We start from the raw sequence: 288358 nt of genomic DNA, 5'->3' as shown, positions 1-288358 counted from the left end.
CACACAAGGCTCTATCCCCCCACATTACCAGATGAGGCTCCATCCCCACACATTATCACACGAGGCTCCGTCCCGACTCCCCACACATTAATACACGGGGCTCTGCTCCCCCACATTACCACACGCAGCACTTCCTTTCTATGTAATTCAGCCAAGGTAAACGTACATTTAATTGCATCCGCATTCTACCAAACAAAATGAGCCAAGAAGAGTCACCAGGTCCATCTCACAGGCCGCAGGAAAATTCGGACAACGATGCAGTAGCTGATCGACAACAACAATATCGACTAAATCGCAGGATTGGTTATTAGTATTATTCAGATTTTTAATATTGTTATTAACTTCATTTTAAGTTAATTTATCACCTGCGTAAGCGCTATTGAATGTTGTCATTATTTACTTTAGCTTAATCACCAGCAGCGTTAATTAGATAGCAATGAGCGTGCCGAACGTTAGGTGGCTGGAAACAGCTAGTATATACCTATTCTATGTGTTGACATTTATTCTACATATTCTATTCTATTCTGTCAGTGTGATGTTACTGTACACCGCACTGAATTACCGGCTTTTCTAGAGAACACCGGTGCGTATTTCTCACAAGTCACACACACGGTCCGTGTGTAATCCGTATTTTTCTCGCCCCCATAGACTTTCATTGGCGATTTTTTTGCGCAATACGGTGACAAACGCAGCATGCTGCAATTTTCTGCGGCCGTACAAGACCGTATAATACGGATCAGTAAAATACAGCAGATAGGAGCTGGGCCATAAAGAATCATTGTACCATATGCAATCCGTATTTTCTGCACCTCTCATACGTCCGCAAAACTCGCTAGTGTGACGCCGGCCAAAAGAGGGTCCATTCAGAGAAAGTTTTTAAAAAAAAAAATAACAAATATTTTATTTTCAATAATTCATCAATATTAAAAATTCAAGCAGGTATTACCAACAGTGACAAATTCAAGCAAAAAATATATAGAGAGAGACTGGCTCCATTTTTAACTCCAAAAAAGGGGATCTTCAAATTGGGCAAACTATTGCAATGTATATGGGTCTCATAATTAATCCCTATATAATGCATGTGCTAAGCAATAGAAGATTTATAATGCCGAGTAAAAACCTATTGGAGTAGAAAAGGACATTGCCGCTGAAGCTAAAACAGGCTAGAGTATTTAGAAGTGTACTTACGTAGAATGCCTCTAAGCTTACAATGCCAGAAAAGCTTGATCAAATGTCACCACCCCGACGACGCCGTTTCGCCATATGCTTCTTCAAAAAGGGGCGATACTAATGACAGGGCTGCCTTCATTTTATATACCGGCGATAGAGCTCATTGGTGCTCAGTGTTTATTCGGCGCATGTCCACTTTAAACTGCATCCGTTTGTAAAAAGGACTTCCGAGTCAAACTGCGCTGGGCCGCAGCGTGGAATGCAAGCGGACAAAAGTGCGCAGAACCGGAAGTCACCGGTGCAGTGAAACAGATATGCGCACCTCCTGAATACATACAACATACTACATACATACAACATACTACATACAACATGCAACATACATACAACATGCATCATACATACAACATGCAACATACATACAACATGTAACATAATACATACATGCAACATACTACATACATACAACATACTACATACATGCAACATACTACATACATACAACATGCAACATACAAACAACATACTACATACATACAACATACTACATAAATACTACATACAACATACAGCATATTACATACAACATACATACAACATATAGACATACAGTACATACAACATACATACATATAACATACAGTACATATAGACATAGAGTACATACTCACCATCACTTGTCACCTTGATCCCCGAAGCCAATGTCACCTGTAAAAAATATTAAAATAGTAAACAAACACTATACTCTCTGATCCGCAGAAATCCAATTAAAACGAGTGTCCCACGGCGATCTCCCATGGAGGGCAGCAGCATCGGCTGATGCCACCGCTCTCCAGGGGCTCCAGGAATACAATGACGGAATGTATCCTTCCGCACTGTATTCCTCCGCCACTGTAAAAAATAGTCCCTAGTCTCACTTGTGGCACTGCTGTGTGAGAAAGTTCCCACGCAGCAATGCCATAAAGTGAGACCCTGAACTAAGGTAACCTCTCAGTGATGCACTGCAGGAGCCATTGTCTCCTGTCAGTGTGTCACTGGAGGTCTATAGAGCAGTGACATCACCCGATGTCTCTGTTCTCTAGGGGAGATCGTCGTGGGACACTCGTTATTAATTGGACTGCGTCGGACAGGGAGTATACGGTTTATTATTTTAAATTTTTTACAGGCGATCGAGTATGTTAAGTATGGTTAAATTAAGAATATTAAAATACTTTTCTGGCTGTGTCTTTATTTTTTTTAACTCTTTCACTACTCTAGGATTAATATTGGATAGGCGTCTTATTCACGCCCCTCCATTATTAACCCGGCTTAATGTCACCTTACAATTGCAAGGTGATATTAACCCCCTATTACCCCATATCCCACCACTACTCGGGAGTGGGAAGAGAGGGGCTAAGTGCCGGAATTGGCGCATCTCACAGATGCGCCTTTTCTGGGGTGGCTGGAGGATGGTATTTGTAGCCAGGGGGGGGGGCATTATCCATGGCCCCTATCTAGGCTATGAATATCAGCCCGCAGCTCTCTGTGTAGCCTTTCTGGCTATAAAATATAGGGGGACCCCACGTCATTTTTTTTGGGGGGTCCCCCTATTTTAATAGCCAGCGAAGGCTATGCAGGCAGCTGCGGGCTGATATTCATAGACTGGAAGGGGCCATGGGTATTACCCCCTTCCCAGGCTGCAAATATTGACCCTCAGCCGTCGGCTTTCCCCCTCTGGCGCAGAAAATTGCACGGGAGACCACGCCATTTTTTTCCGTTTTTTTGTTGTTTTTTTTTAATTAAACGTTCAGTAAGAAACATAGGCCTTGCTATTCTATATCTATGGATATATGTATAGATATATTTATAGATGGATGACTATGGCTATATCGATCTATAGATATATTTATACATAGATAGATATATCTATCCATATATCTATCTGGCTACTTTCACACATCAGGTTTTTGCCGTAAGGTACAATCCGGCGAGTTTTGAAAAAATGGATCCGTGGTTTTTTCCGCCGGATCCGTTTTTTTTATCATAGAGTTGTATTAGCGCCGGATTATGCCTGATGGCCACACGTTTCATCCGTTTTTTGCCGGATCAGTCAGAAAAGCTGTTTCCAGCGGACGGAGAAAACGTACAGAAAAACGTTTTTTCTGTCCGGCGAAAAAACGCCCAGCGACGGATCTGGCAAAAAAGTATGAAACTGAGATGTGAAATGATGAATCCGGCCTCCGAATCCGGTTTTTCATGCATTTTTCCATTGATATCATGTACATTTTCCGTTCTCTCGTTCTCAAAAAAACCGATCAGTTGCATCAGTTTTTCACTATTTGCAACGGATCCGTTTTTTCAAAAATTCGCCGCATCCTTCCTGATGGATAGATGTAGATGGATATATGGATAGTTAGCCTACTTTCACACATCAGTTTGTTTCCGTCAGGTAGGATCGAGCGAATATTTTAAAAAATGGATCCGTTGCAAATAGTGAAAAACTGATGCAACTGATCCGTTTGTTTTTTTAGAGAGCGAGAGAGAGAACAGAAAATGTGCATGATTTCAATGGAAAAAATGCATGAAAAAATGGATTCAGAGGCCGGATTCATCATTTCACATCTCAGTTTCATACGTTTTTCGCTGGATCCGTCGCTGCGCGTTTTTTCGCCAGACAGAAAAAACTTTCCTCTGTACGTTTTCTCCGTCTGCCGGAAACAGTTTCTTTTGATGGATCCGGCAAAAAACGGATGAAACATGAGGCCATCAGGCGCAATCTGGCGCTAATACAACTCTATGAGAAAAAAAACGGATCCGGCAAAAAAAAAACAGATCCATTTTTTTCAAAACTCGCCAGATTATGCCTGACGGCAAAAACCTGATGTGTGAAAGTAGCTTAACTATCCATATATCTAGCTACATCTATCTATCTATCTCATTCCATCTATCTGTCTATGTGTGTAATGGAGTGTGGGTTGGACAAATGTAAAAGAGGAGGTTGGACAAGACATGACATCACAATTTTTTTTGTTCAATAATACATCTTTATTTAGCTTTCAAAAACGCATACAAAACCGCATCAAAAAACACATCTGCATTTTCTGCCAAGAGCTGCGGATTTAGTGCAGAAAAATCCGCAGTCAAATCTGCAACGTTTGCACATACCCCTACAGTTCTCCATAGAACTTCAGCACCAACTGCTATCTCCCATCGCAGTAATATGAAAGTTTTTCTTCACTGAATAATGATTTTACCTGTGAAAATGAGAATGTTGAGAATGAAAGATCAGTCCAGAAGGAGAAAGAAGCAGTGTTCTCTAATATATAATGTTGTTTATTTTCTTGTGTACTATTGATTGATGAAATAAAAATTAAAAGACGGTTACTCTTTAAATAGAACCCTTCACCAAATGTTTCATATTAAACTGGACACTGTAAGGGTATGTGCACACGTTGTGGATTTGGCTCGGATCCGCAGCAGATTTGACGCTGCGGATTTGCAGCAGTTTTCCATGCGTTGTACAGTACCATGTAAACCTATGGAAAACCAAATTCGCAGTGCACATGCTGAGGAAAATACCGCGCGGAAACGCTAGTTTATTTTCTGCAGCATGTCAATTCTTTGTGCGGATTCCGAAACGATTTACACCTGCTCCTCAATAGGAATCCACAGGTGTAAAAACGCAGGTGAAATCCGCACAAAAGCCACGGTAAAACGCAGGGCATTTTACCTGCGGATTTTTCAGAATCCACACACGAATCCGCAACGTGTGCACATACCCTAATGGTGGCTGCAGAGTGGAATGAACATTTTTTCTTTTTTTTTTGTTTAAATTTCACCATTCTGATGCAGAGATGTTAGCCAACAAAGTGTGATGCCCCAGGGTCCTGGTTGTCACAGTGGCATTGCTTTCCTCACGGGGAGATTGATGTCACGCTTGGAAGCAATGGAAGATTCCTCTTAACAGGTACCGTATATACTCGAGTATAAGCCGACCCCCCCTAATTTTGCAACAAAAAACTGGGAAAACTTATTGACTCGAGTATAAGCCTAGGGTGGAAAATGCAGCATCTACCGGTAAATGTCAAAAATAAAAATAGATACCAATAAAAGTAAAATTAATTGAGACATCAGTAGGTTGTGTTTTTGAATATCCATATTGAATCAGGAGCCCCATATACTGCTCCATACTGTTCATTATGGCCCCATAAGTTGCTCCATACAAAATAGGCCCCATATAATACTCCATACAGTTCATTATGGCCCAATAAGATGCTCCATATACAAATATGCCCCATATAATGCTCCATGCAGTTCTTTATGGTGCCATAAGATGCCCCATATAATGCTCCATTCAGTTCTTTAAGGCCCCATAGATGCCCCATATAATGCTCCATGCAGTTCTTTATGGCCCCATAAATGCCCCATATAATGCTCCATGCAGTTCTTTATGGGCCCATAGATGCCCCATATAATGCTCCATGCAGTTCTTTATGGCCCCATAAATGCCCCATATAATGCTCCATGCAGTTCTTTATGGCCCCATAGATGCCCCATATAATTCTCCATGCAGTTATGGCCCCATAGATGCCCCATATAATGCTCCATGCAGTTATGGCCCCATTGATGCTCCATATAATGCTCCATGCAGTTCTTTATGGCCCCATAGATGCTCCATATAGCATTGTGCCACATGTAATGCTGCTGCTGCACTTAAAAAAAATGACATACTCACCTCTCGTCGCTGCCCGCTGCTCCTCAGCGTCCCATCTCTCCGCTCTGACCTGAACAGTCACTGCAGAGGACGCAGAAGACGGGGCGACGGTGGATCGCGGAAAGGTGAATATGACATACTTACCTGCTCCCGGCGCTCCTGGCCCGGTCCCTGCATGTCCCACGTCTCCAGGAGCGGCAGCTTCTTCCTGTAGTGAGTGGTCACGTGGCACTGCTCATTACAGTTATGAATATGCGGCTCCACCCCTATGGGAGTGGAGTCCATATTTATAACTTTAATGAGCGGTACCAGTGACCACTGAACAGGGGAAGAAGCTGCCGTACCCGAAGACCGTGGGACATGTGGGGACCGCGCCAGGAGCGCTGGGAGCAGGCGACTATTTGACAGGTGTCGCTCCCCCCTCACCCACCGACCCCCCCCCGCCTTCCATGGCTCGAGTATAAGCCGAGAGGGGCACTTTCAGGTATAAGCCGAGAGGGGCACTTTCAGCCCATTTTTTTTGGCTGAAAATCTCGGCTTATACTCGAGTATATACAGTAATTAGCGCATACAACACTGTTCTGACTCCAGACCAGAATGGGATCTCTACACCCGACTTCAGGGGAGCTGCTCTCTCTGGTCGGAAGGAGGAGTTAGTTGCTTGGCAGTTGGGGAGATTTAGTCAGTTGGTGCCGGACAGCAGACGGGAGCAGTCTGAGGCAGAAGGACGGGTGAGGGGCCGTACAGCCTGAGGTGCTGTAGCTCCTAGATGGCAGGATACAGAAGTAAGAACAGTCTTTAGCTAACGTGCCGGAGAGCGAAGCACAGAAGAGTGTCACCAAGGGAGAATAGCTGGGACTGGGCTACATCCCTGATTCAACGCAGACACCGGTAGCCAGAAGACCGAGGCTTTTGTGGGACTCTAAGACGCATAGCAGAAACCGGCAGGACAGCTGGATTATACATCACCTGTTTGCCCTAACACCCAGGAGACACAGTGACATATAGAGCCCGGAATGTGATAGAGACCCTGTAAAAAGTCTAGAGTCACCTGTCATACGGGTTTGTGTCCCACTTCAACAAACGACAGAGAGAACTGAGAGGACCTTGCTACAAAGCCACAGGCAGTAAGGGACTATAACAACACAGTGCTAGAAGGAAGGCTTATAACTCCACCTGGTAAAGCTGAACTCTGAACTCGCTTCCAAGCCGGCCGGACCCTGCCTGTACCTGTGATCTGGTACCCTGGACTGTGGATACCTACTGCCATCAGTAAACCAGGTAAAAAGACTGCACAACTGTGTCCTTCGTTCTTTACTGCACCACTCACCATCCTCCATCTATTCACCGGGAGCCCTGGGGATATACTTCCCCTGTGGGAGTTATACCATCTGGCTGCCATAACATCACCCCAGAGGACCCCTTTAAGCAGCGTTGGTCATCCCTGACTGAATACCACAGGTGGCGTCACGAGCATTTATTATTTTACAAATCCCTTTAAAGACTATCCCTTTAACATGGGTGCCCAGAGCCACGGACTGGGACACCGCTGCCGTGACACATTCCTTTAAGTAATGGACCCGGTACCGAGTACCCCACTGCCCTGGTGGGCGACCCAAAATATTTAGCTGCTAATGAGTTAATTTTCATTAAGTCCCAGTGGATGTTATCAGATAGTTTTCACTGGGAGCGTGTACTTCTTGATGTGTAGAGTTGCCTAATATTAAAAGCCGGCAGCATCACAGTAGAAAAGAACACCCCTCCACCTTAGCTCAGTGCAGGGTTTTTGGCATCTGAGACATCTCTAATCTCCTGGTCTAACCTCCTGCATGATTAGGAAGTACTGGAAGAAGAGCACAGATCACTAACATCTTTCAGATAAAGTCCCAGTAGTCTGTGGGTGATATTTAAAAAAAAAAAAGTTTTATTCTGCTCTGCAGCAACTATTTTCATGTGTCCCATTCAACATAAAACATTTATTGAAAAGTCCTTAAAGGTCTTCTTTAAGACAAGTGTTTCCTTTTGAGCTTCTTTATTACCGGTAAGTAACTTTTCAGAATGTCCTGTTCACCAGTTTTCCCCTAACCATTCCTATTTCTTAAAGGGAACCTGTAAGGTTCTCTAAAGCCCCCATACTCCCACTAATATCATACCGAGCCTTATCACTGCCTTTTAATCAAATATCTGGTGTGAGAAAACTCTGCAGTTATAAGCGTCAATAACACTTTTGTTTCAACGCTCATGATATGCTAATTAGCCATGACAAGACCAGCAGGGCATTTATTCCCCTGGACTAGTCCCAGCCTTGAGTGTTGTAATCACGCCTACTTGACAAGATTGAGATCTTCACTATGGCTAGACATAGCTTTAGTTCAAGATGTTGTTTGCCTGTTCCTCTTTTTGTAGCACACACATAGAAACAGCGGCAGCATGGAGAACAGAAATCAAATTCCATCTATGAATGGGGCAACTCACCAATTTCCAGACAATTCTTACATGGACCAAAGTTGGCCATGTGAATAAGAAAAATGGGAACTGGGAAAATGGATATGGTTTTGTCTTTTATTCTATTTCTTTGAATTAAGCAATACTGATAATTTGCTGCACAACCCTCAATAAAGAAGCACCTGTCTGGAAACTACCTGGTCATCACAAGCTCAGAAACTGGTGCCTACCACAAGTTATTTATTATTATTATTATTTATTTATATAGCACCATTAATTCCATGGTGCTGTACATGAGAAAAGGGGTTATATACAGGGTTATAGATAACGTTTACAGTAAACATATTTACGATGACAGACTGGTACAGAGGGGAGAGGACCCTGTCCTTGCGGACTAAAGGTACCGTCACATTAAGCGACGCTGCAGCGATAGCGACAACGATGCCGATCGCTGCAGCGTCGCTGTTTGATCGCTGGAGAGCTGTCATACAGACCGCTCTCCAGCGACCAACGATGCCGAGGTCCCCGGGTAACCAGGGTAAACATCGGGTTGCTAAGCGCAGAGCCGCGCTTAGTAACCCGATGTTTACCCTGGTTACCAGCGTAAAAGTAAAAAAAAAAAACAGTACATACTTACATTCGCGTCCCCCAGCGTCTGCTTCCTGACACTGACTGAGCTCCGGCCCTAACAGCACAGCGGTGACGTCACCGCTGTGCTTTCACTTTCACTTTAGGGCCGGCGCTCAGTGTCAGGAAGCAGACGCTGGGGGAGGTATGACGCTGGGTGAGTATGTACTGTTTGTTTTTTTTACTTTTACGCTGGTAACCAGGGTAAACATCGGGTTACTAAGCGCGGCCCTGCGCTTGGTAACCCGATGTTTACCCTGGTTACCAGTGTAAAACATCGCTGGTATCGTTGCTTTTGGTGTCAAACACAACGATACACGGCGATCGGACGACCAAATAAAGTTCTGGACTTTATTCAGCGACCAGCGACATCACAGCAGGATCCTGATCGCTGCTGCGTGTCAAACTAAATGATATCGCTAGCCAGGACGCTTCAACGTCACGGATCGCTAGCGATGTCGTTTAGTGTGACGGTACCTTTACATTCTACGGGATAATGGGGAAGAGACAGAAGGTCGGGGGTGCGGCAGCTCTGGTGGTGGTGTGGTGGTGAGGCGACAGCTCGGGTGGTGACGTAGTTACATAGCAAACTGCACTAAAAGCCTGTTACCCTTGTGTAGTAGCGGCCAAACTCTGCTGTGCAACTGCAAAGGTCTGTGCCTCAATATTGGACTATTCTGCAGCCGGCAAAATTGTGCCCACATTGAGAGAATGTAACTCCGACACTAGTTGAGTCGCCAAGTTAAGGGTTATAGGTCACATGTCAAACTGATTTTCCTACACAAATACCCACTTTAAACATATGTAAGAGTTTTGGGATTGCATGGATTATTTGTTATACAAATCTAAATATCAGCAATAAGTCTTGCCAGTTACAGAACACAAATGTTTAACAGAAATTTCAATTTTGAAACAATTTGGCCTTCAAAATCTAAACGTGAAATATAAACCTAGGACAAAGACCAGATCAGAGTCTGCTGAATGTTGCAGATATTCTTCTAACAGTAGGACCATTGACTGCTTACAATGTTTCCACTGGTAGAAGGACCCCTATTGATCCATGTTCTCTTGGCCATCAAGGTTGAGAGATGAAACATTCTGCGCTATATTGTGCCTGTGCCACTTTCCTCATAGCCTTCAGTTATAATTACCACCAAAAAGGAGGTTGGCAGCCTTGGACAGACCACTTTCAAAAGATAGGTATAATAAATAGTAATCGCGGTAATATTCACAGGATGTTAAGGCAGCCAAACAACTTACACAAACTAGATATAAAGACACCAGCGCTCCCTAATATAAGTACTATCCTTAGCAGCTGGAATCGAACAGCCAGGTGCCAGGGTTGACACAAATGAAATAATAATGAAAAGGATTGATTTCGCGCTTCAGGATGGACCACTAAACAACAAACGTAGTGGAAGAGCGCAAGGAAACTGCCTGCTGCTAATTGTGAATTATAAATGTGCCCAATTAAATGTAGTGCGCGTGCAATATAGACATACAGTACACGCCAGCACGGCACTCAATGGTGTCCTGCACCAGTACCAATCTGACTCACCAGGTTCCCAGGGTGTAGTAGATACGCAGGGTTCCGGATGTATGGACGGCTGTCAGATTTCCTGGTGGAGGACACCATTGAGTGCCGTGCTGGCGTGTACTGTATGTCTATATTGCACGCGCACTACATTTAATTGGGCACATTTATAATTCACAACTTACACAAACTGTTAGGCTTTGCCCAAAAGCTTCAAGGGTTTTTTCTACTTCATAAAACTCATAATCCCGACTAGAGAATTCTGAGTTAATGGCAGGGTCATCTGTTTAGCAGAGTTTATCTCACTATGGGGGATCTATCCTCTTATTGATACACAGGCAACATGAGATCAAAATGGACACAGTGTAATGCTTTACTCACCCTGTGGTGGCGCTGCAGGGTAACGAAACATTTCGTACCAGGTGTCTTCACAGATTACAACTTGTCACTGGGGATCCCAACTGTGGGACATCTTGTGATCAGCTTATAGTCAAAAGACCCTTTTACCAGATGTGGATTTTCCAAAGTGGATAATCCCTTTAATGAGGATGGTAATTACATGCCAGAACTATTAGTTTGGTGGGGTCCTGTATTTTGTAGCCCTACCTTGTGATGAGCATAACCTGGCCCAGTGCGGAGCTGACCGTGCATGCAACACTCTTCTATATGAAAGTAAATGGAAGTTCTGGGAGCCTAGAATTTTTGGCTGTGTGATTCTTTCAATGGAGGAAATTTCCGCCTTCATGATTGATTTCCTTTTAATTAAAGGCTGAAAAGAGAGTGTCTCTTTCATCAATATTTATTAACCCCTTTGACTACATGGTGATTTTCTGTTTTTGGCCTTTCCTCCTCTTCTTCCAAGAGCCATAACTTTTTTTATTTTACATCCACATGCTGCAGCTGTATGAGGGCTTGATTTCTTTGCTGGGAAAGTTGTACTTTTGAATGTCATCATTCATTTTACCATTAAATGTGCTGGAAAATGGGAGAAAAATTGCAACTGCAGGGAGATTGTGTAATGAAAAACTATTATGCAACATGACTTTCTAGTTCAGTATGATTGCGGCGACACCAAACTGATAGATGAAAAAAAAATTATATGTCTAAGTGGCGGAAAAAATATGGAAAAAAAATTATTTGTGTCACCATGTACCGAGACCAGTAACATTTTAATTTTTCAGTCTATGGAGCTGTGTGAGGACTTGTATTTTACACCCTGAGCTGACATTAATATTAATACCACCTTAGGCCGGGGTCACACTCAGCGTAGGGAAATACGGTCCGTATTTTACATGCGTAATACGCAGAAATGATCGTAAAATAGTGATTCGTATGTCATCCGTAGGCAGGGTGTGGCTGCGTATTTTGCGCATGTAAACCTCCGTATGTAATCCGTATGGCATCCGTACTGCGATATTTTCTCGCTGGCTTGCAAAACGGACATACAATGAATCCATGGGCTCAAATATTCATGAAAACATATATACAGTATATATATATATATATATATATATATATATATATATTTCATACAGCGCTAGATAGCTTAATAGCCGGTATTTCAATTGCCGGCTTTTGCTACCTCCTTATAAATCCCTACAGGATATGAGACATGGTTTACATACAGTAAACCATTTCATATCCCTTTTTTTTTTTTTTTGCATATTCCTCACTACTAATGTTAGTAGTGTGTATGTGCAAACTTTGGGGGCTCTAGCTGTTAAAATAAAGGGTTCAATTGCGGAAAAAACTGGCTTGGGCTCCCGCGCAATTTTCTCCGCCAGAGTGGTAAAGCCAGTGACTGAGGGCAGATATTAATAGCCTAGAGAGGTACCATGGTTATAGGAACCCCCCTGACTAAAAACATCTGCCCCCAGCCACCCCAGAAAAGGCACATCTGGAAGATGCGCCTATTCTGGCACTTGGCCACTCTCTTCCCACTGCCCTGTAGCGGTGGGATATGGGGTAATAAAGGGTTAATGCCACCTTGCTATTGTAAGGTGACATTAAGCCTGGTTAATAATGGAAAATTATTGCAATTACATGTTTTGCTATACACATGCTTATTTTCTTTGTGTGCATTGGAGCAACACATAAAAACAGGGAAAAAGGCAAATTGTACGTAATTTCACACAAAACCTCAAAAATGGACCTGACAAAATTGTTGGCACCTTTCCAAAATTGTGCGTAAACAACTTTTTTCAAGCATGTGATGCTTGTTCAATTCAAACGCACTGTGGCAAGTAAGGGTATGTTTCCACAGTCAGTATTCGCTGCTGATCGGACACTGCATACAGCCGCAGCATCCAATCCGCAGTGGCCAGATGATACAGCACAGTGGAGGGGATTTTATGAAATCCCATCTCCATTATGCGTGCAGGGACGCCTCCAGCATCTCTGCGTAAATGCACATGCTGCGCATCATTCTAGACTGCAGCATCTCAGACGCTTAGTTTCCGCAAGATAAATATCACAGTCCTATGTATAGGATGCGGTGATGGTTCAATGAGCACATGCGGAATCACTGCGCGTATAAAAGCCGGCAGCGATTTGGATGGAGCTGCGTCCAAACCGCTGACAATACTGACCGTGGAAACATACCCTAACAGGTGTGGGCAATAATGAAAATGACATCTGAAACCAGATAAAAAGGGGAGAAGTTGACTCAATCTTTGCATTGCGTGTCTGTGTGTGCCACACTAGGCATGGAGAACAGGAAGAGGAGAAGAAAACTAGGAACTTGAGAACCAAAATGGTTGAAAAATATCAACAAATCTCAAGGTTACAACTCAAGTCCATCCCCAGAGATATTGGTGTTCCATTGGTCAAGCTGTGCAACATAATCAAGAAGTTTACAACTCATGGCAGTGTAGCTTTCTGGACTTGGATGGCAGAGAAAAATTGATTAAAGGTTGCAACACAGGATATCCCGATGGTGGATAAGCAGCCCCAATCAAGTTCCAAAGAAATTCAAGCTGTCCTGCAGGCTCAATGTGCATCAGTGTCAGTGCGAACTATACTTCGACATTTGAATGAAATTAAGTGCCATGGCGGGACACCCAGGAGGACCCCAATGCTGACACAGAGACTTAAACGACTGCAGCTTTCCAAAATGTACTTGTGTAAGCCAAAATCCTTCTGGGAAAGCATCTGGTTGACAGATGAGACCAGGATAGAGCTTGTTGGCAAAGCACATCATTCTACTTTTTAGTAAAAATAGAATAAGGCCTACAAAGAAAAGAACACAATACCTACCGTCAAATAAGGTGGGAGTTCGAAAATGTTTCAGGGTTGTTTTGCTGCCTCTGGCACTGGGTGCCTTGACTGCGTGCAAGGCATCATGAAATCTGAACATTACCAAAGGATTTTGGGTCGCAATGTAGTGCTCAGTGGCAGAAAGCTGAGTTTGCGTCCTAGGTCCAGCAGGACAATGACAACATACTTCACTAAGCAACCAGGAATGGATGGAAACAAAGCGCTGGAGAGTTCTGATTCTGAAGTGGTGAGCAATGTGTCCAGATATAAATCCAACTGAACACCTATGGAGCAGTTTTCAAAAGACGAGTGGTCCAAAATTCCAGTTGAGAAGTGTAAGAAGCTTGGTGATGGTTATAGGAAGCTATAGATTGCAGTTACTTATCCCAAAGGGTGTGCAACCAAATATTAAATTGAGGGTGCCAACAATTTTGTCCGGCCCATTTGGGGAGTTTCCTGTTTTTTTGTGTTGTTCCAATACACACAAAGGAAATAAACATGTATAACAAAAAGTGGAATTGCAATAATGTTCTGGAGCAATTTCATGGGTGCCAACACTTTCGGCCATGACTGTATTTCCTGTCAGTTTTATTGTGTTGTTACTGTGTTTCTATCCTTTAAATCAAGGTTTCCCAAACTCCAGTCCTCACAGCCCCCAACACATCATGTTTTCAGGATTTCCTTAGTATTGGAGAGGTGAGAGAACCTGTGGCAATTTCTGATACCTTGATGATTATTCTAGTACTAAGGAAATACTGAAATGATGATCTGTTGGGGGCTGTGAGGACTGCAGTTTGGGAGACTTTAAAGAGACTCTGTCCCCACAGGATGACTGGTCAAACCAAGCACAGGCGCTTGGTGCATCATGATGAGGCCAACCATTTATATACACCTTCCCACCTGCTTGTTTTCCCTCTACCTCCCCTCCTCTTTGATTGACTGCTGTGGTTTCATAGAGCCAGAGAAGGGAGGAGATAGATGGAAAACAAGCAGGTGGGAAGGTGCACGCAAATGTTTTTCCCCAGACTAGTCAGTCCTCTTTCCATGTTATCATGTCCCTGTGGGCGTGATAACATAATTTGCACAATCCAGCCTCATTGCCAGCTCATGCAAATCTAGCACATCCACACCGCTCATTTTGGCGGTGTCACTGCGTTTTTTAATCTGGGTGTACACTTCCCGGCTTCAGAGACGTACTGTACATGACCGAAAGCCATCTTCAGATGCGGAGGGCTTCAGAGATGCATTGACGCTGCTGCAATGAGTGGTGCGCATGCGCTAGATGTGCCTGAGCTGGCGATGACCCGCTAATGCAAATTATGTTTTCACACCCACGGGAGCGTGATAACATGGAAAGATAGCTGACTAGTCTGGAGAAACTAAAGGTACCTTCACACGAAGCGACGCTGCAGCGATAGCGACAACGATGCCGATCGCTGCAGCGTCGCTGTTTGATCGCTGGAGAGCTGTCACACAGACCGCTCTCCAGCGACCAACGATGCCGAGGCCCCCGGGTAACCAGGGTAAACATCGGGTTGCTAAGCGCAGGGCCGCGCTTAGTAACCCGATGTTTACCCTGGTTACCAACGCCCCATCAAGTACTCAAAGCCCTAATTAGCATAGGAAACAGGGACATTCTAAATGCGTGTTTAAAGCATTTATTTAACTGAATCATGTTATACACAGCTGTTTGGGAGGGAATTTAATCATATATAGGTGAATGCTGCTGGGTTAGAGAGCATAGAGGACCTGATAGGTTCCCTTTAACTGAAGCAAATCACGATGATGAGAAATATGCGTGTGGTTCCTGTCCTCTACCCTTTAACAGAACATCTTGCGGTAAGGTAACATTGCTTATAATTGGCATTATAAGGAACTTATGTACTAATATAATGAAATTATGTGCTGGTGAGTCACGGCAATCGCTAGTATTATTATATGTAACAGCAGGGGGATGGGACACACAGCTTTGTTTACTGAAAGGGACCCTGCCATGTCCAGAAACACTATTTATCTGCTGATGTAGGGTTAATCTGCAGGTAAAATATGTAAGGAGTAATAACAGCATTCATTTTATATTTTAATAGATCAGACTTTTACAAGGGTAGCAATACCACAAATCCGAATTTTTTTTATTTTTTACTGTATTTGTAACTCACCTTAGGGGACATGAACCTGTGATTGTCTGATCATTTGTGCTATACATCAATACCAAAGTCATTATAGCAAAGATTACAATCTTTCCAGTAATGACATGCACATCCCCCAAAACATGTGCTATAAATGCCGTTGCGATTGAATGACAGTGACATTGGACAAGTCAGAGTTAACACCTGTTAGAGGCAGATGATGGATGAATATTACAGCTATCATCTGCTGGCAAGGATGCAGATCAGGAGCCCGTACCATTATTATTATTAATATTTATTATTAGTATAGTGCCATTTACTCCATGGCGCTTTACATGTGAGGAGGGGTGTACATAATAAAAACAAGTACAGCAATCTTAAACAATACGAGTCACGACTGCTACAGGAGAGAGCACCCTGCCTGTGAGGGCTCATAGTTTACAAGGGATGGGTGAGAATACAGTAGATGAGGGTGGAGCTGGTCGTGCAGTGGTTTGGTGGATCGGTGGTTACTGCAGGTTGTAGGCTTGTCGGAAGAGGTGCGTCTTCAGGTTCCTTTTGATTGAAGGTTTCCATGGTAGGTGAGAGTCTGAAATGTTATATCATTATGTCATATGTTGGTAAAGGGTTAAAGAAAAACATCACCCACAATAAAAATAAGAGGAACAGAGAATGGGGCCATGACTTCGGCTAAATTCTCCAATCCATGTCTGTGTTTCCATCCAAGAGAAACAGACCAATTTTTTCTCTGGTGTCATCCTAGTTGATTCCGTTCTTGTTCTCATCGCTTTTTTATAGGTAGGCAGGTAAAATGTTTGAAATTTTATTTATTCATTGACCCTTAACAATATATTTGTTGCAAATAGATGAAATTAAGAAGCACAACTGAAGTACACAGTCTGTCTTCCTAGTTTCATCCATGTCTCCCAGATCCTCATAGATTTTAACCCCTTCCCAACATGCGCCGTATATGTACGTCACGTTGGGATCATGCTGATCACAGACGCAATCAAATGCGGATGTCAGCTCCATATGAGAGCTGACTCCCAGCAGCAATGCCCACGATTGGTGCTAGCACCGGTTACAGGCATTTAATCCATCTGATGCTACTGTCAATAGCAGCTCCCTACCTTTTCCCATTGGCACACCACAATTGCGATCAAAGAGTGGGATAAAATGTGATAAAAAAGTCGAATGTATATAAAAATGGTATAGCTGAAAACGTCATTTTGTTCTGCAAAAAATAAGCCACCGTTACAGTACCATAAACTAAAAAATAAAAAAGTTATTGCTCTCACAATAAAGCGATGCAAAAATAATTATATAAATGTGGTATCTGTAATCGCACTAACCTGAAGAATAAAGTTGTCATCACTTTTGCCATACTGTTTACGGCATAAAATTACAAAAAAAAAAAATCCCGAATTGCTGGTTTTTGTTCATTCTGCTTACCAAAAATTGGAATAGAAAGCAATAAAAAAATGTTATGTGACCAAAAATAGTGCCAATTAAAATGTCAACCCGTCCCTCAAACTACAATCACCAACATGACTTTGTTGGCAGAAATATAGAAAGATTACAGCTCTCAAAATATGGCAATGCAAAAACTTTGTTTTGCAAAAAAAACCAACACATCTTGTACTGTGGAACAACAGCCAAACATAAAAAATATATAAATCTGCTATTGCTATAATTGCACCGACCCGAAGAATAAAGTCATCTAATCACTTATAGTGCACGTGGAACAGCGTTATACAAACTAAAACCGATTGTTCAGCTGCTGTTGATTTGTTCATCCTGCCTCCCAAAGATCACAGTAAGGCCTCTTTCACACTAGCGTTGTGCACTGCACATCGCTATGCGTCGTTTGGTTGTAAAAACGCATCCTGCAAAAGTGCTTGCAGGATGCGTTTTTTCACCATTGATTTGCATTAGCGTCGCATTGCGACGCTTTGCCACACGTCGCAACCGTCGTGCGACGGTTGCGCCATGTTGTGGCGGACCGTTGGATGCAAAAAACGTTACATGTAACGTTTTTTGCGGCCGACGGACCGCCATTTTTGACCGCGCATGCGCGGCCGGTACTCCACCCCCACCTCCCGGCACCTCCCCGCACCTCACAATGGGGCAGCGGATGCGTGGAAAAACAGCATCCACTGCCCCCGTTGTGCGGCGCATTCACTGCTAGCGTCGGTACGCCGGCCCGACGCTCTGCGACGGGCCGAGTACGACGCTAGTGTGAAAGTAGCCTAAGGCTCGGCTCACATTTATCCTGTGCTCTACACTGAGCATTTACACCAGGGTTTCCATGTAAATCTCTGAACTACGTGATTCAGACAGAACCACTAGCAGAAGATTCCCTATAATGAAGCATATGGAGGCACTGTGGATGCTGTCTGGCCTATGATCCGGTGGTGTCCGTCTGTTCAGGCGTGCATAAGAATGCAGTCGACCACAGTTTTGTACAACTCTGAAAAGAAGGACACCACTGAACAAACGCCAGACACACATGAGTAACTCTGCTGCCTCATTGTAGTGAATGGCTCTCATTCAGAGATTTAGATGGAAACCCCGATACAAGAGCTCAGAGCTTATACCTTATAAAAATTAAAAAGTTGGGGCTAAAACAACATTTTAGTGGTAAAAATGTAATTATTCTTTCTTCACCACCCAATGGTATAAATTTATGTCAGGCGTTATGGGTGTCAACATGCTCACTGCACCCCTGTATGAACTCATTAAGAGGTGTAGTTTGTAAAATGATGTCACTTATTAGGGGTTTCTGCTGTTCTGGCACCGCAGGGTCTCTGCCAATGTGACATGGCACCCTTTAACCGTTCCAGCAAAATCTGAACTCTAATATGGCATTTTTTCTTTTCTGAGCTTTGCATGTGCCTCAAAAGTAGTTTTCGACCACACATGGGGTATCGGTGTACTCAGGACAAACTGCACAACAAATTGTATGCTGCAATTTCTCCTGTTCCCCGTGTTTCCAAAATTGAGTTACTTGTGGGGGGTTTCCACTGTTTATACACATCAGGGACTCTATAAATGTGACATGGCATCCACTCTTGACTCCAGCAAATTTTGTGTTCAGAAAGTCAAATGGCGCTCCTTCCCTTCTGAGCCCTGCTGTGCACCCAAACAGTAGTTTTCCTCCACATATTGGGTACCTGCGCACTTAGGAGAAATTGCACAACAAATTGTATGGAGCAATTTCTCCTTTTAGCCTTTTAACCCCTTCCCGACATTTGACGTACTATCCCGTCGAGGTGGGGTGGGCCCGTATGACCGCCGACGGGATAGTACGTCATAGCCGATCGGCCGCGCTCACGGGGGGAGCGCGGCCGATCGCGGCCGGGTGTCGGCTGCATATCGCAGCTGACATCCGGCACTATGTGCCAGGAGCGGTCACGGACCGCCCCCGGCACATTAACCCCCGGCACACCGCGATCAAACATGATCGCGATGTGCCGGCGATGCAGGGAAGCATCGCGCAGGGAGAGGGCTCCCTGCGGGCTTCCCTGAGCCCCCCGCAGCAACGCGATGTGATCGCGTTGCTGCGAGGGTCTTACCTCCCTCCCTGCCTGCTCCAGACCCGGATCCAAGATGGCCGCGGATCCGGGTCCTGCAGGGAGGGAGGTGGCTTCACAGAAGCCTGCTCAGAGCAGGCACTGTGAAGCAGCCTGCACTTCTCGCAGATCGGTGATCTGTCAGAGTGCTATGCAAACTGGCAGATCACCGATCTGTATTGTCCCCCCCTGGGGCAAAGTAAAAAAGTAAAAAAAAAAATTTCCAAATGTGTAAAAAAAAATAAAAAAAAATATTCCAAAATAATGAAAAAAAAAAAAAATATTATTCCCATAAATACATTTCTTTATCTAAATTAAAAAAAACAAACAATAAAAGTACACATATTTAGTATCGCCACGTCCGTAACGACCCAACCTATAAAACTGCCACACTAGTTAACCCCTTCAGTAAACACCGTAAGAAAAAAAAAAAAAAAACGAGGCAAAAAACAACGCTTTATTACCATACCGCCGAACAAAAAGTGGAATAACACGCGATCAAAAAGACTGATATAAATATCCATGGTACCGCTGAAAACGTCATCTTGTCCCGCAAAAAACAAGCCGCCATACAGCATCATCAGCAAAAAAATAAAAAAGTTATAGTCCTGAGAATAAAGCGATACCAAAATAATTATTTTTTCTATAAAATAGTTTTTATCGTATAAAAGCGCCAAAACATAAAAAAATGATATAAATGAGATATCGCTGTAATCATACTGACCCGACGAATAAAACTGCTTTATCAATTTTACCAAACCCGGAACGGTATAAACGCCTCTCCCAAAAGAAATTCATGAATAGCAGGTTTTTGGTCATTCTGCCTCACAAAAATCGGAATAAAAAGCGATCAAAAACGGTCACGTGTCCGAAAATTTTACCAATAAAAACGTCAACTCGTCCCGCAAAAAACAAGACCTCACATGACTCTGTGGAGCAAATGTGGAAAAATTATAGGTCTCAAAATGTGGAGACGCAAAAACTTTTTTGCTATAAAAAGCGTCGCTGGTTTCACACTTGCGTTTTTGTCTGCAGCGTTTTTTGCACAAAAAAACGCATGCGTTTTTTCCCTATATTTAACATTGAAAACGCATGCGGTTTTTTTGTACGCGTTTGGTCGCGTTTTCAAACGCATGCGGTTTTTTTCTGCATGCGTTCATTTTCAGAAATACAACCTGCAGTATTTTCTTGCGTTTTTAAGCACATGCGTTTGTTTGCGTTAAAAACGCATGCATTTTTATCGAAAAAAACAGAAAACACACTGAAAAGCCACCCACCACCATCAAGGTGATAGAGATCCAAACCCTAACCCTAACTCTACCCCTAACCTCACCCCTAACTGTTTAATGAACATTTTCTGACAGTCATAGTGCCACGTATTTCAGTGCCACGTATTTCAGTGCCACGTATTTCAGTGCCACGTATCACGTATTTCAGTGCCACGTGTTTCAGTGCCACGTATTTCAGTGCCACGTATCACGTATTTCAGTGCCACATATTTTAGTACCACGTATTTCAGTTGCACGTATTTCAGTGCCACGTATTTCAGTGCCACGTATTTCAGTGCCACGTATTTAAGTGCCACGTATCACGTATTTCAGTGCCACGTATTTCAGTGCCACGTATTTCAGTGCCACGTATTTCAGTGCCACGTATTTCAGTGCCACGTATTTCAGTGCCACGTATTTAAGTGCCACATATCACATATTTCAGTGCCACTTATTTCAGTGCCACGTATTTCAGTGCCACGTATTTCAGTGCCACGTATTTCAGTGCCACGTGTTTCAGTGCCACGTATTTAAGTGCCACGTATCACGTATTTCAGTGCCACGTATTTCAGTGCCACGTATTTCAGTGCCACGTATTTCAGTGCCACGTATTTAAGTGCCACATATCACATATTTCAGTGCCACTTATTTCAGTGCCACATATTTCAGTGCCACGTATTTCAGTGCCACGTGTTTCAGTGCCACGTATTTAAGTGCCACGTATCACGTATTTCAGTGCCACGTATTTCAGTGCCACGTATTTCAGTGCCACGTATTTCAGTGCCACGTATTTCAGTGCCACGTGTTTCAGTGCCACGTATTTAAGTGCCACGTATCACGTATTTCAGTGCCACGTATTTCAGTGCCACGTATTTCAGTGCCACGTATTTCAGTGCCACGTATTTCAGTCACGTTTAGGGTTAGGGTTAGGGGTAGGGTTAGGGTTAGGGCTAGGGTTGGAGGTAAAGTTAGGGTTGGGGCTAAAGTTAGGGTTGGGGCTAAAGTTAGGGTTAGGGTTTGGATTACATTTACGTTTGGATTAGGGTTGGGATTAGAATTATGGGTGTGTCAGGGCTAGGGGTGTGGTTAGGGTTACCGTTGGGATTAGGGTTAGGGGTGTGTTTGGGTTAGGGTTTCAGGTAGAATTGGGGGGTTTCCACTGTCCAGGCACATCAGGGGCTCTCCAAGCGCGACATGGCGTCCAATCTCAATTCCAGCCAATTCTGCGTTGAAAAAGTAAAACAGTGCTCCTTCCCTTCCGAGCTCTCCCGTGCGCCCAAAAAGGGGTTTACCCCAACATATGTGTTATCAGCGTACTCGGGACAAATTGAACAACAACTTCTGGGGTCCAAGTTCTCTTGTTATCCTTAGGAAAATAAAAATTTGGGGGGCTAAAAATCATTTTTGTGGGAAAAAAAAGATGTTTTATTTTCACGGCTCTGCATTATAAACTGTAGTGAAACACTTGGGGGTTCAAAGTTCTCACAACACATCTAGATAAGTTCCTTGGGAGGTCTAGATTCCAATATGGGGTCACTTGTGGGGGGTTTGTACTGTTTGGGTACATCAGGGGCTCTGCAAATGCAACGTGACGCCTGCAGGCCAATCCATTTAAGGCTGCATTCCAAATGGCGCTCCTTCCCTTCCGAGCTCTGTCATGCGCCCAAACAGTGGTTCCCCCCGACATATGGGGTATCAGCGTACTCAGGACAAATTGGACAACAACTTTTGGGGTCTAATTTATCCTGTTACCCTTGTGAAAATACAAAACTGGGGGCTAAAAAATCATTTTTGTGAAAAAAAAAAAAGAATTTTTATTTTCACGGCTTTGCGCTATAAACTTTAGTGAAACACTTGAGGGTTCAAAGTTCTCAAAACACATCTAGATAAGTTCCTTGGGAGGTCTAGTTTCCAATATGGGGTCACTTGTGGGGGGTTTGTACTGTTTGGGTACATCAGGGGCTCTGCAAATGCAACGTGACGGCTGCTGACCAATCCATTTAAGTCTGCATTCCAAATGGCGCTCCTTCCCTTCCGAGCTCTGTCATGCGCCCAAACAGTGGTTCCCCCCCACATATGGGGTATCAGCGTACTCAGGACAAATTGGAAAACAAATTTTGGGGTCCAATTTATTCTGTTACCCTTGTAAAAATACAAAGCTGGGGGCTAAAAAATCATTTTTGAGAAAAAAAAAAAATTATTTTCACGGCTCTGCGTTATAATCTGTAGTGAAACACTTGGGGGTTCAAAGCTCTCAAAACACATCTAGATAAGTTCCTTAGGGGGTCTACTTTCCAAAATGGTGTCACTTGTAGGGAGTTTCAATGTTTAGGCACATCAGGGGCTCTCCAAACGCAACATGGCGTCCCATCTCAATTCCAGTCAATTTTGCATTGAAAAGTCAAATGGCGCTCCTTCCCTTCCAAGCTCTGCCATGCGCCCAAACAATGGTTTACACCCACATATGGGGTATCAGCGTACTCAGGACAAATTGCACAACATTTTTTGGGGTCCAATTTCTTCTCTTACCCTTGGGAAAATAAAAAATTGGGGGCAAAAAGATCATTTTTGTGAAAAAATATGATTTTTTATTTTTACGGCTCTGCATTATAAACTTCTGTGAAGCACTTGGTGGGTCAAAGTGCTCACCACACATCTAGATAAGTTCCTTAGGGGGTCTACTTTCCAAAATGGTGTCACTTGTAGGGAGTTTCAATGTTTAGGCACATCAGGGGCTCTCCAAACGCAACATGGCGTCCCATCTCAATTCCAGTCAATTTTGCATTGAAAAGTCAAATGGCGCTCCTTCCCTTCCAAGCTCTGCCATGCGCCCAAACAATGGTTTACACCCACATATGGGGTATCAGCGTACTCAGGACAAATTGCACAACATTTTTTGGGGTCCAATTTCTTCTCTTACCCTTGGGAAAATAAAAAATTGGGGGCGAAAAGATCATTTTTGTGAAAAAATATGATTTTTTATTTTTACGGCTCTGCATTATAAACTTCTGTGAAGCACTTGGTGGGTCAAAGTGCTCACCACACATCTAGATAAGTTCCTTAGGGGGTCTACTTTCCAAAATGGTGTCACTTGTAGGGAGTTTCAATGTTTAGGCACATCAGGGGCTCTCCAAACGCAACATGGCGTCCCATCTCAATTCCAGTCAATTTTGCATTGAAAAGTCAAATGGCGCTCCTTCCCTTCCAAGCTCTGCCATGCGCCCAAACAATGGTTTACACCCACATATGGGGTATCAGCGTACTCAGGACAAATTGCACAACATTTTTTGGGGTCCAATTTCTTCTCTTACCCTTGGGAAAATAAAAAATTGGGGGCGAAAAGATCATTTTTGTGAAAAAATATGATTTTTTATTTTTACGGCTCTGCATTATAAACTTCTGTGAAGCACTTGGTGGGTCAAAGTGCTCACCACACATCTAGATAAGTTCCTTAGGGGGTCTACTTTCCAAAATAGTGTCACTTGTAGGGAGTTTCAATGTTTAGGCACATCAGGGGCTCTCCAAACGCAACATGGCGTCCCATCTCAATTCCAGTCAATTTTGCATTGAAAAGTCAAATGGCGCTCCTTCCCTTCCAAGCTCTGCCATGCGCCTAAACAATGGTTTACACCCACATATGGGGTATCATCGTACTCAGGACAAATTGTACAACAACTTTGGGGGTCCATTTTCTCCTGTTACCCTTGGTAAAATAAAACAAATTGGAGCTGAAATAAATTTTGTGTGAAAAAAAGTTAAATGTTCATTTTTATTTAAACATTCCAAAAATTCCTGTGAAACACCTGAAGGGTTAATAAACTTCTTGAATGTGGTTTTGAGCACCTTGAGGGGTGCAGTTTTTAGAATGGTGTCACACTTGAGTATTTTCTATCATATAGACCCCTCAAAATGACTTCAAATGAGATGTGGTCCCTAAAAAAAAATGGTGTTGTAAAAATGAGAAATTGCTGGTCAACTTTTAACCCTTATAACTCCGTCACAAAAAAAAATTTTGGTTCCAAAATTGTACTGATGTAAAGTAGACATGTGGGAAATGTTACTTATTAAGTATTTTGCGTGACATATGTCTGTGATTTAAGGGCACAAAAATTCAAAGTTGGAAAATTGCAAAATTTTCAAAATTTTCAAAATTTTCGCCAAATTTCCATTTTTTTCACAAATAAACGCAAGTTATATCGAATAAATTTTACCTTTAACATGAAGTACAATATGTCACGAGAAAACAATGTCAGAATCGCCAAGATCCGTCAAAGCGTTCCAGAGTTATAGCCTCATAAAGGGACAGTGGTCAGAATTGTAAAAATTGGCCCGGTCATTAACGTGCAAACCACCCTTGGGGGTGAAGGGGTTAAAAATGCAAAATTTTAAACTAAAAAAAAGATTTATCTGGGAATTTTTTTTTTTAATTTTCACGGTGTACTCAGGAGAAATTTCACAACAAATTGTGCATTTTCTCCTGTTACCCTTGTAAAAATGCAAATTTTGAGCCTAAAAGAAGAGTTTTGTGGGAAAAATTTGATTTTTTATTTCCACGGCTCTACGTCATAAACTTATGTGAAGCACCTTGAGGTTCAACGTGCTCACCACACACTTGATACATTCCTTGAGGGGTCTAAAACAGTTCTTCCCTTTCGAGCCCTGCAGTACACTCAAACAGTAGTTTTCCCCCACATATGGAGTATCGGCATGCTCACAAGAAATTACACAATAAAATTTGGGGTCCACTTCACTTTCTGCTGTTACCAATGTGAAAATAAAAAAACTTGTTACTTTTTTTCCTTTCGGCATGGTTTAGATCCTGTGAATCACCTGAAGGGTTAATACATTTCTTGAATGTGATTTTGGGCAACTTGTGGCGGTCCAGTATTTTGAATGGTGTAAATTTTTGGTATTTTCTGTTATATAAGTCACTTGCTATAAAAAAAAAATAATGTTTCAAAAATTGTTCTGATGTAAAGTAGACATGTGGGAAATGTGATTTAATAATCACTTTCTGTGTTATAACTATCTGTTTTAAGGGCATAAAAGTGAAAAGTTTGAAAATTGCTAAATTTTTGACAGTTCTACTCTCTATGCTTGATATAACATTTATGGTTAATGATGCTGAAGAAATGTTTTGGCATTAATATTTTTAAATTAGAAAGGACATGTCAGCAGATTCCTTGCTATTTTCATCTTTTTCTGAAAGTCACTGTACAAAAAAGTGTATTAAAGCCAATTAAAAACGTTAAGGCTGAGCTACACGGCAACAGCAATTCACAGATAATAATTTCTGCAATTTGTTTCTGACTTACTGTTGCTCGAAAATTTTAGGATTGTGAAGCAATAGCTAAATCGCAGTCTCCTTGAATTGAAGTCTATGGCAAGTAAGTCGCCTGTGACCAGTAACAGACAATCCAAAACATTTAGAAACAGTTGTGACTCCATATTGCAGTCACAGTAGGTAATAGATTGCAATGCAGTACCATAGGAAATCATTACATGTGATGTAATCAAATACGGCAATGACATGACACATGGCATGTAGCCCTGCCCTAAGGCTTACCATGGAGGAGTGTGACTAACCTACTATCTGGTTTTCTCTAGGGCCTATAGTGGTGAGGATAGGCTTAGTCACAGATAGTTACCATGTGTCACTCCAGGTCAGTTCCCTGGTCTGCAGCAGCTGACCCTCGGGTCAGAACAGGTATGCAAAGTATATAACGGCTAGACAGAAGTGTAGTCAAATGGTGCAAGGTCAGGGCATGCTGCACAGGGTCAGAATAAGTAGCCAGGGTCAGGAGCAGAGAGGTCAGATAGAATGGGTAAAGCAACCCGGGTCGGTAACAGGAGAGTCAAGTCAAACATGCACCAATATCGATACATAGAGACAGACTGTAACTAGGAACCTAAGCTCAGGCAAACGTGAGGAGGGAAGAGCTGCCTAATATATCCCTTGCCTGGCAAGGGATAGGGTGGGGAAGACAAACCCTGTAGGACACAGCATCGCTGAATTCCAGTAGGATCTGGCTGCTCCTCCATATAGCTAGGTGAAACCATGGACATGCAGGTAGAGTTTGGAAGTGCTGAATGAGGACTCAGTAGAGCAGCCTGACACATGGAAAAGCAGAGCGGAGAATGCAGTGAGCAGGGTGGCACTGAGAAGGCATAACATAGTTGCATGGTGAAAGGAGTATTGATCCCTTGCAGCTCTTGTTCCAGGCTGCCTATATTCCCTTTCGATCCTGCTGCTTTTTTTTTATTATATTTTACAGCCTTCTGATGGATGTATTTCATGTTTTTAATCGAATCGAAAGAACTCCATCAAGATCCCCCACAGAAAAAGAAAATAAAATTGCTCAAGTAAAATATTACCTCCTATTGTAACCACTGACATTATTATGAATCTAATATTCTGAGGACTGAAATGAGCATAAAACTTATGAAAAGTACTAACCCTGCCTACAAAGCAATATTCTTTATGTAGAGCCTGATCAATGCACGCTGGATCGCTACTGTAAGATTGAAGTGAGTGCCCAGCTCCAATGTGCTGAACTCTACCCCTAATAAAACTTACATTTTGTCTTGAATGCATGAGCTAATGAACTGAGAATAAGAATATGCTCTGGGTCCATTATGTGACCGGAAAACATGCATCAGACGAAACTGAAAACTGTGTCTGCTTCATAAATAATGCAGCACAAAAAGCATCTAAATGCTTATATGAACACATTTGAGTGGATCCGTCCCATGTGATCACATTACAAGAATTTATTTCAACTTAACTTTTGGCAGCAGCAAAGTAAAGCAATGACAAACGTCGCTGCAATATTCAATACAATACAATTGAAATTATTATTAAAGGTTTCTACCATGATTTTTCAAAAGCTGGAAAAGAGTAGGAAATGGTATATAACAAAGTAATTAGCATTTCTTATCCATTGAAATTCTAATAATGAAAAATTGCATTAGAGAACAGAAACTGATATCAGCTAAATAAAGAAAATGGGGTTACTGTAAGTGGATGCTTAACAGAGCAGTGAAAACAAAACCCTAAAACAGTCTTTGTAAGAACGTACAGTGATGAATTCAATCAGATTAAGAGCAATAATAACAAACATTTCCAATATGATGAGGAGAGGCTTCACTTTGTGAAAAACAGGATGGATGTAATTTTTCCATTAAAAAATCCCCGACCTTAGCGAGAATATTATCACCCATGGTTTTCAGAAATTAGATTTCATAAATGTGGAATAAACACATGTGCATTGTGCAAATATCTAAAACAAGTTTAAAAAGTATTTCAATAATATTATTAACTGCAGTAACGCACATTGGACTTGATTTATCAAAATGTTTTTGCAAGAAATTTGACGTAAAACATTTTGTTAAGTTGCAAAATTTTACGCAACATTGAGTTTTCATGGCAGTTTTGGGACAGGGGCGTAATACCAAAGTGCATCTAATTTATGGCGAGCTGTGGTGTGCTTTATACCAGAAATCTTACTCCAGTCACGGGCTGGAGTGAGAGTTGAGGCGAGGCGCACGCCAATTTTCAGACACACCTGATTCATTAATAGGTATATGCTTCTTAATGAATAACGTGCACGACTCGAAAATTGTGCCAAATTTTTAATGAATATATCAGGAATTTTGCTAATACTAATGTGGTTAACCCCTCCAATGTGTCTTGACACTTTTTTAACCCCTTCCCAACACGGCTAATTTTCGTTTTTTGTGTTGATGGTTAAATTCTTTACTTTCTTCAAAGAACCATAACTTTTTTTATTTTTCTATCCACATAGACATCTTAAGGTTTGTTTTTTGCCCGAGTTGTATTTTGAAACAATTCAATTTATCATATTGAGTACTGGAAAAAGAGAAAAAAAATTCTAAGCACAGTGAAATTAAGAAAAATGCAATTATGACATTGTTTTTGGTAACTGTTTTCACGCAGCCAATTGTGTAGTAAAAATGACCGGGCATCATTATTGTCCAGGACAGCCCGATTGCAGTGATATCAACAATGTCCATATTTTTATTATTCTAGTGGTGGAAAAAAAAATGTGTCCCTTTTTTTTCCCAGTAACATTTCATTTTTTTTGTCAAAGTTGTGTTTTTGTGAGGCGAGACGGCAATTTTATTGATACCATTTTGGGACCGATATAGTATTTTTTATTGCTTGTTACTGGATTTTGTTTACAGTATTGCAGCAACAAAAAAAAGGAATTTTTACATTTTGAATTTTTTTCTCTTTTGGGAATATTAATTTGCCCAGACAATGCTCTGCATAAATGAGTACACCCCAGAAGATTTGTCAGAAAATCTTTAATTTCATTTCAGAGTTTATTGGATAACATACTACAAAATACTCCCACAAATGAGGGCCATTCATTGCAAACAAGATTTGTTATTTTGCACAGACAAAAAAAATAATTACGGTAATTAATTCAAGACCTTGTTACATAAATGAGGACACCTCAATGAAAGTCTGAAGAACAAAGCTGAAGTTTAGACTAGAAAATTCTAATTAACTATTTATAATCACAGGCAAGTTTTATCCTTCAATAAGCACGTGTCCCGCTTATCAAAGAAAACTCCTTCACATTTCAGGCTGTTAACAATGGCACCACATGGAAGAGAAATGTCATAGTCCCTGAGATGGAAAATAATTTATTTACACAGCCTCTCCTCAAACCCATGCAGAAAAATGCCCACTTACTATTTGCCAGGGCCCATGCTGGAAAATTTGAAGACTACTGGGCCTCTATACTCTAGATCAAGGATTGGTAAATAAGTTTCCCGAGGGGCCACATGAGAGACCGTAGCTGTTGTGGAGGGACAAATCAATAGACTGAAATTAATTCTGCTCAATATTAATATTAGCATATTAATAGTAATTATTTTATATTAATATTAATTGTATAACAAAATTGAGTAGAATTAAATATGTAGACTCCCCCTATATACACTATATGAACCCACACACAACCCCTTATTAAGGCTGTGTTTGTTTGTTTTTTGCGGCATTTTTCAGTGCAGATTTGTCACAAAACCTGAAGCATTTCCTGATGCCAGCAAAGTAAATGAGAATCCTGAAGTCTCATGTACACGTTGCTTATTTGTGACTTGCAGATTTTGTGCAGATTCCACTCTGCAGCATGTCCGTTCTTTCAGCATTTTTAATACAGATTTTACCAATACTAATAAACGGGGGAAAATCTGAAACCAAAATGAGGCAACAATGCACATTTTTCCTGTTAAGAGATGCAGAAATGCTGCAGAAATTTCTGCACAAAATACTTAACATACAGTATGAGCCCATACACTTATCTCCCATATATACAGTATGATACCACACACAGCACCCCCTACAGTTGTGGCCAAAAGTATTGACACCCCTGCAATTCTGTCAGATAATACTCAGTTTCTTCCTGAAAATGATTGCAATCACAAATTCTTTGGTATTATTATCTTCATTTAATTTGTCTTAAATTAAAAACCACAAAAGAGAATGAAGCAAAAAGCAAAACATTGATCATTTCACACAAAACTCCAAAAATGGGCCAGACAAAAGTATTGGCACCCTCAGCCTAATACTTGGTTGCACAACCTTTAGCCAAAATAACTGCGACCAACGGCTTCCGGTAACCATCAATGAGTTTCTTACAATGCTCTGCTGGAATTTTAGACCATTCTTCTTTGGCAAACTGCTCCAGGTCCCTATTTGAAGGGTGCCTTCTCCAAACTGCCATTTTTAGATCTCTCCACAGGTGTTCTATGGGATTCATGTCTGGACTCATTTCTGGCCACCTTAGAAGTCTCCAGTGCTTTCTCTCAAACCATTTTCTAGTGCTTTTTGAAGTGTGTTTTGGTTTTGGGTCATTGTCCTGCTGGAAGACCCATGACCTCTTAGGGAGACCCAGCTTTCTCACACTGGGCCCTACATTATGCTGCAAAATTTGTTGGTAGTCTTCAGACTTCATTATGCCATGCACACGGTCAAGCAGTCCAGTGCCAGAGGCAGCAAAGCAACCCCAAAACATCAGGGAACCTCCACCATGTTTGACTGTAGGGACCGTGTTCTTTTCTTTGAATGCCTCTTTTTTTCTCCTGTAAACTCTATGTTGATGCATTTGCCCAAAAAGCTCTACTTTTGTCTCATCACCAGAGAACATTCTTCCAAAACGTTTTAGGCTTTTTCAGGTAAGTTTTGGCAAACTCCAGCCTGGCTTTTTTATGTCTCGGGGTAAGAAGTGGGGTCTTCCTGGGTCTCCTACCATAAAGTCCCTTTTCATTCAGATGCCGAGGGATAGTACGGGTTGACACTGTTGTACCCTCGGACTGCAGGGCAGCTTGAACTTGTTTGGATGTTAGTCGAGGTTCTTTATCCAACATCCGCACAATCTTGCGTTGAAATCTCTGGTCAATTTTTCTTTTCCGTCCACATCTAGGGAGGTTAGCCACAGTGCCATGGGCATTAAACTTCTTGATGACACTGCGCACGGTAGACACAGGAACATTTAGGTCTTTGGAGATGGACTTGTAGCCTTGAGATTGCTCATGCTTCCTCACAATTTGGTTTCTCAAGTCCTCAGATGGTTCTTTGGTCTTCTTTCTTTTCTCCATGCTCAATGTGGTACACACAAGGACACAGGACAGAGGTTGAGTCAACTTTAATCCATGTCAACTGGCTGCAAGTGTGATTTAGTAATTGTCAACACCTATTAGGTCCCACAAGTAAATTACAGGTGCTGTTAATTATGCAAATTAGAGAAGCATCACATGATTTTTCGAACAGTGCCAATACTTTTGTCCACCCCCTTTTTTATGTTTGGTGTGGAATTATATCCAATTTGGCTTTAGGACAATTCTTTTTGTGTTTTTTTCATTTAAGACAAATTAAATGAAGATAATAATAACAAAGAATTTGTGTTTGCAATCATTTTCAGGAAGAAACTGAGTATTAGCTGACAGAATTGCAGGGGTGTCAATAATTTTGTCCACAACTGTATATACAGTATGAGCCTTCCAATCAGCTTCCTTATATACAGTATGAGCCTCCTATATACTGCATGAGCGCTCACATAGCACTCCTATATACCCCTACATAGAGTAGGATCCCATAAACAGCACACCGGTATACAGTATAAGCCTTCACACAGCCCTCTTGTATATTTATTTATTTATTATTTATCTATTACGCTTACTTATACAGCGCCATCATATTCCTCAGCTCTTTGCATACATTATCATCACTGTCCACATTGGGGCTCACAATCTAAATTCCCTATCAGTATGTCTTTGGAATGTTGAAGGAAAACGGAGAACCTGGAGGAAACCCACGCAAACATGGGGAGAACATACAAACTCCATGCAGATGTTGTCCTTGGTGAGATTTGAACCAAGGACCCCAGCGCTGCAAAGCTACAGTGCTAACCACTGAGCCACCGTGCTGCCCACACACAGCACACACTATATACAGTGACCCCCCACACAACCCCTATAAGCAGTATAATCCCAAAATAGACCCCTATATACAGTGTGAGCCCCACACAGCCTCCTATATCCCACACACAAGCCCCATATACAGTTTCAGACCTCTGATATACAGTATGAGACTACATATAGACCCTATATACAGCATAAGTCCCCCTTATATATAGTATGAGCCAGCACACAGGTCTGCCTCCTTATATACAGTATGAGCCCACATGCATTTACATATATTAAAAAAGCAAAAACATATACTCACCTCAGTCCTGTTCCCCTGACATTCTGCTTCGGTCTTTTCTGTGAGAACTGACGTTCTGCACGGCAGACATGACTTAGTGATGTCATCATGTCTGTTGTATCAGTCACACATGCTGAATGTTGGAAAAATGAGCCAGTGGCTACCTCCTCTACTATTATATTCACTGCTATCTGCATCCTAAAGATGCAGATAGCATCGGGGGGGGGGGGGGGCGGCCACATGATGCGAACCATGGGCCATTGTTTTCAGCTCTCCGGCTGTATCAGTCCGTGGGCTGGACTGGAACTGCCAGAGGACCAGATGTAGCCTCAGATTTTCAAAGATGTTCAGATCAGGGGACTTTGAGGGCCATTGTAAAACCTTCAGCTTGCGCCTTTTAAGCTAGTCTATTGTGGAATTTGATGTGTGTTTAGGATCATTATTAATTTGTAGAAGCCATCTTCTTTTCAACTTCAGCTTTTTTCCAGATGGTGTTATATTTGCATCAAGAATTTGTTTAAATGTAATGGAATCCATTGTTCCTTCTACCCATGAAATGTTCCCGTGCCATTGGATGCAACACAACCCCAAAAAAAGATTGGTCCACCCCAATAGTTATTGGTTGGTGAGATGTTCTTTTCCTGAAATTCTGTGCCATTTTTTCTCCACACATACCTTTGATCATTGTGGCCAAAGAGTTCTATTTTAACCTCATCGGTCCACAGGACTTGATTCCAAAATGCATCAGGCTTGTTTAATTGTTCTCTTGCATACATCTGATGCTGAATTTTATGGAGAGAATGCAGGAGAGGTTTTCTTCTGATGACTCTTCCATGAAGGCCATATTTGTGCAGATGTCTCTGAACAGTAGAACAATGTACCACAACTGCAGAGTTCGCTAAATCTTACTGAAGGTCTTTTGCAGTCAAGCGGGGGTTCTGATTTGCCTCTCTAGCAATTATATGAGCATCTCTTATGGAAATTTTGGTTGGTTATCCAGACCTTATCTTGATTTCCACTGTTCCTGTTAACTGCCATTTTTTTATTACATTTCAAAATGAGGAAAGGGCAACTTCAAAATACTTTGCTATTTTCTTATAGCCTTCTCCTGCTTTGTGGGCCTCCACCATTTTCATTTTCATAGTGCTAGGCAGCTGCTTAGAAGAACCCATGGCTGCTGTTTTTTGGCACAAGGTTAGAGGAGGCTGGGTTTTTATACATCTGGGAAATTTGCATCACCTAGTCTTTCCTAACGATGATAGTGAATAAGCCATAACCCTAAGGGTGCGTGTCCACGGTCCGGATTGTCGGCGCTTTGGACGGAGCAGAAAACCCGCTTCGCCCAAAGCGCCGCCCCCTTCTGTAAGCGCAGTGATTCTGGATCTGTTCATTGCACACATCCGGAATCTCCACACCCCACACATAGGACCCTGTTATTTACCTTGCGGCGACGATGCGTCTAAAAAGACACGCCGCATGTCCGTAAACGCAGGGCCGCTGGATGCGTGTTCGCATGCATAGTGGAGACAGGATTTCCTAAAATCCCCTCCACTATGCTGTAACATCTGGACACTACGGGCTGAACGCTGTGGCTTGTGGCTGTACGCAGCACTCAATCCGCAGCTAATCCGGATGTAATCTGGCTCGTGGACACATACCCTAACAGGCTAATTAAGGTCTGAAACCTTGATCAAAGTTGAGCACACAATTCTCCAAAGGTGCACAAACTTTTTCAGTGGTCTGTTTTCCTTTTTGCAATTTTTAAAATATAAAAGATGAATATCTATCTATCTATCTATCTATCTATCTATTTGTTTTGCCTAAAATACAAGGAAATGTGTCATCTTTAACGCTAGGCCTTTTAGAGATCATTTCATCTTCAACTTGCTTAAAGGGAACCTGTCACCCCCAAAATCGAAGGTGAGCTAAGCCCACTGGCATCAGGGGTTTATCTACAGCATTCTGTAATGCTGTAGATAAGCCCCCGATGTATTCTGAAAGATGAGAAAAAGAGGTTAGATTATACTCACCCAGGGGCGGTCCCGCTGCGGTCCGGTCTGATGGGCGTCGCGGTCCGGGGCCTCCCATCTTCTTATGATGACGTCCTCTTCTTGTCTTCACGCTGCGGCTCCGGTGCAGGCATACTTTGTCTGCCCTGTTGAGGGCAGAGCAAAGTACTGCAGTGCGCAGGCGCCGGGCCTCTCTGACCTTTCCCGCCACCTGCGCACTGTAGTACTTTGCTCTGCCCTCAATAGGGCAGACAAAGTACGCCGGAGCCAGAGCCGCAGCGTGAAGACAAGAAGAGGACGTCATCCTATGAAGATGGGAAGCCCCGGACCGTGACGCCCATGGGATCGGACCGCCCGTCCAGGTGAGTATAATCTAACCTCTTTTTCTCATCTTCCAGGTTACATTGGGGGCTTATCTACAGCATTACAGAATGATGTAGATAAGCCCCTGATGCCGGTGGGCTTAGCTCACCTTCGATTTTGGAGGTGACAGGTTCCCTTTAAAGGCCCCGTCTCACATAGCGAGATCGCTAGCGAGATCGCTGCTGAGTCACAAGTTTTGTGACGCAACAGCGACCTCCATAGCGATCTCGCTATGTGTGACACGTACCAGCGATCAGGCCCCTGCTGTGAGATCGCTGGTCGTGTCGGAATGGCCTGGACCTTTTTTCGGTCGTTGAGGTCCCGCTGACATCGCTGAATCGGTGTGTGTGACACCGATCCAGCGATGTCTTCACTGGTAACCAGGGTAAACATCGGGTTACTAAGCGCAGGGCCGCGCTTAGTAACCCGATGTTTACCCTGGTTACCAGCGTAAATGTAAAAAAAAACAAACAGTACATACTCGCCTTCTGATGTCCGTCAGGTCCCTCGCCGTCTGCTTCCTGCTCTCACTGACTGAGCCGCCGTACAGTGAGAAGTGAGAGCACAGCAGTGACGTCACCGCTGCGCTCTGCTCTCACTGTACGGCGGCTCAGTCAGAGCAGGAAGCAGACGGCGAGGGACCTGACGGACATCAGATGGTGAGTATGTACTGTTTGTTTTTTTTTACATTTACGCTGGTAACCAGGGTAAACATCGGGTTACTAAGCGCGGCCCTGCGCTTAGTAACCCGATGTTTACCCTGGTTACCCGGGTGCTGCAGGGGGACTTCGGCATCGTTGAAGACAGTTTCAACGATGCCGAAGTCGTTCCCCTGATCGTTGGTCGCTGGAGAGAGCTGTCTGTGTGACAGCTCCCCAGCGACCACACAGCGACTTACCAACGATCACGGCCAGGTCATATCGCTGGTCGTGATCGTTGGTAAATCGCTTAGTGAGACGGGCCAGTAACTGTTTGTAATAACAGTAATTTTGACCAGGGATGCCCAAAGTTTTGCACACCACTGTATGGATTTGAATGAGCGCTGCTGGTGTCTGTGCGCTACATTTCATTCTGAACAGTTCCAAATTTCAGTCACATTTGCAATAAGACCTGTAAGCCTTTGCTAAAAAGCTAATGAGGAGTTTCACCTTTTAGCATGACAATGACCTCCAAATCAACAAAAGAATAGCTTTGCCAGAAGATCAAAGATTTGAAATGGCCAAGCCAGAGGCAAAAAGCTAACTGAAAATCTGTGGGATGACCTGAAGAGGTGTGTACACAATAGATACTATTGCAATTTGGAGAGTTAAGGTACCGTCACACTCAGTGACGCTGCGGCGATATAGACAACGAGCCGACCTAAACTAGATCGCTGGAGCGTCGCTGTTTAGGTCGCTGTAGAGACGTCAAGCAGCTCCAGAACGATGCAGGAGCGATCCAGTGACGTAACGGCGACTCACTTCTCGTTCTCGCTGGTTGTTAGCTCCATGTCAAACATTGCTGGCGTCGTTGCTTTTGATGTCAAACATGACGATACACGCCGACCTGGCGACAAAATAAAGTTCTGGACTTCTAGCTCCGACCAGCGATGGCACAGCGGGATCCAGATCGCTGCTGCGTGTCAAACACAACGAGATCGCTATCCAGGACGCTGCAACGTCACGGATTGTTGTCGTTCTCGTTGCAAAGTTGCTGAGTGTGACGGTACCTTTACTGCAAGATAGAGTAGATACAGATTGCCTATCCTAGATGTGCCATGCTGACAGACTTACCCAAGAAGACTGAACGCTGTCATAAATGTAAAGGGTGCAAAATATTAATTTAATGGTGTACATTAAGCACCCACATTATTTTACTTAATTTTTCTTTTGCCACAGAAAAAGATTTCAGGTTGTTTTTTTTTATTTCAATTGAATTGCACAAATGATGGGTGACATTAACCCCTTCACTATCTAAGCCAGTTTTCACCTTAATGACCAGGCCAAATTTTTCAATTATGACCAGTGACACTTTCTATGGCAATAACTCTGGAACAGATCCCAGTGATTCTGAGAATTGTTTTTGTGATATAGTGTACTTCATGCTAGTGGTAAAATTTGCTTGATACGACTTGCATTTATTTGTGAAAATATCGGAAATTTGGCAAAATTTAGAAAATGTTGTAATTTTTTAACTTTTAATTCTTATGCTCTTAAAGGGAACCTGTCACCTGAATTTGGCGGGACAGGTTTGCGGTCATATGGGCGGGGTTTTCGGGTGTTTGATTCACCCTTTCCTTACCTGCTGGCTGCATGCTGGCCGCAATATTTGATTGATGCTCATGCTGTGTCCTCCGTAGTTCACGCCTGTGCAAGGCAATCTTGCCTTGCGCACGCGCAGTATGCTTTGCCCAACTGCGGGCAAAGCCAAAAAGCATTAGTGCACATGCGCCGGCGCACTATGTCCCGGAACACAGCGAAATACTTCTGGGACATAGTGCGCCGGCTAATGCACACAAATGCTTTTCGGCTTTGCCCGCAGTTGGGCAAAGCATACTGTGCGTGCGCAAGCCAAGATTGCCTTGCGCAGGCGTGAACTACGGAAGATCAACATGTTAGGGCATGTTAGGTTAGGCTATGGGTTGAACTAGATGGACTTAAAGTCTTCCTTCGACCTTAATAACTATGTGACACAGCATGAACATCAATCAAATATTGCGGCCAGCATGCAGCCAGCGGGTAAGGAAAGGGTGAATCAAACATCCGAAAACCCCGCCCATATGACCGCAAACCTGTCCCGCCAAATTCAGGTGACAGGTTCCCTTTAAACCAGAGAGTTATAGCACACAAAATTGTTAATAAATAACATTTACCTCATATCTACCTTACATCTGCATCATTTCTTAAACATTTTTTTTTTTTTTTGCTAGGAAGTTTGAAAGGTTGAAAGTTGATCAGCACTAACTAATTTTTCCCCAAAAATTTAAAAAAACAATTTTTTTAGGGACCATATCACATTTGAAGTGAATTTGGGGGCTTATATGACAGAAAATACCCAAAAGTGACATAATTCTAAAAACTCTACCCCTTAAAGTCCTCAAAACCACATTCAAGAAGTTTATTATCCCTTCAGGTGTCACAGGAATTAAATCAGTGTGGAAGAAAAACATGAACATTTTACTTTTTTCACAAAAAAATAAATGTAGCCTCAAATGTTTTCTTTTCACAAAGTTAAATGGAGAAAAGAGACCTCAAGAATGTGTTGTGCCATTTTTCCTCAGTATACCGCTACCCCATATGTGGGGGGCAAACTACTGTTTGGGCGCACGGCAGGGTTTGGAAGGGAAGGAGCACCTTTTGAATGTAAAAATGGCTGAAATCAAGAGCAGATGCCATGTCGTGTTTGAAGCAAACAACAAAAGGACTTTATTCTTGCTGTGTCTTTACCATATAACTGTAGGATTAATAATGGATAGGTGCCTTATAGTCGCCTCTCCATTACTGGGCTTGATGTCACCTGACAATACAGGTGACATCAACTCCACAAATATTAGCCCCACTTGCCACCACTACAGGGCAAGTGGGAAGAGCCGGGCAAAGCACCAGAATTGCTGCAGCTAATAATGTGCCTTTTCTGGGTGGCCACGGGCTGCTATTTTTAGGCTGGGGGGCCAATATCCATGCCCCTTACCAGCTTGAGAATGCCAGCCCCCAGCTGTCTGCTTTAGCAAGGCTGGTTGTCAAAAATGAGGGGGACCCTATGCCGTTTTTTTAAATTATTTAATTAATTTAAAAATATGGCGTGGGGACTGGGAACCCCTCTATTCTTGATAACCAGCCTTGTTGAAGCTGACACCTGAGGGTTGCATCCCCCAGCTGTGAGTTTTGCCTGGCTGGTTATCAAAAATACAGGGGAAGCCATGCCGTTTTTTATTTTTTTTATTTTTTATTTACAGTGCAGGAGCTGGCTACTGAATACACCCACCAGCCGCTTCTGCTCTCGCTGTTATTAGCTGCAGCAGGTGTCAGATGATGGGAGCTGTAGTCCCATCCGCTGACACCAGTTACCGGAGATAAACTCAGATCACCTCCGATCACATGCTGAGCGATCACGTTGTTTTTGATAGCGTGGGAACTGCGGCTCTCTGACCAGCGGGTATGATTTCACTGCCGATCAGAAGCGGTGTTTGCCGCGTTGTCATGCACATGACAGCATAACAAACATCCGGTGTTCGGGCAGCTGGACACAAACAGTAACACGGACTTCCTGATGAAGTCCGTGTTTGGTGTCCATGCCCGAACAGTAGGTGTTCAGTACGGTCGCCAAACTTTGCTGTTTGGGTTCGCCCATATCGAGTCAGGTATAATCACACCCAGCTCTGCAGTGAGATCAGGAGAGCAGAGAGTGGCCATTACACATCACACTGGTAACACCATAGTCCTGAACAGCAAATTTACATATCTGAAAAACATGGATTTCTCTGGAATAAGACGTCGGATCACAGATATCAAGGTATCATTTTATTCAGTTTCCTATGACCTACATGCCCATATAGATGGCTTAGAAGGGTAGATCCTACTGACAGAGTGCCTTATATCCTTAAACAAGGGTAGGAGATTGCAGCTGGACCTTTTTAGAGAATCATATGGGATTTTAATTTTGGAAATTACTTACCCATGGTATCTAAACCATCACACGGATTTGATTTGAGAAATGTAATATTTCCTGTTTTGAATTTTATTGTAAACATGCCCAATCATTTGATTAGTCATGGGATTACGGGTGTGTTTTTACCAAAGGTGGCTTTCAGTTTCACTTTAGTTTGATGAAGTGCTAGGTTATGAATAAAAACTAGCCAGGTTGAAAACGCATCCACCTACTGGGACTTGTTCTATAGGACGAAGTGCGCACAAGAATGGATGGACTGTATATGCTTTTAATAGAAATGTAATACAACACAAACTTTTTAAGTGGAGAGTTTGAATGTTTTGGATCGTGTTCCACTAAAAGCATTTAAATGCTTATCTGAGCACCTTTGAGCTGATTCTTGCCATGTGATCACATTATGAGTAATTATTTCAGCTCTTCTTTTGACTAGAAACACGTAATTACCTGAAAAGCCTAAGTATATTACTACTATATTTTACAGGAAACCTTTCACCAATTTTAGCATGCTAAACTGGCCACATCATGGAATAATCAATGCAAAGCTGAATAAAATGTCTTTTTTTTTTTTTTCATCTCTCCTCTCCAGTACAATTCATGATAAACCAAATGGGTTGTTACCGGAGATCCTTCTCTAGGGGCGTGTACTTTTTCACCCGAATGACATTGACCAATCATACACAGGAAAGACCGTGCCCCCAGAAAACCTTAGAACAGGCTTACTCCTGTGAACTAGACAATATTTGCTAGAGCCATAGACAGAAGTAGGGAGTGACCATAGTCCATAGAGGGAGCTCCCAATATAATGTAGACAATAATAAAAATATCATCTGTTCATCTTTCTTCAACCCATCAAACCCTCGGAATTATTCCTCTTGCATGTTGGCCGGTATATATCCTCTGTTAGGTCATAATATATACTTTTTGTACATCATGTCTGTATTGTATTTCAAATGTATTCTTTGCATTTGTACAATCATGAGTATTTGTTGATCTAGTATAGAGGTTGCTTACCATCTACTATTTATAAACAAATATTATTGGCTGGATACGCTGGGTGCGCATGTGCACGGATGCTCCTATCCGCCCCCGTTGCTGAAGGCATCTGGATGGAGCGATGCGTGTCACTGACATCACCGGAAGTTTTCTTCCTGACACGCATCGCTTCCATGATTGGCCGGAAGTGACAAGGATAGAGGCAGAGGCTCCACCCCCATGCGCCCACTCAATGGAGCACTCAACTGTTACACCTGTGGAAACAGGTATTTCACGCATATATAAACCTCCCTATACACACATAACACATAGGCCGACGAGAAACGCGTGTTGGTGCTTGTCTGACGCACACAGGTGACTCTGCACTTTAAGGGTGAGCATTCACAAAAACATTTATTTGATTCATGATTCTGTCCAAGGTGCAGTGTGGCCTTTTTGGCAATATATATATATATATATATATATATATATATAATTTTTTTTTTACCACAGCTTGTGAGATATTTGGCGTCCATCTCTAAATGTAAACATATTTCTTACATGGGAGTTTCCATTTTTACCTGAGTGCACTCTATACTTGAACGCCATCTATTCCACATGTGGTAATTTTAAAGTGCTTTCAACAATACTTTTCCTTAGGATTGTGATTTAGATTAGGCTTGTGTGGCATATAACTACATACATGCAGTTTTTCTTGTACCATTGAGTGTTAATCGCGTTTGTTATGTCACACATCTTGTGCCTTCTCCATTTTCCTGAAACCATTTATCTATTTCTTTAATCATGATATATTGGCATTTATTTTTTTAATATGATTTAATAAATTGTATACATTTTATTTAATTAAATCTCTATACTTTTTTGTACAAAAATATTTTCGGGGCATACAGGCTCCATTTTTTTCTATATTTTCTAGTGTGAAATGTAATGATAGGCAGCCCTGCGCACAGCATTGATCTCTGCAGCTACTATGTAGAATACAACTGAGCTGAGTGTGATTACAAACACTTTCAGCCTTAACGTTGTGGAAGTCATTCTGGGGGGATAGGAGGATATAGCAGAGCTGAGTATGATTACACCTTCTGTTTTCATCTCAGTTCAGTCAGTGTGAAGGGGAGGAGGGAGAGGAGATGAGCTGACTGTCATTACAAACACTTCTGCAGCTGCAGCTCTCCTCTCACAACACTTCTCTCCTTCTCTGCAAAGAGAGACATGCTATTTTATATAAAGCACCGATTTATTTACAACCCTAAATAGGAAATATGACAAACGGTGAGCATTCAGAGGGTCAGTTGTCTAGTTTAACCCTACTAAAGGAACCCGTCCTGCAGAAAAAATAATCTAACCTGCCTGTATTATATAATACAATGATTTACCTATGGTTTTTGGTAAAGACTTATAATAGTCTACTAGATCCAACACCTAGTACTCACCATGCATGACATGACAATCCAACATGCTCTTATGACAGCACTCTAGCCCGACTCAGTAGTTTGATCACTTATACAACAGACCGTTTCCCAAAAGTGCTAACTAGTGAGAAACTCAGCTCTGCTACAGCTGCATCAACTGTGACAAACTCAGCTCTGAGTCAACCCTGCTTTTCCATGGCCTGCTCTGGATATGACACTGTGACAAACTCAGCTCTTTTATCACCAAGTCATATCTGATATACTTCTTGCAACTCTGCATGGAATTGTGTGACAAACCTACCTCTGTTATCACTGGGTCAACACTGCCATACCACTGCCAGTTCTGCAATGAACTCTGTGACAAACTTAGCCCTGAGTCATTTCTGTTGTACCTGCTAGCTCTGAAACAGACTTGCTGCCTTGTGGAAAACTCAGCTTTGTTATTTCTGAATCAACTGTGACTCATCTCTGCTATTGCTCGCTGAACCCTTCTATTTCTCTGCCAGTTCTGCATTTGACATTGTGACAAACTCAGCTCTGCTACCTCTCAGACAGTTTTGTTGTACTGCAGCCTGCTTTGCATTGGACATTGTGACAAACTTAGATCTGCTATCACTAAGTCAAGTTTGCTGTATCTTTAAAAGCTCTTCAAAGAACTCTGTGTCAAACTTAGCCCTGCTATCAGCCAGTTACCTCTTCCTTTCCACTTCCAGCTTTTTACAGGATAAACATATCTTTGTACTATGTTAGCCAGTAGATAGAAAAATATTGAAAACAGAGTCTTCAGTGGTTGATAACTGAAAGCTTGGTAAAAAATAGAAAGCTTTCAAGACTACTCAGGTCACTGCCAGCTCTACATCGGCTTCTGTTACAAACTTAGCTCTGCTATTTTGCAGACTCAAATCACCTTTGCACCACTAGTTTCCCATGGCTCAATTCCCTCCACTCCTGTTTGTTCCTCTTGTGTCCATTATGCCACTATAACTTTCATTATTTCATTTGGCTCTCCATACTGCACCACTGTCATCTGTCTGTGCTGCATAACAGCTGCCCATCTACACCAAGGGTTTCATGGATCCACCTCACCGGATGAGACATAACGATTTAGTATAACTTCTATTTTATTCTTTTAAAGCTATGCTCACTATAAGTTTAGGAGTTCATCATAAGAGAATTAGATGAACATTAATCTATATTCTGGATATTTTTGGTGACTTATAATTCCAACGTGGTGATGATCATTTTATAATTTAATATTGTATATGCAGCTAAACAGGATGGAGAGCTATATGTTCAGATTTACTGTCAGACAGGGTTTGCATGCTAGATAATAATAATTTCCACAACTTAATGTATTAAAAAATATCCCAGTGCTGAGATAATCTTATAAATGTGCCCCTGCTGTGTACTGTGTAATGACTGTGTCTGACCGTACAGGAACATGGTCTGATGACACCAAAGCTCCTGGGCAGGGGAGGATACAGACATTACAGCACGGGATTACAGATCATTCTGTGAGGTAAAACATTGCATAAAGACAGACAGGAAAATGTTTTACCTCACAAAAACAGCTGTGATCCCCCCGCGGTGATATGATCAGACCATGTTCCTGCATGGTCAGACACAGACATTACACAGTACACAGCAGGGGAACATACATAAGATTATCTCAGCACAGGAACATGTTTTTAACACATCAAATTGTGGAACTTATTATTATTCCAACATATATTAAATCAAATTAATTTTGTTAGTGGGAAAACCCCTCTAAAGAAATTAATCAATCATTCAGTCACTCCACCCACTCGATTCCTAATTCCGGAATGCATTCTCATCTCCCTCTCCTGTCAGCATCAGCCGCCTGCTACTGTGTGATCTTGTGTGCAGCAAGTGGCTGCTGCTTTAGGAAAGGTATGATTGACAACGCATCTGCCCACACTGACACTCTGTGTACGTACGACTCCTGCATTGTCAGTGCAGGGCTTGGGATTCAAGTCAGACAGCGACCTAAAGCAAGCGCTGTCATAAACCTAAGCTGCAGAGGATGGCAGCTGAGGGTGCAGAATGGTGCACTGAGGTCTTTGCCATGCCTGAGGGTACACCAAGGACCCCTCATTTACTTAAACAATAAAACAGTTTTTCTATAAAACTAAATAAGTAACACTTACACTACTGGTATGATTTTCATAGTGGCCAAATCCCTTATGTGAATGTATAAGTGGTTTCATTTGAGTTTTGGGCGTGGCAAACTCTCTTTGAATCTATATAACACAAATTATACTGAATTTTTGTCCAGATTTATATATCATTCTTATCAGCTCCTATTACTCTGTGATACAATCCCGGAAGACCATTTTAATGGTGACTGGTTCCATTCAAAGGGAACCTGACATGTACAGAAATGCTATTTACCCACAGATATCGGGTTAATCTGCAAGTAAATTGCGTTTAAGCCAGCTTACATAGAGAAAATGAAAATTTAATCTTCTTGTAACCGGCTCTGCCCAGGGTCAGTGCAGGGGAGATTACGTCACTGCTCACTGTACTGTGAGTGACGGCTGTAATTACTCCTCGGCACTGTGATTGACAGCCTGCACTACAGCAAGCGGTTACAGGAAGATGAAAACGTCATTTTCTCTCTGTAGCTGTTCTTCCAGTAAGCTGGCTACACAGGATTTACTTGCAGAGTAACCAAATATTGGCAAGTAAATAGCATTTCTGGACATGAACGGTTACTTTAAGAAGACTTTAACTTCCAAGTATATGAAATATATTCGTATGTCCTATAATTAATTCCATGATCTAGTGATTTGTTGCCATGCCTGGGATGGGACCTAATAAATTGGCCAGTGGCTGCTGCTCATCATCTATACTGTATCTGTTTTGTAACATGACAGATAAAGATAACCACATTTGCCTTTTCTGGCACAAAGTCAGGATCATGGTGGGTGTTTTTGTGGAACAGAAGATAATCAATGTTAACCACATGCAAAGCAATCAGGTAGAGAAACAATGAACATTCATTTACAGTTATTGCAATTTCCTGTTTAGCATTTTCTGGAAATCATGTAACATTAATTAGCTAAAAATAACATTGTTAATGCATTTCTGTCACACATAAGCATAAAACTATAATGTAGTCACAAATAACTATAGAGTGATAGAATGTAAGTCCGCAAGGACAGGGTCCTCTCCCCTCTGTACCAGTCTGTCACTGTAAACCTGTTTACTGTAAACGATATCTATAACCCTGTATGAAACCCCTTTCTCATGTACAGCACCATGGAATTAATGGTGCTATATAAATAAATAATAATAATAATAATAACTACATTATGCAGAAAAGCCTGATGTGAATACAAGTTCCTCCCTGTGATATATGTATATTAGTTACAGTATTGTTTTCATTTTTTTAATTAATTCCTTAGGTCGTGGTTTTTTCTAAAGCCCACATTATTATCTGTATAACTGTATAATCTCTTCCTGCGGCGTATATCCCACAGCTAATGCCCACTCTGTCCTGGTCTAAACTCTGACATTCTCATCTAGTCACGCAACATGATACATGACCAGTTCATGAAGACTTCAAGAAATCACCCACATACATTTAGTGTAAAAAATATGCTTTATGCAGAAGAACAATATGTAAGATATAAGCCCTACACATTGTCTGCTAGTAGTCTAGACTGATCGCCACCAGGTAGGAAATATAGAAATATAGGTGCACCAATGCTATCCAGTTTGTAGATTCATCTAACTCATTGATGATGAGCAACTTTGAAAATTTTAGGAAGCAATACTCCTTTTATATATTTTCACAATTAAATATTAGTCCAACTGAAATAATATGCTAAATTTGATTAATATATTTTATCTAAAGGCTTTTGTAATACAAGAAACAGCACTGTCATAAATAGTTGTAAGTAAAGAACAAAAATGTAAAGATCAATTCCCCCAAAGCAACACAGAAGAGGTTCATTATGTTTATAAAACCTATTTTCCAAGACCATAGCTGAGACTTCTCAGTTAATAGATGTGCATCCCCAGTTTAGGATTTTCATGCCTTGACCAAAGTATAGATTGGAGACACAGAACATCGGTCTCTCTCTGGAGGACTTGTCCTGTCTGCATTACACAGACAACTCATTGATTTGAATGAAGATTGTAAAATGAAAACTACATAAAGTGGCCACGCTTAAAAATGTTTGCCAATTTTATTGAATCGAAATACAGATAAAATTTACAACATACAAATACATGATACAATCATGATAAAAAGAAAGCAAGAGAAGTCACATAGAATGCATAGCGATTAGCGACATTAATAAATAGCTTGATGGAGCACCAACACAAGTGCTTCCCAGTAGCTAATCCCAAATACACAGTTATACATAAGGTTTCTCAATCCTAAGTTAAACACATTTGAGAAAGTGACAAAAGTGCAGACTGAATACTGAGATATTACATAGTCACAGTGACCACAATAACGTCCTGTAGATATTTACCTGAAACCCATAATGCGGGTTTCGCCCAAGCTTCTTCAATGGGGCTGTAGCAAACAGTGCAAATGGCAGGGTTTAAATAGGGTAAAGAGAGGTAACAAATGAGACCATGTGTGTCAAAGATGGAGAGAAACAGGAAGTCTGGCTTGATTAGAGGATAAGAAAGGAAGGGAAAATACATATACAAAAATGTAATTTAATGCACATATTACGCTAGACAGGAAAAACTCCAAAAGATGATAAAGAGAAATCCTGTAGAAAAGAGAAAAGAAGATTAATAAAATATTTAAATTCATAAAAAAAATGAAAAAAGAGGAATGCAAGAAAGAACAATAAAATGTTTATAAAATTGGAGCAAAACTGATGTTCTCATTCAGTCCATGTGGGACAATAGTATTTAATGCATAAATCCATCGGTATTCTTTTTGTGTGAGTGTCTTTTCCCATTTCCAACCTCTTGAACTTATCAAATTTTTGTCAATTCCACAAATCTTAAGGAGGGTCGCATCACAATGGTGGAAGAGCTTGAATTGATAGGCATTAGGTGTTAACTTTGATTGATCCTCTTCTTCACGTGCCGCTGTTATAGGAAGAACATGTTTCCTTGCTCTCCTACGGAAATTGCGGGAAGTGAGACCAACAAATCTAAGGTTACAGAGATATGAGGCTTGGTAGACCATACCTTAAGCCATACAGGTAATGGTATGAGTGATCAAATATTCCTTTATACCTGTAGAGTCAATGAAATGTTTTACATTTTCAATATTGGGATAGAAAACACAAATGCCACATTGTTTACACCCCCAGGGAGTATTTGGTGTTCCAAATGTATTTTTAGGTCTATTCCCATTATGATGACTGTATACTAACATGTCCTTGAGGTTTCCTGATCTACAGAATGTTATATTAGGAGTTTTTGGTAAGTAGTTACATAAAGTGTGATCAGTTAAAAGGACATCCCAATGCTTACGCAAAGCTTCACGTACCTCCTCAGATTGTGAGCTGAAAGTTGATATGAATCTGACCAAGTCCAATTATTCGATGTTGATGGGAGATATTAAAGAGTGCACATCTTTCAACCTGTTTCGCCCTTCAGTATCTTTTCTCAATACAATCATGGTGATAAGTTCTTCCTTTGAACCTTGCTTTTACATTTTGAGCTTGTTCTTCAAGCAAAGAGTCACTAGAGCAGATTCTTTAGGCCAGTAAGAATTGTCCTGTAGGGATGTTATTAATTATATGTCATGGGTCTGCTAACCGTGTATGTAGAATGGAATTTATGGATGTTTTCTTTCTGTAGACATCCGACTGTATAATTTCATTGTCATGAATTTGGAAAAGGACATTAAGGAAGTCAATGTTTTTATGACAAGTTTTGTAGGTGAGTTTGATGTTCATGTTGTTTTGAGTGATTTCATAAAACTATCCAGATCATCGAAGCTGCCCTGCCATACAAAAATGTCATCATCAATGTAATGGACCTACAAGTGAACCTTGTCAACCATGTGTGATCTGATAGGAAAATTTAATTTTCCCACAGCCCCAGGAGAAGTTTGGCATAGGAGGGCTCACATGTGGCACCCATTGCAGTTGAGAGCTGTAGGTGGAGAATGTCTTTAAAAAAGAAAAAGATATATGAGTCAATGGAAATTCTAAAAGTCTCAAAATGAACTTGATCAATTTCTTCCCTAAATTGAACTTGTGTAGAAAACCCACCTCTTGAAGTCTATCTGTATGATGTATAGACGTGTACAATGATTCTATATCAGCCAGAGCCGTGGCTAGTTGTGACTTTTTTTGTAGGTTTTCTATTTTATAAAATTGTAAAATGGTTAACGGGAATCTGTCAGTAGGATTAACCCTCCTAAGCCTTTTATATGCAGGTCATAGGAAATGGAATAAAACTTTACCTTGATACCTACGATCCAATGTCTTTTTCTAGAGAAATCCACATTTTTTATTAATATTTAAATGAGCTGTTAAGATCTACTGGCCGGATAGCGATCTGCATGAGAATCTGCCTCCGGAGCTCATTTTAAGTGAAAGGAGGCGTTACTAGTGTGAGACATGTAACGATGGACAGCCTGGTTTCCTGACTGACCTATACACACATCCGTTTTAAAAATGGGTCTATGTCTCCAGTCCATGAGTCTAAGAACATGTCCTAATCTCATTAGTTTTGCTGATCAGGCTTGGCCAATAAAGTCTATAGGGATCTAGATAAAATGGATGGAATGCAGAAGACGGACTTTGTACTTCAGTTTCCCATCCAAGTTTTATCCATATATGACTGATATATTGTGGATATAAAACGTTCAGACAGTCTACCTGCTTCAGGGAAAAATAAACAGATGAGAGAAAAACTGAAGGATCTAGGATGACAATTGAGGAAATCAATCATTGGTTTGTCTCACACAGTAATACACAGATGTATGAATGTAGCCTTATTGTTGTTGTCCACAAATGAAATCATACAGAAAAGTTAGTTTTATAGAAGCTGCCAAGATAGGTTTCGGTTCTCCTAAATAGTTTTCATTGCACATTAAAGAGGGCCTGCCACCATCTAATAAGCGTCCAATTTTAGCTCTTATTTTATTCCTTTTTGCGGTCCAGAATATTTCATTCTAATTTTTTTTTTTAAATCCGCCATACAGTTTAATTTGTATTTGGGCCTTTAAATTCATTGGTAATTTTTAAGCTATTGGGGGCATGTCTGTTGGCTGATTTGCATAATTATCCTGTGAGCCACACCCCTTAGTAAAAACTATAAAACGTAGCATTAAATGTAAAGGTCTATATATTTGGAACTGTATGGCGGATTTAAAAAAAACAAAAAAAAACAAAAACCTGAATACTCAGGGGAGCAATGGGAATAAAATGAAGGCAAAAAAATGGTCACTTCTGACCTTGTAACACTTTCTTTTTCACAAAGTAGCCTGAAATATGATGCTAGATTCACCAAAATATGTTACCTGCGGAATATTTAACCCTGTGCATATCAATGAGCCACATTAATAATAGTTTTTAACAGATAATTGTGAGCATTCCACTCTGCATGCATTTTTTCTGTAGCGTGTGAATGGAGTTTTAAGAAAACCTATTCACATTTACTGTACTTTGTCGTAGATTTTTAGTGTGGAGCCGATCTGCTCTATGTGCACAGGGCCCAGCAGTACCTAGAGCAATGTCAAGGCAGCATTCCCATGTTGCAGATGCAATGCATTTTTTATACGTGATTAAGGTAAAACCACGTTTTGGAAAATCACTGCAGAACGATAGATATGACCACAATGGGTGATCGCAGCCAAACTGTTCTAACTTCTTGGAATTTAAAATTGACCAGCTAACAAATAGTAGTAAATAAAGAATGATAATTTACATATTTCTGGTTGGTAATGAAAATACCCATGAACTGCTCCACTCCTCAGCTATGCGTCTGCAGTTCACAACTATATAAAGTTTTTTACAAGCTGTATGTAATTGCAGCCATTTTAAAATCGTATTATTCTGTCAAGTTAGAGGACTGACCTCATTTATCTATTGTGTGGCTATGAGCCAGGATGACTGCAAAGAAAGGCAGAGCCGGCTTGCATGAGCTTGCAAACTTGACCCAGGGGTTTATGGCAGCTGTTGCACTGTCAGGCTCCCCTATGTGTGTGCGGCTGCCAGAAACAGGATTACTCACAGGGTTTCAGTAGAACAAATGTTATCTCGCACACTGATACAATTTCCACTTTACTACAATTCCCACAAAGTAATGTAGAGCAATGCTAGATTTTAGCCTTTGGATTTCAGAGAGCTCTTCATCTCCACTGCGGTGACTACATTGAATCAGTTCTTACTATACTTATAAACAGGTGTAAGAAAAATAACTGGATTACAGTTACAAAGGTTGAAAAAAGACCCCGGTCCTTCAAGTTCAACCTTTCACCACTATACAATTTTGTCACTAAATTATCAATAACCTGCAATGTTATGTGTATGGAGGAAATCATCCAGCCCTTTTTTAAAACCGTTATAATGTCTGCCATTATTATCCCTTGTGGTCGGCATTCCACATTCTGACTGCTCTAACCGTAAAGAACCCTTTCCTATTTAGCTGCTGGAATCGCCTTTCTCCCACTCGTAATGAGTGCTGTTGTGAATTAGACTTTTTGGCTCCCTCTTGTGGTTACTTGTGATATTACTCTGGGATTGTTTTTCCTCAGTTTGGCACCCACCTGGGTCGTTAGTCCAGGGGTGTTGCTATATAAGCTTCCTGGATCCTTAGTCCAGTGCCTGGCATCGTTGTAATCAGATCCTTTCTGTTTGCTCCTGTCTGCTGGTCTTGGTTCGTGCTAAATTAAGCTAAGTCATGCTTCTTTGTTTTTTGGTTATTTGCTTTGCTCTTATTTTTGTCCAGCTTGTACTAAATGTGATTCCTGACTTTGCTGGAAGCTCTAGGGGGCTGGTGTTCTCCCCCCGGGCCGTTAGACGGTTCGGGGGTTCTTGAATATCCAGCGTGGATATTTTGATAGGGTTTTTGCTGACTATATAAGTCATCTTACTTATTCTGCTATTAGCTAGTGGGCCTCTCTTTGCTAAATACCTAGCTCATTCTTGCGTTTGTCTTTTCCTCTTACCTCACTGTTATTATTTGTTGGGGGCTTGTATCCAACTTTTGGGGTCTTTTCTCTGGAGGCAAGAAAGGTCTTTCTTTTCCCTTCTAGGGTTAGTTAGTTCTCCGGCTGGCGCGAGACGTCTAGAACCAACGTAGGCACGTTCCCCGGCTGCTGCTATTTGTGGTGCTAGGATTAGATATATGGTCAGCTCAGTTACCACTGCCCTATGAGCTGGTTTTTTGTGTTTGCAGACTTAGTAATTATTTCTGAGACCCTCTGCAATTTGGGTCATAACAGTATGCCAGGCCCAACATTGAATGTTTAATGCATTGCAGAATTGGGATAATAAGAAAGGAAATTCTGAGTTTGTTTTTTTTTTTTTCCCTCTCTTCCTCCCCTTTACCTCTGAGTGGCTTGTGCTTGCTGCAGACATGAATGTCCAGACCTTGATTACAAGTGTAGACCAGCTTGCTGCTCGTGTGCAGGGCATACAAGATTTTGTTACCAGTAGTCCAATGTCTGAACCTAAAATACCTATTCCTGAACTGTTTTCTGGAGACCGAATTAAGTTTAGGAATTTTAGGAATAATTGTAACTTGTTTCTATCTCTGAGACCCCGTTCATCTGGAGATTCAGCTCAGCAAGTTAAAATTGTTATCTCTTTTTTACGGGGCGACTCTCAGGATTGGGCTTTCTCGCTAGCGCCAGGAGATCCGGCATTGGCAAATATTGATGCGTTTTTTTCTGGCGCTCGGATTGCTTTACGAGGAACCCAATCTTGAAGTTCAGGCAGAAAAAGCCTTGCTGGCTATTTCTCAGGGCCAGGATGAAGCTGAAGTGTATTGCCAAAAATTTCGGAAATGGTCCGTGCTTACTCAGTGGAATGAGTGTGCTCTGGCCGCAAATTTCAGAAATGGCCTTTCGGAAGCCATTAAGAATGTGATGGTGGGTTTCCCCATTCCTACAAGTCTGAATGATTCCATGGCGCTGGCTATTCAAATTGACCGGCGTTTGCGGGAGCGCAAAACCGCTAATCCTCTGGTGGTGTTGTCTGAACAAACACCTGATTTAATGCAATGTGATAGAATTCAGACTAGAAATGAGCGGAAAAATCATAGACGTCAGAATGGGTTGTGTTTTTACTGTGGTGATTCTACACATGTTATATCAGCATGCTCTAAACGCCTAACAAGGGTTGTTAGTCCTGTCGCCATTGGTAATTTGCAACCTAAATTTATTTTGTCTGTGACTTTAATTTGCTCATTGTCTTCTTACCCTGTTATGGCGTTTGTGGATTCAGGTGCTGCCCTGAGTCTTATGGATCTGTCATTTGCCAAGCGCTGTGGTTTTGTTCTTGAACCGTTGGTAAATCCTATTCCTCTTAGAGGTATTGATGCTACGCCATTGGCGGAAAATAAACCGCAGTTTTGGACTCAGGTAACCATGTGCATGACTCCTGAACATCGGGAGGTGATTCGTTTTCTTGTTCTGCATAAAATGCATGATTTGGTCGTTTTGGGTCTGCCATGGTTACAGACCCACAATCCAGTCTTGGATTGGAAGGCAATGTCTGTGTCAAGTTGGGGCTGTCAGGGAATTCATGCTGATTCCCCGCCGGTGTCTATTGCTTCCTCTACTCCTTCAGAAGTTCCTGAGTATTTGTCTGATTATCAGGATGTATTCAGCGAGTCCAGGTCCAGTGCTCTGCCTCCTCATAGGGACTGTGACTGCGCCATAGATTTGATTCCAGGTAGTAAATTTCCTAAGGGAAGACTGTTTAATCTGTCTGTACCTGAGCATGCCGCAATGCAATCGTATATCAAGGAGTCTCTGGAGAAGGGGCATATCCGTCCATCCTCTTCCCCTCTTGGTGCGGGATTCTTTTTTGTGGCCAAGAAGGACGGATCTTTGAGACCTTGTATTGACTATCGGCTTCTGAATAAAATCACTGTTAAATTTCAGTATCCTTTGCCTCTGTTGTCGGACTTGTTTGCCCGGATTAAAGGTGCCAAGTGGTTCACCAAGATAGATCTTCGTGGTGCGTACAACCTTGTGCGCATTAAGCAAGGAGATGAATGGAAGACAGCATTTAATACGCCCGAAGATCATTTTGAGTACTTGGTGATGCCTTTTGGGCTCTCTAATGCTCCCTCAGTGTTTCAGTCCTTTATGCATGATATTTTCCGGAAGTATCTGGATAAATTTATGATTGTTTATCTGGATGATATTCTGGTTTTCTCTGAAGATTGGGACTCACATGTGGAGCAGGTCAGGATGGTGTTTCAGGTTTTGCGTGAGAATGCTTTGTTTGTTAAGGGCTCAAAGTGTCTCTTTGGAGTACAGAAGGTTCCCTTTTTGGGGTTTATTTTTTCCCCTTCTGCTGTGGAGATGGACCCAGTCAAGGTCCGAGCTATTCATGATTGGACTCAACCCACGTCAGTTAAGAGTCTTCAGAAGTTCTTGGGTTTTGCTAACTTCTACCGTCGTTTTATCACTAATTTTTCTAGCGTTGTTAAACCTTTGACGGATATGACCAAGAAAGGTTCTGATGTTGCTAACTGGGCTCCTGCAGCCGTGGAGGCGTTCCAAGAGTTGAAGCGCCGGTTTACTTCGGCGCCTGTTTTGTGCCAGCCTGATGTCTCACTTCCCTTTCAGGTCGAAGTGGATGCTTCTGAGATTGGGGCAGGGGCCGTTTTGTCGCAGAGAGGCCCTGGTTGCTCGGTAATGAGACCATGTGCTTTCTTCTCTAGGAAGTTTTCGCCTGCTGAGCGGAATTATGATGTTGGCAATCGGGAGTTGCTGGCCATGAAGTGGGCATTTGAGGAGTGGCGTCATTGGCTCGAGGGTGCTAAGCATCGTGTGGTGGTCTTGACTGATCACAAAAATTTGATGTATCTCGAGTCTGCTAAACGCCTGAATCCTAGACAGGCCCGCTGGTCATTGTTTTTCTCCCGTTTTGACTTTGTGGTCTCGTATTTACCAGGTTCAAAGAATGTGAAGGCTGATGCTCTTTCAAGGAGCTTTGTGCCTGACTCTCCTGGAGTCGCAGAACCAGTTGGTATTCTTAAAGAGGGAGTTATCTTGTCGGCCATTTCTCCTGATTTGCGACGTGTTTTGCAGAGATTTCAGGCTGGTAGACCTGACTCTTGTCCACCTGACAGACTGTTTGTTCCTGATAAGTGGACCAGCAGAGTCATTTCCGAGGTTCATTCCTCGGTGTTGGCAGGGCATCCGGGAATTTTTGGCACCAGAGATCTGGTGGCTAGGTCCTTTTGGTGGCCTTCCTTGTCATGGGATGTGCGGTCATTTGTGCAGTCCTGTGGGACTTGTGCTCGAGCTAAGCCTTGCTGTTCTCGTGCCAGCGGGTTGCTCTTGCCCTTGCCTGTCCCGAAGAGGCCTTGGACACACATTTCCATGGATTTCATTTCAGATCTCCCGGTGTCTCAGGGCATGTCTGTCATCTGGGTGGTATGTGATCGCTTTTCTAAAATGGTCCATTTGGTGCCTTTGCCTAAGCTGCCTTCCTCTTCCGATCTGGTTCCTGTGTTCTTTCAGAATGTGGTTCGTTTACACGGCATTCCTGAGAATATTGTGTCTGACAGAGGATCCCAGTTTGTTTCCAGGTTCTGGCGATTCTTTTGTGCTAGGATGGGCATTGATTTGTCGTTTTCGTCTGCCTTTCATCCTCAGACTAATGGACAAACGGAGCGAACTAATCAGACTCTGGAGGCTTATTTGAGGTGTTTTGTTTCGGCAGATCAGGATGATTGGGTGACCTTCTTGCCGTTGGCTGAGTTTGCCCTTAATAATCGGGCTAGTTCCGCTACTTTGGTTTCGCCATTTTTCTGCAACTCTGGTTTCCATCCTCGTTTTTCCTCGGGACATGTAGAGCCTTCTGACTGTCCTGGGGTAGATTCTGTGGTGGATAGGTTGCAGCAGATCTGGAATCATGTGGTGGACAACTTAAAGTTGTCACAGGAGAAGGCTCAGCGTTTTGCCAACCACCGCCGCGGTGTGGGTCCCCGACTTCGTGTTGGGGATTTGGTATGGCTGTCTTCTCGATTTGTTCCTATGAAGGTCTCCTCTCCTAAATTTAAGCCTCGCTTCATTGGTCCTTACAAGATATTGGAAATCCTTAATCCTGTGTCCTTTCGCTTGGATCTTCCGGTGTCGTTTGCCATTCACAACGTGTTCCATAGGTCTTTGTTGCGGCGGTACGTTGTACCGGTGGTTCCTTCTGTTGAGCCTCCTGCTCCGGTGTTGGTTGAGGGTGAGTTGGAGTACGTGGTGAAGAAGATCTTGGATTCTCGTCTCTCCAGACGGAGGCTTCAGTATCTGGTCAAGTGGAAGGGCTATGGTCAGGAGGATAATTCCTGGGTGGTTGCTTCTGATGTGCATGCGGCCGATTTAGTTCGTGCCTTTCACGCTGCTCATCCTGATCGCCCTGGTGGTCTTGGTGAGGGTTCGGTGACCCCTCCTTAAGGGGGGGGGGGGTACTGTTGTGAATTAGACTTTTTGGCTCCCTCTTGTGGTTACTTGTGATATTACTCTGGGATTGTCTTTCCTCAGTTTGGCACCCACCTGGGTCGTTAGTCCAGGGGTGTTGCTATATAAGCTTCCTGGATCCTTAGTCCAGTGCCTGGCATCGTTGTAATCAGATCCTTTCTGTTTGCTCCTGTCTGCTGGTCTTGGTTCGTGCTAAATTAAGCTAAGTCCTGCTTCTTTGTTTTTTGGTTATTTGCTTTGCTCTTATTTTTGTCCAGCTTGTACTAAATGTGATTCCTGACTTTGCTGGAAGCTCTAGGGGGCTGGTGTTCTCCCCCCGGGCCGTTAGACGGTTCGGGGGTTCTTGAATATCCAGCGTGGATATTTTGATAGGGTTTTTGCTGACCATATAAGTCATCTTACTTATTCTGCTATTAGCTAGTGGGCCTCTCTTTGCTAAATACCTAGCTCATTCTTACGTTTGTCTTTTCCTCTTACCTCACTTTTATTATTTGTTGGGGGCTTGTATCCAACTTTTGGGGTCTTTTCTCTGGAGGCAAGAAAGGTCTTTATTTTCCCTTCTAGGGTTAGTTAGTTCTCCGGCTGGCGCGAGACGTCTAGAACCAACGTAGGCACGTTCCCCGGCTGCTGCTATTTGTGGTGCTAGGATTAGATATATGGTGTTGAAGGATAAGACGTGCACTCTCGCTAGTGCTGGTGCAGACTGAACATGGAGGGATACTCCAAACTATAATCCTGTACAACAACAGTCGCACTCAATAAAGGAATTTTTAGAATTTCTCGTTAATCAAAAAAACGTGATTTCTTTATTGTGAATAAACACCAAAATCAGGCTATCACCGCAGTGTTTCAAGGTAGGTAGGTAACGTTTCGACCCACAGGGTCTTTCTCAAACCTTACTTTCAGAGGTAGATACCGAGAAGAGGGCATAGATCCCTGTAGAAATGCAGAAGTCCCGTTAGGGGCTGTAGTATGAGGAAATCCGGTGTCTGCGGTGGTGGTGTGTCACACCACCACCGCAGACACCGGATTTCCTCATACTACAGCCCCTAACGGGACTTCTGCATTTCTACAGGGATCTATGCCCTCTTCTCGGTATCTACCTCTGAAAGTAAGGTTTGAGAAAGACCCTGTGGGTCGAAACGTTACCTACCTACCTTGAAACACTGCGGTGATAGCCTGATTTTGGTGTTTATTCACAATAAAGAAATCACGTTTTTTTGATTAACGAGAAATTCTAAAAATTCCTTTATTGAGTGCGACTGTTGTTGTACAGGATTAGATATATGGTCAGCTCAGTTACCACTGCCCTATGAGCTGGTTTTTTGTGTTTGCAGACTTAGTAATTATTTCTGAGACCCTCTGCCATTGGGGTCATAACAGAGTGCCCCCTGGTCCTCAGTATGGTCTTTGTTAGGAACAAGTCATGTGCCAGTGTTTTGTACTGACTACACATATGTGTAAATGAGATCCCCTCTGAGGCATCATTTTTTCTAAGCTAAACAAGCTCAACTTTTCCTACCGTATATACTCGTGTATAAGCCGAGTTTTTCAGCACATTTTTTTGTGCTGAAAATGCCCCACTTGGCTTATACACAAGTCATTGTCCAGAAAGCCAGGCCACATCTAGAATATGGGATCCAGTTTTAAGACATCATACTCACCCTCTTCCATGCCGTCGCAGCATCTCATTGGTCCCAGCACCAGCAGCTCTTCCTGTGCTGAGCGATCACATAGTACCTCTCATTAAGGTAATGAATATGCATGGCGTGGAACGCATATTCAATACCTTAATGAGAGGTACTATGTGATCGCTGAGCACAGGATGAGCTGCTGGAAGTCAGAACGAGATGCTGCGATGGCGCTGAGGAGGAAGGTGAGTAGGACATTTTTTTTATAATAGGAAGCATGCATACCAGGACTGGGGCAGCCACGCATATGACGGGACGGAGGGAGCCATGCATACAACGATGTGACCGGGGGAGCCATGCATACAATGACGGGACCAGGGGAGCCATGCATACGACAGTACCGGGGGAGCCCTACATACAACGATGGGACCGGGGGAGCCAGTCATGCCAGGACAGAACGGGGGGAGCCATGCATGCCAGGACAGGACAGGGGAGCCACGCATAGCAGGACAGTGACGGGGAAGCCACGCATAGTAGGACAGCGATGTGGGAAGCCACGCATAGCAGGACAGCGACGGAGGGAGTTACACATGCCAGGACAGCGACGGGGAGAGCCACGCATAGCAGGACAGGGATGAGGGGACAATGCATACCCGGCTCATACTCGAGTCAATAAGCTTACCCAGTTTTCCGTGGCAAAATTAGGTGCCTCACCTTATACTCGAGTATATATGGTACCTCTCATCATATGAGAGGCCTTCCATCCCTTGTACTAATCTAGCTACCCGCCTTTGAACTGACTCTAACTTCCGAATACAGTTTTTAAAATGTGAAGCCCAAAACTGGATCCCATATTCTAGATGTGGCCTGACCAGTGATTTATAAAGGGGTAATAGTACATTGGAATTGCAGGATTTTATCTCCATTTTTATACACCCTAAAATCTTGTTTGCTTTTGCAGCTGCTGCTTGACATTGAGTACTGCTGCTCAGCTTACTTGTAACCAGAATACCCAAGTCCTTCTCTCCTGTAGTCCTGAGTATACGCCCATTTATTGTATATGCAGCAATAGGATTACTCCATCCTAGGTGCATTGCTCTATATTAAATCTCATTTCCAAGTGTTTGCCCATTCAGATATCTTATCTAGCTTAAACATTTTACTAACATCCGTATATACAGATTTGTGGGCAGCAGAATATAGCGTAATATTTTTGTGGGAAGATTCAGTATAACATATGACTTATTAATTGAAATCCCTGTTCTTTTTTACTTGGGCGTCCGGTGGGTGGTTTATTTAGTGATTGACATCTATCTGTGAAAGCATATGCATGAAGAAAACACTGGGAACTATTGGATCACTCCTCTCACTGGACTCCTAGGCCCAGAATTAGCAAGGATTTCAGTGAATAAATTAAAAATTATACTGAATCTTTTCCTGTAAAAACAGACTTGAACCCTGTGAATCATCTTCTACTTGCTGGCATATCAGGCTTTCTTCTCATTAATAGACTCATTAATTCTTCAATTAATATGGCCACTGGACCACGTTCTTGTGAATATTTTTGCTCAACTCTTACCCTATCCATCTTTATTAAGGATAGACAGCATGAAAACCTCTCCAAACATTTTCAATGTTATTGGATAAAGGGGTTTTCTAAAAATGAAATGATAGATGATCCAAGGTGCTCCTGCCAGCATCATGTCTCCTCGTTGTTAAGACAAGCAGAGCGCCATACACACACAGTCAAAAGTGTTGGCAACGTTGAAATTGTTCCAGAAAATGAAGTATTTCCTCCAGAAAATTATTTCAATTACACGTTTTGTTATATATTTCCTTCGTGTGTATTGGAACAAAACAAAAAAAAACCCCAGTAAGAATGTTTATAAAATGTTAATAGTTATTTTTATCAATTACCAAAATGCAAAGTGAAAGGACGACAGCGAAATCTAAATCCACATCAATATGACATGTGACCACCTCTGCCTTCAAAACAGCAATTCTCCTAGGTACACTTACACACAGTTTTTGAAGGTACTCGGCAGGAAGGTTGTTCCAAACATCTTGGAGAACTAACCAAAGATATTCTGTAGATGTAGGCCTGTGAAAACCCTTCTGTCTCTTCATGTAATCCCAGACAGACCTGATAACGTTGAGATCAGGTCTCTGTGGGAGCCATATCTTTTCCAGGACTCCTTGTTCTTTAAACTGAAGATAGTTATTTACATTGGCTAAATGTTTGGGGTCAGTGTCCTACTAAGGCCCCGTCTCACATAGCGATTTACCAACGATCACGACCAGCGATATGACCTGGCCGTGATCGTTGGTAAGTCGCTGTGTGGTCGCTGGGGAGCTGTCACACAGACAGCTCTCTCCAGCGACCAACGATCAGGGGAACGACTTCGGCATCGTTGAAACTGTCTTCAACGATGCCGAAGTCCCCCTGCAGCACCCGGGTAACCAGGGTAAACATCGGGTTACTAAGCGCAGGGCCGCGCTTAGTAACCCGATGTTTACCCTGGTTACCAAAAAAAACAAACACTACATACTCGCCTTTCGGTGTCCGTCAGGTCCCTTGCCGTCTGCTTCCTGCTCTGACTGAGATCCGGCCGTACAGTGAGAGCAGAGCGCAGCGGTGACGTCACTGCTGTGCTCTCACTTCTCACTGTACGGCCGGGAGTCAGTGAGAGCAGGAAGCAGACGGCAAGGGACCTGACGGACATCAGAAGGCGAGTATGTATTGTTTTTTTTTTTTTACATTTACGCTGGTAACCAGGGTAAACATCGGGTTACTAAGCGCGGCCCTGCGCTTAGTAACCCGATGTTTACCCTGGTTACCAGTGAAGACATCGCTGGATCGGTGTCACACACACCGATTCAGCAATGTCAGCGGGGCCTCAACGACCAAAAAAAGGTCCAGGCCATTCCGACACGACCAGCGATCTCGCAGCAGGGGCCTGATCGCTGGTACGTGTCACACATAGCGAGATCGCTATGGAGGTCGCTGTTGCGTCACAAAACTTGTGACTCAGCAGCGATCTCGCTAGCGATCTCGCTATGTGAGACGGGGCCTTTAGGAAGAAAAGCTAATCAGATGTTTCCACCTGTATTTCTCAGCACCGAGGATGCCAATAAATGGACAATGTTGAGAACTGTGAAAGCAGTGGCCAAACAAAGAATGTAAGTGCAGTAACTGTAAGACGCATCATGATTACTTCCCTTGAAATCAGTAGCTGTCCAGCAGTGCCATCAGCTCAGAACTCACAGCAATTAGGCTACGTTCACATTTGCGTTGTGCGCCGCAGCGTCGGCGCCGCAGCGCACAACGCAAACAAAAACGCAGCAAAACGCATGTACAACGCTGCGTTTTGCGCCGCATGCGTCGTTTTTTTCATTGAATTTGGATGCAGCAAAAATGCAACTTGCTGCGTCCTCTGCGCCCGGACGCGGGCGCCGCAGTGACGCATGCGGCGCAAAACGCAAGTGCGCCGCATGTCCATGCGCCCCCATGTTAAATATAGGGGCGCATGACGCATGCGGCGCCGCTGCGGCGCCCGACGCTGCGGCGAGGACCGCAAATGTGAACGTAGCCTTAGTGGCACCCAGCTACACCCATCTACTGTTTGGAGAAGTCTGTCTGTGATGGTCTTCATTGACCACTCCTGGACAGGTGTTTTACAGCTTTTCGGATTCACTTTCCTGAAAGTGCAAAACCCCTTTAATTAAGCTGAAGAAGTGATATGACAGCACCCAGGGAGAAATGGGGAAAGTTGCACGTGGTGCTAGTTGATGCTTCGCCCAGTTTCTGGTGCATTTTAAAGTGCTTCAATTTGAAAGAAGTTGGTTCAGCATGAACACTATGGGGCCGATTCATGCACATGCCAGTCTTTATGGCGGGCGCGCTGGAGTATGATGTGCCGAATTCATAAAACTTAATGAATTCAGGGCATCTTCTTCGTGGCGTGCGCCTCCGTACATTTCCAAAGAAATATTACTCCAGTCTAGTTAGGTACTGGATTAGCATTTGTGGCATAGAAAAACATGGCCACTTTTGTAAAATTTAAAGGGCGGGTGTAGACCCACCACAGCCCTCATTTTGGTGGAGCAGCTTTTAAGTGGCGTGAAAACAACATAAATCGCTAAATTAATGACAACCACTAGGTGTCCAAAAAATGGGGGAATCAACCCGATATATATTTCAGCATTTTCAGTATACTCATTAGAGTTACCACTATGAGGATATTGATGATCTATCCCAGGGATCGGTCAGCAGTAGTAGCAGTATTCAATCAGTAGGGATCCGACAATTGGCACCCCGTTGTTCAACTGTTACCTGTTGAAGGGAAGCCTGGATGTAAACATATTATTGAGAGGAGCAGCACAGATCCGTACACTTATGTAGTGGTAGCTCCCGAGTGCTACAGATCAGCTCCACTCCATTGAATAGTCGCCTGCAGTACCAGAGAGCGGCCACTAAACAGTGTGACGGCGCTGCGGTGTTCCAATCGCTACTCTACACCTGGTTGATGGAGGTGTAGGGTGTTGGACCGCCATCAACCTGGTAATGATGAACTCTCTTAACTATAGGTCACCACATCTTAGCAGTGGAAACCATTATAGATAAAACTAGCTAATATTTTCCCGACTATGGCTTGCATTGCACTGCAACTACATACTGTTATACTGATTTACGGTGCGACAGTATTGGAGAATGTGTCCTATTGTGGCAGTAGGCTATTCTAAAGAAGAGGCGATAGTAGTATGTGAGCCAACTGTATATACAGAATACAGCTTCTTGGTTCAGGAAACATTCCATCCAGAGCCCCCTGATTCACTGCTAGAAATAGAGATTAATTTTATTTTTGACTCATATTAAACTATATGACGTCCTCTTGAATTTCTCTACATCTACTGTTGTTATTATAATTTTGGGTAGTTTCCGTTGTTCTTTGGACTCATTATGACGGCACAGAATTCTCCGAGCTACACAATAGTAAAATGTTTTATTTTTCCATAGTGACATTTCTTTTGAAATCTTTGGAGAAATACACATACGGCATGAAAACCACACAAAAATGCCTAAGAAAATATTTACATTAGCAATCTTACCATATAGTATGTCTATCATTTACCAGTAATATGGCTCATATGGCATGTGTACTCTGGCTATAATACATTGCCACCGATTCATTCCTTTTCATTATTTATCAGTAATTGGCTTTCTGGGGACTTTCCAAGCCCACTCAGTCACATTTAATTCTCAGATCTCTCGTATTAGACTGACATAAATGTATAATGTTTGCATGTCGATCGTCAATGCCTAATGTAAAACATAAAATATTGATATAGCACTCGCATCCATCCTCTGTATACTACTAGAGAACCGGACAAGTTTGGGAAAAGCCACTATGCAAGTGACAGGGGGGTTACTAATAAGCCATGATGATCAAGCAGTTTGTGATCTGTTTCTATAACTCGAGATTTAGAAGCAATAATGTCCTGTTAGCCAACAAAAAGGATAAAATCTGGGAGCTAAGAGTTTCAGATTTAGGACGGAGTCACACACAACGTATAAAAATACGGTCCGTTTTTGATGGCCGAGATACGCAGAACATTTCCTGAACAGTGATCCGTATTCAATGCGAGGATGCGATTTTTTTCTCCAAAAATTATCCGTATCCGTATGTCATCCGTATGGCGAGATTTTCTCGCCAGCTTGCAAAATGGACATAGAATGGATCCATGGTCTCAAATATTCGTAAAAACATATATACAGTCTCTCTCTCTCTATATATATATATATCTATATATATGTCAGTGAGACGCATATATATATATATTTAACACAGAGCTATAGCCGGTAATTCCATTGCCGGCTTTTGCTATCTCTTTACCAAACCCGACAGGATATGAGACATGGTTTACATACAGTAAACCATCTCATATACCTTATATTTTTACATATTCCTCACTAGTAATGTTAGAAGTATATGTGTGCAAAATTTGGGGGCTCTAGCTGTTAAAATAAAGGGTTAAATCACGGAAAAAACTGGGGTGGGTTCCTGCGCAATTTTTTCCGCCAGAGTGGTAAAGCCAGTGACTGAGGACAGATATTAATAGCCTAGAGAGGGACGATGGTTATTGCCCCCCCTGGCTAAAAACATCTGCCCCCAGCCACCCCAGAAAAGGCACATCTGGAAGATACGCCTATTCTGGCACTTAGCCTCTCTCTTCCCACTCCCCTGTAGCAGTGGGATATGGGGTAATAAAGGGTTAATGTCACCTTGCTATTGTAAGGTGACATTAAGCCAGGTTAATAATGGAGAGGTGTCAATAAGCCTTTCAGGTTTTTACTGAGTTCTCTTGGTTTGCATTATGCAGATGACCCTTTTTATATACACTCACTGGCCACTTTATTAGGTACACCTGTCCAACTTCTTGTTAACACTTAATTTCTAATCAGCCAATCACATGGCGGCAACTCAGTGCATTTAGGCATGTAGACATGGTCAAGACAATCTCCTGCAGTTCAAACCGAGCATCAGTATGGGGAAGAAAGGTGATTTGAGTGCCTTTGAACGTGGCATGGTTGTTGGTGCCAGAAGGGCTGGTCTGAGTATTTCAGAAACTGCTGATCTACTGGGATTTTCACGCACAACCATCTCTAGGGTTTACAGAGAATGGTCCGAAAAAGAAAAAAAATTCAGTGAGCGGCAGTTCTGTCGGCGGAAATGCCTTGTTGAGGTCAGAGGAGAATGGGCAGACTGGTTCGAGCTGATAGAAAGGCAACAGTGACTCAAATCGCCACCCGTTACAACCAAGGTAGGCCTAAGAGCATCTCTGAACACACAGTGCGTCGAACTTTGAGGCGGATGGGCTACAGCAGCAGAAGACCACACCGGGTACCACTCCTTTCAGCTAAGAACAGGAAACTGAGGCTACAATTTGTACAAGCTCATCGAAATTGGACAGTAGAAGATTGGAAAAACGTTGCTTGGTCTGATGAGTCTCGATTTCTGCTGCGACATTCGGATGGTAGGGTCAGAATTTGGCGTAAACAACATGAAAGCATGGATCCATCCTGCCTTGTATGGAGCATCTTTGGGATGTGCAGCCGACAAATCTGCGGCAACTGTGTGATGCCATCATGTCAATATGGACCAAAATCTCTGAGGAATGCTTCCAGCACCTTGTTGAATCTATGCCACGAAGAATTGAGGCAGTTCTGAAGGCAAAAGGGGGTCCAACCCGTTACTAGCATGGTGTACCTAATAAAGTGGCCGGTGAGTGTATATTGTCTTTGGTCATCTTCTGTGGTCTTACCTATAGGGTCCTTCCCTACCTTGGGGGGCCCTTTTCCTTGATGGGCATATATTATTGTCCACGTTAGGTTTGCAGAGTTACACCATTGATTCTTGTCTGGTTTTAATTATGTTTTAATATTTTGTGTGGCGTACCAATAAAATATACTGTTAAATAATTTTCTATACAGGTGGTGTGCATTTATTAGCATGGTGCTTTCTCTTTTTTGGCCATTATTGTTTACCACTGAGCTTGCACCCCTAGTTTTCCTTTTCCTCTGGTATCTTTGTATATAGTGGTGCGCTTGGTTTCTCTATAATTGGGAAATGGAAGGTACTGCCGATAAAGAGTGGGAGGAATGAGACCCTCTGCCTCCACCTCCCCCCTACTGAGAATTATATCAGCAGTAGCTGCCATTTCCTATCTCAGTAGTGGGACTGTCTGTCTTCATTTAGTACAGATTTTACCTGTGAATTTCACAATGACTGATCAGTCCTGTGGGAGAAAGAAGCAGAATTCTCTGATAAGATATGTTAAAGTGCTGTTTATTTTCATCTGTACTATTGATTTATGAAATAAAAATTAAAATGATGTTTACTCTTTAATCTTTACAATAACTGAGAACAAGTTGAGTAGTTTGAAACGTGTGCGTTTTCTGGGACTTTTTAGCATATCTGCACAGATTATTTTAACCATATGCGAATGGTCTCTAGTGCCCCCTATAGGAAGTAGCAATCCTATTTCCTACTTCCTATAGGTGGCGCTAGAGTTCTAGTCCTCTTCCTCTCTGAAGAGACAATTTGCAGATTTCCCAGAGGAGCATTGCGGCTTTAAGTCTCATTTCGCCATGCTTAACATGTCACTGTCCGCAAGGAAAAACACTGCCCCTTGGATAACCATATGAAATAAAGTTTAGAAGAGTTAATCTTACTTTGAGAGCAGGAGGCTGCAGTAAAACATATTTTTGGACTTTTACTGCTGGGCACCAACAAAAGGATTTTTTTTCTGTGTACAAAGTGGATTAATGGTGTAAATCTGACATCTGGAGGTGAGGCGATGCATAGGTTCATTTTGTCTACCTTTATTTAAAACTCTGCAAGGTATGCCTTCACTGTTACCAAGCAGGACAAGAAAGTGCTGAATTCTGTTCACATTCATATAATAAATCATATTTTATCATGAATTAGGCCGTAAGGGGGTCGTGTTGGTCACAGGATATGCCGGTCGTGGGCCTGTAATGACTCTGGGAATGAATGTACTGATATCGGCGGGCACACCGGGTAACGTGCGCCAGGCAGAGCACTGCCGCGTGGCCGTCCGGGTGATGGCTGGCAGTCGCGCATGCCGAGCTAAGCCGTGCAGAGCAGCCATCCCGGTGCCGGCGGCTGCCCAGAGAGACACATGCCGAATTGAACTTTGCGGAGAGTGAATAGCCCTCCCAATCACCTTGGCCCAGACTGTAGGGCTCAAAGAAGCTATAGTTTCAGGACTTCCTTCCTCCTTCAGCATCACGGGGTCTCACTCCCTGACGGGGCCCGGTAGTAGGGCGAGATCCCATATCACTTCTGTCTCTGATTGAGGGGACTTCTCTCTGTGACTCTTGAGCCAGAACAGGATCTCTCCTGAGACTGGACCATTCCCTCCACATCTCTTGTATCTCTTTCCAGATCTCTCGGGTTCCGCTGTAGACGGGGTAGGTACTCCATTGCTACGGACCATCCCTGCTAGGGCCGTCACCCCCTGCTCCTGCTCTCTTACACGCACCTCCACCCCACCTCTAAGAAGGTCATACATGGGCTAGCGTGCAGGCGTTCTCACAGTGCCTGTCTCAGCAGTGCATCCCTAAGACCCGACACAAATTGATCCCTCAAAATTCTGTCAGAAGGGCCCACTCCTACATCTTCCCTTTTGGTAATGTGCGCATGCACCTCTCCAACATTAGTGAGGTCCCCATGCATCTCCTCCAAAACCTGCACCACCTTCTCCAACGAATACCGCTCATGTGAAGGGCGGAACATCACGGAACACTGAGCCTCATCGTCCAGGCGCATTTACCTTAATGAAAATTGGGCCAGAGGCGCACACAAACTGTGCACAGCTCAGCAGTGGGCTCGCCGGCATTGGGGACGGACGGGTGCTGATGTTGCCATTTAGTGCATTATTCTGGTCTGTTAAATGGATCATAGGACATATTCCGATTTTTTTCCATGCAGATTATCAGAGTGGAAAATCCGTCACGTGTGGCACACTGGCCACCATATCCACGCGGGGTGCACTCCGTGGCACAGACTGATTTCATGCTCACCTAAATGAGCCCCAAGTATCAGTGGATAATTAGCACACTGCACCCCTATAACCTGTGCCTGGGGGGTATACGGGCCACGGATTCCTCTACTGACATAGCACCAGTTAGTTTTGTACCCCAGATGCTGGTGTTGGGGACTTCAGAGAATGAGGAGTAATGTGGCCCCATTGTGGCTATAGGCACATACAGATACAGTGAGTGTATAGCCCCCTATGACCTCCGCAGGGTGGGTTTCCCGGGTCCGGATCTGTGCGGGGGTCGTACATTCCGTGCTATAGATGCAGCACGCGTGTGATGCCGGCAGCAGACGCGCGGGGGCGCCGGCGGGCAGCTGGCACACGTCAGGTTGGGTGACAGACAGCAGCGTTTGCAGATTTGCAGGAACATTAGGGCGCGGAGGTGTGAGGAGGAAGGAGCCGGCTGAGATGCAGGAGGATCATCCCAGTATGTCGGTAGCGGAGGACACCGTACGTGAGTGCTGACTCCCGGCCGGGCGGTGCCGGCGGCAGGTGGCTGTGAGCCGCAGCAGAAGTGATGAGAAGCTGCTGTGCCCGGACTGCGCTCGGATGCTGCTGTAGCGCTGCTGTAGCGGCGCAGCCAGGATAGCCGGCGGGCAGGAGGGGGCTCCGGTCCCTGCAGCATCCTATGGAGACTGGCAATCCCGAGCCCCGGCTGCTGCAGAGCCATGCGGAGAAGAAGCGGCTGCACAGGGCTCCATCCCCGGCCAGACCCTTCCTGAAAGACTCCCACCCCAGGGCGCCCCCTGCGAAACCCTCCGTGCTGCCCCCCAAGTCCCCCAGCCCTGGCATCAGACACCAGTCCCCCGGGCTCCTCGTCACCCACAACCGCCTGTCCAGGCGCAGCGTCCCGGCCAAAGACAAAGCAAACCCCGCCAAACCGGCCAGTGCCAAGGCGTCACTGAGCAGCAAGAGGGCACTGAGGCCGAGCCATGGCCCCGGGGAGCCGGGCAGCAGAGCGGGCGGCAGGAGGGAGACGCCGGGCGGTGCTTCCTCCCCTGTGCCGGCAGCAGGTGCGGGGCGCCGGCGGGGGCAGAGGCTGGAGCCCCCCTCTCCGAGACTGGCCAGGGTCAGCCACACCGACAGCAGCTCCGACCTGTCCGACTGCCCCTCTGAGCCCCTCTCCGATGAGCAGCGCCCCCTACCGGCCCACAGCAGTGACAACGAGTCCGGCTGCAGCGAGCGGGCAGTGGTGCCTCTGCCGGAGATCGTGCTGACTGCGGAGCCCAGAGATGGTGGCCCCAGGAGCGAGGAGCCGCGGGGAGCAGGGGGCCCCCCAAGGAAGAGCCCAGCACCCCCACATCCAGGGCAAGACGAGGAGCTGCTCAGGGAGCTGGAGGAGCTGCGCTCAGAGAATGACTATCTCAAGGTGAGTGCTGGGTGACTATGGTGGTCGTGTCCTGCAGGTCCTACACAGAAGAGAGCAACACTGTGTACAGCACTGGGGGACCTGCCCCCACATCCTGTGACTAGGGGTCCTGGGGTATGGGATGCCACATGGTGCCCCACCAGAGGCCATTCCTATGTGGTGCCGTCTCCTTCTATACAGACGCCATCGCCCTGGCACAAGCCGTGATCTCAGCATGTGGGCACAAATATATAAAATCCAGCTTACGATATAGAACTGTTTCCCAGAGCAGTGCCACCACCGGAGAGCGCCATAAGTTATTTAGCCTTTTCCTACTTCCCAGGCCCGTGTTTTCCTTCCCCGTCACCTCCCTTCTGGCCCCATCTTTGTGGGCGTCCTGTCCGCATTTGGTCGTCTTCCATAATATGACTCTTCTCTGCGTTGTTACAGCTTAATGGCTGGTTACCAGCGACTACAACAAGGCCATCTTCAGATAATCCCTATCTACAAGGGTCACATAGACAGTAGGTGTAAGGCAACTGAGCCCGTGGGCATCTGCAGGACTGGCCCATGAACCTGTGGGTATCTGCAGGACTGGCCCATGTACCTGTGGGTATCTGCAGGACTAGCCCATGAACCTGTGGGCATCTGCAGGACTGGCCCATGTACCTATGGGTATCTGCGGGACTGGCCCATTAACCTGTGGGCATCTGCAGGACTGGCCCATGTACCTGTGGGTATCTGCAGGACTGGCCAATGTACCCATGGGTATCTGCAGGACTAGGCCATGAATCTGTGGGGTATCTGCAGGACTGGCCCATGTACCTGTGGGTATCTGCAGGACTAGCCCATGTACCTGTGGGTATCTGCAGGACTAGCCCATGAATCTGTGGGGTATCTGCAGGACTGGCCCATGTACCTGTGGGTATCTGCAGGACTGGCCAATGTACCCGTGGGTATCTGCAGGACTAGCCCATGAATCTGTGGGGTATCTGCAGGACGGGCCCATGTACATGTGCGTATCTGCAGGACTGGCCAATGTACCCGTGGGTATCTGCAGGACAAGCCTATGAATCTGTGGGGTATCTGCAGGACTGGCCCATGTACCTGTGGGTATCTGCAGGACTGGCCCATGAACCTGTGGGTATCTGCAGGACTGGCCCATGTACATGTGGATATCTGCAGGACTAGCCCATGAATCCGTGGGATAGCTGCAGGACTGGCCCATGTACCTGTGGGTATCTGCAGGACTGGCCCATGAACCTGTGGGTATTTGCAGGACTGGCCCATGTACCTGTGGGGTATCTGCAGGACTGGCCCATGTACCTGTGGGGTATCTGCAGGACTGGCCCATGAACATGTGGGTATCTGCAGGACTAGCCCATGTACCTGTGGGTATCTGCAGGACTGGCCCATGTACCTGTGGGTATCTGCAGGACTGGCCCATGTACCTGTGGGTATCTGCAGGACTGGCCCATGTACCTGTGGGTATCTGCAGCACTGGCCCATGAACATGTGGGTATCTGCAGGACTAGCCCATGTACCTGTGGGTATCTGCAGGACTGGCCCATGAACCTGTGGGTATCTGCAGGACTGGCCCATGTACCTGTGGGGTATCTGCAGGACTAGCCCATGAATCTGTGGGTATCTGCAGGACTGGCCCATGTACCTGTGGGTATCTGCAGGACTGGCCCATGTACATGTGGGTATCTGCAGGACTAGTCCATGAATTTGTGGGGTATCTGCAGGACTGGATTATGTACCTGTGGGTATCTGCAGGACTGGCCCATGTACCTGTGGGGTATCTGCAGGACTGACCCATGAACATGTGGGTATCTGCAGGACTAGCCCATGTACCTGTCGGTATCTGCAGGACTGGCCCATGTACCTGTGGGTATCTTCAGGACTGGCCCATGTACCTGTGGGTATCTGCAGGACTGGCCCATGAACATGTGGGTATCTGCAGGACTGGCCCATGTACCTGTGGGTATCTGCAGGACTGGCCCATGTACCTGTGGGTATCTGCAGGACTAGTCCATGAATTTGTGGGGTATCTGCAGGACTGGATTATGTACCTGTGGGTATCTGCAGGACTGGCCCATGTACCTGTGGGTATCTGCAGGACTGGATTATGTACCTGTGGGTATCTGCAGGACTGGCCCAGAATATGGAGGTCTCCCGAGTCTCAGATTCAGGCAATTGAAATCTATCCACCTGATCGTTCTGTTTTCAGGGGGTAATCTGCTCCTCTGCCCACTGAGAACTCGTGAACGCTTGTATGGCGGGAGATGGGGCGAGTGTTCGGCCATTACTGCACAGGACTTAGTGTTCGGCCTCATTTATGGGCACCGTAATAAATGGTTATTTCCTCTGTCTTCAGCGTTCAGTTTCACATATAGAAGTTTTTCTCTCTCGCTTTTGGTTCTGGTTTTCACTTGTAGAATCTAAACTTTTTCTTTATTTCTTGACTTTAGTGTTGAATTGGAAAACTTAAAAACAATTACCGGTAACTAAATTTGGATGACGTTATACCAATCTCAAGGGGTTGTCAGGGTTTGAAGGAGGTGAAAAGCTGCTGACAGCTTCCCTTTAAGAGCCTTGCAGTGTAAAGTGGGAGCGTCTGAGCCGCCTGGTGTCACGTGGCCTTATACCCTGGGACCAATTACCTGTTCTCTTCTGCCAATCAGTCCTTCCTCACTGGGCTATTGATTGGGTAAAGTATCACCCACTAGCTTAAGTCAAAGTATAGCTGTCCTAATATGAAGAGGTCTGCAGCTTTAAGAGTTAACCTCGTTTCCATTTTTATTTCATAAATCAGTAATACACATGGAAATAATCAGCAGGACTGATCTGTCACTCTCAGTTCATGGGTAAAATCTGTATTCAGTGATGGCAGAGTTCCTCATTACTGAGTTAGTGCTCACAAGGTTCTATGGAGACAGGCGCTGTCTGCTCTATATATATGCAACTTGCCTCTTCAGGGAAAAAGAGGACTTAAACTCTATAGCGCCACCTGTTGGAAGTAGCAATTCTACAAGTCATAAATAATCAACCTTTTAACGAGTCTTGTAATATGACTTAGGATAAAAGCCAAATCAGTATCTCAATTCGCAGACACAGTGTTTCGGGCTGTTGGCCCTCGTCAGTGCGAAGTATGAGAACTGATTAGGCTAGGTGAGAGGCTCTGGACTGAGGTGTAAGGGGTAAGGTTGCTCTATATATGACATCTTTCCGGTCATGTTCAGTTATGGCAAAAAAAAAGGCAATTTTGCTTCAGAAAAGCGTGGGATTTGTCTCTGTTGTCAGCCATTAGGGCTTGCTAACAGGAGCGTATAACACGGGCAAGTGCTGTGTTATGTTTCATCACGCGACCAATGTTATTCTATGGGGCAGTGCAGATCTGCAATTTTGTTTCTCATACCAATTCGGCATAAGATCAAATTCTCAGCATGCTGCAAGTGGCTCCGTGATTCAGATCATGCGCACCCATTCAAGTCTATGGATGCATGTAAAGCATCGGACTGCACTTAGATGACATCCGAGTGCAGTCTGACAGTCGCAGACTGAGACAATGGAGAAGATGGAGAAATGAAGTTCTCCATCTTCTCCATACCTGTGCTGCAATTCTTTCATGGGAGAGGATGGGATCACAATAAACTGACACTGTGGCAGAGCTCGATTAGCGTGTCATTAGCATAATTGGCCCGTTTCTCTCATTATATATACACACCAGTGTGACCCCAGCCTCAAACTCAAATTCTCAACCTCAGCATGACCTTCTCCATTAGCGTTTGCTTTTTCTACTTTTACGTCAGAAGTTCGGTGGTAAATGCCACATTGCTTAGAGAGAAACTTTGTATCTTTGTTCCCGAGGCAAAATATTGGAACTCAGAAAAAAGAAAACAACCCCTGAGAATCAGTGGATTATAGTGAGAATGAGAATTGAAATATCCGGTGACAGGTCCTCTTCTTATTGACATTCACAGCGTCAATCATTTCCATCGTGGCTGCTGTAATACACATTGGACGTTTCTTAGTAAGATTCCCCTAAAGGGAAGGTTTTAATAGAAAATGAACAATTTTTCTGTTAAATGTATATTTTATAAAAGAAAAAAAATCGAATCTTTGTTATATAAGATTCTGTATTACATCAGAATAAAAAAAAAAAATGTTACGATTTTCACACTGGCCACTAAGCCCAATACCGGACTCCTACCGCCTGTTCTCTTTAGCCCTTTCTTTTACATAGGCATCAGTAGAGCGGCTCTGACTCATTGTCTTGTACAGGAGAACTTTCTGGGCATTCTCTGATGCGGGCAAAGGTCATTGTGAAGGGAGGAGGCGCTGGTGAGCTGTGACTACTTATTGTGAATAGTACAACCTATGCTATGTACTCTCATTGTCAAGATTTTAGCTTTTGGGGGGGATCCAAGTTATGTGAAACACTGCAGAGAGACAACTGTACTGTTACAGCAATTAAATAATAAGGTCCGAGACCACTAAGGCTAGTGATTGGCTGCTGACAACATATGGGGAATGTGGGCTTCAGGGGGGCGGCGGGGACACTGTGTTGGAAAGGAGGGTATATAAGTATTATTTCATTTATTTAGCAGTGCCGTTGTCTTTCCAGGTAGGGTTCCACATGACTTGGAAAACGCCTTTAATGAAGACAGTGATATGAAAATTAAAAAAAATAATCCCATAACATCCTGATTTCAACAATAGGTCACGTTTCATTTATTGAGTCTGATTATGGTCATAGTCTGCTGATGGGGTTACACTTCTGATAGCCGTTGAGGCCTGATGATGTCGGTGGTGGCAAACAACAGGGAACGTGGCCCTTGTACCTGTGGTTAGGCTAGCGTGCCGAGGAACAGTAGTAATCATGCTGACTTGTTACAGATGACAGTAATCCTTTCACCCAGTCTCAGGTCATAATATTTAATAGTTCGTATTTGTGATGTTTGGACATGTATGTACCGAGCCCGGCCTGATTTTATTATAGGCTGTCAATCCGAAAGGACAAGAATCCTGCCCAAGACATAACAATGGAGAGAAAGCAAGTGGTGTGTCTGTATTTGGAGCTTTAACATGTACAGTGTCTCTGATGTATTTGACTTTTACTGCATTCACGTGTTTGCATAAGTTATGCTGATGTACAATATGTCATATCTATGGGCAAAAAATATAGTAAAAGTGACTAAAAGAACCTGATTCCATAGGTGAACATGTATGTATGTAACCTTCATTCTGACGTCTGTTCTTCACATACTGTATGTGTCTTATCCGTGGTTTTCACAGAAAGAAAACTATCCCATTATAATATATGAGGCTTTTCACATGCCCGTTTTTTTTGCAGACATGAGACTTTTCACTTGAACATTTATATCAGTGTCACGGAGGAAAGTCACCCATACAAATGTATGAATCCGTGAAAATCAGTACAGTACAAGGATGGCATCAGTGTACAATCCATGTGTTTTTTGTGATAAACAATGTAAGGATATGTTTCCACGGTCAGGATTGGCTCAGTATTTCCTCAGGATTTGACGCAGATGAAATCTGCATCTGAGGTCACTGGCAGGTCACCTGCGTTTTTGATTCGTTTTTCCGCATGTGTTTTTGATGCGTTTTTTCATTGCATGTGTTTTTATTGTAATCGGACATGTGGCGCATCTTTATAGACCGCAGCATGGTTTATTTACGATGCAGAGACGCTTAGTCCCCGCAGCGTAAATTTCCCATAGACTATAATTACATGCGGTAAAACCGAATCTAATTATTAGTCACATGCGTAGTAACTCCAGGAACGCAGCTTACTACGAATGTATACTAATTTACATATGTTGAATCTTGTGTCACATCCGGAAGTACGTGACGTACCTGTGTCACACTTGCGAATGTAATGTGAAAAACTCGCGTGAGTGCCTCGCATCAACACCTGGCGCCACCGGCAATCGGACCGACGTGTGCGGCTGCATACAGATACATGCAGATGCACACTCCTGTCCCGAGTGCCGGGTGTTGATGCGAGAGACTCACACAAGTTTTTCACATCACACTCGCAAGGGTGACACCATCCACACAGGAATATGTAATGTCCTTTCCTTTTTTTTTTTACTAAATAAATATTTAAAAAAAAAAAATGGCGTGGGCTCCCGCGCAATTTTCCAAACCAGCAGAGGGAAAGCCAGTGACTGGCTATTAAAATAGGGGGACTCCCCAAAAAAATGACATGGGGGTCCCCCTATAATTAATAACCCTCAAAGGCTACCTAGGCACACATATTAATAGTCTAGGAACGGACCATTGATATTGGCCCCCCCTGCTACAAACACCAGCTCACAGCCACCCCAGAAATGGCGCATCTCTAAGATGCGCCAATTCCGGCACTTAGCCTCGCTCTTCCCACTTGCCCTATAGTGGTGACAAGAGGGGAAATAGTTTGGGGGTTATTGTCACCTTTGTCTTTTAAGGTGACATCAAGCCCATTAGTAATGGAGAGGTGTCCATAAAACACCTATCCATTACTAATCCTATGGTTGTTACATGGTAAATAAAGACACAGCCAGAATAAAGTATTTTACACTATGTTCCAAATTATTATGCAAATGACATTTTTCTCAGATTTTCCTAAATGGTCAGTGCAAATGACAGTCAGTCTAATAAAAGTCATCACCCGATAGATTATACATCGAATTTTATTGAAGAAACCTCCCAATGATAACAGTATAATCTCCAAAATGAATGAAAACTCAAAATGGACTGTTCCAAATTATTAGGCACAGTAGTATTTCTAAACATTTGATATGTTTTAAAGAACTGAAAATGCTCATTTGTGGAATTTGCAGCATTAGGAGGTCACATTCACTGAACAAAAAAGCTATTTAACTCCAAAACATCCTAACAGGCCAAGTTACATGTTAACATAGGAGCCCTTCATTGATATCACATTCACAATTCTTGCATCCATTGAACTTGTGAGTTTTTGGAGAGCTTCTGCTTGTATTTCTTTGCATGAAGTCAGAATAGCCTCCAAGAGCTGCTGTTTGGATGTGAACTGCCTCCCACCCTCATAGATCTTTTGTTTGATGATACTCCAAAGGTTCTCTATAGGGTTGAGGTCAGGGGAAGATGGTGGCCACACCATGAGTTTATCTCCTTTTATGCCCATAGCAGCCAATTACTCAGAGGTATTCATTGTCATGCATGAAGATGATTTTGTTCCTGAAGGCACGGTTCTGCTTTTTCGACCATGGAAGAAAGTTGTCAGTCAGAAACTCTATTTACTTTGCTGAGGTCATTTTCACACCTTCAGGAACCTTAAAGGGCCCTACCAGCTGGTTCCCCATGATTCCAGCCCAAAACATGACTCCTCCACCTCCTTGCTGATGTCGCAGCCTTGTTGGGACATGGTGGCCATCCACCAACCATCCACTACTCCATCCATCTGGACCGTCCAGAGTTGCTCGACACTCATCAGTAAACAAGACTGTTTGAAAATTATTCTTCATGTATGTCTGGGCCCACTGCAACAGTTTCTGCTTGTGAACACTGTTTAGGAGTGGCCGAATAGTAGGTTTATGCACCACAGCAAGCCTTTGAAGGATCCTACACCTTGAGGTTCGAGGGACTCCAGATGCACCAGCAGCTTCAAATAACTGTTTTCTGCTTTGTAATGGTATTTTGGCAGCTGCTCTCTTAATCCAATAAATTTGTCTGCCAGAAAACTTCCTCATTATGCCTTTATTTGCATGAACTCTGTCTGTGCTCTGTTTCAGTCACAAATCTCATCAGAGTATGATGATCACTCTTAAGTTTTCGTGAAATATCTAATTTTTTCATACCTTGTCCAAGGCATTGCACTATTTAATGCTTTTCAGCAACAGAGAGATCCTTTTTATTTCCCATATTGCTTGTAACCTGTGACCTGCATAATAATGTGGAACATCATTTTTGAGTAGTTTTCCTTTAATTAGAATCACCTGGAAAACTAATTATCACATGTGTTTAAGATTGATTTCAGTGATTCATTGAGCCCTGAGACACAATACCATCCACGAGTTTATTTGAAAAACAAAACAATTAAATCTTTAAGACACTTAAATCCAATTTGCATAATAATTTGGAACACAGTGTAATGAAATAAAACACCACACAGTTTTCCCATCTTTATTGTTCTGCTAATTGCCTGAAATCCCTCGATCTCCTGCAAAAAAAATAAAATAGTAAACCAACACAAATACTCCCTGTTCCGACATAGTCCTTAATAACGAGTGTCCCATGACGAGTCCAGCTCTGATACATCTGGATGCCTGACATCCAGATGTAGCAAAGCTTGTAGATGCTTTGTGCAAAAAGAAAAAAAAAAAAGAGCAAAAAAAGAGCATGAACCGCACATCCCAAAATCATACGTTGATCTAAAGCCGCTAGGCAAAAATTTAAATACTGAACATGAGGTTTTCAGTTTAACATTCTGATCAGACTGTATGAAGCCCACTGCCCCTTCACGGCAAACCTCGTAGTGGGTCCTAACGCCCTAACGGAGCGGAGCCGTGCGGCGACCACCGCCGCAGCGGCCATGCACCAGCAGGGCGGACGGCCTGTTGCCCCACAGCACCCATGCTGCGAGACTGAGCCCCCATGACTCCAGACCGCGCCGCCCCACCAGCACAAAGCCACAGCAACAATGGCCGCCACACAGCACCAGCACCAAAATGAAAAGGAGCATTTAAACTCACCTTCCTCCAGCTCTTCAGTGAGAGCCAAAATGGGCTAGACCCCTTACTTTGCAGTCTCCTGCTAATTAAAATCACCTGAGCCAAATGGGAGGAGTGCTGGTCCAAAAAAAGACAAGAACATGCTTTGTGCAAAAAGAAAAAAAAAAAAAGAGCATGAACCGCACATCCCAAAATCATACGTTGATCTAAAGCCGCTAGGCAAAAATTTAAATACTGAACATGAGGTTTTCAGTTTAACATTCTGATCAGACTGTATGAAGCCCACTGCCCCTTCACGGCAAACCTCGTAGTGGGTCCTAACGGAGCGGAGACGTGCCGCATGTCCGAATACGCAATATTGCCTTGCTCTGGCATGTACTCCGGAGGACAGAGAATGAACTTCAATCCAATATTGCGGCCAGCATGCAGCCAGCGGGTAAGGAAAGGGTGAATCAAACACCCGAAATCCCCGCCCATATGACCCAAAACTGGTCCCGCCAAATTCAGGTGACAGGTTCCCTTTAAAGAGAGTTATATATTAAAGATTTTCAAAGATAATGGTAAATAGCGATGAGGAACAAAGATGATAGAAATATGTCAGTGTGATGTATAATCAGTGCTTTGCTTGTGGAGTTTTTTTGTACTTGTATTTATTGAATAAATCAATAATTTAAAAAAATGGTGTGGGGGTCACCGTTTGTTTTATTAACCAGCTGAGGGAACGCAGACAGACGTGGGATGGTGTTATTATTTTGGGAAGCGGCCAATATACATAAAGGTTCCCAGCCTATTAATATCAGCTCATTGCTGTCTGCATAGCCTTTACTGATTATTAAAAAGGGGGGGCCCAAAATGAAATAATGTGTTGTCCCCCCTATTTTTAATAACCAGCAAAGGGTAAACAGACAGCTGCGAGCTAATCTTAATAGGCTGAGAAGGGGCCATGGATATTGGCCCCTCTCAGACTAATAACACCAGTCCTCAATTCTGGCGCATAGCCTCGGCTCTTCTCGCTTGCCCTGGTGCGTTGGCAAGTGGGGTGATGGTTTTGGGTTGATGTCAACTGTGTAATGTCCGCTGACATCAAGTCCAGGGGTAGTAATTATGAGGCGTCTGTCAGGCACCCCCATTACTGACTCTGTAGTTAACAGTGATAAACACACACAGAGAAAAGTCTGTTAACTTTAAAAAGCTCCAAGACTCTTTTACCATTCATTACCATACAAAAAAAATATTAATCCATAGTGGTCCGCTGTAAATCCATCCCACGAGGATCCTCGACTCTGCTATATCCAGATGTTGTGCTGAGCGGTAACATTAGAAATGGGCACGACCGCTAAAACACACTGACAGTGTGAGAATGCGTCTGCAGTGACGAGGGGGGACGTCATTAAGGTTACTGCAGCTCACAAGCCTGCACCTGCAGTAACCTTAATGACATCGCCGCTCGTCACTGCAGCCGCGTTTTCATGCTACTGTCGGTGTGTTCCGGCGGCCTTGGTGAATGGTTAAGCAAGCAGCTGTGAGCTGATATTAATAGGCTGGGAACCTTTATGGATATTGGCCCCTTCCCAGAATATTAACAACAGCCCCCAGTTGTCTCCTTTCACTCAGCTGGTTAATAAAAATAAGGGGGACCCCACTCCATTTTATTTATTTAATGCGCTGGCTACAACTATCATCAGGAAGACCTGGCGAGTATGATGATGGTTGTAGTTAGTGCCATTCCAAATGGCGGTTGCTGATTACAATTGTCATCAACGTCGCCTGGTCTCGTTGATTGCTGGGAGACCAGGTGAGGATGATGATAGTTGTAGTCAGCATCCGGCGACTGGGAAAAGTGCTGACTGTGCTGCTTTCCCCAGCCGCCGGAGAACTTAATTCGGGTACATGCCACACAGATGCTATCAGTGTGCACATGTGCGGCACAAATTTCCTCCTTAGTGCCGTATAAAACGCACGTCTGTTGGTTTTTCACACGGAGAGTATGCGCCACCATTGAATACAATAGGTGTGCGTGTGTACGTATTTGCGGTTAAAAAACAGACCGCATACGGACAGACAAAGAGGAAAGCGCAAGGGGACCTAATGGATAGGAGAAGCTTTGTAATTTACTTATTTTTTAATATTTAAAAATCACTCATGAAACACTGATGGCTAAAACTAAGGCCGGCGTCACACTGGCGAGTTATCCGGACGTATGAGCGCAGAAAATACATCCGTAAAATACGCATAACACACGGCCCAATGATTCCCTATGTCCCAGCTCCTATCAGCCGTATTTTACTGATCCGTATTATACGGTCCTCTACGGCCGTACAAAATCGCAGCATGCTGCGTTTGTCACCGTATTGCGCAAATAAATCGCTAATGAAAGTCTATGGGGGCGAGAAAAATACGGATTCCACACGGACCAGCAGTGTGACTTGCGAGAAATACGCAGCGCTGTTAGTGAAAAGTCGGTAATTCAATTGCCGGCTTTTCATTTCTCCTGCCTAAACCCGACATGATATGAGACATGGTTTACATACAGTAAACCATCTCATATCCCCTTTTTTTTTGCATATTCCACACTACTAATGTTAGTAGTGTGTATGTGCAAAATTTCAGCGCTGTAGCTGCTGAAATAAAGGGTTAAATGGCGGAAAAAATTGGCGTGGGCTCCCGCGCAATTTTCTCCGCCAGAATGGTAAAGCCAGTGATTGAGGGCAGATATTAATAGCCAGGAGAGGGTCCATGGTTATTGGCCCCCCCCTGGCTACAAACATCTGCCCCCAGCCACCCCAGAAAAGGCACATCTGGAAGATGCGCCTATTCTGGCACTTGGCCTCTCTCTTCCCATTTCCGTGTAGTGGTGGGATATGGGGTAATGAAGGGTTAATGCCACCTTGCTATTGGAAGGTGACATTAAGCCAGATTAATAATGGAGAGGCGTCAATTATGACACCTATCCATTATTAATCCAATTGTTGGAAAGGGTTAAAAAACACACACACACACACATGATTTAAAAGTAGTTTAATGAAATAAACACAGCGGTTGTTGTAATAATTTATTGTTCTCTCATTCCATCAGGAACACCCTCGCTTGGAAAAATAATAAACGCACAAGATACATACCTTCTGGTGAACCGTCTCGTCCCACGAAGTAATCCATCTGAAGGGGTTAACTAATATTACAGGCACGAGCTGCGATAAACCACTCGCTTGTACCTGTAATGCCCGGGTGCTGAAAGGAAAGCAGGATCTGTACTTACATTGAGTCGCGGTGAGGCGCCCCCTGGTGGATGTTCTCATGAACTGCAGCCTGGGAACTTTTTCCCACGCTCCAGGTCATATGAGGACATCCACCAGGGGGCGCATCACCGCGACTGAAGGAAATGTAGGTCAATGACCTACATTTCATTCATTCGCCGGGGATTACAGGCACGGAGCACAGCTGCATTTAGCAGGGCTCCTGCCTGTAATATTAGTTAACCCCTTCAGATGGATTACTTCGTGGGACGAGACGGTTCACCAGAAGGTATGTATCTTGTGCGTTTATTATTTTTCCAAGCGAGGGTGTTCCTGATGGATTGAGAGAACAATAAATTATTAAAACAACCGCTGTGTTTATTTCATTAAACTACTTTTAAATCGTGTGTGTGTGTGTTTTTTAACCCTTTCCAACAATTGGATTAATAATGGATAGGTGTCATAATTGACGCCTCTCCATTATTAATCTGGCTTAATGTCACCTTCCAATAGCAAGGTGGCATTAACCCTTCATTACCCCATATCCCACCGCTACAGGGAGTGGGAAGAGAGTGGCCAAGTGCCAGAATAGGCGCATCTTCCAGATGTGCCTTTTCTGGGGTGGCTGGGGGCAGATGTTTTTAGCCACGGGGGGGCCAATAACCATGGACCCTCTCTAGGCTATTAATATCTGCCCTCAGTCACTGGCTTTACCATTCTGGCGGAGAAAATTGCGCGGGAGCCCACGCCAATTTTTTCCGCCATTTAACCCTTTATTTTAGCAGCTACAGCGCTGAAATTTTGCACATACACACTACTAACATTAGTAGTGTGGAATATGCAAAAAAAAAAAGGGATATGAGATGGTTTACTGTATGTAAACCATGTCTCATATCCTGTCGGGTTTAGGCAGGAGAAATGAGAAGCCGGCAATTGAATTACCGGCTGTTCACAGATATCACGCTGAATGAAATCTAAATACAGAATATATATATATATGTGTCTCAATGACATATATATATATATATATATATATATATATATATATATATATATATATATATATATATATACTGTATATATGTTTTAATGAACATTTGAGCCCATAAATCCATTAGATGTCGGTTTTGCAAGCCTGCGCGAAAATCTCGCAGTACGGATGCCATACGGATTACATACGGAGGATGCCATGCGCAAAATACGCTGACACACCCTGACTACGGATCACTATTTTGGGAACATTTCTCCGTATTACGGCCGTAGTACGGACATATAATACGTGGCGTATTGTCTTACGCCAAGTGTGACCCCAGCCTAACACACTGGCCCAATACTGATGAAACTCGGATCGAAAACACGGATGACAGTTGGACCATTTTATCTGAAAAATTAAGGACATCTAAATGAGACCTTAGGCAAAAGCCCTGGCCAAACCCGCTGATTTTGGGTGGACTGGCTGACCATCTAATGTCTGTACAGGTGCTTAAACCTTCCTCGGAGATATAAGAATCAGACTTGTTGAATTAAAGCAGCCTGATAGTAGGCTCTCTAGGGAAATAAACCACAGACTGAGAAGCCTGCCAGTGATTGATTCCCCCTCCTTCCATTATGGACACATGCACTTTCAGGAGTAGCTGTCAGACGAAAAAGCGTTATGCAGGTTATGAAATGTGTACAGCCACCTTAAATAGTACGGTAATTTACCTTATCAGAGACATCTGACTTTTCTCCTAAATTGATCTTTAAGGGTATGTGCACACGTCCGGAATGCATACAGAATTTTCCTGAGATAAACCTGAGGCTTTCCGCAGGAAGGAATTCTGCATGCGTTTTTTTTGCGCGGATTTGATGCTTTTTTTTTGCGGATTTTTTGAGTTTTTTCCCTGACACTCTAAAACAATGGGAAATCTGCAAAAAATACACAAAAATAATGAACATGATGCTTCTTTTCCCACGATGCGTTTTTTTTGCGGAAAAAAACGCATCATGTGCACAAAAAATGCGGAATGCATTCTAAATGATAGGCTGCATATCTAAGCGTTTTTTTATGCTTTTTATAGCGTTTTTATCACGAAAAAACGCGCTAAAAACGTGAAAATTCCTGAACGTGTGCACATACCCTAATTCTCAATTAAGGGGTATTACCTGTATTCAATGATTATTTATTTTCCCGTTACTGAGAAAGGAGCTGACAGTTGGTACTTACAGTATAAGATTCTATGGAAAGGAGAAAGGATGGAGAGGCAGACAGGAATCCTGCTGCAAGTTCTCCTGAAATGACAGTAACAGCTGACTTACTATAGCAGTGTTTGACATGTTGGCACAAAGCTGAATCCAGATCGCTCCGCATGAACCCGGTCCATGGTCTGGGTCAGTAGTCTCTGGCCATGGACAGGATCTCCCCTAATTTCCTTGCCCTCCAGGATCCCAGAATCGGCTTAGTTTTATCTTGATTCTTCCAACAGTTGATTTAGGGTAGAGAAGGATTTGGCATTTTGTACTTCCAATTGTTTTATTTCTTCCCATCTTAAGGCTGCAGTTACACAGTCAGTATTTGGTCAGTATTTTACATCAGTATTTATAAGCCAAAACCAGGAGTGGAACAATTAGAGGAAAAGTATAAAAGAAACACATGCACCACTTCTGTATTTATCACCCACTCCTGGTTTTGGCTTACAAATACTGATGGAAAATATTGACCAAATACTGCTAGTGTGACGGCAGCTTAAAGCTGAATTTAGAAATGACAGATTTGTTGAGGATTGTCCATGTAGAGCATCAAAAATCTGCAGCTAAGTAGAATATAATACTTATAGGCAGTGCTTTACAAATCCGCACATATAGATAGTGAAAGAGAACAAAATGTGCACTTTTTTTGCATCTTGCAATATGTCATGAACCTTTAGTATTTAGTATTTCAACCTTTTGCTTTTCTAAAAAAATAATCCATTTATATTTTAGTCCAGGAAAAACCCTTAAATGGTTCTTTATTCACTAAGATGTGATGGGGAGAAGCTGTTTTAGGCCTGTTTCACACGTCAGTGGCTCCGGTACGTGTGGTGACAGTTTTCTCACGTACCGGAGACACTGACTCACGTAGACACATTAAAATAAATGTGTCTCTGCACATGTCATCGTGTTTTCACGGACCGTGTGTCCGTTTGAAAAACACGGAGACATGTCAGTGTTCGTGGGAGCGCACGGATGCCGCCCGTGTGCCGACTGAGGACCACACGGACCGTGCAGGAGACAGCGCTAGAGTTAAGCGCTGTCCCCCCTGCGTGTGGTGCTGAAGCTGGTATTCATCCCTTCTCCCCAGCAACGTTCGCTGGAGAGAAGGAATGAAAAATCATTTTTTTTTTAAATTTTTTTGTTTTTAAAATAAAGTTCCCGGTCACCGCCTGCCTCCCACCCCCTGTGCGCCCGTCCGCCCGCATTAAAATACTCACCCAGCTCCCGCGATGCTTCCTCTCAGCGCCGCAGCTTGTCCTGTATGAGCGGTCACGTGGTACCGCTCATTACAGTGATGAATATGCGGCTCCACCTCCCACTGTACTGTAATTAAGATATACAGTATACTGTTTGGATCCCCACCAATCCCTGAATTCTACTCTCGAAGTGACACTCCTAGCCATTCCTTGTGCAGAATATATGCAGTTCATTATAAATCTGCCAGCAGGAGCAATGTCCCTTTGTTTTCCCAGATAATCAGATGCCCAATATTCAGAATGTTCTGTTGCATTGTAGCGATATGGCGTACATTGTAACTTGGGCATATCCCTGTAATTCCGGAATTCAGTGCAGATACCCCGGATATCAAGGGTCAGGTCCTTGTACCCTGGTGATACTTGAATATCATTCCCAATGCCCACACATGGCGGCCTGTCATTACTGTACTGGCAGGATTACTATTATTGTGCAGCTTGTAGCAGTCTGCTGCGCCCTGTATGATACTCTGTAATATGCTGTCTTTTGCTACAAAGTGTTAATTTTAACCATTATTTTTCCACTCCCACTCCTTGAGTCCAGACAGCAGAGAATTCCCCCTGTGAGCACCTTTTCTTTTCCCTTGTGCAGTGTTTTGTGGTTCCTCCCTTGCAGGGGGTTGACCCGAATGCACGGTTATAGTATAATGGCGCTATGGCAGAGATAAATGAACTAACGGTAGGCGAAATCCCCGCAGCGTAGATACGGCCTCTCATTGAGCATATCTATGGCTCATCAAGCTCTGAGAGAAGCAGGGGAGGGTATGCAATGGTTACTAGGTCAGGTTTCCTTCTATCTTAGATTAACCCTTTACGATGTTGAGCACCAGTTACATAGAACGCTGGACCTGGTAGACACATGAGCAGTGAGTTTCCTGGCTGCCGTCACAGAGCAGTTGATTATTATTTATTATGATAACATCATTAATTCCCGGGTGCCGTACAGGGTTATATACATATCACAGGTACAGAACGGGAGAAGACCCTGTCCTCAGGTGGACCCAATTCCTGACGGCGATGGAGTCTCTCCTGGTCGCACTTCTTGCTGCACTATATTCGGGTACAAACTAGGTCACCTGTTTTGTATACATGTGTTTGCCAGGCTTTATTAATAAAATGCTGTATAGTAAGCTCCTCATGGGACGTTGCAGGAAGGGTTGGTATACCTGCACTGGTATCCGGACCATTTGTAGTGATATCTGCGTATAGTCAGCTCTACGGGCTGCGGATCTAAAGTGCGCTGGATACATTTACAGTATTGACCTCCCTGCAGGCTTTATTATCTCATTACACCACCATTATCTTGTACCGCACCGATAGGTCCCTTCCTGCATTCACAGAGCAGATCCAGCAATGACACAGGAATGGCCTGGTAGAAACTTTCTAATTACATTTCCTTGTTTTCTTCCTTTGCTGAACTTGGTATCTCATTAACTGTAATCTTACTGCTTAAAACATTTACTTATGGCCTTAAACTGACAGGGCTTCAGATGGAAACGTAAAGGACTGGTCCAAAACTAAAATTAATTTTCCTCCTAAATCCCTATATTTTTAATGCCGTAGTCTAAACTGTTTTGTAATATACTTTAATTAAAAAATGATAAAGTCCCTTTCTTTCCCCAAATACACATCTCACTGCCGCAGCCCCTGCCCCTTCGCTGTAACGAAGCATTTCAGGGACTGGGCTAGTCCCTACGCGATGTGCACAATGGCCGCACGGTCTCACCGGCTCAGATCAGCCAACAACAGAGTGCACTGTCAGTGTGCGTTGTCAGAATGCCTGGAATGCAGAGATCTGCGCCACCCTGCAAGTTTGTATAGGTAAGAAATATTATTTCTGGAATTACTTCTTTAAACTAGCACTTTTTTGTAGAGATCCAGTTTGCCAGTCCTGAGAAATCGAGAGCTTTTCCAAATGCAGTTATCTGCCCCCAGTTCACTTCAACCCCTATTTATGTATGACTTCTACTCTAGAGTTCTAATGACTGGTACATCAGATCTCTACAAAAAATATAATTTTTATTTTGGGACACCCTTACAACCAAACCACTAATTCTATGTGTAAAAATGTGCTTAGGTAGTTTTTTAAAAAAGTGTAATATAGAAATCTCCAATTCACTGGCTAATTCCATATCCCAGTGACCAGGAGGACAGATGGGATACTGGAGAGATGAAAAGCTGGATAGATCTTTTATTGAGGAGCTATTGGGGGAGGTTTTTTTTTCCCTTATTTATGGCTTCCAAGCAAGACAAAAGAGGACATTGTTAATTTATTTTTCCTGTTCTATAGGAAGAATAGATATTGTGGGACATTTGGAATAGGGGGTGGACATCACGTGAGACTGTCTTTGACTTAGACAGGTGGGGATGTCATAAGCCATTGTGAATCTGTTTGCTGATACCACCACCAATCTTTGTTTGTTTCAATGGCAGTAGATAAAGGGTTAATAAACACCTGCCTGTCTTATTTGTCTTTCTCCTTTTCTGACCCCAAATTGGTCTGAAGTGGATGACACAATGGATCACAGTGCTTTTCACAAAAATGTTCCAACACATCACCCCAGGCCCGACCTGCGATAATCCCTGTAATAGTAAAGGTACCGTCACATTTAGCGACGCTGCAGCGATCTAGACAACGATGCCGATCGCTGCAGCGTCGCTGTTTCGTCGTTGTGTGGTCGCTGGAGAGCTGTCACACAGACAGCTCTCCAGCGACCAATGATGCCGGTCCCCAGGTAACCAGGGTAAACATCAGGTTACTAAGCGCAGGGCCGCGCTTAGTAACCCGATGTTTACCCTGGTTACCAGTGCTAATGTAAAAAAAACAAACACTACATACTTACATTCCGGTGTCTGTCCCCCGGCGCTGTGCTTTCCTGCACTGACTGTGAGCGCCGGCCGGAAAGCAGAGCGGTGACGTCACCGCTGTAATCTGCTTTACGGCTGGCCGGCGCTGACAGTGCAGGAAAGCACAGCGCCGGGGGACAGACACCGGAATGTATGTAGTGTTTGGTTTTTTTTACATTTACACTGGTAACCAGGGTAAACATCGGGTTACTAAGCGCGGCCCTGCGCTTAGTAACCCGATGTTTACCCTGGTTACCAGTGAAGATATCGCTGAATCGGCGTCACACACGCCGATTCAGCGATGTCAGCGGGAGATCCAGCGACGAAATAAAGTTCTGGACTTTCTGCTCCGACCAACGATGGCACAGCAGGATCCTGATCGCTGCTGCTTGTCAAACTCAACGATATCGCTAGCCAAGACGCTGCAACGTCACAGATCGCTAGCTATATCGTTCAGTGTGAAGGTACTGTGATATATGTGATGCAGTAACCCCTGTAACAGGTAGGGGGCGCTGCATGATCTCCCCAGTATGCGCTTGGAGGCGTGATAGTGAAGAGAGAAAGTTTGGCAGGATTGTAAATGGCCAATATGTGTGTTGCAGAGGAGGTTACTCTGCACTGTCAATCTGATTGTAAGTTGGTCTGCTGGGACCTGTAGTCCCTCAAGAGTTTGTGTTATGTGTATAGTTCTCATGGGAGATTGGCAGGGCTAGTCATGAGAGATGGGAGGGTCAGACTAGGCACACACACACACTCCCACCCAGGGGAGTGGTTACCAGTATGTAACGTGACCAGCGTGTGGGTCAGTGTTGGTTGTGAGCTCCCTGTGTGTGGAGCTGAGAGGTGTGTCCGGTAGGTCCTGTGTGGTTCCTGTGTATGGACCTGACCGGTGAAGGTGCTGGATTGTCCTAGGAATGACTAGGGTCCTGCAAGCACCTGAGACCGTGAGACTTGGCTTCGGGTGGCCTGGGTATTGGACGTTCCCGGCTGGGGAAGGACGTCCTGAAGAGTACCCGGACTAGGCCACCAGGCGGGGTCCTGGCTACCTGGGTGTTGGGAGGTCCTGCGAGGAGGACCGGATCCCTGAATAGCACGAGGTGAGGACCGGGATCTGCGGAGCCAGTGACAGTTACTGTGTGGGGAAGCTGGAGTCCTTCGGTGAGGTCTGGACTGACTACTGTGTGCCGGACAGGCAAGTTGGGGATCCCCGTTAGGCAGCTTACCCAGAAGAGTGTTAACGGAGTGTGGGGAAGCTGGAGTCCTTCGGTGAGGTCTGGACTGACTACTGTGTATTGACCAGGCAAGTTGGTGATCCCCGTTAGGCAGCTTACCCAGAAGACTGTTAAAGGAGTCGGCAGGTGGAGCAGGAGCTCCCGTCAGGTACCAAAGAGACTGTTGGTGCCTGTTGTGTTTTATGTAATATAAGTAATGAACTTTGCATAACCCGGTTTATGGCATTTTTAATAAACCGCATGGACTGTTTTGTTTGAAAGTTGTGCCTGGCTACAATTAATCCCGCGCCAAGCGAGTGTCCCCCAATACACTCAGTAAGAGAAATCTTACATGTGGTCGAGAATGCGGGCAACGATCCAGGTGGCACACGTGGAGTTAATTGCTGTGGCAGAGCCACAAAGGTGACAAGCGTCTAGCTGTAACTCGGCGGGGTTACGAAGGTGACAAGCGTCTGCTGTGACTCGGCGGGGTCACGAAGGTGACAAGCGGCAGCGGTGGAGCCGTGTGGAGAGTAGCCGCGGTTGCAGCGAGAGGCTCCGCAGCGGCCAGAGCTGCAGTGGCAGCAGCGGTGACTTGTGGGTTGCAGCGAGAGGTCCCGGTTATGTGTGGCTGCAGCAGGAGCTGGTGAAGAGTCGAAAAAAAAAAAAGGGACATTTTTTTTTCTGTTTGCAGACTCTTAAAGGGCCAGTACAAGCCCAGAGACAAAGGGGTGTACTGTGCGAACTGGGGCCTGAGTGCCGTGGGAAGTCCACGGGGTGTATCCCAGGGTGGGGAGTATCCCTAATAGTGAGCGGTTGCCCAAAAAGGGGCGGAGTCCCAAAAAGGGGCGGTAACCCGAATAGGGGTAGTAGCCCAAAAAGGGGTGGAATCTCAAGAGGGGGCTATATCCCGAACAGGGGTGGTGTCAAAAAGCAGAGCACTTGTCCAAAAAGGGGGCGGAGCCAAAAAAAGGGGCGGCAATCAGAGAAGAGTCACGACTATGTCCTATTTGGCTGGCAATCAGTGAGGAGCCACGTCTGTGTCCTTTTTGGCTGAATGGAGAGCGTGTGCAGGGGTTGTTAGACCCGGGGAGAGAAGCGTCTTTACTGAGAACCCTGCCAGGAAGTTCTGTATCACCTGGGGACACTAAATGTCTTCAGGCAGTCACTCTCTCCGTTACTGCAGCTGATGTTTCCACATACCATGAGGTGGTTGTAGTCCCGAGCTTGCCGTGTCCTATGGTTATAAGGACAAGATTTGGTGACACTGTGGGACTGGTGGAAAAAGGGTGAAGTGTTTGTGGATGTTATGTGGAAGGGTGGTAGTATTAGTGAGAATGCGCCCCCTAGAGTTGACAGTCCTAAGGTGGGCGTGACCAAAGAAAATGATAAACGTGCCCAACTTACGGACATGCCACCTGAAGTGTGCCACAATGCGACTGGTAGTGGTCTGGTGGATAAAATAAGTGGAGCTGACACCCAGACAGAAAGGGACGGCTGGTTCCTGGATGACAGATCGGGTGGTGGTGACTCCCAATCAGACGGTGACGAAGGCGGTAAAGAGGGCAGTAAGACTGACTCTGGTATAAGTAGCAAAACTTCCTCCCGTCGCCGAAGACGTAAAAGAGGCAAAGGGGCTGAACCAGTTGCACCTTGTGAAGATTTGATAGGAGATACGGAAGACCTGGAGTGTGTGAAGTACTCTGAAGTCCCTGTGAATCAGGACGAGGCTTAAGGTACCTTCACACGAAACGACATCGCTAGCGATCCGTGACGTTGCAGCGTCCTGGCTAGGGATATCGTTTCGTTTGACACGCAGCAGCGATCAGGATCCTGCTGTGATGTCGCTGGTCGCTGAATAAAGTGCAGAACTTTATTTGGTCGTCCGATCGCTGTGTATCGTTGTGTTTGAAAGCAAAAGCAACGATACCAGCGATGTTTTACACTGGTAACCAGGGTAAACATCGGGTTACCAAGCGCAGGGCCGCGCTTAGTAACCCGATGTTTACCCTGGTTACCAGCGTAAAAGTAAAAAAAACAAACAGTACATGCTCACCTGCGCGTCCCCCAGCGTCTGCTTCCTGACACTTACTGAGCGCCGGCCCTAAAGTGAAAGCACAGCGGTGACGTCACCGCTGTGCTGTTAGGGCCGGAGCTCAGTCAGTGTCAGGAAGCAGACGCTGGGGGACGCGCAGGTGAGCATGTACTGTTTGTTTTTTTTACTTTTACGCTGGTAACCAGGGTAAACATCGGGTTACTAAGCGCGGCCCTGCGCTTAGCAACCCGATGTTTACCGTGGTTACCCGGGGACCTCGGCATCGTTGGTCGCTGGAGAGCGGTCTGTGTGACAGCTCTCCAGCGATCAAACAGCGACGCTGCAGCGATCGGCATCGTTGTCGCTATCGCTGCAGCGTCGCTTCGTGTGAAGGTACCTTAAGGTTGTCACTACTGAAGCCCTAGAGAGGGTTGAACCTGTTAGTGAGGAGATAGGAAGATCTCTGAAGAGGCAGAGTGTGGGTGAGCAAACTGGCCCATCTGAAATAGAGCTGATTAAAGAGACAGTGAAAGAACATGTCGAACGAGAAAGGGTCCTGAGACAAGAGGCTGAGCACAGGGTGAATGAGCTGGAGAAGGAAGTCTCGGAGCTCAGAGGTCACCTGCTAACCTGGCAAGGTGTGAACAAAGCCTTAAGGGAAGATGTGGAAGGGCTCAGAGAAGCATTGTGGTCTTCTACAAGAGAAGAAGATGCTGGTCGAAGACTCACATCTGCTAATGCCCATTTTGACCAGGGGTCTGGAAGAGGGTAAAGCTGAAGAAGAGTGGGCGTTAAGAGCCGAACAAGATAGTCACCCGGTTGTGGCAGATGTCTTGTCGGAAAGGTCGATGGCAAAACAGGGGCCATCCGTTCCTGAAGAAAGTGAGAACCCACTCGTCAAGTGTGTGATAGATGTACCCGAAGAGGCGCAAGATGCATGTACCGGTGAGGGTGTGCATGAAGCCTTTAAAAAGGCAGTAGAAGCGTGTAGTGTGCATTGGGCACTAGAGACGAAACAGTTGGTGATACTGTCGACTAAGGAAGTCACAGTGAAGCGGGTAGCTGTCCTGAAGGATATGCATCTACAGTGCCTCCGCACAAAACAGATGATCCTGTTGAGGAATAATGAAGCCACTCGACGTTTGGAGCAAGCCAGGAAAGCTCAAAGTCGTCTGGGCTTGGTGGAAGACACAGTGCGAGTACCCAGAAATCTGGTGGGGAAGATCATTGGTAGATTTGGGAAAGTGATGCAGGAGATGGTGAATATATCCGGTGTAAAGAGGCTGAGGATTCCGGCTGATGATGAGGCCCAGATGGCTGAAGATGGGATGGTTCCATTCCTTGTTGTCGGGTCCAAGGAGAGTCTAAGGAATATCAGGATGCTCCTAGGGTATCGCGTGACATACCTGAAAGAAATAGAGCAGCTAAGACTGTACAGACAGCGGGTCAATAAACAGCTGCAGAGCACAGGATGGCGGCCGCCTTCTTCCCAAGGAAAAGGGAACAAAAGAGAACCTCCAAATAGTGGAATGGCTGATCGCCAAGGAAGAGTTGGAGGCAGTAACTCCTCAGTTAACTCAGTGTTGAGTGACCTAGGTGGGAGACCTGGTAGAGAAAATGTGGTGACTAAAGGTTTGGTGACACAGACAGACTGTGACTTAAGGGCCAAAGCTCAAGGCCTACGTGTTGACCGCTGGGGGCGGGGTAAAGCCAACAAGGGTGTGATTGTGAGTGTTGCTCAAAACCGACTGAGACGGTCTTCTCGACTGGTAGGGCAAGGTAGTGTGCGTGACCTGTCTCGAGATTCCAGGTGTTTGACAGGTGTTCAACCCTACAGGTGTGAACAGAGGGGGGGGGGGATATGTGATATATGTGATGCAGTAACCCCTGTAACAGGTAGGGGGCGCTGCATGATCTCCCCAGTATGCGCTTGGAGGCGTGATGGTGAAGAAAGTTTGGCAGGATTGTAAATGGCCAATATGTGTGTTGCAGAGGAGGTTACTCTGCACTGTCAATCTGATTGTAAGTTGGTCTGCTGGGACCTGTAGTCCCTCAAGAGTTTGTGTTATGTGTATAGTTCTCATGGGAGATTGGCAGGGCTAGTCATGAGAGATGGGAGGGTCAGACTAGCCACACACACACTCCCACCCAGGGGAGTGGTTACCAGTATGTAACGTGACCAGCGTGTGGGTCAGTGTTGGTTGTGAGCTCCCTGTGTGTGGAGCTGAGAGGTGTGTCCGGTAGGTCCTGTGTGGTTCCTGTGTATGGACCTGACCGGTGAAGGTGCTGGATTGTCCTAGGAATGACTAGGGTCCTGCAAGCACCTGAGACCGTGAGACTTGGCTTCGGGTGGCCTGGGTATTGGACGATCCCGGCTGGGGAAGGACGTCCTGAAGAGTACCCGGACTAGGCCACCAGGCGGGGTCCTGGCTACCTGGGTGTTGGGAGGTCCTGCGAGGAGGACCGGATCCCTGAATAGCACGAGGTGAGGACCGGGATCTGCGGAGCCAGTGACAGTTACTGTGTGGGGAAGCTGGAGTCCTTCGGTGAGGTCTGGACTGACTACTGTGTGCCGGACAGGCAAGTTGGGGATCCCCGTTAGGCAGCTTACCCAGAAGAGTGTTAACGGAGTGTGGGGAAGCTGGAGTCCTTCGGTGAGGTCTGGACTGACTACTGTGTATTGACCAGGCAAGTTGGTGATCCCCATTAGGCAGCTTACCCAGAAGACTGTTAAAGGAGTCGGCAGGTGGAGCAGGAGCTCCCGTCAGGTACCAAAGAGACTGTTGGTGCCTGTTGTGTTTTATGTAATATAAGTAATGAACTTTGCATAACCCGGTTTATGGCATTTTTAATAAACCGCATGGACTGTTTTGTTTGAAAGTTGTGCCTGGCTACAATTAATCCCGCGCCAAGCGAGTGTCCCCCCAATACACTCAGTAAGAGAAATCTTACAGTACCTTAAGGCCAAGGCCGGACCTCTCAAAGAACCTGCATTGTGCTATTATGGTACTTAGGTCAAGAGCAGGTAAGGCTGTAATATACATCTGCAGCCTATAATATCCATGATTAAATGGGGTTATTAGGGTCTGACTTTGTCACCCACAATGATCGGCTACAGTGCTCCAAGGAGTGCTGCAGCCATCCTAAAGCTCTTGATCTATACTATTTAGGGACTTCCATTTGTACACATACAGCAAAGAGGATTTGTAGTCAGTGCTAGCCTGTGATGCAACCTATACCCTTACCTTATGTGAGTACAGAGCCCACGATCAAATAAAGAACCCCAAGTATCTGTCTGTTATGTCTTAAAAAAGTTGAAACTGCATCTTGTTCTGCAAAAAAAACCAAGACATTAAATAGTGCAATAAACAAAAATAAAATCTATTGAAAAGTTGGTGAATTGTGACGTTTGCACACGTCCGCTCAGCGGAGGATTTCCGATACAACCTGACTTCCCAGCTTGGTGCTCAATGATATCATACTGGGCTCTAGGCGTCCGCATGGCTAATGCCTTCTCATGTACAAGCAGAAGTCATATTAATTGACAAAGAATTGTATTACATGTTCCTTCTGAGACTTCTTTCCAAGCTGTCACAGTAGTTTAGTTTTGTGTGGCTCTCGGGACGCTGTGATATGAAGCAGCTCTTTTCGGCTGCAGTGTCACCATGAATTGTTGTGTGTTGCATCTCGTCTTGGCAAATTAGACATCTCAAGTGTTGATCCTCACTTAATGTTGTTTTTTCTAAAGATGTGGTCACACAGTCATTGGTGAAAATCGCTGCGCTTCTGTAGTCCAAACTGTCAGGGTTATAGGTAATTTTTGTGCAAAGGTGTCACCCGTTTCATGAAGAGGCTCCATGACAGTCTAAAGTTGTGATGAAGACCTCCACAGCCAAGGGTCCATGTGGTGGTGCAGATCCTGGAAACCTTTGATTGGCAAAGTCTCTTTTCCAGGAGTAATTGTCAGGGCTCTGAACATTTTTTTACCTTTTGTGCATTACTGCCCTTTTCCAAGATGGCGTCTTTGGTCTCATGTGCACTGTGTCTTCCTGCTATAAAACTCCACCCCAGCCTTCAGTTTGTGCTAGAGTATTCAGCCTTGCATCCAGCTCCTGACCTCTGATTACTCCCTGGCTATACACCTGCTCCTGTGAACCTGTGTGGTGATCCTGCTACTCTGCTCTGAGTTCCTGCTGCATACACCAGTTTCCAGTAATCCTCCTTCATCTGCTGCTCGTGTTACTTCCATCTGCATTTGCTGGACATGTAAGCTGTTTCTGCTCTGCAAAAACCTGAGACTATTAACCAGGCCTTCCTGGTTGAGCTAAGATATGATTTGAACTGCCTTATAAGCTTATATATCTGTGTTTGGACTAAGACAAGGATTTATTCGTGTCAAGTATCCTCAAGAATAACTGTGCTTCATAGACTTTCTGCGTGATTGCATTTTCCTCTGAAGTTTCCTATAGACTGCTGAGCTGCATTTGATATTTGCACCAAGTGTTGTGGACTTGAGTTTCTCTCTGCACCTGTTTGAATCACTGTGTGATAATATAGACTTTACCACTTATAAAACTGTGTCCTGTAGTTGTCTTGTTCCACGCAAAGAGTCTCCCGAGTTATCCCCTATAATTATTACAGTAATGCTGGAGGACATTGATAGTGTCAGTCACGCTTGTCACCATGTTGTCATCTACGTTGCTTACAATATCACCCTATTATAGAATACAGCCATTCTGATGCCCCATAGTAATGGTAATATGTCGAAATTTCATGTGACATTATGTAAATGGGCCTGCGGCCTACTGCAACCTGTGTTTTCCCTGCGCTTAAAGTAATTTACAACATGTAAAAGTTACTATACATAACAATCCTTCCGGCAACAGTCACCGTGCATTTCTCCCATATTGCAGAGGCAACGTTTCCTCTGGTAGCATCCTGGAAAGCATGCTGACCCACTGGTGTACACTGTCAATCTTCAGGCGCTCCACACCATGCAGACGTGAAGCCGGGAGGCAGGGGAGCAGTGCTCTCCTGAAGACGCAAACACTCCTTGAGGGATTATTCTGATATCAGTGATTTTTCCCAAACACAAAAATAAGTAAATTCCAAAGCTTCTCTGATTCATTGCAAGGTTAATAGCTGACACAGGCCCATAGACTTGTATTGGTGGTTTTCATCTGTGAAGCCAATATAAAAATGCACGTAACCTCATTTACTTAAAGGGGTGGTCCGAAGGTGAAAGTAGATTTTATAGAGTACTTTTGTATTTTTTTCCTATTTCCTGTCTGATGACGCTTCCTTTGAGAGCCCCCAGTGCATACTGGGATGCCCAAACCAAGCATCATAAGAGCAGGGGGCAGAGGCTGCTGTCATTGGCACAGACTCTGCCCCCTCCCTGAAATAAAGTGTCATCAGTGACCAATTTCTGGGGCTATGCTGCCCCTACGCTGTGCCTGCGATGTGCACTGTGAGCGCGCTCTCTTCTCAGCTCAGATGTGCAGCAGTGTGCCAGCAACACAGCGGTATTACTATAACCGGCAGAGACCAGTAACGTCACCTGCGGGAAGGAGCACAGACCCAGAAGGCCACCTGTCTATTTCACATATTACTTTCTTACTTCCTGATGTGCGAGGCATCCAGAGATGTCTACAAGATACTCCGATAACACCCGAGCATGCTTTGAGAAGACGTTATCTGAACACGTTCGCTCAACGCTAGTGCTGAGTGATACAGTCGAAGTAAAGAATCCGTGCACATAACCAGATCCTTTCCATGTAAAATAGGTATTGGGGCAATTAAGTCCGAAGGTTCTTTGTATATTTATTTATAGCAGGCAAAGAGGAAACTATGCACGTAAATCACTGACAGTAGTTGGATGGTACGTATCAGTGAACAGCATGGGGGCCAAGTAAAAAAAGGTATGGAAGGTATAGAGAGGCAGGAGGTTGACTGACAAGCCATTATTAACCAGTACATTACCAGGATGGTCCAGGATCCAAAGTGTGGCGCACACCCCAACCTGCGTTTTGGATGTGATCCTTTGTCCCTTTGCAACTTGTGCACCCCTGCAATAGACTGTAATGGGTACGCGTTCTGTCCATAAAAACCACAGAGGCCTTAACATTAATCATTCATAACCGTTAAACTGCGACAAGTAAAGTGACTAACATTGGTTATCTTGTGACAATGGCACCTGTCCAGGTAGAGTATACATTAGGCAGCATGTAAACTGTAAAATGGGGAAAAATAAGGATCCGAGTGATTCTGACAGGGACCAAATTATAGCTGCAATCTCCATATGTATGGCAGGTCCTGCCTCCACCCTCTACATTGAAATTGGTGAAATTAGCAATGCAAATCTGCAGAAAAAAATTTACTTTATAGATGTTAAAAAACCTCACCACATGTCGACTTTCATGGGCTGCAAAGTTCCCATTGTAAATCTTGTGCTAAAAACCAGAGGAGTGGATGCTGCTTATGTTTCATTAAACGTCTCCAATCTGTCTGAAAACAGACAAGCCCCCCCCATTTACATCTATTATTTGGGATTTCTGTGCTGTCACTATCACTTACTGCTAAGACCCTATTAATCCCTAATAAATGCTGTGACATCACTCCTGCCCTGCCAGCTGCTGTAAGAAACGACTTCACAGGTCATTGTCCTCTAATTACACTCTTCCATCTGAGCCTCATTAGCATGGAGAACTCCTTTCTCTGTTCCAAAATTCCCAGGGTTACTTCTGCACCTTAGCTTATTATATAGCCAAATGTAAATTCTTCCAGGGCTTTACCCTTCTACATAAAGGACGGGGTCATGTGGATAAACCGCGGCATACATTGCCGTCTTCCACGTTAGGTAAATCTCCGGTAGAAGGCTGATGAGCCGATGGCACAGTCATATCTGCACAGCCACGGGTCATTCTTGACGTAGACGTTCACTGAGATACCTCTGAACAGTTGTCAGATGAGCCTGCTAGCTGTAATGTAAGCATAATATAAGTCGCCATCTCCTTACGTCTTGTTACAGACAGATCTTTTCTTATGGTCCATTTCTTTTACTAAGAGCCCATCTGTGATCGTCCATCTGTCTTCCACCTGCACCTGATGCTTAATCTCCTGACACTTGTTTTTCATTTGTTTTGAAGGTTGTTTGTTAAGACCAATTATTGCTGTCCCGATTATACAGCAGGTGGCTGACAATAGGATCATTGCAGTAAAGGCTGCTGGTGTTTGTTCACATTACGTTATACCTGTAGTCTCCTATTATTTGCATTCTGAGATAATCGATCCTCATTCATTTGATAGTATTCATAAAATGAACCAGTACTGAAAATGAATGTATTTAGGTTTATGTTGTCGGCAGTTTTTTACTCCCACTTACAATTTAGCAGATAGAATATTTATGGCAGGTAAAAGGCTCAAAAACAGAAAAGATTATTGTTAGATGGTTTTATGGAAAGCCAAAGATTTGACTTAAATGTATTGGGAGTGGGCATGTAGAATTTCAATGCCTGAATGTGACGCTGAGTCACTTCTCACAGACAAGCCATGAGATGGTGAAGTCAAGGAGTCCAAGGTCAAGTGCCAGGAGAGTAAGTCGTAGACAAAGGAATAATACAAACAGATGGATAGTCAGAGGCAAAGTCCGGGGTCAGGAAACCAAGGACAGAGTGCATCAAGGCTACAGGGGTAATACAAACAGGTAGACAAAAAGGCAAGGTCGAGGAACAAAGATCAGAATATAGAGCAAACCCACTACTGAGCGAAAAGCTATAACTGGCAAGATCTGATATCAGCCAGCTAAAAAGCCAGGTAATCACTTTGAGTGGGTGATACCTGGAAGACCCTGCAGGCCTGGCCAGATTGGGCAGCTGTGCTGTCACTCACAATACCAACAGCCCAGCACGCCCCTGCCTCAGATTGGGCAATTGGGCTGTCACTCACAATACTGACAGCTCAGCATGCCCTACCCTATCCTACAGAGCGGCTGAGATTTCAGTCACAGTGAGGTGGAATCATGACACTGATCTTTTTGTTCTTGCTTGAGATAAGTAATAACCAGAGGAGTCTTAAAAGCAGCGTGCTCTCCTCTCTCTATTCAAAGAGTATTTTCATTGACCGCTATCTAATTTGTATGGGCACCTACACAGTCACTAATCCTAACAGGGACTCAGCTCAGGAGAACCCCTGAGATTTGTACACCACAGGACCATAAGCAAGTAAGATGTTCTTTTCGGTGCATAATGGCATCAAGTTTTTTTATCTCTAATGGATACACAACAGTCGTTTTCATTAAAGGGATTGTCCGGTTTTTAATAAAACTCTGCAGCCACGCCATGTGATTCCCTGGTGTTGCCTGTAAGAGTGGGCAGACATGTGACTGGAAGTATTCGATTTGCATAAATACTGTCACTTAACAACCAGACATGATCGGCTTTTCTCAATTGAGTCCTGACATGCACGCTAGCAGTGACTGCAGAGTGTTATCAGAACAGACAGCCCTTTTAAATGAAAATCAAAGCTCCATGAACTTAGATGATTCTTTTTGGTTTAGAGGTTTATTTACTGTATTTTTTATTTCTCCGTTCTTTTTTGTGATGCAGAACTTTTTCAAACAATGTAGTGTTTTGTAAGGTTAGGTTGATATTAATACAGAGTTCTCCATTGAGCGTCATAAGGGTTTCTGTGGGTATCCCTCAAAAACTGAATTCCGATGGAAAACCAAACAGAGCCCCAATGGAGCCATGCACAAAAATGAGGTTTTTGGTTTCATTCTAGCGAATGGCTCAGTTGGGGCTCCCCTCAGAATACAGTTTTTCAAGGGATTTCAACAGAAACCCCGATGTAGGGTTTGCTGAAGAGTGCTGCATTAATGTCATCCTACCCTAAAGGTAAGACCACTCTGCAGCCATAACTGCGCCGCCCCCGTGACTGAAATCCTTGTCTGCATGGCTCATTATTCCCATCCTTGTCTGCATGGCTCCTTATCCCCATTCTTCTCTGCATGGCTCCTTGTTCCCATCCTTGAATACATGGCTCCTTGTTCCCATCCTTGTCTGCATGGCTCCTTATTACCATCCTTGTCTGCATGGCTCCTTATTCCTATCCTTGTCTGCATGGTTCCTCATCCCCATCCTTGTATGTATGGCCCCCATGAGAAAAGTATAAGAAACCAAAATCATCCTACTTACCTTCCCTGTGCACCCTCGCAGCATCTTATTCCAGTGTTTCTTCCATTTTGTAATAATTGTGCCAACAGTTGTTGCCTTTTCACCAAGCTGTTTGCCTGTTGTCCGGTAGCCAATCCCAGCTTTGTGCAAGTCTACAATTTTGTCCCTGGTGTCCATAGACAGCTCTTTGGTCTTGGCCATGGTGGAGAGGTTGGAGTGTGATTAATTGTGTGGACAGATGTCTTTTATACAGATAACGAGTTGAAACAGATGCAATTAATACAGGTAATGAGTGCAGAGTAGGGCTTCTTAAAGAAAAACTAACAAGTCTGTGAGAGCCAGAATTCTTGCTGGTTTGTAGGTGATCAAATACTTATTTCATGCCATAAATTCCAGTTTAATAATTTAAAAATCATACAGTGTAATTTTCTGATTTTTATTTTTAGATTCTGTCTCTCACAGTTGATAATATAAAAATTACAGACCTTTCCATTTTTGAAGGTGGGAAAACGTATTTTCCCTACTATATTTACCCCCAGCCCCTCCTGCAATATATATGCACCCCCACGTCTCCTGCGATGTATGTGCCCTAGCCCCGTCTGGGATGTATAAGCTTCAGCGTCTCCTGTGGTGTATGTGTCCTAGACCCTCCTTTGATCTGTATGCCCCCAGCTCCTCCTGTGATGTTTGTTCCCCAGACCCTCTGTAATCAGTAGCGTAGCTACCAGGGGGGCAGAGGGGTCCCTCTCCCAGGGCCCCGCGCTCCGAGGGGGCCCACCCAGAGCTACGCTACTGTAACTGTATCGGCGTGCACATCGTGCTGATACAGTTATATTCTGCGGTAGAGCAGGGAGAATCGATCTCCCTGCTCTGCCGCCCGGCCGCTACAGGGCACATGGGGGGGGGGGGGGGAGCCAGCAGTGGGCCACCCCGCCCGTCATCGCAGGTTCAGCTGTATCGGCATCTAGCCGATACAGCTGACTGCATTGATGAGAGAAGAACGCTCCCTCTCCCATCATCCCCCTCTGTGTCTGACAGCGGGCGCGATGACACAACCCGTTGTGGGAGATGAGTGGGAGCTCAGAGCATCGCAGGAACCAGGAGGAAGAGAGGTGAGTATTGGCTTTTTTATGGAGGTGCATCATACTATAGATACTTTGGGGGCTGCCTTATATTAGAGTCTGCCTATGGGTGGTGCATTATATTTGAGACTGCCTGGGGGTGCATTATATTAGAGTCTGCCTGGGGGGTGCATTATATTAGAGTCTGCCTATGGGGGTGCATTATATTAGAGTCTGCCTATGGGGGTGCATTATATTAGAGTCTGCCTGGGGGGTGCATTATATTAGAGTCTGCCTGGGGGGTGCATTATATTAAAGTCTGCCTATAGGGGACTGCATTATATTAGAGTTTGCCTATGGGGGGCTGCATTATATTAGAGTCTGCCTGGGGGGTTGTCATGTTGGTCTGGGCCAGATGGAAAAGACGGAAAAAATGAACGATTCCATCAGAAAGAACGTCAGTAGTAAGTCATTATCTGTAACTGTGCTGTGATCTCTTATATGTTCTGTAGGGCTGGTATCTACCACTGACCCTATGGTGGTAATATCAATGTTGGTCTTTATATAGAGATTATTTTCAGTAATAGCTCGGTCATCTGCTGAGGTTCTCCTCCAGTATTAGGTTGCGTCAGCCAGTTGTAATCAAGGTTACCTGGTTAGGGGCCCACTCAGAAGTTTTGCTCCCCCTGAACCAAAGCCCTAGCTACGACTCTGTCCGTAATGTATATGATGTAAATGTCCCCAGCACCTTCTGTGGTGTATATTCCCCCAGCGTCTCCTGAGATATATGTTCCCAGCCCCCTCCTATGATGTCTATGCCCCAATCCCGCCTGCCATGTAGTAGCTTCCATCAGCACTGCTATGTATAGCACAGGTGATCGGAAGATCAAAGCCTCAAGTCTCCTAAGGAGACTATTAAATACAGTAAAAAGGTAAAAAAAAAGTTTTTATAAATATGAAAATAAATACTAATTTTTCCCACTGTATTTTCACCCAGCCCCTCCTGTGATATACGTATGTGCCCCTGCCTCTCCTGTGATGTATATGTCAAATGTCTCCTTTGATGTACAGATCCTTTGATGTACAGATCTCAGCGTCTCCTGTGATGTAAATGCTGCAGCCCCAGTGTCTCCTATGTGAAGCATATACAGTAGTCTGTGTCTCCTGTGTGATGTGTGTACTGCAGATCCCCCCCCCCCCCTGCTTGAGTTCTATAAATGTAATGTTAGCAGTGATGACGTTCCCTACAGTGTAATATGTATCTGAGTTTAGATCTTACTGCTGCAAATTCTTTTCAAAACTCACCGCAAAAATTAAAATGCACTTCAAATACCACCTAACATCGTTGCATCAAAGAGGAACAGCTTGAGCTATCACATTAGGGGCGAGTTAATTAAATGTTTGACCAAATGTTGCAGGATAAATTTCAAGTTGACAATTTTGCATGGCCCCCAAATGATAATATAAATATCCAAATGCCCCTGTCAGATAAAACGTTCCCCACCCCGGCTGTAATGAAATGGTCAATAGCTGTCTTAAGTCTTTTGCATACAACAATTCTACTCCTTTCTCACTTGTATTACTAGTGCGCCTAATTATATTATAATTTGTCTTTATTTTGTTGTGTTGATGGGATACAGTGTACATGTAAATACAGAGGGAGAAGCCTTTTTGGAAAGCTTTGACTTCTTTGAATTTGCCTTGGCATACAGTACCTCCTTCCTGCCTTAAATTGAGTGCAAACCTAATAATAGTGTGTTCATATCCCAAGGGCAGCAGGCTGGTAATGGAATGAGTGGTTCTATCTTAGGAAATACATTTGAAACTTTATATTCTTACTCAGTTGCCATCACCATAACTGTAAATATTATTATTCTGCAATTTTCCTATTAGACCTGTGGCCTTGCAGCATATCTGATACATATGTAGCACCGATTTGTTTGTTGTTTGTTCTTTATATTACATTGTGTTTCTGAAATTGCTATTTAAAGCTCATATTATCGGAAAAGTCAAATTCCCACATTTAAAAAAGTGGTGGAATTGTAGCCAATAAGTTACATCTAAATGAAATCTATGCCAATTTATTTATTTAACTAGATGGTGGCCCGATTCTAACGCATCGGGTATTCTAGAATATGTGTGTATGTATGTACGTCGCGCTTAGCACAGCCACGTAGTATATAGCACAGCCACATAGTATATAACACAGCCACATGGTATATAACACAGACAGCCACATAGTATATAGGACAGCCACGTAGTATATAGGACAGCCACGTAGTATATAGCAGCCACATAGTATATAGCAGCCACATAGTATATAGCACAGCTCATTTAACACAGACAGCCACGTAATATATAGCACAGCCACGTAGTATATAGCAGCCACGTAGTATATAGCAGCCACGTAGTATATAGCAGCCACGTAGTATATAACACAGTCCACGCAGTATATAACACGGCCCACGTAATATATAGCACAGCCCACGCAGTATATAACACAGGCCACGTAGTATATAACACAGCCCACGCAGTATATAGCACAGCCACGTAGTATATAGCAGGCACGTAGTATATAGCACAGCTCACTTAACACAGACAGCCATGTAGTATAAGCACAGCCACGTATTATATAGCAGCCACGTAGTATATAACACAGCCCACGTAATATATAGCACAGCCCACGCAGTATATAACACAGGCCACATAGTATATAACACAGCCCACGCAGTATATAGCACAGCCACGTAGTGTATAGCAGCCACCTTATCCCTGTTAAAAAAAAATAAAAATTTAAAATAGTTATATACTCACCCTTCGGCGTCCACCAAAGCTGTCCCGATGCGCGCAATGCTGCCGCCAGCTTCCGTTCCCAGTGATGCATTGCGAAATTACCCAGATGACTTAGCGGTCAGTTACAGACAGACAGACAAACAGACGGAAGTACCCCTTAGACAATTATATATATAGATTTGCGCTAGATTTATGATTACATTTGCACTATTTCTAAAATCTGTAACAAAACGCATCAGTGCCATTTTCTGATAAAGTATAGAACTTTTTGTAAACATAAAACAAAAAGAATAATACAGTGTGTAAATGAAACAGCAATAGAACAAATCGTTAGAAGAAAAAACAATTACCGTATATGACTGGTAATGCGTTAATCTCATATTGAAGTGTTTGTTGGGACATTAAAAAATAAAACAGGACTTGCCTACAATGTATTAATAATGTAGGATTTACAGTAACGTATCATAGTAGATACCACTGCCATCCAAGAGTAACCTCAATGATTACATTTCAAACACTTTTTCTACCACAGTAAATGCTGACTAGCTGACATCTTGTAGTCTGCTGCCAAAGAGAATGAGAATTGCCAACAGCTTGCAGTTAAGAGATTGAGCCTATGCAACATTGTAGAGAAAAGGTAATGGTCTCATAGGCAGGGTATTCAGTACCCCTATAAGTCTCTACATCAGATTCAAAATGACTGTCTATTTTCCATAGTGATTTTGATGAAAAAAACATGTTGTACTGATTATTATTTTTCATAAATTTCAGATACTAACAACTCCTATTTATGATACAGAGCTACAAATCCACTTGCGGTAGCCTATGAACTTTCTGCATACATCTCCCAAAGTACATCTTAACAGATTTTGGGCTAATAATAAGTTCCACAATTGGATGTGGTCAGGAAAAATGTTCCTGTGTTGAGATATCATTTAAATGTGCCCCTGCTTGTATTGTGCAATGGTTGTGTCCTACAATGCATAGCTGCTGGAGGTTCATAGTCGTCACCTATTTAGAAATCATGGGGCCCCATTGCAGAGGTTCTTATTCCCCTGCCACCTCCCAACAACAAAAAATATTTGGTAGTTTCACAGAAGAGCATAATTCACATTTTTCCAGCCTTTACAAAGTAATGTTCCAACTACTGAAGCCCGTATTCCCCCGTCATTGCACCAATAAAGTATGATTTCAACAAAAGTGCCTCCAAACACTGTATGATATCCCCACAGTGAATTCCTTCACAGTACCCTCCACACACCAGTATGATGACAGGATACCTCAACTGTAACCCCCACACAGCCCTCTATGCAGTACTGTGTAATGGACCTACATACAGTATAATGGCCCCCACAATTCACCACACTGTATAATGGCCCCCACTAGCCCTCCAAACAGTATAATGGACCACACACAACCCTCCACACATTATCATGGATCCCACACAAACCTTCACAGTGTATAATTGCTTGAATTAAGTATAATGACCCCCACATAGTCCTCCACAGAGTATAAGGGCTCCCACATAGCCATCCAAATATTATAATGGCCCCTACATAGCTCTACAAATATTATAATAGCTCCCACATATCCCTCCATTTAGTATAATGGGCCCCACATAGCTCTCCAAATATTATAATAGCTCCCACATATCCCTCCATTTAGTATAATGGGCCCCATTTTCATCCATAATGCACCCCATAATCCTCGATATAGTGTACTGCTCTCCCCATAGTCCTCCATATAGTATAATGCACTCTCCATAGTTCTTCATATATTAAAATGCACTCCCCATGGTCCTCCATACAGTATAATGTGCCCCCATAGTCCTCCATATAGTATAATGCACTTCCCATAGTCCTCCATTCAGTATAATGCGTTCCCCATAGCCAATACAGCATAATGCGCTCCCCATAGTCCTCCATACAGTATAATGCGTTCCCCATAGTCCTCCATACAGCAAAATGCACTTCCCACAGTTCTCCATACAGCATAGTGCACTCCACATAGGCCTTCATATAGTATAAAGCACTCCTTGTAGTCCTTTACACACTAGAATGATTTCTTAATAGTGTTCCATAGACCATACAGTATAATGCACCCGCCATTGTCCTCCATACAGTATACTGCACTCCATATAGTCCATCATACAGTATAATGCACTCCCCATAGTCCTCCATACAGTATAATGCTCTCCCCATAGTCCTCCATAAATCATTTTAGCCACCACAATTTACTCATTGATTTTAAAAAAAAAATACAATACTCACCTCTTCTACTAGTTCCCCCGCTGCTCTGCAGCAAGCATTCTGATGCACCCGCACATCTCAGCAGAGCGGGCACCATGTAGTGATGTCATCGCACCCGCTATGCTGAGACATCAGTCACAGAGGGGTAATGCTTTCAACTGTATTTGCATCCAGGATGACTATAAATTTGAACTTGTGATGACGGGTGGAGGGGAGGCGGTGACAGGGCACTGTCCCCCTTGGCTCCATAGCAGTCACGTGGCCTGCCGCCATTGGTTGTATGCTACTGGGCGGCACATACCACAACTTCTGGCCATGAAAGAAAGCATGTGTCACTTATAATAAATTAGTTTACAAATAAAACAGCAGGGACTTAGCTGCTATTTGCTGAGGTAACGCATGTCCCTGTCCGTTTTATCACAGGAATGAGTGTTTCTGCCGTTTCTCCAGTCATGTGAGCGCTTCATAAATCAAGCCAGTGACATATAAGCTCAGCGGTCGCTGGATCTCCTACCTCGCTGACTTGATTTATCAAAGGGCCAGAGATGCTGCAGAAACACTCACTCTTGTGTTACCTCAGACATGGAAATGTATCTCTAAAAGCAGCTACTTTGGCCTTGAACTGTGGTATGTGCCGATTATGAACTGAAGCTGCTCTGCATGGTCGGACACATCCATTACACAGCACATAGCACAGGGGAATCTTTTTTCTGCCAAGGGCCATTTGGATATTTATTCCATCCTTCGGGGCCGTACAAACTCCACCCACAAAGTGCATCCTGACTCTGGCACTGGTTTCAGGACGTAATCTTTCATTGCATGCCCTTCAGTAGTGAACACTGCGTGTGTGTGCTAACAGAGCAAGAAGAAATTAATGAGCTGGTTGTAATCAAAATACACCTCCCTGCCCAAGAGTGCAGTCCCTGAGAATCTGCCCAGGGGCCTGATAAAAGGTCCTTGAGCGCCGTAAATGGCCCTGGGGCCTGATGTTCCTCACCCCTGACATAGCAGGAGCACATTTATAAGATCTCAGCACAGGAATATTTTTCTTTAACATCCAATTGTGAAACTTATTATTCCAAGATGTATTACTTAACATGTATTTTGCTCGTGGGACAACTCCTTTAAGGGAACCCGAACAGGCCATTTTTGAATCCTAAACAGCCACCATTCCTTATCACGTAAATTTAAAATGTTTTGGGACATATTCTGCCATATCTGATAGAGAAAAATTGCGAACTCTTTAAAACACCTTGTGCAGTTTGTAGATTTCCACTGAAGAGCCATCTGGGTGGTTACAATATCAGAAGAGTCACACAATCTGGGCTTTGGTAGATGGTAGAAGTGACATAAATTGAGTAGGGAATGGTAATCAAGCCAGGAGGGTCGGGTTTGAAGCCTGAACTACATGAATGTTCCTAATATTTTCACCGTGGCTGAAAAATGCTACCGTACTTGTTTTAAGTGCTCAAAATTGTGAATCAGTATTTGTTATTTTACATTTTGCAGACCTTGTCGTCACTTTACATAGACACTAACTTTTCTCATAATTCTTGACCTGACCTTCAACAGGATGAGCTGGATGAGCTGCGAGCTGAAATGGAGGAGATGCGGGACAGCTATCTAGAGGAAGATGTTTACCAGTTGCAGGAGCTCCGACGGGAGCTCGACCGAGCCAATAAGAACTGCCGTATTTTGCAATACCGCCTCAGGAAAGCAGAGCAAAAAAGCTTAAAAGTTGCACATACAGGTCAAGTGGATGGAGAGTTCATCAGGAGCCTGGAACAAGACTTGAAGGTAAAAGTAGTGTTATAAGGTATTGGCATTATTAATGTGGTTGTCCTCATATATTAATGATAAATCTGTAGGATATCAATGGGTGTCTGACAGCAAGCACTCCCACCGATCAGCTGATATCTCCTCCAGTAATGGCCGAACCACAGCTTATCTCCTTTTTGCCTATCCTGTCATCAATATGTGAGTCCTAGACAACCCTTTAACCTCTTCATAAGGCAATAGGAGCAACAAGGTGTTGAAACCTAATTGGCATGTCTTGGCAATGTCATAGCACGCTGAACATGAACGAAGCCTATTGGGTATGCCTCTCCTGAATTTCTCTCTCACTTCAACCATTTATTCTTCTATTAATTAAAAATGTCAGCTGACGAATTCCCACAGCTACACAAAGCCGTCAGTTCTGGCCTAGGCCGGGCCGTGTTGGGATTCCTAATTACTTTAGCTAGGACTCTTGGAGCACACATTGAAGTGCTTCCTGTCAGCGAAAAAAGACTTCCTAGGATCTGGGAGATACGCAGAAATGGCAAAGTGTACAGCTTTGGAACTGGTTCCAGAATTAGGCTCACACGCCAGGCTCTCTACTGAGCAAGGAGCTTCATTATGTAGAAATACAAAATATGTTTCTCCACACTGCCTCTATGAGATAATTTGCTGCTCAGATAACACAGCTGATATTATTGCACTACTGTAGTCAATGTTGTTCCGAGGTAGCAGATTAATATACATATTAATACATGTATTATTGATGCTCTCTCTGGACTTATGAGTTCAGATGATTGTCCAACTCAGTGACAGACAGCTCTGCGTATGCAGGCTTATAGAGACAAGGTGGTTAATCTTTGGGTCGGACCACCCACTGGACTCGTAAGAAAAGTGTCGGCAGATTTAAAGGGGTTGTACACTACTGGATAACCCTTATTGTTGGTCTCAAATTGCTGCACAAAATTGAATAAAAGAAAACTATATTTACCCCCTGGACATGCTCTGCTCATCCTCTCTGAGCTCTATGATCGCTGCTAATCTCCAGGCATAAAAGATTTCACATGACAGCCATAGCCGTCAGCGGCTACTGATTATCTACATCCTCAACATAAACCATATGTCCAAAGTCTCCGAAAACGTAAAGTATGATGACTCCACAGTGCCTCCAGCAAAGTATAATGCCCTCAACACAATATAATAGTTACACAGCATAATTCCCCTAAAGTTCCCCACATAGTTCTACCTCTTGCAGTATCATGGCCCCCACAAAGTGTGATGTCTTGTCAGTATGCAGACCCAAGAACCCCTATTGCACAGTATCATGCCCCCCACAAAGTGTGATGTCCTGTCAGTATGCTGCCCCCACAACCACCGCACAGTATCATAGCCCCCACAGCCTCTCACACAGTATGATGGTCCTTCAGTATGATGCTCCCGCAGCGTCCTACTCAGTATAATGACAGCAACAACAACCCCCCATTCAGTCGTGTGGTCTGCTGCTATGGGCGGTACACCCCTCCCTATATTAGATCACTGAGAAAACTTCAGCCCACATTGTGAAGTCCAGGGTACGTAGGATCAGACACTGCACAGTGTTTACACTTGCTGAATATTCTGTAGGCTTCACATTTATCTACTTATCATTTGTGTCTGTGTGGTAACAGGTAGCCAAAGATGTATCTGTCAGATTGCACCATGAGCTAGAAAACGTGGAAGTGAAGCGAATTAAAGCCGAAGATGAAAATGAAATTTTACGTCAGCAAATCATTGAAATGGAGGTGACCAAACAGGCATTACACAACGAGCTGGAAAGAGCAAAAGAGGTAAGATCCGCTGTGCTGCGCCAAGAGCTTCCACCATGTCCTTTTAAGTCCTAGCTCTAGAAACTCTGCTAACAAAACATCTGTGTTAGGGGGTTTCCTGTTGTGAATTCTGTTCTTGGGCTCCCTCCGGTGGTTGTAAGAAGGTAGCGCTGCTGTCTCTGAATCACAGCATTTATCAGGTGTTTTCACTTTTTGCAATTTGGACAGGGCTATTTAGTCTTGCTTCACCCTTTAGTCAGTGCCAGTTGTCCATTGTTCCTGGAGGATTCACATCCCTGCCTGGTCTCTTCTGCTTTGCAGTTCTTTTCAACAAAGATAAGTTCTGGCCTTGATTTTGCTGTCCACATGCTGTGGTCTTATTGTTCAGTTATTTTCCATGTTTTGTCTTGTCCAGCTTGGTCTGTGTAAGGGTTTGTTTAGCATAGTACTCTGTCCTGTCCTTTCTATTTAGCTAGAAGTGGCCTCCTTTGCTAAACTCTCATTTCAGTCTGTGTATGTTTTTTCCCTCTCCTCTCACAGTCAATATTTGTGGGGGGGCTGCCTGTTCTTTGGGGATTTTCTCTGAGGCAAGATAGTTTTCCCTTTTCTATCTCTAGGGGTAATTAGTCCTCCGGCTGTGTCGAGATGTCTAGGGAGCGCTAGGTACATTCCACGGCTACTTCTAGTTGCGGTGTTAGGTTCAGGGTCTGCAGTCAGTACAGGTACCACCTTCTCCAGAGTACGTCCCATGCTGCTCTTAGGCCACCAGATCATAACAGTTTCCTCACATAACGTTTTTAGCTGAACGTGAATAGTAAAATATAGAACTAACAACATGCACTGCTTTTTAGTTTGCAGTATCATTCTCAACCTATGGTACTTTTTCAGTACGTCTCTTTCTATTCAGCTGTCGCGGCCATTTTTACTTAGTCAACGGAAGTCCTATTGGATGTGACTTTTTAAATCCAATAACGTTCTATAAATTTACAAAACTAGGTCCCGAGCCCTAACCAATCTATTAGAAATGTAAGGCGAGGGGGTAAAGCCCCCAAAGATCAGGTGCACAGCTGTCAGACACACCTGGGGAACCCTGAAGGGAAGGTTTCTTTTGACAGCTACATAGTTCTCAGCAAGTTCTATGTAGTGAAAATAAGCATTGGCAGTACCAATCCCTCTATAGGATCAGGCGATCGCGCTGCACTCACCTTGCAGATCAGCTCTGGCAGTGACTCATCAGGGGGCTGCTTTCACCTGTAATTTGACCTCCTATGGATGCCCCAATTACAGTGGAAAATATGTACAATAACGAAAAAAATCCCCAGAACCCCAGAGATATCTTTCCCTCCTCTTCTCCATCTCCATCTTCCTCACCCTCTCCCACTCTTTCTCAATAAATGTTAAAAATAAAAACTCTGCATCTGAAAAAAATGAACAAAAATCTGATTATTTAATATAAAATATATTATTGCATGGATGCATGCAAAAAAAATAAATCCTACATATATTGGCCATTTTTCCATCCTACACCATATTGTGGTTTTTACGTCCCAGCAGTCCCTGATTTCCTTCATTTGCACTTAAAGGGAAGCTGTCTCCCCCATAAATCGTATATGAGATAAGGCCACAGGCATCAGGGGCTTATCTACAGCATTTTGTAATTCTATAGATAAGCCCCCGATGTAACCTGAAAGGTAAGAAAAACAGGTTATATTATACTCACCCAGGGGCGGTCCCGCTGTGGTCCGGTACGATGGGCGTCGCGGTCCTGGTCCAACGCCTCCCATCTTCATACGATCACGTCCTCTTCTTGTCTTCCTGCCGCTGCTCCTGCGCAGGTGTACTTTATCTGCCCTGTTGAGGGCTGGGCAAATTACTGAAGTGCGCAGGCGCCGGGAAAGAGAGGCCCAGCGCCTGCGCACTGCAGTAATTTACTTTGCCGTCAACAGGGCAGATAAAGTACGCCTGCGCCGGAGCCGCGGCAGGAAGACAAGAAGAGGACGTCATCGTATTAAGATGGGAGGCGCCGGACCCGGACCGCGACGCCCATCTGACCGGACCGCGATGCCCATCTGACCGGACTGCAGCGGGACCGCCCCTGGATGAGTATAATATAGCCTGTTTTTCTTACCTTTCAGGTTACATCGGGGGCTTATCTACAGCATTACAGAATGCTGTAGATAAGCCCCTGATGGCGGTGGCCTTATCTCATATAAGATTTTTGGGGTGACAGATTCCCTTTAAGTATCTGTTTTCCATCATATGGTATTATTTGTTGTGGTTAATCTCCTTTCACATTGATTGTGTATATTTTCTATATTTATTTTAGTGCAAGTCATTGTCATAACACATATTAATAGCAGGATAGCTTCAATTATTAAATGGGTGGCCTGCAGTTGGTTTCCTACGTTGGGGACATGTTACTAGTTTTTTTTAAATGTTTTTAATGTATTTGTATCAATATATATTTCCAGAAATTTTCTTGTCACTTCTAATACATTGAGTGTACACAGGATTCAGTTAATGTTTTTTTTTTTTTTTTTATCATACACTTATTAGGTGTCCACATAGCCACAATAACCTGAACATTCAATTAATCTTTGGTTGGTGTAGGACAGTATGAATATAAGCAAAGAAAGTAAATAAACAAAAACTTTTTTCTATATTTGCGTTGCAGAAAAAAATATATAAATTACTGATTTATATTTACAAATTAGCATTGAAAAATAATGCAATTTGTCCATCATAAAACAAAGCCTTTGACCACCATATCGGTGAAAAAGTAAAAAAGTTATGACTGCTGAAAAGCAGAGAGGCAAAAATGGAAAAAAAAAAAAAAAAAAAAGGCCAGTCGTAAGCCCTTTCAGACCTATTCATTAAAGGAAATGTGTCATCAGAAAAGGACCTATTTTTAAATTAGGCTCTTGTTTAAATGTTTTTTTTTTTAATAGTTTTATTTTTTTTTATATTGCATCATCCTTTACTAAAAATAGAAATGTTGCAATTTTTTTTGGCTGCTGGGTGTTTTTTAGACTTTTACTTCCTGTTGTTTTAGGAAGCAACACATGTACATTAGCTGCAATGAACCGACCCTATCTTTTGTACGGAAGAATCTAGTGAGCATGTGAAAAGTTAGGAGAGGGATCAGCAGTGACATCACGTATTGTGATTGATGGATCCTGTATTATCACCTGTATATAGAGGTGGTGCCTGTCCCCTGTAATCCTGCCTATGATCTCAACTAACTTGCTGTAAACTCTTCCTGAATGGACAGAAAACATGAGTCTACAAAATCCCTGTTGGCCAATGTGAAACTTGCAAGATTAATCTTTTTTTTTTTTTTTTAATAAAGATTGTGATATGAAGAAAAAATGCTAAATTTTATAATATATATATATATATATATATATATACTGCACATGTGACGCAACTACCTGATTTAAACAATAGGTCATTTTCTGAGGTCACTTTCCCATGAATGGGTCATTATCTTCTCAGAAGCCTTAGGCCGGTTTCACACGTCAGTGGCTCCGGTACGTGAGGTGACAGTTTCCTCCCGTACCGGAGACACTGACACACGTAGACCCATAAAAATCAATGCATCTGTTCAGATGTCATTGATTTTTTGCGGACCGTGTGCGGACCGTGTCTCCGTGTGCCAAACACGGAGACATGTCAGTGTTCGTGGGAGCGCACGGATTACACGGACCCAATAGTCAATGGGTCCGTGTAAAACACGCACCTCACACGGACATTCTCCGTCTGGGGTCCGTGTGGCGTGCCGGAGACAGCGCTACAGTAAGCGCTGTCCCCCCCACATGGTGCTGAAGCCGCCATTCATATGTTCCCTGTAGCAGCGTTTGCTATAGAGAAAATATGAAGAATAGTGTTTAAAATAAAGATCCATGTGTCCGCCGCCCCCCCACCCCCTGTGCGCCCCCCCCGCTGGTCAGAAAATACTTATCCGGGTCCCCCGTCGGCTGTCGCTCCTTCCTGGTCTGGCCGCGCCTCCTACTGTATGCGGTCACGTGGGCCCGATCATTTACATCATGAATATGTGGCTCCACCTCCCATAGGGGCGGAGCCGACTATTCATGATTGTAATTGATCGGCCCCACGTGACCGCATACAGTAGGAGGCGCGGCCAGACCAGGAAGGAGCGACAGCCGACGGGGGACCCGGATAAGTATTTTCTGACCAGCGGGGGGGGCGCACAGGGGGTGGGGGGGCGGCGGACACCTAAATTTTTATTTTTAACACTATTCTTCATATTTTCTCTGCAGCAAACGCTACTGCAGAGAGGATATGAATCGCAGCTTCAGCAGCTTCAGCACCATGCAGAGTGGGTACCACACGCTCCGTGTGGTACCCACTCGCCATACGGGCGGCACACGTGTGCCGCAGGTATGGCCTCCGTGAGTTCCCAGGCACACGGACACGGATAACTCCGGTACCGATTTGTCCGGTACCGGAATTATCTGGACGTGTGGGACAGCCCTTACATGGATATTGTTTGCTCATGGTGCCCAAATAGACTGTTGCCAATATGGCAGCAGTGTAAATTTTTTAACATGGGATGTCGATGAGTTGCCATGGCTGGCTGCCATCTCGGTACTCATGTGAAACCCAAACGAAATAGTAAAAGGATTAAAAAAACAAACAAACATTGGAATTGCCCACTTTGCTTTTTTTCCCGTTTAAAAATGAAGAAATAAAACAAATAAAAAAAAATCATATTTGATATTGCCACAGCAAGTAGACTACTAAAATATAAATATTTAACCCATTAGGTAAATGTCATAAAAAATGGAAACACCAAAATTGCATTTTTTATTGCTGAACCTCCACAAAAAATGCAAAAAAAAGTGATGAAAACATAAAATAATGTAAAAACGTATACATGTTTGATATCGCCGTATTTGCACTGACCTGTCAAGTCAGTATTACCGCGCAATAAAGCCACAGAAACAAAACCCATAGAAACAATGACGGACGGAATGGTGATTTTTGTTTTCATCATTTCTCCTGTTTTGAATTTTTTTTTCTGTCTTTCAGTACAGTTTATGGTAATATGAGTACTGTTATTCAAGTCTATAACTCTCAAAAAAAAAAAATTCTTTAGACCGCTAAGTTGATGGAAAAATGAAAAAGTTATAGCTATTGGTAGAAGGGAAGGGAAAAAGTGCAAAAATGAAAATTAGCCACGACGGGTAGAATCTACATATTTGGAGGAATAGTTAATCTTATGTTTATTAATTTTGTGATTCTTGAATTCTCCAATATGTAGAAATGTGTGTTAAGGAGCAGTTTGTGTCTGATCTAAGGGTATAATCAAACATGAAGGATTTAAAAAAAAAAAAAATTTCTTATGGGATTTTTGCAAAATCTTGACAAACTCAACACTTGTTAATATGTCCCCTAATGTAATGTGTCGCATTGTTTCTTATAAGAGGGTTTCACATCACAGACATGTCTGGAGTGATGGATAAAGCCCTTCTGTATGGTGTTTCATTCATAGGGGCACGTGGAGCAGGCAGTATCTCCTGTGTGCAGTGTGACCCAGGGACGGCTGTGCTGACCCTCAGTGTGGTAATGAACCTTGCTCAGCGTCTTCCACCACCAGTCGGCAGCGGATTATTATGCAGCACTGGCAGATTGCAGCCACACAAAGTAGATGACAGGAGGTTCTCAATGGTTGTATCTTGCAGCTGCTGCTATTCCAAATGCCCCTGAGGAAGAGCCCCGACTGTGTAGTCACAGTGTAAAGCCCAGTAGGTGGAATCAAGTCTATCAGGGACTTAGATGGGAAAGAATAACTGACCCCGCTGGGTCACCTCCACAAATCATTCTTTATTCTACCCTATAGTCTTTTGCACCCTGTCTATATTTATGACCACATTATGTATAGAAGAATCATTGAATAGAATGCCCGCAATTAACCCCTAAATTGTCTCTTTAGTCTATGGATGCACAGAACTTTGTCAGATTTCTTTGTAGTTTATACAAGGTCATTTGCCACTTTTTTTTTCCATAGGGAAACATTGAAGTTCCTTCAAGTCACAGTAATATTTATATTTTAACTCATGGACGAGTAACTTGTATATTAGAGGCTGCGCGCCCACAATGAGTTTTTGATGCTGCGTAAAAAAAACGCAGCGTCTTACGGTTCCTGCAAAGTGGATGTGACTTAGTTTTTTTAACTCAGCGTAAAGTGAGCTGCGGTGCGTTTTTCAAATCCGCAACATGTCCGCAAAATTGTGAGTACGCCGAGTTTTATGTGCAGATTTTTGCCATAGATTTGCAGTAGAAGCAGAAAAATCATCAGGTAAAAACCATACATTCGTTTTTAGAGCATTTCAGTGAACGCATGTAATCTGAACTTGACGACATCAATAAATGTTTTGTCAAAGCCAAATTTCAGGAAGTATCAAAAGCATAACAGCTTTATTAAAAATTTGACAGATAAAATAAAAGAGACATAAAAAGCAGTGATAAGAACACATGTAAAAAAAATACGCACTCAAAACCGTAATGAAAAAACGCAAGTTACCTAATTTTCTTAATGGGTGAAGAAATGGTGTAGAAATTCTGCAACATCAAAAACTCACCGACAGCTCATTGTGGAAACGTTGTTGCCATTCCGGAAAGCTTTCTGCTATAACTGAGTATTATTTACACTCGCCTCATCCAGCGATGTGTCTCTGCTGCTGACCCGGGTGCAGCTGTGACGTCATGTTGACAGCGCTTCAGCCAATCACTGAGCTCAGTGGCTCCTCCTGTCTACACGGGCAGAGCTGCTGAGCTCAGTGATTGGCAGTCAAGGTGATTTCAACACTGTAGACAAACAACACAGCGGGCAAGCTGCAGAGACGGCACTGGGCTCGGAGGGGAGCTGGATGCTGTATGACACACACCACTGATTCGCAGATATCTGTCTAAGCTGTGCATATGCAGAAAGCTGCCAATCATTGGAGAGGCAGGTGTGGCTGACTACCTGTCAGCAGCTTAACTAGTTCTCTAATGATGATCTGCTGCTGATAAAACAGTGATTTTATAAAAAAAACTGCACTAAGCACCATGGCTGTGCAGTCCGATTCGGTGTCCATTTTGGTGGAGTTGGTATAAAATGGACCAACTCCTAAAATATATAATAAATTGGGTACCATAGTACAATGCAGGATGTGCTGTAAATGTTTCCAGAATAATTTGAGAAGTTATGAAATGTCCTATAACTGTGTGTTCTGTTCCTGATCTAAGGATCTCGGGTTTTAGTGGAGATGAATCTGTGCTGCACTTTATGTACATGCTCAGTGGTGAGGCAGTGCTGTGGAGTCGTAGTGGAGAGGAATCTGTGATGCACTTTATGTACATGCCCAGTGGTGAGGCAGTGCTGTGGGGTCGTAGTGGAGATGAATCTGTGCTGCACTTTATGTACATGCTCAGTGGTGAGGCAGGGCTCGGGTTGTAGTGGAGATGAATCTGTGCTGCACTTTATGTACATGCTCAGTGGTGAGGCAGTGCTGTGGGGTCGTAATGGAGATGAATCTGTGCTGCACTTTATGTACATGCCCAGTGGTGAGGCAGTGCTGTGGGGTCGTAGTGGAGATGAATCTGTGCTGCACTTTATGTACATGCTCAGTGGTGAGGCAGGGCTCGGGTTGTAGTGGAGATGAATCTGTGCTGCACTTTATGTACATGCTCAGTGGTGAGGCAGTGCTGTGGGGTCGTAGTGGATAGGAATCTGCTGCACTTTATGTACATGCTCAGTGGTGAGGCAGTGCTGTGGGGTTGTAGTGGAGATGAATCTGTGCTGCACTTTATGCACATGCTCAGTGGTGAGGCAGTGCTGTGGGGTCGTAGTGGAGATGAATCTGTGCTGCACTTTATGTACATGCCCAGTGGTGAGGCAGGGCTGTGGAGTCGGAGTCAGGGAAATTTGAAGAGTCGGAGTCGGTTGTTTGGCTTACCGACTCCACAGCGCTGCTAAGCAGGCCAGTAAGTGACACATCACTGAAATCAGGGTCTCTTCCCATACGTCATGCTGCACTCAGAGTACGTAGCAAAGAGCTGGTGACAGATTCTCTTTAATAAAAATATGTTTATAATGGATTTTTTAGTTAAAATGCCAGTGTAGTTTTCTAAAACAGTTCTTTTGGAAGAAAATATTCCCATTTAGCCATCCTATAAAATCCACTTTAATTTAATATCTGCATATATAAAGGATAAAGCTACATTCAGCCATTGCAGTATATCAGACAGTCGTCTAGTTATCAATGGGAAACAGAGAAAATGTATTGCTCCAGCCGTTTCTTACAAAGACATTAAAAAATAGCATTATCTTCCCCTGATGCACAGCTGCTAGAAGTTACTTTGTGTGTCTTTGTGTTGGGCTCATGCTGATTATATTGCCAAGAACCCTACAGACGGCTGCCTGGCTGGGCTTCACATAGAGTTGGGGCAACCCTGCTGAAGAGCACAAAGCTCCAGGAGGATTAAATGCAGGGGAGCAGCTGCACAGGGATTTGCTATGAATAGTTTAAATGGTTTTGTTAAAAGAGTGAATGGATCAGGGCTACCATAAAGAGAAAAGGAGAAAAGTGTGTTGTCTCCGATGGAGCCGCACTCCACAGCTGACAGCTCTCATTATTTAGAATGAAAACAGACGGCCTCGGTGACTCGTCATGTCATGAGCTTCCATTGCACAATAACTTGAGTATTGCATTTGTAGTAAATTCATGTAAAATGTATGTTTTCATGATCATATTTCTCAATTTTCTATGTAAAAAATCATGGGGTGCAACAATGTGCCGCCTTCACTATAAATAAATGCATTTTTAAAAAAGACGACGTGAGGTTCACCTGTAATTATGATAACCAGGCAGGCAAAACTGAGAGCTGTGGGCTTCAACCTTGCAACCTGCAAGCATTAGCAAGGTTGGTTATCAAGAAATGATGGGCCTCCCCACCATATTTTTTAATTATTTATATAAATAATTTTATAAAGACGGTGTGGAGTCCCCCCACTTTTGACAACCAGCTAAACTAAAGCAGACAGCTGGGAGCTGGTATTCTCAGGTTGGTAAGTGGCCATGGATTTTGCCCCCCAGGCTAAAAATAGCAGCCTGGTGCCGCCTCAGAAAAGGCACATCTATTGGCTGCGCTAATTCTGGCGCATTGCCTGACTTTTCTCACTTGTGGCAATGGCAAGTGGGGTTCATATTTGTGGGGTTGATGTCACCTTTGTATTGTCTGTTGACATCAAGCCCTTGGCTTAGTAATAGAGAGGCGTCTATAAGACACCTATCCATTACTAATCCTGTAGTTATATTGTAAATAAAGACACAGTCGGAATAAAGTCTTTTATTTGAACTAAAACAAAACACACTTTTTTCCTTTTTTATTTAAAACTAACAATCAGTTAGCCCTTGTCTCCTGTAATGAAACAAAAATAAAAAACAACAATATCCCTCACCTGTTTGCCGTTATGTCCCAGGCAGTAATCCATGTCTGAGGATGGACAGTTTTCAACCTGGACAGTGTCAAGATGCGACCGTCCAGTCTGTTAACAACTGGGGAATGAGCTGCTGCGAGCAGCATCAGTGACCGGCGGTGACCTCATCGGAACCCCACGTCATTTAAAAAAAAAAAGTACTTATTTATAGCGCAGGTAGGGACTCATGAATACTCCCATCAGCCGCTGCCTGCTCTCACTGTTACCAATTCAATATTACTGTCGACATTTCGCCCTGCATTGCCCCCTGCTAGCGCTGATAACAGCGCCAGCAAGGGACAGTGATGTGAATTGTCTTCAGCACCTGGCGCTAGGGAACAGCGCCAACTGTACTGCTGATTCCCAGGCGCCAGTATGTATAATTCAGATGACACACGGATGTCATCCGTGTGTCATCACTATGTACATATGCGGGATCTTTTGCTGCCCGTGCCGCTGTTAAAAAATGGACATGTCAGGGTGTTTTACACATGGTCCATGGAAACACACTGACGTGCACAGACATGTGGAAACTGTCACCACACGTACCCGAGACACTGACATCTGAAAGAGCCCTTAGTAAAGTTTAGGGTACTGATGGCAGTATAGCTGCAGGATCAGACCACAGAGAGTTTGCTTGTAGTCTTAACATGGAGACATTTCTTTCTGCACAGGAACCATTTACAGAAATTGTTCAAAGATTGTTTTATTACTTATGTTCTGTGTATTGGAACAACAAAATGGTTGTAAAGGTGGAAATGACCTTCAGGGCTCGCTCACATGAGTGTATACATTGGACAAGTGCTATCCAGTGTTTCATCAGATAGCACTCGGACCAGTGTTATACTATGGGGCGGTGCTGATCTGTGATTTTTTTCTCATACCACAGTGCAAATCAGATGGCATGCAACCATTCAAGTACCATTCAAGTCTATTGGTGCGTGGAAATAAATCGGACTGCACTCAGATGACATCACAGAATGGAGAAGAATTGGATCAAACTCTAATGAAGCTGGGATCACAGTATGATTGGAGTGTCATTAACATAATTGATTCAATTCTCTCGCATTAGAGGATCTGCGGTCCTGTGAGCGAGCCCTGAAGCATGCAATAGCGGTTATAAAAATAACCAGTGGATACTTTTATTTCTTTTTCTCTTTTTTTGTAAAGAGAATATTTTGAAACATCAAAATACTTAATATTTTATTGAAAGCAGGGACTGTGTAATTATATATGAAATAATATTAATGACAATAGGTATTTCTATACAGATGTCACGCTCGGGTCAGGAGGGCCCAAGGTCAGCAGGCGAGTAGTATGGCCGTCTGACTACTCCCTAATAATAATAATTACCTTTAGTTATCACCGTTTTTGTATCGGACAGTGCACTGACCCATAGAGCATCATTGAGCCATACACACATCAGTATTAAATACAGTTCGGGGTCTCTGGTCTGTGTCAGCAGTCTCAGTACATGTCCTATTCTCTTCTTTTTTGTAGATCAGATTCGGCCTTTAAAGTCTATGGGGATCCTGTAAAACAGATGACACACAAGGGCAGACTTTATACTTTAATATTCCGTGTTTCATCTGTTTTTAACTGATACATTAAGGCTACGTTCCCACCATGAGCTTTTGGTGACTTTTTGATGTTGCATACTTTCTGCACCCATTAAGCAAATATAGGTTACTTGCATTTTTTAAAATACACAGCGTAAAAAAAAAACTCACCAAAAGCTCATTGTGGGAACGTAGCCTTAAGGTTTTGTGCGCACAAGGTGTATACGCAGCACATTTTCCATCTGGATAGAAAATCTGGTGCATTTTACTATAGCAGCATAAGGAAGAAATTTTACGAAATGTCATAAAGTGAAATTCCATCTGCATCTTTTCGAATGCAGTGTTTTTCATGGAACATTTATGAGATTCATAAAAACGAAGTTATACACTGTGTAAAATGACGATGAATTCAGTTTATAAGCTGTTTACTAGGTAACTGCCTTTTTCTGTTAATTTAAAAATTGCTATTTTTATCTGTTCCATAATTTGTGATTATGATGACATTTTCTACTTGTTACAAATGTAGCAAATTGTTGTCACTTCAGCCTCTTCTTGGGTCCATGCTCGCATTGTGTGAAGATGACAGAATATTATAGCCCGCTCTTTTTTGTATCACTTTGCATTTTTCACATCGAGCTGAAAACTAGAAGGTCTTGTCATTTCACATTATCAGCGTCTAATGCAATATGCCAGGGAGCTGGCTGAGCAGGAGGTACAGTAGAATTCCACTGTAGTTTTCTTGGCAAGAGCAGATTGTGTCATCTTCTCCGACTGCTGAATGGAGCTCACAATCCGTAGGAGGGGGTATGCGAGCGGCAGCGCCGAAATGTTTGACAGCATTATTAGACTGCACTTAAATAATATTCATAGTGTAAGAACAACAGTCGTCATAGAAAGTGGCTGCTTATTGAAAATGAATGAGTCTGAAAAATATGTCTGTCTTGTCCCACGCTTCACTTATACAAGAACTGCAAGCCTTAATCCGGTGAGATTACAGTGCAGGATCAGTGACGTCATTTCTGCCGAGATTACTGGTTTCTCTGCTTTTTAGCTATATGAGATCTTATCTGTGCACCGACCTATGTGGGGCAGGAAGGTTATACAGGTCCTTCTCAAAAAATTAGCATATAGTGTTAAATTTCATTATTTACCATAATGTAATGATTACAATTAAACTTTCATATATTATAGATTCATTATCCACCAACTGAAATTTGTCAGGTCTTTTATTGTTTTAATACTGATGATTTTGGCATACAACTCCTGATAACCCAAAAAACCTGTCTCAATAAATTAGCATATTTCACCCGTCCAATCAAATAAAAGTGTTTTTTAATAACAAACCAAAAAACCAACAAATAATAATGTTCAGTTATGCACTCAATACTTGGTCGGGAATCCTTTGGCAGAAATGACTGCTTCAATGCGGCGTGGCATGGAGGCAATCAGCCTGTGACACTGCTGAGATGTTATGGAGGCCCAGGATGCTTCAATAGCGGCCTTAAGCTCATCCAGAGTGTTGGGTCTTGCGTCTCTCAACTTTCTCTTCACAATATCCCACAGATTCTCTATGGGGTTCAGGTCAGGAGAGTTGGCAGGCCAATTGAGCACAGTAATACCATGGACAGTAAACCATTTACCAGTGGTTTTGGCACTGTGAGCAGGTGCCAGGTCGTGCTGAAAAATGAAATCTTCATCTCCATAAAGCATTTCAGCCGATGGAAGCAAGAAGTGCTCCAAAATCTCCTGATAGCTAGCTGCATTGACCCTGCCCTTGATGAAACACAGTGGACCAACACCAGCAGCTGACATGGCACCCCACACCATCACTGACTGTGGGTACTTGACACTGGACTTCAGGCATTTTGGCATTTCCTTCTCCCCAGTCTTCCTCCAGACTCTGGCACCTTGATTTCCGAATGACATGCAAAATTTGCTTTCATCAGAAAAAAGTACTTGGGACCACTTAGCAACAGTCCAGTGCTGCTTCTCTGTAGCCCAGGTCAGGCGCTTCTGCCGCTGTTTATGGTTCAAAAGTGGCTTTACCTGGGGAATGCGGCACCTGTAGCCCATTTCCTGCACACGCCTGTGCACGGTGGCTCTGGATGTTTCCACACCAGACTCAGTCCACTGCTTCCTCAGGTTCCGGTCACCTCTTCTCGTTGTACAGCGTTTTCTGCCACATTGTTTCCTTCCAACAGACTTACCATTGAGGTGCCTTGATACAGCACTCTGGGAACAGCCTATTTGTTGAGTTTGTGTTGTGTTTTTTGCTGCGTTTTTGTACTTATCCATTGCATTCCAAGGGTGAAAAAATGCTGCAAATATGCAGAAAAAATGCTGAAAGAAGTGACATCCTGCAGTTTTCTAAATCAGATAAGAAAATAAAACCAACGTGTGAACATAGCCTGAAACAGCATCCAGACCCTATAATCAGTGAAGTGGTGCAGATTTGGCAATACAGGTCCTTCTAAAAAAATTAGCATATAGTGTTAAATTTCATTATTTACCATAATGTAATGATTACAATTAAACTTTCATATACTATAGATTCATTATCCACCAACTGAAATTTGTCAGGTCTTTTATTGTTTTAATACTGATGATTTTGGCATACAACTCCTGATAACCCAAAAAACCTGTCTCAATAAATTAGCATATTTCACCCGACCAATCAAATAAAAGTGTTTTTTAATACCAAACCAAAAAACCATCAAATAATAATGTTCAGTTATGCACTCAATACTTGGTCGGGAATCCTTTGGCAGAAATGACTGCTTCAATGCGGCGTGGCATGGAGGCAATCAGCCTGTGACACTGCTGAGATGTTATGGAGGCCCAGGATGCTTCAATAGCGGCCTTAAGCTCATCCAGAGTGTTGGGTCTTGCGTCTCTCAACTTTCTCTTCACAATATCCCACAGATTCTCTATGGGGTTCAGGTCAGGAGAGTTGGCAGGCCAATTGAGCACAGTAATACCATGGTCAGTAAACCATTTACCAGTGGTTTTGGCACTGTGAGCAGGTGCCAGGTCGTGCTGAAAAATGAAATCTTCATCTCCATAAAGCATTTCAGCCGATGGAAGCATGAAGTGCTCCAAAATCTCCTGATAGCTAGCTGCATTGACCCTGCCCTTGATGAAACACAGTGGACCAACACCAGCAGCTGACATGGCACCCCACACCATCACTGACTGTGGGTACTTGACACTGGACTTCAGGCATTTTGGCATTTCCTTCTCCCCAGTCTTCCTCCAGACTCTGGCACCTTGATTTCCGAATGACATGCAAAATTTGCTTTCATCAGAAAAAAGTACTTGGGACCACTTAGCAACAGTCCAGTGCTGCTTCTCTGTAGCCCAGGTCAGGCGCTTCTGCCGCTGTTTATGGTTCAAAAGTGGCTTTACCTGGGGAATGCGGCACCTGTAGCCCATTTCCTGCACACGCCTGTGCACGGTGGCTCTGGATGTTTCCACACCAGACTCAGTCCACTGCTTCCTCAGGTTCCCCAAGGTCTGGAATTGGTCCTTCTCCACAATCTTCCTCAGGGTCCGGTCACCTCTTCTCGTTGTACAGCGTTTTCTGCCACATTTTTTCCTTCCAACAGACTTACCATTGAGGTGCCTTGATACAGCACTCTGGGAACAGCCTATTTGTTGAGAAATTTCTTTCTGGGTCTTACCCTCTTGCTTGAGGGTGTCAATGATGGCCTTCTTGACATCTGTCAGGTCGCTAGTCTTACCCATGATGGGGGTTTTGAGTAATGAACCAGGCAGGGAGTTTTTAAAAGCCTCAGGTATCTTTTGCATGTGTTTAGAGTTAATTAGTTGATTCAGAAGATTAGGGTAATAGGTCGTTTAGAGAACCTTTTCTTGATATGCTAATTTATTGAGACAGGTTTTTTGGGTTATCAGGAGTTGTATGCCAAAATCATCAGTATTAAAACAATAAAAGACCTGACAAATTTCATTTGGTGGATAATGAATCTATAATATATGAAAGTTTAATTGTAATCATTACATTATGGTAAATAATGAAATTTAACACCATATGCTAATTTTTTGAGAAGGACCTGTATGTGAACTGTAGCTAGGAACGCTGAGCTGAGCTGCTTATCTGAATTCTTCATTTTATCAATTCTTGTTTCCTCTTCATGCCCAGAATAGGAATTTATCCAGTCATCTACATAACAGAATTCTCCCCTCTTATGGATCCTATCATATCAGACGACTGGGCAGATCATGACAGTACTATATATATGATAGGGAGGCAGCCCGTAAAACCCCCTCTTTGGAAGACCCTTCATAAGTAAGATGTGGTTCAGGACACTACTGATACCCTTAATCAGAAAACTAAGTTATCTGCACACATGAAGTATTGGCTGCAGACATTTGGGCACCAAAGAAACAAAAAAAAATTCAACGTAAGATATGCGTGTTTTTGGCGATTTTATTTCACTTCTGTTTTCATGTGTTTTTTTACTTGCATATTTTTGCCATGCATTGGAATGCGTGAAAAACACTGAAAGAATTGACATGCTGCAGATTCCATAAACGCTTTAGTTCTCCAATTCAGTCAAGAAAAAAAAAAACAAGCCAGTGAAATCTCATAGCTTTTGCTGATACCGTAAAAAGAAGCTTTTAAATTGCATTAAAAAATTGCACCATTTGCACATACCGTAGGCTACATTCGCACGAGGAGCTTTTGCTGAGTTGTTGATGCTGCAGAATTTTTGCACCATTTCTCCACCACTTGTTTAAATTAGGTTACGTGCGTTTTTTCATTGCATTTTCGTGTGCTTTTTGTTTTAACATGCATTTTTTTGTCTCTTCCTGGTGTCATGCTTTAACCCCTTAACAACGCCTTTTAACGGCGGCACTTATGGGTACTTAATTCTCATCGCCATTAAAAAGTGGCGCTCAGGCATAAGTGTATAGTGCCTCCCACAGTCAGAACTTACCGACCCCAATGATGCGATCGCCGTTATTAACGGTATAACGGCAACTGCAATAAAAAAAAGGAGAGAGAAATAGAGTCCCCCCAGTGCCTCTGGTGTCCCTGCATCCCCCCGTGAAGTCCCCCGGGCTGCCGACGTCTTATTCCAGGAGAAAATGGCAGGTACATGCGCAGTGCGATCCTTGAGATCTGCTGGCCGGCACCCGGCAACAATAGGAAATACGTAGACCCTATCACAGTGATTAAACAAAAAAAAAATTGAAAATCAAACCCCCATTTATCACCCCCTAATTACTTAGCTAAAAATAATAAAATCAAAAAAATTTATTTATTTCCATTTTTCCATTAGGGTTAGAGTTGGGCTAAAGTGAGTGAGTTGGGCTAAAGTTAGGGTTGAGCTAGGGTTACGGTTGTGGTTATGGTTGGGATTACGGTTAGGGTTGGGATTAGGGTTAGGTTTGTGGTAAGGGTTATTGTTAGGTTTGAGATTAGGGTTAGGGGTGTGTTGGGGTTTGGGTTGGAGTTAGAATTGGGGGTTTTCACTGTTTAGGTACATCAGGGAGTCTCCAAACGTGACATGGCGCCGCCATTGATTCATCCAATTTTGTGTTCAAAAAGTGCTCCCTCCCTTCTGAGCCCTGCCATGCACCCAAACAGTGGCTTTTTCCCACATATAGGGTATCGGCGTGCTCAGGAGAAATTGCACAACAAATTTTGTGGCCTATTTTCTCCTGATACCTTTGTGAAAATAAAAAAAATGGTTCCAAAGTAAATTTTTTGTGAAAAAAGTAAAATATTCATTTTTTCCTTCAACATTGCTTTAGATCTCTTGAAGCACCTGAAGGGTTAATAAACGTCTTGAATGTGGTTAGCAGTTTTGAGAATGGTGTCACTTTTGGGTATTTCCTGTTATATTGACCCCCCCAAACTCACTTAAAATGTGAGGTGGTCCCTAAAAAAATGGTTTAGTAAATTTTGTTGGAAAAATGAGAAATCGCTGGTCAATTTTTAACCCTTATAACGTCCTAACAAAAAAAAAATTGTTTCCAAAAGTATGCTGATGTAAAGTAGACACGTGGGAAATGTTATTTACGGTATTTACCAATTTTTGTGACATAACTCTGATTTAAGTGTACAAAAATTAAAAGTTTTAAAATTGCAAAATTTTAAATTTTTTTGCCAAATTTTTTCATAAATAAACACCAGTTATATCGAAGAAATTTTACCACTAGCATGAAGAACAATATGTCACGAAAAAACAGACTCAGAATCAGTGGGATACGATGAAGCGTTCTAGAGCTCATAAAGTGACACTGACACTGGTCAGAATTGTAAAAATTGGCTTGGTCATTAAGGAACAAATTGGCTCTGTCACTAAGGGGTTAAATGAAGCTCCTTTGTATTTGATTCTTTCTGTTTTTTGATACACTTTGGTGCAGATTACATGCGGTTTTAATGCGATCCTTCTGTGGGAAAGCATGAAAAACTCAAGTGCGTTTTTTACCTGCGGATTTTCCGCGTCTAATGTAAGTCTATGGGGAAAATCCACATAGAAAACTCAGCGTACCCACCAGAGACATTGGCATGCTGCGGATTTGAATCATGCACCGCAGCTCCGTTTACACTGTGTAGAATAAAAGCACAGTGGGTGTGAGATCTGTATAAATCCCATCTGCTTTGCTGGAACTGTAAGACACTGTGTTTTTGGAGCAACAAAAATACCCCACATCAAAAACTCACCAAAAGCTCATCATTGGAATGTAGCCTAATGCTTTACTTTGGATGGATACTATTGTTTCCTTTTTCAAGTTGGTGGTTTTTAATTATGGTGTATTAAATTCTAGCTTTATGATCATTCAATATTTACAGTAGAAAATTGTGGACCTCATATAAGAAAATCAATAAAGAAAACAACAAAAATGGTGTTAGAGGGTGACAAGTCACTTTCATTTTTTTTAGGATCATCTTCGCTAAACCTATGCATATAATGAAACTGCATAGCAATACCCCAGTAAAGTCTTAGCATTGGAATTCACAGTGTAATACATCAGTGGCTGTCAGGAAATAAAGCCTGATGTTCAATACAGACAATATATTTATAGAGAATTTTTTGCAGAATGTGAAGTTCTTTACTGCCTTCTCTACTTATTTTGTCAGATTGCTTATGGGGATAACAAGGGCTTCTCCTACAATAACGCCACTGTAATTTATCATGGAAAATTATATGGTTCCAAAAATAAAGACTGGTTAGTATGGCGATAGCTGAAGTTTTTCATCTCATTTATTAGCAAGTAAAACTCCATTATGTCTGTGTTTAATACTAGAGAACTGGGTATATAGCTCTGTATTAAAAAGTTATCTGAATCAAATGATGTCACACCTTTGTTGTTAGATGCCAAGTTAATTGTAAGTGATGTCATATGCGAAATCAGCTGTCAGTGATGTCATAGACCAAATCAGCAGCTGTCAGTGATGTCATATGCGAAATCAGCTGTCAGTGATATCATAGACCAAATCAGCAGCTGTCAGTGATGTCATATGCGAAATCAGCTGTCAGTGATGTCATAGACCAAATCAGCAGCTGTCAGTGATGTCATATGCGAAATCAGCTGTCAGTGATGTCATATGCCAAATCAGCTGTCAGTGATATCATAGACCAAATCAGCAGCTGTCAGTGATGTCATATCCGAAATCAGCTGTCAGTGATGTCATACGCGAAATCAGCTGTCAGTGATGTCACAGACCAGATCAGCTGTCAGTGATGTCATATGCCAAATCAGCTGTCAGTGATATCATAGACCAAATCAGCAGCTGTCAGTGATGTCATATGCAAAATCAGCTGTCAGTGATGTCATATGCGAAATCAGCTGTTAGTGATGTCATGGACCAAATCAGCTGTCAGTGATGTCATATGCCAAATCAGGTGTCAGTGATGTCACAGACCAGATCAGCTGTCAGTGATGTCATATGCCAAGTCAGCTGTCAGTGATATCATAAACCAAATCATCAGCTGTCAGTGATGTCATATGCGAAATCAGCTGTCAGTGATGTCACAGACCAGACCAGCTGTCAGTGATGTCATATGCCAAATCAGCTGTCAGTGATGTCATAAACCAAATCAGCAGCTGTCAGTGATGTCATATGCGAAATCAGCTGTTAGTGATGTCATGGACCAAATCAGCTGTCAGTGATATCATATGCCAAATCAGCTGTCAGTGATGTCATAGACCAAATCAGCTGTCAGTGATGTCATAGACCAAATCAGCTGTCAGTGATGTCATAGACCAAATCAGCTGTCAGTGATGTCATATGCGAAATCAGCTGTCAGTGATGTCACAGACCAGATCAGCTGTCAGTAATGTCATATGCCAAAACAGCTGTCAGTGATGTCATATGCCAAAACAGCTGTCAGTGATGTCATAGACCAAAACAGCTGTCACTGTTGTCATAGACCAAATCAGCTGTCAGTGATGTCATAGACCAAATCAGCTGTCAGTGATGTCACATACCAAATCAGTTGGTAGTGATGTCATAGACCAAATCAGCTATCAGTGATGTCATAGACCGAATCAGCTAACTGTCCATAATGTCATATAAATGTTACTTATGACGTCTGGTTTGAGAAAGCTAGCCATTGGGTATTTACGGGACATACAAAGCTGCTTATGATGTCATACTACGAGTGATGTCAGGTACCTCTCTGATAATTCATATAGTGACAGAACAATTCCATGAGATGTAATTGTACCCGTGTATTATCATTATATATCACTGTTGTTCTTAAAGAGTAATTTCTAAAATAAAAAAAGAGTAGTTTTCCAGTATCCACCTGATAGGGATAACGTGCTGATTGCTGGGGTCTGACAGTTGGGCCCCCCAGCGATCCCTACATATGGAAACCTGAGAACAGGGCTTTGCAGCCTTGTTGTGACTGGAGCAGAGATGTACAAGCTCGGTCTCTGTATCATGCCGGGGAATGCCAAGTAAACCAGTAAGAGAACTGGTGTGTTGGGGAATAACCCTATAATGACGCTGAAGCCCCTGTGGCCCCTGGAGCCAAGGTGAAACCTCATCAGCCGCTGTTGCTGATCATCCTGCAGTTACCATTACGTTGGCTCTTTGACTTACGGTCTCTGCTGTATTTCCTGAACCTCTGGGTACATTTCTATATATCTCCTTGCTGCAGATAATTGTAATTCACCTGAAGAGACAGATTATGGATCCTCCTCTGTACAGCGAGTAACAGTCTGTGACTAGGACAATGGAAAGGGCACTGCAGTATCCATAAGATGGCACTGATTTCTCAGCTTAGAACCTTTCTTTTTTATCTCCCAACACCTTCATACTATGCAAAGCATTTGGGAAAAACAACTAGACAAGAGGAAGCAGCTCTGTGCGGACTGCATTGTACTGTACATAGACACATGCAATCGTTCAGCTGTGGATGCACAATTATGGCTATCTATATATCTATAGCATTTATTCACATATGCACATATATAAATGCTGCACCACTTGCTGACATATCTGTAACACAAGGTCCGGAGACATGTGAGCGCTGTAGTCCTGCTGTCCTATCATAAATCACCGTGCCCAAGGAGTCAGCGCTCAGATGGGATTTGCCTGGCGGCTCAGTGAGGTCCTGCTGCAGAAAATCCTCATGCCTAGGTTACAGATAATCCCAGAAGAGCTCGGGGAGGATCTGCCTAATCCACAGATCAGAGCAAGTAATGTCCTGCTGTGTTCTCTGCAGAAGTAACAGAGGACTGAGGAATGGGGACAGGTACCACAGACAGGAGGGATCTCGTGTAAGCGCGCTGCAGTATACCCCACCAGAGACATTTATGTAAAAGTCTGCAAAACTCACCCATTTCAGCAATATCGGTCGACCATCTAATGTGTATGGGAGCTTCCTGATTCTCCCTCCACATAATGTTGGTGGAGAGAAGGATCTGGCATGTCAAGTCTCAACAATTAAGGCTTTTGTTCTGTGAGGAGATAAGCTGCAGCCGGAGGAGTCTTGCAGTGGCTCTTTTAAGGTACCTTCACACGAAACGACTTTGTAACGATATCGCTAGCGATCCGTGACGTTGCAGCGTCCTGGCTAGCGATATCGTTTAGTTTGACACGCAGCAGTGATCAGGATCCTGCTGTGATGTCGCTGGTCGCTGAATAAAGTTCAGAACTTTATTTGGTCGTCCGATCGCCATGTATCGTTGTGTTTGACAGCAAAAGCAACGATACCAGCGATATTTTACACTGGTAACCAGGGTAAACATCGGGTTACTAAACGCAGGGCCGCGCTTAGTAACCCGATGTTTACCCTGGTTACCAGCGTAAAATGTAAAAAAACCAAACAGTACATACTCACCTGCGCGTCCCCCGGCGTCCGCTTCCCACACTGACTGAGCGCCGCAAAGTGAAAGCACAGCACAGCGGTGACGTCACCGCCGTGCCCTGCTACTGCCGGCACTCAGTCAGTGTGGGAAGCGGACGCCGGGGGACGCATGTAAGTATGTACTGTTTGTTTTTTTTACATTTTACGCTGGTAACCAGGGTAAACATCGGGTTACTAAGCGCGGCCCTGCGCTTAGCAACCCGATGTTTACCCTGGTTACCCGGGGACCTCGGCATCGTTGGTCGCTGGAGAGCGGTCTGTGTGACAGCTCTCCAGCGATCAAACAGCGACGCTGCAGTGATCAGCATCGTTGTCGCTATCGCTGCAGCGTCGCTTCATGTGAAGGTACCTTTAGGCTACATTCACACCTTCAGTTTTTGGTCAGTATTTGTAAGCCAAAACCAGGAGTGGGTGATAAATGCAGAAGTGGTGATGTGTTTTTATTAAACAGTAGTTTAATGGTTTAACTAAGAATATTAAAGGAGTCTGTGCCATTCTTTCAATTAAAGGACTTTTTTCTGGATGTCTGTGTTTTCTTACAATGTGACTATGAGGTTACTAATGAAGTTGTCTTATTGACGCCTCTCTATTACTAACCTCTGGGCTTGATGTCACCTGACAATACAAAGGTGACATCAACCCCCAGCTATCACCCCACTTGCCACCGCTACAGGGCAAGTGGGAAGAGTTAGGGCTAAGTGCCAGAATTGGCGCATCTTAGAGATGCGCCTTTTCTGGGATGTCTGAGAGCTGCTCTTTTTAGCCTGGGGGGACCAGTATCCATGGCCCCTTCCTAGGTTATTAATATGAGCCTGCAGCTGTCTGCATAGCCTTTGCTGGTTATTAATTATAGGGGGACCCTGAGTCATTTTTTTAGGGTCCCTCATTTTAATATCCAGTAAAGTCTAATTATACAGCTGTGAGCTGATATTAATTGCCTGGGAAGCTCCATGGATATTACCCTCTTCCCAGGCTATAAACATCTATCGCCCAGCTGTCGGCTTTCCCTCTGCTGGTTACGAAAATTGCATGGGAGCCCACACCATTTTTTAATGAAAAATAATCTTTTATTAATTAAATAAATGTACAGTAAGCTGCACACACATTGTACTAATTGTATTTGTCACTGACATCTATATATTTACCTATTCTATTTGTATTTACTGTATGTATTCCATCTCTTCTTCCTTGTCAGCTCCTGCAGTGATTTTACAGAACAGGGCAGATGAATTACTGGCTTTTCTTCTATGTAATATATATACATCTATATGTGTGTGTGTCACTGATATCTATATATCTATGTATTCTATGTGTGTATATCTATTCTATCTATTCTATTCTAACCTGTCTGTTTGATTTTACTGTACACCGCACATTAATCTATCTACAGTTGTGCTCAAAAGTTTACACACCCCAACAGAATTTTTGCTTTCTTGGCCTTTTTTCAGATAATATGAATGATAACACCAAAACTTTTTCTCCACTCATGGTTAGTGGTTGGGTGAAGCCATTTAATGTCAGACTAGGGTGTTTTCTCTTTTTAAATCATAATGACAAACCAAAGCTTCCAAATGACCCTGATCAAAAGTTCACATACCCTGGTGATTTTGGCCTGATAACATGCACAGAAGTTGGCACAAATGGGTTTGAATGGCTACTAAAGGTAACTGTTATGGACCTGGTGGTTAGGTGCACCTGGAATGACCTGATGGTTAAACTAAAAAACAGGACAAGCTCTGGGAAGTGGGAACTCTGCTGACCGCAATCCTAATCCTATAACACACACACTAGAATTAGCTGTGGAGCGTACCTAACTCTCCCTAGACACCTCTTCACAGCCTAAGAGCTAACTACCCCTAAAGATAGGAAAATAAGCCTTTCCTTGCCTCAGAGAAAATTCCCCAAAGGTAAAGGAAGCCCCCCACATATATTAACTGTGAGTTAAGAGGAAAGTCACAAACACAGGGATGAAACAGGTTTCAGCAAAGGAGGCCAGACTTACTAAATAGACTGAGGATAGGAAAGGGATATATGCGGTCAGCACAAAAATCTACAAAAAGCCACGCAGAGTGTGCAAAAAGACCCCCGCACCGACTCACGGTGCGGAGGTGCCACTCTGCAACCCAGAGCTTCCAGCTAGCAAGGCAATATCATGTTAGCAAGCTGGACTAGAACTTAGCAAGTACTAAGAAATATATATTCAGTACACAATGAACAACAAATGAACTAGCAGGGACTTAGCTTCTGCTGGAGTAGACAGGTCATCAGAAAGATCCGAGAGAGATCTGAACCAGTGCAGATACATTGACAGCTGGCATGGAGTAACGATCTGAGTGGAGTTAAATAGAGAAACCAGTCTAGCCGCAAACGAAGGCAGCTGAGGAAGGAACCTCAGAACCAGCAGTTCCACTCACAGCCACCAGAGGGAGTCCACGGACAGAACTCACCGAAGTACCATTCATGACCACAGGAGGGAGTTCGAGAACGGAATTCACAACAGTAACCCCCCCCCCTTAAGGAGGTGTCACCGAACCCTCACCAGAGCCCCCGGGCCGATCAGGACGAGCCAAATGAAAGGCACGAACCAACTCGGCCGCATGGACATCGGAGGCAAAAACCCAGGAATTATCCTCCTGACCATAGCCCTTCCATTTGACCAGGTACTGAAGTTTCCGTCTCGAAATACGAGAATCCAAAATCTTCTCCACCACATACTCCAACTCCCCCTCGACCAACACCGGAGCAGGAGGGTCAACGGAGGGAACCATAGGCGCCACATATCTCCGCAACAATGACCTATGGGACACATTATGGATGGCAAAAGAAGCTGGAAGGGCCAAACGAAACGACACAGGATTGAGAATTTCAGAAATCTTATAAGGACCAATGAAACGAGGCTTAAACTTAGGAGAAGAAACCTTCATAGGGACATGACGAGACGACAACCAAACCAAATTCCCAACACGAAGTCGGGGACCAACACAGCGACGGCGGTTGGCGAAACGTTGAGCCTTCTCCTGGGACAATGTCAAATTGTCCACTACATGAGTCCAAATTTGTTGTAACCTGTCCACCACAGAATCCACACCAGGACAGTTCGAAGGCTCAACCTGCCCTGAAGAAAAACAGGATGAAAACCAGAATTACAAAAAAAAGGCGAAACCAAAGTAGCCGAACTGGCCCGATTATTAAGGGCGAACTCAGCCAATGGCAAGAAGGTCACCCAATCATCCTGATCAGCAGAAACAAAGCATCCCAGATAGGTCTCCAAAGTCTGATTAGTTCGTTCGGTTTGGCCATTTGTCTGAGGATGGAAAGCCGAAGAGAAAGACAAATCAATGCCCATCTTAGCACAAAAGGACCGCCAAAACCTTGAAACAAACTGGGAACCTCTGTCCGACACGATGTTCTCCGGAATGCTTTGCAAACGAACCACATGCTGGAAAAATAGTGAAACCAAATCAGAGGAGGAAGGCAATTTAGGCAAGGGTACCAAATGGACCATCTTAGAGAAGCGATCACAAACCACCCAGATGACCGACATCCTTTGAGAGACAGGGAGATCTGAAAGTCCTTTTCGGGACTGGCAAGGGCAAAAGCAACCCACTGGCACGAGAACAGCAGGGCTTGGCCCGAGCACAAGTCCCACAGGACTGCACAAAAGAATGCACATCCCGTGACAAGGAAGGCCACCAAAAGGACCTAGCCACCAAATCTCTGGTACCAAAAATCCCAGGATGACCAGCCAACACCGAACAATGAACCTCAGAGATAACTCTACTAGTCCATCTATCAGGGACAAACAGTTTCTCTGCTGGACAACGGTCAGGTCTATCAGCCTGAAACTCCTGCAGCACCCGCCGCAAATCAGGTGAGATGGCAGACAGAATTACCCCCTCTTTGAGAATACCAGCCGGCTCCGGAACTCCCGGGGAATCAGGCACAAAACTCCTTGAAAGGGCATCGGCCTTCACATTCTTAGAACCCGGAAGGTATGAAACCACAAAATTGAAACGGGAGAAAAACAGCGACCATCGAGCCTGTCTAGGATTCAACCGCTTAGCAGACTCGAGATAAGTCAGATTCTTGTGATCCGTTAAGACCACTACGCGATGCTTGGCTCCCTCAAGCCAATGTCGCCACTCCTCGAACGCCCACTTCATAGCCAACAACTCCCGATTGCCAACATCATAATTACGCTCAGCAGGCGAAAACTTTCTAGAAAAGAAAGCACTTGGCTTCATCACAGAGCCATCAGAACATCTTTGAGACAAAACAGCCCCTGCTCCAATCTCAGAAGCATCAACCTCGACCTGAAAAGGGAGCGAAACATCTGGCTGACACAACACAGGGGCCGAAGAGAAACGACGTTTCAACTCCCGAAAAGCCTCAACGGCCGCAGAGGACCAATTCACCACATCAGCACCTTTCTTGGTCAAATCAGTCAACGGTTTAACAACACTAGAAAAATTAGCGATGAAGCGTCGGTAAAAATTAGCAAAGCCCAGGAATTTCTGAAGGCTCTTCACAGATGTAGGCTGAGTCCAATCATAAATGGCCTGAACTTTAACAGGATCCATCTCGATAGTAGAAGGGGAAAAAATGAAGCCCAAAAAGGAAACCTTCTGAACTCCGAAGAGACATTTAGACCCCTTCACAAACAAAGAATTAGCACGAAGGACCTGGAACACCATTCTGACCTGCTTCACATGAGACTCCCAATCATCCGAAAAGACCAAAATATCATCCAAATATACAATAATGAATCTATCCAAATACTTTCGGAAGATGTCATGCATAAAGGACTGAAACACAGATGGAGCATTAGAAAGCCCGAATGGCATCACCAGGTACTCAAAATGGCCCTCGGGCGTATTAAATGCTGTTTTCCATTCATCGCCCTGTTTAATACGCACAAGATTATACGCCCCTCGAAGATCTATCTTGGTGAACCAACTAGCCCCCTTAATCCGAGCAAACAAATCAGACAGTAGAGGCAAAGGGTACTGAAATTTGACCGTGATTTTATTGAGAAGGCGGTAATCTATACAAGGTCTCAGAGAACCATCCTTCTTGGCCACAAAAAAGAACCCTGCTCCCAACGGTGACGACGACGGGCGAATATGCCCTTTCTCCAAGGACTCCTTTATATAACTCCGCATAGCGGCGTGTTCCGGCACAGATAAATTGAAAAGCCGTCCCTTAGGAAATTTACTACCAGGAATCAAATTAATAGCACAATCACAATCCCTATGAGGAGGTAGGGCACTGGATTTGGGCTCATCAAATACATCTCGGTAATCCGACAAAAACTCAAGGACTTCAGAAGGAGTAGAAGGAGAAATTGACAACAACGGAACGTCACCATGTACCCCTTGACAACCCCAACTGGACACAGACATCGATTTCCAATCAAATACTGGATTATGGACCTGTAGCCATGGCAAACCCAACACGACCACATCATGCAAATTATGCAACACCAAAAAGCGAATATCTTCCTGATGTGCAGGAGCCATGCACATGGTCAACTGAGTCCAGTACTGAGGTTTATTCTTGGCCAAAGGCGTAGCATCAATTCCCCTTAATGGAATAGGATACTGCAAGGGCTCCAAGAAAAAACCACAGCGCCTGGCAAACTCCAAGTCCATCAAATTCAGGGCAGCGCCTGAGTCCACAAATGCCATAACAGAGTAGGAAGACAAAGAGCAAATCAGAGTAACGGACAAAAGAAATTTAGGCTGTACAGTACCAATGGTGACAAACCTAGCGAACCGCTTAGTGCGCTTAGGACAATCAGAGATAGTATGAGTGGAGTCACCACAGTAAAAACACAGCCCATTCTGACGTCTGTGTTCTTGCCATTCAGCTCTGGTCAAAGTCCTATCACATTGCATAGGCTCAGGCCTCTGCTCAGAGGATACCGCCAAATGGCGCACAACCTTGCGTTCACGCAAGCGCCGATCGATCTGAATGGCCAAGGACATTGATTCATTCAGACCAGCAGGCGTGGGAAACCCCACCATAACATCCTTAAGGGCTTCAGAAAGACCTTTTCTGAAAATTGCTGCAAGGGCACACTCATTCCATTGAGTAAGCACAGACCACTTTCTAAACTTCTGGCAATATACCTCCGCTTCATCCTGACCCTGACACAAAGCCAGCAAGATTTTCTCAGCCTGATCCACAGAGTTAGGTTCGTCATAAAGCAATCCAAGCGCCAGAAAAAACGCATCTACATTAAGCAATGCCGGATCTCCTGGCGCAAGGGAGAATGCCCAGTCTTGAGGGTCGCCACGTAACAAAGAAATAATGATTTTTACTTGCTGAATGGGGTCACCAGAGGAGCGGGGTTTCAAAGCAAGAAACAGTCTACAATTATTTTTGAAATTCAGAAATTTAGATCTATCCCCAGAAAACAAATCAGGAATTGGAATTCTAGGCTCTAACATAGGATTCTGAACTACATAATCTTGAATGTTTTGTACCCTTGCAGTGAGTTGATCAACACAAGAGGACAGACCTTGAATGTCCATATCTACACCTGAGTCCTGAACCACCCAGAGGTTAAGGGGAAAAGAAAGACAAAACACACTGCAAAGAAAAAAAAATGGTCTCAGAACTTCTCTTATCCCTCTATTGAGATGCATTAACACTTTGTGGGCCAGCTGTACTGTTATGGACCTGGTGGTTAGGTGCACCTGGAATGACCTGATGGTTAAACTAAAAAACAGGACAAGCTCTGGGAAGTGGGAACTCTGCTGACCGCAATCCTAATCCTATAACACACACACACTAGAATTAGCTGTGGAGCGTACCTAACTCTCCCTAGACGCCTCTTCACAGCCTAAGAGCTAACTACCCCTAAAGATAGGAAAATAAGCCTTTCCTTGCCTCAGAGAAAATTCCCCAAAGGTAAAGGAAGCCCCCCACATATATTAACTGTGAGTTAAGAGGAAAGTCACAAACATAGGGATGAAACAGGATTCAGCAAAGGAGGCCAGACTTACTAAATAGACTGAGGATAGGAAAGGGATATATGCGGTCAGCACAAAAATCTACAAAAAGCCACGCAGAGTGTGCAAAAAGACCCCCGCACCGACTCACGGTGCGGAGGTGCCACTCTGCAACCCAGAGCTTCCAGCTAGCAAGGCAATAGCATGTTAGCAAGCTGGACTAGAACTTAGCAAGTACTAAGAAATATATATTCAGTACACAATGAACAACAAATGAACTAGCAGGGACTTAGCTTCTGCTGGAGTAGACAGGTCATCAGAAAGAGAGAGATCTGAACCAGTGCAGATACATTGACAGCTTGCATGGAGTAACGATCTGAGTGGAGTTAAATAGTGAAACCAGCCTAGCCGCAAACGAAGGCAGCTGAGGAAGGAACCTCAGAACCAGCAGTTCCACTCACAGCCACCAGAGGGAGTCCACGGACAGAACTCGCCGAAGTACCATTCATGACCACAGGAGGGAGTTCGAGAACGGAATTCACAACAGGTAACATCCTCACCTGTGACCTGTTTGCTTGTAATCAGTGTGTGCGTAAAAGCTGAGTGAGTTACTGGGATCCAGACAGACTCTTGCATCTTTCATCCAGCCACTGACCTTTCTGGATTGTGAGTCATGGAGAAAGCAAAAGAATTGTCAATGGATCTACGGGAAAAGGTAGTTGAACTGTATAAAACAAGAAAGGGATATAAAAACATATCCAAGGAATTGATACTGCCAGTCAGCTGCTTTCAAACTGTGATTTACAAAATGGAAAATCAGGGTCTCTGAATAAACAAAACCATGGTCAGGTAGACCAACAAAAGTGTCGTCCACAACTGAAAGGAAAATTGTTCGGGATGCAAAGAAAAACCCACAAATAACATCAGTTGAAATATAGGACTCTCTGAAAACTAGCGTTGTGGCTGGTTAAAGATGCACAATAAGGAGGAACTTTAAGAAAAATGGGCTGCATTGTCGAGTTGCCAGAAGAAAGCCATTACTGTGCAAATGCCACAAAGTATCTGGCCTACAATACGCAAACCAGCACAGAGACAAGCCTCAAAATTTCTGGAACAAGGTAATTTGGAGTGATGAGACCAAAATGTGACTTTTTGGCCACAACCATAAACGTTACATTTGGAGAGAGGTCAACAAGGCCTACAATGAAAGGAACACCATTCCTACTGTAAAGCACGGAGGTGGATCGCTGATGTTTTAAGGATGTGTGAGCTACAAAGGTACAGGAAACTTGGTCAAAGCTGAAGGAAAGATGAATGCAGCACGTTATCAGCAAATCCTGGAGGCAAATTTGCACTCATTAACCTGGAATCTGTGCATGGGGCGTACTTGGACGTTCCAACATGACAACAATCCAAAACTCAAGGCCAAGTCAACCTGTCATTGGCTACAGCAGAACAAAGTGAAGGTTCTGAAGTGGCCATGTCAGTCTCCTGACCTCAATATCATTGAGCCGTTCTGGGGAGATCTCAAGAGAGCAGTTCATGCTAGACAGCAGAGGAATTTACAGGGGCAATGTTATTGTGTAAAAAAAAAAATTATTCACATGTGTAAAAAAAATTAAAAAAAATTCCTATATATATATATATATATTGTAGGGATTTCACTCACTCAGGTGCAATGGCTGACACTTCAGGAGGCACGTTCCTTTAAAAGTTCATAGGTTTATTACATCATAAACCACGTGGCAAAATAACAGCAAACGAATAGCCTTTAGTTCAGGAAAAGGAAAAACAAAGTGTCCAGTCTTTCAGGCTCAGACCTAGAACTTTAACACACTCTGGAGGCTAGCAGCTCCACACATATCCCCCGTCGATTAGCTGCCCTTTAGCCACGCTACATACCTCCCCCCTCTGCCTAAAGCCGTGGGGCTTGGCACTTTCCCCCACTAGACAAGGGATTCTTGACAGGGCATCCGCATTACCATGCAGCTTCCCGGCCCTATGTTCCACATGGAAACAGAAGTCCTGCAGGGCTAAGAACCAACGGGTGACCCTAGCATTTCTACCCTTTGTTTCCCTCATCCACCTAAGTGGGGCATGGTCAGATATCAATCTAAATTTACGTCCCAGCAGATAGTACCGTAATGTGTCCACGGCCCATTTTATGGCCAAGCACTCCTTCTCAACGACTGAGTAGTTCTTTTCAGACGAGGACAACTTCCTACTCAGATAGAGGACAGGATGCTCCTCCCCATGTAGCTCCTGGGAAAGGACTGCTCCCACCCCGACATCTGAGGCATCTGTCTGAAGAATAAACTCTTTTTTGAAGTTTGGGGCCATCAGAACGGGTTGCTTACACAAAGCCTCTTTCATTTCTTGGAAGGCTGATTCTGTTTCTTCGGACCACTTAACCATTACTGATTTTGTCCCTTTTAGCAGGTCAGTCAGAGGCGCAGCCATCGTGGCGAAGTTTGGGATGAACCTCCTGTAATATCCCACGATTCCCAGGAAGGCTTTAACTTGCTTCTTGGAAACTGGTTTTGGCCATGTTTGAATTGCCTCCACTTTACTGATTTGGGGTTTTATTTCTCCATGACCCACTATGTATCCAAGGTACTTAGCTTCTTCTTTACCCAAGGCACACTTCTTCGGGTTTATTGTAAATCCGGCCTCTCTTATAGCATCAAACACCGCTTGGACCTTTTCCAGATGACTCTCCCAGTCCGGGCTAAAGATGACGATATCATCCATGTACGCAGCAGCGTATGCCTTATGGGGTGCAAGGATTCTATCCATAGCCCTCTGGAAGGTCGCCGGAGCTCCCTGTAGGCCAAACGGCATCCGGACATACTGGAAACATCCATCTGGTGTAGAAAACGCCGTCTTCTCCTTGGCTTCCTGTGCCATGGGGATCTGCCAATACCCCTTCGTCAAATCCAAGGTGGTTATGTACCTGGCAGGTCCAAGCCTTTCGATGAGCTCATCAACGCGGGGCATGGGATAAGCGTCAAACTTGGAGACCTCATTCAACTTCCGATAGTCGTTGCAAAACCTCCACTCTCCATCAGGTTTTGGGACCAGGACAATTGGGCTCGACCAACCGCTCTTGGATTCCTCAATGACTCCAAGCTTCAACATACGCTCCACTTCCTTGGAGATAACTTCTCGACGAGCCTCAGGAATACGATAGGGCTTCACGTTCACCCGCACATGTGGCTCTGTTAGGACCTCGTGCGCTATGACCTTCGTGTGTCCTGGCAACTCTGAAAATAGGTCCCTGTTTTTCTGGAGTAACTCCTGGCACTGTTGTTTCTGGGTCTTCGATAGCGTCTCCGCTATAGTAACCGCTCCAATCTCACCTTCTGGGTTGCTTAACAACGATGGAGTTACTGTCGGCTCTCTATCTTGCCACGGCTTGATGAGGTTGACATGGTATACTTGGAATGGTTTCCGTCTTCCTGGTTGGTGAATTTTATAATTTACTTCACCAAGTTTCTCGACAACCTCATATGGCCCTTGCCATTTGGCCAAGAACTTGCTTTCCACCGTCGGAACTAACACAAGAACTCGGTCTCCCGGATTGAACTGCCTCACTCTTGCAGACCGGTTGTAGATTCTAGCCTGAGCTTCTTGTGCCTGGAGGAGGTGTTCTTTCACGATAGGCATCACCTTTGCAATCCTCTGCTGCATCAGGGCCACATGCTCAATGACGCTTCTGTGGGGCGTGGCTTCGGCTTCCCAGGTTTCCTTGGCTACATCCAGGAGTCCTCGCGGATGCCGGCCATATAGAAGCTCAAACGGTGAGAACCCTGTGGAGGCCTGTGGAACTTCACGAATGGAAAACATCAGATAGGGTAAGAGACAATCCCACTCTCTACCGTCTTTCTCTATAGCTTTTCTCAGCATGCTCTTCGGTGTCTTGTTAAATCTCTCAACAAGACCATCTGACTATGGATGGTACACCGAGGTCCTCAACTGGGAGATTTTCAGGGATTTGCATAACTCCCTCATCACCTTGCTCATGAAAGGTGTCCCCTGGTCAGTCAGGATCTCTTTCGGCAGACCTGTCCGGGAAAAAACATGGACCAACTCGCGGGCTATACTCTTCGAGGAAGAATTTCTCAAGGGAATTGCCTCAGGATAGCGTGTGGCATAGTCCAGGATGACTAATATATACTGATGGCCCCGGGCTGATTTAACTAAGGGACCGACCAAGTCCATGGCAATTCTCTCGAACGGTACCTCAATAATGGGCAGTGGCACAAGGGGGTTCCGGAAATGAGGAGTGGGAGCAGTTAGCTGACATGTAGGGCAGGACCTGCAATAGTTCACTATTTCTCGGTGACACCCAGGCCAATAGAATCTCTGCACAACCCGTTCCTGCATTTTTTCCACCCCTAGGTGTCCACCCAAGATGTGTGAATGGGCCATGTCCAACACCTTCCGTCTATATGGACCCGGCACTACCAACTGCTCTACCAACTCCTCCCTTATTTTCGTGACCCGGTACAACAACTCCCCACTCATCAGAAAATGGGGAAACCTTGTGTCTGCCCCCGGCTCCTGTACCACCCCGTCAATAACTGTGACATCATTAAAGGCTTCCCTCAGAGTGGGGTCCCTATGTTGGGCAGTCCCAAAATTTTCACCGGTTACCTCTAACTCCTGTTGTGGATTCTGTTTGTGGGCTCCCTCTGGTGGTTACTGCTGGTACTGGGTGACTTTGGTGGGTTGCGGCCTTTGGTTTCCACCTGTCCATCAGAGGCTGGGTGGTTCCTATTTTACCTGGCCTTTCTGTCATTCCCTTGCCGGCTATCAATGTATTCAGATGTGCTCTGTTTGGTTCCTGCCTACCTGCTCCCAGATCTTTCAGGATAAGCTAAGTGCTGATTTTCAGTTGTTGGTTTTTTGTCCAGCTTGCTTATTATGTCTCTATGCTAGCTGGTAGCTCTAGTGGACTGAGGTTCTCCCCATGTGCCATGAGTTGGCACATGGGTTCTTGTAATCTCAGGATGGTTTTTTGATTAGGGTTTTTTGCTGACCGCTCAGACCCCTTTTGTATCGTTCTGCTTTCTAGTTTACAGCGGGCCTCAATTTGCTGAACCTATATATATCATCTCTATGTGTGTGCCTTCCTCTCATTTCACCGTCAATACATGTGGGGGGCAACTATACTTTTTGGGGTTCATTCCTCTGGAGGCAAGTGAGGTCTTTATTTTCTCTGCAGTACTAGTTAGCTCTTAGGCTGGTGCGTGGCGTCTAGAACCAACGTAGGCACGCTCCCTGGCTATCTCTAGTTGCGTTTGTCAGGCGTAGGGCAGCGGTCAGCCCAGGTTCCATCACCCTAGAGCTCGTCCGATATTTTGTATTACTTTGCTTGTCCCTTGCTATCCCTAGCCATTGGGATTCATGACAAACTCCATAGTGTCAGATGCAGGGGACACTTCCTCCTCATCCCCAACCAGCATACAAAAAGGAAACCTGTCTGTCTCTGGGTGTGGTGACACCCTTCCAGGGTTCACTGGTTCCCTACTCTTGCTAGGGAGCTCAGAACCTTTTCCCCACAAATCCCAAAACAAACAGAAATCCCGGCCAATAATTATAGGGTGCAACAAGTCCTGCACGACGCCGACTATGTGGGACTCAGTGCCACATGCCGTTTCAATGTCCACCCTAGCCACAGGGTAGTCCTTTGCATCACCATGGATGCACCGCACTCCGACCTTCTTTCCCGGGAGCAGGTGGAGAGGAAAAGTGGCCCTCACCAGGGTCACTAGGCTCCCCGAGTCTAACAGTGCCGTTACTGCTTGACTGTTCACCTTTACGGGACACGCTTGAGGTCCCTCGTTGGGCGGAGAGTTCACACTGCAGGCTGGATACGCATAGTATGAACAACGGCGTCCCATGCTGCAGTCCATCTGCTCAGTGGTCTGGGAACAACGGGCAGCTATATGTCCTGGCCTGTGGCACCTCCAACAAATAATATCACCCGTAGGGACCTTGGGCACCACCTCCCCCGCCCTTTGTGACCTTGGACGCACCACCCCTTTTTGGGACTCCGCTCCCTTCTGGGACCCCCAGTACGGCATGGGTTGTCTCCCGGAGGAGCCTTCCAACCCTTGGTATCTCTCGACCAGTCCAATCAGTTCGTCGGCATTCTGGGGATCACCCTGGGCAACCCAAGTCTGTATGGACCTCGGGAGGGAATGCACAAACCGATCCATCATCACTCGTTCTACCATCTGTGCAGGCGTAGAGGACTCTGGCTGCAGCCATTTCTGGACCAGGTGCAACAGGTCAAACATTTGGGAGCGAGGCGGTTTGTCCCGGTGATAAGCCCAGGAGTGAACTCGCTGTGCCCTAACAGTCAGTGTCACCCCCAAACGTGCTAGAACCTCGGCTTTCAATTTGTGATACTCTTTGGCATCCTGCAAGGTCAAATCATAGTACGCCTTCTGGGGTTCTCCCGTCAGGTATGGCGCCAGTACCTCTGCCCACTGCTCTGGCGGGAGTTTTTCCCTCTCAGCGACCCTCTCAAACACCGTCAGGAAGGCCTCAACATCACCCCGGGGGTCATTTTCTGCAATGCGCGTCTTACCGTCTTCCGGACGTGGGTGTCATCAGCCAAACCTGGGGTTGGGGCACTCATCTTGCCCTGGATGGCGGTTGCCAGAAGCTGCATCTGCTGCCGTTGCTCCTGCTGGTTCTGTTGCATCTGCTGCCGTTGCTCCTGCTGGCTCTGTTGTATCTGCTGCACCAACAGCCTGTTGGTCTCTTGCTGCTGTGACTGCAACTGGACCAAGTGTTTCAGCAGTTCCTCCATTTTCCCCGGCTGGCTTACAACAGACTTGAACCAGGACATTCAATAACAGACTTTTCGTCTCCGCTGGGAACGCTGCCCGCACGTCTACCACCAATTGTAGGGATTTCACTCACTCAAATGCGATGGCTGACACTTCAGGAGGCACGTTCCTTTAAAAGTTCATAGGTTTATTACATCATAAACCACGTGGCAAAATAACAGCAAACGAATAGCCTTTAGTTCAGGAAAAGGTCCAGTCTTTCAGGCTCAGACCTAGAACTTTAACACACTCCGGAGGCTAGCAGCTCCACACCTATCCCCCGTCGATTAGCTGCCCTTTAGCCACGCTACAATATATATATATATATATATATATATATATATATATATATATATATATATATATATATATATATATATATATATATATATATATATATATATATATATATGTGTTGTTCCTATAAATACATTTCTTTATCTAAATAAAAAAAAACAATAAAAGTACACATATTTAGTATCGCCGCGTCCGTAACGACCCGACCTATAAAACTCTTCCACTAGTTAACCCCTTCAGTGAATACCGTAAAAAAACGAGGCAAAAAACAACGCTTTATTATCATACCGCCAAACAAAAAGTGGAATAACACGCGATCAAAAAGACGGATATAAATAACCATGGTACCGCTGAAAACGTCATCTTCTCCCGCAAAAAACGAGCCGCCATACAGCGTCATCAAAGAAAAAATAAAAAAGTTATAGTCCTCAGAATAAAGCGATGCAAAAATAACACAGGTCAACAAAAAAAACAAATTTTTCTGGTGTCCAAAATATTTTAATGAATTTGGGGTATTTTTGGGGTGCTGATTCTGAATATGCTATCAGTTTTGCCAGATTGGCTCAAGTTTTTGACATTTTTGGTATCTTATTTATAGCACTTGTTGGTAAATGCGACGCATCATCTCATTAATTTCTTTGGATTAGTACTTGAACTGAGCAGTTCTCAATATAGTTTTGTGTTAATTAGTGTTCTAAAAGTTTGTTCATAGCTTGATTTTTGCACTAACTTTATGTTGTTGTCTGTTTTCCAGTGAAAAGCATGAACTCATCAAGAAGAAGTTGTCTTAACGATCCAGACTCATTCTGTTACATTTGTGGTGAATACACACTGCCAAAACATAGAAGAAACATAACAGACTTCGTAAAAAAAGTGTATTTTGCCTATTTTGGGGTTATGCTTGTTGACCAAGACAAGTTTTGGGCACCACACATAGTGTGCAAAGCATGTATCGAATTATTACGAAAATGGAGCAAAGGACAAAGAAAAAGCTTCAAATTTGGTGTTCCAATGGTGTGGAGAGAGCCAAAAAATCATCATGATGACTGTTATTTCTGTGCAGTGCAAGTGCAAGGATTCAATAAGCATAAGAAACGAAAATGGGAGTAACATGGAATCTGCAAGAAGGCCTGTCCCTCATTGTGAAGATGTGCCTGTACCTGTGTTTACCATAAATAACAGTCATCATGATGATATTTTGGCTCTCTCCACACCATTGGAACACCAAATTTGAAGCTTTTTCTTTGTCCTTTGCTCCATTTTCGTAATAATTTGATACATGCTTTGCACACTATGTGTGGTGCCCAAAACTTGTCTTGGTCCCCAAGCATAACCCCAAAATAGGCAAAATACACTTTTTTTACGAAGTCTGTTATGTTTCTTCTATGTTTTGGCAGTGTGTATTCACCACAAATGTAACAGAATGAGTCTGGATCGTTAAGACAACTTCTTCTTGATGAGTTCATGCTTTTCACTGGAAAACAGACAACAACATAAAGTTAGTGCAAAAATCAAGCTATGAACAAACTTTTAGAACACTAACACAAAACTATATTGAGAACTGCTCAGTTCAAGTACTAATCCAAAGAAATTAATGAGATGATGCGTCGCATTTACCAACAAGTGCTATAAATAAGATACCAAAAATCTCAAAAACTTGAGCCAATCTGGCAAAACTGATGACATATTCAGAATCAGCACCCCAAAAATACCCTAAATTCGATGAAATATCTTTGGCACCAAAAATGCTGTTGACCAGTGTAATTATTTTTTCTATAAAACAGTTTTTATCGTATAAAAGCGCCAAAACAAAAAAATGATATAAATAAGGTATCGCTGTAATCGTACTGACCCGAAGAATAAAACTGCTTTATCCATTTTACCAAACGCGGAACGGTATAAACGCCTCCCCCAAAAGAAATTCATGAATACCTCGTTTTGGTCATTCTGCCTCACAAAAATCGGAATAAAAAGCGATCAAAAAATGTCACGTGCACGAAAATGTTACCAATAAAAACGTCAACTCGTCCCGCAAAAAACAAGACCTCACATGACTCTGTGGACCAAAATATGGAAAAATTATAGCTCTCAAAATGTGGTAAAGCAAAAAATAATTTTTGCAATAAAAAGCGTCTTTCAGTGTGTGACGGCTGCCAATCATAAAAATCCGCTAAAAACCCCGCTATAAAAGTAAATCAAACCCCCTTTCATCACCCCCTTAGTTAGGGAACAATTAAGAAATTAAAAAAATTTATTTATTTCCATTTTCCCGCTAGGGTTAGGACTAGGGTTAGGGCTAGGGTTAGGGCAAGGTTTAGGGTTAGGACAAGGGTTAGGTTTGGGGCTAGGGTTAAGGCTACAGTAAGGGTTGGGGCTAAAGTTAGGGTTAGGGTTGGGGCTAAAGTTAGGTTTAGGGTTTGGATTACATTTTTTCTTTTGGGAATAGGCCTGGGATTAGGGTTAGGGGTGTGTCAGGGTTAGGGGTGTGGTTAGGGTTACCGTTGGGTTTAGGGTTTCAGTTATAATTGGGGGGTTTCCACTGTTTAGGCACATCAGGGGCTCTCCAAACGCGACATGGTGTCCGATCTCAATTCCAGCCAATTCTGTGTTGAAAAGTAAAACAGTGCTCCTTTCCTTCCGAGCTCTCCCGTGCGCCCAAACAGGGGTTTACCCCAACATATGGAGTATCAGCGTACTCAGGACACATTGGACTACAACATTTGGGGTCCAATTTCTCCTGTTACCCTTGGGAAAATACAAAACTGGGGGCTAAAAAATAATTTTTGTGGAAAAAAAAGAATTTTTATTTTCACGGCTCTGCGTTATAAACTGTAGTGAAACACTTGGGGGTTCAAAGTTCTCACAACACATCTAGATAAGTTCCTTGGGGGGTCTAGTTTCCAATATGGGGTCACTTGTGGGGGGTTTCTACTGTTTAGGTACATTAGGGGCTCTTCAAACGCAATGTGATGCCTTCTGACCAATCCATCTAAGTCTGCATTCCAAATGACGCTCCTTCCCTTCCAAGCTCTGCCATGCGTGCAAACGGTGGTTCCCCCCCACATATGGGGTATCAGCGTACTCAGGACAAATTGGACAACAACTTTTGGGGTCCAATTTCAACTGTTACCCTTGAAAAAATACAAAACTGGGGGCTAAAAAATAATTTTTGTGAAAAAAAAAAAAAGAATTTTTATTTTCACGGCTCTGCGTTATAAACTGTAGTGAAACACTTGGGGGTTCAAAGCTCTCACAACACATCTAGATGAGTTCCTTAGGGGGTCAACTTTCCAAAATGGTGTCACTTGTGGGGGGTTTCAATGTTTAGGCACATCAGTGGCTCTCCAAACGCAACATGGCGTCCCATCTCAATTCCTGTCAATTTTGCATTGAAAAGTCAAACGGCGTTCCTTCCCTTCCAAGCTCTGCCATGCGCCCAAACAGTGGTTTACCCCCACATATGGGGTATCGGCGTACCCAGGACAAATTGTACAACAACTTTTGGGGTCCATTTTCTCCTGTTACCCTTTGTAAAATAAAACAAATTGGAGCTGAAGTAAATTTTTTGTGAAAAAAAGTTAAATGTTCATTTTTATTTAAACATTCCAAAAATTCCTGTGAAACACCTGAAGGGTTAATAAACTTCTTGAATGTGGGTTTGAGCACCTTGAGGGGTGCAGTTTTTAGAATGGTGTCACATTTGGTTATTTTCTATCATATAGACCCCTCAAAATGACTTCAAATGAGATGTGGTCCCTAAAAAAAAAATGGTTTTGTAAAAATGAGACATTGCTGGTAAACTTTTAACCCTAATAACTCCCTAACAAAAAATTTTTGTGGGAAATGTTACTTATTAAGTATTTTGTGTGACATATCTCTGTGATTTAATTGCATAAAAATTCAAAGTTGGAAAATTGCGAAATTTTCAAAATTTTCGCCAAATTTCCGTTTTTTTTTTCACAAATAAACGCAGGTAATATCAAAGAATATGTCACGAGAAAACAATGTCAGAATCACCGGGATCCGTTGAAGCGTTCCAGAGTTATAACCTCATAAAGGGACAGTGGTCAGAATTGTAAAAATTGGCCTGGTCATTAACGTGCAAACCACCCTTGGGGGTAAAGGGGTTAAAGCTCATGTTAAATTGTATGTAAATCAGATGCTAGTTGTGAAAAATGGGATTGTACTCGCATGACACATGCATTACACTCGTGCGACTCTTGGCAGGGAGACTTGGACCGATTTTCCATACATTTAGTGTGACGCCGGTCTTATTCATTTTATCCACATAGACGTTATGTACTATATGTTACCACTAATTCCTTCTCTGTTACAAGTCTCTAGTAAAACCACTGACTGCTCCATTAGAGACACAAGTGTAATGTGTGCTGGAATCAATAAGGTGGATTGCAGTTAATTATTGTCTCCTGCTGTTTTGCATAATGTAGCTCTCTGATAGAGTTTTGCATAGACGCAGCTCATTATTCCAGCTTTCACTATGTTTGTGTCAGTAAAATTAAGATGTAACATGTAATTATAGGTTTCTGTATATGAAGGTGATGTAAAAGCTTTGTACAGAATCCTACTAGGGCATACTGGATAATTACTAGACACTGAGGGCTGTGTCTGAATCACACAAGGGTTAACAGGGTTGACAATTGTATATCTTTAGGGTTTGCTCACATCTGTGTATAAATCAGACGAGTGCAATGTGCGAAAACAGCACATTGACCAATTTTATTCAATGAGTCATTGCCGATCTGCGATTTTTTTTTTTTCCCTCACGCCGAATGACAAATGCTGTGAGTGGCCACATATATCAGACGAGTGTGCCAATGCAAGGCTGTGGGTGCGAGAAAAAAAAATCGGGACGACACACTGACCATCCGATTTTTACACAGCGCAATGCGCAAATAAGAATGATCCAGCATCATCCCATGAAACGAAATGAGCACACCAGTAAGTGTTGGCAGCCTCCCCAAAGTGCTTATTCCAAGCTCCATGGAGAACAGCACTTAGTAATATGTCTCGCCCAATGAATGTGGAGATGCACCTGCTCCTCGTACAGACCATGTCCCTGCACGGTCAGACACGGCCATTACACAGTACACAGCAGGAGCACATGTAAAAGATTATCTCAACACAGGAACATTTTTTTTAACACATCCAAGTATGGAACTTATTTTTATTCCAAAATCTATTGATTAAAATGAACTTTTGTTCATGGGACAACCCCTTTATGGAAGAATTCAAGGTTCTTAAATCTCCAGTTCTTCCATAGGCCCAATGTCTACAATTACAAACAGGTTGTTGCTGTCAGGCACAATTAACAGCACTACCCAAAGATATGGCTTGTAATTCTAGTGTTGGGACCCTGAGTTTGGCGGCTTCTTACCACAAATGTGCTTTCTGTCAACTGCTCCAATGCAATTGGGGAATTGGCATTTGTTAGACATTCCCCGGGCGATGTGGACCCAGTCTTCTGGGGCTGGCTGAGGCATCACTTTGGGCTGAAGTCAGAGCCAGATTTGCTCACACGTCACTCTCACAATGCCCGAGATTGTCGACTTGCCAAGGAGAAATTCCAAATGCATCGCAGCAAAAGACAGGCCTGTCAACAGGAATCTAGAGACCAAGGAAAAAACAAAAATGAGGTGCGGAACAAAACACACTAAAAAAAAGTACTATAAGCACTATGCAAAATGCCACATACATGCCAAACCACAATTAGAGGATATGAAAGCAGAGTCTAAAGACATGGCGCCTGTAATGCAACATTTGACAAATTAATAGTAAATACGAATATGGTTTGGACAGAAGGCTGCAGACTGTAATATAAGGATAAAAGTTATCTGTGAAACTTAAAATTGAGGATTTAAATCCGCAAAGCTTTGAGAATAGGGCTCAACCAGAACCCTCAATCACTCTATCAATGTCATCCCGGGCCTCTATTATTATACTGTGAACATCATAAGTTCACAAATGACAAAATAAGTGCACAAATGCATGTAGAGCAAAGTAAAAGACCACCACACAAATGTCACCTCACTGTTTACTGCAAGTGCAAGTACAGCAGCGACTAGTAAATTACCTCGGGGTCAGCAACCGTCGCTCGTCAGCAGAAAAACAACGCCTGAAACGGGTGTTCTGGAAAGTGATTTCATCAGTGTTTAGATTTGTGTGTCCTCAGGGTTTCATCTCTTTGAATAAATAAATAATTACAAAGCTTCTCCTGTCCTTTGTACAGTAAAGCACCACTCTGGTGGTTTTTTATATTTTACCGCTGGAGTGGTGCTTTGAATCCAAGGCCCCTGCACCTTCTGCCGTATTCCCCTTCTATCGCCTCTGCTCCCATCGGTCTCCGTCAGTTTGTGACCGGCCGGCTGCTCGCTGGAGTGAGCCCGAGGTCACAACAGTACAAGTCTATGAGACCTTTGATCTGGCCTCATACACCTGCATTGAGCTTGTTGCATATCTTCTGACTTTCGGCCAGTCAGAAGCTGCAGTAACAAGAAGGTGCCTTGGGACCAGAGCTTTGCCGAAAAAGATGAAGACGCCAGAGGGCGTGTAGAAGGGCTCAAACCCATCAGCATTAAAAAAATCGGTCCAATGTTGTTCCTGAAAAGTCGAACGAGTGTCATGCCAGTGGCTTGCGATTTTTCATGCGAGTTCAATGCAATTTTTCTCACTTGTCTTCTGAATGACATGTGAATGCAATCTGTATGCAATGTGATTTCAACATCAGCTTTTATATACAGTCCATCTCTTTGACATTTAAAGATAGTTTTCAAAGGAAATATTCTTCGCTAGATAGATATGCAATAGATAACACTGGGGAACACAATTTTTTAAGAGTTAGGTCAGACAACTGTTCTTAATTAATTTTTGGATGCTGAATCCAGAAATGATCTCAGTTTTTCTCTATCACGTCAAGTTTTTGAACTATAGGATTTTTGTCTTCTCAAAAATATGTAAACTACTGTACCTAAAAAGTGTTGTTTTTTTAAATAGTACAAATATGAACAAAAAATGAAATATATAAGAAATAGGCATGACAAATATGTTTTTTAACACTATCATGTTTTTTTACAAAGGATATATATATATATGCAAGTATTTAAGGTAAAAATGTACATTTATAGCTTTTTCTGGAGTGTTTAACTTGAGGACAATCACGTTTGATGCTCCAGCAATAGTCAGCCATCATGTACATCCCATGCACACTATGTGAGGGGCCCATGGCTTATCTTGATCACCGAGTTTTACTTTAAAATATGCAAAATATGCTTGTTTGACAAATGCACTGATGTTTGCCCTTTGAACTGGAATGGTGAAAACACCACAAATATAGCAGAAGGAGTCAGGGTTGTTTAGGCATTTACGACGAGAGGAAGAAGGAGCAGACATGATCAGAAACAAAGGAAATATGTACATATATAAATAAAACACTGAGCTGGAAAGTTACAAGCTTTGAAAACTAACAAAGAAAAAAATCATAAAAGATATATAAATTACAACTAAGCGCCCAATGTAAAGAGAAAAGCTATCACAAATCCTATTTATTCCTACTATGATAAATTTTTTTGTGTAAAGATATTGATAATTATGACGTATTGGGAGCTGCACACACCTCTCACCACACTGTCTCAGTTGTGACTACTCTTACAAGTTGCCACGTAGCTCTATATGAGTCGAATTGTAATCAGATAACAAGTCTTATTACAGATATCAGTGCAATTGTGCTTCTCTGGCAGGTAAGTTGTGGAGGAAAAACTTGACGTGCTAGAAAAAAACTGACTACATTTTTGGAATCAGCATGCCAATTTTAGTATAAATCAGCTCAAAAACCTAACTCAACAGAAATTTTTTTTCAAATTGTTCCCCAGTGAATAGATACAAATAGATACCGTGTGGAAAATAAGAGTTTGATACACTGCCGATTTTGCAAGTTTTCCCACCTCCAAAGAATGGAAGGTCTGTCATTTTTATTGTAGGTACACTTCAACTGTGAGAGTCAGAATCTTAAAAAAATACAAAAAAAATCACATTGTATGATTTTTAAATAATTAAATTGCATTTTATTACATGAAATAAGTATTTGATCACCTACTAACCAGCACGAATTCTGGCTCTCACAGACCTGTTAGTTTTTCTTTAAGGCCATGTTCACACTAGCAGTATTTGGTCAGTATTTTACATCAGTATTTGTAAGCCAAAACCAGGAGTGGAGCAATCAGAGGAAAAGTATAATAGAAACATATGCACCACTTCTGTATTTATCACCCACTCCTGGTTTTGGCTTACAAATACTGATGTAAAATACTGACCAAATACTGAACGTGGCCTTAGAAGCCCTCCTACTCTGCACTCATTACCTGTATTAATTGCACCTGTTTGAACTCGTTATCTGTATAAAAGACACCTGTCCACACACTCAATCACACTCCAACCTCTCCACCATGGCCAAGACCAAAGAGCTGTGTAAGGACACCAGATACATAATTGTAGACCTGCTGAATCTATGATAAAAATTACAGACCTCTCCATTCTTTGTAGGTGGGAAAACTTGCACAATCGGAAGTGTATCTAATACTTATTTTCCCCACTGTAGATAGTTAAAAATATGTGCATGAGATATGAAATCAGTGCTTTGCGTGTGTAGCTTACTGTACATGTATTTAATTAAAATAAGTAAATATCTGAAAAAAATGGCTTTCACAACCGAAATTGGACCTTTTTTTTCCCAGTGATGGGTATGAGCCCTTATTCTGTTAGCAGTCACACTCAGTGCACTGGGAAAAGACTAAATTGGCATTCATGTGGAGCTGGAGGGGGAATTTGTTGATTAGAGAATTGCGTTATTCATTATTCATTACACACTTGTTTTTTTTTCTTCCGGCTCAGTAAAACATAGATTCGCGTTTTATTATCGAGGGCTCTTAGGCATAATCATTAAAAAACTAGAGGTCATTCTTAATGAAGCCATGATCAATAGAGTGTAAGGTAAACCGTCTGCTGCACAGACTGGAGATGGTTATGGTTTATTTGTACATGCCAAAGTTTCTGAATAAGCAGACTGACATTGGCGTGTGACTTCATTCTTAAAATTCTCTACGGTATTATCAGGATGTTTATACTGATCCATTTGCCTGAGAAATTAATCTCATTTCCATCATAATGGCATAACCGATATTAAAGGGAAGCTGTCATCAGGTTTATCCCATATGACATACGGCTACCACCTTTCAGGCCTCATATACAGCATTCTATAAGGCTGTATATAATCCCCCAATCTGGTCTGCAACAAAATAAAAACTCCTTTTATTATACTCACCTGAGGGGCGGTTGAGTCCGATGGGTGTCGCTGGCCTTGGTCTAGCGCCTCCCTTCTTTGTTTTATTCCGTTTTTCCAGGATAATCTTGTATGTGGCTTGATTCATATGTCCTTCGCAAAGATTAACCTGCCCAATTCCAGTCTTGCTGAAACATCCCCAGATCATCACCAATCCTCCACCAAATTTCACAGTGGTGCAAGACACTGTGGTTTGTATGCCTCTCCAGGTCTCTGTCTAACCATTAGAGTACCAGGAGCTGGGCAAAGCTGAATATTAGACTCATCATGGAAGATTACCTTACTCCAGTCCTCTATGGTCCAATCCTTATGGTCTTTGGCAAACTTCAGCCTGGCTCTCCTTTGCTTATCATTGATCAAAGGCTTTTTTTCTAGCTTTACGTGACTTGAATCCTGCCTCTAGGAGCCTGTTACGAACTGTTCTTGCCGTGCACTTCACCTCAGCTGCCATTTGCGATTCCTTTGGTAGGTCACTTGATAGCATCCTGCGGTTGCTGAGTGACATTCGAATAAGATGATAGTCATCCCGGTCAGTGGAGATTTGTTTTCGCCCTCTGCCGGTCTGTAGCTTTGTTGTCCCCAATGTCTGCTGCTTGACCTTGTTGTAATGGACTGCCGTCCTAGAAATTTTAAGGATGGAGGCAACATGACACTCACTGTGTCCCTCTGCTAGTAAATCCAGAATTGAGCCCTTCTTTTCCTCACTCAAGACATTTCTTTTCAACTCCTTTGGCATGGTTAAGAGTTATTTTTTCATTCCTATTACTTTTGGGATATTACTGGCACTTGTTTTGCCATCCTGCTTGTCCTATTGCAAGAGGATTGTGAACACCACAGCAGTCTCTTTTAGGCTGCCGTCACTCTAGCAGTATTTGGTCAGTATTTTCATCAGTATTTGTAAGCCAAAACCAGGAATGGAACAAATAGAGAAAAAGTATAATAGAAAAATATGCACCACTTCTGCATTTATCACCCACTCCTGGTTTTGGCTTACAAATACTGATGTAAAATACTGACCAAATACTGCTAGTGTGACGGCAGCCTTAGGCCGGCATCATACTAGCGAGTTTTACGGACGTATGAGCGCAGAAAATACGTCCAGAAAATACGCATTGCACACTTTGCAATATAAGGTATGTTACGGGCGTAGAAAATCGCAGCATGCTGCGTTTGTCAGCGTATTGCGCAAAAAATCCGCCAATGAAAGTCTATGGGGGCGAGAAAATTACGTATTACACACGGACCATGCGTGTGATGTGCGAGAAATATGCACCGGTGTTCTATAGAAAAGCCGGCAATTCAGTGCGGTGTACAGTAAAATCACACTGACAGAATAGAATAGAATAGGTAGAACAAATGTGTACACATAGAATAGGTATGTATATATATATATATATATATATCAGTGAGACACATATATTTATATTTAATTCAGCGCAGGCTTGCAAAATGGACATATCATGGATCCATTGGCTCAAATATTCTAAAAAACATATATACAGTCTATATATATATATATATGTCAGTGAGACATATATATATATATATATATATATATATATATATATATATATATATATATATATATATATATATTAAATTCAGCGCTAGATAGCAGAAAAGCCGGTAATTCAATTGCCGGCTTTTCCTATCCCCTTTACAAACCCGACAGGATATGAGACATGGATTACATACAGTAAACCATCTCATATCCCTTCTTTTATTACATATTCCTCTTTACTAATGTAACAAGTGTCTCTGTGTAAAATTTGGGGTCTCTAGCTATTAAATTAAAGGGTTAAATCCCGGAAAAAATTGTCGTGGGCTCCCGCGCAATTTTTTCCGCCAGAATGAATGGAATGCAGGGGAATGTACTGTAGTTACCTCGAGTCGCGGTGATGCGCACCCTGCTGGATGAACTCATGAACTCGAGCGTGAGAAAATATTCTGAAAAGTTCCCACGCTCGAGTTCATATGAGTTCATCCAGCAGGGGGCGCATCACCGCGACTCGAGGTAACTACAGTACATTCCCCTGCATTCCATTCATGCACCAAGTTTTACAGTCAGGAGCACAGCTGCATTAGCAGAGCTCCTGGGTGTAAAATGATTTAACCCCTTCAGATGGATTTACAGCGTGGGACAAGACTGAACGACGGAAGGTATGGAATATTGTTGGTTTTTTTTAACTTTATTTCAGGTGACAAGGGTCTTCAGGTGGATTAAGAGTATAATAAAATATTAAAACACCATGTGTCTTTATTTCATTAAAATACTTTTTAATAATGTGTGTGTGTTTTATTACCCATTTCGTACTATTGGATTAATAATGGATAGGTGTCAGAATTGACGCCTCTTCATTATTAATCTGGCTTAATGTCACCTTACAATAGTAAGGTGACATTAACCCTTCATTACCCCATATCCCACCGCTACACGGGAGTGGGAGGAGAGAGGCTAAGTGCCGGAATAGGAGCATCTTACAGATGTGCCTTTTCTGGGGTGGATGGGGGCAGAGGTTTTTAGCCAGGGGAGTGCCAATAACCATGGCCCCTCTCTAGGCTATTAATATCTGCCCTCAGTCACTGGGTTTCCCACTCTGGCGGAGAAAATTGCACGGGAGCCCATGCCAATTTTTTCCAGGATTTAACCCTTTAATTTAATAGCTAGAGCCACCAAATTTTACACAAAGACACTTCTTACATTAGTAAAGAGGAATATGTAATAAAAGAAGGGATATGAGATGGTTTACTGTATGTAAACCATGTCTCATATCCTGTCGGGTTTGTGAAGGAGATAGGAAAAGCCGGCAATTGAATTACCGGCTTTTATGCTATCTAGCGCTGAATTTAATATAAATAAATATATATATATATATATATATATCTCACTGATATATATATAGACTGTATATATGTTTTTTAGAATATTTGAGCCGATGGATCCATGATATGTCCATTTTGCAAACCTGCAAGAAAAAATCGCCGTATGGAAGCCATACAGATGACACACGGATAAATTTGTGCGTAAAAATCGCATCCTCGCATTGAATACGGAACAGTGTTTTGGGACAATTAAACTGCGTATTACGGCCGTAAAAAATGGACCGTATTTTTATACGCCTAGTGTGACGCCGGCCTTATACTTTCCTTCGTTAAATAAGATTTGGTTCAGATGATCACCTAATCAGAGTTCAACTGGCACTGGAATGGAATGACTGTCAGACATGTAGAGAAGCTGATTTTTATAAAGCTGTGCAGTGGTCTCTTAATTTTTGCCAGAGCTGTATATCTATTGCTGCGCCCAGCACATGTTTTAAAACATTCAGTATTTGGTCAGTATTTTACCTCAGTGATTGTAAGCCAAAACCAGAAGTAGAACAATCAGAGGAAACATATAATAGAAAAACGTCACCACTTCTGTATTTATCACCCACTCCTGGTTTTGGCTTACAAATACTGAGGATAAAAACTAAACATGTGAACGTGGCCATAGACTTCTTTCTCACTTTTCAACTATTGCAGGATGCTTCTGTTACCAGGGCAATGTTGCAGTCTGGTACTGTCATGTGGACATTATATTGCCCATGAGCTCTGCTACAGATGTAGCAAGCAAATACGAAGTTCCCTGATTATGTCTTGTATTATAAATAAATCAGCATTTTAATGTGTTCTTCAATTGTTGCCACACAGTATAACATAAACTGAATTATTGATTTCTATCTTCATGGAAAAAATTAAATGAACCACATAGTACATATGCGGTATTTTAGATTGATATTACATACTGGCAGTAGATGCACGTGTTGTTTTTTTTTTTTTTTTAGACCATCATGGGCCAATTTGTAAAATAAATTAATGTAGAGGTTGTCTTTGAACTCTTTCCAACCCACATGTATGCAGTCCTTGACCAGCTGGTCGAGGGTGCATACTGCTGTGCGAGATGTGAGCACATTGTGCATTTGGAAGCCCAGATTTTGGATCTAAATGTGCAGCTGGCAACACTGAGATCCATAGACAATATGGAGAGGAGTCTTCTGCTCACAGAGCAGACGCTCAATGGGATAGATGAGGAGGGGGATGGTAGGATGGAGCTGCAGGACAGTGTGGCAGTTAGCTGGGTGACAGATAGAAGGCGGGGTAGAGGGAAGAGTGCCAGGGAGGCTAGTCCTGATCTGGCACACCCCAATAAGTTTGCTAAGTTGGCAGATGAGGGGGGTGCCAGTACAGGGGTAGCACTGCTGCAGCCAGGCATGTCCTCTGAAAGCCGGAGGAGTGACTGCTCCAGTAAGGAGGGAAATAGGAGAGCAGGGCAGGCCAGACAGGTGCTGGTAGTGGGGGACTCAATTATTAGGGGAACAGATAGGGCAATCTGTCACAAAGACAGGGATCGTCGGACGGTGTGCTGCCTACCTGGCGCTCGAGTCCGACACATCGCTGATCGGGTGGACAGATTACTGGGAGGGGCTGGTGAGGACCCAGCGGTCATGGTGCACATTGGCACAAATGACAAAGTTAGAGGTAGGTGGAAGGTCCTTAAAGATGATTTCAGGGAATTAGGCTGCAAGCTGAAAGCAAGGACCTCCAATGTGGTATTTTCCGAAATACTGCCTGTACCACGTGCCACGCCAGAGAGGCAACGGGAGATTAGGGAGGTTAATAAGTGGCTCAAGAATTGGTGTAGGAAGGAGGGGTTTGGGTTCCTGCAGAACTGGGCCGACTTCTCAGTTGGCTACAGGCTCTACGCTAGGGACGGGCTGCACCTCAATGGGGAAGGTGCAGCTGTGCTGGGGGAGAAAATGGTTAGAAGGTTGGAGGAGTGTTTAAACTAGGGATTGGGGGGGAGGGTATTCAATTTATAGGAGGGGAAGATAGTGCAGATAGAGACCTGGGCACAAATAAGGAAGTTGAGGGTGGCGGTGGCATGGGGGGTGGGGTTAGTACAGATAGTAATTTAAGAAAGAATAGAGGTACAGAGAGTAACATCAAGTGCATGTATACTAATGCCAGAAGCCTCGCCAACAAAATGGACGAATTAGAACTAATGTTGTTGGAGCATAATTATGACATGGTGGGGATATCTGAGACGTGGCTGGATGAGAGCCATGACTGGGCTGTTAACTTGCAGGGCTTTAGCCTGTTCAGAAGTGACCGTACAGATAAGCGAGGGGGAGGGGTGTGTCTATATGTAAAATCTTCCTTAAAACCCATCCTGCGTGATAATATAGGTGAATTTAATGAAAATGTGGAGTCCCTGTGGGTGGAGATAAGGGGAGGGGGAAAAAATAATAAATTACTGATAGGGGTTTGTTATAAATCTCCAAAAATAATGGAAGCAATGGAGAATATCCTCGTAAAGCAAATAGATGAAGCTGCGACTCAAGGAGAAGTCATTATTATGGGGGACTTCAACTACCCTGAAATAGATTGGGGAACAGAAACCTGCAGTTCCAGCAAAGGTAATCGGTTTTTGACAACTATGAGAGACAATTACCTTTCACAACTGGTTCAGGACCCAACAAGGAGGGGGGCACTGCTAGACCTAATATTAACCAACAGGCCAGACCGCATATCAAATATAAGGGTTGGGGGTCACTTGGGGAATAGTGATCACAAAATAATAAGTTTTCATGTATCCTTTAATAAGATGGGTAGTAGGGGGGTGACAAGGACACTAAACTTCAGGAGGGCAAATTTCCAACGGATGAGAGAGGATCTTGGTGCAATTAACTGGGACGATATCCTGAGACACAAAAATACACAAAGTAAATGGGAGACATTTATTAGCATCCTGGATAGGACCTGTGCACAGTATATACCGTATGGGAATAAACATACTAGAAATAGGAGGAAACCAATATGGCTAAATAGAGCTGTTAGGGGCGCAATAAGGAACAAAAAGAAAGCATTTAGAGAATTAAAGGAAGAAGGTAGTGATGAGGCATTAAATAAATACAGAAAATTAAATAAATTCTGTAAAAAGCAAATCAAGGCAGCAAAGATTGAGACAGAGAGACTCATTGCCAGAGAGAGTAAAAATAATCCCAAAATATTCTTTAACTATATAAATAGTAAGAAACTAAAAAATGACAGTGTTGGCCCCCTTAAAAATAGTCTGGGTGAAATGGTGGATGAGGATGAGGAAAAAGCCAATCTGCTAAATGACTTTTTTTCATCAGTATTTACAAAAGAAAATCCCATGGCAGCCAATATGACTAGTGATAAAAATTCCCCATTAAATGTCACCTGCTTAACCCAGCAGGAAGTACAGCGGCGTCTAAAAATCACTAAAATTGACAAATCTCCGGGCCCGGATGGGATACACCCCCGAGTACTGCAGGAACTAAGTACAGTCATTGATAGACCATTATTTTTAATCTTTAAAGACTCCATAATAACAGGGTCTGTACCACAGGACTGGCGTATAGCAAATGTGGTGCCAATATTCAAAAAAGGGGCAAAAACTGAACTCGGTAATTATAGGCCAGTAAGTTTAACCTCTACTGTGGGTAAAATCCTGGAGGGCATTCTAAGGGATGCTATGCTGGAGTATCTGAAGAGGAATAACCTCATGACCCAGTATCAGCACGGGTTTACTAGGGACCGTTCATGTCAGACTAATTTGATCAGCTTCTATGAAGAGGTAAGTTCCGGACTGGACCAAGGGAACCCAGTGGACGTAGTGTATATGGACTTTTCCAAAGCTTTTGATACGGTGCCACACAAAAGGTTGATACATAAAATGAGAGTAATGGGGATAGGGGAAAATATGTGTAAGTGGGTTGAGAGCTGGCTCAGGGATAGGAAACAAAGGGTGGTTATTAATGGCGCACACTCGGACTGGGTCGCGGTTAGCAGTGGGGTACCACAGGGGTCAGTATTGGGCCCTCTTCTTTTTAACATATTTATTAATGACCTTGTAGGGGGCATTCAGAGTAGAATTTCAATATTTGCAGATGACACTAAACTCTGTAGGGTAATCAATACAGGGGAGGACAATTTTATATTACAGGATGATTTATGTAAACTAGAAGCTTGGGCTGATAAATGGCAAATGAGCTTTAATGGGGATAAATGTAAGGTCATGCACTTGGGTAGAAGTAATAAGATGTATAACCATGTGCTTAATTCTAAAACTCTGGGCAAAACCATCAATGAAAAAGACCTGGGTGTATGGGTGGATGACAGACTCATATTCAGTGGCCAGTGTCAGGCAGCTGCTACAAAGGCAAATAAAATAATGGGATGTATTAAAAGAGGCATAGATGCTCATGAGGAGAACATAATTTTACCTCTATACAAGTCACTAGTTCGACCACACTTAGAATACTGTGCACAGTTCTGGTCTCCGATGTATAAGAAAGACATAGCTGAACTAGAGCAGGTGCAGAGAAGAGCGACCAAGGTTATTAGAGGACTGGGGGGTCTGCAATACCAAGATAGGTTATTACACTTGGGGCTATTTAGTTTGGAAAAACGAAGACTAAGGGGTGATCTTATTTTAATGTATAAATATATGAGGGGACAGTACAAAGACCTTTCTGATGATCTTTTTAATCATAGACCTGAGACAGGGACAAGGGGGCATCCTCTACGTCTGGAGGAAAGAAGGTTTAAGCATAATAACAGACGCGGATTCTTTACTGTAAGAGCAGTGAGACTATGGAACTCTCTGCCGTATGATGTTGTAATGAGTGATTCATTAATTAAATTTAAGAGGGGACTGGATACCTTTCTGGAAAAGTATAATGTTACAGGGTATATACACTAGATTCCTTGATAGGGCGTTGATCCAGGGAATTAGTCTGATTGCCGTATGTGGAGTCGGGAAGGAATTTTTTTCCCCATGGTGGAGTTACTCTTTGCCACATGGGGTTTTTTTGCCTTCCTCTGGATCAACATGTTAGGGCATGTTAGGTTAGGCTATGGGTTGAACTAGATGGACTTAAAGTCTTCCTTCAACCTCAATAACTATGTATAACTATGTATGTAACTATGTAATTATCCATTTTTGCTCTTTTATTTTTACCTCCCCATCTTCCAGAGCTATAAGGTTTTTTTTGTTTTTCAATCAACATAACCAGCTATGACTTGATTTTTGTACATTAGAATTACGCCATTATTTTTACCAAACAGTGTACTGGAAAACAGGAAAAAAAATTCCAACCCACAATTATCTTTTGGGGTTTGCTTTTACAACATTCATTGTGCTGTAAAAATGACTTGGCAATATGATTCTCTAGGTCAGTACAATTATGGCAATACCAAACTCGTATTTTTTTTTTAATGCCAGAATTCTGTAGTAAAGCTCCTTAATAAGTCACATTATTAATTTGTGCAAAAAAATATTGCAACTTTTGGCTTTTCCAAGACAGTCTCAGCCAGCTGTTCCAATGTTGGTGCAGCACAGGCACAGTGTGGAGGGGACATGGCTATGCCCACCTGTCAGATTCATGAAAAGCCACTTTACTGATGTTACTTCCTCCAGAAATGTACTCCAGACTTAGACTGAAGTACATTTATTGTGGTGGTGAATGCCAGTAAAGAAAAGTGTCTAATTCATTAAGTGTCATTCATGTTTCCCGTGGTTTTGGTTATATTTAAAGAATGTGTTGATATAATTCCATACATTTAATGTGACTACTTTGCTGTTTAGCAAGCTAGATCATTTAAATGTTCACTGTCATTCTAACCAACTTTGCATAAATCAATAGTACAAGTGAATATAAAAAAAGATGTAATATATCTTATCAGAGAAACCAACTTCTTTCTCAACTCAAGAGCCACTTCTCCTCCTTCTTGCCCCATGAACTTATCATCCACTGTGAAAAACAGCTCAAATCCGCCAGATGAACTGTCAGGTTATTGCTCCTAATACATTTTATGGAGAGGGGAGGAAGAGTGTGGAGCACGACACTGGCAGAGAGACAATGTTATGAACGTGGCACACACACACGGATAACAGGAATAAGGAAGACCTAATACAGGTCACACCCTCACCCTACTGGTCCCAGTACAGACTAAACAATCCCTAGCCACACAACTAAAAACACCACCTCAGACCTGACTCCCTAAAAGGCCGTCCAGGGATCTCTCATGAGGAATCAGTAGAGAGGCCTCTACACAGTGCTAACAAGGGGAGAGGAAAGTGTGCAGGTGGACACTAAGACCCAAGGTGAGAAAACTTAAAGCACGTTCATAAAGGGGAGAAAAGGAAAACTAAGAAGAGCCTTCAAATAAATGAAATTAGAATAACCTCCCAGAAATCTAACTATGGTCAAAAGAAAAGGTGATGAGAAGGTAGACAGCAGGAATGCAGACAGTGTTTGCCTAGCAGGGAAAATCCCGTAACTGAAAGGCTGGAACTCGATAGCACACATCTACCTAGAAGTATAGCCATCAAGGAAGTGCAGTGAAGGGTGAACATATAAAACCACACCGAGAATGTGATAGGACAAACTAAAACAGGAAAATAAGAAACACCTGGAGAGGAACAAACCAAGAAGTGAAAAACAAAGATAATAGAAACCATCAGCATTTGAAGAGGGAAGAAAGGACAATAGCTCAGCAGATAGAGGAAATGACCATTCTGCAAGAGGTCACCTGATCGTATCCCCAAACCAAGCCATGATAGGCAGACTGGGCATGATGCAGCTTCTAGCCATTTTTTTTTTTCACTTCAGTGCTTGTTTCACAGTCACACAGCTCAGTACTGCTGTATGATGTCCTCCATGCTGCTGACAAAAAGAGTAGAAATTCCTCACATCCTTGCGTACTGTGTATGGAAAACCACATAGCAACTAGTCTGCATTTACTATCTCAGATACAACTAACAATTAGAGATAGAGACTACAGAGGGGAAGAAACTGGTGGAAATGCAGAAAACAAGTCATATAGTGGCCAGTAATAATGTAATTCCTTATATACACACCACATGGCCGCTTATTTTGAATACTTACCTAGCACGACAGACATAGGCAGACACAGACAGGAAAGGGCACCTGTGCAAGAACAATATATGGTCCACTTGCAATCCAGTAGATATACAGATTCACATGCTTTGGAGGTGGCCATGGTCCCTTTACCATTTGGGCCCCTGTGCAGCTGCATAGGTTGTACCCATAGTACAGTATGTCGGCTCCTGACGGCTGGTATATTTTAATTGTGTGTTGCTTGAGAATAACAATCTCATGCACATGTTTTGTTTATAAAGATACGTCATTCCACTAAGATTTCAGAAGGGCCTTTCCCAGCATATGGCCTCATGTAACCGTGCATCCTCCTGCTGTTTATAATGGAATAGATGAACGATTGCACAGACGACTGTACAAAAACCTTGTGATTATTGAAACCTATAAATGCAATGAGTAAATGAGCGCTGATTGTCTTCCTATATCATCAATTGACGCTTGTTACTGGCAATTTATCTGCTTTTGTAGAAGTCCATTTTGCAACAGAGTCTGTTGTGCATAGCACCTTTTTCACAGGGTTCCTTTAAAAAACTGGAAGAAAGAAAATCTATAAAGCATGGAAGCATTCTGACAGCAGAACAGGATCGCTGTGAAGTGAGTTCTGAGACTCGGCTATGGCCTTAAATGGAAACATTAAATTGTTCTTTTAAAAGAAAAAAACAAACCAAAAACTATGAAGTGGACTGGTTTCAAAGCTGCCCTAGCACTGAGCGAACATTTTATCCCCACCACTTCTGTGCGATTGTATTGTGCTGGATTATAATTCCGGACCAGTGTTATGTCTACATCATACTTACAACTAACAAAGCCTCCACAATATGTTTAAATGTGATGTTTTGTTGTATGGTTGCAGCATGTCGCTGCTAATGTTCCCTTACATGGTAATGGAATACACTTACTAGTAAGATGCTCTGTTCCCCAGAGTGTCAGATACTTCATTGCTGGAATTTGTATTTTTTATCAATATATGTGACTATGGGCAGTTTTTTTTTAAATGTCAGACTTCAAAAGGGGTCTAAGGGGTATCGTTTCTCCTTATGGAGAGTGACATACCATCTCTGGCTTGTCAAGGTAAGGAGGCTTATTTGCCGTACAATGCTCCTCTGGGAATTTAAATATGCAAATTGCCTCTTCTGAGAAAAAGAGGACTTAAACTCTACAGCGCCACCTATTGGAAGTAGCGATCCTACAAGTCACAATCAACCCTTTAACGAGTCGTGCAATATGACTTAGGATAAAAGCCAAATCAGTATCTCAATTCGCAGACACGGTGTTTCGGGCTGTTGGCCCTCGTCAGTGCGAAGCATGAGAACTGATTTGGCTAGGTGAGAGGCTCTGGACATGGGGTCTAAGGGGTATCGTTTCTCCTTATGGAGAGTGACATACCATCTCTGGCTTGTCAAGGTAAGGAGGCTTATTTGCCGTACAATGCTCCTCTGGGAATTTAAATATGCAAATTGCCTCTTCTGAGAAAAAGAGGACTTAAACTCTACAGCGCCACCTATTGGAAGTAGCGATCCTACAAGTCACAATCAACCCTTTAACGAGTCGTGCAATATGACTTAGGATAAAAGCCAAATCAGTATCTCAATTCGCAGACACGGTGTTTCGGGCTGTTGGCCCTCGTCAGTGCGAAGCATGAGAACTGATTTGGCTAGGTGAGAGGCTCTGGACATGGGGTCTAAGGGGTATCGTTTCTCCTTATGGAGAGTGACATACCATCTCTGGCTTGTCAAGGTAAGGAGGCTTATTTGCCGTACAATGCTCCTCTGGGAATTTAAATATGCAAATTGCCTCTTCTGAGAAAAAGAGGACTTAAACTCTACAGCGCCACCTATTGGAAGTAGCGATCCTACAAGTCACAATCAACCCTTTAACGAGTCGTGCAATATGACTTAGGATAAAAGCCAAATCAGTATCTCAATTCGCAGACACGGTGTTTCGGGCTGTTGGCCCTCGTCAGTGCGAAGCATGAGAACTGATTTGGCTAGGTGAGAGGCTCTGGACATGGGGTCTAAGGGGTATCGTTTCTCCTTATGGAGAGTGACATACCATCTCTGGCTTGTCAAGGTAAGGAGGCTTATTTGCCGTACAATGCTCCTCTGGGAATTTAAATATGCAAATTGCCTCTTCTGAGAAAAAGAGGACTTAAACTCTACAGCGCCACCTATTGGAAGTAGCGATCCTACAAGTCACAATCAACCCTTTAACGAGTCGTGCAATATGACTTAGGATAAAAGCCAAATCAGTATCTCAATTCGCAGACACGGTGTTTCGGGCTGTTGGCCCTCGTCAGTGCGAAGCATGAGAACTGATTTGGCTAGGTGAGAGGCTCTGGACATGGGGTCTAAGGGGTATCGTTTCTCCTTATGGAGAGTGACATACCATCTCTGGCTTGTCAAGGTAAGGAGGCTTATTTGCCGTACAATGCTCCTCTGGGAATTTAAATATGCAAATTGCCTCTTCTGAGAAAAAGAGGACTTAAACTCTACAGCGCCACCTATTGGAAGTAGCGATCCTACAAGTCACAATCAACCCTTTAACGAGTCGTGCAATATGACTTAGGATAAAAGCCAAATCAGTATCTCAATTCGCAGACACGGTGTTTCGGGCTGTTGGCCCTCGTCAGTGCGAAGCATGAGAACTGATTTGGCTAGGTGAGAGGCTCTGGACATGGGGTCTAAGGGGTATCGTTTCTCCTTATGGAGAGTGACATACCATCTCTGGCTTGTCAAGGTAAGGAGGCTTATTTGCCGTACAATGCTCCTCTGGGAATTTAAATATGCAAATTGCCTCTTCTGAGAAAAAGAGGACTTAAACTCTACAGCGCCACCTATTGGAAGTAGCGATCCTACAAGTCACAATCAACCCTTTAACGAGTCGTGCAATATGACTTAGGATAAAAGCCAAATCAGTATCTCAATTCGCAGACACGGTGTTTCGGGCTGTTGGCCCTCGTCAGTGCGAAGCATGAGAACTGATTTGGCTAGGTGAGAGGCTCTGGACATGGGGTCTAAGGGGTATCGTTTCTCCTTATGGAGAGTGACATACCATCTCTGGCTTGTCAAGGTAAGGAGGCTTATTTGCCGTACAATGCTCCTCTGGGAATTTAAATATGCAAATTGCCTCTTCTGAGAAAAAGAGGACTTAAACTCTACAGCGCCACCTATTGGAAGTAGCGATCCTACAAGTCACAATCAACCCTTTAACGAGTCGTGCAATATGACTTAGGATAAAAGCCAAATCAGTATCTCAATTCGCAGACACGGTGTTTCGGGCTGTTGGCCCTCGTCAGTGCGAAGCATGAGAACTGATTTGGCTAGGTGAGAGGCTCTGGACATGGGGTCTAAGGGGTATCGTTTCTCCTTATGGAGAGTGACATACCATCTCTGGCTTGTCAAGGTAAGGAGGCTTATTTGCCGTACAATGCTCCTCTGGGAATTTAAATATGCAAATTGCCTCTTCTGAGAAAAAGAGGACTTAAACTCTACAGCGCCACCTATTGGAAGTAGCGATCCTACAAGTCACAATCAACCCTTTAACGAGTCGTGCAATATGACTTAGGATAAAAGCAAAAAGAGCATTATTTCTTAATTGTTATTCCCAAGAAATCTACTTATCCCCTATGTGAGGGTTCTGCAGCCCCGTTCAGGATGGAGCGAAGCCTCCTCTCCATTTGCATCATCTATGGCACTGCCGATTTACGGCACTTTATGAAAGTCTCAAGTGGCTCCAGTGCAGACCACTTTGGGGGACTATGGTGGGGCAGGAGGAGATGGCATCCTGTTTTTTGTTCACCTAACTGCTGAGACCTGTGATTGGCTTCAGTCGTCTTGAAACAGAATCGGGACGTGATCAGATGATGTCCTGTTACAGTCACTAGAGCAATGGATTAGAGTCAGTGATTCAAGCTTTTTTTTATTTTCATCCATGTCTTATACAACATTTCGTAGTACAGATTCACAATAAGATACGAGTTAGAGTTATGGCCACCCCCTTTCGGGGCTGATATACAGCATTCTATAATGCTGTATATAAGCCCCCGATCCGACCTGCAAGAGAAGAAAAATAACTTTTATTATACTCACCTGCAGGGCGGTCTGGTCCAATGGGTGTTTCTCTTTTTGGTCTGGCACCTCCCATCTTCTTGCGATGCCGCCCTCCTTCTGTGCTTCATGTGTATGACGCGTTCCTGCATCATCCACAGAGGCTCCCCGGCATTGCTCTCCTATGCAGGCGTACTTATCTGTCCTGTTGAGGCCAGGGGAAAGTACTGCAGTGCACAGGCATCGGGAAAGGTCAGAGAGGCCCAGCGCCTGCGCACTGCAAGAATTTGCTCTGCCCTCAACAGGGCAGATAAGTATGACTGCTCAGGAGCGAGACTCCGGGGAGCCTGTGTGTATGATACAGGGTCGCGTGATCCACAAGAAGCAAGCAAGAGGGCGGCATCGCAAGAAGATAAGAAGCGCCAGACTAAGGGTACCGTCTCACTATACGATTTACCAACGATCACGACCTGCGATACGACCTGGCCGTGATCGTTGGTAAGTCGTTGTGTGGTCGCTGGGGAGCTGTCACACAGACCGCTCTCCAGCGACCAACGATGCCGAGGTTCGCTGGTAACCAGGGTAAACATCGGGTTACTAAGCGCAGGGCCGCGCTTAGTAACCCGATGTTTACCGTGGTTACCAGTGTAAAAGTAAAAAAAAAAAAAACGTACATACTCACCATCTGATGTCCGTCAGGTCCCTTGCCGTCTGCTTCCCGCTCTGACTGAGTGCCGCCGTACAGTGAGAGCAGAGCGCAGCGGTGACGTCACCGCTGTGATCTGCTCTCACTTTCCGTCCGGCAGTCAGTCAGAGCGGGAAGCAGACGGCAAGGGACCTGACGGACATCAGATGGTGAGTATGTACGGTTTGTTTTTTTTTACTTTTACGCTGGTAACCACGGTAAACATCGGGTTACTAAGCGCGGCCCTGCGCTTAGTAACCCGATGTTTACCCTGGTTACCAGCGAACGCATCGCTGGATCGGTGTCACACACCGATTCAGCGCTGTCAGCGGGAGATCCAGCGACGAAAGAAAGTTTCAAACGATCTGCTACGACGTACGATTCTCAGCAGGGTCCCTGATCGCTGCTGCGTGTCAGACACTGCGAGATCGTAACTATATCGCTAGAACGTCACGAATCGTGCCGTCGTAGCGATGAAAATGCCACTGAGTAACATGGAATCTGCAAGAAGGCCTGTCCCTCATTGTGAAGATGTGCCTGTACCTGTGTTTACCATAAATAACTGTCATCATGATGATTTTTTGGCTCTCTCCACACCATTGGAACACCAAATTTGAAGCTTTTTCTTTGTCCTTTGCTCCATTTTCGTAATAATTCGATACATGCTTTGCACACTATGTGTGGTGCCCAAAACTTGTCTTGGTCCCCAAGCATAACCCCAAAATAGGCAAAATACACTTTTTTTACGAAGTCTGTTATGTTTCTTCTATGTTTTGGCAGTGTGTATTCACCACAAATGTAACAGAATGCTAGTCCCCCCCCGCAAGTCAAAAAAGAATACAGGGGGGGTCTCATGGCTGCACAGATCTTTGGAGTTATGGCCTATTATTATGGCCCTGTTTAGTTTTAAGGGTTAATTTTAGGGTCTTGTCAGTTGGCCCAGGTGAACTATTTTTAGAAGAACCAGTTCTAACTGGTGTCTTTGGCGCCGTTTTTAACGGCTTTTCATTGGAGAATTTGGTTGTTGGGCAGATTATTTAAACTATATAAAGACCCACTTTTTATGGACAGCTGTCAGTCCGCCGTTGCGGTGAAGAAGAGAAGATCCTCTGGGATGGAAGCCTTGGTGCAGCAGCTGATTGCCAGAGCCAGCTTGGAGGGCGGGGTAGATTGGCTGAAGAGCTGCCTGGCTATAGAACCTGAACCGGTAGCTTCTGATGCCGTCTCCCCCCCTCCTTTACCGGCGTCTGATGAAGATTCTTCGTTTCAAGTCGCTCCTGCTCCACCGTCCTTCAGCGGAGTTCCGGGTCCTGCACTGCCGCCGTCTCCAGCATCGCGGTCCTCAGTCCAGCCACGCCGGCGTGCTCAAGCTCCGGCCAGGAGATCTTCCCGCTCAAGGAAGACGAGATCGCGCAGTCCAGCGCGAGATCTGCATCCGCGTCAGGAACCAGCGACAGCCACGTCATCCAGGAGCGCCGGCATATCGGGGGTGAGGTGCAGCCGTAAAAGCGCTGCAGGAACCCCTCTGTCAGGCGCTCCGCCGGGGATGGCTGCATCTTCTATCAAGATTCCTGCTCCTGCGTCTGATCTTCTAGCAACTCAAGCCGATGTTTGCTGCCAGCCTTCTCCAGCTGGAATGCAGCGGCGCTCGCCCAGCATGGAGGGCTGGAGCGCTGGCTGCCAACCAGATCCCAGCATTCAAGACAACGGTAGCGGTGAGAACATTTGTGTGCCCCTGTCTGTTTCACATATTCAGATTAAAAACATGATCAGGGATGTGATGTCAGAAACGCTGGGTGAGGTTTTTAAGTCCTCTTCTCATTCAGCTAACAATATTAGCAATTCAAATGTCACAGTTCCCTCTTCATGTCCTCAAAATTATTTTAAAGAAGCCCTCACTTGCGAGCTTTCCCCTTTAGGGTTTCATTTAAGTTCTGCAGTTAAAGACATGATTTGGAGCAATCAATATGTTGATTTATTCTCGCTCCTTCCTCGCAGGGAACAGCATAGTAAACCTGAAAGGCGTGACGATAAATCTGATGTAGATGACCCTAAACGTGGTCACATTAAATCTTTTAATAATTGGTTACAAGCCTTTTCCATCTACTCGGCTGTTCTCGGCGAGAAATTTCCAGAGTTATGTAGTAAATTGTTTCAACATATCGACATAGTTTTGGAGGCATACCGCAACTTTGGCGGTTTTGCCTGGCTAAACTATGATGAATCCTTTAGACAAAAGTTGGCGGTTCATCCTGACCTCTCCTGGGGTATAAAGGATGTCGGATTATGGATAAATTTGATGCTGCCTCAGAGACAGGCATCTTTGAAACAAGCTCCTTCAGTCGTCCCTAAGAAAGGTGTCTGCTTTGCTTTCAATGACTCCGGCTGTAAGTGGAACAGTAATTGTCGTTTTCGGCACGAGTGTTCGTTTTGTGGAAACGCACACTCTATGTCGAGGTGTTTTAAAAAACAGTCCGCACAACAGGCACTTTCAAGGGACTCTATTTCAAAGGGCTCAGACACCAGTGAAGCTGGAAAGTCTGGTTTATTGGCTAAACAAATACCCAGACTTCTAGAGCAGTAAATTGATTTTTGACGGTTTTTTGAAAGGTTTTTTTGTCCCACCTTTTCAAGGGATCGGATGCAATATTGTAAGAAACCTGCCTTCCCTGTCGGTTAATCCGGATGTAGCCAGGGATAAAATTCTTAGCGAATTAAAACTGGGAAGGGTTGCAGGTCCTTTCACCTCCCCTCCTTTTACGAATTTTCGAATTTCCCCATTAGGTTTAGTTCCCAAAAAAGATTCAGGGTCCTTCCGTTTAATTCATCACTTATCTTACCCCCCTGGCTCATCTTTAAATGATGAAGTGGATAAAGATGTTTGCTCTGTTAGCTATTCATCATTTGATTCTGCCATCGAAATGCTTAGGTCTGTCGGCGTTAACGCGCTCATGTCTAAGTCAGACATTAAGTCAGCGTTTCGTCTACTTCCTATAGATCCCAGGGGTTTCAATTCTTTGGGGTTTTATTTTGAAAATCTCTTCTTTTTTGACAAGTGCCTCCCCATGGGTTTTTCTTTATCTTGTTTTTATTTTGAGACTTTTTCGTCATTTTTGCATTGGGTTTTGGAATCCAATTCCCCCAATGTCAAAATTTTGCATTATTTAGATGATTTCCTTTTTGTAGGTCCCCCTGATTCCACTCTTGCCTTGGACACACTTAATAAATTTTTGAGAATGTGTGATTATTTTGGGGTCCCTATTGCCCACGAAAAAACTGTTTTTCCTTGTACTTCCATTGAATTTCTTGGAATAACTTTAGACTCAGTCAAGATGGAATCCAGACTCCCGATCGATAAAATCACCAAACTAACTGACGCTCTTAATAATTGTCTGTCCAAGAAAAAGCTGACTTTAAAAGAACTCCAATCTTTACTGGGCTTACTTAATTTTGCACTCCGCATAATTCCTTTTGGGAGAGTTTTTTCTAGGCGGTTATATGATGCGACTGCAGGTATAACATCTCCTTCTTTTCATATTAGAATTTCTTCAGAGATGAGGGAGGATGTTAAAGTTTGGCTTAAATTCCTTTCTGAATTCAACGGACATTCTTCTTGGCAATCCGCTTTTGTCTCTGCTGATTCCATCCCCTTTTCTGTTGCAGCTGACCCCACCTTTGGCGGTGGTGTTTTCTTGTCATCTCACTGGTGCACCGTTCGGTGGCCACCTCAGTGGATGGACGGTCATATTACAAACATTGAGATGGTTTTTGAACTTTTTGTAATTTTTTTAGGGCTTTATTTATGGGGCCCTTTAATTAAGGATTCTAGAATTGTCATTTTGTCCTTAAACCAAGGAGTAATTTTCTCTATTAATACCCTGTCTTCAAAGAATAAATGGGCTTCGGCTATCCTTAGGCAGTTAGTTTTAACTTGCTTAAAATGCAATATTTGGATTAAGGCTAACCGGGGTTTAAGCAAATGGTCAGTTACTGCGGGTTTATTGGCTAGGCATGAGCGGTCAATTTTTCGTTCACAGGTACCCGTCGCAGACTTGGAACCGACTCCCTGCCCTCAGTCGATTTGGGATTTAATCTTGAGCTGATTCCTCACTGTATTAAGAACGCACTTTCTGACAGATCATGGGCTGATTACTCGGCCGCATGGCATAGATGGGTGAATTTTTGTATGCTGAACAATCTAAATTACAACACATCTAGTGCTTTTTCAGGCCTCAGGTTTGCTGAATCTCTGGCTAAGCTAGGCCTTTCTCATTCAGCGATAGCCAAATCCTTTGCGGGGGTGTCATTTTTTTTTAAATTAAGGGGTAGCCCCCCTTTAACCGGTTTTTTTTCCTGTAAAACAATTTTTAAAAGGTCTGAAGAGATCTAATTTTAAGGCAGACTCTAGACGCCCGATCTCTTTTTCGTTTTTACAGGATTTATGTTTAGTTCTTTCAAAGGTTTGTATTTCGGTTGAGGAGAGCCTGCTATTTCATACAATTTTCACCCTGACATTTTTTGGAGCATTAAGGGTTGGTGAAGTGGTGTCGGCTAGGAAAGCAGAGCCTTCTGGTTTGCTATTTGCTGACATTAGCATTCATGATTCTTATTTGGTATTGTTTATTAGAAAATCAAAAACTGACCAATTGGGCAGGGGGTCTAGGCTGAGAGTCAACTCTTTTTCTGTCCCTGCAATATGCCCAGTTTCTAGTTTAAAGCGCTGGCTCCTGATAAGGCCTGAGAGCGGAGGCTCATTATTTATTCATATGGACAGATCTCCAGTCACAATATTTCAATTTAATGCCATTTTAAAAAAATGCTTATGTTTTTTGAATTGTCAACATTTAAGGATTACCTCCCACTCATTTCGCATAGGTGCTGCTACTGAGGCATCCCGAGCGGGTTTGGATGATGCTTTCATTCAGAAATTGGGTAGATGGGATTCTGGAAGATTCAAATTGTATGTTCGCCACGAGCTCTATGACTACTAATTCTTCATTTACCTTTCAGGTCCTATCATAGTCTGGATTGTGGGACACTCGTTCATATTTTGGGCAGAGAAGAGAGCCAGGCAGAGAGTTTATTCTGAGAACCTTTCTTTTAATTCTACTGACGTTCAAATTTATTGGCATAGTGTTCGGGGCATGATTTGGTCCAATTTTTGCTTTCAGTTTAAGAGATGTATTAAAATTTTTCCTTTCCCAGACTTAGTCATTTTTCATCTTGCTGGTAATGACCTTGGTAAAGTGAGAACTCTTGATTTATTAGCTCTCATGAGATCGGACATTTGCAACCTAAAGCAGTCATTCCCATCGGTTGGTTTCATTTTTTCTGAGATAGTACCTAGATTTTTGTGGTCTGACAGTAATCTGTCATTTTTAGATAAGATTCGCAAACGAGTTAATAGGAACATGAGTAAATTTTTACCTTTAATTGGTGGTTTTTCCTTCAGACACGAGGAGCTGGAGGGTTTTTTACCTGGACTATTTAGGAACGATTTGGTCCATTTATCGGACATCGGGTTAGACATTTTTAACTTGAATTTACAGACGATGGTAGAAAAATGGCTGTGTGGTTTGGGGGGGGCCTCGCCTCTCTGAGGCTTGGCTTTTGGGAAAATCGCCCATTTGTTTGGGCGGATTGGATTTGGTTTATTGGAAGTTGGATATTTATATGAGTTTATTTAAATTAAAGTTATGTGTTTCATTGGTTAACCCTAAATAAACATCACGGCCATTTTTCTTCCACTAATTCTCTGTGTCATGTTTTTTATTCATTTATAAGTAATAGATCTTGTGTTGCCATGCTAGTCCCCCCCCCGCAAGTCAAAAAAGAATACAGGGGGGGTCTCATGGCTGCACAGATCTTTGGAGTTATGGCCTATTATTATGGCCCTGTTTAGTTTTAAGGGTTAATTTTAGGGTCTTGTCAGTTGGCCCAGGTGAACTATTTTTAGAAGAACCAGTTCTAACTGGTGTCTTTGGCGCCATTTTTAACGGCTTTTCATTGGAGAATTTGGTTGTTGGGCAGATTATTTAAACTATATAAAGACCCACTTTTTATGGACAGCTGTCAGTCCGCCGTTGCGGTGAAGAAGAGAAGATCCCACCCACCCTCCCTCTGTTATGTCCTTGTCGTGGTGTTTTATTGGCGGGAAAATCGCCCATTTGTTTGGGCGGATTGGATTTGGTTTATTGGAAGTTGGATATTTATATGAGTTTATTTAAATTAAAGTTATGTGTTTCATTGGTTAACCCTAAATAAACATCACGGCCATTTTTCTTCCACTAATTCTCTGTGTCATGTTTTTTATTCATTTATAAGTAATAGATCTTGTGTTGCCATGAGTCTGGATCGTTAAGACAACTTCTTCTTGATGAGTTCATGCTTTTCACTGGAAAACAGACAACAACATAAAGTTAGTGCAAAAATCAAGCTATGAACAAACTTTTAGAACACTAATTAACACAAAACTATATTGAGAACTGCTCAGTTCAAGTACTAATCCAAAGAAATTAATGAGATGATGCGTCGCATTTACCAACAAGTGCTATAAATAAGATACCAAAAATCTCAAAAACTTGAGCCAATCTGGCAAAACTGATGACATATTCAGAATCAGCACCCCAAAAATACCCTAAATTCGATTAAATATCTTTGGCACCAAAATGCTGTAGACCAGTGTAATCATACGACGCTGCGACGTCACGGATCGTGCCGTCGTAGCGATGATAATGGAAAATGGCACTGTGTGACGGTACCCTAAGACCGGTTTCACACGTCAGTGCCTCAGATACGTGTAGTGACAGTTTTCTCACGTACCGGAGACACTGACACACGTAGGCCCATTCAAATGCACATGTCAGTGTGTTTTTACGGACCGTGTGTCCATGTGCAAAACACGGAGACATGTCCGTTTTTTACCTGCAGCACGTACTGCAATACGTCCCGCACACGGAGAACAGTGTACACACTCCGTGCTCACGGACGGCCGCCGGAGAAAGAGCCCTACTGTAAGTGCTGTTTCCCTGCGTGTGGTGATGAAGCTGGCTGTCATCCGCTCTCCCCTGCTCAGCCGAAAGCAGCGCGAGCAAGGGATGAAAGAAAACCCGACATGGGGTCCCCCCTATATTTTCCAACCAACCCGGCAAAACTCACAGGTGCAGGCTGCTATTCTCAGGCTGGTAAGGGGCCATTGATATGGACCCCCCCCAGCCTTAAAAAAGCAGCCCGCAGCTGCCCACAAAAGGCGAATCTCTTAGATGCGACAATTCTGGAGCTTTGCCTGGTTCTTCCCACTGCCTTGTGGCTTTGGCATATGGGGTAATAAGGGGTCAATGTCACCTTGCTATTGTAAGGTGACAGTAAGCCGGCTTAGTAATGGAGAGCTGTCAATAAGACATCTATCCATTACTAAACCAACAGTTGTGAAAGAGTTAATTAAACACACACACACACACACTAAGAAAAAAGTATTTGAATGAAATAATGAAACACACAGGTTTTCAATATCTTTATTGCACGCTCAATCCAAGCGAAGCCCTCATTCTCCTGTAAAAAATTCCAAAATAAAAAAGCAACAATATCCCATACCTGTCCGCCATACAGTCAAGTCCCAGGCAGTAATCCATATCTGGGGGCATTTACATTTACAACCGGGATTAAAATACTTTTTTCTTAGTGTGTGTTTTATTAACTCTTTCACATCTGTGAGATTAGTAATGGATAGATGTCTTATTGACACCTCTCCATTACTTAGCCGGCTTAATGTCACCTTCAATAGCAAGGTGACATCAACCCCATATTACCCCATATATCAATGCCACAGGGCAGTGGGAAGAACTGGGCAAAGCTCCAGAATCGTCGCATCTAATAGAGTCGCCTTTTCTGGGCAGCTGCAGGCTGCTTTTTTTAAGGCTGGGGGGCTTATATTCATGGCCCCTGACCAGCCTGAGAATAGCAGCCCGCACCTGTGAGTTTTGCTGGGTTGGTTGGAAAATATAGGGGGGACCCCACGTCGGGTTTTCTTTCATCCCTTCTCCCTTGCTCATGCTGCTTTCGCCCGAGCAGGGGAGAGCAGATGACAGCCGGCTTCATCACCACACGCAGGGAAACACACTTACAGTAGCGCTGTTTCTACCGCAGCAGTCCGTGAGCACGGAGAGTGTACACTCGGCCGAGCAGGGGAGAGCAGATGACAGCTGGCTTCAGCACCACACACAGGGGACAGCAGCTTACTGTAGCGCTGCTTCCTGGCGGCCGTCCGTGTGGTCCTGGGGCGGCACACGGCTGCTGCACGTGTGCCACACGGATGTACCATGTGAGCACACTTACACGGCTATCTCCGGTACCGATTTTTCTGGTACCGGAAATATCTGGACATGTGAAACCGCCCTTAGGCTGGTGAGTGACTGAAACGCTGTCCGCATAGCGAGTGGTGCTGGCTTGGCAATTGCATGTCCGGCAGGAAGGACACAGCAAGGAGGCTTCTGCTGTAGTTAGTTGTCTTACAGCCACACACAAGGCAGAGGGAGGAGAAGAGAGGACAAGGTAGAGCTCCTGACACACATACAAAAGATTCCTTTATACAGTATATGTCTCTTTTTTTATTGAAATGTGAGACAAAAAAGGATCATTGCTAAGGAAAAAGATAGGAGGAAAAGTTCTGAGAAGTTTTTAATTTTTTTTTTATTTTCTATGTTTAGTTTTCCTATAAGAAATTGACCTGGCAGTGATATAAAAAAGACTGCATTTGATCGGTGACACTTATCATATTACGGGACACGGACACGATATGTGTGCAGACCCGTGCACTAAAATTACGCAGCTGAAATAGTCCAGATGGAAATTATCATCTGTCACATTTAGTGTTTGGAATAAATTGCTTTCAAGCATAGAAATAAGGAGCTATAACTCTGGAAGAGATTATAACCGTATCTTGACCTATTGATTTTGGCGTCTTCTATGCACTACCTTGGGGGCTGTTACATTTCTGGATGCTTGTAAATGGTAAGCACCTGATCCTGGCAGCCATTACACATCTCTTCCATTTATAGCATAGAAGAGCACTCCGCTCACAGCCGATACAGCGCTTTTTCTTATACCAAGGGAATGATTAATTTTCACATTGTATATCCATTTCCATGTTTTTGTACACGTCCATCAATCAGAAGACCAGATCTGCTCTGTGCACATGCCTTTCTAAAATGCAATTTTACATTAAGTTCATGTGTAGAGAGCGGTGATTTTCTGAGTTATTCAGATGGTATCCAGGATAGTGCTGCTTGTCCAGGAGTCTAATGGCAAAGTGTGAGTCACTGATCCCAACCACTGGTGACCTTGAGTCAACATTGCAAGGTCACAATACAGATGACACTATTTTTCAATTAGTGACAGATGAGATGTGATTTTTGGATACTCTGGTTTTTCGATTTCTGATTATTTAAGGCAATGGATTCATAGCTATTCTTTCATGGCACTCATATGATTAGTGAAATAATATACTATTCTCTCTATTGCTATTGTGCAATAGAAAGCCTTGTCTATAATAAGAAATGGGCAGTTTCAGGATGGAATCCAGATTGGATTAACTAGCATTTTAACAAACAAATAAATTTGCCCTCTGTAGTGCTAAAGCATGTAAATATGTAATAAATGAAATATGAATAGCATTGCTGCTCTAGATAATAAGAAAAAATGGAGATGCTTAGCACATAATTTGGCCAGTTCATGGACGCCCAGCAACCAACGACAAGGCAGTCTCTAATCTGCTGGGAACCTATGTGTCTAGTGTGAATGACAGGTCTCTCCCTATTTGCATATGCAATCACCTCAACAATGCACGGGTGGCGCCAGACTAGTCCGATATATCCCTCTAGTCCACAGCCGGAACTTCAAACCATATTTTCTCTGAAGTACCAGATCATTGTGCAGCCAGGCTTCAATTCAAGGTATCCATGAACAAGCTGCCCTGTTACCTTTGATAAGATATACTGCCTGCAGTCCCCACTAGAGGGGCTTTATGGGTGGTCTGCTTACTGACTTATTATTGTGCAGTGGTTAATATGCAGTTACCTCACATGCTCCATGTTTCATCTTGATGACGAGAGACGACATCCACTCCATTCATATGAATATAATTATTGCTGTTGGATGTTTTCTCGTCCTTCCCAACACCCCATTACTGTATGTCCTAATGTGGCTATACATTAGTCAGGGGCCTCGGATGTTACAGATCATGCACAGTAGATGGGATTGCACTAATATTCCTGCTCTGTTTACAAGGGGTTTTTAATAATCCCGTTATTGATCTTGCCTGAAGAAAACAAGATTTAATTCAGGGTTTCCACTTTCCCAAATAATGAGAATTCCTCGTGCCTAGATGAGGATTTACAATTTTCCTATGTGAGTATTTCTGTACGCTCTGTAAACCACCTATGTCTCCAGTGCTCCCAGTCACCTTATTAGTGTCATGCCCTTGGCTCGTCTATCTGATTTCATCTTCTCAGTCTTGTCGAGGAATTTGATTCTCCTATTGAGTGGCTTCCCAGGACGCGATCACAGTCATTTTACCACCTCTCAAGGACTGATCTAGTAAACCATTTAAAGCTTTATTGATCGGGTGCTCTCTATACCTTCTTGTTATTAGCTTCTATTGTGACCTACCCGGTACTAGGTATTCTACGGTCCATTATACTAATACTGGACAATTCTTGTCTATGGGGCTGAACATCAGACTTGTACAGTAACTAATCATCACGTCAGGTTATGGCGTTCCTGCTGACTTGTGTATCACATTTCTAGTTGTTCCTCAAATCCAAAAAGACAAAGCTTCTATTTATCAAGATTTATGTTCTTATTAGAAAATCAATTTCAGAATGGCTGTATATCCTGGTGTTAAGATGAGCATAAGGAAATATCTGCAAAGGATTATACAGCAATTGTGGCATACATGTTTAAAGTAAGTTCACCAGCCTCATCAGATCTGAGAGATCTCTTTAGTAGTGTATGAAATTTATTTGGTAAAATCTGGTGACCAGATCCCATTGCGATTCTTGACATGTTCATTTAGATTTTATTTTGAAATTAGAATAAGCCAATATGCTTTACCATTGGCAGCATAATCTAGAATTTCTGGACTTTCTAAAATGTCAGTTGTGGGAATCACCTGCATATTTTCAACACAAAATGTTTGTGTTATGTGGGGATTTTGTGAAGGAATTGGCTGTAGATTTCACCCTTTGAAATCCCAAATAAAACCCAAGTACATGTGCCACAGATAAAGCATGTCACTTATTTGAAAATCTAATAGTATAAGGTTTTTGCTCAAAATTACAATTAAAAATAATATATAATGCAAATTGAATTAAATTACACATAAAACAAAGGATTATCCAATGTGTTCCAAAGCCAATATGTGTCCAACTGTACCAAAGTATCTCCTTCGTCAGGGATAGCGCATGCAATGTCCACCTGTCCCTGACGAAACATGTTGGAATTTTTGGTGTACGCTGCGCACCATAGTTGTTGTGACGTCACATAGGAACCTACAGCTCCGTTCAGAAAGGACGATATTACTGGAAAGTGCCGTCCGCCGGGGCCCTATCCGCATACACTCCTCGGACTAGCATGGCGGGTTACAAGCTTTTGTGGTACATTGGGACACATAGTGACTTTGAACAGGTTGGCCAACCCTCTGTTTCATTTTCAAATATTTTTTTGCTATTATGTGATTCTGTAATGGAATGAGAGTACTACTCATCTGCAATGGATAGAAATAGGTGTTTATTGTGTGTTGTGCCAGTGGACAAAGTATATATATATTTGAAAATCGACTCTTTGTCCTCAAATCCATGTGAATGGAGCTTGTGAATCTCTTCCAGTGATCTTATTTGTGGATTTTGAAATATGCCACCTGTGTACATTGTCTTGTGCACGCTTTCTAAAGCAATTCTCTACGTTGTACATGACTGCTTGTTAAAAGAGTTTCCTGACAAAAGGCTGATCAGAGAGCATCCTAGATCCCCAGCGATCAGCTGCAATCTGGAAATCCTGGCAGGATCTGTTTAGTTTCCCTGTGCGCCACCACTGGGGAAATAAGCCATTACATAGTGCTCATTCATTGGGTTGTTTGTATAATGCAGGACAAGACAGGTCCTGCAGAGCTAGAGACAGTCTTCAGATCCGCCATCCTCTTCTGATTTCAGTTTCTTTTAACGCGGTTCATGAAACAAGACTTTCCAAACAGAAACCCCTGCCATCATTTCACAGCAGATGTAACACTGCAGAGTAAAGGGGAATAAAAAGTTATATCTGATGGAGAGTGTTGTACAAACAGAAACTTTATCCACCCCTTCAGCATTGCTTTGAATAGGGAAAATTAAGGCAATTATTGTAATAATCTGTTATCTGGATATGTTGTTAGTCTAATGACAGAGATAGAAATGCCAAAACAAGCTTGTATAGGCTGCCAGGGGAGCAGATGGCACAGGGAAATATTTTACATAGTTGGCAACTGTTCATATTGCTCAGCATATGATAAATATCTAGTGGGAATGTGCCCTAGGCCTCTTATTAGGTGTGTGGACTGTAAATCATGGGATGGTGACAGGCTGACCTGTAATGCTCACATACAGGATCCATATTAGACCGCTTGTGCATTTCCAGGTATACTAAACTGCAAGGACCGGCTATGAGGGTACATTAGGACGTGTGGAAATTACGCACGCCCAATTTGTGGGTAACAATATGAAATCTATTCTGTCTTCATAGGGAAAGGATACAATGTGTGTATGTGTATAATATATATGGGTCATATATAGATTTTAGACATTGACCCACATTTATCAAATATGATGCCAATATACCCGGTGTTTAAAGGAGCTGTCTCCACATGAACAAAGTCTACTATGGCAAAGTGCTCATCAAGGAAGCTACTTTACAATTTTAATCTTATAAAAAATCATCTCTTTTTTCAAGGATGGAGGGATTCATAATTTTATTGCTTAATGTTCGCGCTCTACATTACTGGCCACTTCTGCAGTTTAGCAGCGTATCTGAACATGCACAGTGCTTACAGGTCCTTTTCATGGCAGCAATGTCAGCACGGATCTAAAGCTGGCTGGATCCATGGAGCAAACGATCCGGCCATCTTTATTGTGCTCCTCCGATCCTGTTACAGCATCAGATAGTGCACAGTCAAAGATGACAACTGAGAACAACCCTTTAAGGAGAACCCGTCACAAGGTCAAAAGTTTCCAGTTTTTGCTTCTTTTATTCCCACTGCTCCAATACATATTCAGTTTTTATTGTATTTTTTAATTTAATCTTTCATACAATTCCAGAGATGTTAGCCTTTGTATTTGGTTCTAATTATTATGGTCTTTACAAATATGGCATGGCTCACCGGATTATCTGGAGGCATGTCTTGGGGCAGCTTTGCATTATTATCCTGCAAGCGATGCCCTCTTGGTAAAGACCATAAAAAGCAACAATTAATTAAGAAAACGGGATAATTAGGGGGACGGGAATAAAATAGGAGCGAAAACTGGGCCCTATTGATCTGGCAGCAAGTCATCTTTAAAGTATAGATATTTTATAATTTTATTATGTCTGTGTTTGGTGTGATAAATTTACCTTCTTTGATAATTACCGTACATACTCAAGTATAAGCCGAGATTTTCAGCCCATTTTTTTTAGGCTGAAAGTGCCCCTCTCGGCTTATACTTGAGTCATTGTCCCAGGGGGTCGGCAGCAGAGGGGGAGCGGCAGGAGTCAGCGGCTGTCACATCATACTCGCCCCCTCCTGGCGCGGTCTCTGCACTTCCCTGCTTCTCAGATGGTCTCCGGCGCCTGCAGCTCTTCCTGTGTTCAGCGGTCACGTGTACCGCTCATTAAAGTAATGAATATGCACGCGACTCCACTTCCATAGGCGTGGAGCATATATTCATTACATTAATGAGCGATACCATATCACTGCTCCGCACTGGAAGGAGCTGCCGCCCCGAGACAATGGAGAAGCAGGGAAGTGCAGAGACCATGCCAGGAGGGTGAGTATGACGGGGGAGGGTGAGCCATGCGATATTCACCTGCCCCCATTCCACCGCCGGGCGGTGTCTTCCGTGTCCTCTGGCTGTGACGTTAAGGTCAGAGGGTGCGATGACGTGGTTAGTGCGCGCCCTCTGCCTGAACAGTCACTGCAGAGAGACGGAAGACACAGCGTCTCGTGGTGGTGGAGCGGCGACACCGGCACCTGGCTCACATACTGCGCCGGTGTCCCCCGCCTGCTCAGGACACCGGCACCTGGCCCCCCAGTGACGAGAGGTGAGTATGTCATTTTTTTTTTTTATTTTTTTTTATCGCAGCAGCATACAGGGCATATTATTCTATGGAGCATCTTATGGGGCTGTCATTAACCTTTGTGCAGCATTATATGGGGAATATTTTTTGTATGGAGCATATTATGGGGCCCGTCATGAACTTTATGGAGCATTATATGGGGAGTATTTTGTATGGAGCATCTTATGGGGCCATAATCAACCTTTATGCAGGATTGTATGGGGCAAATGTTTCTATTGAGCATCTATAATCAACCTTTGTGCAGCATTATATGGGGCATATTTTTGTATGAAGCATCTAATGGGGCCCATCATAAACTTTATGGAGCATTATATGGGACATATTTTATTATGGAGCATCTTATGGGGCCCATCGTGAACTGTATGGAGTATTATATGGGGCATATTTTAATATGGAACATCTTATGGGGCCCATCATGAACTGTATGGAGCATTATATGGGGCTCCTGATTCAATAGGGATATTCAAAAACACTTAACCTACTGATGTCTCAATTAATTTTACTTTTATTGGTATCTATTTTTATTTTTGACATTTACCAGTAGCTGCTGCATTTCCCACCCTAGGCTTATACTCGAGTCAATAAGTTTTCCCAGTTTTTTGTGGCAAAATTAGGGGTCTCGGCTTATACTCGAGTATATACGGTATGTCACAAAATACTTTACCACCGTTGATTTTCCATTTTTGAGTATTTGCATATCATTAATACAGCTTTCCATCTTGCCATTTCCATAAATCCTTGACTTTTTCCCTTTTGGTGTTGTAGCTTCATTATTGAGCAGTGTATTTAATGTGGGCTTACCCTGGGAACATCTGCGGATTGACAGCTGACCCTGTTGCTCACTGTTTAGGGGTTAGAAGTATGTGAGGACAGCTGTGATTATTAAATCTTCTTTTTCCATATATTTGAGCTCTTTAGAGTTTATTACTAATAATTTCTGTAACCTTATAACATGCGTATAATGTCTGCAGCCATGACATTTGGGGTTCTAGTTAAATATAGAGCTAGCCGAGTCGCACTGCAAGTCATAGATGCCTTATGTCGTTGCCACCACAGAGCAAAGTAGCAGCTTTTATGTGAGCTGTTTTTACCCAGCGTGAACCCACAGTGAGACAGGGTTATAGAGTATCATTGGCAGCAATTATCCTGTACAGTATGCAGTGGTACGCTGCACAGACGAGTGGGCGCACTGACTCTCACTGAAAGTGCTTCCCATTCCCACTATATTGCACTTACTAGGATTTGCCAATACGAAGTTTCATTAATATGTGATGTAATTTGTCTATTGCGTAAAAAATTGGGTATGCCTTTTCTTAAAGGAAATTAGTGAACATTATATTAGTATCTCTCTGTAAATAAAAAACAAACAAACAAGTTTGTGCTGGTTTTTGTAATGTAGGCTATCACTGACATCCATAAGAGTGTATTCTTATTGTGCCGCATGGCAGAAAAGGCAAAACTATACCCATTCAGTGCAAAATTCCGGCACAGTTCTGACGTGGGGTTTCTTAACTTGATAACTTGTTTGGCCTGTAAAAGTCGTGCGGCCAAAAATTGCATCGGAAACCTTGGCAATTCGCATGGCAATTTTTGCGTGAGATATTTTACTGCACACAGGGGACTTCTTATTATAGCAAAATATGAAGTCGATATTGTATAGTAAGACATATATATCTCCGGGAACCAATGTGACAACCTAGCTAGACTTAACAGTTAAGACAAGTATGTAACTCAGGTTGCGTATTTGTATTCTTTTTCTTTCCCAGTTACAGATGTTTATGATGGAGCGGGGCATTTCATTTTGTATTTACCAGGGCATTGGTAACAGCCGCTTCAGAGAGAAAGAGGACTGAAACGCTAGTACTCTATTGTAAGGCGCAATCTTAAAAGTTATTTTAAGGGGTCACACAATTTAGGATAAGAAGGCAAAACCAGAAACTCCATTTGCAGACCCATGTTTCTGGGGCATATGCCCCTCAGTGCTAAGCAGGAAAATTGATTGGGCTGGGTAAGAGACCTCTGACAGGGATACAAAGGGGTGAAGTTTCTCTTTCAGTTCTCTTGCTTTGCACTGATGAGGCCATTTGCATATTAAAAGAGCATTACATGGCCTATAAGTCTCCTTACACCATCTTGGTTCTATGCATAAGGAGAAACTTCACCCCTAAGGCTACTTTCACACTAGCGTTGTGTGACGTACGTCGCAATGCGTCGTTTTGGAGAAAAAACGACCCTTAGTGCATTGGTTAAGTTTACAGTTCTGCTCACCGGTCAGTTCAGTATTTCTGAATAACCAGAGGCTTTATCTTTTTTTCAGACCACACTAAAACGAAGAGGAAGTCGAGAGATGCACAAAGATAAAAAGACTTCCAGTCAGGTATCTGGATTTTTACTTATTTAAAAAAAATATATTATTTAATTCTTCAACTGTGTAAAAGACTTGTGATATTTCAGATTTATATGTATATAATACTAATATACCACCAATTAATATGAGCTATAAGACAGGGATGTGGAACCTCCAGCCCTTGGGAACCGGAGTGCTCGGGTTGGCAAGTTGCCGACCGCGGACCCCTTAATTACTCCTTGCTGCTGCACATGCAATAAAGGATTACGCCCTCATGCTGGCCCCATGTACTTTGTGTGCTGAGTCAGCGCATTCTGCATTTCTGTTCCACCAATGAAGACCACAGCCCCAGCGTCTCCTATAATGTATTTGTCCCAGGATCAGCCCCTCCTGTGATGTGTATGCCCCCAGCCCCTCCTGCGATGTACATGCCTCCTGTTACGCTTATGACCCCAGCCCCTCCTGTGATGTGTGTGCCCCAGCCCCTCCTGTGATGTGTATGCCCCAGCCCCTCCTGTGATGTATATGCCCCAGCCCCTCCTGTGATGTACATGCCCCCATGCCTCCTGTTACGTTTATGACCCCAGCCACTCCAGTTATGTATATGCCCCAGCCCCTCCTGTGATGTGTATGCCCCAGCCCCTCCTGTGATGTGTATGCACCAGCCCCTCCTGTGATGTGTATGCCCCAGCCCCTCCTGTGATGTATATGCCCCAGCCCCTCCTGTGATGTGTATGCCCCAGCCCCTCCTGTGATGTGTATGCCCCAGCCCCTCCTGTGATGTATATGCCCCAGCCCCTCCTGTGATGTGTATGCACCAGCCCCTCCTGTGATGTGTATGCCCCAGCCCCTCCTGTGATGTGTATGCCCCAGCCCCTCCTGTGATGTATATGCCCCAGCCCCTCCTGTGATGTGTATGCCCCAGCCCCTCCTGTTATGTGTATGCCCCAGCCCCTCCTGTGATGTATATGCCCCAGCCCCTCCTGTGATGTGTATGCCCCAGCCCCTCCTGTGATGTGTATGCCCCAGCCCCTCCTGTGATGTGTATGCCCCAGCCCCTCCTGTGATGTATATGCCCCAGCCCCTCCTGTGATGTATATGCCCCAGCCCCTCCCGTGATGTGTATGCCCCCAACCCATCCAGTGATGTGTATGCCCCTATGTCTTCTGAGATGTGACTTAATTGAATGGATTTTTGCCTTGTTTTGTTTTTTTATTTTGGAATATTTGCAATTGTGCTCGCTAGACTTAACAGTCCAGGAGAGAATAATTCCCTCTGTGGGAACCTATACATATAGTAATCAAGATCTTTTTTATGTTATATTCAATAAGAAAAAACCACTAGAGATCACCTAGGCAGATATTCGCAAAAATTGTGAAATGTAATTAAAGGGTAATAAAACATCTAGAGGGCTAAATATAAGAATTAGATACCCTGCCTAATTCTGCCTATGGGTCATACTCCTGAGTTAGCATGCCATGATAATTTATTCATAATAGCAGACATTTAACATGGATGTATATTTCCTAATGCCCAGGAGGACAATGCTGATCTAAAGTGCCAGCTACAATTTGCAAAGGAAGAAGCAGCATTAATGAGAAGGAAAATGGCAAAACTTGGAAAAGAGAAAGATGAAGTAGAGCAAGAACTAGAGAAATACAAGTCCATTTACGGAGATGTTGAAAGTCCTTTCCTAACGGGGGAATCCGGAGGCCCACCCAGCACAAGAGAGGCTGAGCTAAAACTGCGTCTGAAGTTGGTGGAAGAGGAAGCAAATATTCTCGGTAGAAAAATTGTTGAGCTGGAGGTGGAAAATAGGGGCATTAAAGCAGAAATGGAAGACCTCAGGTGTCAGTATGAAAAAGAATTTCTAAGCAGGGAGTATGTTTCAAGCATTCCTACCTCACCATTTGGTGATTCCATGGAATCTGCCACAGAGCTGCGACGCCATCTCCAATTTGTGGAGGAGGAAGCAGATCTCTTGAGGAGATCCATTTCAGAGATAGAGGATCACAATAAACAACTTACAACAGAGCTAAATAGATTCAAGTTTGGACCAGTTGAGGACCTTGTCTGGATTGATGACAATTCCTCCGAATGCAATGGTTCTTTACAGGAGGAGCTAAAGTCTGCTAGAATCCAGATAAGCGACCTAAGTGCTAAAGTTATGAAACTTCAATATGAAAACAGAGTTCTACTGTCAAACGTGCAACGTTATGATCTTGTTTCACACCTGGGAATGCGAACAGCAAGTCCAAGGGATAGTGATGCAGAAAGTGATGCAGGGAAAAAAGAATGTGACGGTGATGATGGACGTCTTGTTCAACCAAAGAGGGAAGGCCCTATTGGTGGAGAGAGTGATTCCGAAGATGCCTATGAGAAAACTTCTGGTTTTGAAAGTGTAAAACCATCAGAAATCGGGGGCTTGTTCTGCATGGAACTGGCTAAAAAGCAAGAAGATGCACAATATTTTACAAGCATAAAACATGAGGCCGATCGACTAGGAAAAACCGTAGACCGTCTTATTTCAGACACAGACAGCCTAATCTATGATGCCAAGTTGCAGATGATTGGAGGATCTGTGGAGGAGGTGCTCAAGACTTGTCAAGAGAAGGAAGATGCTGCTGGGTCAAATGTTTTAAACAGCATCAATAATAAAATGAAAGTGTTCAGGAAAGAGTTGAATAGTTTTCTAGACATGATTGAGGATTCGGGTGAAGGTCTAAAAGAGCGTGCAGAAGATCTCTCCCCAATGCCACACCTCACTGAATCGTCAAGTTTCTTGTCCAACTTGACTTCAGCTTCTCGAGACTCTCCTATTGGAAATCTTGGAAAAGATCTGATGACTGACTTTCAGGTAAATAAATGTTGCATATTCACATTATTTTTTTGCCATTAACACATGGATACTGTTTTTTCCCCAGCTAACTAGTAATGAAAACTAAAATCTTAAACTGCACGCTCGCCTCTGAAGACAGTTGTACAGTTTGTATACACATTTAATCTACATGTACTGGTCATAAGTTACAGCTTGTAGTGTAGTCCAGACCTGCTTTATAGTCCGCAGGTTGTTAATAGAAACAAGCCTGTCCTCAGATACATCTTTGAAAGCTTAATTGAACCGCTGACACTTCTTAGAAAGCATGCTTGGAGATTTCAGCTCTTTACCTTTCAGAATCATGAATGCAGCTCTGACCAATAATACAGACTGTAACACAGGATCAGTACAAGATAATAATCCATTTTAATTATCAAGTAACTTTTTAATGTAGATTTAATCTGTATATACACTAGAAAATTATAATCAAAGGTAAACATACAACTAATTGAGCACATTTTTTGCAATAACCGTTATTAGATTATAACCTAATAGCTAATTAGGCTTCGGCCAATTCACGTTAATGATCATTTTTAAAGCACCACTCCAGTTTTGTTATTTCTTTATTTCAGCACTAGAGTGGTGCCACTAATGTAAGAGCCCTGACTTTGGTATTATACTCACCATGCGCCGTCTGCAGCTCTGCCCAGTGCTGTTCCAGGCCCACTCCACCATCTTGTGACTGCAACTTCTGACTGACCGGACTCACGTCAGAGGTAACGGTCACACGTTCTCAGTGTAAGTCCGTGAAAGCCTCGTTCTGGCTCTCATTTACTTACATTGAGTAATGATCTGCGGCTCACCAGCAAACACTGGAGCGATCCGGCAAGTCACAAACTTCCTGAGACTGACCGGAGCGGCGCTGAGAACAGATGAAGATGGCAGCTGGTAAGTATAGTACGAGGGACAGGAAACTTACATTTGTGGCACCACTCCAACGGTAAAATAAAAAACATAAAAACACTGCAGTAGTGCTTTAATGCTATGTATTTGCTCTAGCCCTTCTAATGCATGAAACCAACTACACCATAGTCTTAGCCATATGACTATAAATTGGGGAAGAAATTGGTTTGCCGATGCTTTCATTGATCACACGCTTGCTGTTGGTGTGACACATGCATCTCTCATTGCATGCGCGTCTCATAACCAGTGTTTGCGTTCTTTTCCCCCCCGTTTTTTCTCTTTTGCTTTGCAGATATTTCAACCCATCATTTTGCTCATCCTGTTTTTGGTTTTGTTTTCATCTCTGTCTTACGCCACCATTTTTAAGTTAGTCTTCCTGTTCACGCTTTTCTTTGTTCTGTAGTGTTTTACAGTCTTTCTCCTTTATGTTGCGTTGTATATGTCTGTTTATTTACTTTACCCCCCTACATTGGTCTTTTTTTTATTTTGTGTTTATATACTGCTCATGCACTTAGCAGCCCAAGCTGAGGGATCAAATGGAATGGCAACTCCATCATGAGCATGAAGAAGATGCCCACGGTCTCCATGTTAATCATGAGTCACATCGCAGAGCAGATGGAGACAGTAAGCACTGCAGGCCCGAAGACAAGGGCGGTTTCAGTCTAGAGGTCAGCAATATTGTATATCCCCTTTTATCTACATTTAATCTCATTGTTTTATCTATAAACCAAGCATAGGTAGATAGAAAACCCCTGTCCCCCAACTTTTAAAAAACAAAGTGTGCTTGACTTGCCCTCCCTGGGTCCAGCAATGAGTCTCTGCTGCAGCTCCCAGGGTCTATTATTGTCTGCAGCATTGACATCACATCAACAGTACTGCAGCCAATCAGTGGCTCATCCCGTCAACTCGGGAAAGCTCACTTATGGACTTCAGCGGTGGAGACACAGCCCTGGACCCAAGGAGGGTGAGTAAAGCACAGTTTTTGAAACAAACTGCTGACAGGGGTTTTCAGAACTTGCAGAATTCCCTTAAGTCAATGAATAACAAAACATTTAGACTCTTTTCCCACACAAATATAAATCAATTTTTGAAGTTTTTCCTGCTCTTTAACATGGTTTCTGTAGAACGGACAGCACATTCGATCTGACATAGTCCCTTTAATATTCCTGCCAGTGTTTAAAAACTGCTATTTCAGAAAAAATCTGGTGTGAAATCTTTGGTGAGATTTGTAAAGAACATAATCATTTCTTTTTCTCATTAATGATTGTACCTAAAAGCTTTGTTTTCAGTATTTCCTAAACTTAAGGTTCAAGTTGGTCTGAAAGATCATATGAAGAATATCAAAGAAATTCTTACAAAACTTTATAAATTAAAATTTAAGAATTTGATTTGGCTAATTTATACAATAGTCACAGAGAACAGTGACTGAATCAATTAGTCATTTATATAATTCTGTGTAAATATTTACAACCAAGATTTCTTAACAATTTTAAGCCACGTTTGTGTTTCCATTTTTCTTTTTTCGCTGGCTAGTTTTGTGCTATATTTCTCGATTTTATTGCAGGGATATCACTACATGGCTGCAATGACATCCCATCCTGGTGTTATGTGACTCCCAAGATCATTATACCATGAGTGGTTCTCCCCGTGGCCGGGGGGCACACATTACATACTCACTCGTTACATCAGAATTCCACACCCATGCACAGTACATTCTAAGTAAGCTGGGTTTTAACAAACCCCATTCAGATCCAGAGATACAAAATTTAGTGTGAATTCTAAACTTGCTGCTTGTTTTTTAAAATCCACATCAATCTCTATCTGTAGCAGAAATGCAATGAATTAGATTGATAACAAATGAACAAGTTAGATTCCCAACAAAACCAGCATGTAATATGCACATTTCATTGTGGATGTCAGTGCAGATTTATAGTATAGAAGTGTTATAGGTGTGCTGTTGTGTTATTATGAGGGTGTTATAAAGTTATTAGGAAATGTTGACAATGGCACTATATTTTTTGATGAGCAGATTTGACAATATTGGCTATATAAAACTCTTTGGGTATACTTTATATACCGTTACTTAAAATTCTAATAGTTTATCAAAATTTTAAGTATACACAGTTAACTCAAATTTGTAATGAAACAAAAGAACCATTTTATATGAAGAATATAATGATGATGATATAATGATGATTTGTATGCCGTGTAATATATTGTGTTCAGTTGTCCAAAATAAAATATTTGCCAAAATGGCACCCCATGGTGTCGAACTGGCAAATTGGCATTGAGTGAACATTTCTAATATTCACCCTTATTGCCAAATCTACACCACTTCACTGATTATAGGGTCTGGATGCTGTTTCAGGCTATGTTCACACGTTGGTTTTATTTTCTTGTCTGATTTAGAAAACTGCAGGATGTCACTTCTTTCAGCATTTTTTCTGCGTATTTGCAGCATTTTTTCACCCTTGGAACGCAATGGATAAGTACAAAAACGCAGCAAAAAACACAGGTATCAGTTTCTGCCGCGTTTTTGTTGCAAGAACCTTAGGAGGTTAAATCAGGCTTTTGGGGGGCCACAAAGCTTTATTAAAATGTACAAGAGACCATAAAAACGCAGCAAAAACTCAGCAAAGCCTGTTATTTTGAAGCAGCTTCTTTACTGCAGAAAAAAATGAGGCAAAAACGCAGGGTGTGAACATAGCCTTAGACTGGGTCTTGAAGGTCTTGTGTGGAGCCTAAACTGATGCCATGATTGTTGCGGAATCAGTCTTTAGGTAGTCTTTACTTCTTGTGCAACCTCTTAAGGACACATTGATGCCAAAGATGATCTTGTCTTAGCTGATTTGCCCAGCCTAAGAGCTCAGCCACACAGCTATTTTTTCATACTAAGTCTGACTCTTTTTTCCCATCTAAAATCAGCAAGAAATGAGTTATAGCTCGCCTTGTTTTCAATAGCAATCTGAGCTGCAGTTCATAAAGTGCAGACAGATCTCTTCTGTGCTTCAAAATCCACATTGCAGAAATAAGAGACATGTCAGTTCTTGAGGTGGTTGCTGCCATATGCCGATTTATCCCATGGAATGTGACACATTGAGGTGCAGATCTGCCATATTTCATGTGATTGGCAGCTAGTTTTATTCTCTTTCGAATGAGCAGCCGGACATGCCTGAACTGCTCTCCATAATTTCTACTTCTTGCAATAGTCAATATTGGGTGACATTAAAAAGGCATTATATTCTACTGAGTAACTATATAATGTCCTCACAATAGTTTTATATGACATGGCTTTATCATTGGGGATCTATGAAAACACTATGGTTAGGAAAAAAACAAGAGTTTTAAGGTTCTGTATAACATTGGAAAAGATAAATTATATTTTTACAATCTTTTCATGGATTATGTCTGATAGACTTAAAGTAAGACTCCATTTATTTGTCTTCCATTCTGTCACCAGTCCCTTTAATGATATAGTGTCGCTATTATTACTTTATGTAGTTGTTTCTTTTTGGTCTACTCCTCTTCAGTTAGGCCTTGTGATAACTTAGGGACCCCCTGGAAACTATGTGGCTCTGCGGTCTTTTCAGGGGATCACCACTTCCATTATAGGCACTGCCTATAAAATTGCAAGAAATGTACCACACACAGAGAAACCAATGTCACAGCCAGTGTCACACAGTTATAATGGAGGAGATCACAGTTCATCCTCCCTGACTGTTTATTGATTATGTAGTCACTAATTTAGGAGAATATAGAGGATAGTCGCACTGTTTCCACAGCAGGCAGAGATGGTACTGACTCTAGCAGGTCATGGGCTGCTGTCTGAGGCATTAGGAATTGATAGCAGAGCATGAAGGAGAAGAAGCAGAGTGAAATCTGACATGGAGTCTGAAGAGGGTGAAATAGTGCTTCTTTAATGCCAGCTTAGTCCCAAATAATGTGAAACTAGTGAATTTCTATGATAACGTGAACGTAACTGAGCGTTATCGGCTGGTTTCTGAAGGATCGCTTCTCCTCAGATGTAGTATGACACGCTCTACCGTCATAATGTTGTGAACATTCACAATTAGACGAATTACTTGAATATGAAATTGCTCTTGTTCAGGAATTACATTTCTATTTAATAGTGTCACTTTCAGGATGTTTGATTGGCTTATGTCATACGATTCGTTTTTTTATCATTTTGTTTTATCTGTAATGTAATTATTCTCCAATATTCAGCTCAGCAATCATGTGTCGCCTGAAAAGACTTCAGCTTTACGTGAACTACAAGCTATTCTAGAACAGGAAAGGAGACTTCACCAAGAGGAGCACGACAAGGTGACGGACAGGCTCATTCAGGTATTGTGCTTCCCTAATCCACCACCAACCACACGTCACTCATCAAAGAAATATAACACTGGAAAGGTCTAGAAGATGGCCTTATCTTTGTTTTCCATGAGATTCCTCCTTTATGTGTGTGCAGTGTACTACAACAAGGCGTACAATGAGTGTCTGATCCTCTAATGCCCCCCACAATAATACTAGTGATCATTCTAGTAATGTATGTCTCCTCCACTGTCACCTTCACGGCTCAGAGGGGTTTAAAACTTGGTGTCTAGACTACATCAATGCCGTTATCTTATATGCTTTTTAAACAATTGTTATGGTCATTTTGATATTAGACACTTGTTAAGTATTTCTACTACGATTAGAGTTATTGTATTGACATTATGATTTTATAGTTTTAGAAAAGTTATTTCTTCCCTTTTTTATTAGGCAAAAGTAGTGTTCTTTAAGTTAGAACAATTAGATATCCACTTGTCCAGGCTTGGAATCAAAGTCTACAGTCATTCTAGGTGGTGCTTCTGAATCCTGACAATGTGCGATGCTGTTACGCTTCCCTGGTGTTGCTTGGGAGAGTGAGTATGTAATTTACATATTTGCAGTCACGTGCCGACTAGACGTGATTGTCCACTCTCAATAAAAGTGCACTGAGAGAGATTGAGCACGTTTAGTCAGACTGTGAGCTGAAGTATGCAAATGGCATACATGTGGTTAAGTGGCCGTCTGCCCTCATCAGCAATACCAGAGACCCCTGACAACGTGTTAACTGCCTGCTGTAAGGATTCAGACGTTTGCAGTCATATTGAGTGGTACAATTCACATCAGTATTACTGTGCCACCTAAGATAAGTCATTATTTTTACAGTTCCAGGCAACCAGGTATCATAGTTAGATGGAACAGGTGACTCATAAAATCAGCCATAGCTATGGACGTATATAAAAAAAACCAACAATAGGACGGCACCACATTACTAATATCACACAAAGTGGTGCACGCTGCCCGCAAAGAATTGTGAGAACGTTAACCAGGGAAAAAGAAAAGACTAGAGAGAAATATGAATGCACACACATCAATGATGCAGGTCAAAATAGTCCTTACTGAAATCATTACAGACAACATATAGCATTGAAAGAACCATCACCACCGTGCACAGTATATATGGTAAGTCCAAGATTATTCAAAAAAACAAATAGTATAATCAGGCAGTGTGATACATACATCACTGCCAGAGCTAAAAAGAAGCTATTGAGCGTAGTCTAACATACACCAACCAAGAAACCGGCCTAGATTACTGGCACTTCCAATAAATAAATTCCTACAAAACAGTGGAAGCACATGCCAAAATACAAAAAAAAACTCAACGTATCTTATTACATAAATTATTACAGTACACTTAAAATAAAAAAGGATACAGATACAAAATAGCTGCACACACAGAGTGTATTGCACTCTAATCCAGAAGTCATATACAAGTATACTCATCACCACATCAAACAATTATATTTATTTCCAGATATTCCTAGGGAGATGTATACGCTAAATAGCCTTTACTCAAAATGAACAATCCCATGGAAACCTGAACTAATAAATAGCCAACCTGTTAATAATCATATTGTCCATATAATAGCACAAAACACCACTCTATTTAAAGTGATTAATGCATAGTGCCAAAGTACATAAAATGAAAAAAGAAAACGTATATTGCCAAAGTGCAAAAAATTTTAAAAAACAGTCATAAACATATGCCCTGTCAAACTGTCTAGTGCTTACTACAAGTTTAATAGCATCAATAAAAAAATTACTACAAAGTGTAAAAGCTAATGGTACTAGATATATAGCACTAAGACTGGATTGTAATAAAAACTGGACTACACCGATGGTGCTACATAGGGGTTAAATAACCCAGCCTAGAGCGATTATGGATTACTGCAAAGTGCAGATGACTGATGAAAGTCAGCTTATTCAAGATATGGGAACTGAAAAGTTACTAAAGTGCCAAGTGACTTATAATAACAAGTAAATAAAGAGACTAATGATGATTCCAGTGCTAAAAATGCCAATAGAGAAGGCTAAAGGGTTAAGCAATACATGACCTGTGGGAGCAGCTCAGCCCCGACGCGCGTTTCACGTAATCTTCTTTCTGGGGGGTTTTCAGTATATATACCGTTATTATAAGTCACTTGGCACTATCCTATACTAGAGAGCAACTAAGGCTTGTGCTGGCTATAAAACCTAGCTGTGGTCAGGAGCTAGTCACAGTTACACGATCTCTTGGATTCATGGACATAGGTAATGTGAAGGTGACATTGGAAGAACTAAATGGGAGGATGTGAGGGTAAAATGCATAGCAGTATGTTTCAGGGGACCATGCTTAACACCCTTTCTCTTAGCCAGATTGTAAAGCAACTAAAAAGAGCCGCTCTCTGGGGCTTTATATGCAATACTACAATATGTGTGTGTCAGCAACAGTTACTCCTTCATTAACTCTTTGTGACGGGAGCCCCATTGGAATAGGGAGTTGCCTCATCAGGCTTTGAAAAAGAGCTTGAATACTCTAAGGTCTTTGTAAGATTATAGAGCTATTCCCATGTCCAAGATCCTATCCCAATATGTAGTATGTGTAATAATATTAGCAAATACCTCCAATTAGAAATGTAGTGTAGTTGCTCTGATAAGCTGTGTAGCTTTCTCCATGTGCAGGGCTTTGCAACAGATTAGGTATCCATGGTTACAACCACTCATATAGTTAGTTGTTAGTGGTTGTAACCATGGATACCTAAGCTACTGCAATGCTCTGAACATGATTAAGCAACATAGCGAATCTTAAAAACTGTACTATGTTTCTAATTAGAGGCATTTGGTAATATTATTGCTATTATACCTATATATTGGGATAGGATCTTGGAGATGGGAATACTCCTTTAAGGCCAGGGTTACACTTGCGTGTGCGCGAGTCTCTCGCATCAATACCCGGCACTCGGGACCGGAGTGTGCGGCTGCATAGAAATACATGCAGCTGAATGCTCCGGTCCCGAGTGCCAGCAGCAGTGCCGGGCATTGGTGTGAGAGACTCCCAGCCAAAATTGACATGTAGTCTAAGACTTAAATTGTTTTTTACAGGATATTTATCAGTTTAGTGGCTTATTTTTAAAATGTTGAACATAACAGTAGTTTCACGACTCATAACAGAGACATTTACGTGATGCAGGTAGTCTGTTTTTAAAGGGCTGTTCAGTAAAAAAAAAAAATCTAATTTAATACAATTATATTTAGATTATTTTAAAATGCACATCTATATGTATACATGTACATTGCCACAATGTTCAGACCCCCGACCCTAACTTTTGCATTGAAGTATCTAATAAGCCTGTGTAAGGGTCACTGTGAAGGGAGGAGGAGCAGGGCAGCTGTGCTATCACCTATTGGGATTGGTCCTTAATTATTATGTGTGTATAGGTTTATCACCTGTCATTGTAATTTTGCTTCTACTGATAAAGCTTGGGTAAATACTTCCTGAAAGGACAGGAAGTATCAATGTAAAAAGCTCAAATGACCAGTGTGAAAATTGCAAGATTATTAGTTTTATTTTATATTTTTTTTTAACAAAGATCGTACAATGAAAAAAGCACATTGCCATTTAAAAATATATATATTTCTAGCACAAAAACCTGATTTTCTGGATAGGTGAATTTCTGAAGATGGCTTCCCTTTAACGTTTATCCATGGGTAAATATCAGGCCCTGTGTGTGCTGTGTATCTTCATTGATCTCAGTTATAACCAAAATCCCGCTGATTTGTCTCCATTGGCTAGGAGATAGGAGATCATCCTATAATGGAAGACATCGGGGGGTTGAACAAGATGGGGTGAAATCACACACAAAATGGGCATCACTGCTTACCCCAAAGTGTCATGCATATTTCAAATGACACGATAATGTGGGCTAGAGAATATTTGACACCAGAAATTGACTTTATCACACTGACTGGTCTGATTAATATTAATTATGCAGTTGTGTGCTACTGTAAATGATCACTAAACTCAAGCCAGTGATAGATTTGGGTGCTGCTGACAAATCCATAGGTGTCATCAAATATTTATCTCCTGCTGCAGAGTGGTGTACACCCTCTCTGTTCTCTGCAGCTTAGGGCAATTTTATTAATTCAGTAGGTAAATGAAAACAGTTTTTGGCGTGCTCTCTATATGTACAGTCTGAACATTGTGTTAGTCAATTAGCTAGAAATCACGCAAAACTACAAAATTGCATGCTCAATTTTAATTTGGAACATTGCTTCCCTCCCCCATGATAACACTGTGTATATATTCAAACACATCCGAAATACCTGGTCACCAGGAAGGCAGGTTGGGAAAACGTGTCTGGCTGGGATCAGTTTACTGGCCAGCAGTGATTGGGGCATATTTTGATGTCCATTGACCAAACTGCTAACTACATTAATAGTAATTTCATGTGCATGGAAGATGAAATACATTAGGTTGAAGAGGCAGTGATAGTAGTTTTTGCTTTACATCACTCAGCTAGAAGAAGAACATCTGAAGACCATCCGGAGGAAAGACTTAGAGGTCCAGAGCCTTACGCTGCAGAATAAATTGGAGGAGAAAACATGGGGCCAGGAAAAGAGCGTTCTTCAGCAAGAGCTAAGGAACTTCAAGCAAAATGTCTTTGTTCTCTATGTCAAGTTAAAGTGGCTGCTGGCGCATTGGCGACAGTGCAGAAGGGTGGAAGAAGAGGAAGTGGGAGATGAGTTATTGCAGGTAGATCTTTAATATCTGTAGGGTTTCTCTAAATATTCTACTCTTTGAATGAGGTTTGTGTCATTTCTGTGTTGCCTTTGGTGCCAATGTATGTAGGATAGAAATTTACTGTAATACGGCATCCAGAGAACCTGAAGGAAAGCCACACAAACTCGGGGAGAACATATAAACTCCTTGCAGATGTTGTCTTTGGTGCGATGTGAACCCAGCACTCCAACACTGCAAGGCTACAGTGGTAACCACTGAGCCAGCGTGCTGCCCCTTATTTCTTTTTTTGTAATTACTTTTAAATGTTTTTATTGATTTTACCATAGTTTACAGAGGTTATAGCCATATATTTAGATTGTCAATTGCGCTGGATCCAAGTGTCCTGATTAAATAAGGTCAAAATCTGTAAATGATCATGGTACCAACCAGTTTTGAGAAAGGCTTCACTCCGCTGGTCACTTCGTAAATAACATATGAGTGACGTCCATAAAAAGGAGTTGAGGAGTGGTAGTTCATCAGTGGCAATGAAATGTCCTTCATTGTGATTTAAAGAATAAGTTATGATGTGGGTTTGAGAATATCCAGAGCTATAGGTGGTACCTTAATCCACCTGCTTTTCAATTCTGAAGTCACCTGGGTTGTACCTTAGTTATTTCATTATTTTCTATTTAGTTGAGAACTAAATGGAGGATCAAACTATACTTTTCGTTTTTATGAGATTCACGCTTGTTGATATTGTTAGAACCATATAATTCCAGGAGACTATTGTGCATGTGTCCTATTCTGATTATTTCATGGTGCATGAAACTGCCGGATCAACTGTACTGCCCAGCCTTCATCCAGCTCTTCTCGCCGGACGCACATTGGGCCGGAGATTTTAATTTTAGGACACTTAACTATGGGTATAATCCACTCATCTATGGAAGCCCTAATAATGAGCCTTCCATCCTTTTTCCAAGTGCAAAAATCTGTATGGACAAACATGGAATCCTAATTGTGCATCATGGCATTTGTTGTAAAAGTTATAAATTAGCATTCGGATTCTTAGTTATGTAACTAGATAATTATGTAAAAAGAATTCCTCCCGGGCACAGAAACACCCTTTAAATAATATTCATGTTAGATAGTGATTACATTGTCGTCATGCAAAGAATCATTGTTGCATATTTATCCCATGTGTTACTTGATTCCCAGAGATGCACCTCAGATGCTGCATGTGTCATGGCAGTAGGTGACTGTTTTAGCTTGAAGCATCACATTTGTTTGTACTGAAATGTCTTTCAAAAGTGATATGACCCATTGATTCTTTGCAGATTGACCAGCTAGACACCCTTCCTGAATTTGCTGCACACTTTGACTTCAGAGAAGGTGATGCTGACATGGAAGAAGTAGAGGAGGAGGATGAGGATGATGATGGAGTGTTTGCCTTAACAGATTATCCCCAACATTCCACAGCAGAGCACAGCCGAGACCTCAGCCCTCAGCTCCAGACAGCGGAGATCCTCCAGCATCAGAAGCAGGTACTGAGCCGCTCCATGCCTACAAGCTGAAACACATCACATTGCATCTGCCGAAAGGAATAAAACAAGCAAGTCTGGCATATGCATGTGAAAAGTAGACTGTTGGCATTCATCAAGTTGGTGTACGCCTATATGTTTTGGGGTATAATATAGCGTGGTAGACCATGCTTTTCTGTGGAGACAGATCTAGAGAAAAAATATACCACTTTTTTTATACAATTCTTTTAACAAGGGAACCTATGGATGATGTCTGCCTGTTTATTGACATATGTCCTACATCAGGAATCCTCCAAAAGTATAGCTCCTACAGAAAACAGTAAAGCCTCATTCAGGTGTCCATTTTATTTAGTATGAGAAAAACCAGACCAATTCTCATCTGTGTGCTGGATCCAGGTTTCATCCATTTTTGTTTTTAGTTTCAGTTTTTACCATAAGGCCACATTCACACGTTGAGTATTTTGTCAGTTTTTTACCTCAGTATTTATAAGACGAAATCAGAATAGGAACAATCAGAGAAAAGTATATTAGAGACACGTCACCACTTCTGTATTTATCACCCACTCCTGGGTTTGGCTTACAGATACTGAGGTAAACTACTGACCAAATACTGAATGTGTGGCTTCTAGAACTAGTGTGGCTTCTATTCTTGTTTAAAAATAAATACCGTATTTTCCGGCGTATAAGACGACTGGGCGTATAAGACGACCCCCCAACTTTTCCAGTTAAAATATAAAATCTTCTTAAAAGTCGGGGGTCTTCTTATATGCCGTATGTCGTCTTATAGGGCCGGTGACTAATGTGCCTTTTGGGTGGGAGTGGTCCCGATGACGACGAGGGGGCGTCTCACAGGAAAGTGTGAGTGGACTATCCCCCATTACCTCATCGTAGCGCTGAAGCGTGGGGTCTCTGCTGGAAGCGGCGGCTCCTCTTTGTGCCGCGTGGGTGCTGTGGGGCGGCGGCTCCTCTTCTGCAGTGTGGGGCCTCTGTGCTGTGGGGCGGCGGCGGCGTATTTTCATGCGGTCAGTCGGGGCTCCTCCGGCATCTTCTTAAAGCCCGGAGGCCCCGCCGGCAGCTCCATTGCTACGATGCGGTGGCCTCCAGGAAAATGGCCGCTAGGGGCGGCGCATGTTCAGATTCAGATCTCGTCCCGAGATCTCAGGAGACGAGATCTGAATCTGAGCAGCGGCCATTTTCCCGGAGGCAGCTCCATTGCTGCGATGCGGTGGCCTCCGGGAAAATGGCCGCTGGGGGCGGCGCATGCTCAGATTCAGATCTCGTCCCGAGATCTCGGGAGACGAGATCTGAATCTGAGCAGCGGCCATTTTCCCGGAGGCCACCGCATCATAGCAATGGAGCTGCCAGCGGGGCCTCCGGGCTTTAAGGAGATGCCGGAGGAGCCCCGACTGACTGCATGAAAATACCCTGCCGCCGCCCCACAGCACAGAGGCCCCACACTGCAGAAGAGGAGCCGCCGCCCCACAGCACAGCACCCACGCGGCACAAAGAGGAGCAGCAGCCGCCGCTCCCAGCACAGAGACCCCACGCTGCAGCGCTACGATGAGGTAATGGGGGATACTCCACGCACTTTCCTGTGAGACGCCCCCTCGTCGTCATCAGGACCACTCCCCACCCACCCACCATATACACCCGGCGTACAAGACGATACCCGGCATATAAGACGACCCCCGACTTTTAAGAAGATTTTCAGGGGTTAAAAAGTCGTCTTATACGCCGGAAAATACGGTAATTTTCTTAGCTTCTCCTACCTATTAACCCCTTCCCGACATGGGCCGTACATGTACAGCGCATGTTTGGTCTTCCCCTTTGCTGCGGGCTCCGACGCTGAGCTCACATCTTTTCCACAACGTCAGCTGATTTGAACAGCTGACATATGCCCTTAACAGTCACGGGTGGAATCGCGATCCACCCGCAGCTTTTATCATGTTAAATGCCGCTGCCAATCTCTTAGGCTGGGTTCATACTGCGTTAAACGCAGGCGTTAAACGAACTGCGTTAACGCAAGTGCCGAAATGCGATCGCGCTAGCGCAGATAGAGCTAGCAGATGCTCTATCTGCGCTAGCGGTGACGGACCCGGAAACGCTGCAGCCCACGTCCCAGGGTCCGTCACTCAATGACGGCACATCGCTATCGCATGCCCATTATGGCATGCGTTGGAGATGCGCCCGAAATAGGGGTTAATGGCAGCGTTAACGGACTGCGTTACACTGCGTTATGCCGCGGTGTAACGCAGTCCGTCTAACCGACTGCCATAATGCAGTATGAACCCAGCCTAACGCATTTAAATTATTTCCGTCAGAAGCAGGTCACTAATCCTGCCCATAGGCGCCCGTGTCCTATGACTACGGGTGGCTGATAGGTTTTCATGACATCCCGGGGTCTGCGGGAGACCTCTGTGGTTGTCATTGTGTAACGAGAACGACTTAACGAGAAAAAAAAAAGTAAAGACGCCAGAATTATGGTTTTTGGGTTGCTGCAACATTTCTTTAAAATGCAATAATGAGTGATCAAAAATTTGTACTTTATCTACACCAAAATGGTATCAATAAAAATGTGAACTCGGTGCGCAAAAAATTTACCCCAGATCATTAAATGGAAACTCTATGGGTATCGGAAATTTTTTTTTTTTTTTTTAACAAAATTTGGATTTTTTTTCACCACGTAATTAAAAAAGAACCTATACATGTTTTGTAACTACTAACTCGTAATGACTTGGAGAATCATATTGACAGGTCACATTTAGCATTTGGTGAACATGGTAAAAAAAGCACTTTTTTTTTGCAATTTCATCGCACTTGAAATTTTTTTTCCCAGTTTTCCGGTACACTATATGGTAAAACCAATAGTGTCGTTCAAAAAAACAACTCGTCCCACAAAAAACAAGCCCTCACATGGCCATACTGACTGGAAAAAAGTTATGGCTCTAGGAATAAGGGAAGTAAAAAACAGAAATGCAAAAAAGGAAAATGGCCCGGTGGTCAAGGGGTTAAAAAGTAAAAGCGTACAGCTCTCAGATGACACATGGATGGTTCTTTAGTGCTATTTTTGCTTTTATTGGACTCACTTGAAAAAGTAAGTTTGATCCACAAATTATATCATAAGCTTCTCAGTTTTGTTTGTTCTTTTTTCTTTCAGTCTGCAAAAAAAGATAGAATATGCTCCCATTACATGTCCATCTGTGAATAACAGATCACATACCTATAATCTATATATAATCGTCTAAGGGGTACTTCCGTCTGTCTGCCTGTCACGGAAATCCCGCGTCGCTGAACGGTTTAGCCCCTTCCCACTCTGTCAGTGCCCCCTCCAGTCAGCGCTCACACAGGGTTAATGGCTGCGTTACACCGCGTTATGCCGCGGTGTAACGCAGTCCGTTAACGCTGCTATTAACCCCGTGTGACCAACTTTGCAGTTGGGCCTATGCAGCATCAACAGTAAAAAGATCTAATGTTAAAAATAATTAAAAAATAAAAAATCATTATATACTCACCTTCCGGCTCCTTTCCCGCTCCTCGCGACGCTCCGGGCCATGCATTGCGGTCTCGCGAGATGATGACGAAGCGGTCTCGCAAGACCACTAAGTCATCTGGGTAATTTCGCAATGCATCGCTGGGAACGGAAGCTGGCGGCCGCATCGCGCGCATAGGGACAGCTTCGCTGGACGCCGGAGGGTGAGTATATAACTATTTTTTATTTTCATTCTTTTTTTTAACAGGCATATGGTGTCCACAGTGCTATATACACTGTGTTCCAAATTATTATGCATATAATATTTCCTCATATTTTCTCTAAATTACCTATCTGAATTGCAGTCATTGTTATTTTCCAGTCATCTACTATTCTAGTATAATTGCAATGTTTTGGAACAAACTGCCTATGAAAACAGTATCTTTTTAAAAAAAATAAACACTCAAAATGGATGTTCCAAATTATTATGCACAGCAGAGTTTTCAACCTTTTTTTTTTTAATTTTGAACAAAAAAATGGTCAATTGTGACGTTATAAACATTATCAGCTTATTACAAAATGAAATCAAACAGTTTTCAAGTGAAACTTTATTCTAGGTGATGTTACATTTGCACATAGGACCCCTTGTTCGAAAGAAGCTTCTGAACTCTCTCGTCCATTGAATTTGTCAGTTTTTGGATGGTTTCTGCTTCAATTGTTTTGCATGTGGACAGAATACCCTCCCAGAGCTGTTGCTTAGATGTGAACTGCCTCCCGCCATCATAGACACTCCTTTTGATGATGCTCCAGAGGTTCTCAATGGGGTTGAGGTCAGGGGAAGATGGTGGCCACACCATAAGTTTGTCCTCTTTTATGCCCATAGCAGCCAGAGATGCAGATGTGTTTTTTGCATAATGAGACGGTGCATTATCATGCATGAAAATGATCTTGCTGCGGAAAGCACGGTTCTTCCTCTTGAACCATGGCAGGAAGTGTTGTTTTAGAAACTCCCCATAGATTATGGAGTTCATCTTTACCCCTTCAGGGATCATAAAAAGGCCGACAATCTCTCTCCCCATGATTCCAGCCCAAAACATTACTCCACCTCCTCCTTGATGGCGCCTTAGCCGTGTTTTCATGGGGTGACCATCAACCAGCCATCCTCCACTCCATCCATCTGGACCATCGAGCGTTGCACGGCACTCATCAGTGAACAAAACAGTTTGGAAGTCAGTCTTCATGTATCGTTTAGCCCACTGGAGCCGTTTCTGCTTGTGTGCAGTGGTCAACAGGATGGCTTACGCACAGCTGCAAACCTCTGAAAGACCCTGCATCTTGTTGATCTGGGGACCTTGGAGGCACCAGCAGGTTCAAAAACTTGTCTGCTGCTATGACAAGGCATTTTTTCAGCTGCTCTTTTAACCTTACGCAATTGCCTGTTGGAAAGAGTCCTCAATTTTTCCTTATCAGCACGCACATGTGTGTGCTGGGAATCAGCTACACACTTCTTGATTGTGCGATGATCACGATGAAGTGTCTTGGCAATGTTGATTGTAGTCATGCCTTGACCTAAATACTCCACAATTTGTTGCTTCTCAGCAGCCGACACATCCTTTTTCTTTCCCATTTTGGCAAAAAATGTAGGCTGCTTAATAATGTGGAACAGCCTTCTTAAGTAGTCTTGCCTTTATTTGGACACAACTGCCAAACTAATTTGCACAGATATCTGCAATTGCTTTCAGTGATATAAAGAGCCCTGACACACATCACCATCAATGAGTTTAAATGACAAACAAAAAAATTCTAACCTTATCACTCCTAAACTCTTTGTGCAGAATAATTTGGAATAACTGGGGAAAAAAAAAAAAAGAGCAAGGAGCCGCACCAACAGCTGGTTTATGTCACCTGCACACACTTATTCTATGTCCTCATCATGCGTAAATGCCCATGCAGATATCGGGTGCTCTCCATGAAAAAATCCAAACTTGAAGTACAACAGTCTATTAGAAAATGCGAGCACTCACCATCCGCTAAAATCCACTTCTTTATTATGACATGTAGTCAAAAGGCAGGACGAATCAGGGAAGAGCCTCAAGACCCGTGTAAGCGCGGCAGCGCGAAACGGCCGTCGTCTTGTGGAATCACGTTTGTTCCCTGATTCGTCCTGCCTTTTGACTACATGTCATAATAAAGAAGTGGATTTTAGCGGATGGTGAGATGGTGAGTGCTCGCATTTTCTAATAGAATAATTTGGAACACAGTGTAGTACTTGGGCTGTGTTATATACTGCGAGGCTGCTATATACTACGTGTGCAGTGTTATATACTGTGTGGCATGTGTTATATACTGTGTGGCCTGTGTTATATACTGCGTGGGCAATTTTATATACTACGTGGGCATTGTTAAATATTACGTGGGCTGTGTTATATACTACGTGCGCAGTGTTATATACTACGTGGGCTGTGTTATATACTATGTGGCTGGGCAATATACTACGTGGCAGTGTTATATACTACGTGGGCAGTGTTATATACTACGTGGGCAGTGTTATATACTACTTGGGCAGTGTTATATACTACGTGGGCAGTGTTATAAACTACGTGTGCAGTGTTATATACTATGTGGGCAGTGTTATATACTACGTGCGCAGTGTTACATACTACGTGGGCTGTGTTATATACTACGTGGCAGTGTTATATACTATGTGGGCAATGTTATATACTGCGTGGGCTGTGTTATATACTATGTGGGCAGTGTTATATACTACGTGGGCAGTGTTATATACTACGTGCGCAGTGTTATATACTATGTGTGCTATGTTATATACTACGTGGCTGTGTTATAGACTACGTGGCTCCTATATACTTCATGGCTGTGCTATATACTACGTGGCTGTCTGTGTTACGTGGCCTCTGCTATATGTGGCTGCTATATACTGTATATACATACATACATACATATTCTAGAATATCCGATGCGTTAGAATCGGGCCACCATCTAGTAATAAATAATAATACCTAAAACATTAACGTGTGAATGAAACCAAACACGATGTGAACGACTGAATCACTTAGAATCATTGAGTCCAGGTGACCTATAAGGATCAGCGGTATAATTTACCTCACTGGTTTTCTGTTCACAGAGAATACCTCCCCCCATTGTAAGTCACCAATTTATTCATTGATATTCTCTTACAAGACCCTTCTGGTATTCCATAATAGGGTGTAATAAAGTATACCTGTGTAATTTTGGGGTTAACCTAATCCTTCTGCTTCCTGGATAGTCAGCTTCATCATCATAATATCTTTGGTAATAGGCAGAACAAGAGTCAAGAGGTTAAAAACAAGCAGATAATCAGGGAGTGTTACTGATGAAATGAGATCATTTCTGGGTGTTACATGTAATTCTCACTAGATTGTTTTCTTCATTAATATTTTTATATTTCTATCTTAGAATCCTGATATATATATGTATATATACAGTGGGGGAAATAAGTATTTGATCCATTGCTGATTTTGTAAGTTTGCCCACTGGCAAAGACATGAACAGTCTATAATTTTAAGGATAGATTAATTTTAACATTGAGAGATAGAATATAAAAAATAAAATCCAGAAAATCACATTGTATAAATTATATAAATTTATTTGCATTTTGCAGTGAGAAATAAGTATTTGATCCCTTTGGAAAACAAGACTTAATACTTGGTGGCAAAACCCTTGTTGGCAAGCACAGCAGTCAGACATTTTTTGTAGTTGATGATGAGGTTTGCACACATGTCAGGAGGAATTTTTGTCCACTCCTCTTTGCAGATCATATCTAATCATTACGATTTTGAGGCTGTCACTTGGCAACTTGGGAGTTTCATCTCCCTCCATAAGTTTTCTATGGGATTAAGGTCTGGAGACTGGCTAGGCCACTCCATGTGACCTTAATGTGCTTCTTTTTGAGCCACTCCTTTGTTGCCTTGGTTGTATGTTTTGGGTCATTGTCTTGCTGTAAGACCCAGCCATGACCCATTTTTAATGTCCTGACAGAGAGAAGGAGGTTGTCACTCAGGATTTTACGATACATGGCTCTATCCATTCTCCCATTGATGCGCTGAAGTAGTCCTGTGCCCTTAGCAGAGAAACACCCCCAAAACATAATGTTTCCACTTCCATGCTTGACAGTGGGGACGGTGTTCTTTGGGTCATAGGCAGCATTTCTCTTCTTACAAACATGGCGAGTTGAGTTAATGCCTTAGACCAGGGCCGTATTTGCCACTAGGCACTTGAGGGCACGTGCCTAGGGCGGGGACAATGCAGGGGGCGGCACCCTGCAAATTGTTCTAGTTAATTAAATATTTCTCCCATAAAATTATTGCAATTAAACATTTTGTTATACACATGTTTATTTGCTTTGTGTTTAGTGGAACAACACAAAAAAACAGGAAAAAAAGCAAATTAGACATAGCTAAAAAAAAATAAAAAAAAAAAATAGGCACGACAAAATTGTTGGCACCTTTCCAAAACTATGGATAAACAGCTTTGTTTCAAGCATGTGATGCTCCTTTAAACTCATCTGTGGCAAGTAACAGGTGTGGGTAATATGGAAATGACACTTGGAAGAAGATAAAAAGGGGAGAAGTTGACTCAATCTTTGCTTTGTGTGTCTGTCTGTGCCACACTAAGGATGGAGAACAGGAAGAGGAGAAGAGAACTGTCTGAGGACTTGAGAACCAAAATTGTTGAAAAATATCAACGATCGCAATGTTACAAGTCCATCTCCGGAGATATTGATGTTCCTTAGTTCACGGTGCACATCATATTCAAGAAGTTTACAACCCCTGGCAATGTAGCTAATCTCCCTTGATGTGAACGGCACAGAAAAATTGATGAAAAGTTGAAACGCTGGATAGTCTGGATGGTAGATAAGCAGCCCAAATCAAATTCCAAAGAAATTCAAGCTATCCTGCAGGGTCAGGGTGCATCAGTGTCAGTGCAAACTGTCCATCGACATTTGAATAAAATGAAACGATATGGCAGGAGACCCATGAGGACTCCACTGCTGACACAGAGACATAAAAAAGCTAGACTGCAGTTTTGTACGTAAGCCAAAATCCTTCTAGGAAAGCGTCTTGTGGACCGAGACCGAGATAGAGCTTTTTGGTAAAGCACATCATTCTACTGTTTTCCGAAGACAGAATGAGACCTACAATGAAAAGGACACGGTACATACAGTCAAATGTGGTGGGGTTTCAAAAATATATTTTGCGGATGTTTTGCTGCCTGTGACACTGGGTGCCTTGACTGTGTGCAAGACATCATGAAATTTGAAGATAACCAAAGGATTTTGGGTCGCAATGTGGCAGCATGGTGGCTCAGTGGGCCGCACTGTAGCCTTGCAGTGCTGGGGTCCTGGGTTTAAATCCCACGAAGGACAACATCTGCAAGGAGTTTGTATGTTCTCCCCATGTTTACGTGGGTGTCCGCCGAGTTCTCAGGTTTCCTCCCATACTCCAAAGACATACTGATAGGGAATTTAGATTGTGAACCCCAATGGAGACAGTGTCGATAATGTTTGTAAAGTGCTGTGGAATTGATATATCAGCAATGCATAATAAATAAATAATAAGGTAGTGCCCAGTGTCAGAAAGCTGGATTTGCATCCTAAGTCATGGGTCTTCTAGCAGGACAATGACCACAAACATTCTTCAAGAAGCACCCAGAGAGCAAAGCGCTGGAGAGTTCTGATGTGGCCAGCAATGAGTCTGGATCTAAATCCCATTGATCACCGGTGGAGAGATCTTAAAATTGCTGTTGGGAGAAGGAGCCCTTCAAATATGAGATATCTGGAGTAGTGATGAGCAAATATACTCGTTACTCGAGGTTTCTCGAGCACGCTCGGGGGTCCTCCGAGTATTTTTTAGTGCTCGGAGATTGTTTTTCTTGCCACAGCTAAATGATTTACATCAGTTAGCCAGCATAAGTACATGTGGGGATTCCGTAGCAACCAGGCAACCCCCACATGTTCCAACACACACATAGGAAATAAGCATGTGTATATCAAAATGTGTAGTTGCAATAAATTTCTGGGAGAAATACTTCATTTTCTGGAAAAATTTCAAGCCACGACTGTAAATTGCATGTGTTTGGGGTGGAGGGTTTAAGAGTGATTGGGAGGGTTAGGAAATGTAACGGCCTTTTGGAATATGGATGGATCAAAAAGGAAACTTTATGGTATGCAAACATAAGGCAGTACACTTTCATATGTCTCCAATGTTACAGAAAATGGACATGTCTATCTTCTATTTTTTTGTTTAACGATAAATAAAAGCCCAATGGTCTATGCTAGTTTGATACTTGAAAAATGGAACTGCGAGGAAATATGCACAAACATTTGTCAGACAGATATTAAATGGATTTACGTTTTACCCATTATATTAATAATAATAATAATAATAATAATAATAATCTTTATATAGCGCCAACATATCCTGCAGCGCTTTACATTATATTCTATGTAAACAACTACATATCCATTTTAATGCGTTTTTTCCTGATTCAAACAGGTATGTTAGGACACCACAGAAGCGTGGTGTAAACCCGCCTTCAATTTGTTTCACATTCTCCCTATGCTCTATGCTGAGCATTGTGTTGGGGCTTCTCTCTTACTCCCCAAAATCAAGATTCAGACCAAAGCCAATATGAAGTCCTGATAGAGCCATTCATTATAATGAGGCCGCCTCCATTCCTGTTGTGTCCATCCAATATTAACAGACAGCCAGATACCGCCGGGACAGAGGGCAGATGAAGTAAAAAGTCACACTGTCTCATTATAGTGTATGTATATTAGTGTGACGTGTTCATACGTTTACATTTTTACATTTAAATTTTACCCAAGTTATGCAAATTACATTAAATGGGGTTCAACTTTAAAGAGGTTTTCCGCTATTGGGGATAGTTTTTGCTTTTTTAATTTAATTGGTTTTCTAGAACTGTTATATTCATGGCCTATCCTTAGGATAGGGTATCAATATTAGATTGGTGGGGGTGCCGCACCTGGCACCCCCACCGATCAGCTGTTCCTGGTGCCAGCGGTGGCCGGATGTGATTAATTTACTAGACATCCTCATTAAATACATGTACTAGGGACTAAAAATCATTTTGCAATTTGTTTTCATTTAAAAATGTGCATCGTTTGTCTTAGTTTGTGAAAATTAATCAGCAGAGGGCAGGTTAAAAATGGCAGGTAAAAGAGTAAACTCTATTAGAATGTCAAATTTGGCTCACTGATAGATTCTCAGATAGCTCTGTAGCCAGTATTAGACAGTGGAACACAGAGACTTTATAAAGGCAACCAGTGCAAATTTTTTTATAAAACGCTCTAGTGAAAATGATTTTGAGCCTCAAATACATACATTTAAGTAAAACAAAATGACCCTAAAGTGGCCAACCACTTTGATATTTGTTGCCAGAGTAATTCTGATAATGTACTTGTGTCTGCGATCCATTTCTGGGCTGATCAATGAAGTGTATTTCTTTGGTGTCAGATAAGGTGCCGAGCATTGAGGTGACAGGCAGTGTCCTGGTGGTGTAGAGTCAGCAGGTAGAAGTGCTGATCCCGTCCTACTGCACCGGGAACGGCTTATTATTCAGGAGACTATGACTCCTTTAACTGAAAATGGTCTCACTGTCAGGAAGATCATTGTCTGATGTGCTGAAATTATGGGTGGATGATGACAGCCAGCATCTCTTTGGGGACTGTATAATGGACATCTTCTAACCACAAAATCAATGCAGTCCTTGTGGCTGTTCCATATGTAAAAGGGCAAAACCTGATAAAGCAGAATTCATTATTAATGTAATAGCAGAGATGTGAGGAACTGTGGAAATCTGTGCCTGAAGATCCCACTGATGAGCCATAACATTAGATCTGCCCATACACATTACAATATTGTCAACCCGCTGATATGGACACTCTAATATGTATGGGTGCCATAGACAATTGATTGGCAGGGGACACAAGGATCCAGCGTGGCAATTGTATAGTGGCCGCTTTCTGCTGGATAATGCATCCTGCCACTTTGCAAAAAATGTTCATAATCGATTTGAGGAACATGATTAAAGAAGCCCTCCTCCCATCAAAACTTTTACCTTAATATATTACAATCATCATATTATATGGCACTGTGTACTTACAGTTCTACCCAGTTAATTCTTCTCTTTTCCATTAGGTCTATGACCTCAAATGATTAAAAACAGACTAGCTAAATCCTTCTAAGCTATATGTAGAAACAGGAAGTCTCTCTTCCCTGCATGAGTCATCATTAGAACTACAATTCTAGTCACTGCAAAGTCCCTGCAGGGGGAGGAGGAGAACAGCTGGATCAGGAGTTGTAGAGGGGACAACTCATGCAGGGAAAAGAGACTTCCTGTTTCTACATATAGCGAAGGACTCAGCTAGTCAGTTTTTAATGTAATGTGACATGTGATGTCATAGACCTAATTGAAAAGAGAAGAGTTAAGTGGATAGAATGGAAAACGAGCAGTTGTAAGTGCACAGTGCTATATAATATGTTTGCAAAATATTAAGAGGATAAACATTTTGATGTGAGTGCTTCTTTAACCCCTTTACCACCTTGGAGTTTTCCCATTTTTGTTTTTTTTCTCCCCTTCTTCCTAGAGCCATAACTTTAAATTTTTTCCATCAATATGGCCATGTGAAGGTTTCTTTTCTGCGGGACAAGTTGTACATTTGAACGACACCATTGATTTTACCGTATAGTGCACTCAAAAACAGGAAAAAATTGAAATGACAGCATGAGCCCACAGCTGTTAAAGGTATAAAGTTTACCTCTGGTCATTGGTGTCGACCAACTACTGCTCTCATCAACCGACGCCTGCTACCGCTAATAACAATGAGAGTAGCAGCGGCTGATGGGAGGATTCATTAGCCGGCTTCTATGCTTTAGATAAATAATAAAGAGAAAAAACAGAGTGGATTCCCCTGTATTTTTGATAACCAGACAGGCAAAACTCACAGCTGGTGGCTGCAACCCTCAGCTGTCAGCTTCAGCAAGGCTAGTTATCAAGAATAGAGTGGTCTGAGTTCAGCGCTGAACCGTGAGACTTTCCCACTGTGCTAGAGGGGATCTTACCGAGATCACTGCATTTCAGCTTGGCTGGGAACGCAGCTTCAGTGACCGGCAGTACCCTCGATGAGGTCACCGCCGGTCATTGACTCTGCGCTCGCAGCATCTCATTCCCCAGTGGTTCTCAGCCTGGACGGTCGCATCTTGGCACCGTCCAGGTTGAAAACTGTTGATCCCCCCCCCCCCCCCCAGACATGGATTACGGCGTGAGAGAGAATGACAGACAAGTAAAGGATATTGTTGTTTTCTATTTTTGTTTTATCACAGGAGAGGAGGGTTTCTGAAAACAAAACAAAAAAGGAAACGTTTGTTTTATTTCAGATAAAAGACTTTATCCTGGCTGTATCTTTATTTACCATGTAACTAAAGGATTAGTAATGGATAGGTGTTTTATAGATGCCTCTCCATTTGATGTCACCTGACAATACAAAGGTGACATCAACTTCACTTCAATGAACCCCACTTGCCACCGTTACAGGGCAAGTGGAAAGATGCACCCTTTCTGGGCGCCTGCTATTTTTAGGCTGGGGGGGCAATATCCATGGCCCCTTACCAGCCTGAGAATACCAGCCCCCAGCTGTCTGCTTTTGGTTGGCTGGTTGTCAAAAAATGGGGGGGACCCCACCCCTTTTTCCCACCCCTTTTTCCCACCCCTTTTTTTAAATTATGTATTTAATAATTTAAAAAATTGGATGGGGACCCCTCAGTTCTTGATAACTAGCCTTGCTGAAGCTGACAGCAAAAACCTGTGCTGTTTTTTTTTTTTTTTAATTATTTACAGCACAGGCACCAACTGATGAATACTCCCATCAGCCACTCCTGCTCTCACTGGTATAAGCGGCAGCAGGCGTCGGCTGATGGGAGCAGTCGCATCAGCTGACACCAATGACCAGTTTAAACTTTATACCACCGATCACTGCTGCAGGCTCACGCTGTCTTTTGACAGTGTGAGAACCGTGGCTGTCTGACTGGGGGTGATGATTTCACTGCTGATCAGAAGCGGTGTTTGCCGCACTGTTATGCACATGACAGCATGGCAAATACTGGATGTTCGGTCCCCCCATTCAAGTGAATGGGGTCCGGGTACTGTTCTGGTACCTGAACCCAAAATTTTTGTAAATGTTCTTCTGGACCTGAACTTCCAGGTGTCCGCCCATCTCTACACATATTGTTAACTGTTTCCCATTTTGTTATAAAGCCCTTATTTACACAGGTTTCCTTTTTGCATTTTCAATAATTTATCTGTATGTATGTTCCCTTAGGCAAGTGAAAACCGTCGTCTCCTTGGTGCGTTTAAGGGCTTATTGGATGATTTCCGCTCTGAACTGCGAGATGAAGCAACAGACAGACATGAAGTCCAGCAGCGATTTGCCGAGAACAAAGCTGCATGGGAAGTGGAGGAAACAGAACTTAGATGTCGTCTGGAGCAGGTATGGAAACCCACAAACCATGGTCCTGTACAGTCAGACACAGCCATTACACAGTACACAGAAGGGGCACATTTACAAGATTATCTCAGCACAGGAACATTTAAACACATCCAATTTATTATTCCAAGATCTGTTGATTAAAATGAATTTTTGTTCGTTGGAAAACCCTTTTAAGCATGTCATTTGGAGCAAATCGTACATCAGTCGCTCAGATGTGGCTGCCCGCTCAGATGTGGCTGCCCGCTCAGATATGGCTGCCCGCTCTGATGTTGGTGTCTGCTCAGATATGGCTGCCCGCTCAGATGTGGCTGCCCGCTCAGATGTGGCTGCCCGCTCAGATATGGCTGCCCGCTCTGATGTTGGTGTCTGCTCAGATATGGCTGCCCGCTCAGATGTGGCTGCCTGCTCAGATGTGGCTGCCCGCTCAGATATGGCTGCCCGCTCTGATGTTGGTGTCTGCTCAGATATGGCTGCCCGCTCAGATGTGGCTGCCTGCTCAGATGTGGCTGCCTGCTCAGATGTGGCTGCCCGCTCAGATGTGGCTGCCTGCTCAGATATGGCTGCCTGCTCAGATATGGCTACCACTCAGATATGGCTGCCCGCTCAGATATGGCTGCCCGCTCAGATATGGCTGCCCGCTCAGATATGGCTGCCCGCTCAGATGTGGCTGCCCGCTCAGATGTGGCTGCCCGCTCAGTTGTGGCTGCCCGCTCAGATGTGGATGCCCTCTCAGATGTGGATGCCCTCTCAGATGTGGCTGCCGCTCAGATGTGGCTGCCACTCAGATATGGCTGCCCGCTCAGATGTGGCTGCCGCTCAGATGTGGCTGCCGCTCAGATGTGGCTGCCCGCTCAGATGTGGATGCCCTCTCAGATGTGGATGCCCTCTCAGATGTGGATGCCCTCTCAGATGTGGATGCCCTCTCAGATGTGGATGCCCTCCCCGCTCAGATGTGGCTGCCTGCTCAGATGTGGCTGCCTGCTCAGATGTGGCTGCCTGCTCAGATATGGCTGCCCGCTCAGTTGTGCCTACAGGGAAAAGATTAGTGAGACAGAGCAAGATTAAATGGAGATTACAATTACGATTAACCTCATTTCTCTGCTTCGATCCAAAGTGCACTGTTCTAGAAACAAAATCTTTTCAGAAAGCCTGTACACGGTGCCATCTAATCTCCCGCCAGTAATTATAGGAAATCTAGGTTGAAAGCTGTTTCTATCTACGGGTCTTATATCTTCATTTTTTACTTTACAGACAAAGCGCCAGACTTACTGTAAGTGTACTTTAAAGGGGTTATACCATGATCTAGAAAGCATTTTAACAAATAGGGCGTTATAAAAGAAGCCTTTCTCCCATTGGAAACTCTTTGAAGGTAACACTGCAGTCAGAATACAGTGGCGCCCCCTGCAGTCTCCTGTGTAACAGTGTCCACCTGGGCATGCTTTTATTGGTGAACACATATTTGCCATGTTTCATCTGCCTGTGACCGGATCCTCATTCAGAGTAGCGACCAGATGATCCTTCTGATCAGTGAGGGTCTTACTACCATGACCCTCACGGACCCTGAGAATGTGCGGTCCGCATGGCTATTTTAGCTCCTCACGGATTTCCCTCCACAGCAACACTTCACCTGCTGTACAGGGACCTGTAACTTTGTTGCAGACTCTTCCTGTGTATTACACAGCCAAAACATCAAAAATTATATTCTATGTATGAACCCAGCCTTAATGCGCTCGGCCATCTCATTAACAAATGAATAACCATAAACTTATATTATGATGCAGGCTGCTAAATGTTTGAGTAGCCTTCCCACTATCCATACATTTTACTTAGCCTCTGATTGTACTACCAAGCCATTGCACTGCTTTCATCCAACCACTTTGTGTAGCTGTGCACACATACTGTAATATCTACCAGCACTATAAGTGCTGGCACTTCCTTTTGATAACTTGCTGTTGTGCATTGTGCCTCTATTAGGAAGCATTGATTGTCCTGTTCTTGTCCTGAAATTTGTTTCCAACCCTTATTTTTTCCTATACATTGTAATACTCTAAAGACACAGACATCTGCAAACACAGAGAATAACATCTACCCCTACTTCCAGTGATCCACATTGGCCTCTCCTCTGCCATAGACAGATTTCACTTTATAAAAAGCTTTGGTTTGGCTTTTGTTTTTTTTCAGGGTAAAAATATAATTTTGGATAAAATACATAAATTACATTTGGCTCTTTAAAGGGAATATAACATACTTATTAATTATACTTACTACTTTTGACTTACACTTATTACTTACACTTATTACTATGTAAACCCAGATAAAGAATCATAATTTTTACTACTTATCATTTTTAATTTCCCAGTTATTTTATTTTTTTCTATAGATAATTGTGGGGACAGCTTTCTTGCCATAGCTGCAGATCACTCTTGATGAAATCGGTACAGAGACGTGATTTAGTGCAGCCACGTGGACATTGGAGCTTGTGTCTGAGCATGGGGGGCTATTGTCTGCACACTCTGTATGGAGAGGTGATTGTGCAGAGAGTGGGAGGAGGTGAGCTATGCCTGTCACCTAAGGTCATAATGTGATCCCATGGTATCTGCCTCCATCTTTATAATAATGGCATTATCTGCCCATGATAATAACCTAATGACTGCTGCAAGTGATCTCTACAGAACAAATGTCAGCCTATCATTACTGAAAACCGCTATAGCTCAGCATGATTTTTTTGGGTCACCGAACATTTAAGAAAAATATGTTTAGCATGAAGACTAGATTTCATTTTCTGTTGACGTCTTACTTTTAAGGAACATTTCTTGTAGTGGATGATGGTGGGCTGCACTTGCTGCCGAGCGGGAGCACCTTACGGGTTTCTCTCTGTGAATGGATATGCTGTACAGTCACCTGACTGTGGGGGGCACATCGTTTTATGCTCTGATTTGGTGCTTGCGTCTTCTTGTTACGGAAGGTTGCTCGGCATATTGATTTATCATTGGGGGCTTTCTTCTGCCCCTGGTGACAGGTGGTAGCGTTTCCTTTATACAGTGGAGTGCGGGGTAGTTGTGAGCAGTGTCCTTGATGCTTTGGAGCACTGTGGTCACGCCATTAGCGGACGGTTCTGATGTATACAGGTTGTTTGCTCCCAGTAGCAGGTGGTTTAGTAATCAGCACATTGCACTAAGGATTGTACAATTGCTCCTGGCAATTACTTCATCCTGACAGGTTGTATCATATGTCTGTGTGGAAGGAAAATGAGCAGGATGACGGCAATATCTGGAACACGATCATTCAGTGCAGAGCAGAGGCGCTGGCCTCTAATGAGATGTTTGGGTTAGAAATGACTCGTTTTCCTACCTAGATCTGGGAGTTTCCCGAGACAGTCATTGCGTCTGCTCATAAAATGATATCACATTTCCTGAATTTTACCACTATTCAGTCTGGCGTAACTTTTCAAGTGGAGGAAAATGCGTCATCATCATATATCTCATTTTACCTAAAACACAAAAGAAAATTAACCGGTTCAAAACCAGGATATTTATAGACCTTCAGGACTGAGCAATGTTTAGCCATTTTAATTGCACGTTTAAAGGGGCAATCCTGATTCATACATTTAATGCATATCCAAAGGACATGCCATAAATGTAAAGTAGATGGAGGTCCCTCCTATAGGACTTCCATCTATCTGAAGAACGTACCCTGAGGCCAGTGGAGAGGTGGTGAGAAATGAATGGAACGTCCTGCTCTCAACTGACAGCAGTGTCCATTAGTGCCCCGTTCTCAAGTATTGGATGGACTCGCATCTCCTATACACTTATGGAATATTCTGTGGATGTGCCATACATTTATACGATGGAAATAACCCTTTAAAAGCTATAACTTTATTCCCTTTTTGGATATTTAAAGGGAACTTGTTGTCTGATTCATGCTGCCTGTAGCTTGGGCAGCATAAATCAGAGCCTGGCTTCAATATTAAATATAAAGTGGGCATCACTTATTAAATGTGACTTGTCAGTTAGTCTGACTGTGCTATTGCAACTGTGTACATATTACTCAGAAACACTACTTTGAAAAGCCAGCCGGAGACTGTGCATCTTCAGCTGACTAATCCGAGGTAGGTCCCTAGCAGCTTCTCCACGCCCTTGACTGACAGGTCTCTCATTATGAGCACACATACAAAGAGACCTGACAGTCTGGGGAAGTAGAACAAGTAGAAACTGTTGGGGACCTTCCTCGGACAAGTCAGTTCTAGACACACAGTTCATCCAGTCTCTGATTCATGCTGCATGTGGTTCAGGCCATCAGTAGGTTTTGCAACAATAAGCTTGTGAAGGTCTTGAGAGAGCTCACTGGTTTAAGTCATAATGAGATGTTTCTTGTGTGGTACCTTGGTAATGAGACACCTTTCTATAGGCCATCAGTTGAACCAGCTGATATTATTTTTCACTAAGTGGCAGGATTGCTTTCTAATTAAATTACTAATAGATTTCCGCTGGTGTCATGACTTTCCATGGCTTTTTGCACCTTTCTTTGTTCATGTGTTCAATACTTTTTCCCTGAGTCATTTCTCATTATTACACATAAATTAATTTGTGGTCATCTATGGTTTGATTTCTTTTCCTTTGTGGATTGGATGGGTTGTTACCTACATCTAGTGAGAATTTCATGTGAATGACACCGTTAGAAATATAGTTACTTAGAAAATTGGTGACGTGTTGAATACTTATTTCACCCACTGTATATCCCAACCATCTTGTGACAGTCACGTAACCAGCTAGACTAAGGCTACTTTCACACTAGCGTAGTTTTGCCTACGTCGCAATGCGTCGTTTAGGAGAAAAAACACATCCTGCAAAGTTGCCCACAGGATGCGTTTTTTCCCCATAGACTTACATTAGCGACACATTGCGACGTGTGGCCACACGTCGCATCCGTCGTGCGACGGATGCGTCGTGTTTTGGCGGACCGTCGGCACAAAAAAACGTTTCATGTAACTTTTTTGGTGCGTCGAGTCCGCCATTTTAGACCGCGCATGCGCGGCCGAAACTCCGCCCCCTCCTTCCCGGAACTCACAATGGGCAGCGGATGCATTGTAAAACTGCATCCGCTGCCCACGTTGTGCTACTTTAACACACTGTCCGTTAGTACGTCGGGCCAACGGTTTGCGACGGCCCGTACCGACGGACTAGTGTGAAAGTAGCCTAATAGAGGAAACCGCAATCTCACTAATGCATAACTGAGTCCATTGGGTGTTCTCATTGAAGTATATTTAATCCTCAATCAGACAGCCATTCTTCACTTACGCGTTCTATCCATGACATTCACGGGCAGAACCCATATCCAATGTAGTCTATGGAGCTGTTCACATGTCTGTGTTTTTGAAGACAGTGTGTCCGTCCAAAAATCTCAGAGACACATAACCATTATTTACCAGCATCATGGATGAAAAGTACCAATACAAGTTTATGGGACCGGGAAAATCACTGATGACACTTAGACCTTTCTGTGTGTATGAAGAAATCTGGATGTCTGAATGAGGTCTTATTAAAGCTATGTAAAAGAAAATCTTTGTTGAGCAACAATAAAAACCAATCAGAGCTCTGATTGGTTGTGATGGATATAATGGACAATTTTTTTTTATTTTCAACGGCTTTGGTCAATGAGGCCCATTGAGTGCTGTGTACGTGACATTAAAGGGAACCTGTCACCACGTTTTTGGAAGATGGGATAAAAATAGCGTTAAATAGGGGCAGAGGTGGGCGTTACATTAGTGTGTGTGTTATGCGTTTATTACCCACCTAAGTTGCCGAAATAACTTTGCAAAGTCTCCGTTTTCGCCTGTCAATCAGGCTGGTCAGGTCGCATGGGCGTTGTCTTCCCCCAGATTTGGCGTAGTTTTCCGTTGGTGGCGTAGTGGTGTGCGCATGCCCAAAGTCCGGAATCCTCTTCCAGGGGATTTAAAATAGCGCGGTGTTCGTTATTGCATTGGTGATCGGTGGGCGCGGCCATCTTCCTTTGGCCGCGCGTGCGCAGAAGCGGCGCTCTGCTAGCCGCGGCTTCAGGAAAATGGCCGCCGCGATATCCATCTGCGCACGCGCGGCATCCCGCGGCCATTTTCCTGAAGCCGCGGCCAGCAGAGCGCCGCTTCTGCGCACGCGCGGCCAAAGGAAGATGGCCGCGCCCACCGATCACCAATGCAATAACGAACACCGCGCTATTTTAAATCCCCTGGAAGAGGATTCCGGACTTTGGGCATGCGCACACCACTACGCCACCAACGGAAAACTACGCCAAATCTGGGTGAAGACACCACGCCCATGTGACCTGACCAGCCTGATTGACAGGCGAAAACGGAGACTTTGCAAAGTTATTTCGGCAACTTAGGTGGGTAATAAACGCATAACACACACACTAATGTAACGCCCACCTCTGCCCCTATTTAACGCTATTTTTATCCCATCTTCCAAAAACGTGGTGACAGGTTCCCTTTAAAAAGAACAGTCAGTCATATGCAGTCATGCGGCAGCTAAGTTTTAAAGTAATTTCTGGACACCGCATTTTTTTTAACTAATTCCTCTTTTTTAACAACAAATCGTGGGAAAAAAGCATCAAAACGTTTGTGTGAGCCACTCTTCATCTACCTTCACACACACACTTTTATGAAAGCATTTGTTTTCTATCAAAAAACCATGCTTATTCTGGATTTTTTTTTCAGCATGTATATAGAGAGCAAAGTTAAAATGAGCCAATATGAAAGCTCACTTTTTTTTGCGCTTTGTTAAAAGTCTTAAACTCAAAATATTTTTTCCTTCTTGCAGTTTGAAACAAAAAAAACAAGAGCGGCAGGAGATTTGAGCCCCGCTGAGAAGAAGGCGTCCTTTAACCTTGAGCGTGATGAGTACAAGAAGCTGCTGGCGGACAGCCACAGGCTGGTGATGGACCTCCGAAGACAAGTCCAGCAGAGCGATAAGAACTGGAACCGGGAGAGAGCTGAGCTTCTGGATCGGGTTGACAGAGAGAGGCACGACTGGGAGCAGCAACGCAGGGAGCTCCTGAGAAGAATAGAACAGGTACAGTGCGTGTGTAGACAATTTGTATTTTGATGATTCATTTTATTATTGAACATTTATAATACTGTTGGTCAATCCTGAAACCTGAATATTTAAGAAAGTAAAAGTGAGTTTTTGTCTTTCTAAGGAGAATATCTATGTGCATAATTATAGGGCAATTAGTGTGCAGAAAAACATAATTTTTCACATCTCAATTGTTTATTTTCATCTGTTAAAGTGAGAATAATAACCAAATAACTCATGTACAAAAATACATTTCTGACATTTAAAAAAATATATCAGTGACCCATATAGCCCTCCTTCTTTTCAATATCCTAAGCCTTCCATCCATAGAGTCTGCCAGTTTTTTAATATGTTGATTATCAACTTTTCGGGAAGCCCAAATATCTTACCAAATTCAAGACAGTTGCATCCCTCTGAAAGACTTTTTACAAAGTTAAATCTCATTTTTTGCTTATTCTCACTGAGGAAAATAAGCTGAAAATAATTCTGCACAACTTAATAAAGGGAATGGATATCTTTAGGCCGCACACTTCTCATTACACAAATACACATCACCTGATCTGCCTCATCCAATAAACATTCAAGTTTATACAACTTGAAGTTAGAAAATCTGCATAAAAACCAAAGATATGGTAAAAATACTCACTCGTATACTAACTGTACTCATAGTGAATAAATATATACACTCCAAGTGTTAATGGTCACCTCACAGCTGTAAAAGGTTATCACGAACAGGCTTGGAGCAAGCTACTCCATTTCCCAGAGCCCTGGAGTTTCCCTGGCCCTTCACCCTTTAACCCCTACACAGGGATCTAGACTTACACACGGGTACCTGGGCAAGGGTCACAGAGTCAGTTGCTCTTTGGTAGCACAATCTGTCAGGAAGGATAGTCAAGTAGCTGGGTTAAAACCAATAAGGCCACAAAGGTACAAAATTGTAAGGCAGGAGAAACATCAATAAAGAAGCCAAGGTCAATACAGGAAAACACAATACTAAACTGGAGCAGACAACACAGACCTCAACCAGGGAAGCACAAAGCTATAACTGGCAGCTTCCAGCAGTAAGCTGGAAGCTTAAGTAGGGTGTGGTGCCTTCCAATTTTCTTGAGCAGGGAGCTAATAACTCCAGCTGGACAGGACACACACCCATACTGTCAGACTGGACAAAACTGCGGGTTCTAGCCACCTTAACCTTAGAGGCTGGACAGAGCATGTAACGTCCAGAACTTCTGAATGGCTAAAACATACAAGTACCAGCATCTACGCCTTTAAGGTGTTATAGCGTCCTTAATCATGAAAGATGCTGGTAACGTGTATATTCTGACATGGCTAAAACAAAGAAGGCTGCTAGTTTATGGAGCTCGATTTTACCGCTCTCTTTTCTACAAATGACTATACTATGCAGTCAGTCAGTTGTTAGTTTGTATTCCAATGTGGCTTTTGTTGGTGCATGTATTTGACTATTCACGTGACCAGTAGTTGATTCTTGCGAAAAAAAAAACTATAATTTTAGCACATTAATGTATTTTGCTTGTGTAAAACATAAATCATTTTGATGAGATTTATCTTTAATGGCAAAGGGTGGTTTGAGGAATGAAATAAAAGTGCAGAATGTTACTGTAACACGATTATAGGGTCTCAGAAGACACAAATTATGATTTCCCTCCAGATGGGCTTTTTTCCTTAGTTTAGAAGTTACACGTTCATGGAAAGTTATATTTTAAATATCCACGTTTCATCTTATGTACTTTAAAAACCTCATATTACAAACATTTTAATGTAACGTTAGAACTTCGGATATCCTTATACCGGAATATCAGGGTAAGAATAGCCAGGCGTATCTGTGGGCTTCTTCTGAATATAGGTCGCTGAGTCTTACATCAGTAGAAAACTTTGATACGAGCATTTATCACCTAACCAATCTTGGCATTGTGCTCTCTGGGGTTTCTTAAAAGCAGCTTATAGGAAAGTGCATATCAGCTGGTAAAGCATTTTGTGGGCATAGAAATGTGGGAACACAGGTCTGACCTAGCACACTTAACATTGCCAAATACAGATGCAGCACTTTCTCTATTTTGACCTTGTTCCATCAGTACAGTTTGCTGAAGTTTATCTCTTTATATTATATATACTTGAGTCCTGGTGACAGGTTCTCCTTAAGGGTGATTAATGTAAGGTCTACTTAGGCCAAGTATTTATGATTTTATAACATATGGACATCAAAGTAAAATTTAAACCGTACGTTTTTAATGATATTTTTCAACAATATATTGTAGCAACATTTCAACAGGATAGAAAAATAATAAAGGAAGCCCAGACAGTTATAAGAACAATATATTCAATACTATAGACATCCAAAAATGTTGAATTGTTAGACTACAAATTCAGTTCCACAATCTATATTAATATCTAAAAGACTAATGTGCAATCTACAATCCATAGACGTTTCTTCAGCCCAACATGAACAAGAATATTTTATGAACCTTTTTTTGTGTATTCAGGCTGAAATTATATCTAGAAAAGAGAGATTTATTCATCCTACACTGTTATGATCTGGTGGCCTAAGAGCAGCATGAGACGTACTCTGGAGAAGGTGGTACCTGTACTGACTGCAGACCCTGAACCTAACACAGCAACTAGAAGTAGCCGTGGAATGTACCTAGCGCTCCCTAGACATCTCGACACAGCCGGAGGACTAATTACCCCTAGAGATAGAAAAGGGAAAACTATCTTGCCTCAGAGAAAATCCCCAAAGGATAGGCAGCCCCCCACAAATATTGACTGTGAGAGGAGAGGGAAAAAACATACACAGACTGAAATGAGAATTTAGCAAAGGAGGCCACTTCTAGCTAAATAGAAAGGACAGGACAGAGTACTATGCGATCAGTATTAAAACACTAGAAAATATCCACCACAGAAAATACAAAATCTCCACAGCTAACTAAAGATATGGAGGGTATATCTGCATCTCCAGAGATACCAGCTTGGCTAAACAAATCCCTATACAGACCAAGCTGGACAAGACAAAAACATGGAAAAGAACTGAACAATAAGGCCACAGCATGTGGACAGCAAAAATCAAGGCCAGATCTTATCTTTGTTGAAATGAACTGCAAAGCATAAGAGACCAGGCAGGGATGTGAATCCTCCAGGAACAATGGACAACTGGCACTGACTAAAGGGTGAAGCAGGACTAAATAGCCCAGTCAAAATTGCAAAAAGTGAACACACCTGATAAATGCTGCGATTCAGAGACAGCAGCGCTACCACTTACAACCACCGGAGGGAGCCCAAGAGCAGAATTCACAACAGTACCCCCCCCTTGAGGAGGGGTCACCGAACCCTCACCAGAGCCCCCAGGCCGATCCGGACGAGCCAAATGAAAGGCACGAACCAAATCATCAGCATGAACATCGGAGGCAACAACCCAAGAATTATCCTCCTGGCCATAACCCTTACATTTGACAAGATACTGAAGCTTCCGCCTCGAAAAACGAGAATCCAAAATCTTCACAACCACATACTCCAACTCCCCATCAATCAACACCGGGGCAGGAGTATCAACAGAGGGAACAACGGGCACCACACATATTTCCGCAACAAAGATCTATGAAAAACATTATGAATGGAAAAAGAGGCTGGAAGGGCCAAACGAAAAGACAATGGATTGATAATCTCAGAAATCCTATAAGGGCCAATAAACCGAGGCTTAAACTTAGGGGAAGAAACCTTCATAGGGACATGACGGAAAGACAACCAGACCAAATCCCCAACCCGAAGCCGGGAACCAACACACCGATGACGGTTAGCAAAACGCTGAGCCCCCTCCTGAGACAACACCAAATTGTCAACAACATGAGCCCAAATTTGCTGCAACCTGTCAACCACAGAGTCCACCCCAGGACAATCAGAAGGCTCAACCTGCCCTGAAGAAAAACGAGGATGAAAACCAGAGTTACAAAAGAAGGGTGAAACCAAGGTAGCAGAACTAGCCCGATTATTAAGGGCAAACTCGGCCAATGGCAAGAAAGCCACCCAATCATCCTGATCAGCAGACACAAAGCATCTCAAATAAGTTTCCAAAGTCTGATTAGTTCGCTCGGTTTGGCCATTTGTCTGAGGATGAAATACGGAAGAAAAAGACAAATCAATGCCCAGCCTAGCACAAAAGGCCCGCCAAAACCTAGAAACAAACTGGGAACCTCTATCGGACACAATATTCTCTGGAATGCCATGCAAACGAACCACATGCTGAAAAAACAACGGAACCAAATCAGAAGAGGAAGGCAACTTAGGCAAAGGTACCAAATGAACCGTCTTAGAAAACCGGTCACAAACCACCCAGATAACTGACATCCTCTGGGAAACCGGAAGATCCGAAATAAAATCCATAGAAATATGCGTCCAAGGCCTCTCAGGGACCGGCAAAGGCAAAAGCAACCCACTAGCGCGGGAACAGCAAGGCTTGGCCCGCGCACAAGTCCCACTGGACTGCACAAAAGAACGAACATCCCGTGACAAAGCAGGCCACCAAAAGGACCTACCAACCAAATCTCTGGTACCAAAAATCCCAGGATGACCAGCTAACACAGAACAATGAACCTCCAAAATCACTTTACTAGTCCATCTGTCAGGAACAAACAATTTCCCCACTGGACAGCGGTCAGGTTTATCAGCCTGAAATTCCTGAAGAACCCGACGTAAATCAGGGGAGATGGCAGAAAGAATCACCCCTTCCTTCAGAATACCGACCGGCTCAAGGACCCCAGGAGAATCAGGCAAAAAGCTACTAGAGAGGGCATCAGCCTTAACATTCTTAGAACCCGGAAGATACGAGACCACAAAATCAAAACGGGAGAAAAACAGGGACCATCGGGCCTGTCTAGGATTCAGCCGTTTGGCAGACTCGAGATAAATCAGATTCTTATGATCGGTCAAGACCACAATACGGTGCTTGGCCCCCTCAAGCCAATGTCGCCACTCCTCAAATGCCCACTTCATAGCCAACAACTCACGATTGCCGACATCATAATTGCGTTCCGCAGGCGAAAACTTTCGAGAAAAGAAGGCACACGGTTTCATCAAGGAACCATCAGAATTCCTCTGAGACAAAACGGCCCCTGCCCCAATCTCAGAAGCGTCAACCTCAACCTGAAAAGGAAGAGAAACATCCGGCTGACGCAACACAGGGGCAGAAGTAAATCGGCGTTTAAGCTCCTGAAAGGCAGAAACAGCCGCAGAGGACCAATTCGTCACATCAGCGCCTTTCTTCATCAAATCATACAGGGGTTTAACCACACTGGAGAAGTTGGCAATGAAACGGCGATAAAAATTAGCAAAGCCCAAAAATTTCTGAAGGCTCTTTACGGATGTGGGCTGGATCCAATCATGAATGGCCTGAACCTTAACCGGATCCATTTCTATAGATGAGGGAGAAAAAATGAAGCCCAAAAAAGAAATCTTCTGTACTCCAAAGAGGCACTTAGAGCCCTTCACAAACAAGGCATTATCACGAAGGATCTGAAATACCATCCTGACTTGTTTCACATGAGACTCCCAATCATCTGAAAAAATCAAAATATCATCCAAATATACAATCATGAATTTATCAAGATAATTCCGAAATATATCATGCATGAAGGACTGAAACACAGATGGAGCAGTAGAGAGTCCGAATGGCATTACAAGGTATTCAAAATGGCCTTCTGGCGTATTAAACGCAGTTTTCCATTCGTCACCCTGCTTAATACGAACAAGATTATATGCCCCTCGAAGGTCAATCTTAGTAAACCAACTAGCCCCCTTAATCCTAGCAAACAGATCAGGAAGCAAAGGCAAAGGGTATTGGAATTTGACCGTGATCTTATTCAAGAGGCGATAATCAATACAGGGTCTCAAGGAGACATCTTTTTTGGCAACAAAAAAAAAACCTGCTCCCAATGGTGAAGAAGATGGCCGAATATGCCCCTTCTCCAAGGACTCCTTAACATAGCTCCGCATGGCGGTATGTTCTGGCACAGACAGGTTGAAAAGTCGGCCCTTAGGGAACTTACAGCCTGGAATCAAGTCAATAGCACAATCACAGTCCCTATGCGGTGGAAGGGAACTGGACTTGGGCTCATTGAATACATCCTGGAAATCTGACAAAAATTCAGGAATTTCAGAAGAGGGGGAGGAGGCAATTGACATCAAAGGAACGTCACCATGAACCCCCTGACAACCCAAACTAGTCACAGACATAGATTTCCAATCTAATAGCGGATTATGCACCTGTAACCATGGGAAACCCAGCACAATAGCATCATGCAAATTATGCAACACCAGAAAACGACAATCTTCCTGATGGGCTGGCGCCATGCACATGGTCAGCTGTGTCCAAAACTGAGGTTTATTTTTAGCCAACGATGTAGCATCAATGCCCCTCAAAGGAATAAGACTCTGCAAAGGCTGCAAGGCGAAACCACAACGTCTGGCAAATTCTAAGTCCATTAAGTTTAGAGCGGCGCCTGAATCCACAAATGCCATGACAGAAAATGACAATAATGAGCAGATCAGGGTCACAGAAACAGAAATTTAGGTTGTACAGTACTGATGGTAACAGAACTAGCGATTCTCTTGGTACGCTTAGGGCAACCAGAAATAACATGAGCAGAATCGCCGCAGTAAAAACACAACCTATTCTGACGTCTGAATCCTTGTCGTTCAGCTCTAGACACAATCCTATCACACTGCATAGGCTCAGGACTCCGCTCGGAAGACAATGCCATAGTGTGCACAACTATGCGCTCGCGCAAGCGCCAATCAATCTGAATGGCCAGAGACATAGAATCACTCAGACCAGCAGGCGTGGGGAGCAATGCTTCCTTAGTAAAAAAAAGGCCCATTCCTTTGGAACCATACGGTGGATTTAAAGGAAATATATCAGCATGCTTTTGCTATTTAATCTGAGAGCAGCATAATGTAGGGGCAAAGAGCCTGATTCCATGGATGTCTCACTTGCTTAACAATTTACTGTAGTTTCAATTCAATCAGTGTTTTATTAGCAGAAGATTATCACTGCTGGACTATGTATCTAAGTAGCTACTCTGTATAACCCCGCCCCCACCACTGATTGGCAGCTTGCTGACAATGCAGAGTGTACAAAGGAGGCTGCCAATCAGGTGTGTGGGCGGGGTTATATACAGCTCAGCATTCTGAGCACTTCTACATCTCAAGCAGAGAAAACAGAGATCCTATTAAACCTGCATCAAACAGTTCAGTAAGTGATGCATCGCTGGAATCAGGCTCTCTGTCCCTACATCATGCAGATGTCAGATTCCATTGCAAAAAACTCAGGGAAGCAGCAGGAATGAAATAAGAACAAAAACTAGCCACTTTGACCTAGTGATGGAATCACACTTAGGCCCCTTTCACACATCAGTTTTTTGCTATCAGTTGCAATGCGTTGAATTTTGAAAAAAACAAATCCGGCGACTGATACCACAATATCCGTTTTTTTCTCATAGACTTGTATTAGCAACAGATTGTGACAGATGGCCTCATGTTTCATCCGTCGTTCGCCAGATCCGTCGAAAATTGTTTGTCCGGCGGCCGGAGACGACAGACAAAGTAAAGTTTTTTGTGTACGTTGAAAAATCGGACAGCGGCTGATCCATCGCCGTCCGTCGTTTGCTCAAATGGAAGCCTATGGGCGCCGGATCCGTCAAATGACAGAATCCGGAAATGGATTAAGTTTTTTTTAACTGAGCACGCTACAATTTATTTAGGATCCAATTAGCCAGATCCGATAGTCGAAAAAACGAATCATTCACATCAGTTTTTCACAATCTGCGACAGATCCGTCGAGCCAACAGGTTGTGACTGAAGGCAAAAAACTGATGTGTGAAAGGGGCCTTAAGAAGGACCTATCACATGAGATCTACTTATGCCAAACAGCTCCAAAAAAATGTTTGATTCCTGCAATACTTCTAGCTGGTGTGCAATGTAAACCTTGACCCCACTGTGAAACTGCAATTTTAAAGCCGTAAATTTTGTGTTTATATGGTATTTGTGTGATTAATAAAGTGATTGTCTACTACTCGGACAACCCCTTGTCAATCACCATAGTTCCCCACATAATATAACAACAGCCTGAACTCACCTCCAGCGCTGACTCCATTCCAGCGATGTTGGCACCTTTTCTCCCAAGGCTTGCGTAACATTGTTATTTCACGCGAGCTCTGCAGCCAGTCAGCGGCCGCTTTCGCTCTCCGTTCCGTTGGACACAGCTGACATCCATAAGAAGTCAGAGAGCAGCAACAGTTTTGTGTAAAGGAAGTGAGGAGGAAGCTGCTGGTGATTGACAGCAGGGCTTGTGTGACATAGCAATGCCACATGAGCCCTGAGAGACCAGGCACCGACATCGCTGGGATGGCACCCACATTAGAGGTGATTATAGCTGCTATTATTTTATGTGGGGAAACAATAGTTATTGAGAATGGGTTGTCCGAGTAGTGGCCAATCCCTTTAAATGGGTCAACATACTTTTGTAAATCAATAGTACAAGCGAATGTAAGAAACTTTGTAATATATCTTATCAGGGTATTCTGCTTCTTTCTCCACTTATGAGCCACTTCTTCCCCTGCCTCCTGATGTTAGCATCCACTCTGAATAAAAGAGCTCAACTGCATTTTGATCAGCCGAATACAGACTGGGAGCACAGTGAAGTACACAACCTGTTATATTCTGTACAGAGTGGAGTGGAGGAGCAGAGTGAGGAAACAGGCTGAGGGAGACACAGAAAATTGTGCTGAGCTTTCTAACAAGTGTTTGACCTCAGTGCTGGATTCACATTTACACAGCTCAGTATTTCGATATATTTCCTCCATGTTGCTACTGTTGCTTCTGTCTGTATTATAAATAGGGGATTTAGAGTAAGAATACCATAGTACATAGTAAAAAGTCTGCACCTACCAGCTCAAAGTCAATTGCAAATTATGAGACACACCCTACAGCAGAGAAAACTAGATGAATATAATGGCTAGAAAGCTTGTTATTCTTCATAGACATGGGACAGTTTATTCTGAAAAAAAAAATTTTTAAAGCACGTTTATTAAGTTTTTGTCTGTTACTCTGTATAAACAATGTTTTACCTTAAAAATATTTTTCAGGTGGGTAATCTTAATATATTAATTTTCCAGCTTCAAAAAGAATCAAGTCCCCGAAAAACAGACCCTTTCCTTGCTGACGAAAGTGATGGCGCAGTCGCTCAGTACTTATCCACGGCCACACTGCCTAGGTCCCAGGCACATGCGGCCAGGTCATTTTCTGATTCTGATGAAATGCCATTTGAAGAACAGTTCCTTCCCAAGTTAAGAGGGACTGACCGATGCTCTGGCTCCGAGAACCTCTTCCTTGATGCACTTTCTCTGGATTCTGCTGACGAGGCCGATTTGCCTCAGCCACGCAAACTGGAGCGTGATAAGTTCTCTGCTGAGGTAATGCGTCTTTTCTCTTGCTGCTCCAATTTTGGCCACAGAATGTAGATGGATTTACCTCACAGTACTGCACTGAAATGCATCGACCAATGATTCCTATTTGCGCCCTGAACTTTACGGCCTTCCTGTGTGTACACTTTTGCAGCGTTGCCTTTAATCTATGTACTGTACTTTTGTAGATTCTTATATTTCCATTCTTTTATAGTCTTTTAGAAGTTGGAATCTGTTTTGTCTGTTAAAATAAACTGGTTAGTACTTTTATGTTTTCTTGAACTGAGTTTGTGATATCTTGTATGTGATTGTTATCGAATTAAGCTCATCATACACATGGGATCGCGATCTCCTGATTCCCCCATACACATGAGCGTTCTGCTCGGCCAAACATTCATGTGTTTTTAATGGGGAGAGAGGAGAAAGCTGCTGGCAGACACGTCTGGCAGAGACTTATCTCCCATAAGGAGAAGCAGATAGTCGTCCGGTCCCACTGCAATTGGCAGGTTCGGACAACTTTCATCTAATGTGTATGGAGGCCTTTAGCCTATCCAACTATTGCCCTACTGTTTCTTACTTATTTGTGTGTGATTGGAATGTCAGAATTCTGCTGAGAGGCATAACAAGGACTCTTCCATATTTCTTACATGTTCAGTCCCTATCCCAAACACGTACAATGCACCTAAATCAGCCACATACAGAATGTTGATTTTCAGAGAGGTACGGTAAGTATAGCCATGAATCAGCACAACCTAATGTAGATGGGACGTTATGTACTCGTTCCAAAAGACTCACTGTCATTCTATGCAAAGAATAAAACTGTCCCATGGCCTCTTGACTCTCCTCCATGCGCAGATAATGAAGGAAACTCTCAATCTTTTTGTTATCCGGGGAGATAACTAGCTGACATAAGTTTCTGGCAATGGCTTTAGCCTACCATACCAATTAGATGTCTGTTAGTCAGCAGCTTTCTCATCCGACTCTCCCATGCACAAGAACACTCATTAAGTCAAATGCTCCTGTGTTCTCTATGAGAGAGGTGCTGCCAGACTTCTCTGGTGCTGGCTTATCTCCGGTAGAACAAAAGGATTGGTAGTCTGAAATTGACCACCCCATATCTTTAACTCCTCTAACAATTGTCCAGTCCCCCATACCTTTTTATATTGTCAGCCAATCCCATCGATATCAGCAGATTTGGCCAACACTAGTTTATTTCATATCGGAGGCTTTATCCCATCTTCCCTTTCAGAACACATGCCAAGCATGTATGTGTATGGTGGAAGGGAGAGGGTTAAGAGACATAACTATAGGGTATGGTTGGCTGTACTTCCATGGTCTACTGCCCCTAAACACCTTCCACGTTTTGCCATCTCATAAATCTTGTTCTATGGCTGTATATACCTAGCTCAAAACTCAAGGTGAATGTTTATGGCATACTAAGACAATTTCTAAATCTGGCAGAATCTCAGAAATGTTTGACATTTTGTCTGCCACCTTTGTAATCCAAAAGGTAAAGTATATCAAAGGACACTGCTTCCTAAGAATATATGTGTAATGCGACATTTACATGGTCACTGACAAATAAGCCTATAACAGTATGTTGCTTATTATTGCAGGAAGATTTGCAAAAAGGAGGACTGCAGAGGTAAGTATTAATATTAAACGTGTAAGAAACTCATCATTTTTGTCAATCAGTCTGCATGAGATTTCATTATATGTGTTGTATAGATCTCTAAGTGGAGTTTCACGTCTACTTTTCTGGTCTCCTTACATTTCATGCATGTTTTACTCCTCTGTGTATTCAAATACTTATAAGGATGGCGCCAAATTTCTTAATGACAACTTGCCCTTTGTCTTATAGGGTCATGTCTGTTTCCTCCATGTCTGAATTTCATCGATTAATGGAGAGCTCTCCTTTCCTTCCTGACAAGAATTTAGATCTTTCTGGAGACAAGGATGAATTAACTCCTCCCTTGTCTCCTGATGACCTGAAGTACATTGAAGAGTTCAACAAGAATTGGGATTATAATAGTGTGGGTCAAGGTGACAAAATCATGAGAGCAGGTGGGGAAAGAGCAGGAAATAGAAAAGTGGAGTCCAAGTCACCGTCTGAAACATTCCAGTCCTCTTCATGGTTTCTTACGACCAGTGTCACTATGACAACAAACACAATGACCAGTCCTGATCACTGCCTGAAGCAGTCTCCGAGAAGCCACAATGTTGCTGAAAGAATGGGGGTCAGGGTTTTCCATAGTCCACCTTTGGTTCGTAGGTTTGATAAATCTGTCATTAATGGCAATGAAGAGATGAAACCAATAGAGCCAGATTTACTTTTCTCTACACCTAAAGTCAATGGAGATGTTTCTGAAGGAAAAAATGGCACTACTGAGGTGTTTGCGAGATGGCCATGTGATCGTAATAATCAGCATAAAGACTTTTTAGAGAGTGGTTTACACCCAATGGATCGACCAGTTTGCACTACTGTCAGTTTTGCGTCTTCGTTGCACAGTATAGAGTTGTCAAGAAACATGAGTGATGACATGAAAGAAGTTGCCAATTCTGTAAGGAATGCCATCCGTACAAACCCAGTAGAATCTCAATTTAGAGACATTGCTTGTCAGACCAATGGTTTAAAGAATGCAGGAACACAAACCACTAAAACCATTAGTGTTGGCTTGCAAACCGAAGCTTTACGAAGCATAACCAGTAGTCCACACAAGTGTCTGACACCAAGAGGTGGTTGTACCCCTATTTCTTCACCCTCTCGTAATTTGAGGAACAGACAAGTTACTCCAGCTATTGAAAAGGTGCAAGCAAAGTTTGAGCGTAGTTGTTGTTCCCCAAAATATGGCTCACCAAAACTGCAGAAGAAACCTTTAACCAAAGCAGATCAGCCAGCCAATCGTGTCACTTCAGGTACACCCCAAAGAGGATTCAGTGAGTCTGCCTGGGCCAGATCAACAACGACAAGAGAGAGCCCAGTTCATACAACTATCAACGATGGTCTTTCAAGTCTGTTCAATATTATTGACCACAGCCCAATAATTTGTGACCATTTGCAAAACACATCAAGGCCAAGTAGCAGATCTCGGTCAGCAGAAGCCCGACCAGAGTGTGGAACCATGTCTGAAGTATGCATTGATGGGAGGGGGAGGTCACCAAGTCCTATTCGCATTACTATAGACCTCCAAAGGGATCAGTACACTGATGTCAGCTATAGTAGGCAAGACCTCTCTGCTCCTCTAGGCTTCTCGCTGACGGAAAATGCTGCCAGAATACTTAGCAAGAAACTCTTTGAGGATCAAAAGCAACCTCCAGATAGTCCAACGAGAGGCTACACAGCCAACACTGCTGCTGAACTGTTAAAAATTGAGCAAGCATCTATTGAGGTAAGAGATTTATGTGTGTAGCATTGTAGTTTTTAGAAAAATATTTGATCAATACAAATTGGTGAACAAACCATCTTTTAGTCTACTAGGCAGAATGTATTAGTTTCCTATAATGTATAATCTGCTGTGAAAATTACAATGTGTCATGTAAAGCTCTTCGCAGTGGTTGAGAAAAAAAGGTCTATCATTTCTGGAAAATATTGTTACTTAGTTCCGATAATTTATTCTTACATTATCCTTTAAAACGTAGATAATAAAAGAAAATGTTTGACGGGGGGGTCAGTTCACTTCCCACAATCTACTAGAGCCGACAAACAAGCCGTGTATTTAACCATTAGCCTAATGAGTGTTGCAGCTCTTTAGAAACAGTTGCAAACCAGTAATCAATAAGGAGCAGATTGGCCACAAGCTGGAAAGGCTGACTATAGTATGGTTTATCCAAAAGATTACCAATTGGGAAAGACATGGCTTTAGATTTGCCTATGACTCTGAAAAGTTTAATTTCTTTTATTAACTATTCTCCAACATACATGTTGTGGTCGGTAGGGTCTGCCCAATGTAAATTCAGTATAGGCTGGGTGTTTCACAATGGCTGTGATATGTCTAACCTCAGTCTTGCTGGTAAAAATTGTCTTCTAGAGATGCTTGTTGGCTTTCATATGATGTTTTATTAGGTTGACTTTCAATAGATCTTGGTTGTAGCCCAGTCCATGTGTGTAGCACATTCCTTGCAACTAACAATATTACTGTTATTTCTTTCTGGTAACTCTTCCTTGCAACAGCTTTTAGCAACGTGGAAATATCCATCTACTGGAAAAAGACAACTAATTCTGATGATTTGCTTTAATGCAGTCTTCAATCTGTTTGCTTTCTTTCTGTCTATCCTGTCTAGAATCAAACTGTCTTACTAACTGCCCCCTGGGGACTCTAACTATGCCTGCTGCACAGCTGTAAGTTTTCATTTATTCTTCGTTTCCACTTTTATTTTTTTATCTTTCAAACCTTTGAATACTGTTTTGAAGCACAGCCAAAAATACATGGATTTGGGCACATAGGTGTAGCCATCAAAGCGATCCCTAGGTGCTCTTGGCTTTCCTAGTGTTCACAGCGATCACTTTATAAGTCAGTACTTTAAATATAGATACCCCTGTCAACTGTTATTTATAAACCCAATGTAGGAGAGCATGGAAGAAGGAGTCTTAGGAGGGTGAAACCAGACCAGGCTGGACAGCAAATTGTAGCCTGATGCAGGCCCTGTATACAGCTAATCTTACAAGAGCAGCAATGTGTTAACTCCTCTTGTAAAGAACAATAGACTGCCCTTCTGTCTTCAACAATAAAGACTAAAGGTACCTTCACACGAAACGACTTTCTAACGATATCGCTAGCGATCCGTGATGTTGCAGCGTCCTGGCTAGCAATATCGTTTAGTTTGACACGCAGCAGCGATCTGGATCCTGCTGTGATGTCGCTGGTCGCTGAATAAAGTTCAGAACTTTATTTGGTCGTCCGATCGCCGTGTATCGTTGTGTTTGACAGCAAAAGCAACGATACCAGCGATATTTTACACTGGTAACCAGGGTAAACATCGGGTTACTAAGCGCAGGGCCGCGCTTAGTAACCCGATGTTTACCCTGGTTACCAGCGTAAACTTAAAAAAAAAAAAAAACAGTACATACTCGCCATCTGATGTCCGTCAGGTCCCTTGCCGTCTGCTTCCCACACTGACTGAGCGCCGCAAAGTAAAAGTGAAAGTACAGCACAGCGGTGACGTCACCACTGTGCTCTGCTCTCACTGTACGGCGGCACTCAGTCAGTGTGGGAAGCAGACGGCAAGGGACCTGACGGACATCAGATGGTGAGTATGTACTGTTTGTTTTTTTTTACTTTTACGATGGTAACCAGGGTAAACATCGGGTTACTAAGCGCAGCCCTGCGCTTAGTAACCCGATGTTTACCCTGGTTACCCGGGGACCTCGGCATCGTTGGTCGCTGGAGAGCGGTCTGTGTGACAGCTCTCCAGCGATCAAACAGCGACGCTGCAGCGATCGGCATCGCTGTCGCTATCGCTGCAGCGTCGTTTCGTGTGAAGGTACCTTTAAAGTGTTCGAACCCTTATGCAACTCATGTTCTCCACTTAAAATGTTAAAATTCTTCTCCATCATTCCCATGAGACCATAGTTTTTTATTGTTATTATTCATTATTTAAATGACTGAGACAACACTACAATCCTACACAGTGTATTATGTTAAAATACTACACCACTCTATATATCGTATTACAATATTAATCGATGGTTAATCCAGGACCCATGTGACTATTGCACTTAAAAAATTCCTGCTGCTGCTCCTGTATTTTCATTGTTCACCTGCCTAATGAACACAATGCCTGACGGAGTGGTCTAACTGGGCAAATGTTGGGGTAATTTATACATTTTATTTCAATACGTATTTTAGAGAGAATAGATGCCTATTTGTATAATGCAAGGAGCTGCATACACAATGTCTACACAGGCAGTCTCCGGGCTACGAACTAGATAGATTCTTTAGGGATGTAAAGTTGTAACAGGGCAAGCAAAAAGAAAAAATCTAATACTCACCTCATCACTGACCTCTACAGCCATCCAATCCTTTTCTTTTTTCGCTACGGCATCTTGACATTGCAGTCTAAGAACACACAATGGCCTCTGAGACCTGGAGTGGCCAAAAGTCCTGGCAAGGAATATGCTAACGATGATTTGTGCCAAGTCAGAAGGAAAGGGACTGGACAGCGAGCAGCATTGCAGTTGGAGTGGTATTAGACTTGTTTTGGTTTTTAGCAATAGTCACCTCATCGCTCTCCTATCCGGCAGCCTAGCTGCCTACCGACCAGCTCTCACCGCATCTATGGCCTCCTGACTATAGGCCAGAACCTCTGCACGCAATCAGGCCTTTGAGGTCACTGCGTGTCACAAGGTCGGGGTGAGCATCTTGACGTTGCGACTTTACAGCATGCAGTGACCTCTGAAGCCTTGACGTGGCCGATAGTGAAGAGGATGGAGATGCAGCTTGCGACAGCTGAAGAAAGAGGATCCCACGGTGGGCAGCACGGTAGCGATTAGGTGTTCTGTTGCTTTTAACATCTTATGTTTGTAAGTTTGATGTTGGTAAGTCGGGGACTGCCTGTACCTAAATACTGAAAAATAATACTTTTTTATAGTCTCCACACAACGTGGACTATAAATGCCCAAGTTAAAGCATCCTACAGTGCCTAAATAATACACCCATAAAGGATCCAAATAACACTACAATATAGTGGCACATAACACTGCCAAATATTTCACACTCAGCTCAATTATCTATGCCCAAATAACATCACCATACAATATTTATAGGGTTAATGATAAAGCTCTTGTTGATCTAGAGTAAGTCCCCACTGTCGGCATGCTTCAGAGCAACCGTTCCTGAGGAGCTGCAAAGAATTAGATGCCTTGAGCACTTGCTCAGTTTTACACCCCATTATACCTGTTTTGGCCGTATTACACAATAATTGCTTCATGCATTATCGTTATAGATCGTGCAGCATGGATTGCATGCTTTGTCGCTGCGGCACTGAACGGGGTTTAAAGAGAACCTGTCAGCACGATTTTGTAGTGTAAGGTACAGGCATGGCTGCAATGGGGCTGTAATGCTGATTACTCTTTGTTGTTCTTCTTTGACGACCATGAAGTTTTCTGCTAATTAGATTTTGGTGCACAGTACACTGGGGCTTCTCCTCCCTGTCTGTGATTCCCCGGCCCCTCTGCCTGCCTCCAATCTGTGAATGATCAGTCTCCTCTGAAATCTCAGCAGTGACCATTGATTCACAGACTGTAGACAGGCAGAGGGGCCAGAGAATCACAGACAAGGAGAAGAAGACCCCTTGTACAGTCCGGCCCCTGTGCACTGAAATCTAATTAGCGGGAAATGTCAAATGGTGATTACAGCAACAAAGTGGATTTTTTCACCAGGGGTATAAATGTAATGAGTATTACAGCGCCATTACAGCTATGTTTACTTTCCATTGCAAAATGGTGCTGACAGGTTCTCTTTAAGGGCTCGCTCACACTGGCAAGTAGCTAGCGTAGAACTCGGACTAATGCTATCCGATGTTTCATTGGATAGCACTTGCTCCAATGTTGTACTATGGGACAGTGCCGACTAGCATTTTTTTTATCATTCCAAGTCGGCAAGAGAAAAATATTGCTACATGCTGAGCTTGTCAGCGTATTTATCGAACGCTTGAACACCCATACAAGTCTATGGGTGCAGGCAAAACTTCGGACTGCACTCAGATGTCTTTCAAGTGAAGTCTGATATACGCTTACTGGTAAGTGAGCTGCATACAAATCGGTTGTATCGTGTTAGTGCCCTCCCATATCGAAGACTCAGCAGTATAATATGCTTTCCCCCAGTGACAATAAAATTGTCATGTCCTAGTCTAAACTGCAAAGCTAAAAGTTAGCTGCTGAAAACAGGATTGCCCATTCCATTGTGGGTGGTCCGGATGGAGTATTTTGTTATATGGCTAGTCACATAAAAACACCACCAGTGAAAAAGTGTGTAATTTCCTAATAATAAATGATGGCATTATATAATATACGATGCTATAATACCACTACTACACAAACCCTCAGTGCTGTCCTCGGAATTGTAATATTACCATTATTGTAGAACTTTCTATTTAGGTTGCTCATAGCTTTCTCTGTTTGGCTTACTGCTTTGCTGCATGCAGTTTTTGTCATTGTCTCCTTAATTTCCATGGTTGAAGTAACTGTCAGACATTTCTCTTCTTACTGCTTTGTCACATGTTGTCCATGTTTTCATGTTAATCAGTAAATACAGTCATTTAAAGATGAAAAAAGGATTGGGTTCCCATAATTACTATAGTGTGAATTGTTCTGTTGTGTGGCTAAATCAAAGGGGTTGTATGGTGAAATCAAGTTATCACGTATCAACTGGATAGGTGTTAAGTCATTTCACACTGGAACCCGCACCGATCGGCACAACCAGGCACCTTTATCGCTGCTAGAATGAAGCAGTTCTGCACATACCTGACCTCTGCCTCATTCATTCCCTAGCCAGGAAAAGCTGAGGTCAGCACTCTGCAGCCTCATAGGGAATGAATGGAGCAGCAGTCAGGAATACGCATTGCAGCTCCATTGAAAAAGGTGGGAAAGTGCTTCATTCCGCCAATCAAAATTGGCCCCAATGGTCCAACCTGCTAGGGTTAATAAGTTATCCTATGGCTAGGGGATAACTTGTTTTTAACCAACACCCCTTTTAAGCACATTGATATATTATCATATTTGTGATACTGCACCCACAAACTGGATCCACACGGCCCTACCATATCTCTGCATGCCCCATATGAAGGGTGTAGCTCCATTTAGTATCACAGCGCTATTTTCCTTAAAATGATACCATAGTTTGACGCCCATGAACTGCCTATGACTCTGTAATGTGGGATCGCAGCTAAAAAAATTGTGAAAATATTTGCAGATTGTCTAATTAGTGTGAGAACGGATCGTATAATATCAGTGTATCCATGGCTGATGTTACAAGTATCTTCTCAGTTGGATGCAATTTCTAAGTGTTCACGATCTTGTACACAGATCAGTAGACTGCATGGATGCGAAGTTTACCAGCACTATGAAATAAACAATAAAACATTCACTTAAAGATACCTCCAGTGATCTGGTTTAGAACCTTCCATCTTAGTGTGTAAAGGCAAGATTTTAACACTGAAATGAAGCTGTAGCCTTCTATGCTGCTTATTACCTTGGCTCTTATGCAGGCTGCATGCTTCATTCATATCAATAAAGGAGCGAGCATGAGCAGACTTGCATTACTGCAGCCCTTGTCTCCCCTCTATGCTCATAGAGGTAAAGATATGGTTAAAATTACTTAAATATTGTGATCAAACAGGGAACTAAAAGTACTTTGTATCTGTAGAGAAAATCTTTCACTTAGTAAAGTCCTGTGATCACAGCAGCCTATACACAGTTATTCTTTCCTAGCAGCGTAAAGGAGGATATGCTGGAAAGGCCCCTCAAACATACAGCGGTTGAGGATAGAAGGGTAAGGCCAGACAACGCAGTTATGAAGTGGATGATGCTGTAGTAAATATGAAGCATGCGATTTCCTGCATACGGTGTTTGCTTACACGTTTTTCACTGGAGGTATGCTTTACACCTCATTTAACATTTCCTTGATTGATAACTGTATCTGATCATCACAAGCTTTGTGTTTTGTCTTTCTTCCTTCACTTTCTGCAAGTTTCTTTATTCCCATTGTTCGGCCTAACAATTCACTTGACTGTTCTGGATTTCTGTCAATTTCTAACTGATCATTTTACTAAACTAACACCATAACAATCTTTGTTTTCTTCTTTCTTGTTGCTCAGAATGTCTTTTGTGATCTTCCTGGTGTCTGTGATCACCCGGTGTTTGGTATTTGTCACTCATGGAGGTTATTTCTCAAGCTGTTCTGCACATTACAAGGCTTATATTTCAGGCTGCACACATTTATTATGACATTGCATTACAGCAGTTCCCTAATGTTTACTTATTTCAATCTATCCCATAAAAAGCTTCCTTTACCTACTCTTTTCTGCGTTTTAACAGTTTGTGTGCTGATTTACAGGCAGAATATAAGCTTCTGTTAGTATTTTCATAGCAACAATGGGGAACTAGATTTTTCCAACTAATTTTCTACTGCTTCACAGTTTTAAAGTCCATTGTTCTGATAGTAGTATTGTTGTGTATTCAGTTCCCCATTAGATGTTGGTCCAAGTAACTTACAAAAAAAATTCTATTTTTTGTGGGATAAAAAAAAAGAATGAGATATGTGATCCCAGCCAACAATTATCAGCTTGATACATAATCTGTCCTTGTGGGTCCTAATCGTTTAGTATAAGTTGCCTGTGTTGGTATTTCATGCTGTATAATGGATGCCCATATTTTGAATGCCAAGAATGCCACTTTAATAATTGCCTTTTTCTTTGACCTGTTTTCATTCGACGATAAATGTTATTGTTCATTACCACTGTCAAATTATTTTTTACAACTCTGTATGCCCTCATAGTTGTTCTCATCAGTAAACCTTATGTTAGGCTATGATTTAACTCGTTATCCATGCGTTCATATACTTTTATTCCCACCAGTCTAATGAAATGGAATAGTTCATTTATTTTTATTTAATTAATGTGTTTGTTCTCATTTTTAAACGTGAAGCTTTTCACTTTGTAATTTGAAAAAAACTTCCCTAGTATACTCTTCCTTGCTGTTTTTTAAGGGTTTGTGCCTTACGGCAGCTTAAATCAGAAGAGTCCTAATGCTTAAACTGCATCTCCTATGGAGCTCTGAGTTTCAGTGTTGTTGTGCCAATAACCCCATTGCACTGACATGCCTTACATAGTACCTATCACCAGGTTGTAGCTCACATTTTTATTTGAAGAAAGCAATGGCCAGCCGCATGATTTTACAAAATATGATGTATTAACACAAATGCCCTGAAGTGTCCCTAATGCCAGTCCAAAGAATCCAACTTTAAACTGGGGTCTGAACTTCCATGTTGTGAGTCCTGCCATGCAAAACTTGACCCAACAACCCTCTGCTGGCCCCGTCACTGTGAAAGTGCGATATCTGGCAAGTTATTGTGAGATCTCACACGTTGGACATTATAACTGCTTTGTAAAAGATATGGCAGCACTTTCACATTCAAGGGAATCTGTCAGGAGGTTTTTGCTATGTAATCCTGACAGCAGCATGAGATACTTATAGAGACCATGATCTCAGCGATGTCTCTTAAATTACTGGGTGCAGCAGTTGTGATAGTCACAGTTTTCTTTACTACAGATCTAGCAGAGCTCAGAATGTTGAGCTGTGTATAACCCTGCACACGCTATAACTATCTGTCTCAATTGTATAGTGACAGCTGCTAATCAGTGCTGGGGGCGTGGTTGGACTAGGAGACACAAGGTCAGGGATAATCTCCTGCTGATAAAACGCAGATTGTATGGACCAACCAAAACATAGCCCAGTAAGTGACACATCACTGTAATTGATATCACCTCCCTACTAACCAGAATCCCTCAATGTCTGTCCACTATTTCATCCTTCTTCTCCGCTAGATTTCTGAAACTTAACATGGACAAAACAGAATTCATCATCTTTCCCCCATCTCATGCGACCCCCCCAACGAACCTATCCATTACAGTAAATGGCTGCCCACTCTCCCCAGTCCCACAAGCTCGCTGCCTCGGGGTAATCCTTGACGCTGATCTCTCCTTCAAACCACATATCCAAGCCCTTTCCACTTCCTGCCGACTTCAACTCAAAAATATTTCACGAATCCGTACATTCCTCAACCAAGAATGTGCAAAAACCCTAGTCCATGCCCTCATCATCTCTCGCCTTGACTACTGCAACCTCCTGCTCTGTGGCCTCCCCTCTAACACTCTCGCACCCCTCCAATCTATTCTAAACTCTTCTGCCCGACTAATCCACCTGTCCCCCCGCTATTCCCCGGCCTCTCCCCTCTGTCAATCCCTTCACTGGCTCCCCATTGCCCAGAGACTCCAGTACAAAACCCTAACCATGACATACAAAGCCATCCACAACCTGTCTCCTCCATCTCCCGGTACTTACCTGCACGCAACCTCCGATCCTCACAAGATCTCCTTCTCTACTCCCCTCTTATCTCCTCTTCCCACAATCGTATACAAGATTTCTCTCGCGTATCACCCCTACTCTGGAACTCTCTACCACAACACATCAGACTCTTGCCTACCATCGAAACCTTCAAAAAGAGCCTGAAGACCCCCCTCTTCCGACAAGCCTACAACCTGCAGTAACAACCAATCGACCAAACAGCTGCATGACCAGCTCTATCCTCACCTACTGTATCCTCACCCATCCCTTGTAGATTGTGAGCCTTCGCGGGCAGGGTCCTCACTCCTCCTGTACCAGTTGTGACTTGTATTGTTTAAGATTATTGTACTTGTTTTTATTATGTATACCCCTCCTCACATGTAAAGCGCCATGGAATAAATGGCGCTATAACAATAAATAATGATAATAATAATTGGGGTCTCAACTCTTACATTAGGGTGCACTCAGATTACATAGCAAAAACCTGCTGACAGATTACCTTTTTTGGGATATCCCACAACCCATATGTTCGAACCTAAATTATACTAGAACGTTTGGTCCTTTAACCTGGTATTAAGAACGCTCCTGATCAATTTTGTTGATGGGTTATATTTAATAAAATGATCTGTCTATTGCTGCCGACTGTTTTCTTAAATAAAAAGGGCAGCCACAGACATGTGATAGGTACTTTTCAAAGATTTTAACCTCTGTGTAAAAAAAAGGAGTTTCCATTGTAATTAGTATCAGGGTACGGCCATATATGACGTAAAGTTGTTAGTTTCTAAAATGTCCCCTACCTTCCAATTGTATACATGTAGAATACTATTAGACATTTAAATGACCTTTAATAATATTTATATTCTTACTATACAATGAGAGTAAATCAATTTCTTTGTGCAGTACGCAAAATGCAAAATCTGCCTTTCACATATTACTTCTACTTAGTACTAAACATCATTAGGAATGTAATCAAAAATGTGTCCATAGCAATCAGTAAAGTTCAGTCTCATTTCTCTATGGATCTTGGAGCATATGTACTCACACTTTCAGGTTTGCAGAATAGATCTGGAATTTGTGTGGTCTCTTCAGGTTCCATATTCTGACGAGTATTGCTCACACAATAAAAGCTGTGCACACCTGTAAAAAAATTCTTTTTTTTGTTTTAAAATATTATTCTGCCACCATAGTACACATGGCCAGTTGTTGTTTTTTTATATTTTTGTACCTAAGTTGGATATATATGAAGTTTATTTAGGTGTTAAATACCCTAGAACAATGCTGCCACGCTTCTACGGATTATGTGATGACTGTCATTATGTCTCCCTCATCTTATGTTGCAAAGGAACTGCCTTGTGCTGCGTTAGCTCCGTCCTTAGAACCTAGCTTCTCCAGACCAGAGAGACCAGCGAACCGGCGCCTGCCTTCCAGATGGGCCTCACATTCCCCGACTGCCTCCCGAGCTCCTTCTAGTAGCAATCTACACGAGGAGCAGGGAACCCAGGAACCTTGAGCAGAGGGAAAGGAGAACCGACGCCATCTTGCATGAACTATCAGTCATACAGCCCAGGATGTGATCAGCCAGGACCACACGGACATCACAAGAGGAATGCTACACGCAGTAGCTGAATGTCCGCGCCGTCACACATCTGGTGGGAACATATGACGTGCCTGTATGAGATGATCATGATGAAATTCCCATCGTTTTTTTTTGTTTTCCTGCAACATCAAGTTATCAGCAGATTAAGCAACATAGGAAGAAAAATTCTGTTTCCCTCAGTGCTGGGCTGCCTTTAGTTTTTATTTTATTCTTGCACTGTCTACTTTGTTTTGATATGTTCCTTTATTTTTTACTATCTGTTGCTGCCGTCTCTTGTTATTATTTATACCATCAGTGTTATCAGATAGGATGAGGACAGGGCTTCATGTTATCTGGAGCTGTAGTCAAAGCAGTGGAAATGAAATGTATTTTAGAAATCAAGGAACAAAATCAGCAAAAAAACCTGTATGCAAACCAAGCTGTATCAGCGGCTAGATGATACAGGCACTTGTGTGCATGTACATAACTTCTCCCCTGTACCGTACCGTCCTTCATAAGAATGAATCAGAGATAAGTGTTCTATTGTTGTGAATTTATGTACTGTAATTTTATTGTTAGTTTTTCTTGCACTGATGACACAGGAAATGAATTTTTAAATTACTGTCTACCAGCCGTGTACGTACAAATCTCTGTGACGTTTCATGTAGAAAAGCCAAGGCGTAATGAAATGTAATAGATTGCACTGAGAGGTATGTACCAGGCCGTGCTGAGATGGCAAATAAAATATTTAACATTTAGAGAGGTTTGGGGGTTGGCGTTTTTCTTTCTTTCTCATCATTAAAAAGAAAACACAATATATTTATATACATTATAATCTCCCTTTTGGCCTCAGGTCCAATGCGGCACATTGTAATTACCGTAGGTCACCAGGTTTCTGTTACCCCAGCTGATAGCAGTATAAGGTTAGAGTAGAGACCGTGATTCCAGTGATGGGTCACTTACTGAGCTGCTTGCTGCAGTTTTGAAATCACTGTTTTTTCTGCTGCAAATATACCAGGTCCTTGAATGTTGAGCTCTGTATAACCTCGCCCACACCACTCATTGGAAGCTTTCTGTGTACACTGTGCATAGGCAGAAAGTAGCCAGATCAGTGGTGGGTATGGTTATACAGAACTCAGGAAAATGGAGGACTACGTAACTGCAGGTTTACTAATCCTTTAGTGATAGCCTCCTGTTGGAAAAAAGAGATACTATCAAAACTACAGCAAGTAGCTCACTAAGTGACACATCACTGGAATCAGGGTCTATGTCTCTATGTTATGTTGCTCTCATATTAGGTAGTAAAAACCTGGGGATAGATTCTTTTCAAAGCTGTTTTCCAGGCAAAATGGTCATCTATAGTTTTCTAAAACGGCTCTACACCCATCTATAGGCTGTGTCCGATATGGCAGTCTATTCCAAAGCTACTGAATGTGACAGTTGCAGATGCAGCCCATGTTTCTAAGAAAGAAATCTAATTGTGAAAACCCCTTAAAGTCAGTTTTCTGAAAACAGATTCAATATCACAAAATGATAATGAAGAAAACAATTTGTCTAAATTAATCTAGAGAGACTGTATGACTAAGTATAGACACCGGGGTTCGTCTAGTGTTCTAACTCCTATGTATGGGATTTAAGATCTCCACTATTAGTGGTATTAGTCCATGCTGGAAATCTCACTGCAAAGCTGCTTAAATAATGACTGCTGGGATTTGGCATAAGTGAGAGATGGCAGAACATTGGCTTAGTACTACACAATAATTGAATGAATAAAATCTTCATTTCATGGCATGCATACAACTTATAATAGTAATTACTACTCATTTTTTGTTATTGATTGGACTAAGTATGAAGCTGATTATGCAAAGAAAATGAATGAATCTGCACCACCTTGTGGTTTTCCTTACAAGTAGAAACCACTGTGAAAGCTGGAATACGTTAGTTATAATTTTAATTTTTAGTTTCCAGTTTGTCTGTGACTGTTGTCCAGAATAATTGCTATTTCATCCATACCAGTGGCGGACATACCACCTGAGCAGCGGGTTCAGCAGCACAGGCAGTGGGCTGTGGAGTCGGTAAGCCAAACCACTGACTCTGACTCCCGACTCCTCCATTTCCCTGACTCCACAGCACTGGTCACTACTGAGCATGTACATAAAGTGCAGCACAGATTCATCTCCACTAAAAGCCGAGATCCTTAGATCAGGAACAGAACACACATTTATAGGACATTTCAGAACTTTCCCAAATTATTATGGAGCATTCCCAGTATATCCTACACCTAATGTATTATATATTTTAGGAGTCTGTCCATTTTATTCCAACTCCACCAAATTGGACACCTACTCCACAATCCTGAGCACAGAGTCCAGGAGGAGTGAGGCCAAGCCAGGAAGCTGGCCTGTGCCGATGTGACCAGTGTATACCGGCACCGCTGTTCTCCGGTCAGTATTCTGTGCAGGTTCCACCGGTAGCTGCTGCGTTTGGCATTGCAGTTCAGCCTTATTCAGACTAAAGCTGAGGTGAAAACTAGTCGCAGCCCATGGACAGAGTAGCACTGCTTCTGGGTACTTAAAGAAGACCTTTAACAGACACGGAACACAAAGTACTCGGTCAAGAAATGATGGTTCGTTGGTCTGTATCCACGAAGCGGGAAGCAATGAACGGCCTTTCAATGAGAGTGTGAATTGGTCATTTATGTAGACGGGCGTAGATGGCAACATTGGTGAAATAAACTATAATTGTTTTTACCTCACTTCAAAAATGACAACTGTGCCAATGACAGCTGGCCGATCACTTGAGAACTGTAATAAAGCGAGAGTCGCAGAGATTTTACAGGATTATTTGAAACAGACTAATGTTGGAGGGTGACACGTCTGCTGTCGGTAAGATATATGTAATTACCAGTAGATGAGCTTATAATTGGCTCCATAACTGCAGTCTAAATATCAGACGTGATGTCAGTGGGTGAGGCCGGCACTAGAGAGGCCACGGCAGCTGCTCTCGTAGAGTGGGTCACCAGCAGTGACGCTAAGCGCTCAGCATTAGGAGAGCACGCGGGGTCATCTGCTGATTCCCAGTGATGTCTCTTCTCTATCGTTAGCGTCCAGGATCTGAGGTAACAGGCTGCAGCCATGATTAACGATTCCTGGACAAAAGTTGATTTAATGCTTACAACCAAATTTCATTATTTCTATTGAACTGGAGCCTGGCCAAGGCTCATATTTTGTTTTGTTTTTTACAGCCGACACCATGACTGAGTCATAATGGACGAAGGATGTATATTAAAGACGTTTCTGTTTTTATACACACTTGATTTTCAACAAAATAATGTTTTAAAAAATCTTCATCACAACAGTTTTTTTATTTGTACAGTCTAGTATCTTATATGATACAAAATTGTTTTTATTCTCATTGTGTAGTTAAAGGGAAACTATCAACGAAAAAATGAAAAATGACATATTGTTTAAATGACCATTCCAGTGGGTTTTCTATTATTGCAGTTCTGGCGCGTTGCTTCTAATCTCAGGATCCTGCACAGTCTAAAGGTACCTTCACACTAAATGATTTACGTTGGCCGTGATCGTTGGTAAGTCGTTGTGTGGTCGCTGGGGACCAACGATGCCGAAGTCCCTGGGTAACCAGGGTAAACATCGGGTTACTAAGCGCAGGGCCGCGCTTAGTAACCCGATGTTTACCCTGGTTACCATTGTAAATGTAAAAAAAAAAAACACTACATACTTACATTCCGGTGTCCGTCAGGTCCCTTGCCGTCTGCTTCCCGCACTGACTGTGTCAGTGCCGGCCGTAAAGCACAGCACAGCGGTGTTGTCACCGCTGTGCTCTGCTTTTACTTTACGGCCGGCACTCACAGTGCAGGAAGCGGACGGCGGGGGACGTGTGACAGACACCGGAATGTGAGTATGTACTGTTTGTTTTTTTTACATTTACAATGGTAACCATCGGGTTACTAAGCGTGGCCCTGCGCTTAGTAACCTGATATTTACCCTGGTTACCATTGTAAAACATCGCTGGCATCGTTGCTTTTGCTGTCAAACACGACGATACACGCCAATCTGACGACCAAAGAAAGTTCTGAACTTTCAGCAACGACCAGCGATATCACAGCAGGATCCAGATCGCTGCTGCGTGTCAAACACAACGATATCGCTATCCAGGACGCTGCAACGTCACGGATCGCTATCGTTATCGTTGCAAAGTGGCTAAAGTGTGAAGGTACCTTTATACTTACCCGCCATCATCTTCACCTTCTATTACCGCTCTTATCAATTCATTTTCTTTTTTTTTTCATTGGGGGCGGGCATTGACTTTTTTTTTCACACATCGCAACTAGTGTTGAGCGATACCGTCCGATACTTGAAAGTATCGGTATCGGAAAGTATCGGCCGATACCGGCAAAGTATCGGATCTAATCCGATACCGATACCCGATACCAATACAAGTCAATAGGACTCATGTATCGGACGGTATTCCTGATGGTTCCCAGGGTCTGAAGGAGAGGAAACTCTCCTTCAGGCCCTGGGAACCATATTAATGTGTAAAATAAAGAATTAAAATAAAAAATATTGCTATACTCACCTCTCCGACGCAGCCTGCACCTTACCGAGGGAACCGGCAGCGTTGTTTGCTTAAAATTCGTGCTTTAACTTCCTTACGCGAAGTCCCGGCTTGTGATTGGTCGCGCGCCGCCCATGTGGCCGTGACGCAACCAATCACAGCAAGCCGTGACGTAATTTCAGGTCCTTCAGGATTTTAAAATTACGTTCCGGCGTTGTGATTGGTTGCGTCGCGGTCACATGGGCGACGCGACCAATCACAAGCCGTGACGTCACGGGAGGCTGGACATGCGCGCATTTTAAAATCACAAGCCGGGACTTCGCGTAAGGAAGTTAAAGCGCGAATTTTAAGCAAACAACGCTGCCGGTTCCCTCGGTAAGGTGCAGGCTGCGTCGGAGAGGTGAGTATAGCTATATTTTTTATTTGAATTCTTTATTTTACACATTAATGTTGTTTCGATACCGATACCCGATACCACAAAAGTATCGGATCTCGGTATCGGAATTCCGATACAGCAAATATCGGCCGATACCCGATACTTGCGGTATCGGAATGCTCAACACTAATCGCAACCCATATTACAAATAAAATAAAATATTTTCTCACTGGCCACTGAGACTTTTTTAAGAATTTAACATTTCAAGACACAATACATGTACTTTACCTACAATGAACAGACTTTAAGTTTGAAGTATTTAATGACCATACACTGTGTGCACATTAATAAGCCATTTGTATTTTTGATCATTAATTTTGTTATTGAACATCTATAGTTAAGTCAGTCAATCCAAAAGGTTAATATTTAAAGGGGTTGTCCGACCCCAAAATCCAAAATTAGTTGTTAAGCTAATCTGTTCGGTATTGTAGTATACAACACTCCTATATATTTAGTTTGTTGTTTCTGCCTTTCGTTCCTCCTGCACACACTTTGTTTACCTGTGGCTCTACCAAACTTGACAGCTCTCTGTTCTTTATTATCTAACCTCACAGTCAGAGCTGGCACCGCCCAGTCTCAACATCCAGCCCCCCACCCCTCTGCCCGCCCTCTACGCACTCATTGGCTGTCGGTAATCTACCCCAGCACTGCCGTCTATCATCACTCCAGCATTGGTAATAACACAGGTGACAGAAGCTTCACATGTCTCCTCATCACCCCTGACATATGAATACTGTGAAGTGAGGAGTCTATGTATATCTACAAATATACCTCCTAATAATACACCTCAGTTGCTGCAGAACCTCAGCCTACAGTGATGTATCTACATATATACCACATAATACACCTCAGCAGCTGCAGAACCTCAGTCTATGGTGATGTATCTACATATCTACCACATAATACACATCAGCTGCTAGAGAACCTCGGCTTATAGTGATGTATCTACATGTACAGTGGGTACGGAAAGTATTCAGACCCCTTTAACCCCTTCATGACCCAGCCTATTTTGACCTTAATGACCTTGCCGTTTTTTGCAATTCTGACCAGTGTCCCTTTATGAGGTAATAACTCAGGAACGCTTCAACGGATCCTAGCGATTCTGAGATTGTTTTTTCGTGACATATTGGGCTTCATGTTAGTGGTAAATTTAGGTCGATAATTTCTGAGATTATTTGTGAAAAAAACGGAAATTTGGCGAAAATTTTGAAAATTTTGCAATTTTCACATTTTGAATTTTTATTCTGTTAAACCAGAGAGTTATGTGACACAAAATAATTAATAAATAACATTTCCCACATGTCTACTTTACATCAGCACAATTTTGGAAACAAATTTTTTTTTTTGCTAGGAAGTTATAAGGGTTAAAATTTGACCAGTGATTTTTCATTTTTACAACAAAATTTACAAAACCATTTTTTTTAGGGACCACCTCACATATGAAGTCAGTTTGAGGGTTCTATATGGCTGAAAATACCCAGAAGTGACACCATTCTAAAAACTGCACCCCTCAAGGTGCTCAAAACCACATTCAAGAAGTTTATTAACTCTTCAGGTGTTTCACAGCAGCAGAAGCAATATGGAAGAAAAAATTAACATTTAACTTTTTAGTCACAAAAATTATCTTTTCGCAACAATTTTTTTATTTTCCCAAGGGTAAAAGGAGAAACTGGACCACGAACGTTGTTGTCCAATTTGTCCTGAGTACGCTGATACCTCATATGTGGGGGTAAACCACTGTTTGGGCGCACGGCAGGGCTCGGAAGGGAAGGAGCGCCATTTGACTTTTTGAATGAAAAATTGGCTCCAATCTTTAGCGGACATCATGTCGCGTTTGGAGAGCCCCCGTGTGCCTTAACATTGGAGCTCCCCCACAAGTGACCCCAATTTGGAAACTAGACCCCCCAAGGAACTTATCTAGAAGCATAGTGAGCACTTTAAACCCCCAGGTGCTTCACAAATTGATCCGTAAAAATGAAAAAGTACTTTTTTTTCACAAAAAAAATATTTTAGCCTCAATTTTTTCATTTTCACATGGGCAACAGGATAAAATGGATCCTAAAATTTGTTGGACAATTTCTCCTGAGTACACCGATACCTCACATGTGGGTGTGGAGATCAGACTGAAAGAATCCATTGTGTCTTTCTCCTGAGACATCTGGCTTATTTCAAGAAACTTAAGCAAAGTTGACATTTCCTTTTATGGACGCATTCCTTCTTGACATTGTAACCTTTTACCTACATACCAGAAACTGAACCTTATCTCTAGTATAGACTGTTTTTGTAAAAGGATGTGAAATATGAGCGCTTGTGCGCATGTCTGTAAAATGTTTAACTTTTTGCTATAAAAAGGAGGGGGTAGAGCCCAGTGAGTCAGACGTGCTCCAGGGCTATCCCTGTCTATGAACACACAACCTTTTGTGCTGCGTGTCATTTCACTCGGATCCCTACCTCTAGTAAGCCAGGGACTGAGAAGGACTTAACATTACTTTGGCGCACCGAACAGGGACCTGAGGTGAGAGTATTTGCTCGAGATTTACCTGCGGATACGGACAACGGACAACGGAGATCTGGGATAATGGACGGCAAATGAACTGAAAAACCTGGCCAGGTAAGAGACATTATTAGTTCTCTTTTATCTGCCCTGTATTATCCAAAAGATCTCTATGAGCCGTGTCACGCTGGGTTAGTCTAGTAGTGAGTAGATACCTATAAAACTCGGGTTACCATATTGTATAGATTTATGAGTCCTGTCCCTGGCAGTGTGTGAACAGTGTGAAGGTTGTGGTATGTTGTGAAAGAAGAGCAAAAGTGCGTAGAAAAATAAGCCGAAATAGTTGGGGTATAAGCCTTATACACGGAAGTCAGCCTAACTGGGTCATGTGGTTGCGTCCTTCTGGGAGACCTCCGCCCATGCTTGACTCTCAATTAAGTGCTTAACCTCCTTCATTTCTGGATAAGGTTTGATAGAATGAGCCCAGGACGCGGTTTCATGAGCCTGGGACAAGTATGCTAACTGACACAGAAAGTTTTGTGATCTGTATGGTGTTGCTGGGTCTGTTTGCGTGCATAATAGCACTTAAGTACGTCCTGCATATTAGAAGAAATGGAGCAGACAAGCCTTTCAATATTTTAGCTCCCTAGGAGAGAAGGCAACGAGACATCACCATAGAGTAAGTGATTGTCCAAACGTCACCTGGGGTAGAAATAGCTAATATTGAAGAGAAAAATGGGAAATAAACAGACAAAAACCGTCTTAGGACAAGTGGAAGCAGCAGATATCATACAGGAAAGATGTGGAAAGATAGTCAGAAGGCAGATTAGAAGGGTAAGAGAAAAATTGGGAATTTCAGAAGCACTTATGTTCAGTACAGAATGGGAAAAACTGAGTAAAGAACGAGGTGGAATTATCAAAGACAATGGGTGGGAAGAAATCATACACTGTATGATAGAGGTCTCAAAAACAGCTAAAGAGGAGAATTGGAAGTACGATCCAGACACTTCCAAATGGATCATGGGGAAGGGAAAAAGTTGTGACATAATCCCGCCACCTTACCTAGATCCAAAAGCCCAATCATTTGTACCATCTGGAAGAGCAGAAGGAGGAAAACAATTTCCAGCCTTGTATCCCAATCTTGGTGGGGTAGGAGGATGGGAATGTTCACACTGTGGACAACAAAATCCAGATTGGAGAAATGATTGCCTAGCCTGTGGTACACCTAGATATGGCGCTGTACTTGCCCCTGTTAGGGTAGTACCAAGACCCTTTAGGGAACCTGGTGCTGACGGGGTAATGAACACCAGATATCATCAGACCAGACAATACTTTCCTTGGTCCCCTGCCGAGGGTATGTCCCTCCTGCATAATGCGCCTGATCCCACTCAATACCCCATAAGGTTTGCGCAGTATATACAACAAATCATGCAGACTCATGCTGGGGTCTGGGCGGACGGGGAAGAATTATGTAGAATGAAAATGTCCCCCGGACTTTTTCAGGAATTATTGACACACCTACAGCCCAATAGACCAGTGGCAGAAGGGGGTGCCTTACAGACAGAAGCATCAGGTACCCAGTTCACAGAGGCATTAATAATTTTCATGAGAGGAAAACAGAGGGAAAGGGGATCTACGGGTGTGATTATGCAGAAATTTGGGCAAAGTATTGAAGAATATAGTCAAGAACTAGAAAATAGCTTTAGGGATGAAGGATTGGATTTGACTGATGCTTCAGTAAGGAGACTTTTTACAAAACAATTAATAGAGGGGCTAGATCCGAAAATCAGAGAAAAATTTAAATCCTCTACTCCAGATTGGAGAACAATTGAACAACCAAATATTGTGAAACAACGATGTTTAGGAATAGTCATGGATATGAGAGAGAATCGTAAGCCTGTTAGAATAGCACAAGCTAATACAGGAGGAAGAGTGAGACACAATTTTCTTTGCCACTACTGTAAAAAGCCAGGTCATTTCCAAAGAGAGTGCAGGAAGAAGTTGGCAGATATAAAGTCAGGCAAATTTGTTCCCAGAAATAACCCTCCCCAAACGGACAACCAGCAGAAATCTACCATCATAGATGGTCCCATACCAGATTCAGATTGACTCAATGTGTTACAAACTTCCCTACCAGCTAGAAGACCTATGATACAGGTGAATGTAGGGGGGAGAGAGATTCCATTTTTGATAGATACAGGTGCAACTTCCTCAATTTTGAATCAAGATTTTCTTCCGAATCCGGAAGATATTTCAGAACAAACAACTTTTGCTGAGGGTTATGATGGGGTAATTCGAACACTGCCATATACTGTGCCCCTAGAGGTCTCATTAGGACCTAAATGTTTTGCATCCAGATTTTTGTATGCCAGAGGTGCCCCAACATGTCTGTTAGGAACTGATGTACTAAAGAAATTAGAAGCTAACATCAATTTTAGGGAAGATGGCACAGTTATGCTGACTATCCCTGATGATGCAGAATCATTAGAACAATATGTTAGAATTCAGGCTTTTGAGGATTATACTGAAGAAAAAGAGTACACCACAGATCTAGATCTCTCAATGATCCCAGAAACACTGTGGGCACAGGGTGACACTGATGTGGGATTATTGCATATCTCTCCTGTAAAATTATCTGTGCAACCAGGAACTGTTCTCCCACAGCTCAGACAATACCCTGTGAGTGCCCAGCAGGAATTAGCAATTACAAAACAGATAGAGGAATACAGAGAGAAAGGAGTTTTGGTAGAGATACAATCACCTGCTAACACTCCTCTGTATCCAGTCAAGAAGAGAACTCTTGATAAGGGTTCTATGCCCAAATATCGTATGATACATGATCTAAGAGAAATAAACAAAGTTCTAGATCCAATCACCCCAGTTGTACCCAATCCTCATACGTTACTATCACAGATACCAGCCAGTTCTCAAGTGTTTACTGTAATAGATCTTTCAAATGCATTTTTCTCGGTTCCTTTACACCAAGATAGTTGGCATTTGTTTGCATTTACATTTAAGGGCAAACAGTTGGCGTGGACACGCCTTCCACAGGGAATGATACACTCCCCTACTCTTTATTCAAATACTCTACAAACAGTCCTTCAAAGGTTTGAACCCGAACCACAGGTAGTAATTTTACAGTATGTGGATGACATACTACTTTGCTGCCCAGATCTAGAAACTGCAGAAAGGTCCACTGTAAGTTTACTATGTTTTCTAGAAAAAGAAGGGTGTAAAGTGAATAGACAAAAGCTACAAGTTTGTCAGATCAAAGTGGTCTTTCTAGGTCATTGCATTTCTCAAGGTAAAAAGCATCTTACACCTCAAAGAACTGAAGCAATAAGACAGATGAATGAGCCTAGAAATCATAAACAGCTACGAGCATTTTTAGGAATAGTGTCTCATTGTAGACAATGGATTATACATGCCAGTCAACTAATGCAATCACTGTATGACTGTGTAAAAAGTGAACCTTATTTGTTGACAAAAGAAGGTCAGATTTCGTTCCAACAATTAAAAGATGCCCTTGTTTCAGCTCCAGCGTTAGGGCTACCAGACTACACCAAACCATTTCAGCTTATGGCTGCAGAAGTTGATTCTCATGCTACAGGAGTTCTTACCCAGAAGCATGCAGGGAAACAAAGACCAATTGCATATCTTTCAGCAAGGTTAGATCCCGTAGCTAGAGCAGCGCCAACCTGTGTACGTGTAGTTGTTGCTGTCTCACTATTGTTGGACAAAGCATCAGAAATTGTCCTAGAGTATCCACTCACAGTTCAAACTACACATGATGTTTATGGGATATTAAACCAGGTCCAACCAAAACACATTTCCATGGCCAGACATTTGCGGCTACAGTGTTCTTTGCTGCTCCCCTCTACTATCACATTTGCAAGGCTTCAGACTCTTAATTTAGCAACACTGCTACCTCTCGAGTCTGAAGGGGGGAATAAGGACACTGATCCACACGCAAATTTTTTCCCTACAGACACACATGATTGTACAGAGCTCATTTTACAAGAAACAGCAGGCTTACCCAATGTATCCGAAACACCACTTCAAAATCCAGATTTAGAGCTGTTTATAGACGGTAGTAGGTTTGCAGATGACACAGGTAACTTCCATACAGGGTATGCAGTTGTGTCAGAATCTGAAACTCTCAAAGCAGAACCACTTCCACCAAAACAGTCTGCACAAGAAGCAGAACTAACAGCATTGATTGAAGCGCTAAAAATAGCTGAGAATCAGACAGCTAATATATACACTGATTCTAGGTATGCACATGGTATTGTGTTTGACTTTGGAGTAATCTGGAGAGCTAGAGGTTACATGACAGCATCAGGACAACCTGTAAAACATGCTTCTTTGATCAAACAGATCTTAGAGGCTGCACAAGAAACAAAAGAAGTAGCAGTAATTAAGGTAGCTGCACATGTGAGACTCGACACTAGGGAATCTAGGGGAAATGATAGGGCTGATAAAGCAGCCAAAGCAGCGGCAGTCAAACCCTTACGACAGGTTCATACTGTAAACCTCACAGAAAATACTGAAGATAGACTGAGACAAGCACAGGAAGATGCAGGAGAAGAGGAGAGGGATAGATGGAAAAAGGAAGGGGCAGAAGAACAAGCAGGAATTTGGAAGAAAGATGGACTAATATGTCTACCTAGAGCCTGGTACCCGATTGTAGTTGGTGGACTGCACCACCCTACTCATGTGTCTGCAAATGCAATGACACTACTGGCAAAGCAAGTCTGGTTGGCTCCAGGTTTTGGCAACTACGCAAGAGACTATTGTGCTGCATGCGTTATATGCCTGGCACATAATCCCGGACAGACAACAAAGACCCCTATGAAGCACCACGTCCGACCTCTCTATCCGTTTCAGCGATTACAAATAGACTTTATCCAGCTGCCAAAAAGTAATGGGTATGAGTATGTGTTGGTGTGTGTGGACATGTTCTCAGGGTGGCCAGAGGCCTATCCAGTTCGGAAGGCTTCAGCTAAAAACACTGCTGTAAAGCTAGTTGCCGAACTGATACCCCGTTACGGTCTCCCTGAAGTGATCGAGTCAGATAGGGGTACTCATTTCACTGGAGAAATATTTCAAAATGTACTGAAAATGTTGGGTGTTGAAAGTCAGTTACACACTCCGTATCATCCTCAAAGTTCTGGTAAGGTGGAACGCATGAATGGAACTTTAAAATTAAAAATACAGAAAGCCATGGCTGAAACAGGAAAGCCTTGGACAGAATGCCTTCCACTGGCCCTTTACTCAATACGCAATACCCCAAGGGGTAAGACTAAACTGTCTCCATATGAAATTTTGTTTGGTAGGACTGCCAATTTAGGATGTTATTTTCCACAGCAACTTGTGTTAAATATTGAGTCATTGACTTCTTATGTGCAAAATCTTCAGAAACAATTAACTAAGGTGCATGCACAAGTTTTTGCTTCCCTTCCAGATCCTGACAACATTGAAGGAAGTCACAAGTTGGAACCAGGTGATCAAGTCTATGTAAAAAGACACACCAGAAAGGCTCTAGAACCAAGATTTGACGGACCCTTCCAAGTCCTGTTGACAACACCTACATCAGTCAAGCTTGAAGGAAAGGCATCATGGATACATGCAAGCCATTGCAAAAAAAGCAGTATAAACTCATGATATTGATGTTAATAGTATTAACCACGACAAAGGCATGGGAAAGACTAAATTCTCTAACCCCTTTGAACAATAGATTCGTACAACATCATAGAAAATTAGTGCATGACTTGTTAAACAATACACAAACCCTGACAGATTGTTGGATCTGTACCCATTCACCGGTATCAGCCACAAGTATACCTTTTCTAGCAGTTCCCGTATCAGCAGAAGAAATATTCGCTTGGCCTAATTGTTCAGACAAACTGGCCAATAACCAAACTGGTAATGCTAGGCTGTGGAATACTACAATCGCCATACCAATTGTGGGATGGGTAGAATTTCCTTGGTGGCAGGGTAATCTCTCAGGGAGTAATACACATCTACAATATTTAGCATTCAAGGGAGGAAAATGGGTACCTAGGAATAAGACTGGATTAACTGATCTAGGACAGGTCCCCACTGAAAATCTACAGCTCAGTTTCAGTACAACCGTCCCTTCCTCTGATGCCTTCAAACCTGTAGTATTGGAAAGATACATACACAATAGAAATTGGGAACATTCTGAGTTGTTCCCTCAAGGTAATGCAAGCGATTGTACAAGCAAACCGGGGAACCTGGTTTGTAATGAATCTGATGAGTATGTCAATGGAATGCCTGTATGTGGAAATCCCGCAGCCGGGTACTGTAGCCCCTTGGGACAAAAACCCTCTTGGTGTATGCTTCAGAATGTATCTAGATTTGTGGATTTGGCTCACAGATTGGTATTGCAGCACTCAGCTCTATGGGATCTGCCTGAAGGTACATTTTGGATATGCGGAGAAGGAGCATATAAATGGCTTCCCGTAGGTATAAAGGGTACTTGTACATTAGGACGCCTAACCCCGGCTACTTTCATAATTTCAAATAAACAAGTGAATATGCAAGCCGTGCCCAAGCACACACTGTATAAAAGAGCTGCAGATAACTCACCACGCCCCTCGGGGAGACCACACATAGTGCAAATGGGTATAGCCAATAAAATTGTCAGTTCTATTTTTATTTACCCTATGATTACACAAATGTGGGATAAACTGGTTAGGGCCACAGACTATCTAGATGATCAAATTTGGGATATATTGGATATACTAAACACTAGTATAGCTGTACAGAATCAGCTTATAATAGTCGTCAACCAACATACCCTGGTATTGGATTACCTAACTGCCTCACAAGGGGGTATGTGTCAAATCATCGGACCCACCTGCTGTCATTATATAGACCCGAATAGTACTATGAGTATGACATTTAAATTAAAGGACGTACAACGACTCAGAGATCAGTATGACAAAGATAATGACCAGAATAAGGATAGCTGGTGGTCAGATACCTTTTCTTTTCTTAACCCAGCCAACTGGTTCAGAGGAATCGGTGGGTGGGTTGCTGGGATTATGCAGAGCATAATACATATAGTTATGATTATTGTAGTCATATACGTACTATTCCAGATTGTGCTCAAGGGTATCTCAGTATGCACAGATAAACTTTGTGTAATAGATGCAAGAGTATAAATTTTTTTTTTTTTTTTTTTCTTATGTTATCTTCTAGTGATTCTAATTATTATTACCGTATTAACTTTTTGTTGTTTCATAAATGTTTTAGTATACTGCCGTATAAAGAAAAAAAGAATGAACAAACTTATTGCAAAACAAAGAAAAGGTTGCGAGAGTTAAACGGAAGAATTAATACTAGATTTGATTCTCTTATTGAATACAAGCATGTACATGTGTAATACCAAAAATAAAGGCTTTGTCTTTAGCCCTGTGGTAATAAAAATAAAAGAATATGTCAAAGGGGGGAATTGTGGAGATCAGACTGAAAGAATCCATTGTGTCTTTCTCCTGAGACATCTGGCTTATTTCAAGAAACTTAAGCAAAGTTGACATTTCCTTTTATGGACGCATTCCTTCTTGACATTGTAACCTTTTACCTACATACCAGAAACTGAACCTTATCTCTAGTATAGACTGTTTTTGTAAAAGGATGTGAAATATGAGCGCTTGTGCGCATGTCTGTAAAATGTTTAACTTTTTGCTATAAAAAGGAGGGGGTAGAGCCCAGTGAGTCAGACGTGCTCCAGGGCTATCCCTGTCTATGAACACACAACCTTTTGTGCTGCGTGTCATTTCACTCGGATCCCTACCTCTAGTAAGCCAGGGACTGAGAAGGACTTAACATGGGGGTAAACCACTGTTTGGGCACATGGTAAGGCTCGGAAGGAAAGGAGCGCCATTTGACTTTTTGAATGAAAAATTATCTCCATCGCTAGCGGACACCATTTCATGTTTGGAGAGCCCCTGTGTGCCTAAACATTGGAGCTCCCCCACAAGTGACCCCATTTTGGAAACTAGACCCCCCAGGGAACTTACCTAGAAGCATAGTGAGCACTTTAAACCCTCAGGTGCTTCACAAATTGATCCGTAAAAATTAAAAAGTACTTTTTTTTCACACAAAATTTTTTTAGCCTCAATTTTTTCATTTTCCCATGGGCAACAGGATAAAATGGATCCTAAAATTTGTTGGGTAATTTCTCCTGAGTACGCCGATACCTCATATGTGGGGGTAAACCACTGTTTGGGTGCACGGCAAGGCTCGGAAGGGAAGGCGCGCCATTTGACTTTTTGAATGGAAAATTAGCTCCAATCGTAAGCGGACACCATGTCGCGTTTGGAGAGCCCCTGTGTGCCTAAACATTGGAGCTCCCCTACAAGTGACCCCATTTTGGAAACTAGACCCCCCAAGGAACTTATCAAGATGCATAGTGAGCACTTATAACCCCAAGGTGCTTCACAGAAGTTTATAACGCAGAGCCATGAAAATAAAAAAATATTTTTCTTACCTCAAAAATGATTTTTAGCCCGGAATTTTTTATTTTCCCAAGGGTAATAGGAAAAATTGGACCCCAAATGTTGTTGTCCAGTTTGTCCTGAGTACGATGATACCCCATATGTGGGGGTAAACCACTGTTTGGGCGCACGGCAGGGCTCGGAAGGGAAGGCACGCCATTTGGCTTTTTGAATGGAAAATTAGCTTCAATCATTAGTGGACACCATGTCGCGTTTGGAGAGCGCCTGTGTGCCTAAACATTGGAGCTCCCGCACAAGTGACCCCATTTTGGAAACTAGACCTCCCAAGGAACTAATCTAGATGTGTGGTGAGCAGTTTGAAGCCCTAAGTGCTTCACAGAAGTTTATAATGCAGAGCCATGAAAATAAAAAATAATTTTTCTTTTCTCAAAAATGATTTTTAGCCCACAATTTTTTATTTTCCCAACGGTAACAGGAGAAATTGGACCCCAAAAGTTGTTGTCCAGTTTCTCCTGAGTACGCTGATACCCCATATGTGGGGGTAAACCACTGTTTTGGCACACGTCGGGGTTCGGAAGAGAAGTAGTGACGTTTTGAAATGCAGACTTTGATGGAATGCTCTGCGGGCGTCACGTTGCGTTTGCAGAGCCCCTGATGTGCCTAAACAGTAGGAACTCCCCACAAGTGACCCCACTTTGGAAACTAGACCCCCAAGGGAACTTATCTAGATGTGTGGTGAGCACGTTCAACCCCAAAGTGCTTCACAGAAGTTTACAACGCAGAGCCGTGAAAATAAAAAATCATTTTTCTGTCCTCAAAAAAGATGTTTTAGCAAGCAATTTTTTATTTTCACAAGGGTAACAGGAGAAATTGGACCCCAATATTTGTTGCCCAGTTTGTTGTGAGTACACTGATACCCCATATGTGGGGGTAAACCACTGTTTGGGTGCACCTCAGGGCTCGGAAGGGAAGTAGTGACATTTGAAATGCAGACTTTGATGGAATGGTCTGCGGGCGTCACGTTGCATTTGCAGAGCCCCTGATGTGCCTAAACAGTAGAAACACCCCACAAGTGACCCCATATTGGAAACTATACCCCCCAAGGAACTTATCTAGATGTGTGGTGAGCACTTTCAACCCCCAAGTGCTTCACATAAGTTTAGAACGCAGAGCCGTGAAAATAATAAATAATTGTTCTTTCCTCAAAAATTATGTTTTAGCAAGTAATTTTTTATTTTCACAAGGGTAACAGGAGAAATTGGACCCCAATAGTTGTTGCCCAGTTTGTCCTGAGTACGCTGGTACCCCATATGTGGGGGTAAACCACTGTTTGGGCGCACGTCGGGGCTTGGAAGGGAGGGAGCACCATTTGACTTTTTGAACGCAAGATTGGCTGGAATCAATGGTGGTGCCATGTTGCGTTTGGAGACCCCTGATGTGCCTAAACAGTGGAAACCCCCTCAATTCTAACTTCAACACTAACCCCAACACACCCCTAACCCTAATCCCAACTGTAGCCATAACCCTAATCACAACCCTAACCCCAACACACCCCTAACCACAATCCTAACCCCAACACACCCGTAACCCTAATCCCAACCCTAACCACAACTGTAACCCCAAAACACCCCTATCCTTAACCCTAACCACAAGCCTAATCTTAACCCTATTTCCAACCCTAGCCCTAATTCCAACCCTAACTCTAATTCCAACCCTAACCCTAAGGCTATGTGCCCACTTTGCGGATTCGTGTGAGATTTTCCGCACCATTTTTGAAAAATCCGCAGGTAAAAGGCACTGCGTTTTACCTGCGGATTTACAGCGGATTTCCAGTGTTTTTTTGTGCGGATTTCACCTGCGGATTCCTACTGAGGAACAGGTGTAAAACGCTGCGGAATCCGAACAAAATTAACATGCTGCGGAAAATACAACACAGCGTTTCCGCACGGTATTTTCCGCACCATGGGTACAGCGGATTTGGTTTTCCATAGGTGTACATGGTACTGTAAACCTGATGGAAAACTGCTACGAATTCGCAGCGGCCAATCCGTTGCGGATCCGCGGCCAATCCGCTGCGGATCCGCAGCCAAATCCGCACTGTGTGCACATGCCATAACCCTACCCCTAACCCTAGTTCTAACCCTAGTTCTAACCCTAACCCTAGTAGAAAAAGAAAAAAATATATTTTATTTATTTTTATTATTGTCCCTACCTATGGGGGTGATAAAGGGGGGGTTATTTACTATTTTTTTTATTTTGATCACTGTGATAGGCTATATCGCAGTGATCAAAATATATCTGAAACGAATCTGCCGTCCGGCAGATTCGGCGGGCGCACTGCGCATGCGCCAGCCATTTTGGAAGATGGCGGCGCCCATGGAGAAGACGGACCGACACCAGGAGGCCCGGTAATATGAGGGGGGGTGATCGGATCATGGGGGGGGGGGCGGAGCACAGGGGGAGCGGACAGGACGACGGGGGGAGCGGACAGGATGACTTAGGGGGGCGGACCACATAACGGAGGACTGGGGAGGAGATCGGTGGGTGTGGGGGGGGTACAGATTAGGTTTTCCAGCCATGGCCGATGATATTGCAGCATCGGCCATGGCTGGATTGTAATGTTTCACCGTTTTTTGGGGTGAAATATTACAAATCGCTCTGATTGGCAGTTTCACTTTCAACAGCCAATCAGAGCGATCGTAGCCACGAGGGGGTGAAGCCCCCCCCCCCCCCCCCTGGGCTGAAGCACCACTCCCCCTGTCCCTGCAGATCAGGTGAAATTGGAGTTAACCCTTTCACCCGATCTGCAGGGACGCGATCCCTCCATGACGCATATGCTGCGTCACAGGTCGGATTGGCACCGACTTTCATGACGCAGCATATGCGTCAAAGGTCGGGAATTTTTCACTCTTTGTTTCAATGCAGCCATTTGGTAAATTCAAAAAAGTTTTTTTTCTCATTAATGTACACTCTGCACCCCATCTTGACTGAAAAAAAATAAAAATGTAGAAATGTTTGCATATTTATTAAAAAAGAAAAACTGAAATATCACATGATCATAAGTATTGAGACCCTTTGCTCAGACACTCATATTTAAGTCACATGCTGTCCATTTCCTTGTGATCCTCCTTGAGATGGTTCTACTCCTTCATTGGAGTCCAGCTGTTTTTAATTAAACTGATAGGACTTGATTTGGAAAGGCACACACCTGTCTATATAAGACCTCACAGCTCACAGTGCATGTCAGACCAAATGAGAATCATGAGGTCAACGGAATTGGCCAAGGAGCTCATAGATAGAAATGTGGCAAAGCACAGATCTCGACAAGGTTACAACAGAATTTCTGCAGTACTCAAGGTTCCTAAGAGCACAGTGGCCTCCATAATCCTTAAATGGAAGTTTGGGACCACCAGAAGTCTTCCTAGACCAGGCCGTCCAGCCAAACTGAGCAATCGTGGGAGAAGAGCCTTGGTGAGAGAGGTAAAGAAGAACCCCAAGATCACTGTGGCTGAGCTCCAGAGATGCAGTAGGGAGATGGAACAAAGTTCCACAAAGTTAATTATCACTGTAGCCCTCCACCAGTCTGGCCTTTATGGCAGAGTGGCCCGACGGAAGCCTCTTCAGTGCAAGACATATGAAAACCCGCATAGAGTTTGCTAAAAAACACATGAAGGACTCCCAGACTATGAGAAATAAGATTCTCTGGTCTGATGAGACGAAGATAGACCTTTTTGGTGATAATTCTAAGAGGTATGTGTGGAGAAAACCAGGCACTGCTCATCTCCTCCCCAATACAATACACTCCAAAAAGTGAAACGTGGTGGCAGCATCATGCCATGGTGGTGTTTTCAGCTGCAAGGACAGGATGTCTGATTGCCATTGAAGGAAACATGAATGTGGCCAAGTACAGAGATATCCTGGATGAAAACCTCTTACAGAGTACTTTGGACCTCAGACTTGGCCAAAGGTTCACCTTCCTACAAGACAATGACCCTAAGCACACAGCTAAAATAACAAAGCAGTGGCTTCAGAACAACTCTGTGACCATTCTTGACTGGCCCAGCCAGAACCCTGACCTAAATCCAATTGAGCATCTCTGGAGAGACCTGAAAATGGCTGTCCACCAAGGTTCACCATCTAACCTGACGGAACTGGAGGAGATCTGCAAGGAAGAATGGCAGAGAATCCCCAAATCCAGGTGTAAAAAACTTGTTGCATCATTCCCAAGACTCATGGCTGTAGTAGCTCAAAAGGGTGCTTCTACTCAATACTGAGCAAAGGGTCTGAATACTTATGATAATGTGATATTTCAGTTTTTCTTTTTTAACAAAAGTTTGTACATTTCTATTTTTTTTCAGTCAAGATGGGGTGCAGAGTGTACATTAATGAGAAAAAAATTACTTTTTTTAATTTACCAAATGGCTGCAATGAAACAAAGAGTGAAAAATTTAAAGAGGTCTGAGTACTTTCCGTACCCACTGTATACCACATAATACACCTCAGCTGCTGCAGAATCTCAGTCTATGGTGATGTATCTACAAATATACCATATAATACACCTCAGCTGCTGCAGAACCTCAGTCTATGGTGATATATCTACCACATAATACACCTCAACTGCTGCAGAACCTCAGCCTATAGTGATGTATATACATATTGTGACAGGGTCACTGGCACAGTGTACGAGGGTGCATGTTGGCGTCGGTGGTATGAAACTAATCTATTTTTCCTTCAGCACACTAAGTGTTGGGAGGGTTAAAGTAAGCTGCATACGTGGGCTGGTTTTATGTGAGCTCTCATAGAGTGGAAGGGAGAGTGCTCACCATATCTCTTCCTGCAGCCGACCCAACACCGACATGTGTACTAGCAGGATCTGCAGTGATGTCACAATCATGTGATGATCACATGGTCCTGGTTAAATACCTGGACATGTGAGACAGTGTGGGTGGTGTCTTGGGAAAGGAGGTACTCCCATGGAGCTCCAAGGAAGAGCGGAGGACATTGCCAGGTGTCAGGACTCTTATACTTTATTTGTTTTGTTTTCCGTTAAACCAGAAAGGCTTTGTTTTTGTTTTGTGAACCCTGCCTTGGTGTATGCTGACTTCAATAAACCAGCAGGTGCATCACGACCAAAGTGTTCTTGTGTCTACTTGAGGAAGCAGCTAAGCATGGCAACCCCTCACACGTGGTGTTTTGAGTTCGGACAGCGTTCCAGGAACAAGCATGGAGGAACTTGTGATGCATCTTGTCCAAGTACAGCAGCAACATCAGCTCGCTAGTCAGCAGCAGCAAGCTGCACAGCAAGAGACGAATAAGCTGTTAACACAGCAGCTTCAATACCAAATGCAACAGGAGGCGCTAACACGACAAATAGAGCTCCTCGCAGTGGCGGTTCATGTAAAGCCCAGTGGTCTCCGCCTTTAGGTGATGAAGCGCACGTCCGGAAAACAGTAAGACGACTCTTAGGCTACTTTCACACTAGCGTCGTATGACGCACGTCGCAATGCGAAGTACCGACGCAAACTGAGTTAAAAACAACGGCGGCAGCGGATGCAGTTTTACAACTCATCCGCTGCCCCATTGTGATGTCCGGGGAGGCGGGGGCGGAGTTCCGGCCGTGCATGCGCGGTCGGAAATGGCGGACACGACGCACCAAAAAACGTTACATGTAACTTTTTTTTGTGCCGACGCAACCATCGCACGACAGTTGCGATGTGTGGCAATCCGTCGCAATGCGTCGCTAATGCAAGTCTATGGAGAAAAAACGCAAAAGGCTTAGCCTAAGGCTACTTTCACACTAGCGTCGAACGACGCACGTCGCAATGCGTCGTTTTAGGGAAAAAACGCATCCTGCAAAATTGCTTGCAGGATGCATTTTTTCTCCATAGACTGTCGTGCGACGGTTGCGTCGAACCGTCGGCACAAAAACATGTAACGTTTTTAGGTGCGTCGTGTCCGCCATTTCCGACCGTGGCCGGAACTCCGCCCCCGCCTTCCCGGACATCACAATGGGGCAGCGGATGCTTTGTAAAACTGCATCCGCTGCCGCCGTTGTTTTTAATTCACAGTTTGCGTCGGTACGTCGCAACGTCGCATTGTGACGTGCATCGTACGACGCTAGTGTGAAAGTAACCTTACAGAAAAAGACCCTGGGGATGATGTTGAAGCCTTTTTGACTGTTCGAGAGGTAGCGGAGCGTGAGAGGCTACCATCAGAGCAGTGGGCAGAGGTGCTGGCCCTCCATTTGACCGGTGAACCCCAAAAGGCATATTACAACTTAGCCCTCCAGGATGCCAAACAGTATGGCAAATTAAAAAATGAAATTCTGGCATGCCTGGGAGTGACAATGTCGGTAAGGGCTCAGCGAGTCCACCACTGGGGGTATGCTGGCGACAGCCCTCCACGCTCCCAGATGTTTGATCTGTTGCACCTGGTTCAAAAGTGGCTGCAGACAGAGACTTCCACTCCAGCCAAATGGTTGAGCCTGTGGTGATGGACAGGTTCGTCCACTCCCTCCCCAGGCAAATACAGACCTCGGTGGCCCAAGACGACCCACAGAATGTAGATTACTTGGTCAGCCTGGTAGAGAGATACCAGGTTGTGGAGAAATCCCTCGGAAAACCAGACCTCACTACTTCCCCATACTAGGATACCCAAAAGGGGGCAGGCTCAACACAGAGGGTGGCTAGACCCACAACTGGGGGGATGTCCCAACCCTGCTGAGGGGTCACCTAAGCCTGCTATGAAGAATGTGGTCTGTTGGTGGTGTCACAATCCTGGACATGTCGCCGCCCTGTGTCAAATGCCCCCTGAGCTTATGGACTGTAGTTTAGGCTGGTGCTGCTCCTACTGTGCCTACACGGCCTGCAGTCTGGACTGTCAACCTGGCGAGGGTCCCCAGTCATGTACCGTGTTTGGCAATGGGGTAATGGTTCTAGGACTGTTGGACTCTGGAAGTTTGGTGACCCTAATCAGCGCTACACTACCCCACCAGTTAATCCCTAATAAGTTTGTGGGCGTCCACTGCATACACGGAGACACCAAGGACTACCCTGTAGCCCGCGTAACCATAGCAACAGACTGGTGATAGAGCCCATGAGCTTGTAGTAAAGGATTGTCATCCTGGGATGGGATTTTTTCTCTATTTTGGAACTTGTGGGAAAAGGGTGCTGCACAGAGTGTCTCAGTTAAAAGCCAGGCCCCTCTGGAGGACGCTCTGACAAAATTAAAGATGGGGGAGTTTCCCTTATGTGTCCTTGACGAGGAAGATGAGATGGTGACAGAGGAGCCCAGCTTCCCTGACTTAGAGGTGCACAAAGAGAACTTTGGGACTGCTCAACTTTGAGACCTTACGTTAAAGGGAGCTTTTGATAATGTAACTATGTAATGGGAGTGCTCAAGGGCCGGAGGCTGACACCAGGTTCCCTCATGTCCTCTAAACCTGAAGTGTCTGAATCAGTACCTATCTCTAAACCTGCAGTGTCAGAATCAGTATCTACATCAACACCTGCTGTGTCTGATTCAGTACTTATCACTAAACCTGCAGTGTCCGAATCAGTATTTCCACACCTTCTGTGTCTTAATCAGTACCTGTCTCTAAACCTGCAGTGTCTGAATCAATATTTTTGTCCACACTTGCAGTTTCTGAATCAGTACCTACCTCTAAACCTGCTGTGTCTAAAGGTACCTTCACACGAAGCGATGCTGCAGCGATAGCGACAACGATGCCGATCGCTGCAGCGTCGCTGTTTGGTCGCTGGAGAGCTGTCACACAGACCGCTCTCCAGCGACCAACGATGCCGAGGTCCCCGGGTAACCAGGGTAGACATCGGGTTACTAAGCGCAGGGCCGCACTTAGTAACCCGATGTTTACCCTGGTTACCAGCGTAAAATGTAAAAATAACAAACAGTACATACTCACCTGCGCGTCCCCCGGCGTCCGCTTCCTGTACTGTGTGAGCGCCGGCCCTAACAGCAGAGCGGTGACGTCACCGCTGTGCTTTTACTTTCACTTTAGGGCCGACGCTCAGTCAGAGCAGGAAGCGGACGGCAGGGGATGCGCAGGTGAGTATGTACTGTTTGTTATTTTTACTTTTACGCTGGTAACCAGGGTAAACATCGGGTTACTAAGCGCGGCCCTGCGCTTAGTAACCCGATATTTACCCTGGTTACCAGCGTAAAACATCGCTGGTATCGATGCTTTTGGTGTCAAACCTGACGATACACGCCGGTCTGACGACCAAATAAAGTTCTGAACTTTATTCAACGACCAGCGATATCACAGCAGGATCCAGATCGCTGCTGCGTGTCAAACACAACGATATCGCTATCCAGGACGCTGCAACGTCACGGATCGTTGTCATTCTCGTTGTAAAGTCGTTTCGTGTGAAGGTACCTTAAGGCCTCTTTCACACTAGCGTCGTACGACGCACGTTGCAATGCGTCGTTTTGGAAAAAAAACGCATCCTGCAAAATTGCTTGCAGGATGCGTTTTTTCTCCATAGACTAACATTTGCGACGCATTGCCACACGTCACAACCGTCGTGCGACGGTTGCGTCGGACCGTCGGCACAAAAAAACGTTGCATGTAACGTTTTTTGGTGCGTCGTGTCCAGCATTTCCGATCGCGCATGCGGGCCGGAACTCCGCCCCCTCCTCCCCGGAGCTCACAATGGGGCAGCGGATGCGTGGAAAAACTGCATCCGCTGCCCCCGTTGTGCAGCGTTTTCACAGTTTGCGTCGGTACGTCGGGCCGACACAGCACGATGGCCCCATACCGACGCTAGTGTGAAAGTAGCCTAATGCAGTACATGTTCATATACCTGCTGTGTCTGAGCAAGCAACATTAACCTGCAACCTTTGTCTGAGCTTCCTCTGTCTGATCCTGAATAGTGATGAGCGAGTGTACTTGTTGCTCGGGTTTTTCCGAGCATTCTCTGTGATCTCCGAGTATTTGTTAGTGTTCGGAGATTAATTTTTCAAAGTCAGCACATGAATGATTTACAGCTACTAGACAGCTTGATTACATGTGAGGATTCCCTAGCAACCAGGCAACCCCCACATGTACTCAGCCTGGCTAATAGCTGTAAACCATTCAGCTGAGGAGATGAAAACTTAATCTCCGAACACTAACAAATACTTGGAGATCCCAGAGCGTGCTCGGGAACACCCGAGCAACGAGTACACTCGCTCATCACTAATCCTGGACCTTTCCCTGTTCTGGTCTAGTTTGAACTTGGACCTAATCTCAAGCTTGTCCGCACCTGCGGTTCCGTACCTGTCTTCAACTGTGGATCCTTGCCTGTCCACACCTGCGGGTCCTTACCTGTCCACACCTGCAGCTCTGTACCAGTCCGCAACTGTGGTTCCTTGCCTGTCTGTACGTGCGGTTCTGTACCAGTCTGCACCTGTGGTTCCTTGCTTCTCCACACCTGCACATCCTTGCCTGTCCGCATGTGCGGTTCCCTGCCTGTCTGCACCTGCGGTTCCGTACCAGTCCACACCTGCAGTTCCGTACCAGACCGCACCTGTGGTACCGTCTGTCTGCATCTAAGGTTCCTTGTCTGTTCGCACCTGCAATCATGTACCTCTCATGCCAGTGATATAGTTCTTCCTGAATCTGGTCCTGTCTGAACTTGGTCCTATTCTACTGTTACCAGTTCCTGTCCAGCCAGTTACTCTGGCTCCGGTTCTGTTTCCCTGTCCCTCTGGGGTCAGCTTCTGCGGCTCCAGGGTCTGACGTAAAGTAGCACCTGTCATCCACCTGGGTTCAAGTCTAACCACACCATCAGGGTCTCTAGTGAAGAACCAGGTGGGCGCTTAGTTACACCCCTACAGGCTCTCCCCCGCGACCGTGATCCACATTTGAACGTTACAAAGGCCCTGTCCATCTGAGACCATTATTCTTATGTATTCTGTTTTTAATGTTCTTTCAAAAATCACCACTCTGATATACACTAACAGGTCTTGTCAATCAAGGCAGCCATGCTAGTTCCCTTTCCAAAGTTTGTTCACTCTCTGACAACCTTTTCAGCTCCACAAAGGCCACATCATGACTCTCAGCCTCCTGTTCAACACAGCCTCAGGTCTCCCATCCTTTTCTACAGAGAGATAAGCTTGCCATTGGTTCCTAGGCCCTGGTCTAAGTGCTGCACAGACCTTCAGCACACTCAGTAAGTCTGCACCAGATCGGCGCCAAGACTCCTCCATTTATGTGCTCTCTTCTGCCACTTCTGTCACCACACTCGGTCTCTAGCTATCACAATTCTCTTTCTGGGCCTAGCGGTTTAAATTGTTATTTTTATAATCAAAAGTTGAGATAGGATATGTTACTAATTTCTGATCTATGGGGTCCAACCACTGAGATCCCCAGAACAGGCTCTGAAATGCTCTGTCAGAATTGAGTGGTGGCCACACATTCATATCTCCACTCAATTCATTCTCTGTGTGACTGCTAGAGAATGGCAGCTTTTTCCCAGCAGTACCAGTGGTTGAATCCCCAAAGATCCACAAATTAACGCCTAACACTTGCAAAGATGAAAACTTTATTTATTTTATTCATATAGTGCCATTAAATCCACAGTGCTTTACAGACATCATCATGACTGTTCCCTTGGAGGTCACAATCTAAATTCCTTATCAATGTGATCAGAAACCGGAGTACCCGGAGGAAATCTATGCAAATATGGGAACATACAAACTTGTTGCAGATATTGTTCTTGGTAGGATTTGAACCCAGGACCCCAAGACTACAGTGCTAACCTTACTGCCCATGGGAGTAAACCTTCAATCTACAATGTATATGTACACCAATGCAATGTTAACACAAGGAAAAATCCTCTGCACCCTCTTCCTTCTGTGATACAGCTCAATTTTGAATAACCCTTTGAAAATGGTAGAAATAAATATTTCTGACACAAAGTACTATAAGCAGTATAAACGTTCGGTCAGCAGAATACTTAAACTCCAATGCAGCCTGTTTATGTAATGTTAAGTATCTGCTACCTCGTGATCTTATGCCACATGAACTGTTATCTGTCCTTGACCTAAAGGCCCCGGTCTTCATCCCTGCAGAGCCGCTAATGTGAAATCCCCCACTGTCTGCCATACAGTGAGCCCCTCAATTGTGAAGGTTTAATACTGAGCTGTAAGGTGGTTTAAGAAGTCGGCAAAAGGCAGATGACAATGTTCTCTCTAATTTAATGGTATATGAATATATAATTCCAGTAACAATGAAATTGCCCTGTATCCTGCACTGTTATGTGCATTTCATCCCTTTGTCCTTGAACATGCATTTTTAAAATAATGAATACTTTCAGATAATTCCTTTATATGGAAGCTTTAGTACTGAGTCCAACAGGATCTTTGTCTGTCGGCTACAAGGATAAGCCTGTTAGTATAATAGCATTAACACAATTCATTTACATAACCACTTTCCATTGTTTGCAGATTCAGAAATCTTATTTTCTAAATCTTATCCGATTAAATGTGGTTCCTTGTTGACTTGATGTATTCAGATCCTGCTAACATCTTGTATAAGCCTGCGTGAGAAATGATCCATGTGTATCCTTAAGGTACCGTCACACTAAACGATATCGCTAGCGATCCGTGACGTTGCAGCGTCCTGGATAGCGATATCGTTTAGTTTGACACGCAGCAGCGATCAGGATCCTGCTGTGATGTCGCTGGTCGCTGAATAAAGTCCAGAACTTTATTTGGTCGTCCGATCGCCGTGTATCGTTGTGTTTGACACCAAAAGCAACGATACCAGCGATGTTTTACACTGGTAACCAGGGTAAACATCGGGTTACTAAGCGCAGGGCCGCGCTTAGTAACCCGATGTTTACCCTGGTTACCAGCGTAAAAGTAAAAAAAACAAACAGTACATACCTGCGCGTCTCCCAGCGTCTGCTTCCTGCTCTGACTGAGATCCGGCCCTAAAGTGAAAGTGAAAGCACAGCGGTGACGTCACCGCTCTGCTGTTAGGGCCGGAGCTCAGTCAGTGTCAGGAAGCAGACGCTGGGGGACGCGCAGGTGAGCATGTACTGTTTGTTTTTTTTACTTTTACGCTGGTAACCAGGGTAAACATCGGGTTACTAAGCGCAGCCCTGCGCTTAGCAACCCGATGTTTACCCTGGTTACCCGGGGACCTCGGCATCGTTGGTCGCTGGAGAGCGGTCTGTGTGACAGCTCTCCAGCAATCAAACAGCGACGCTGCAGCAATCGGCATCGCTGTCGCTATCGCTGCAGCGTCGCTTAATGTGACGGTACCTTTACTTGGAATAAAGCTCCCACTACACTTTAGATAGCTGTCAGCAGAATAATAGTTTGGCCGATCATTCATTTGGTGCTAGCTCTCCCGTTTCTCCCTCTGCCGAGCCCTCCTGTATTTGCTATGAGAGCCACAGGCAGACATACAGGAGCTTCCCTCAAAATTAGAATATCATCAGAAAGTTAATTTACTTCATTTCTTCAATACAAAAAGTGAAACTCATTATTGCCAGCACCATGCCGGATCCCTGCTCTGACAGGCAGGCTCACCGGCATGTCACTTCACTCACCCGCGCTGCGGTCGGTGCTTCCAGCCAGGCCTCCAGCCATGTCCATAGAGCACGCGCGCACACTCCCGCCCTCTTAAAGGTTCAGCGCGTGCACTTGCTATTTCCTCCCCAGCCAATGGCTGTGGGGCATTATGTATATATTGCTTCCTCCCTAATGGGGTGGTACCTGAGCAACCTTCCTGTTCTGCAGTCTAAATTGTGTAAGGTTGCATTCCAGTCCTTGCTGCACTCTGGTGCAGATCCTGTCTGCTGCAGTCTGACACGCACTCTGCCTGCTGCACTCTGGTACAGATCCTGCCTGCTGCACTCTGGTGCAGATCCTGACTGCTGCACTCTGACATGCACTCTGCCTGCTGCACTCTGGTATAGATCCTGCCTGCTGCACTCTGGTGTAGATCCTGCCTGCTGCACTCTGACATACACTCTGCCTGCTGCACTCTGATTCAAACTACCTTCTGCACCATGCAGTCTGTACTTCCCGGTCCAGCTGCCGAGCATCCGTTGGTCTGTCCTGGAGTGGCATCTGGCGCCAAGTCTAACCTCACCATCAGAGGCTCTAATGAACAGTCCGATGCTCACTTAGTCACGCCCCTCCAGGCTCTCCGTGGTCCGAGGCACAGTGGTTCCACAAACCACTTCCGTGACAATTATATAGAGTGAATACAAACAGAGTGATCTATTTCAAGTGTTTATTTCTGTTAATGTTGGTGATTATGGCTTACAGACAATGAAAACCCAAAAGTCATTACCTCAGTAAATTAGAACTTAACAAAAACCACATGCAAAGGCTTCCTAAGTGTTTAAAAATGTCCCTTAGTCTACGTTCACATTTGCGGTCTGCGCCGCAGCGTCGGGCGCCGCAGCGTCGCCGCATGCGTCATGCGCCCCTATATTTAACATGGGGGCGCATGGACATGCGTTGCACTTGCGTTTTGCGACGCATGCGTCACTGCGGCGCACGCATCCGGGCGCAGAGGACGCAGCAAGTTGCATTTTTGCTGCGTCCAAAATCAACCAAAAAAAGGACGCATGCGTTGCAAAACGCATCGTTGTGCATGCGTTTTGCTGCATTTTTGTTTGCGTTGTGCGTTGTGCACAAATGTGAACGTAGCCTAAGTCTGTTTCAGTAGGCTCCATGGGGAAGACTGCTGACTTGACAGATGTCCAGAAGACAGTCATTGACACACTCCACAAGAAGGGTAAGCCACAAAAGGTCATTGCTAAAGAAGCTGGCTGTTCACAGAGTGCTGTATCCAAGCATATTAAAGGAAAGTTGAATGGAAGGAAAAAGTGTGGTAGAAAAAGGTGCATAAGCAACCGGAATAACCGCAGCCTTGACAGGCAGGGCCGCCATCAGGGCATGACAGCCATGACTGGCGTATGGGGCCCGGTGAGCAGAGGGGACCCGCATCGGGCTCCGTCTAATCTGCTCACCGGGCCCCACCCTGCCGGCGCTGTGGGCCCCCCCTGCCGGCGCTGCGGGCCCCCCACCTGCCAGCGCTTCGGGCCCCCCCCTGCCGGCGCTGCGGGCCACTATTGACGTGCGGGCCCGTGCCCGCACGTCAATGGTTAACAGCCGCCGCCAGCCAGTCGGAGGCTGGCAGCTGACTTGAGCGGCCGCAGTGCGCAGTCGCACTTCGCCGGCGTCTGACGTCATTGTGAGCCGCCGGCGAGTGCGTCCTTCACCTGCGTGGAGGAAGTGAGGTGGTTCCCCGCCGCAGGAGCATGGCAAGGTAATAACTCTTTTTTTTTTTTGAGAGCGGCGATCCCAGGGGGGTGGGGCCCGGGGCAGAACGCTGGACACGCTGGGGCCCGGGGCAGAACGCTGGACACACACGCTGGGGCCCGGGGCAGAACGCTGGACACGCTGGGGCAGAAAGCTGGACACAGGGGGCAGAGATGCTGGACACAGGGGGCAGAGATGCTGGACACAGGGGGCAGAGATGCTGGACACAGGGGGCAGAGATGCGGGACACAGGGGGCAGTATGCTGGACAAGGGGGCAGAATGCTGGACAAAGGGGCAGAATGCTGGACACAGGGGGCAGAGATGCTGGACACAGGGGGCAGAGATGCTGGACACAGGGGGCAGAGATGCTGGACACAGGGGGCAGAGATGCTGGACACAGGGGGCAGAGATGCTGGACACAGGGGGCAGAGATGCTGGACACAGGGGGCAGAGATGCTGGACACAGGGGGCAGAGATGCTGGACACGGGGCAGAGATGCTGGACACGGGGCAGAGATGCTGAACACAGGGGGCAGAGATGCTGGACACAGGGGGCAGAGATGCTGGACACAGGGGGCAGAGATGCTGGACACAGGGGGCAGAGATGCTGGACACAGGGGGCAGAGATGCTGGACACAGGGGGCAGAGATGCTGGACACAGGGGGCAGAGATGCTGGACACAGGGGGCAGAGATGCTGAACACAGGGGGCAGAGATGCTGGACACAGGGGACAGAGATGCTGGACACAGGGGGCAGAGATGCTGGACACAGGGGGCAGAGATGCTGGACACAGGGGGCAGAGATGCTGGACACAGGGGGCAGAGATGCTGGACACAGGGGGCAGAGATGCTGGACACAGGGGGCAGAGATGCTGGACACGGGGGCAGAATGCTGGACAAAGGGGCAGAATGCTGGACACGGGGCAGAGATGCTGGACACGGGGCAGAATGCTGGACAAAGGGCAGAGATGCTGGACACAGGGGGCAGAGATGCTGGACACAGGGGGCAGAGATGCTGGACACAGGGGGCAGAATGCTGGATACAGGGGGCAGAGATGCTGGGCAAAGGGGCAGAATGCTGGACAAAGGGGCAGTATGCTGGACAAAGGGGCAGTATGCTGGACAAAGGGGCAGAGATACTGGACACGGGGCAGAATGCTGGACAAAGGGGCAGAGATGCTGGATACAGGGGGCAGTATGCTGGACAAGGGGGCAGTATGCTGGACACAGGGGGCAGAATGCTGGACACAGGGGGCAGAATGCTGGACAAAGGGGCAGGATGCTGGACACAGGAGGCAGAATGCTGGACACAGGGGGCAGAATGCTGGACACAGGGGGCAGAATGCTGGAGACAGGGGCAGTATGCTGGACACAGGGGCAGTATGCTGGACACAGGGGCAGTATGCTGGACACGGGCAGTATGCTGGACACGGGCAGATGTTGTGAATTCTATTTTTGGGCTCCCTCTAGTGGTCACAAGCGGTACTGTGTAGTGTTGTCTTTCTGCAGGTTGGCTGCATCAGCTGGTTAGTTATCCTTGGTTGGTTTCCTATTTAGTTCACCTGGAGACTCAGTTCCTTGCCTGCTATCAATGTATTCAGTGCTCTTCAGATTCCTTGTGTCTACCTTGCTCCCAGTCTCTCCAAGACAAGCTAAGTTTTTGTTTGATCATTTTTTGATTATCAGTGTTCATTATGTTTTTAGTCCAGCTCGCTAAAATGTGATTTCCTCGCTTGCTGGTTGCTCTTGGGGACTGAGGTTCTCCCCCCTGTTATGATCCCAATGGCAGAGGATCTCTGATATTCCGGCAAGATAGCAAAAATATAAATACTGCTCTAGGGAGGTGGAAACTGGGCTAACCGCATACCTGATCCTGACACAAACAACTAAAAGTAGCCGGTGAACGTGCCTACGTTGGTTCTAGACGTCTCGAGCCAGCCGGAGAACTGACTACCCCTAGAGGGAAAAAATAAGACCTCGCTTGCCTCCAACAAATAATAACGATGAGGCAAGAGGAAAACACAAACGTAGAGATGAACTAGATTCAGCAAAGTGAGGCCCAATAGTCTAGATAGCAGAAAATAGATAGTGGACTATGCGGTTAGCAGAAAACCCTACAAAACATCCACGCTGAACATTCAAGAACCCCCACACCGACTGACGGTGTGGAGGGGAAAATATCAGCCCCCTAGAGCTTCCAGCGAGTCAAAAATCAAATGTAAAGCAAGCTGGACAAAAACACTGAATAATGCAAACGATCCAAATTGTACAAAACAGACTTAGCTTTTCTTGCATGAGGCAGACTGAAAGGAATCTGGAGGAGACCAAATAGGTCTGGATACAACGATGCCAGGCAAGAGACTGAGTCCAGAGGAGACTCAAATAGGAGACACCCGTTGCTTAACGACACAGCTGGAGCTCAGGCCTGCAACAAGACATACCTAACACAATACCGTTAGTGACCACCAGAGGGAGCCCAGAAACACAGTTCACAACACCCCCCACACCGTTAGTTGGTGTGGGGGTTCTTGAAATCTCAGAGTGGATATTTTGTAAGGGTTTTTTACTGACCGCATAGATTCCCTTTTCTATTTTCTGCTATCTAGTATTAGTGGGCCTCATTTGCTGAATCTGCTTTCACCCCTGTGTATGTGCCTTCCTCTTACCTCTCTGTTATTATCTGTTGGGGGCTTCTATATCTTTGGGGATTATTTCTCTGGAGGCAAGAGAGGTCTTTTCTTTCTCTCTAGGGGTAGTTAGTTCCTCAGGCTGGCTCGAGACGTCTAGGATTTTTAGGCACGTTCACCGGCTACTTCTAGTTTGTTTGGATAGGTTCAGATTTGCGGTCAGTCCAGTTTGCCACCTCCCTAGAGCTTGTCCTATGTTTGTTACTTAGCTGGAGTATTTTGTGATCCTCAACCACTAAGGATCATAACAGTATAGCAGGCCCAAAAGTGTTTAATGCATCGCAGAAGTGGGATAAAAAGAAGACCTGAGTACTTTTTTTTTTTTTTTTTTTCCTCCCGATTTTCCTTTGCTGCAGTCCGTTTAGCTTCTTTCATCCCCTTGAACTCTGGGTGGTTTTGAGCTCAGCTGCAGACATGAATGTTCAGACTCTGACTTCTAGTGTGGATCATCTTACTGCACGGGTGCAAAGTATTCAGGATTTTGTTATTCATAGCCCTATGTCAGAACCAAAGATACCCATTCCTGAGTTGTTTTCTGGAGATAGATCTAGGTTTCAAAATTTTAAGAATAATTGTAAGTTATTTCTATCTCTGAGACCTCGTTCCTCTGGTGATTCCGCTCAGCAAGTTAAAATTATTATCTCCTTGTTGCGTGGCGACCCTCAAGATTGGGCTTTCTCTCTGGCGCCAGGAGATCCTGCTTTGCTTAATGTAGATGCATTTTTTCTGGCTCTTGGACTGCTTTATGAGGAGCCTAATCTTGAGAATCAGGCAGAAAAAGCGTTGCTGGCTATCTCTCAAGGTCAGGATGAAGCAGAGGTGTATTGTCAAAAATTTCGGAAATGGTCGGTGCTTACTCAGTGGAATGAGTGTGCCCTGGCTGCAAATTTCAGAGAAGGTCTTTCTGAGGCCGTTAAAAATGGTATGGTGGGGTTTCCCACCCCTTCAAGTCTGAGTGATTCTATGGCTTTAGCCATTCAGGTTGATCGGCGTTTGCGGGAGCGCAAATCTGCTCATCCTTTGGCGGTATTTTCTGGACAGAGACCTGAGCCTATGCAATGTGACCGAACTCTGACCAGAATTGAGCGACAAAGTCATAGACGTCAAAATGGGTTGTGCTTCTACTGTGGTGATTCTACTCATGTTATCTCAGCATGCTCTAAACGCTTAAAAAAAATCGCTAAACCTGTCACCATTGGTACGATACAGCCTAAATTTATTTTGTCTGTTACTTTGATTTGTTCTTTGTCGTCCTACCCGGTTATGGCTTTTGTGGATTCGGGTGCTGCCCTGAATCTGATGGATTTGTCGTTTGCCAGGCGCTGTGGTTTTGTCCTGGAGCCTTTGGAATTTCCTATTCCTCTGAGGGGAATTGATGCTACGCCATTGGCTGAGAATAAGCCTCAGTATTGGACGCAAATGACCATGTGCATGACTCCCGTACATCAGGAGGTGATTCGCTTTCTCGTTCTGCATAATTTGCATGATGTTGTCGTTTTGGGTCTGCCATGGCTGCAAGCTCATAATCCAGTTTTAGATTGGAAAGCTATGTCTGTGTCAAGTTGGGGTTGTCAGGGAATTCATGGCGATACTCCGTTGGTGTCTATTGCTTCTTCCACTCCTTCTGAGGTCCCTGAGTTTTTGTCTGACTACCAGGATGTATTTGATGAGCCCAGGTCCAGTGCCCTGCCCCCTCATAGGGATTGTGACTGTGCTATAAATTTAATTCCTGGTAGTAAATTCCCTAAGGGACGACTTTTTAATTTGTCTATACCAGAGCATGCCGCGATGCGGAGTTATATAAAGGAGTCTTTGGAGAAGGGACATATTCGCCCATCCTCTTCCCCTCTTGGTGCAGGATTTTTTTTTGTGGCCAAGAAGGACGGTACTTTGAGACCTTGTATAGATTATCGTCTTCTGAATAAAATTACAGTCAAATTTCAGTATCCTTTGCCACTATTGTCTGATTTGTTTGCTCGGATTAAGGGTGCCAGTTGGTTCACCAAGATAGATCTCCATGGTGCGTATAACCTTGTGCGCATTAAGCAGGGAGATGAATGGAAAACAGCATTTAATACGCCTGAAGGCCATTTTGAGTACTTAGTGATGCCTTTTGGACTCTCTAATGCTCCTTCTGTGTTTCAGTCCTTCATGCATGACATCTTCCGAGAATATCTGGATAAATTTATGATTGTTTATTTGGATGACATTTTGGTCTTTTCTGATGATTGGGAGTCCGTTGTGAAGCTGGTCAGGATGGTGTTTCAGGTCCTGCGTGCTAATGCTTTATTTGTGAAGGGCTCAAAATGCCTCTTCGGAGTACAGAAGGTCTCCTTTTTGGGTTTTATTTTTTCTCCTTCTACTGTGGAGATGGACCCAGTCAAGGTCCAGGCTATTCATGACTGGATTCAGCCCACGTCTGTTAAGAGTCTTCAGAAGTTCTTGGGGTTTGCTAATTTTTACCGTCGTTTCATCGCTAATTTTTCTAGCGTGGTTAAACCTTTGACGGATTTGACCAAGAAGGGTTCTGATGTGACTAATTGGTCTCCTGCGGCCGTGGAGGCCTTTCGGGAGCTGAAGCACCGGTTTTCTTCAGCTCCAGTCTTATGTCACCCAGATGTCTCTCTCCCCTTCCAGGTCGAGGTTGATGCTTCTGAGATTGGAGCAGGGGCTGTTTTGTCACAGAGAAGCTCTGATGGCTCTGTGATGAAGCCATGTGCTTTCTTTTCAAGAAAGTTTCCGCCTGCCGAGCGGAATTATGATGTTGGTAATCGGGAGTTGTTGGCTATGAAGTGGGCATTTGAGGAGTGGCAACATTGGCTCGAGGGAGCTAAACATCGTGTGGTGGTCTTGACTGATCACAAAAATCTGATTTACCTTGAATCTGCCAAGCGCCTGAATCCTAGACAGGCCCGTTGGTCGTTGTTTTTCTCCCATTTCAACTTCGTGGTCTCATACCTGCCTGGTCCGAAGAACGTGAAAGCTGATGCACTTTCTAGGAGTTTTGTGCCTGACTCTCCGGGAGTTTCTGAGCCGGCTGGTATTCTCAGAGAGGGAGTGATTTTGTCTGCCATTTCCCCAGATTTGCGACGAGTGCTGCAGAAATTTCAGGCGGATAGACCTGACCGTTGTCCACCAGAGAGACTGTTTGTCCCGGATAGATGGACCAGCAGAGTTATTTCCGAGGTTCATTCTTCGGTGTTGGCGGGTCATCCTGGGATTTTTGGTACCAGAGATTTGGTGGCTAGGTCCTTCTGGTGGCCTTCCTTGTCGCGGGATGTGCGTTCCTTTGTGCAGTCTTGTGGGATTTGTGCTCGGGCTAAGCCTTGCTGTTCTCGTGCCAGCGGTTTGCTTTTGCCTTTGCCTGTTCCGAAAAGGCCTTGGACACACATTTCCATGGATTTTATTTCGGATCTTCCAGTATCTCAGAAAATGTCTGTCATCTGGGTGGTGTGTGATCGTTTTTCCAAGATGGTCCATTTGGTGCCCTTGCCTAAGTTGCCTTCTTCCTCCGATTTGGTTCCTCTATTTTTTCAGAATGTGGTTCGCTTGCACGGCATTCCTGAAAATATTGTGTCTGATAGAGGATCCCAGTTTGTGTCCAGGTTTTGGCGGACTTTTTGTGCTAAGATGGGCATTGATTTGTCTTTTTCGTCGGCCTTCCATCCTCAGACTAATGGCCAAACCGAACGAACTAATCAGACGTTGGAAACTTATTTGAGATGTTTTGTTTCTGCTGATCAGGATGATTGGGTGACTTTTTTGCCTTTGGCCGAGTTTGCCCTTAATAATCGGGCTAGTTCTGCTACTTTGGTTTCACCTTTTTTCTGCAATTCTGGTTTCCATCCTCGTTTTTCCTCGGGTCAGGTTGAGTCTTCTGACTGTCCTGGGGTGGATTCTGTGGTGGATAGGTTGCAGCAGATTTGGAACCATGTGGTGGACAATTTGAGGTTGTCACAGGAGAAGGCTCAGCGCTTTGCCAACCGCCACCGCGGTGTGGGTCCCCGACTTCGTGTTGGGGATTTGGTGTGGCTGTCTTCTCGGTTTGTTCCTATGAAGGTCTCCTCTCCTAAATTCAAGCCTCGCTTCATTGGTCCTTATAAAATCTTGGAAATCCTTAACCTGGTGTCTTTTCGTTTGGATCTCCCAGCATCGTTTGCCATTCATAATGTGTTCCATAGGTCTTTGTTGCGGAGGTATGTGGTACCTGTGGTTCCTTCTGTTGAGCCTCCTGCTCCGGTGCTGGTCGAGGGCGAATTGGAGTACGTGGTGGAGAAGATTTTGGATTCTCGTATCTCTAGACGGAGGCTTCAGTATTTGGTTAAGTGGAAGGGCTATGGTCAGGAGGATAATTCCTGGGTTGTCGCCTCTGATGTTCATGCGGCCGATTTGGTTCGTGCCTTCCACGCGGCTCATCCTGATCGCCCTGGGGGTCTTGATGAGGGTTCGGTGACCCCTCCTCAAGGGGGGGGTACTGTTGTGAATTCTATTTTTGGGCTCCCTCTAGTGGTCACAAGCGGTACTGTGTAGTGTTGTCTTTCTGCAGGTTGGCTGCATCAGCTGGTTCGTTATCCTTGGTTGGTTTCCTATTTAGCTCACCTGGAGACTCAGTTCCTTGCCTGCTATCAATGTATTCAGTGCTCTTCAGATTCCTTGTGTCTACCTTGCTCCCAGTCTCTCCAAGACAAGCTAAGTTTTTGTTTGATCATTTTTTGATTATCAGTGTTCATTATGTTTTTAGTCCAGCTCGCTAAAATGTGATTTCCTCGCTTGCTGGTTGCTCTTGGGGACTGAGGTTCTCCCCCCACACCGTTAGTTGGTGTGGGGGTTCTTGAAATCTCAGAGTGGATATTTTGTAAGGGTTTTTTTAATGACCGCATAGATTCCCTTTTCTATTTTCTGCTATCTAGTATTAGTGGGCCTCATTTGCTGAATCTGCTTTCACCCCTGTGTATGTGCCTTCCTCTTACCTCTCCGTTATTATCTGTTGGGGGCTTCTATATCTTTGGGGATTATTTCTCTGGAGGCAAGAGAGGTCTTTTCTTTCTCTCTAGGGGTAGTTAGTTCCTCAGGCTGGCTCGAGACGTCTAGGATTTTTAGGCATGTTCACCGGCTACTTCTAGTGTGTTTGGATAGGTTCAGATTTGCAGTCAGTCCAGTTTGCCACCTCCCTAGAGCTTGTCCTATGTTTGTTACTTAGCTGGAGTATTTTGTGATCCTCAACCACTAAGGATCATAACTGGCAGAGATGCTGGACACAGGGGCAGAGATGCTGGACACAGGGGCAGAGATGCTGGACACAGGGGCAGAGATACTGGACACAGGGGCAGAGATGCTGGACACAGGGGCAGAGATGCTGGACACAGGGGCTATGAATGATGCTGGACACGGGCTATGAATGATGCTGGACACAGGGGCTATGAATGATGCTGGACACGGGCTATGAATGATGCTGGACACGGGCTATGAATGATGCTGGACACAGGGGCTATGAATGATGCTGGACACAGGGGCAGAATGGAGATATGGGGTATGATGAAAGACATGGGGGCATGACTGGAGACAGATGGGGAAGGATTGGAGACACAGGAGGCAGAATTGGAGACAGATTGTGCAGGATCATGGGGCAGGATGGATACGATGGAGACAGATGGGGCAGGATGGGGAGATCATATGGGGCAGGATGGATACTCATGAGGGCAGGATGGGAGAACATATGGCTGACGCCAGGAATGAGACACACGGGGGCAGGATGGGGAATATTATTACCATAGGGACTAATTAAGGGATATTATTACTGCAGTGATGTATTTATTTTTTGAGGACACTGTTTTAAATGAGGGGGCGGTCCTGTTACTGTGTAGAGTGACACTATGTCGCCTCTTTTTCTTTATGCGGTGTAATGTAGAAGTTGGGAAAAATTAAGTAATGTGTTCTACAAGCGGAGCTCGAGATAACTGTGTTATTTCCTGCAGAAACGAGTCCTGGCTGGAAGACATGATGGCGGTCTGTGCTGGATGAAAGATGAAGGACTTCACCTAGAGACGTCACTGGTAAGTCAGTGTTACCTATACACTGACACTATACACTGTATACTATATACAGAGGTCCTTTGTATAATTTCACTAGTGATCACTGTATTATCTGTACACAGACACTGCATACTAAGTACAGATCTCCTGTGTATAATGGCACTTATGGTGATAGTGTGGTGCTTTTTTTTTATTACTGATCAGAATTGTAGTATTCAGTAACTATGTGGTGGTAATATGTGGTCTGGACATGGTGTTGCGGTATTTGTTCCTTGTATGTGATATTATTTGATCACTGTGGTGGTAATATGCGGTCTGGTCATGGTGTAGCGGTATTTGTCCCTTGTATGTGATATTATTCGATCACTGTGGTGGTAATATGTCATCTGGTCATGGTGTAGCGGTATTTGTTCTTTTTATGTGATATTATTGGTCATTTTAAAAATTGAAAAATAAATAAAAATATACCTAAATTGTATTGCATATTTTAACAAATATTTAATAGGTTACAGCAGAGTAGGGCCTCACCAAAAGAGTCTACCGTGTTATGGTGGCGGCTTACAAAATCTTTTGGCCAAAACAAAAGCTGCCGGCTATATGTGTGATCTGGTGATGGGAACTGTTAGGGTATGTGTCCACGTTAAGTAAACGCTGCGTGGGGCCACAGCGTCAAACACGCAGCGTCCAGATGTTCCAGCATAGTGAAGGGGATTTTATGAAATCCCGTCTCCACTATGTGTGGTAACACGCACCCGGCGGCCCTGCGACTCCGGACATGCGGCGCTTCTTTTAAGATCGCAGCATGTCCGTGTTCCTTACGGCAGCTGCACCGCCGCAAGCTATAACACAGGGCCCTATGTGTGGGGTGCGATGATCCCGGATGTGTGCAATGAACACATCCGGCATCATCGCGTCACAGTAGGGGGCGGGGCTTAGCGCCGAGCGGGTTTGCCGCTCCGACGCAACCGCCGGCCATCCTGAAGGTGGATACGTACCCTCAATGTGTGATTGGTGAGAAGTGGAGTTTTTCCAAGAGAGAGCGGTGGGACTGTGGACAGTTTGAGGGGTGGAGCCTGGGCGGAGTCTCAAGGGGGCCCCGAAAATTTTGCCAGTATGGGGCCCCGAAATTTCTAGTGGCAGCCCTGTTGACAGGATTGTTAAGAAAAGGCCATTCAAAAATTTGGGGAAGATTTACAAGGAGTGGACTGCTGCTGGAGTCATTGCTTTAAGAGCCACCACACAGATGTATCAGGACATGGTCTACAAGTGTCGCATTCCTTGTGACAAACCACTCACAACCAATAGACAACGCCAGAAGCGTCTTACCTGGGCCAAGGAGAAAAAGAACTGGACTCTTGCTCTGTGGTCCAAGGTGCTGTTTTCAGATTAAAGTAAATTTTGCATTTCATTTGGAAATCAAAGTCCCCAGAGTCTGGAGGAAGAGTGGAGAGGCCACAATCCAAGCTGCTTGAGGTCTAGTGTGAAGTTTCCACAAACAGTGATAGTTTGGGGAGCCATGTCATCTGCTGGTGTAGGTCCACTGTGTTTTATCAAGACTAAAGTCAGCGAAGCCATCTACCAGGAAATTATAGAGCACTTCATGTTTCCCTCTGCCGACAAGCTTTTCTGGAGATGGAAATTTCTTTCTCCAGCAGGACTTGGCACCTGTCCACACTGCCAAAAGTACCAATACCTGGTTTAAAAACAACAATATCACTGTGCTTGATTGGCCAGCAAACTCACCTGACCTTAACCCCATAGAGAATCTATGGGATATTGTCAAGAGGAAGATGAGAAACACAGACCCAAAAATACAGACAAGTTGAAGGCTGCTATCAAAGCAACCTGGGCTTCTATAACACCTCAGCAGTGCCACAGGCTGATCACCACCATATCACACCACATTGCTGCAGTAATTAATGCAAAAGAAGCCCCAACCAAGTATTGAGATAATTTACTGAATATACATTTCAGTAGGCCAACATTTTGGATTTTAAAATCATTTTTCAAGCTGGTGTTATAAAGTATTCTAATTTACTGAGATAATAACTTTGAGGTTTTCATTGGCTGTAAGCCATAATCATCAACATTAACAGAACTAAACACTTGAAATAGATCATGCTGTAATGACTCCATATAATATATGCGTTTCATTTTTTCTATTGAAGAACTGAAATGAATTAACTTTTTGTTGATAATCTCATTTTGTGAGAAGCACCTATATCTGGCAGCAGTTTAGCTCTTAGAGAACAAAAGGATTGGTATTCTGCAGTTGGACATGCTGGATCCTTATCTCCTTCTCCATCATACAGTATGTCCTGGGAGAGTCAAGGTGCCCCACACACATTAGATTGTGGGCGAAATCTGGTGATGTCAGCGGGTTTGGCCAATGTTACTCTAACATGTATGGGACCTTAGAGAATACCTACACTTTTTTTACATACAGTAATCTTGCCCAGCGGTGAAACAAACAAAAGTGTAAATACTCTTAATGTAAAATGTTACAGAAGCACTCCAGTGAAGTGTTTTGTCTTCAACCTGTCTAAATGAATGTGTATTTTATAATGTAGTGTAAGTGCATTAATATATTCACTAATCTCTGACTTCTCTGGTTTCCAGAGTCGCTCAGATCCTCCTCTCACTCATGTGACTGTAATACCGACTTTCCGGGTCATACTGGGGTTTGTGTGGGAATCAGAGGTGTCCTTTTCAATCTTCTATATATATATAATTATCTAAGGGTCTGTTTGTCTGTAACCGAAATCCCACATCGCTGATTGGTCGCGCCCGGTTGGCCTCGACCAATCAGCGTTCATAAATAAACTACATACATATACTAGAATGAGAATAACATGAAGGACAGTCTGTGAGGGAGAGAAAATAACATGGAGGACAGTCTGTGAGGGAGATAATAACATGGAGAACAGTCTGTGAGGGAGAGAATAACATGGAGAACAGTCTGTGAGGGAGAGAATAACATGGAGAACAGTCTGAGGGAGAGAATAACATGGAGGACTGTGTGAGGGAGAGAATAACATGGAGGACAGTCTGTGAGGGAGAGAATTTAATGGAGGACAGTCTGTGAGGGAGAGAATTTAATGGAGGACAGTCTGTGAGGGAGAGAACAACATGGAGGACAGTCTGAGAAGGAGAGAATAACATGGAGGACAGTCTGTGAGGGCGAGAATAACATGGAGGACAGTCTGTGAGGGAGAGAATAACATGGAGGACAGTCTGTGAGGGAGAGAATAACATGGAGGACAGTGTGTGAGGGAGAAAATAACATGGAGGACAGTCTGTGAGGGAGAGAACAACATGGAGGACAGTGTGTAAGGGAGAGAATAAAATGTTCCCCGTTTTTAAGTTTATCATATGGTAAAATAAATGGTGTCTTTGAAAACTATAAGTCATCCTGTAGAAAACAAGCTGTCATACAGCGATAGATGACTAATAAAGTTTCGACTCTTAAAATAAAGACAGGAGAAAAACAATGGCAGTGTGTCCAATGGGTTAAACATAAATGTAAGCACCAATGTTTATATGAATACTAGATGGTGGCCCGATTCTAACGCATCGGGTATCTACTATATAATCGTCTAATTTTGTCTGTAACGGAAATCTCCCGTGTCGCTGATTGGTCTCGCCAGCTGCCTGCAACCAATCAGCGACAGGAGCAGTCCGGCCGTGAATTGGCACGGGATTTGAATCACGCTTCGCTGATTGGTCTCACCCGGCCAGCCGCGACCAATCAGCGACAGGCGCAGTCCGGCCGCGAATTGGTGCGGGATTTGAACCACGCTTCGCTGATTGGTCGCGCCTGGCCAGCCACGACCAACCAGTGATATTGGCTCAAGATTTAAACCCCGCTGCGCTGATTGGTAGCGCCCAGCTGGCCGCGACCAATCAGTGATATTGGCTCAAGATTTAAACCCCGCTGCGCTGATTGGTCGCGCCCGGCTGGCCGCGACCAATCAGTGATATTGGTGCGGGATTTAAACACCGCTTCACTGATATTGTATATATTTTACCCGGAAAATCCTGTGTATTCATTGCATTATTCTTAAGTCTTCATAAATAAACTACATACATATTCTAGAATACCCGTTGCGTTAGAATCGGGCCACCATCTAGTCTAAGTATATCAAGCATAAGAATAAGGCTCCTTATATTGTAAAACCAACTTCCAGCTCACACATAAACCCCAGTTTGATCCAGCAAGTCGGAATTTCAGTCATGTGAGTTAGAAGAGGACCCGAGAAGCCCTGGAAACCGAGAAAGAGAGATTCGTGAGTTTATAACCACACTTACAATACATTACATATACCATATATAGACTGGATGAGGGCATAAAACTCTTCATCAGAGTGCTTTTGTAACATTTTACATTAAGAGCATTTACACTTTTGTTTATTTTTCACTGCTGGGCAAGATTATGTAAAAAAAAAAAAAGTGTGGGTATTCTTTAAATCACTACCTTTTAAAAAAAAATTGGCACTAATGGTATATGTTCACACTGTCTTTTTCCAGCAGTGAAAAACGTCCATATTTCAAACAAAACACGCTTCAGAAATTGTTCCCTTTCTCTGTAGTTTTGCTAAACTGAAGGTTTCTTTTTATTATTTTATTAACTTTTGGTCATTCCCTGGGACCTTTTATAACCTTTTATTCAGCCCCCATTTTTTAGCATTCTTCACAGTCGTATGGGTGTTTTTTTGCATTATTTTTTAATCCAATAAACAATGAAGCTAAAAGCCCCAGAAAGGCCTCTTTCTTAGCAGAATATTCTAGAAGAATGTACAGTATCTACGTAGCGTGGTTTTTAAAAGCCTAAAGTGTTTAAAAGACATTCAAAAGCCTGAACAGCGAGTCGTTTTCCCATATAAATTAATAGGACCATTCTATAGATTTTATTAGAACTTTTACTATTACTTTTTAAGTGGACTGGCTCAAAATTGGCGAAAAAGACACAGCTTGAACATACCCTCAGGTGTATACAAAACCAGTACAAATAAATATATTTAGGATCAAGTTCTCATCCAGAAAAAAACAGATGATTTTCATCTTAATTGTCATCTGTACACATCCGTATGGCATCCATTTTTATGCATTAGCGCAAGCAGTTGAAAGACCAAATACAGTTTCATATGTTAAGGGGATGCAATTTATCCGTAAAAATTGGATTTTGTATGGTTGATCCACACAGCTCTGGCAAAAATTAAGAGACCACTGCAAAATGTTCAGCTTGTCTGATTTTTCTCTTTATAGGTATATTTTTGAGTAAAATGTAAATTGTTCTTTTAGTCTGTAAACTACTGACATGTCTCCGAATTTCCAAGCAATACATTTTGTATTTTTTTTCTGAAAAGGAGAAATGGTCAAAATTAAAAAAAACAACAGTGCTTTCAGACCTCAAATAATGCAACGAAAACATGTACATAATCATTTAGAAACAACAATACTAATGTTTTGACTCAGGAAGAGTTCAGAAATCAATATTTTGTGGAATAACCATGATTTTTAATCACAGCTTTCATGCGTCTTGGCATGCTTTTCACCAGTCTTTCATACTACTTCTGGCGCAAAAATGTAAGCAGTTCTTTGTTTGATGGCTTGTGACTATCCATCATCTTCTTGATTACATTCCAGTGGTTTTCAATGGGGTTCAGGTCTGGAGATTGGGCTGCCCATGACAGGGTTTTGATGTGGTGGTCTCTGAATTTTTGCCAGAGCTGTATGGTGTAAGGAGATTAACATATTGCAGCGCAGTGGTTAGCACTGCAGCCTTGCAGCACTGGAGTCCTGGGTTCAAACCCCACCAAGGACAACATCTGCAAAGAGTTTGTATGTTCTCTCTCTGTTTGCATGGGTTTTCTTCCGGGTACTCCGATTTCCTCCCACATTCCAAAGACAGGTTGCACACATTATCATCGCTGTCCCCGTTGGGGCTCACAATCTAAATTCCCTATCAGTATGATAATGTGTGCAACCTGTAAAGCGCTGTGGAACATGTCAGCGCTATATAAAGATTATTATTTATTTATTATATTGCCCTGGTCCCTCTTGAATACAT

General features: G+C 43.4%; 1 protein-coding gene and 1 long non-coding RNA gene across 6 annotated transcripts; one reads left to right on the top strand and one right to left on the bottom strand.

The window, feature by feature from the left end:
- Positions 1–67013: 67013 nt before the first annotated feature.
- On the top strand, positions 67014–244048 carry MTCL1 (microtubule crosslinking factor 1). 5 transcript variants are annotated; one of them, XM_077270218.1, is made up of 16 exons: positions 67015–68084; positions 106443–106667; positions 108314–108472; positions 184671–184730; positions 186238–187557; positions 188997–189149; positions 192706–192825; positions 197345–197581; positions 198883–199089; positions 212952–213119; positions 219932–220183; positions 229366–229662; positions 231270–231298; positions 231515–233042; positions 233935–233992; positions 243057–244048. In XM_077270218.1, the coding sequence occupies exons 1-15, from the start codon at positions 67344–67346 to the stop codon at positions 233971–233973; spliced, it is 5535 nt and encodes a 1844-aa protein (XP_077126333.1). In that variant the 5' UTR covers positions 67015–67343; the 3' UTR covers positions 233974–233992; positions 243057–244048. The 5 variants fall into 5 exon arrangements, with proteins under 5 accessions (XP_077126332.1, XP_077126333.1, XP_077126334.1 ...); XM_077270219.1 differs by lacking the exon at positions 243057–244048 and adding an exon at positions 239081–239099; XM_077270217.1 differs by lacking the exon at positions 233935–233992 and having other exon boundaries at positions 67014–68084; positions 189000–189149.
- LOC143782605 (uncharacterized) lies at positions 220027–264162 on the bottom strand. The gene is made up of 3 exons (XR_013217002.1): positions 264108–264162; positions 242757–242851; positions 220027–220165 (listed from the first exon to the last, which is right to left on the bottom strand). It is a non-coding gene; the product is annotated as an uncharacterized LOC143782605 (long non-coding RNA).
- Positions 264163–288358: the final 24196 nt, after the last annotated feature.

This window comes from Ranitomeya variabilis, chromosome 6 (assembly GCF_051348905.1).
Source record: "Ranitomeya variabilis isolate aRanVar5 chromosome 6, aRanVar5.hap1, whole genome shotgun sequence".
Taxonomy (NCBI): domain Eukaryota; kingdom Metazoa; phylum Chordata; class Amphibia; order Anura; family Dendrobatidae; genus Ranitomeya; species Ranitomeya variabilis.
This window is presented reverse-complemented; position numbering and strand designations above follow the sequence as displayed.

Coding starts and splice junctions, on each gene's coding strand:
- MTCL1 (XM_077270216.1), top strand. CDS start 67,344: ATGGAGACTGGCAATCCCGAGCCCCGGCTGCTGCAGAGCCATGCGGAG. Junction 68,085..106,442: donor CAGAGAATGACTATCTCAAG/GTGAGTGCTGGG, acceptor GACCTTCAACAG/GATGAGCTGGATGAGCTGCG. Junction 192,826..197,344: donor TGACGGACAGGCTCATTCAG/GTATTGTGCTTC, acceptor TACATCACTCAG/CTAGAAGAAGAACATCTGAA.